Source organism: Nerophis ophidion, linkage group LG14 (assembly GCF_033978795.1).
Source record: "Nerophis ophidion isolate RoL-2023_Sa linkage group LG14, RoL_Noph_v1.0, whole genome shotgun sequence".
NCBI classification, from domain to species: domain Eukaryota; kingdom Metazoa; phylum Chordata; class Actinopteri; order Syngnathiformes; family Syngnathidae; genus Nerophis; species Nerophis ophidion.
This window is the reverse complement of record NC_084624.1, coordinates 26038601-26317941: the sequence shown is the minus strand read 5'-3', so window position 1 is coordinate 26317941 and position 279341 is coordinate 26038601. Positions and strand designations below refer to the sequence as shown.

Sequence of the window (279341 nt, the reverse complement as noted above, 5' to 3'; positions counted from 1 at the left end):
ACTATGTAAAGCGCTTTGAGTCACTAGAGAAAAGCGCTATATAAATATAATTCATTTCACTAAAGTCGGAGAAATTGTGGTAGTTTATAAATTAACTAGATGAGGCAATTCCTGAAGGAACTGCATGTAATTGCTCCAATGCTGACAGAATAAAGTATGAATGTAAGAGTAGTTTAAATTTTGGAATGTTTTAAATGTTCAAGCATTTGGATTTCCAGGAAAACCAGAATTTGGTTTGGAACTTGGGAAAGACTTAGTTTGAATGTCCAGGATGAGTGGAATATGTCGAAGGTGGAATGGCTTGAATAGGTTGAAAAATGTTGGAATTGTGGAAGTGTGAAAAATGGATAATTCATTTGGAATGGGGAAAATGTCCCTAAAAACGGCAAATTCTGGGAAATCCGGGGAATTTTTTGAAAGGGAGTACACAATTCTTGAATAGGCTGAATATTTTGAAGTTGGAACGGTTTGAGTGGGAGTTGTGGAACTTTGGAAATTGTCCTTTTCTTTGCAATGGGAATTTCATGGGAATTTGGGGATTTCGGGAAAAGATGGAATTTTTGGGAAAATGCAAAAAAAATGTGAATGGTCTGAATGAGTTGAAATGGTTGGTGTTGGAATTTTTCAAATCCGTCGAGAAATGTTGAAGTTGTACAATTTTTAATAAGAAAATCGTATTGAGGAATTTCTGGAATTTGGGGAAGAATGGGAATTTTTCCGGGTCGAAAAACAACTTTGTTTTTTGTCCTGATTAACAGGAATATTTTGACGATGGAATGGTTAGAAAAAAAGGTTTGAGACAACTGGAATTCTGGGAACCTTTAAAAAAAATGATAGTTTCAATGTCCAGGATGAGTGGTATGTCTTAAAGGTGGAATGGTTTGAATCGGTTGAAATGGTGGATGTTTGAAAAATGACCAATTCATTTTGAATGGGAAAAATGTTCCGGAAAACCTGGAATTCTGGAAATATGAGAATTTTCTGAATTTTTCAAGGGAAAGCCCGCGATTGGAATGGTTTTAATGGGGTGAAAAAAGTGGAAGGTAGTGCGCGCCAAAATTTGGAGAATAAGAAGTTGAATAAAAAAAGATGATTTTTTGTGTAGAAAACCATATTAATTGTGTTTTGAGGGAAAAGAAAGTTGCAGCTAATAGTTCGGAAAATATGGTATGCATTATTTTCACGAACCGGCTTTCCACGTGTGGCAGATAAAATCAGCAATAAAATGACCATGAAAAATCAACTCACCATAGCGCTGAAGAGATGGTCCCCGGCACGTTGATGGCGTACACTAGATACTAGTGTTTCTTAACCATGAGCGCCCTTCTAGAATGTAATGTATCAGCTGTGGTCCCTATAGGCCGCAGCGGTAGTTGTGGTTAGAGTGTCCGCCTTGAGATCGGTAGGTCGTGAGTTCAAACCCCGGCCGAGTCATACCAAAGGCCATAAAAATGGGACCCATTACTTCCCTGCTTGGCACTCAGCATCAAGGGTTAGAATTGGGGGTTAAATCACCAAAATAATTCCCAAGCGCAGCCACCGCTGGTGCTCACTGCTCCCCTCACCTTCCAGGGGGTGGAACAAGGGGATGGGTCGAATGCAGACGACGAATTTCACCACACCTAGTGTGTGTGTGACTATCAGTGGTACTTTAACTTACGATACACCTTTCCACCCCTTCAAGAAGTAGTCACCTGAAATGGTTTTCACTTCACAGGTGTGCTTGAAGCTCATTGAGAGAATGCCAAGAGTGTGCGAAAAAGTAATCAGAGCAAAGGTTGGCTATTTTGAAGAAACTAGAATATGAAACATGTTTTCAGTCATTTCACCTTTTTTTTTGTTTAGTACATAACTCCACCTGTGTTAATTTATAGTTTTGATGCATTCAGTGACAATTTACAATAGTCATGAAAATAAAGAAAACTAATTGAATGAAACGGTGTGTGCAAACTTTTGGCCTGTACTGTATGTTATGCACTAACTCAGGCTCCTCTACCCAAATGTACTTCCAGTCGCTTTGAGTAATACTAAACCCTTGTTTATTGCTGTTAATTGGTAAATTAATTTCGGCATAGTAGGAATTATAAATGTAATATTTTCATAACACATAAAACCTGTTAACTACTTTCCAAAGTGTTTTTAACATTAAGGAAGGCCTACAGACATGACATAAACACAGTCATCATGCAATATATTGCAATAATATTGCAATCCTTACTAGGCTGCAGTCAGCCCTATCGTCCCTCGTGTGTTACGTGACTAACAGTAAAGACAAACAAAATCTGGCTTAGGGCCACAAAAAGCCCTAAAGCCTGTCCCAATCCTATCATTCATGTTCAATGAGCCAGTCAATCGATGACAATAATGTCCCAACCCTCCAGTCAATTTGATACTCTAACATTTCCACAATGCAGAACAAAAATGATTTGCTGTATATTTAATTAAAAACTAAATAACAGAAGACAGTCAATTTCCAGTGCTAATCGTACTTAGCATTTTTTAAACGTACTTTATCGCTCCTCCGACATTATACCTCTCCTACAGCTTCAATTGTAACCCATCACGCATATTAGGTGATGACCTATATGGACCAGAGATTTCATGAACCTCAATCACAGTTTTGGACTTGTGGTTATTTTCCTGTTTTTCTGTTCCAGCGCACTTGTTTTCTTGTTTCCACATCCTGTGTACGGTCATTTCCTGCCACTTCACCCTTGGCCTGAGCACGTTTCCCTCTTTGTCCCTGATTGGCAATCAGAGTTGCCTGCTATGCCTTCCCTGTTTTTTTGGATTTGCTGCTACCTCAAGTGTAGACCTTTTTTGTGCACTTTTTAACCACATTTACACACTTTAACCCGCACTACGCCTTCCCTATCTGCATCCGGGGGTCATGCTTCATGCGTCGCTTGCCCGAACCTGACGAGAGGTTCCCAATATGAGGCGCACGGGCCAAATACAGCCTGCAAAAGAATTGCCAAACGCCACCCTAATAATGAAAGCATACAGAGTTCCAGAAAACCGCTCAATATTGTGAGTGACTGGATAGCTTAATGGGTAACTATGCTCTCTAATCAGGAGGACCATGTTTCAAATCCCAGTCTTGCCCGTGGACAAATGTAATTGAGGACCCCTGATATAGTAACCTGACTCTCGCCAGATCCTTGTAGTTCACTGAGCTCCACACAAGGATCTGGGACTTCCCAATCAGAGATGTATTTCAGAAGGCAGGGCCTTGTTAAAAAAAATAATTGTATGTGATTGGATAAACCAATCAGCAGCTGGGGCAGTATTGCAGTCTCTCTGCCGCACTGTTGTGACGAAACGAGAGCTGAGCCGGAAGGCAAAGCTCTGGGTCTACCGAGCTATCTACATTCCTACTCTCACCTATGGTCATTAAATGTGGGTCATGACCGAAAGAGTAAGATCGCGGATACAAACAGCCGAAATTAGTTTTCTCTGAAGGGTGGCTGGCATCTCCCTTAGGGTGAGAAGTTCAGTCACCAGAAAAATAATCTGAATAGAACCGCTGCTCCTTCGCTTGGGAAGGAGCCAGCTTAGGTGGTTCAGGCATCTCATGCGGATGCCTCACGAGCGTCTCCCTAGGGAGGTCCTCGTTGCACGTCCCACCGGGAAGAAACTCCGCGGAAGGCCAAGGACCAGATGGGGGTATTACATCACCTCCCTGGCCTGGGAACGCTTTGGGATTCCCCCAGGAGGAAGTTGCTAATGTTGCTCTGGAATGGGAAGTCTGGGGGTCTCTGCTAGAGCTCTTGTCCCCGCGACCCGATTCCGGATAAGCGGTTGAAGATGGATGGATGGATGGATGGATAAACCACTTGTCCGTTATCTTGAATGACGTGCTACATCAACCACTCACATCAAAATCCACTCGTGACGCTGATGAGAGCGACACTGGGAAATCCAAAACAAAACAGTCGACATATTGGATAATGGCAGAGTGAAAAATTTGAGAACTTTAACTAAAACAACGCAGCAATGTCAGACGATCGATGTCGTTTGTGCAAATATTTGTGCATGGTTTGCCATTTGTCGTTTAGCTATGACTGGGGACTACCGAATACGAGATGGGAACGTCCTTGAAGGATTTTGTTCTTATTTATTCCTCCCAGCTGCATGCCTGTTACCCCCAATAATCCAGCCTCACAGATCTGATCCTCTACCAGAGCAATCAGCGGGGAAACGATTGTAACGACTGGGTTCTGCACTCATCCCATTTCCCTCACCACCAGTGGAGCGATTTGGTAAATCTAGCTCTTGCCAAACCCAGTCGGAAGAGGAGCCAAAGCATCCTTGCCACCAATAAATGCCTTCAAAACCGTTCTCTGTTCATCTTTTAAATAATTAATATTCGATAGATTCGACAAAACAGTTGTAGCAGAATCAATGTCAGCACACGACTCCTCGCTGCATGCCGCCATTGTTGTTTGAATCAAACAGTCGCTTCGGCGCTACGTCAGATCTATGAAATCCCGCCCGGCGATCCTGATTGGTTCATTATTTTTTTGCTATCTTGAAGGAGTTTGCATTGCTCTCGATCCCAGATCCTTGTGTGGAGCTCAGCGAACTACAAGGATCTGGCGAAAGTCAGTTTACCGATTATAGACAAAGTACAAAACCCATGAAGTCTGCACATTGTGTAATTCGTAAATAAAATTAGAATACAATGATTGTCAAATAATTTTCAACTTATATTCAATTGAATAGACTGCAAAGACAAGATACTTAATGTTCAAACTCAGAATTACTTTTTTTTAAAATAATCATTAACTTAGAAGTTAATGGAAGCAACACATTGCAAAAAAAGTTGGCACAGGGGCATTTTTACCACTGTGTTACATGGCCTTTCCTCTTAACAACACTTAGTAAATGTTTGGGAACGGAGGAGGATAATTTTTGAAGCTTTTCAGGTGGATTTCTTTCCTATTCTTGCTTAAAATATGTATAACAATCCGGATGGTTCTTTTCGTCTTTGGTACAGAGGACACAACATCCTATGTTTCCAAAAACAGTTAGAAATGTGGACTTATCAGATCACAGAACATGTTTCCACTTTGCATCAGTCTATCTTAAATGAGCTTGGGCCCAGCGAAGCCGGCGGTGTTTCTGGATGTTGTTGATGAATGGCTTTTACTTTGCACAGTAGAGTTGTAACTTGCACTTACAGATGTAGCGACAAACTGTAATTACTGACAGTGTTTTTCTGAAGTGTTCCTGGGCCCATGTGGTGATATCCTTTACACACTGATGTCTCTTTATGATGCAGTACCACCTGAGAGATCGAAGGTCCGTAATATTATTTCTTACGTGCAGTGATTTCTTCAGATTTTCTGAAACATTTGATGATATTACGGCACGTAGAGTGTGAAATCCCTAAATTCCTTGCAATAGTTTGTTAAGAAATGTTGTTCTTAAACTGTTTGACAATTTGCTCACACATTTGTCCACCAAGTGGTGACTCTCGCCCCATCCGTGTTTGTGAATGACTGAGCATTCCATGGAAGTTGCTTTTATACCCAATCATGGCACCCACCTGTTACCAATTAGCTAGTTCACCTTTGGAATGTTCCAAATAAGTGTTTGATGAGCATTCCTCAACTTTCTGAGTCTTTTTGCCACTTGCCCCAGCTTTTTTGAAACATGTTGCAGGCATCAAATTCCATATGAGCTAATATTTATTTAAAAAAACTAGAAAGTTTTCCAGTTTAAATGTTGAGTGTTTTGTCTTGGCTGTCTAATCAATTGAATATAAGTTGAAAAGGATTTGCAAATCATTGTAATTTGTTTTTATTTACCATTTACACAACGTGCCAACTTCACTGGTTTTGGGTTTTGTAAACCCATCCATCCATTTACTACCGCTTATTCCCTTTTGGGGTCGCGGGGGGCGCTGGCGCCTATCTCCCATCCATGTTAAAGCTATAAGAACTAATGTTTCATGGCCACACACCGCTGAGGTCATGTACCACTGTTGCAAACTCAAACACAAACCTAAAGCAGGATCACACACTGCTGTAGAGTGGCATTCCCTTTAAATAGAAGGAGTCCTTCCAAGTCAGCCAATGCGGTTGTGTTGGTCACTCGAGCATAAACGGCACGCTCAAGCTGATCCCTCAAGATTTCAGTGGGGATGAGGTCAGGTCAGGACTATGGGCAATGACAGGACTTTCTGGGTAGAAACGTAGCAAATCAGTTTCTTTTTTCCGGAGCACATCCTCAGAGAAAGACAGGACAAGCCAGCCTTGGCACAAATATGCCCATGCCTGGAATATAGTACAAGGCTGAGTACATCCAGATGGCTGTTATTTTTATGTGGTGGGGATGGTCATCTATCCAGTGTTTTTTACAGAAACTTTAATAAGAATCCTCCGTTAAAATGGCCTCTGTTAAGATGTTGTGGGTATCGCGGCCATTACAAGAAAACTGAGCCTCCTGTCTTATACATTTTTTTTAACACTGGAGTTCTTGCTATTTTAACGAACTGCATCACTGACCTCTTTTCCTCGGTCCACTAATACACTGACCGTGGATATTTCTTGTATTCCTCACAAGGCGATTGAGTCAAAGGCCAACAGCGGAGGAGCTGGAACAGAGGAACATCCTCAAACGTGAGTACACTTGACCTACTGTATGAATTTGAATTATTTATATTATATATATATATATATATATATATATATATATATATATATATATATATATATATATATATATATATATATATATAAATATATATATATATATATATATATATATACAGTGGGGCAAAAAAGTATTTAGTCAGCCGCCGATTGTGCAAGTTCTCCCTCTTAAAATGATGACAGAGGTCTGTAATTTTCATCATAGGTACACTTCAACTGTGAGAGACCGAATGTGAAAAAAAAAATCCAGGAATTCACACTGTAGGAATTTTAAAGAAGGTATTTGTAAATTATGGTGGAAAATAAGTATTTGGTCAACCATTCAAAGCTGTCACTGATGAAAGGAGTTTTTGGCTCAAAATCTCACGGTACATGGCCTCATTCATTCTTTCCTTAACACGGATCAATCGTCCTGTCCCCTTCGCAGAAAAACAGCCCCAAATCATGATGTTTCCACCCCCATGCTTCACAGTAGGTGTGGTGTTCTTGGGATGCAACTCAGTATTCTTCTTCCTCCAAACACGACGAGTTGAGTTTATACCAAAATGGATACATGGATGATACAGCAGAGGATTGGGAGAATGTCATGTGGTCAGATGAAACCAAAATAGAACTTTTTGGTATAAACTCAACTCGTCGTGCTTTGGGGCTGTTTTTCTGCTAAAGGGGACAGGACGATTGATCCGTGTTAAGGAAAGAATTAATGGGGCCATGTATCGTGAGATTTTGAGCCAAAACCTCCTTCCATCAGTTAGAGCTTTGAATGGTTGACCAAATACTTATTTCCCACCACAATTTACAAATAAATTCTTTAAAATTCCTACAATGTGAATTCCTGGATTTATTTTCACATTCCGTCTCTCACAGTTGAAGTGTACCTACGATGAAAATTACAGACCTCTGTCATCATTTTAAGTGGGAGAACTTGCATAATCGGTGGCTGACTAAATACTTTTTTGCCCCACTGTATATATATGTGTGTGTGTGTGTGTGTGTGTGTGTGTGTGTGTGTGTGTGTGTGTGTGTGTGTGTGTGTGTGTGTGTGTGTGTGTGTGTGTGTGTGTGTGTGTGTGTGTGTGTGTGTGTGTGTGTGTGTGTGTGTGTGTGTGTGTGTGTGTGTGTGTGTGTGTGTGTGTGTGTGTGTGTGTGTGTGTGTGTGTGTGTGTGTGTGTGCGTGCGTGCGTGCGTGCGTGCGTGCGTGCGTGCGTGCGTGCGTGCGTGCGTGCGTGCGTGCGTGCGTGCGTGCGTGCGTGCGTGCGTGCGTGCGTGCGTGCGTGCGTGCGTGCGTGCGTGCGTGCGTGCGTGCGTGCGTGCGTGCGTGCGTGCGTATTTATATATATGTATGTATGTACCTACCTTGTTTAAATCCGTGACGACCTCATTAAAGTTTTGTAATCAATCAGAAATATGAAGCAGTGAACCTTCGATAAGTGTGGCGAGTGTTTTGCATTTCCCATGCTTTGTAATGGATTTAATTGGATGTAATTAAAAAATTTTTTGGTGCTTGGACATTTTTTGTCATAATATCCCCAAAGTTCATTGAGCAGGCTGTGCTCCGTGTGACCGTGTGTGTTGACGTTTTGTGTCGGTTGCTTTTTTGTTTTTGCATCATGACTAGGGAAGGTTGTTAAGATTGGGTCAATGCTGTGAATGCTGTGTTGTATTCAATTCAATGTGCAATTCTTGGTCTTTTACCTGAATTGCTCACGTACTCCACAAATGGCGGCAAATTTGCAGCAATCAGGTTAGACAGTCCTGCTTTAATACATGTGCGGCTTGAAGCCATTTGTATCGATACGGATGATAAAATGGAGCCTGTCTGTGTGCAAAGCATCCGTCGCTCGCCTCATTCTATCTCTGCCCACCGTTTCATGTGTGGCAGTGCTCCCCAGGGAGGTCGTGCCCGGCGAGATTGTTTCCTTAGCTGCAGTACACGCACTATCAGAGAGCAGCAGCCCCTTTGCCGGGGACTCTGTGACTTTCACATCAAAGTCTGATTTGCCAACACTTCCTGCAGCGCTGCGAGACCACACAGGAAAAAGTCTCAATATTTACGAGTGACACGTGCCGGCCTCCTCCGCGACTCACACAAGTTTAAATCAAACGTTACTTAACAGCGGACTCAAATCGATAAGAGATGCATTAGACAACATTTTAATTGCGAGGGCTTTTGCAAATAGGATCTCGGTTGTTTACTCCGGTCCATTAACATATGTATCCGTTTTAATAAGGAGGGATTTTCATTTGACTCTTAATTGGTTAATCATGCAATCATAAACATCCACCAAAGGGCCCTCAGAAAACTAGAAAAGAAGAAAGCGATGATTCTCCCCTGACACGCATGGCTAATGCTATTAAACAGCCAACGATGAAAGCTATTCTCGGAAAGCATATTCAGTTGAGTTTGGCGTCACCCGCTAATTAGCAACATAATGCCAAGTGTGTGTTTGTTTCCCTTTCAAGTCAAATCATAACAGCCCATGTTTTGCTTGTGATCATCTTTGTAACGCTCCTCTTTCTCCCTCTTTCTCTCTCTCTCTCTCTCTCTCTGCAGCTCGCAACGAGCAGGAGGAAATCGAGGAGAAGAGGGAGATAAAGCGTCGGCTAACTCGAAAAGTGAGTTCCGACACAGCGAGCGGTTTGAGGCGAGAGGTCACATGTGTCCTCAGAAGACATCCGTGTCGTTGTTGCCCTTGGCTACAGCATGTTGGCTGCCAAACCCCTGAACCCCATGTAGAGGTGTCGTGCTTGTTCCTGTCCCTTTTAATGAAATAACACTTCCCTCGCATGCTCCCTGTCATAATCTGTCTTTTTATGTTGTTTGTTCTACACGTCTCTAAACGCTTCTGTAACCTGTCCATTTCATGGTATTCACCAAGGGAGGACGTACTTGCATGCACATACTTTATGTAGGCAAGTACCGTAAGTGCTCCAATTGTAGTGAAGTGTTTACTGAAACAACAGAGAGAACAGGATGTGCGATATATTTATTTACCGTATTTTTCGGACTATAAGACGCACTTAAAATTCTTTCATTTTCTCAAAACTCGACAGAGCGCCTTATAACCCAGTGCGCCTAATGTACGTAAAAATGATGGTTGTCCTACCGACCTCGAAGCTATTTTATTTGATACATAGTGAAATAAATGTGACCAGTAGATGGCAGTCACACACACATAAGAGATACGTGTAGACTGCAATATGATGACAGTCACACATAAGAGATAAGTGTAGACTGCAATATGACTCAAGTAAACAACACCAAAATGTTATATGTTCCATTTAAAATATAGAACATTACACACGGCGCTCAAAAATGTATCAAAATGTTTTAGTGCTACTTTGGTAAGCTATGAAGCTGCACCGCTTGATGGATTGTACTGTCCTTCAACATACGAGTATTATTATGGTGTGTGTATAAGGTAAGACCTATTAGCTGGTGTTTTGTTTCGCAAAATTACGCAAAAGCAACTCGTCTTACCTTCTGGTACCTGCTGATCTGTATTCGGGATCTGCATAAGTCTCAAAAATGTGCGCGCATCCGCCTTTGTAGTCCGTGCTGACACCGTAGTCGATGAGCTTCTTATTTTTCTCTATCTTCTTGTTATGTGGCCTTCATTCTCTGCTTTTGCCATTTCTAATATAAAGTAGTGTAAAGTTCTTACTTATATCGGTCAGTTAACTCGCCATGAAAGCACTAAAACATACCGGTGTAGTGAGTTTACATTATTCACCCAAGGAACTTTAGTTATTAGAGAGTTACGGTCAGACGGTTTTTCATGGGACACATTTCCGGCGTTGTTATTGCTCTAGTGAGCCACGGATGAGAAGATGCTACTCTGTTATTGATTGAAATAAAGTCTGAATGTCATTAAAACAGTTAGCTCCATCTTTTGACACTTCTTCCACTCCCGTCCTTGCACGCTACACCGCTACAACAAAGATGACGGGGAGAAGACGCTGTGAAAGGTGAGCCACATAAATAAGACCGCCCACAAAATGTCGCATCCTGAAGCGACTGTCAGAAAGTGGCTTGAAGATGATCTGTAAAACATAATCTATGCAACATTTTGACCAAAGAACCACCATTACATGTTATGTAGACCACAAGCAAGGTTTTTACATTTAGAAAAAAAAAATGACCCTTTTTTAATGCGCTTTGTAATTTGCTGCACCTTTTGTATGAAAATAAACCTGAAAAGACCCGCTCTTGGCACTGCGCCTTACAATCCAGTGCGCCCTATGGTACGTAAAATATGGTAATATGTCGGCTTACTGTATATCTCCAATCACCAGTATATCTCCAATATACTGAACGTACTCCGATACAAGCAGTCCTGCAACGTGTTTACTTGTGCAAAACTGAACAGCCGGTTAACGTCTAAATATCCTCCAATAAGTGCACAAAGTTGATATTTTCTAGTATTTCAGTAATGTTTTTTACAAAAGGTAAACGTGGAAGGCTGTAGGCTAATAGGCGCTACATAACAGCTAAGCACACAAGCTAACATACCTATTAACTGTCCTTAATTTAACTTTATTGCCGTCTAAACCATGACATTTGTCTATCCAAACAAGTATTAAACAGTTGTATATTATGTATATAAATGCAGAAACATATTAGAAAATATTTAGTAAAAACTGTAAGCATCATTCAACTTGCTGCGTCATGAGCTTAATTAAGTTAATGAATTTCACAGAGCTAGATTTTGCCCAAAAACAATTACTGTATTTTTTGGATCGTAGGGCGCACCGGATTATAAGACGCACTGCCGATGAGTGGGTCTATTCAGGTCTATTTTTTCATACAAAAGATGCACCGGATTATAAGGCGCATTCAAGGGGTCATATAAGGATTTTTTTTTTCTATATTAAAAACATTTCCTTGTTGCCTCCATAACATGTTTTGGTGTTTTTTTTGGTCAAAATGTTGTATAGGTCATGTTTTACAGACCATCTTCAAGTCTCTTTCTAACCGTCTCTTCAGGATGCGCCGGTCTTATTTACATGGCTCCGCTTAGTGTCGTCTTCCTGTCATTTTTGTTGTACAGGTAGTTTTTAGCGTTCCATAGCGAGTCTACTGACAGATATAAGTTAGAAATGTACGCTACTTTGTATTAGAAATGGCAACAGCGGAGTGTGGATGCCCTACAACAAGAGGATAGAGGTAAAGAAGGAGCTGATTGACCAAGGCGTGGACTACAATGGGGGATCCCAAATACCCATGAGCCGGTACCAATAGGTAAGAAAAGTTGGTTTTGCATAATAGGTCGAAAAAAATGACTGATAACCTAATAGGTGCTATTTTTTTGTCCTTATACACACATAATAATACCTGTATGTTGAAGCACAGTACGTCTGACCACGGTAGCCGTAATAATCCGATGTTTGTAGTTCATCAAAGTTGTACTAAAATATTTTTGACGGATTTGAGTGTTTTGTGTAATGTTCTATATTCTCAGTGAAACATCAAAGTTTTTGTGTTGCTTGCTTCCGGGTACTTGCTTGCGTGATTTATTGAACAGGCGTCAGTCAGACTGCAGTCCACGCGTATCTCTTATGTATGAGTGTGACTGCCATTTTTGGTCACACTTATCATTGCACAATGTACCAAATAAAATTGCTCTGAGGTTCGTAAGCACAACCAGAATATAATATAGGTTATAAGGCCCACTGTCGATTTTTTTTTTTAAGATGAAAGGATTTTTAGTGGGCCTTGTAGTTTAAAAAAATATTGTACCATTCTGATAATATAATACATTTTATTTGGTACATCGCTTTTCTTAGCACTCAAAGATGCTTTACAGGATAAAAAAATAAAATTAAAATTAAAATATAAAACAGTTTAAAGTAATAATATAAAATACAGGAAATATAAAAGCAGTACATTGTAAAATACATACTAATACAGGACAATTACAAGACAGGACATTACAAGACACAGAACACTAATCACAGGTTAAAAGCAGATCTGAAGAGGTGTGTTTTGAGAAGGCTTTTGAAGGTGGGAAGGTTTGGGCAGTCACGGATGGGTTTGGGAAGAGTTTTCCAGAGGGTGGGAGCAGCGATGGATAAGACTCGATCACCCCATGTCCGGAGCTTGGTTCTGAGTGGTGGGGGAGAGGAGTTTGGGTGAAGGGGTACGGCGGTGAAGCAGGTTGGTAAGGTAGGAGGGTGCCTGGTCGTGGAGGGCTTTGTGGGTGAGGAGGAGGATTTTAAAGTGGATCCGGTGAGGAACGGGGAGCCAGTGGAGTTTCTGGAGGACTGGATTCTACACTGCAAAAAAATAAAAGTATGTATGAATCGGGGATGATATCAGATGAATAATGGTATTGGCCATTACGGACATTGAGGCTTCAATATCGTCAACGTATTAAAAGTAAAAATGTTGTATCAAAATGCCCCCTAGTTAATGACTTCTATATCAGGAGTTAGCATACAGCCACCGCAGCAGTTATTTGCAACTACAGGAGACTGGGTGGCTATTTGATTACAGCTGATAATTGGAGCATTTATGGTACTTGATGCACCCACAACATTAGGTACACATATACAGTGGGGCAAAAAAGTATTTAGTCAGCCACCGATTGTGCAAGTTCTCCCACTTAAAATGATGACAGAGGTCTGTAATTTTCATCATAGGTACACTTAAACTTTGAGAGACAGAATGGGAAAAAAAATCCAGGAATTCACATTGTAGGAATTTTAAATAATTTATTTGTAAATTATGGTGGAAAATAAGTATTTGGTCAACAATTCAAAGCTTTCACTGATGGAAGGAGGTTTTGGCTCAAAATCTCACGATACATGGACCCATTCATTCTTTCATTAACACGGATCAATCGTCCTGTCCCCTTAGCAGGAAAACAGCCCCAAAGCATGATGTTTCCACCCCCATGCTTCACAGTAGGTATGGTGTTCTTGGGATGCAACTCAGTATTCTTCTTCCTCCAAACACGACGAGTTGAGTTTATACCAAAATGGATACATGGATGATACAGCAGAGGATTGGGAGAATGTCATGTGGTCAGATGAAACAAAAATATAACTTTTTGGACGACTGTTCCGTGTTAAGGAATGAATGAATGGGGCCATGTATCGTGAGATTTTGAGCCAAAACCTCCTTCCATCAGTGAGAGCTTTGAATGGTTGACCAAATACTTATTTTCCACCATAATTTACAAATACATTCTTAAAAATTCCTACAATGTGAATTCTTGGATTTTCTTTCACATTCTGTCTCTCACAGTTGAAGTGTACCTATGATGAAAATTACAGACCTCTGTCATCATTTTAAGTGGGAGAACTTGCACAATCGGTGGCTGACAAAATACTTTTTTGCCCCACTATAATTCAATAAAAGGACTGTTTTTAAATATAGATCTCTTTGTTCTTAATGTAGCTGAGCCAGAGGCCCACTGTGGAGCAGCTGAGACAGGCCAAAATCCTCATCCGGTTTAGTGACTATGTGGAGGTCTCAGATGCCCAGGACTATGACCGGCGGGCTGATAAGCCCTGGACCCGGCTCACAGCAGCTGACAAGGTCAGTAGCAGTTTACATCCTCCTTTTTACGGGCTGAAGCGCACCCCGCGTCATACGCCATGCTAGAAAGTGTAAGGAGACGCGCTCACTTCCTGCCCCTTTGAGAATAAAAGCCCAAGAGCGCTCGTGCAGCGCCGTCTACTTTTTTGGTAGGTGAATGTGGGTAAGGGAGCGAGGACACTGCCTGATGTGCACGCGACATCACACCTGAGGAGCGGTAGTGAAAATTGCTGGGATTCAATGTTTTGATTATGCAATAAATCCCCTTACATAAGAGTAATCGGACGAGCCGTGCCTCGGGATGACGTGCCACATGCAGCGCTGCACTACCGACTCCCTGCCGTCAAATACTCTTTCTAACATTTTTGCCGAGCCAACACTAATTGATACATCGCCAGTGCAAACACATGCTATTGTTAGTCTACCCTTAGCTGTGCCCAGACTAGTGTATTGATAATATTGATCACACATTGAATGGAAACATTTTCCATCACCCTGACACTATTTATAGCCCAAACCCAAAAAGCTTCATAGGTTGCACTTTAAAATTACATCAGTGCCCCCTACTGAAAAGTCATTGTACTGCTGGAACCCTTTTCATCGCTGGTAGGAGAAATGATAAACTATATGATTTACACTGGGGATGTACAATATAATCTTTTGACCAAATATACAGTACAGGCCAAAAGTTTGGACACACCTCATTTCAATGGGTTTTCTTTATTTTCATGACCATTTACATTGTAGATTTGCACTGAAGGGATCGAAACTATGACACCTGTGAAGTGAAAACCATTTCAGGTGAATACCTCTTGAAACTCATCGAGAGGATGCCAAGAGTGTGCAAAACAATAATCAAAGCAAAAGGTGGTTATTTTGAAGAAACTACAAACCCCATTTCCATATGAGTTAGAAAATTGTGTTAAATGTAAATATAAACAGAATACAATGGTTTCCAAATCCTTTTCAACCCATATTCTGCTGAATATGATACAACGACAACATATTTCATGTTAAAACTGACAAACATTTTTTTTTTTTTCAAATAATCATTAACTTTAGAATTTGATGCCAGCAACACATGACAAATAAGTTTGGAAAAGTGGAAATAAATACTGATAAAGTTGAGAAATGTTCATCAAACACTTATTTGGAAAATCCCACATGTGTGCAGGCTAATTGGGAACAGGTGGGTGCCATGATTGGGTATAAAAGCAGCTTCCATGAAATGCTAAGTAATTCACAAACAAGGATGGGGCGAGGGTCCCCAATTTGTAAGCAAATTGTCGAACAGTTTTAGAACATTTCTCAACGAGCTATTCCAAGGATTTTAGGGATTTTACCATCTACGGTCCGTAAAGTCATCAAAATGTTCAGAGAATCTGGAGAAATCACTGCACGTAAGCGATTATATTACGGACCTTTGATCCCTCAGGTGGTACTGCATCAAAAACCGACATCAGTGTGTAAAGGATATCACCACATGGGCTCAGGAACACGTCATAAAACCACTGTCAGTAACTACAGTTGGTTGCTACATCTGTAAGTGCACGTTAAAACTCTACTATGCAAAGCAAAAGCCATTTATCAACAACACCCAGTAATGCCGCCGGCTTCGCTGGGCCCGAGCTCATCTAAGATGGACTGATGCAAAGTGGAAAAGTGTTCTGTGGTCTGACGAGTCCACATTTCAAATGATATTTGGAAACTGGACCTGGTGTCGTCCGGAACAAAGAGGAAAATAACCATCCGGATTGTTATAGGCGCAATGTTCAAAAGCCAGCATCTGTGATGGAATAGGGGTGTATTAGTGCCCAAGGCATGGATAACTTACACATCTGTGAAGGCACCATTAATGCTGAATGGTCCATACAGGTTTTGAAGCAACATATATTGTCATTCAAGCAACGTTATCATGAACGCCCCTGCTTATTTCAGCAAGACAATGCCAAGCCACGTGTTACAACAGCATGGCTTCGTAGTAAAAGAGTGCGGGTACTTTCCTGGCCCGCCTGCAGTCCAGACATGTCTCCCATCGAAAATGTGTGGCGCATTATGAAGCGTAAAATACGACAGCGGAGACCCCGTACTGTTGAACGACTGAAGCTCTACATAAAAGAAGAATGGGAAAGAATTCCACTTTCAAAGCTTCAACAATTAGTTTCCTCAGTTCTCAAATGTTTATTGAGTTTGTTAAAAGAAAAGGTGATGTAACACAGTGGTGAACATGCCCTTTCCCAACTACTTTGGCACCTGTTGCAGCCATGAAATTCTAAGTTAATTATTATTTGCAAAAAAAAAAGGTTTATGAGTTTGAACATCAAATATCTTATTTATGTAGTGCATTTAATTGAATATGGGTTGAAAAGGATTTGAAAATCATTGTATTCCGTTTATATTTACATCTAACACAATTTCCCAACTCATATTGAAACGGGGTTTGTAGAATACAAAACATGTTTTCAGTTTTTTCACCTTTTTTTGTTAAGTACATAACTCCACATGTGTTCATTCCTTGAGGCCTTCAGTGACAATTTTCAATGTAAATAGTCATGAAAATAAAGAAAACACATTGAATTACAAGGTGTCTCCAAACGTTTGGCCTGCAATGTATATTTTTAAATAAATAGACACACTGTTAAAAAAGCAAAAAAGTATTTTGCATGTTTTGTATTTTTATTCTTTATTGATAGTTTTAGTCTTAGTCCTTTTATCTGTTTAATGGCTAAGCTTTTATTGATTGTACTGTAGCACTTAATGATTTATTTAAAGGGGAACTGCACTTTTTGGGGAATTTTGCTTATCGTTCACAATCATGAAAGACTACAAGACAAAAGGTTTCTTTTTTGTTTGCATTCTAACATGTAAAAATCGACCTGTTCTTGGTGGCTCGCAATGCAATTAATGGGAGCAATCGATTCTACCTCTACATCACATTAAAAATGCATTCAAAAACCGTCTCCAAAACTTAATTTACATTCCGTAACCTGTATAATAACTAAGATGTGGCAACACTAGGTACGTACGCATGTACACATTTAATTGCATTAAATACCTAACCGAAATTAAAAATGCTTCATGTAAACACGCCATTCGGAATATTCTGACCCGATCACACACGTTTACTGGTACTCCAAGTGCTAACTGCTAGCCTCAAACACATACACAGAATGTCATTATATAAGGATGTGCCGCAACCCTTACACAGTCACAACATCCATCCATCTATCCATTTTTTACCGCTTATTCCCTTTTGGGGTCGCGGGGGGCGCTGCCGCCTATCTCAGCTACAATCCGGCGGAAGGTGGGGTACACCCTGGACAAGTCGCCACCTCATCGCAGGGCCAACACAGATAGACAGACAACATTCACACTCACATTCACACACTAGGGCCAATTTAGTGTTGTCAATCAACCTATCCCCAGGTACATGTCTTTGGAGGTGGGAGTAAGCCGGAGTACCCGGAGGGAACCCACGCATTCACGGGGAGAACATGCAAGCTCCACACAGAAAGATCCCGAGCCTGGCTGCAGGACCTTCGTATTGTGAGGCAGACGCACTAACCCCTCTGCCAAGGTGGAGCACATGAAAAGCACAAAACAGCTTCATTTCAAAAAGAGAGGTAAAACAAAAGTAGTGAACACAAGGAAAAAGTTATAAATACAGGGATAACATCGGACAAGCAGAAATGCACAAAGCCATGTTTGATAACAGTGGAATTCTACTGCTTCTTCAGCACGTTTAGTGAGCGAACTTGTCCAAAAGATGGCGCCGTAACACAAATAATAACACACCTTTCTGTTTAAGTTAGGTTCTGTGGATGTCAAAGTAAAGTTCTCCAAATTAAGGTGTGATGCACAAAAATGCACGTCGGATCATTTTTTTTCAGAGTCCATGTACGCAGGAACATTCTAATCGGAATGACGCTCCGATTAAATAAATGTTGTCCGTGTACACGTGGCTATTGTTATTGTAAGAGCGAAAACTGAGGAACTCTTTTCGTAGCCTACTAGCACATCGGCGTGCTACGGTATTAGCCGTAAAAGCTAACTATGGCAACCGATAAGTTAGCTTATATGTCAGCACAAAACGCGTTTTAAGTTTATATTGCACAACACAATGCAATAAAACACCAATCCATACTGACAGTATCTGTAAAGTATTTTCCCACATTTCATTTTTTGTTTGTACACAGCAAGCTAGACAGTTTTTGTACTGTAGTTGTACAGTGATGTGCTGCATGTATCATGATCAATAGTATAGTGGCTCACTCGATGGACAGCTGTCTGTTTGGTCCAGCTCACGGGAACGTTTTTTCCGGGTTATTTGGGGTCAGCGTTCCATTTATGTCGATATAGCTTGTCTCCAAGTTCGACATTTGCAGCTTCGTGTCACACCGACTTCTCTCTTTCGACTTTCGTCTGCGCCAACATTTCACCCTCTTCTCCGTGCTGGCTTGTATAAACAGTAGTTGATTCTCTGTACATTCAGCTTCAAAAAGATAAGGTTGAGAATCCTCACTTGTCAAAAAATAGTCATCTTTGTTGTTACCAAGTCTGTAATGATTACAACACACCCGAGTTTAACAGCCTTTCAAAAGATGCATTGCATATGAGTTGTACAATCGTCCCTCGTTTATTCCCTTTTTTTTTGGACATGGCCGCAATAAATTTATTTCCGTAAGTAGGAATTATTACTGCGATGAGGTGGCAACTTGTCCATGGTGTACGCCGCCCTCTGCCCGATTGTAGCTAAAATAGGCTCAAGCGCGACCACAAAGGGAATAAGAGGTAGGAAATGGATGGATGGAATTATAAATTGGCAGCACGGCGGTAGAGGGGTTAGTGCATCTGCCTCACAATACGAAGGTCCTGAGCAGTCCTGGGTTCAATCCCGGGCTCAGGATCTTTCTGTGGAGTTTGCATGTTCTCCCCCTGACTGTGTGGGTTCCCTCAGGGTACTCCGGGTTCCTCCCACCTCCAAAGACATGCACCTGGGGATAGGTTGATTGGCAACACTTAATTGGCCCTAGTGTGTGAATGTGAGTGTGAATGTTGTCTGTCTATCTGTGTTGGCCCTGCGATGAGGTGGCAACTCGTCCAGAGTGTACTCTGCCTTCCACCCGAATGCAGCTGAGATAGGCTTCAGCGACCCCAAAAGGGACAAGCGGTAGAAAATGGATAGTTGGATGTAATTATAAATCAAATAGTTTTATAGTTAGAGCATAAACATTTTGTTTATGACCTTTAAATATATTATGAGAGATTCCGATTCAGAAGTACTTTATTAATCCCTGAGGGGAAGTTGAGATTTTCAACACAATCCCATTCAAAATCAGACAAACATTACAGGGAGACAGAAAAAAGATCGCTGACAGGTCTGCCAACTTCCAGCGCCCCCCACAAAAAGAAAGGTGTGGGGGGGACTCCAAGAAAGGAGTCCAGACTGAGGTCAAGGGGAAAAAACTCATAGCCATAGCACACATAAACATGTTAAATAGAATAGACAAACCTTGCAACAGAAGGAGAGGGAGTGGGGGCTATGGAGGCCGGCTGCTGCTGTATAACCGCTAGTCAGCCATCCATCGCCCCTAAGGGAAATCAAGCTGGTAAAGGCGTGAAATTCCACCCTTTAGTCGCCTTTACACTCTTAATCCAATATAGAATTGCTGCTTGAGGCTGAGCCAATCAGTGGCCACGAAACTGAACAGTGCGCTCTGATGGGTTTGGTCTCCTCTAGAGACCAATACTACTGAGGTATTGATATTTGGCGTTTATTTAGCCAATTGTATGCTTAAAATGGTAGAATGTTTTAAATATTTTAAAAATTGTGTGTTAAAGCAACTTTGTTGCGCATCTAACAGCCCTCTGATGTTGTCTTTTGCAGGCAGCTATACGAAAAGAGCTCAACGATTTCAAGAGCAATGAGATGGAGGTGCATGAGTCCAGTCGTCATTTAACCAGGTAATGTACTCGATTTAATGCAGGATAACTTCAACTCAAGACAGTGATACATCTTGCTAATATTTATCTTCAAATAAAGTGGCCTCTGTCAACTCACATATACAGTCGTGGTCAAAAATTAATACATTTGTAAATAAAAATGTCATGTCTGTCTTGAGTTTCCAATAATTTCTACAAGTTTTACTTTTGTGGGAAAGAGTGATTAGAGCACATACTTGTTTGTCACAAAAAGCATTCATGAAGTTTGGTTATTTTATGAATTTATTATGGGTCCACTGAAAATGTGACCAAATGTGCTGGATCAAAAGTATACATACAGCAATGTTAGTATGTATCGGGGTGCAAGCTTCACTGCAATAAGGCGCTTTTGGTAGCCAAAACAGACATTTTGTGCGTGTGTGCGTGCGTGCGTCAAAAAAAAATGAAATACAAAAAAATAAAAATAAAATAATAGCACCCCATCCCACCTTCCGTCCTACATTTCAGTCACAGTGGGTAGCAATGTAATGCCTTCCTATGCACCGCGAGCAGATAGAGAATCACAATAACTGACTATAAGGAAAAAAAAGTTAACAACCAAAATAAAAATCACAAACACACAGAGAAGTTTCACTGAATAAAAACAACAACAAAAAACAGAGTTGAGGTAAGTGGAAAGGTTCATTGTCAACAGTGTGCATCACATTTATCCTATAGTGTGTGTTTAATTTAGCAATGTAAATAATCATACAGCCCCAGGTCAAGTCAAATTGTTTTGGTGTACACCTCAGATTGTATTTAATTTTCTCTAAATCTAAGAAAAGCATGAGGTCCTAAGGCCATAGGGAGGCCTTGGGGGCTAACTGTTATTTCCACTCCAATAAAATCCTTCTACGAACTATTAAAGATGCAAAGGCGATACTATCTCTAAAAGTCTGCTTAATTTTTTGATAGTTTAATGGAATTCCAAAAATATCTATTTCTGCACAAGTTATCAGTTTAAAGGCCTACTGAAATGAGATTTTCTTATTTAAACGGGGATAGCAGGTCCATTCTGTGTGTCATACTTGATCATTTCGCAATATTGCCATATAGTAGAGATCATCCACGATAAAGTTCGCAACTTTTGGTCGCTAATAAAAAAGCCTTGCCTTTACCGGAAGTAGCAGACGATGTGCGCGTGACGTCACTAGTTGTAGGGCTCCTCACATCCTCACATTGTCTACAATCATAGCCTCCAGCAGCAAGAGCTATTCAGACCGAGAAAGCAACACTTTCCCCATTAATTTGAGCGAGGATGAAAGATTTGTCGATAAGGAAAGTTAGAGTGAAGCCCAAAAAACAAAAAGGCAATTGCAGTGGGAGCGATTCAGATATTAGACACATTTAATAGGATAATTCTGGAAAATCCCTTATCTGCCTATTGTGTTGCTAGTGTGTTAGTGAGATTAAATAGTACATGAATGTCGGAGGGGTGTGGCCACGGGTGTGTTGACCGCCAGTGTCTCTGAGGGAAGTCACGCAGCTGCAGCAGGACGGAAGCTCCGCTGATGTCTCCGGTAAGAGCCGACTTATTACCACAATTTTCTCACCGAAAACTGCCGGTTTACATGTGGTCGGCAACCATGTTCGCTTGACCGCTCTGTTCCATAGTAAAGCTTGACCTTCAGGAATTTTAAACAAGGAAATACCGGCTGCGTTTCTGTGGCTAAAGACTAAAAGTTTCCCACCTCCATCTTTCTACTTTGACTTCTCCATTATTAATTGAACAAATTGCAAAAGATTCAGCAACACAGATGTCCAGAATACTGTGTAATTATGCGATTAAAGCAGACTACTTTTAGCTTGGATCGGGCTGGAAAATAATGTCCGCTACAACCCGAGACGTCAAACGCACGCGTCATCATACCGCAATGTTTTCAACAGGACACTTCACTGGAATTTTAAAATTGCAATTTAGTAAACTAAAAAGGCTGTATTGGCATGTGTTGCAATGTTAATATTTCATCATTGATATATAAACTGTGTGGTCGGTAGTAGTGGGGTTCAGCAGGCCTTTAACATTTTGTGCATTTGCAAGATGTTTAAAAATATTAATCCAGTAGGTTTTCAGACAGGGACATGACCAGAACATGTGTGTCGTGTTTGCAGGAGTCATTTGAAACTGAAACTGAAGTGTTTTTGAACAGCTTTCCTTGTTGTCTTTTTTCAGGTTCCACAGACCATAGTCGACCAAGCAGGGGTACAACCTTAAGTGCTGGACAGTCAAACGGTGCCCACTTTCTTCAGTAAGGCCATGTTTTCAGAAATGCCCCCACCCCAAATAAAACCCCCCCCCCACTGCAGTAGCACATAACTATGACTCCAGTTGATCTGCCGCACCTCATCCTCGCCCCTTCTGTGGAACTAGCTTGACTTCCAAAGTTCTCCAGGCTGAAGCTCTCAGGCAGGTGCTCTTTTTTTTTTTTTTTTTTTTTTTTTTAAAGTCTTGAGTGACGGAACATTTCCTCAGTGTCAAAGTCCTTCTCAACGGCGTCGTCACTCCCAAATGAACGCCGTGTGGTGATCTCATCCGCCACAGGATCCATTAAATGTGCAATAGTTTACTCCACTTCTTTCTCTTTTTTTTTTTTACTTTCCCGAGGCTAGAGCGCCCTCTGGAGTTGCATCCGTGTACCTGACTTCTGTTCTTCCCTATGTGCAATTCTCACTGTTGTCATCCAATCGCTTACTGTGAATCAAGAGGGCGCCCACCCCCCGCTCTCGAAATGTACATATTGTTTATACGGAACAACTCGGAAGAATCACTTTCAGCCAAATGTCCTTCACTTGTGTCAGAATGATGTACATGTAATGTAAAAACTGCAGCTGACATGTTTTGTATGTTTTTTTTTTTGATAGGCTGTTTGAATGGAGATGTGAATTAATACTAAGACATGCCTATCGTGTTATTTTCTCTCTCCAATGATGACAGTAGTATGGATCCTCTTAACCTGCCGTTTATGACACACATTACCTTCTAAACTCATATTCTTTTTATAAGCAATATAGCCCTGGTTTACAAAGAAAGGGACATACCTACAGAATGCTTCAACTCTTTTCTTTCTTTCTTTGCTGATGTCTCCACTGAGCCAATTCACTAGTTTTGAATATTCATCACAAGTAAAACAACTTGCACTGTTAAGAAGCCCACTGTCTTTTTCTCCTTCGAGAGTATTCAAATACTAATTTTTACGGATTTACTTGGATTAAGATTAAAAATGGTCCGTTTCCTCATCAGTGATGGCGAGATGACCTTGATTAAAAGTTGCAAAACGAGTCTGATGCCTCACTGATGTTTAAAAGTGGGCTATTTTTATATTGTTTTATTTGTTTTAATTGATGTAGTTCAACGCGGTATGAATTAAAATCTCAACGGAATACACAACACAAGACGCGCACGAGGTTTTCCCGTTTTTGCTGGATTTAAATAAGGAAAATGACCTCAGTAACTTTTCGGAACATTCACAGATTTCAAAGCGTTTTTGGGTTTTTTTGGGTAACTTTTGGAATACGGAATGCCATGTAAAGGATACATAATGCCAATTAAAACCCCATTTCTCAATGCTTGTCCTTGGTATAATTTTTCATTACGCAAATATTTCTATCCATCCATCCTTTTTCTACCGCGTATTCCCTTTTGGGGTCGCGGGGGGCGCTGGTGCCTATCTCAGCTACAATCGGGAGGAAGGCGGTGTACACCCTGGACAAGTCGCCATTTCATCGCAGGGCCAACACATGTAGACAGACAACATTCACACTCACATTCACACAATAGGGCCAATTTGTTGTTGCCAATCAACCTATCCCCAGGTGCATATCTTTGGAGGTGGGAGGAAGCCGGAGGGAACCCACGCATTCATGGGGAGGACATGCAAACTCCACACAGAAAGATCCCGAGACCGGGATTGAACCCCAGACTACTCAGGACCTTCGTATTGTGATGCAGACACACTAACCCCTCTGCCACGGTGAAGCCTGCAAATGTTTCTGATACTGCAAAAATAACTATTTCACTTTTTCCACATTTCATGTTCCAGCCTTATTCCAAAATGAAATAAAAATATTTTTGTCCCCCATAATGACAATGTGAATAGTTTTTCATTTTTACTTTGGCTGATTCATTTAAAAAAATAAATAATCAAATCTACATCTGTATCCACATCAGATTTTGATTAGATATTGGTTGTTCAGTTGTAATACATTTGCAAAAAAAAAAAAAAAGTCACATTATTATGGGGTATTGTCTGCAGAATTTTGAGGACAAACATGAATTTATTTAATTTTGTAATAACGCTGTGACATAAAATGTGGAAAGAGTGAAGTGCTGTGAATACTTTGCAGATGCACTGTATAGGTAAGTATAGCTGTACTGAACTTAAGAGTGTTTTGAGATAAGACGAGCTATGTCCGGGCTAATTTTCGTGCTTTAAGTTGCACACACAATGTTGAGTTCCAAGCATCCCTGTCATTGGCATATAGTGAATGTCACAGTGAACCCGGTAAGATCAGCCCAAACCACCCGCTCTTACTTGCTAGCATTTGCTTATAGATACGGACATAACTTTGTTTTCCAATTATGGAAAGGAGCACGTGAGCGTGAAAGAGATGTTGATTTAAGTTGCAAGTGTTTTGAGTTAAGAGCTCCGTCGCAGAACCAATTAAGCTCATAAGGTCCGGTATTGAGTTTTCACTGCAAAAATGGCAGAATGTGATAAATCTGCAGTTAAAGGGGAATTTTGCCTGTTGTTCACAATCATTATGAAAGACAAGAAAACATGATTTTTTTTTCTTTTTTAGGATTTTAAAAACATTGAAAACACTTGGAAGATGTGGGTAATGGAGTCACTGTTGTAGCCATCAAAAAACCCTTGTGTTGTCAATTGTTAATATTCTTTACATAATTACTTGATAATACTTTTGTATTGTTTACACAATATGCAAAGACATATATAGTGACTGTAATGCTTTAATTTGTAACTGAAGTTGTTTTTATTCCTTGTAAGCTACAATAGGTCAACAGTAGTTGGATGATGTCACTTCCGCTCAATTACTTCCTGTCGGTTGACTTCCGGTATTCGTCGGAAAGCAAGTCTTGCATGTTGTTGTCCTTGATAATAGTCTTTGTTGCCATCATACACAAATCGGCGTGGAAGCAATGCTGTAAGTTTTCTTTAATAAGTTAAGAACATGTCCGACGTGTAATAGTGGCTATATGTTGAATAGAATTGTCGAATTAGAAGATAAAACGTGTTGAAGTCATTCAGGCAGACGGAGTTTCCCTCTGCTGGACATTTTGGGACATTACAGTTACATTTTGTATGTCACAGTAGACAAATACAGTGGCAAAAAGTATTTAGTCAGCCACTGATTGTGCAAGTTCTCCCACTTAAAATGATGGCAGAGGTTTGTACTTTTCATCATAGGTACACTTCAACTGTGAGAGACAGAATGGGAAAAAAAATATTCCAGGAATTCACATTGTAGTGCTGGGTTCAATCCCAGGCTCGGGGTCTTTCTGTGTGGAGTTTGCATGTTCTCCCCGTGAATGCGTGGGTTCCCTCTGGGTACTCCGGCTTCCTCCCACTTCCAAAGACATGCACCTTGGTATAGGTTGATTGGCAACACTAATTTGGCCCTAGTATGTGAATGTGAGTGTGAATGTTGTCTGTCTTTCTGTGTTGGCCCTGCAATGAGGTGGCGACTTGTCCAGGGTGTACACCGCTTTCCGCCCGATTGTAGCTGACATAGACGCCAGCGCCCCCCGCGACCCCAAAAAGGGAATAAGCGGTAGGAAATGGATGGATGGTATTTGTAAATTATGGTGGAAAATAAGTATTTGGTCAACCATTCAAAGCTCTCACTGATGGAAGGAGGTTTTGGCTCAAAATCTCACGATACATGGCCCCATTCATTCTTTCCTTAACACGGATCAATCGTCTTGTCCCCTTAGCAGAAAAACAGCCCCAAAGCATGATGTTTCCCCATGCTTCACAGTAGGTTTGGTGTTCTTAGGATACAACTCAGTATTCTTCTTCCTCCAAACACGACGAGTTGAGTTTATACCAAAATGGATACATGGATGATACAGCAGAGGATTGGGAGAATGTCATGTGGTCAGATTAAACCAAAATAGAACTTTTTGGTATAAACTCAACTCGTCGTGTTTGGAGGAAGAAGAATACTGAGTTGCATCCCAAGAACACCATACCTACTGTGAAGCATCGGGGTGGAAACATCATGCTTTGGGGCTGTTTTTCTGCTATGGGGACAGGACGATTGATCCGTGTTAAGGAAAGAATGAATGGGGCCATGTATCGTGAGATTTTGAGCCAAAACCTCCTTCCATCAGTGAGAGCTTTGAATGGTTGACCAAATACTTATTTTCCAACATAATTTACAAATAAATTCTTTCAAATTCCTACAATTTGAATTCCTGGATTTTTTTTCCACATTCTGTCTCTCACAGTTGAAGCATACCTATGATGAAAATTACAGACCTCTGTCATCATTTTAAGTGGGAGAACTTGCACAATCGGTGGCTGACTAAATACTTTTTTGCCACACTGTATGTACAGCGGCAAATATGTATGTTTGTATCTCTTTATTTTTTTTTTCAGTTTTTCACCGTCACGTCTATGAATAAATGTTAAAAGTAAATGGTCAAGCTTACGTTCTGTTCATTGACACCAGTTTGGCTTGGTGTGGAGTCGGCGTTCCTACACACCAAGTACAGTTTATGCATACAGTAAAAGACACATTCATAACAATATTTGATATGTTCAATATACACACTGCAAGTATAGATACAATGTAGTAACAGACACGATCATAACAATATGTAATATTTTCAATCTTTCCTGTATTTTGATCGAATTCTCTATCCCTGAAATATTGTGTATGTGGGGGCGGAGCTCTGGGTCTTGCTTAGACCGCGGGAGCATTTTCGTGTTATTAGTGACGTCAATGATTATCAATATGATGTATCCATTACTGGGCTTCACGGTGGCAGAGGGGTTAGTGCGTCTGCCTCACAATACGAAGTTCCTGCAGTCTTGGGTTCAAATCCAGGCTCGGGATCTTTCTGTGTGGAGTTTGCATGTTCTCCCCGTGACTGCGTGGGTTCCCTCCGGGTACTCCGGCTTCCTCCCACTTCCAAAGACATGCACCTGGGGATAAGTTGATTGGCAACACTAAATTGACCCTAGTGTGTGAATGTGAGTGTGAGTGTTGTCTGTCTATCTGTGTTGGCCCTGCGATGAGGTGGCGACTTGTCCAGGGTGTACCCCGCCTTCCGCCCGATTGTAGCTGAGATAGGCGCCAGCGCCCCCCGCGACCCCGAAAGGGAATAAGCGGTAGAAAATGGATGGATGTATCCCTTACTAACTTTTTATGTGATTAATAACAGTAGTCCAAATTGATGCCAAGTATCTACAGAATAAAACACATGATGTTAGTCCATAAATTGAGGAAAACAGAAGAGTGGGGGACATATTTCATTGCAACACAGAAATATGCTGAAACATTATGTATCCCCTACTAACTTTTTATAATTTATAAAATGAGTCCAAATTCACAAATGTTGTACAATGCCAAGTTTGCACATAAAATCCACATGATGTTAGTACATACTGGGGACATACGTGGGACATATTTTCTGGCATAAAATGTTTTTTTAACATGGAATTGGGTCTACTCTGTAGTGTTTGTTCCCACTATATTTGTGTTATTTTAAAATAAATCAGATGATTAAATAATAAACCAAATTACAGGATGGTGTTGATGTCATTTGCAGAAAATAGCAGGCTGACCAACCGCTCTGCAGCATGACACCGTAAACAATAAGGAAGCTTGAATACAAGTGCAACACAACATGTATGGATGATCGAAAACATTTATTCAGGTAGAAATGTCGGATGTTACACCAACAACATTTTTGACAATCACAGCATGATCGTAATAATCCACATTTTGTATCATTGACATCGCAAATAACACGGAAGTGCTGCCGCAGTCTGAACAAGGAAGAGAGCTACGCCCCCGTGCACGCTCGCGCGGCAGGGGACTCAAATAATTTCAGGGATACAGAATTTCGCACGACAGCTGAACTAATTATACAGCGCACATCTGACTTATGTCATCAAACTAGGGCTGGGCGATTTGGCCTTTTATTAATATCTCGATATTTTCAAGCCATACCACGATACACGATATATATCTCAATATTTTTCCTTGGCCTTGAATTAAAACCTGATACATATAATCACAGCAGTATGATGATTCTATGTGTCTACATTAAAACATTTTTGTTCATACTGCATTAATATATGCTCATTTTAAACTTTCATGCAGAGAAGAAAATCACAACTACCGGTAAGTCAATTGACCAAACTTATATTTATTAAACAGTTATTAACAATGGCACAAACATTCATGTCATTTCAAAAGAGAAAGTGCAAGATTGTCAGAGATATTTTAAAACAAGCTATGAGTGCACTTTTGTGCATGATGTCACTAAGATGACATATCAAAACAACACTAAATTAAAGTGCACTTTTTGTACAGAAAGCCACTACAATTGTTTGAAACAAATAAAGTGCACTTTTGTGCATGAGGTCACACAAGATATTTCAATAAGTGTCAAATAAAAATGAGCTGTAAAATAGGAAATCAAATAGTGTTCTTCCTTCGCTATGTGGTAGGTTACTGCGGACATTATCTCCTTTTCTTGACTAGTTTTTTCATACGGTGTTGATGTGGAAATGTTTGCCTCGGCATTTTGATGATGTGGGCGTGTGGCATCGAATGGAGATGTTGACATGCGGAGTAAGTACTCTTCATTCTCTAACAGGTGACTTTTCAAATGCCCGTCCATCCATCCATTTTCTACCGCTTTTTCTCTTTCGGGGTCGCAGGGGGCGCTGGCGCCTATCTCAGCTACAATCGGGCGGAAGGCGGGTGACACCCTGGACAAGTCGCCACCTCACCGCAGGGCACTTTTCAAATGACGCTACATATTAGAAATAATGCTACACTTTTGGCCCACACTTGACAATTTACAGGTTGTCTGTTCGACATATTCCCACTTGAACCAAAACCACCGCCAGACGATGGACCCCCTGCTCTTTTTCTTGGGAATTAATTTTTCCTTCATTTGTTACCAGATTCGCACCTTCTTTCTCTCGTATTACCACTCACACGGCTCCGCTAGCATCACAGCTAACGTTACCCATGCTGCTACCTCTCTGCTCCGCGAGGGCGTATACGTATGTGACTTATGACGTGACAGTATGTGACGTGTGTAAGAAGGTGCGCTTTTTGTCTATGAGAAGGTGGGACAGGAAAGAGCGAGAAGAGCCTGTAATGTAATGCCAGCAGCTAAAAGCAACTGTGTGAGAACGTATACTGGAATATCACGGTATAGTCATTTTCTATATTGGGCAAAGACAAACCCGCGATATATCGAGTAAATCGATATAACGCCCAGCCCCAATTGACATCGCTAATATCACGGAAGTGCTGCCGCTGTTTGAACAAGGAACAGAGCTCCGCCCCCGTGCAGGCTCGCGCGGCAGTGGACACAAAATATCTCGGGGATACAGAATTTCGCACGACAGCAGAACTAATTATACAGTGCACATCTGACTTCTGTCATCAAATATGTTCCTACTTGCGGATAAAGTGTTATCTAATTCTGCGAAACTTGGTAACAGACAACAAAGACGACTATTTTTGGACTAATGAGGATTCACAACCTCATTTGTTGAAGCTACACATGCGGAAGGTGAACTACTGCTTGTAGAGGCGAGCACAAAGATAGACGAGACATGAGAGGTCAATGACAGAGCTGTCCTTAGAGCAGCTGCATCTAAGCCATACATCACCAAGTCCAATGCAAAGCGTGGGATGCAGTGGTGTCAAGCACGTCACCACTGCACTCTAGAGCAGTGGAGACGCGTTCTCTGGAGTGATGAATCACGCATTTCCATCTGGCAATCTGATGGACAAGTCTGGGTTTGGAGGTTTCCAGGAGAAAGGTACATTTCGGACTGCATTGTGCTGAGTGTGAAATTTGGTGGAGGAGGAATTATGGTATGAAGTTGTTTTTCAGGATCAGCGCTGGATCTGCCTCCCGGGAGTCTTGGCCATGAAGACCAGCTGCTGGCTCTCTGCCACGCCAGAGTCCGTTTGGAGAGACTGAATGAGATGCGGATGAAGAGTCAGGGCTGCGGAGCTGGCGCTGAGCACCGGGACGGACAAGCTTCACAATGTCTTGGCTGAATGAGCGGATATTGGACACATCGGTCTCCTTAGACGCATCCTCACTCATCCATGTGGACTGGACACTGGCCGAGAGTTAGTGGGCGGCTGAGGGTCGAGTCGGCTCCCTTGGTTGCTTTGTTGGTTCTGCTCCTGTCTGTGGCCATGCTTTCCCCACCCCAGCAGACGATGGCATGGAACACCGCAGAGGCTACCACAGTGTATATGGTAATTTTTTGTTTTTTGTTGTTTTGCTTTTGTAGCTTTCTGTAGTAATGGCTGGTTGCAACAGCTCTGCTCTTTTAATGTTTTAATGTCCTTTGTGTTCTTTGACGTTTCCCTCTGACACACATGCATATTTGTACTATGGCTATGAGTTTTAATTTTTTTTTTTCCCTTGGCCTCAGTCTGGACCTCCTCTCCAGGGGCCCAGGCTTGAACTGCTTTTTTTTGTAATGTTTGTCTGCTTTTCAATGGGATTGTGCTGAGAATCTTAAATTTCCCTCAGGGATTATTAAAGTATTTCTCATTCTGAAACATATTTTTATATACCATACAAAATGGAACTGTGATTTCCCAAAGTGTCCAGCAGAGGGCAACTCCCGCCTGTCATAATGACTTGAACACATTGAATCAAATTAGACAATTATATCAAACATGTCATGGGACCAACACTTCTTTAACACTGTTTTTTTACAAGTCTGAAATATACTTAATTTGTTGAAAACTTGCGTCTTTGCTTCTACCCTGCTTCGTGTACATTCTTGCCAACCCTCCCGGATTTTCCGGGAGACTCACGAAATTGCGAGCCTCTCCCGAAAACCTCCCGAAAATCTCCTGAAATTCAGGCAGAGCTGGAGGCCACGCCCCCTCCAGCTCCTTGCACCTGACTCAGCAATGTTGTGACCCTCATAAACAGGACAATACTGCCATCTACTGTACATAGAATAGAATAGAATGTACTTTATTGATCCCTGGGGGAAATTCAGCACCACAGTTCGCTCACAATAAACAATGATAATAATAAATAATATAAATATATTCTACATTTACTCTACATTTAAGTGCAGTCAAGGAACATGCATTAGGGAGTATGTTCTGAAGCCCACAGTAAAGAGACGTAACTTCATTACGTCACCTGATTATTGACTCCTACCCAATATATTACACCGTCGAAGAGGAAAATGAAGAAATACTTTTGCAAGTTCCAAAACAAATGGAAACAAGAATTTCAGTTTATCCAGGAGAGTTCGAAGGGGAAGGGGTATGTTGCCTGTAAATTTTGTTGAACAGACTTCTCCATTTAACACGGTGGATGAACGGACATACTCAGTCATGAACGGTCAGCAAAGCACAAAGCGTCCGCAGCGCATCATCGTTCACAACCAAGTATTATGGGCCACCTCGCAAAATGGAGACCCGATGGTGTAACTTATGCTGGGACAAAGATGGCTATGCTGATAGCTGGAAGCAACATCCCGTTCTCAAAACACAGGGTTTCCGTGGGAGATTAAAAGTAGTAAAATTGATTTTGCTAAAATGAAGGACTTAGTTGGCATTAAAAAGCATTACATTTGGTGTACAGAGACATTCAATAAAATCAATACCATTTTAGGTTTGGGCTGATAGTCAATAAGTCAATTAATGGAACGAGAAATGAAAAGAAACTCGATAACTTTGCCGTTAATTACTTGTCGGTCAGCCACCATATTTGTTTCGCTATGCGCAGGCGGGACAGACTTGCAATTGTCTTCCACAGGTTTTCCTGTGTAGTAGTACTGCTTGTAGTAAACAATGGTCTCTAAAGGGTCCCTGTACCTTCCGTTCATTCTATTTCCAATTCTTAAATGCAAATCAAAAAACAAATTTCAGGCCATTTTTTTCTATTTTAGTTTCTGAAACAAAAGTTGGACAACTATTTTAATGAGACTTTTTTTAAAGGACAATTAGACACCCGCTGAACAAAGGCGTTACGGTTATGCTAAAACATGCTAAACGCAAAGGAAAAGCTAAACTACTGGTTCCGGTTCAATTTGTAATCACGCAGATAACCACTCATTTTTGCATTTTGGATGAACATTTTTTTCGATTTTTTTGTTCATCTGGAAAAAAAATCCATAAAAATAAAAAAGCAGCACAAAATCCAATTTTAGGGCAATATTTTAATGAAAATCAACCTTTTTTTGTTTGTTTTAAAATCTGCCACATATGATAAAAATCGAAAAACGGCCCAAATTGTTTTATTTTATTTGCGTTTCAGAATTTAAAATAGAATGGACAGAAGTACACAGGCCTTAAAGCTAGCTCCCTTTATTGTGGGAACTGGAACTAATCATTTTAAAAAACAACGATCATTTTTAATATACATATTGCTTTGAAACAGTCGGAGAAGACATTCCGGAAGGTTGGTCAAAATGCAAGGAGCAAGGGTGAAGTGTCTTGCTCAAGGACACGACAAGGTTGGTAGAAGGTGAGGATTGAACCAGGAACCCTCAGGTTGCTGGCACGGCCGCTCTCCCAACCTCGTCACACCGTCCCCAAAACTTAATTATCACGTTAAAAATCTGGGGGTAATAATGGACTCAGACTTGAACTTTAGCAGTCAATAACATCAACAGCTCACCTGAAAAACATTGCAAAAATCTGAGGAATAATGTCTAAATCCAACTGAGAAAGACAAATCCAAGCATTTGTCTCCGGCAAGTTAGACTACTGTAAGGGCCTTCTACTGGGATCTTTAAATGAGCTGTAAAGCAGCTGCAGTACATCCAAAATGCTGCTACTTGAGTCCTGACTAGAACCAGGAAATATGACCATATTAGTCCAATGCGCAGGTCACTGCACTGGCTTCCTGTTGCTCAGAGAACAGTCTTTAAAAATAGCTCTTCTTGTTGCCAAAGCACATCTCTGACGTGTTTGAGACAGGTGAAGGTTGGGGAGTGGTCTCCTGAGGGTGCTCACAGTCAGGAAGAAACATGGTGAGGCTGCGTTTCAGTTTTAGGCTTATACAATCTGGAATAGACTTCCTGATGATGTGAGACAGGCCTCAATGTTGACATTGTTCAAATCTAGGCTGAAAATACTTTTATTTAATTGTGCATAAGACAACTGATTTTTATTTGAATTATATTAGTTTTTATGATGGTTTGGTTTCATTTTTAATCCGAATAATGATTATTTCATTTTCAATTTTATCTTTTAAATTACTGTAAATTAATGTGTGCGAATTGTGCTCCATAAATAAAGTTGCCTTGCATCACGTTCCAAAATACTTTTCCTCGGAAATGGAAGTCCATTTGTTTCTTCAAATAACTTTATTTACAAAACAAACATGGCATTACACATTTTCAAAATGTCAATGCAAAGGAAAAATGGGCAAAGCAACAAAACATAAAATAAGAACTACAATTCATATATAAAAACCAAGAGACAAGATGAAAACTAAATTATCAAAAGCCTTTTTATAAAAAAAGATTAAGAGTGTATAGTTTGGGCATTTTTGTTTTTTCATAATTTTTAGGGATTTTAGATAAAAAATAGGACAGTTTTTAAAAGCAATTCTATTCCACATACATTTCTGTATGTAGAACATTTCAATGCATAACGTGGTGCTACATGACATTTCTTCAGTTTTGTTTTTGACCAAAATACAAAATGTTGACATGATGGAAAAACTGATTTTAACCAAGCATAAACATCATTCAGAAATGACTCAACTTAGGTACATTTAAAAAAGCAAATGTTTTGACTCGGTGCACATTGAGAGAAAAAAATGTTTTGGGGGGGCCAAATTGTGTATAAATGATATATACACATTTAGCCTTAAAAATCTGCTGTAGAGTATGTGTGTTTGGCTCCCTTTTTTCAGGAACACTAATACCAAAAGTTGCAATGTCCGATGGAATTCTACAAACATTTTGACAGAACACCTCAAAAAAACGGAATGGAATTTTACAGTTTTTTTAACTGAATGGGACACCAAAATGTACATGAAAATAAAGAAATTTGGATTTAAAATATTAACTATGAACCATAAAACACTAAATATTAACAACAAATGAACATCGCTCTTCTTTTACTTTTTAGATCGCGCTGGCTGCAGTGCCCTCTGCTGGTTGTTCAGGGGAGTGTAGGTCACATTTATTCGTGGCCGTGCGCAACCCGAGGGTCCCTGGTTCAATCCCCACCTAGTACCAACCTCGTCACGTTCGTTGTGTCCTGAGCAAGACACTTCACACTTGCTCCTGATGGATGCTGGTTAGCGCCTTGCATGGCAGCTCTCTCCATCAGTGTGTGAATGTGTGTGTGAATGCGTGTGTGAATGGGTAAATGTGGAAGTAGTGTCAAAGCACTTTGAGTACTTTGAAGGTAGAAAAGCGCTATACAAGTATAATCCATTTATCATTTATTTGTGCAACTGGTTTGTGGTAGGAATGTCTCATCGACACAAAAGCAAGAAAAGCTATCCACATATGCAAATTCGATACAAATACAAAATCAATCATATTTATATTCAAATCTCAAAAATAGATTTACAAATACACGTTTATCGATACAAATTCTTGATATATTTGTATGTCACATTTTTATATTTATACATTTTATTTGTATATATTTTCAAATCTCAAAAATATATTTGCAAATACTTGTTCATTTATACAAATTACTTATTTATTTGTATATCACATTTGTATTTGTATATTAAATAATATATGCATATGTATTAATATAATTTTGATATATATAAGTTGATGTGAGACAATTCTACTTCCATACCTAGTGATGTATAATTGCAACAATTATATAACAAGCTCTAAATGAAATTTGATGCAATTATTCCACAATAACTACATATTTACATGCTCTAGACATTGTAATAACAACCCAAAAACTTATAAAAGACATTTTACTTACTTGAATCTGATTAATCCTGTCCATTATAACAAATAGATGTTATTCGAAGGAAACCTTGAGAGGTTGTGTGAGTTAATGGCCAGAAGGCGTGACTTGTAAACGAATGTACCATCCAATAGCATTGTGAGACTGAACACCAGGATAGGACCCAATGACGATGTAAATGTGGTAAAAAATAAATAAATAAATAAAATAAAATATAACAGAGGAGTTCAAGTACCTCGGAGTCTTGTTCACAAGAGAGGGAAGAGTGGATCATGAGATTGACAAACGGATGGGTGCGGCATCTTCAGTAATGCGGACGCTGTATCGATCCGTTTTGGTGAAGAAGGAGCTGAGCCGGAAGGCAAAGCTCTCAGTTTACCGGTCGATCTACTTTCCCATCCTCACCCATGGTCATGAGCTTTGGGTTATGACCGAAAGGATAAGATCACGGGTACAAGCGGCCGAAATTATTTTCCTCCGCCGGGTGGCGGGGCTCTCCCTTAGAGATAGGGTGAGAAGCTCAGCCATCCGGGAGGAACTCAAAGTAAAGCCGCTGCTCCTTCACATTGAGAGGAGCCAGATGAGGTGGTTTGAGCTTCTGGTAAGGATGGCACGAGGCGTTTAGGGCACGTCCGACCAGTAGGAGGCAACAAGGAAGACCCAAGACACGTTGGGAAGACTGTGTCTCCCGCTTGGCCTGGGAACGCTTCAGGATTCCCCGGGAAGAGCTGGACGAGGTGGCTGGGGAGAGGAAAATCTGGGCTTCCCTGCTTAGGCTGCTGCCCCCGCGACCCGACCTCGGATAAGCGGAAAAAGATGGATGGATAACAGATTGTTTTTCAGGATGGTTAAAGGTAACATTTTAGTTTTACATTAAGGGGTGTTACATGAGCATTTTGTCCGTTAATGAAATATTATGCAAGATTAGTCGTGTGAGCAATGTGGCAGACTTTTTAACCATAAATACGAATTGTTTTGGCAATGCTTTGTGCAATTGTTTTATACCAGAAAGTGGTGGATTAAACTGAAATTTGTTGCAGAGTTGCTCATAATTTAGTAAGTTACCTTGTGCATCCATCATATATACAATAGACCATCTACTTTTCTGCATCCAACCATCATATAACAACGTTTTGTTTGTGTGTAAGCTGTTACCGGCAGTGACAATGATCTCAATAGTGACAACAGCGACCCCCAACGGCTCCTTCCCGAAACTGATTTGTCTCTTCTTCGCTCCCAACTCGGTCCAGGCAAGCCCGCTGCTGCCCTCTGCAGCTCACTTTGAGTAATTACAGTTCCCAACACAATATTCCCATTGCTGTAATATAACATTCAAACAAAACACAAGTAAATATGCGCTATTTTTTTTTCGAAATATGCACATAGAAACAATTGTACTCTGTAATTTTCAAACAGTATTTAAGAAATTTAAAAATAGCCAAAAGTATTGTTTAATTTCGTCTTTGATTGAGATTGTCTTTATACATGAATGTATTTTAGGATGTGGGAAGTTTAAATTACATTTTTTTCTTTGTCCTTATTAGTAAACGCAAATGTATTTATATCTATCCATCTATCTATCTATCTATCTATCTATCTATCTATCTATCTATCTATCTATCTATCTATCTATCTATCTATCTATCTATCTATCTATCTATCTATCTATCTATCTATCTATCTATCTATTTATCTATCTATCTATCTATCCATCTATCTATCTATCTATCTATCTATCTATCCATCCATCCATCCATTCATCCATCCATCTATCCATCCATCTATCCATCTGTCTGTCTGCCTGTCTGTCTATCTGCGTCCATCCATCTATCATCCATCCATCCATCCATCTACAAACCCCGTTTCCATAGGAGTTGGGAAATTGTGTTAGGTGTAAATATTAACGGAATACAATGATTTGCAAATCCTTTTCAACCCATATTCAGTTGAATGCACTACAAAGACAAGATATTTATGATGTTCAAACTCATAAACTTTATTTTTTTTTGCAAATAATAATTAACTTAGAATTTCATGGCTGCAACATGTGCCAAAGTAGTTGGGAAAGGGCATGTTCACCACTGTGTTACATCACCTTTTCTTTTAACAACACTCCATAAACGTTTGGGAACTGAGGAAACTAATTGTTGAATCTTTAAAAGTGGAATTCTTTCCCATTCTTGTTTTATGTAGAGCTTCAGTCGTTCAACAGTCTGGGATCTCCGCTGTCTTATTTTACGCTTCATAATGCGCCACACATTTTCCATGGCGGACAGGTCTGGACTGCAGGCGGGCCAGGAAAGTACCCGCACTCTTTTTTTTTTACGAAGCCACGCTGTTGTAACACGTGCTGAATGTGGCTTGGCATTGTCTTGCTGAAATAAGCAGGGGCGTCCATGAAAAAGACGGCGCTTGGATGGCAGCATATGTTGTTCCAAAACCTGTATGTACCTTTCAGCATTAATGGTGCCTTCATAGATGTGTAAATTACTCATACCTTGGGCACTAATTCACCCCCAAACCATCACAGATGCTGGCTTTTGAACTTTGCGTCGATAACAGTCTGGAGGGTTCGCTTCCCCTTTAGTCCGGATGACACAATGTCGAATATTTCCAAAAACCATTTGAAATGTGGACTCGTCAGACCACAGAACACTTTCACTTTGCATCAGTCCATCTTAGATGATCTCGGGCTCTGAGAAGCCGGCGGCGTTTCTGGATGTTGTTGATTTCCCTTTGCACAGTAGAGCTTTAATTTGCACTTACAGATGTAGCGACAAACTGTATTTAGTGACAGTGGTTTTCTGAAGTGTTCCTGAGCCCATACGGTGATATCCTTTCAGAGATTGATGTCGGTTTTTGATACAGTGCAGACTGAGGGATCGATGTTGGTTTCCGGCCATGCCGCTTAAGTGGAGTGATTTCTCCAGATTTTCTGAACCTTTTGATGATATTATGGACCGTAGATGTTGAAATCCTAAAATGTCTTGCAATTGCACTTTGAGAAACGTTGTTTTTAAACTGTTTGACTATTAGCTCACGCAGTTGTGGACAAAGGGGTGTACCTCGCCCCATCCTTTCTTGTGAAAGACTGAGCATTTTTTGGGAAGCTGTTTTTAATACCCAGTCATGGCTTCCCACCTGTTCCCAATTAGCCTGCACACCTGCGGGATGTTTTAAATAAGAGTTTGATGAGCATTCCTCAACTTTATCAGTATTTATTGCCACCTTTCCTAACTTTTTTGTCACGTGTTGCTGGCATCAAATTCTAAAGTTAATGATTATTTGTAAACAGTTTGAACATCAAATATGTTGTCTTTGTTGCATATTCAACTGAATATGAGTTGGAAATGATTTGCACATCACTGTATTCCGTTTATATTTACATCTAACACAATTTTCCAACTCATATGGAAACGGGGTTTGTAATAATGAAAAATACTTAAAAAAAACTGACAAAAAGGGCTACCTAAATCCCTTAAAATTTTTTTAACAAAGATATCAATTTAAGAGCTTTTGTACTCTTAATCATTCTCCAAGATTTTATTGATAATTGTGAACTATTAAGCCAATTAAAAAATGTATGCCTTACTTTCATAAATTGACATTAATGTATAAACATTTTTGCCTGGAGCATAATAATGTTTATAAACATTTCCAAGCTACAGTTGTTTATTAAAATACCAAACGTGAACTTTTCTACATCTGCGGCATAAACTTCCAATGCCAGCGACAAACACTCAGCCTCGCTGGCTGTTAAAGGTCTGTTGCAGGGGTCATTAACCTTTTTGAAACCAAGAGCTACTTCTTGGGTACTGAATAATGTGAAGGGCTACCAGTTTGATACACACTTCAATAAATTGCCAGAAATAGCCAATTTGCTCAATTAACCTTTAATATATGACAATATATGACAGACATAAATACCCATTTTTTAATATATATATATATATATATGTATATATATATATATATATATATATATATATATATATATATATATATATATATATATATATATATATATATATATACATATATATATATATATATGTATAGATAGATGGATAGATAGTACTTTATTTATTCCGTCAGGAGAGTTCCTTCAGGAAAATTACAATTTTCAGCACAATCCAATTCAAGATCAGACAAACATTTATATATATATATATATATATATATATATATATAAAATGGGTATTTCTGTTTATATATATATATATATATATATATATATTATATATATATATATATATATATATATATATATATATATATATATATATATATATATATATATATATATATATATATTAAAAAAATGGGTATTTCTGTCTGTCATTCCGTTGTACATTTTTTTTCCTTTTACGGAAGGTTTTTTGTAGAGAATAAATGATGAAAAAAACACTTAATTTAACAGTTTAAAAGAGGAGAAAACAAGAAAAAAATGAAAATAGAATTTTAAAACATAGTTTATCTTCAATTTTGACTCTTTAAAATTCAAAATTCAACCGAAAAAAAGAAGAGAAAAACTAGCTAATTAGAATCTTTTTGAAAAAAATAAAAAAATAATTTATGGAAGATCATTAGTAATTTTTCCTGATTAAGATTAATTTTTGAATTTTGATGACATGTTTTAAATAGGTTAAAATCCAATCTGCACTTTGTTAGAATATATAACAAATTGGACCAAGCTATATTTCTAACAAAGACAAATCATTATTTCTTCTAGATTTTTCCAGAACAAAAATGTTAAAAGAAATTCAAAAGACTTTGAAATAAGATTTAAATTTGATTCTACAGATTTTCTTGATTTGACAGAATATATATATTTTTAATTTTAATCATAATAAGTTTGAAGAAATATTTCACAAATATTCTTTGTCGAAAAAACAGAAGCTAAATTGAAGAATTGAATTAAAATTAATGTATTATTCTTTACAATAAAAAAATAATTTACTTGAATATTGATTTAAATTGTCAGGAAAGAAGAGGAAGGAATTTAAAAAGTCAAAAGGTATATGTGTTTAAAAATCCTAAAATCATTTTTAAGGTTGTATTTTTTCTCTTAAATTGTCTTTCTGAAAGTTATAAGAAGCAAAGTTAAAAAAATAAGTCAATTTATTTAAAGAAGTGAAGACCAAGTCTTTAAAATATTTTCTTGGATTTTCAAATTCTATTTGAGTTTTGTCTCTCTTAGAATTAAAAATGTCGAGCAAAGCGAGACCAGCTTACTAGTAAATAAATACAATTAAAAAATAGAGGCAGCTCACTGGTAAGTGCTGCCATTTGAGCTCATTTTACAACAGGCCAGAGGGAGACTCTACATCTGGTCCTTACGAGCGTTCTTACAAGTACCCGCGGGCACCACGTTGGTGACCCCTGGTCTGTTGACTATCCAACTTTAAACTAACTTCACTTCTGTCTGTTCTCATGGGAGATGTAGTTTCCGGCCTCCCCCACAACTGCGTCACACGGAACACTTGCACTACATTTCCCACAATGCACCACGTTGTTGTGAGAAAACGCCATCTTGAGTCCCCCTCATGAATTATACATCAAGCCCAGGTCTGCGTAGGAGGTCGGCCGACGTTCATTGCATATTCGAGCAGTGTATTTCTGTCCAAGCGGGACGCAGAGTCACGTCTCCGCCCTGATATGTCCCTGCGCGCACTGCCTCTTCCTTTCGCAGCGACTTTCATCGGTTAAAACAAATGTTCCCTCGGATCGACGGAGGAAGGAAAGGAGTGGATGACTACCAGCGGAACAAGTGAGCGACGCCGCCCGGTTTGGTGGGAATTGACTTTGGTTTTTAAATGTAGACGCGGTCGGCGCTACCGAGTGCGCACTGTTATTTATCCCGAGAGGGGCACTTATCCTTGGCGGACATGGAAAGTGTTCAGACTACAGCTGACGAAAGCGATAAGGTAATAAAGAAGCCCAGCAGCCGCCGGACTCCGGCGGACGGCGGCGGCGGCGGCGGCGGGCATCTCGCTCCCTCCCCCGTGGACGCGAAGAATGGGTACGGTCTTTCCCACGCCACCCCCACGAGCAGAATGGCGGCGTTTAACGGCCGAGGATTAACCGGCAACTCCGGCTCCCTGCTGCTAAGACGCAGGCGCTTGAAGAGGAACCTCAGCGCCGCCACGGCAGTGTCCGGCAGCACCGCCTCCTCCTCGGCTGTCGCCGCCGCCGTCTGCGGTACCGCCAAGATGAGCTCGGCCATGTCCTCTGCGTCTCTGCACACACGGAGCCTGGACCGCAAGACTCTCCTCAAGCACCGGCAGAACATGCAGCTACAAACGTCCGATCGCGAGTGGGTTCGAGCCGATCTCCACCGGGGCGCCATCCACGTCTACGACAGACTGACGTCCTCGTATCCCAGGCCGGTGCTGTGTACCGCGGACACCACAGCCGGCGAGGTCGCCCTTCGCCTGAGCAAACTCTGCGGCAAGTCGTGCTCTGTTATGCGCATCTTTAGCAAAGACAACCCCAAGCTGGACCAAAATGGCAACTGCAGCGTCAAGTATGAGTACAATTACAATCTGTGCAAGGTCAATGAAGACCTCACCATCAAATACGACCACTTGTCCGGCCTGGAAGCCACAGATTTAGGAGGTCGCACTAGTGACAAGATGAGACTGTTGCTCATGACTAATGCAGAAGAGCGGCAACAGGATGGAAAACTTTTCAGCCCTGAATCAGAGTCCCAAGACAACATAACTTGCTCACTGTCAGATTTAAATTTGAACTCCAACATGGATACCCTTAATGATGATGACTCAGAGCACAGAAATGGGGTGGACAGCTACGGGCTGAATTCTGGCTCAGACGTGGAGAGCAGCGCGTTTGACGACCTCAGTTCTGGGGCCCGACTAAGCGAGCACAGGGACTCTCTCAGCGATGACATGATCTTGGGGACGGATGCGTCTATCCTCAGCCCGTCGTTCGACAGCGCCACAGAAGGCCACGATATGTACGGCAGTTCTTCGGACGAGCTGGAGCTGGACTGCCCTGTGTCCAGCCTGGATCCCATCAACCAGCTCCGCAGCAATGGTGTCAGTTACAAGCAGTGCGGCACCGGTCGTAAAGATGTGACTAACGGCCTGCCGACCAGCAGCAGCGCTGGTTCCTTGTCCAGGGATAGCTCCACAGGGAACACACCTGACATCCAGGACTCAGACAGCGGTACTGGCAAATTGCCGCTGACCTCTGACCAGTATAGAAGTTCCTGCGACGAGTCCATCCCCACTTTGTATGTTCAGCTGCACGGCGAATCAGTCAGGAGGCTTAGCCTAGAAGAGAGGCCCCTGCAGATCCAGAATGACTTTCTCTTTAAGCTTGGATTTAAGGACCCTTGGAGAGTTCAAGAGGAAGGGCTTAACACAGAAATGGGCTCCCTGTTACGTTTCTATGCAGGTATGATTTTTCATGTACTGTGATGTTTTCTTCCACACTGAGAGGATACATTAGATTTGACTGTAGAGCTTAGGTGTAGCATGTTGTTAGCAAGTGTCCAGCCGAGTCCAAACAGGACGTTTTGATTGGTGTGCAGTAGTAAGACTCAGAACAAGGTTTACCTTTATTGTTTGTGTTGTTTTCTTCCGGCCCGAGCGCCTTACTGCGCTCCCATGGTCACGCATGACATCACCACAAAGCCACTGCCACAACTTATGGCGCTCCGACATGGGGGCCCTGTCCAGTTTCAGCCCCATTATTATCCCCCATAAAAAGGCTGAATGCCTTTGTGGTTGGATGGAGAGTAGGCTGGGGGCAGTATGGCTGAACCCCTCTCAGTCGAACCTTTGTGGTCATTGAGATGCTGTGCAGAACCTGTCCCACTAGCCTGCAAGCACCAACACTGTCACAGTAACTAACTTCTTGCCAAGCTCGAGAAGATTTGCTCCTCCGAATGTGTCCACTTGCTTAGGCTCTGTTTCGAGCTTTTTGTCCCCAAACCTGAGGTCAAATCGCATGACACATTAGATTGTCACATGCAAGCCTGTTACAGTCTACTGTCACACAAATGTCACATGACCTGTCGAGCATTTTTTTTAAAAGTGCCTTGCAAATGCTTGTAGCAAGTTCTGTCAAAATTCCTTCATCATGCCTCAGCATCGTCAACTCTTTTGGAGCACACATCCTCCTCGTGTCTCATGACCGCAACATATCAGAATAGTGCCAGGAAGGAATTCCTTTAAGTTACACTCAAAGATAAACTACCCATACTGTAAGAACGAAAGAACCACACAACAGTACTGATAACACTGTGACACACTGCTTCTATAAAGCACAAATTCAACTTGGCACATATGAGATTTGTTGCTTTTCCATTGTCAGAAGTTGTACTTTTTTCGGAGCTGTAGTGCAAACCCGTATGCCTTTTTTACAGATTATGGCAATGCACATCCTTTCTTTCTTAACCCTCTGTTGACATTAGATTTTGATTATGTTCAAAGCCCAATAGGACATAAAACCCCCCTTTTAAGTCTTTGAAAGGCATAAAAACATTTCGTAATAAAAGTTTTAATTAGTTTTTTGCTCAAATATCATAAAAACATCAGAAATGTAAAATAGAGTTGCAACAATTATTTAATTAAATAGATAAAAAAATATGTTTCTTTGAATAATTGGAACTTATACTTAGACAGTTTCCGCCTGACCATTGTAATACATAGATAGATAGTACTTTATTGATTCATTTGTTTAATTACTCGACACATGTTAAACTTGCAACTTCAATGTCGATGGTATGCGTCTATTAGAAGAAAAAAAAGAAAGTTATGGCTCCCTAAAAAATCATGGTTTATTTCAACACTAATTTCCATGGAAAATGCATGGAAGTTATAAAGGGTTTTATCCGATTACTCGATGAATCAAACAAACTCAATTATGGCAATCAAGTAATATATCTATTAGTTTTGGTTAATCGCGCAATGGAACAAAGAACACATTTGTTGGTTTTAGTGAAATAGTTGATATAAACAATTTTTCTGCTTGCCATTACCTGTCATTCTTTTTTTCATAAATTCCCATCATCAACATTGAAATTGCGTTTTGAATATGTGTGCATTGATAAAAGAAAAATGGAAAGAAACTCTACTGTTCGCTGCCACGCAGATCAGGCCAAAACAGCAAAAAAATTACTGAAATGAAAAAAAAGTCAGCTGTTTTCCCCCTGCGGGTTAATACATTGCTGCGTAGCACATGTGAGGGGTGCGCCCCACGCCAAATTAAGTTGTATACTCCTCTATGTAGTGCCAGATTACAAACAGAAATCAAAATGCTTTCATATAATCGAACAAAAGATCAAAATAAAAATTTCATATCACAATTACTGCAACCAAAATGATCATGGTTATCATTATTATTATCGTGGAATGTGCTTAAAAACCCATATACACACACTAAAATATTTTAACTAAGTTATATTTTTTAAAACAACTAAAATATATAGACACATTATTTACTTTTTTCCAGAAGAAATATTAAATATTGTTCTGGCTTTAAAAGAGTTTTATTATTTTTAGTCGAGTGTTTAAATATGTTTATTTTCTTAAATTTTAATTTGTTAATGTTTTGGTATGTTTTTTTTAATAAATTCAAATTGGGTGCTTACTTTGCTTCACTTCCGGACATCTTCCGTCCTCTCTTCAGTGGTGACCTTACAAGACTCAAAGTTACAAATATAATCAATAATTATAATAAATGTTTCAGTCAGATGTTTTTACCTGGATATGATGCAATGCTTCTATCACTGTATATTCTTATTGTTTGCGGAAAATCGGTTGATGATATTATACTCGTAGGTGCTTCACTTTCTTTTGTTTTGCACTGGACTTTTTGTAGTCAATGCGACAACGTTACCAGGTGCGGGAGTGGGGTTATCGATCTTATGCCTTGTGACATGTCAGAATTGAAAAGCTATCGATATACAGTATTATCGATGTGTTCATGTTAGCATTTAAGGTAGCTAGTAAGTTAACTGTAGTCGGTCCATTAGTTTGTCAAAATGTGGTTCTAATCAGGCTTTTTCCGATAAATTTGATATTATACATTAATACTAACGGCCCTGCGATGAGGTGGCGACTTGTCCAGGGTGTACCCCGCCTTCTGCCCGATTGTAGCTGAGATAGGCACCAGCGACCAGCAAGGGAATAAGCGGTAGAAAATGGATGGATGGATTAATACTAACTGCCAGAAGTTTCACCGCGGTTATTATTATTACCGTTTATTGTTAAAAACCAAAATAGGAAAGGTCTACACCTTGTCCTTCAATTCAACAAACCAAAATCTAATTTCTTAATTGTATTTATCTAATACAGAGGTTCTCAAACTTTTTTCACCCAGTACCACCACAGAAAAACACTTGGCTCTCCGAGTACCAACATAATGACCAACATTAAAACATTGCCCTTAGTGTTTTTTGTGTGGAGGAGCGATTGATTAAATCATACTTCTTTATGATGTCTGTAAATCAACTCAAGGGGTCTGAGCATGCTGTGGGATTGGACCAGGGGTCGGCAACCAAAAATGTTGAAAGAGCCATATTGGACCAAAAATACACAAGAAAAATCTGTCTGGAACCGTGAAAAATTTAACGCCTTATAGTGTTTCCCACAGGTCAGGCATCTATTTGTGGTGGTGTGGTCGGGCGGCGCGGGGGATTTGGGGGGGGTCATTGGCGGCGGCGATGACCTAGAAGAACGTGGAGTTGGAATATAATTACAACACTTTATGTACATATTTATATACATATTTATATAATATTTACATATTTATATAATATGTAACTACAAGCTCCATTCACAGACAGAGTCCCATTGCTTTTATGAGCGGTTGAGCGAGTCAAAAGCCGGAAAAAAAAAAATACAATTTAAAAATGTTCTTTATTATTTTTTTATTGTGGCGGCCGTAATTCTTTCGTGGCGGGCCGCGATGAATAAATTAATGTGTGGGAAACCCTGCCTTATATAAGTGTTGTAATGAAGGCAGCACATGATGTAAGATAGATAGGTAGATAGATAGATAGTACTTTATTGATTCCTTCAGGAGAGTTCCTTCAGGAAAGTGAATATATTAGCTTTATCAGCCTAATATCAAAATGACTGTGTTGCAGGCGGACACAAATCTTTGTTGACAGAAATGTTGAAATGTAATTATTCTACACATTTTTACAACATTGGAAAACATTAGTAACACTTCTCAGAGGGTGATATAACTCCTGGAAATGACTGTCTTAGAACGGCAAAAGCTATAGATGTGTGTGTCCAAGTTAAAGGAAACGGCAGTCCGTCTTCTTCTAATGGATTTATTACAATCTTTGCAAGCTGGGTAACGTTTGCTATGGTCTGGAACAACATGGCACACTAACAACTATCGGAAATGCAGCCAATATTACATACAGAGTCATGAGACATGCACATATAAATTAAAAACACAGGGGACATAAGTAAAGGAAATTATATTTGCTCAAATGTATCTACAAATGAGGCATAATGATGCAATATGTACATCAAGCTAGTCTAAATAGCATGTTAGAATCGATTAGCGTGCAGTTATGAACTGACCACATATGCTTGATTAGCACTCCAACAAGTCAATAACATCAACAAAACTCACATTTGTGCATTCATGCACAACATAAAAGGTTTGGTGAACGAAATGAGACCAAGGAATGGCATAAAACACATCTTTTTGTCGCAGCGTCGGAGAAAGTTGTACATGTAAACAAACCACAGTGAGTTCAAGGACCGCAAAAATAGGACAAAACGGCTCCTGACAAATACTCTCATCAGTGAATTATGTTTAATATAAACAATAGGATTTAGAACAATTAGGAAGGTTTGTGTCATATTTGTCCTCTACACAAACCATATTAAAACCAAAAATATATTTTTCCACTATCTTTTTCCATTTTCATAGATTTTTGAAAAAAAAAATCAAGCAAAGAAATGAAGCCATGTACTAATATGATCCACTTCAGGAAACTCTATAAGCTTAAAGTGTTTACAAAGTACAAAGAAGAAGAACCATGATAAATATTCTGAATGTATCTTATCCATCCATTCATTTTCAAGATAATCTTATTCATCTCACCACATGAAATATAACTTCCTTCTCCAATTATTATTTTTTTATTTTTTGTTGTTGTCGTTACTTATGGAGTATATTGGGAGTAAAATAGTCAAAAGGATGTGAACAAAAGTTTAGCAACTGCTATGTAAAGGAAAAGGGGTAGGAAACTGGAAATTGTGATATATCATGTTGTATGCATGCATGTTCCAAATAAACTTAAACTCAACCTCAACCTCAAAGCTCCAGGGAGCCACCAAGGCAGCACTAAAGACCCGCATGCGGCTCTCGGGCCGCAAGTTGCCGACCCCCGGTTGAGACTTTTTTGGATTACATTGAAGTTTTTCTTTTATTTTCTTAACATGAAAATCGGTGGATATCAAATAACTGTAGAGAGAGCAATAGCAATACGTTCATCAGTCAGGCGCCCGTGCCTGTAAATCCAGGAGAAACACTGCAATGTCACGCAGCTACAATGTCACGGTATTTACGGCACATCGCTCTCATGCAGCTGTATTTCACCATGCAGTCTGTTTGAAGTGCACACAGTGATCTACTGGTGTTTTATGGCAAGTTCATGCACGGAGCTTCTTCCCATGTCGTTGGAGGATTGTGGCGGAGCCTGTGCAGTCATCCGAGCCATAGCGGCCCACAAATGAAAAGAATAAAAACCCATGACGCACCTCTGAAAGCGACGCCTCCAGGTCCCATGTGAAATGGCTTAACTGTGGTCACCTGAGTGCTCCCTTCTCCCCACTTAACACGGCTCCACTCTGAACACAAGAACTTAATGCTTATTCAGCAGCGCACACGGGGACATTGAATTGCACTTTCATACCCATTTTTCCAGCGTGCACTTTCTTTTGCATGGCCCCTGTTGAAAGCATGTGCGGAATGTACGCTGGCTCCTCTAGAATGTCAAGCATGTGCTGCAGAGGAAGTACAGCAGCGAGATGGAGGGAGTGTCTTTACACATGTTGGGTCTGCTTTGAATGGCTGTCCAAGCCAAATAGTGGAGACAGTCAGCTTCAGCTGACTTTCTGGCTGACTCTCAGGCGCAGCTGCCACAACTGTAGCCCTCGGCCAAACTGAGGGCCTCCTTGTCTGCAGAGACCTTTGATACAGGAAGTCCAGTATCTATTTTATTATTGCTATGTGGCTCAATAAGAGCACTGTGCGTCTGTTCTTTTTTTTTGTGCTTCACTTTTTAGTTCAGGGTGTCCTTGGATTGATCTCCATTCAGGGCAGGTGGACTTAGATTTTTCAAAGAAAAGGCGAAGGAATGTTCTGAATCAGATGATGTTGTTTTGCTGTGACCAGCTGAAAGAATTCACTTTTGCTCCGCGTAGACACATGCAAACAGAAAAACACGCACATGTACTGAGGGCCGCCTCGATCAAAGGGCCGCTGTCCTCTTTGGCAGGCTGACGAGTGCTCCTCTTAGGGCTTGCCCACACAGACGCCTGTTGTAGTACTCAACAAGCATTATTAGGCGTTTCAGGGCAGGGGACAAGAGCGCACACAATGAATACTTATTAATACACACATTATTCGTTGCTTGATTCCTCCTAATATTCTAGACAACCTAAGCAGGATCCAACTACAGGTAGTAATCAGATTCTTTAGCATGTACAGTACAGGCCAAAAGTTTGGACACACCTCATTCAATGTGTTTTCTTTATTTTCATGACTATTTACATTGTAGCTTGTTACTAAAGGCATCAAAACTATGAATGAAATAACTAAAAACAACTAGTTGAAATAACTGAAAATATGTTTTATATTCTAGTTTCTTCAAAATAGCCACACTTTGCTGTGATTACTGCTTTGCACACTCTTGGCATTCTCTCCATGAGCTTCAAGAGGTAGTCACCTGAAATGTATTTCACATCACAGGTGTGCTTGAAGCTCATCGAGAGAATGCCAATAGTTTTTTTTTGTTAAGTACATGTGTTCATTCATAGTTTTCATGCCTTCATTGACCATCTACAATGTAAATTAGTCATGAAAATAAAGAAAACGCATTGAATGAGGAGAAGGTGTGTCCAAACTTTTGGCCTGTACTGTATGGCCAGCCCCGCTGCGACCCCAAAAGGGAATAAGCGGTGAATGGATGTATGATGTTTGTTTGTTATACAGCATGAGGGATGATCATTGGCCTGCAACACCTCCCTGTTGGACTGTGCATTAGCCTGATGGATACCACACGACAAGTGCCTTTACCATTTTAACCCCTACGGTACCGCTGTGCCTGGTATCAACCGAATTGATTCATTTTTGATTCATATGGTTCTAAATACATTGATTACAACTTAATATTGACACTTAAATATTGAAAATGTCTCATCTGTTACGTAATACAAATGTACTTTGTTTTCCTTTTCACTATTAAAAACTTTGGATAGTTTAAACCAGGGGTCCCAAACATGCGGCCCGCGGGCCAATTGCGGCCCGTGAGACGTTGTTTTGCGGCCCGTGTTTTGATATGACAATTTAATGTATATGCAGCCCACAAGTTTAATATGAATAGAACTTGACAGCGTAAAACTACCCAACATTTCACAGGAGTTCCCATATAATCAAGGCCGATTTTTACACAATCAACACTGTACTTGGAGTGCTGCAATGGTACTTTTCTTACCATCCTCTGTATTCTATATAAAAAGTAAGCCAGCCAAATTGATTGTTTTCTTTGGCTGAGCAGTCCACATTTATGATGTTGCAAGACATATTTGATCAACAGCTACACAAGTCAAACTGAGGGTGGCCGTAAAAAAAACTTTAACACTGTTACAAATATTTGCCAGACGTGACAAGACTGACAAACACATTTCAGGAGAACATACACACTGTAATACAACATAAACTCAAAATAACTAATACCCACAATTAATTGCAGCCCTGACTCTTCCGGGATACAATACACCCCCCCAATCCCCCACCACCCCCCACCCCACCCTCCCTACTTGCTTCGGTTGAGGTGTTGTATATTGTAGCCCGGGAGAGATGGGGCTGCAAGGTGTTCTGGTTATTTGTTCTCTTGTGTTTAAGTTCTGTTAGGGTGAAATTCTCCCAAAATGTGTTGCTCATTCTTGTTTGATGTCGGTTCACAGTGTGGCGCATATTTGTAACAGTGTTAAAGTTGTTTATACGGCCACCCTTAGTGTGAACTGTATGGCTGTTGAACAAGTATACATTGCAGCCACGAACGTTGTTCTGCACAAAACTCACACAACATTATACGGAGCCGGCACGTTGGTTGTGAGATGTAGTGGAGTAGTACTCCTCTGTAAGGATAAGTGCGGACCCTTGGGGGTACTTGAAGGAATGCCAAGGGACAAGTGAGATTTATTAAAAACATTTAAAAAAATAGCATCTATTCATAAATCCGTTAAAAATATGTTTAATGAATGATACCTCAATGAAATATGAATGTAATTTCATAAACTGTTAAAAAATAATACAACAATCCCACATTCAGTTTTGACAGCTAGACTTTTTATGGACATGTTCCATAAATATTGATGTTAAAGATTTCTTTTTTTGTGAAGAAATGTTTGGAATTAAGTTGATAAATCCAGATGGATCTCTATTACAATCCCCAAAGAGGGCACTTTAAGTTGATGATTACTTTTATGTGTAGAAATATTTATTTAGAGTTGAATCACTTCTTCACTAGTTTATTTTTCAACAAGTTTTTTAGTTATTTTTATATATATTTTTCCAAATAGTTCAAGAAAGACCACTACAAATGAGCAATATTTTGCAATGTTATACAATTTAATAAATCAGAAACTGATGACATAGTGCTGTATTTTACTTCTTTATCTATTTTTTTCAACCAAAAATGCTTTGCTCTGGTAGGGGGTACTTGAATTAAAAAAATGTTCACAGGGGGTACATCACTGAAAAAAGGTTGACAACCACTGTTGTAGAGGACGTTAAAGGCAGTGCAGTCACGGCAGCCCTTAATAATGTCGGCCGGGTGAAAATTGGGAAAAATTCAGGAGAATGGTTGCACCGGTAGATTGTCGGGAGGTGCACTGAAATTCAGGAGTCTCCCGGAAAAATTGTGAGGGTTGGCAAGTATGTTGCTAGGGCGGGAAAGCCATTCATAGAAGGTAAATTCATTCAAAGGTGCATGTTAGATTTTTTAAGAAATATTTTCTTGCAGCCCAGTCTCACCCAGTTTCTGCATCCAGTGGCCCCCAGGTCAATTAAGGTTGAGACCCCTGGTTTAAACTTTTAAAAGTCTCAAAAGTATTTTAACATTTAATACTACAAATTGCATTATGGTATTGCTTCTTCAAGTGCAAAATAATAATGGTAAATAAGTAAGCTATTCCCCTGAGACTCTTATTTTGTTAGCAAAGTTGGACAGGATTTAACGCACAGTGATTTTTTTTTGAGAGAGAGCAGGAAGTATGCGCTTTTCTTTTGCAGCGCACTTGATGACCAGGGAGATGGAAATGGAAACAAAAGTACCCCAAGGATATGGTTTCCACTGTCTCTTCAGTGTTGATCTTACAAGACTCAAAGTTATAGATATAATCAATAATAATGTTTTGTTGTTTGCAGTTAACATTAGCATAGTCAAAGCAAAACTGCTACCAGGTGCAGTAGTGGGGTTATTGATCGTACGCCTTGTGAATTGACATGGCAGAATTGAAAAGCTATCGATACATTATCGATCAAATTGATAATTTTACACAGCCCTACTCAATCACACCAATATTTTGTGTTCATGTGGTAATACATATTATTTGGAGGAACCAAGCTGATGATGATAAATAATGCAACTTAAAATGCCAAGCTAATGTCTTACGCTCCAGCTCATCTGCGACTATAACGAGGACAAGCTGTATAGAAGATGGATGGATAGAAATAGCCTAATACAGTGTTTCTTAACCATAAGGCACGGGCCCATTGTTGGGCCGCCAAGAATGTTTCTTAGCCGTGGTCCGTATGGGCCGCAGCAGTACTCAGCTGTAATACAATTTAAGTTAAGGTGCGCGACCAGCTAACACACATTTGATAGGCAATTTAGATGCACATGTTTTTTTGTTTTAAATAAAGCAATGGAGAGCACTCTTATGATATTAGAGCTATTTTTCTAACTTATTATAGCTAATATTACGTAAATAATAGACCATATACAGTATATCCATTCATACAATGTATCACTTAAATTTGTTTTCATGCTAAAGAATAACTTATTTTGAAGGTGTGGCGGCATTAATCATGCTCTGGCGTTACGCCATGATCATTTACATGTAGGGTAAACCCTGAACTTAATGGCAATGACTACTTCTTGGCCAAGACAACTCACTGTAGTCGACCCCCTACTGCCATCGAACGTGTTGTATAATACAGCACAATGCTTGCAAATGAGTGTAAGTGTAAGAAAACAAGATAAGACAACAAAGTTAAGTATTAAATGTTAAATGAAAAAAAAATTAATCTACTTAAAACATAAGTTCCGAAAATTGGTTGAGTGCCAGTATAGATTCAAACTGCACTGCAAACACGATTTATAAACTGACCTGTGTATCCATAGATTTAACAGGATTTTCCTACATTCCACGTTCTGGTTTAATCTCCCATGCAGTGTAAAGAATAGCTTACAGTTTGGTGTCACACAGTAATGAGATTTAACAGAGGAGGTCTATTATTCGTCAGGTAATAAAGCTGTACACTGCTCGGATGGCTCGCTTCGCAAACATAGCAGTAACAGTAACATAGCTGTGTGTGTGCGTGCGCGTGCGTGTGTGTGTGTAGACTTGCAAGAAAAGGAAATGACATACTGAACCCTAACACACATTGGCACCAGCTTTCCCAATAGGCCAGGGACCTTGAGTTCTTTACCAAGCCAAAGCGGTGCGCTAAATAATTTAGATTCATTAGCCTACTCAGCTTTGCAAACACATCGCATCCGAGCACGCCAGCACTTCAGCGTAGCCGTTTAGTTTTGCTCTCTACTCACACTTATTAAAGTTCTCTAGCTCTTTAATTGCACTTTCTTGTAACGGTTTGGCCTCCTTTTTTATGGGCAAAATTAATGACCACTGGCGAAAACCCGGCCTGGAAACCATCAAGGTATTAATGCCTGTTCAGCGCCATGCAGGTTTTATAGCCGTGCTTCTGTGAAGTTGGACTAGATGAGTTTTCAAGTAAATCCCATGTTGTTTGCAGAACTTGGCACGAATAAAATTGTTTATGCGAAACTAATAGAAGCTGAGCTATCTGATAAAACGTAGCCCTGTACAAATTTCACCTGCTTGTTGCAGCTGTAGAATTTGTCATTTTTATTGCTCCATGATTTGTTCTTCTGTAAACATATTTCAAATGTATTATTATTGGCTTGTTGCTGTTGTGATGCACATTTGCACACAATAAGTATTCGCTTTATTGCCTTGTGCAGCCTGTTCTCGCATTTGGCCACATGTGCTGGTGATGGATATACACAATAAGTCGCATTAAGACCAATATCAATATGGCCAAACAGCATCATGGCAAAATAAAATGTCGCTGTGGTAATTGGGTAGGTAAGGCGCTGCTTTTCATTTGCTGCAGTCTCACTAATATTACAGTTGTGATCAAAATTATTCAACCCCCACACAATTTTGGTGTTTTAGCAAGTTGGACATTTATTCCGTATTTTGTTTATAGTCATATCAAATACAGATGTGTCAAATAGACAAATGCAACTTAAATTATAACACTGTATTTTACAAAATACCAAAAAAGGACATTTTTCTTAATATCTCTTTGACAAAATTATTCAACCCCCTAGTTACATGCATCTTTAGTACTTAGTAGAACACCCTTTGGCAGTAATTACATCCTTCAAACGTGATACATAACCGGACACAAGCTTCTTGAAACGATCTACAGGTATTTTAGCCCATTCCTCTTGGGCAAAGGCCTCCAGTTCATTCATATTATTGGGCTTGCGTGCTGCAACTGCCTTCTTCAAGTCCCACCACAGGTGTTCTATAGGATTTAGGTCTGGCGACTGTGAAGGCCACTCCAGAGTCTTCCAGCCCTTCTTCTGCAACCACTGTGATGTTGATTTGGAGGTATGCTTGGGATCGTTGTCCTGTTGGAAGGTCCAACGTCTCCCAAGCCTCAGCTTCGTCACTGACTTCATGACATTTGCAGCTAATATATCCTGGTAGGAAATAGAATTCATAATGCCTTGAACGCGCTGGAGATTCCCGGTACCTGAGGCAGAGAAAAAGCCCCAGAGCATGATTAACCCCTCACCATGCTTAACAGAAGTCAAGGTGTTCTTCTCTTTGTAAGCTTCATTTTTCTCCTCCAGACATAACGTTGATTCATAGGCCCAAAGAGTTCCAGTTTTGTCTCACCACTCCATAGAACAGTTTCCCAAAACCTTTGGGGTTTGTCCAGAATATTTTTGGCATACTGGAAGCTATTTTTCTTGTGCCTGGTAGTCAGAAGTGGGGTGCGCCTGGGAGTTCTGGCATGGAGGCCTTCATCTCGTAGTGCGCGCCTTATTGTCTGGGACGAAACCCACTTTCCCCCCTCTGCAATGTCCTGTTGTAGTTCCTCAGCTGTTACCCGGGGGTTTTTCACCACTGTACGCTTCAAATACCGGACAGCAGTTGCACACAGCATCCTCTTTCTACCACGCCCAGGTAGTGTTTCCACTGTGCCTTTAGCTTTAAACTTGCGAATTATGCTCCCAACTGTGTCTCTTGGAATGTGTAATGTCTTTGCTATTTTCTTATATCCATATCCTTTCTTATGAAGAGAAATTACCTCCTCTCTTGACTTCTTTGACCACTCCCTGGACTTCACCATGTTGCAAATACACCATTGACCATCTACAAGAAGCTGAGCGTCAGTCTTTTTCAATCAGTTTAATTGTTGCTCGTTATGGTTGTAATCACATCTACAGGTGTTTTCAACACCTGATTGAAAATACCTTATTCAAATTCTGTTGTTAAGAGTTATGATCTTCAAGGGGTTGAATAATTTTGTCAATGAGATCTTAAGAGAAATGACACTATTTGGTATGTTACAAAATATAATGTTGTAATTTAAGTTGCATTTGTCTACTTATTGCATCTTTATTTGATATGACTATAAACAAAATACGGAATAAATGTCCAACTTGCTAAAACACCAAAATTGTGTGGGGGTTGAATAATTTTGATCACAACTGTAATTAGGTTCGGAGGAAAGCGAGTTCACTACTAATGTCTGCATCCTGTAAACACAAGACATGTTAAAAAGACGACGACGGTTCAATTACTCTAAAAGCTCGACGGCCTTCCCCCACTCTTACCTTACGCCTTCTCAGAGGAGGCGGTGCTGCTGACGTGATGACTTAAAGGACTCTGCAGGGTTTTAAAGGCTTAATGAAGCTCCCGGCTTTCTTCCCGGCCCGGCTCATTGGTGGTTGTTAAAGCAGAGAGAACCACTCAGTCTGTCATCTTTGAGCCGTCTTGTGTGTCTTTATTCGTGTCGCTTGCAATAGCAGATTACATTCCATCGTGCATCTCCCTGACCAGACTGATGGCGAAGACAGTTTTCTGTTTTTCTACTTTTTATGAAGGGCTCCCTGACATTCATTTAGTCGTCTTACAAAACATATTTGCAGAGTGTGTGTGTGTAGCCCTAAATTTTGACCAATAAGCTTCTAAACCTCATTGGTTGTGTTGATTTTGCCTTACTTGACAGTAGGTTTGTGAAATATAGACACATTTGGCCGACAATACTTTTTAATACTATCTATTATATCGTGATACTGCATGTTAATTACACATTTGAGCTGTGTGCCGCCAATTTTTGCCTCCATGGCATCAAAAAAACTATATAGCTAACTAAAGGTGCTACACTACACACCATAGAATGGTGTGCTAACCGCTAATTAGAGCAAATGTGTGCAGATCAATACAAATATTGATAGTATCGATAATAAGTATAATATCAGTTTGTGGTCAATATTACAGTGGCTGGATATTTTTTATTCTCACAAAATATTTTGTCGTTTTCATTATCGTTTACAAACTGAGGAAATAAGTCCCTGGACACAGTAGAACTTTTAAGGGCAAAAACCAAAGGCATTTAGATCTCAGCTAATAGTAGGAAATAGGAATGTAATGGTATTATGAATACCGCGGTATTTCGGCTTCAAAGTCTTCTCAAAAAGACCGTCACGTGTGACTGTATCAAACGAAAACTTGGTTGGTGTAGTTTTTTTCTGGCCTTTTTGCTTTGGCCCGGTCTGCAAATCAACTCCATCTCCCAGAATCCTCTGCAAAGCGCGGGATCAGCAACGTGGGAGCGTTGAATGAAAGAAATAGTTTTTTTGGACTTTAAACCTTTCCATAAGTGGTTGAGTTAAGTTGCTGACAGACAGACAAACAAGACCAGGTGAGAACATAACCTCTTTGGCGGATTTGAAAAAGTCTGCGTTCTGCAAAGCAAAGCGCGCCACTTTCGTTTCGCCCGTTTTTATAAGGCTACACAGAGCCAGCCGGTCGCCGTGCCCTGAACTTCGGTAAATCGCCCCCAAAAATGTTCAACGTGTGAACTAACAGTAAACCAAAAAGCTACCTGATACATCCTGGGCTGGATCCCATTCCAGCTCCACTCCGGCAGAAAGTACAGCTGGACAAGTCGCCACCTCTTACACCGTCACATTGAAAATATATTTGAAGAAAGCAAAGCCAAACATCAGATAGTGAGGTATTTACATAATTAAAAATTATGTTATCCGTTTAATTTTCTGAGAAACAACATTTTCCGGACTGCTTCGAAAAAAATACCACTGCTTCTCATCAGGTAACATATTGTTACACTGGATGTTTACATTGTTAATTTAAGGACGTTAATTATAAGTTATTCTTTTAAATATTTGCTTGACTGTTCCTGCACAATTATTATTTCTTAGAAATACTCAAACATTTTCACACTATGTTTGTGTTCAATTACAATAATCCATCCATCCATCCATTTTCTACCGCTTGTCCCGTTCGGGGTCACGGGGGGTCGCTGGAGCCTATTTATCCTAAACCTTCCTGCCACATAATTTTACACACTATGGCAATTTTACCAAGCCTTTTTTGTAGACATACACCATGATAATATCGTACCACGAGATTTGATACCATTACATCACTAGTAGGAAATAATTAAAATATTTATTTTAAGTTTTATACTGCAATCTTGTCGCATTATAATTGTGATTTAAAATGGATCATTGAATAATATTGAACATTTTGAAGTATCAGTATCAGCATTGGGGACCAATGCTGCCCGTGTAACTACTTGGTATAAAAGTAATACATAAATGTGTAATATTGCCCATAACTAACTGAAAAATGTCAAATAACAGAGGAATAAGTGCTTAGTACATTTTGACAGAAGTCTAGATATAACCGTCCTCCAGGGATGATACTTACTCTAGAAATGTACTTTATTCGTCGCCATGGAGACAAAGATTAATGATTTAGAAGTAGCTACAACACTGCCGACTCGTTGGACGTTCTTGAGGGCATTTCAGTGTTATAATTTCACCTTTATATTTAGTTTATAGGCCAAAATGTGTCCATTCTCCCTTTTCTGTCAACACACTGTGTCTGCTTGTAAGTACTTTCTGATTTCTGCACTGCTGAACATGGCTGTTCTGCTCGTAAAACCAGCAATGTCACGACGTGACGACGCGCCTGTACTTTTCAAAAAGAGTACCGTATTTGATTCATTAGTGCCGCGATACTATACCAGTACCGGTATACCGTAAAACCCTAGTAGGTACCTTACCCTTTCGCTCGTGGCCGGAGGAACAGTGTGAGCATGATGCTGTGTCATTACACCAGAAAAGCAGTTATTCGGTGTGAGATTTTACAAACATAATGTTGCTATAGCTTGGTTAATATCCAGGTCACATGTAAATGGAATGTTTTTTAGAGGGCTTCATAGGTGGAATAGATAATTGTTAGCCGCCTCATGCCAGCAGATTTTTTTCTATTTAGAATGCACAGAAAAGACAACGACTTGAACTCTTTTTTCACATAGGAATTGTGGACGTAGGGCAAAATAAAATAAAGTTTGTTTTTTCTTTAGCGTGACGTAACTTTTGAAGCGTATTCTTGTTGTATTCGGTTTTTATGGGTCGACGTACTTTACCAAACAAGGCAGCACCATCCTCCCGTCCATGTCCTCACCTGACATCTGCATCTAATGGTCTCTAAACGGCCCATCGCTGAGTCGTTATATAATTGCCTAATCAGATTTCACACGTTCCACAGATCAAATTCAATACGCCCGTGTGCCCCCTGTGCGCTTTTTATTTCTATTGTATTTATTTTTTTAAAGTGTGCGTGCCTGAGATCAGAGCGAGCACATGGACAATCAAAGAATGGAATCATGCATCTCCCGTCACGTGTCGGCATCACGTGCGGCGACGGCGCTCTTAAATAAAAGCGTGTCTCTCTCCGCCAATGGCTACTGAGGCTGTGAGGACGGTAGTGTCGGTGCAAGCCAGGGGGACTATTTTCTGTCTAATATAGATTGCCTCCTTGGCTGACATCCTCCCACCCGCCACAATTTCTGCTCTCGCTCCCGTTCTCAATTTCTCCCATGATCGATCCCCCTCCCTCGGCGCTCACTATAGCTCTCCTCAGATCTCCTCCTCCTGCACACTCGCTGACAGTTTGCATTTATCTTCCCATATCTCTCTTATCACTCCCAGCTTTTTGTCCGAACAATAAATGGTCACCACTGTGCACTAAGAAAATAAATAAAAGGCAAATCCATTAACAGTGATTGTTTTAGGTCTATGTTCCCCCAAATGAGAAAATTTGTAGGTTGTACAAGGTGGCACGGAAAAGTGACCCTTAACTAAGGATGTGCGGATCGATGGGAGGATTTTCATGTGATCAGACTATTCCAGGTGCTAGCAGCTATCTATGTGTCTCTGTTCACAGTGTCGAGCCGCTCCCCAAAACAAGTAATAATCACCTCCATTACGGCAAATAAATTGGAAAACTGCACTTTTATTTTTTGCCCATCATCCACAATCCCTTTGTGACACAAGGACACACATCGTTCTCTTTTCTGTGTATTTTAAATAGCGAAAAATTGCGAGCATCCATGTAATGGGGAGTCATCTACGTTGCGTCCGGAAAGTATTCACATAGCGCTTGACTTTTTCAACATTTTGTTATGTAACAGCCTTAGTCCAAAATGGTATAAATTCATTTTTGTCCTCAAAATTCTACACACAATACCCCATAATAACAATGTGAATCTTTTTGTTGTTGTTTATTTTGCAAATGTATTTAAATAAAAAAAATCACATGTGTATAAGTATTCACATCGTTTGGCAATTACAGCCTCAAGTCTTTTTCAATACGATGCCACAAGCTCAACACCCTATCTTTGGGCAGTTTTGCTCATTCCTCTTTGCAGCACCTCTCCCTCATGTTTGGAAGAAACCAGGCACTGCTCATCACCAGGCCAATACCATCCCTACAGTGACGCATGGTGGTGGCAGCATCATGGTGTGGAGATGTTTTTAGCGGCAGATTCTGGGAGATTAGTCAGGATAAAGGGAAAGATAAATGCAGCGATGTACGGTGACATCCTGGATGAAAATTGACGCTTCCCATCCAACCTGATGGAGCTTGAGAGGTGTTGCAAATAATTTTGAGGACAAAAATTAATTTATTCCATTTTGTAATAAGGCTGTAACATAACGAAATGTGAAAAAAGTGAAGCGCTGTTAATACTTTTCAGGTGCTCTGTATCACCTATTTTCGTGGGGTCACTAAGAAGTATCACACACCGTCCCCTAACCGAGCACCGGCCCTTGCTCCCGGCTCCTCGCCAGAGAGGGGTGGATTAGAGGCGGGTCAGCGGGGGGCTCTCTCTTCCACACTGCTTTGATCAGCAGCAGCACAGCCTAATACCACACAACATCTGCCCCGCTGGGCATTAAAGGGGGCCCAAAAATTCCAACTAGGCTGCGTGGAGCCTGCTTACACAAGTGCGTCAGTTCCTTGATGGGAGTTTTTATGAAACACCTCTGCTCCAGCAATGATCTTTTGTACCGTATTTTCTGGACCCTAGGGCGCACTGGATTTAAAGGTGCATTAAAGGGGTCATATTATGATTTTATTCTAAATATAAAACACTTTCTTGTGGTCTACATAACATGTAATGGTGGTTATTTGGTCAAAATGTTTGATTAATTGATTGATTGAAACATCTTATTTACGTGACTCACATTTGACAGCGTTTTCTCCCCGTCATCTTTGTTGTAGCGGTTACTTCAATCAATAACGGAGCAGCATCTTCACATCCGTGGCTCGCTAGCGTGAAAAAAGGTCCGACCGGAACTCTCTATTAACCAAAGTTCCGTGGGTGAATTATCACTACACTGGTAGAGTGCTCCTAGATGGATAGATAGATAGTACTTTATTGATTCCTTCAGGAGAGTTCCTTCAGGAAAAGCGAGATATAAGTTAGAACTTTACACTACTTTATATTTCAAATGGCAACAGCACAGGATGAATGTCCCATAACAAGAAGATAGTGAAAAAGAAGAAGCTTATCGACTATGGTGTCGGAACGGACTACGATGGCGGACTTGCGCAAATTTTCAGGACTTATGCAAATCTCAATTATACATCAGCAGGTACCAAAAGGTAAGAACATTTGTTTTTGCATAATTTTGCAAAACTAAACGCCAGATAATATGTCTGCTAATGGGTGCCATTTTGCAGTCCTTATACACACACTATAGTAATATTTCTATCTCTTGACTAGGATTGCCATAATGGGCCGACAATCCATCAAGCGGTGCGGCTTCAAAGTCTTACTAATACATTTTGACAGATTTTTGAGTGCTGTGTGTAATGTTCTTTAATTTAACATTTAAATGATATATAATATAACATTTAAAGTTTTGGTGTTGTTTACTGGCGTCATATTGCAGTCTACACGTATCTCTCATGTGTGACTGCCATCTGGTCACACTTATCATTACACTGTGTACCAAATAAAATTGCTTAGAGGTTGGTAAGCACAACTAGAATTATTCCGTACATTAGGCACACTGTCAATTTTTGAGAAAATTAAAGGATTTTAATCGCACCTTGCAGTCCGAAAAATACGGTAAATCACTGCTGAGGTGCTATGTATTGCTATTTAAGTCTCAAATTCTGGTTTCTTTACACAAACGTTTATTGTCAGAGACTTGTTGGCTAGAAGGAGCAGAAGCCCCGAAATCAATGTTTCACAAACAAGCTTTTCTGAAGTGAATCTCGGGTGCGAGCAAACTGTCACAGAATCTTTGTTTGTGTTGTGTAAACACACATCTAGATAACCGTAGCCATGTCTCTATGGACTCTGCTCTGACACCAAAGAAGAGCAGGTTTGCTTATCAAAAATCTTCTGGTTCAAAGGTCACCGTCTTCTTACAATGCCGAAATACCGGAATGACACTTCCTCATTGGCCAGTGTGACTTCAATCATTGCAGAAGGGAATTAGTTGCCGACAAAAGTACACACCAAGTTGTTGGCCTTACAAGTAAGGCGTAATAAAATGTGTCTTACTTTTTTTTGTCTACTCATGTTGCCTTATTAAGATGGCATATACAGATTAAGCAACACCACACGCAGCTGAAGTATTTATGTCATAAACATCAATCAATCAATCAATGTTTATTTAAATAGCCCTAAATCACAAATGTCTCAAAGGACTGTACAAATCATTACGACTACGACATCCTCGGAAGAACCCACAAAAGGGCAAGAAAAACTCACACCCAGTGGGCAGGGAGAATTCACATCCAGTGGGACGCCAGTGACAATGCTGACTATGAGAAACCTTGGAGAGGGCCTCAGAAGTGGGCAACCCCCCCCCCCCCCCCCTCTAGGGGACCGAAAGCAATGGATGTCGAGCGGGTCTAACATGATACTGTGAAAGTTCAATCCATAGTGGCTCCAACACAGCCGCGAGAGTTCAGTTCAAAGCGGATCCAAGACAGCAACAAGAGTCCCGTCCACAGGAAACCATCCCAAGCGGAGGCGGATCAGCAGCGTAGAGATGTCCCCAACCAATACACAGGCGAGCGGTCCATCCTGGGTCCCGACGAGCGGTCCATCCTGGGTCTCGACTCCGGACAGCCAGTACTTCATCCATGGTCATCAGACCGGACCCACTCCCCAAGGGAGGGGGGGACATAGGAGAAAAAAGAAGAGAAGCGGCAGATCAACTGGTCTAAAGAGGAGGTCTATTTAAAGGCTAGAGTATACAGATGAGTTTTAAGCTGAGACTTAAATGCTTCTACTGAGGTAGCATCTCGAACTGTTACCGGGAGGGCATTCCAGAGTACTGGAGCCCGAACGGAAAACGCTCTATAGCCCGCAGACTTTTTTTGGGCTTTAGGAATCACTAATAAGCCGGAGTCTTTTGAATACAGATTTCTTGCCGGGACATATGGTACAATACAATCGGCAAGATAGGATGGAGCTAGACCGTGTAGTATTTTATACGTAAGTAGTAAAACCTTAAAGTCACATCTTGAGTGCACAGGGAGCCAGTGCAGGTGAGCCAGTGTAGGTGTAATATGATCAAACTTTCTTGTTCTTGTCAAAAGTCTAGCAGCCGCATTTTGTACCAACTGTAATCTTTTAATGCTAGACATGGGGAGACCCGAAAATAGTACGTTACAGTAATCGAGACGAGACGTAACAAACACATGGATAATGATCTCGCCGTCTTTAGTGGACAAAATGGAGCGAATTTTAGCGATATTACGGAGATGAAAAAAGGCCGTTTTAGTAACGCTTTTAATGTGTGACTCAAAGGAGAGAGTTGGGTCGAAGATAATACCCAGATTTTTTACCGAGTCAGCTTGTTTTATTATTTGGTTGTCAAATGTTAAAGTTGTATTATTAAATAAAGGTCGGTGTCTAGCGGGACCGATAATCAGCATTTCCATTTTTTTGGTGTTAAGTTGCAAAAAATTAGCGGATATCCATTATTTAATTTCGTTAAGACACGCTTCCAACTGATTACAGTCCGGCGTGTTGGTCAGCTTTAGTGGCATGTAGAGTTGGGTGTCATCAGCATAACAGTGAAAGCTAATACCGTATTTGCGTATGACGTCACCCAGCGGCAGCATGTAGATGCTGAAGAGTGCAGGGCCAAGGACCGAACCCTGGGGAACTCCACACGTTACCTTAACATTCAGTCCTATGATGAATTTCATCTTTTCTGACCTATACATATAACTATGCTGGATACTTGTGTTAAACAATGCCTTAGCATCAAATCATAAGGGTCTTGCATTTTTACATTTTGGATTTGGCAATATGGCTATGTTGCAACGTCACAGTAAGGTGGACATACATTTTTAGACATTGAGTCAAGCTCTCAGTCAGTCCCCCTCTGCTTCAGGCTTTGAGCAAACACAAAAAAACGTAGGATAAAATATTATTTCCATCTAATTGTGGCATTCACATAACACTGATGTGCGTCATGCTTTTACCAAAATGCTGGTAAAAGCAGCTGTTTTTATGTTTTTAATGTTGTGACTGGCTAAATCTATGTACTGTTTATGAAGTATATCTTTGAACGTGTCCAGAAAAAAATTATAACGGTGTCAACTTCAAGATACAAATCTACCGTATTTTTTCGACTGTAAGGCGCATTTAAAATCCTTTAATTTTCTCAAAACTCGACAGTGAGCCTTATAACCTAGTGCGACCTCGAAGCAATTTTATTTGGTACATGGTGTAAAGATAAGTGTGACCGGTAGATGGTAGTCACACATAAGCACAGGTGGGTAGAGTAGCCAGAAATTGTACTCAAGTAAGAGTACTGTTACTTTAGAGATTTAGTACTCAAGTAAAAGTAAGGAGTAGTCACCCAAATATTTACTTGAGTAAAAGTAAAAAGTATGTTGTGAAAAAACTACTCAAGTACTGAGTAACTGATGAGTAACCTGTTCGTTTAATGATTACGGCAACAAATAATGCACAAAAACATAAGAATAGCAATGAGCAAATTCAGAGCCAGGAATATATCTTAAGCAACTAAAACGATAATATATATTCAATAATAATACATTGCAATAAAAAAAAAATAAGGCAGATTAAGCCACAATAACAGCACCATAGGCTCTGTAGGCATTCATTGATTGATTGATTGAAACTTGTATGAGTAGATTGCACAGAACAGTACATATTCCGTACAATCGACCACTAAATGGTACCACCCGAATAAGTTTTTCAACGTTAATCTATTACTTTATAAATGACCAAGTCGAGGTGATCTACCTTATATAGACATATACATAGACACATATATATATATATATATATACATACACACATACATTTATATATACAGTATATAATTTATATTTCTTTATTTTGCCGTTTTTGTTCACATGTTAAAGGTGTTTTAATGAATATACATGCATATTTAACATATAGATTCATATCTTTCATGAAGACAAGAATATAAGTTGGTGTATTACCTGATTCTGATGACTTGATTGATTGGAATCAGACATATAGTGCTGATAACGTCGACGTTTTCAAATGGAGGAGAAAAAAAGTCCTCCTTTCTGTCTAATTCCACATGAAAGTCGTTGGTTTTTGGCATCTTATTTGTCCAGCTTCCATATTCGTTTTTATACACTTTACAATAAATACATTGGCGGCAAACTTCATAGTTTGCTAGCTTGTTTGCGCTGGCTTTCGGAGACTCTTATTTTGTTAACGCAGGCGCGATGAAGCGACACTTTTATTGTGAAAACAGGAACTGTGCTATCAGGCTTTAGGCTTTTGACGGGAAGTATGGTTTAAATAAAAAGTGTCTTTTTTCCTTTACACTTTTGATTGATTGATTGAAACTTTTAATGGTAGATCGCACAGTACAGTACATATTCTGTACAATTGACCACTAAATGGTAACACCCCAATTAGTTTTTCAAATTGTTTAAGTCGGGGTCCACGTTTGACGGTCATGTGACCGCCTGGCTCTGATTGATTGGTCCAACGCCACCAGTGACTGCATCTGATTGGTGAAACGCAGGCATGCGTAATCCTACTTTGAAGGTCTGTGACAAACCAAAACAAACATTAACAGATCGATTAAAAAAAGTAGCGAGTAGCGAGCTGAATGTAGATAAATGGAGCGGAGTAAAAGTAGCGTTTATACTCAAGTAAAAGTATGTTGCATAAAAACTACTCTAAGAAGTACAGTTTATCCCAAACGTTACTCAAGTTGATGTAACGGAGTAAATGTAGCGCGTTACTACCCACCTCTGCACATAAGAGATACGTGTAGACTGCAATATGACACCAGTTAACAACAGCAAAACTTTAAATGTTCCATTTAAAATAAAGGTGCTCAAAAATCTGTCAAAATGTTTTGTATGACTTAGAAGCCGCACTGCTTGTTACGCAATATAATGTAAAACCAACTTTTCATACCTTCTGCTACCTGCTGGTGTGTATTTGAGATCTGCATAAGTCCTGAAAATTTGCCCATGTCCGCCAATATATTTTGTGCCAACACCGTAGTCGATAAGCTTCTTCTCTTTCACTATCTTCTTGTTATGGGGCATTCATCTTCTGCTGTTGCCATTTCTAATATAAAGTAATGTAAAGTTCTAACTTATACCTCGCTATGGAAGCACTAAAAACTACCAATGTAGTGAGTTTACATAATTCACCCAAGGAACTTTAGTTACTAGAGAGTTCCGGTCGGACGGTTTTTCACGGGACACATTTCGGGTGTTGTTGCACTAGTGAGCCACCGATGAGAAGATGCTGCTCTGTTATTGATTGAAGTAAAGTCTGAATGTCATTAAAACAGTTAGCTCCATCTTTTGATACTTCTTCCACCTCTGTCCTTGCACGCTACACCGATACAACAAAGAAGTCGGGGAGAAGATGCTGTCGAAGGTGAATGTAAGACTGCCCACAAAACGGCGCTTCCTGAAGCAACTGTCAGAAAGCGACTTGAACATGATCTGTAAAACATAATATATGGAACATTTTGACCAAAGAACCACCATAACATGTTATGTAGACCACAAGGAAATGTTTTATATTTAGAAAAAAATCATAAAATCCGGTGTGCCTTTTGTATGAAAAAAGACCTGAATAGACCCGCTCATCGGCAGTGCGCTTTATAATCTGGTGCACCCTATGGTCCGGAAAATATGATACTGTTTATGAAGTTTATTTTTGAATGTGTCCACAAAAAAAAATAACTGACTACTTTAAGATGCGTATGTATTTAAACTGTGACCTTTTTTTAAAGATCACATTTTCCGGATATCCAAAATGACCTGCTTTAATTCCTTCCTCAATACAGACGTACTGCCTTGAAAAGCAAGGCCCGCTTTATTAATGTCTTCGATGTGTTTCGTTTTCACTTGCTGTGTTTTGGCAGTGGACGGAGCAATTTGTCTCTTCTGTTGCTCGGCGGTCACCGGTCGCGCCGACTGACACGGGCATATTTGTTTCTGTCCTGAAAAACACGAGCAATGTTGTTACCGACCATAGAGGGCTTCAGATTTTTTGCTAGAGTATCCCACAATGTATTGCCGGCAGCCATACTGAAAGACGAGTTGATGTTCACGACAGGGTTACAGGTAATATTTCCAAACTATTCAGTGGAAAATAACATTGTAACGACTGCGAGGGACAAATACTGTGAGTCATTAGATAAGAAGTCCCTTTGTCGTTATAAAGAGCAAACAGACGGAATTGGATATGAGGATCCGTACCAAATAACTTAATTTTTCATCTTAGCCCATTTCACACCTTGAAGGACTTGAAATAATAGGAGTCTATAAAGCTATGACCACTTTGTCGGTGGATGGGTTGTCTGTATAAAACCAGAGGACATCGTACTGTCAAGGCTATGTCATGCACTTGCAGAAATTATCTGACCCAAGTTTGACACCATGGATAATCACAGATAACCAATCTAAAGTAATCTCAAGACACTGTGACTGTAAGGCAGGAATGGGAGAATGCCGTTCTCATGTCACTTCACTTTTGTTTTATGTGGAGGCTACAGTCCGGATAAGAGAAGTGAGTACAGTATCAGTACCGTATTCCTTATCAATACTAGGGCTGGGTATTGCCAAGGACCTCACGATACGATACGCATCACGATACTTGTGTCACGATACGATACGATATTGCGATATTAAAAGTTTTGCGATACATGCGATATATTGCAATATTCTACATAGTTAACTGAAAAATGTAAAATGCATTATGCATCTTAAAATTACTTGGAGATCTTTGAGCAGGTGGGCATGGACCGGTGCAACTGCTGATAGTGTTGGAGTTTTCTCCTCTTCTATAGCAACAGTTGCAGTCTTCATTGGGTTCATAACTGTCACGATTTCTTCAGCAGCTGTGACGTCTGTTTCAGTGAGGGTACACACGTCCTTCTCACACTTTCTTACTTCACCTGACAGCAGGGCAGCAGCGATGGCCGGCTGTTGCTCAAGAAAGCGCTGGAGCATGTCGTGTGCACTGTTCCACCTGGTCACAGTGTCAGTCATCAGTTTGTGTTTGTCCAGGTTGAGAAGTTTTTGCTTTTCCTTTAAGACATGGCTCGCTGTGGTGCTGCGTCTAAAAAAGCTGATGATGCGCCTCACTTTTCCCAACAAGCGGGCGACTGCTGGTAACTTAAGTGCGCGCTGGGAAGCCAAATTGAGGATGTGAGCGAAGCATCCAAAATGCAGCATGCCCAATAAACCTTCTGCGAGGGTCATGTTCGTCGCATTGTCCGTGACCACAGCTGGGTCCTTATCTATTAAGCCCCATTCCTCCACTGCGCTTCTCAGTAGAGCAGCGATGTTGCTGCTAGTATGGCTATCGTACATCGCCCTCGTCTGCAACACGTGTGTCACCAGGTAGCGGCACAGCGACACCTGGCGGAGCGGAAGTCGCACTGCATTTACAGTCCATCTAAAAAACATGATTTTTTATTTTTATTTTTAGCGATATTCAAACTTTGAGTATCGATATTGAATCGGAAGAGAACGTATCGCGATGTATTGCTATATCGATATTTTAGCCCACCCCTAATCAATACACCTCCTATCAAAGTTCTTTGACCAAGCACATCAAGTTATTACAAAGTGGGGCTTTCATTTTTTTAGATTATTTGCTAATTAGAAAATATTCTTAATTACCTGAAATGAAAGGATCTGAACAAACACAAAGTCGTCATAGCACGTCACAACTCTATTGTTTGCAGCAATCCATTTTCACCTTTGCCGTTCACTCTTCTATTCAGCCACTTCCATTTGTCCAGAAACACCCTTAAGAATTCAATTAAAGGTAGTAATATTTCTCCCACTTCGATTGTGGCAATTGCCAATCGCACATGAGTATCACTGGATGAATGATCAGCAGCAATGAGCGTGTTTACAGACAAAGCCTGCTAATATGGCCAACGACAAGGCATTGTGGGAAATGTAGAAAAATTCCAAACCCTCTGTATCACCAAATTAATGTGTCCGACAAATTTTATTGATTTAAAAACATCAAAAAATGGTTGAAACTTTATTAGTTACAGTGATTTTAAACACGAGTTGCTGTTCACAATGTGTTGTTTTTTATGGGAAAAATGAGGGGCGTCCCTGGGAGAGTGGAGAGTGACCTGACTGCATCCTTTCCAAATTTGAATACATCCTGTACGCAGGACCTAGCAACATCACTGTTATCGAGACCACAAGGAAGTGTTTTAAATATTGATTAAATTCATAATAGGTCCCCTTTAAACATCATCATATGTTTGCTGTGATGTTTACCTCGACATGTTGTCAGTTCTGATAAAAGTACTGGAAAGTACAGCCACCTGATATTTTTGTCCGGCGGGAGAGGAAAGATTCAAGCGGAGGTGTCATTTGAGGAGCGAGGATTCCTTAAAGGTGCTGTGTCATACTATTTACCAGCAACTTAAAGTGCCAGAAGTCCCACAATTGTGTGCTGAACATGTTTCGGCTAAAGTCTAGCCTTACTGCTGGAATTTAGAGAGTTCAAAATAATTTTACTAAGTACTACTTGCCGTTTTGTATGTCTGTACCTTTAATGCTAATAAGCTATGTTTGCTTCCAAGGAAGTGCTATTCTGCACTTTATACATTGTTTTCATTTTCACTACTAACTCTGTAACTGTTTTTTGTTCAACTCAAAAGCCTACTGAAATGAAATTTTCTTATTTAAACAGGGTTAGCAGGTCCATTCTATGTGTCATACTTGATAATTTCGCGATATTGCCATATTTTTGCTGAAAGGATTTAGTAGAGAACATCCACGATAAAGTTCGCAAATTTCGGTGTTAAGAGAAAAGCCCTGCCTCTTCCGGAAGTCACAGACGATGACGTCACAAGTGTGGGGGCTCCTCACATATTCACATTGATTTTAATGGAAGCCTCCAACAAAAAGTGCTATTCCGACCAAGAAAACGACAATTTCCCCATTAATTTGAGCAAGGATGAAAGATTCGTGTTTGAGGATATTGATAGCGACAGACTAGAAAAAAACAAACAAAAAAAAACGCGATTGCATTGGGACAGATTCTGATGTTTTTAAACACATTTACTAGGATAATTCCGGGAAATCCCTTATCTTTCTATTGTGTTGCTAGTGTTTTAGTGAGTTTAATTTTACCTGATAGTCGGAGGTGTGTCTCCACGGGTGTCTTGACGCCAATGTCTCAGGGGAGTCGACGGCAGCTATGGACGGCACAAGCTCAGCTTTTCTCCGGTAAGAAGCGACTTTTTAACCACAATTTTCTCACCGAAACCTGCTGGTTGACATTCCGTCGTGATTCATGTTCGCTTGACCGCGCTCTGATCCATAGTAAAGTTTCACCTCCAGGAATTTTAAACAAGGAATCACAGTGTGTTTGTGTGGCTAACAGCTAAAGCTTCCTAACTCCATCTTTCTACTTTGACTTCTCCGATATTAATTGAACAAATTGCAAAAGATTCAGCAACACAGATGTCCAAAATACTGTGTAATTATGCCGTTAAAGCAGACACATTTTAGCTGTGTGTGTGCCAGCGCTCATACTTCCTAAAAATCTGTGACGTCTTGCGTACACGTCATCATTACACAACGTTTTCAAGACGAAACTACTGGGGAATTTAAAATTACAATTTAGTAAACTAAAAAGGCCGTATTGGCATGTGTTGCAATGTTAATATTTCATCATTGATATATAAACTATCAGACTGCGTGGTGGGTAGTAGTGGGTTTCAGTAGGCCTTTAATAGATGGCATATTTAACCAAAAACAAAGTAACAGGAGGACACAAACGTTAGCAACAGTAGCAAAGCTATGTGAGCTACAGTGCTAATATAATTACTGATGACAGTCACAGTTGGATCAGCAACATCCAACTATTTGCTGAGGAAAAACAAAGGGATCACACATACATTACATACTGCTCACTGATGGATGGCTGGCAGGGTGCCATTCTTTATTTTTTTTTAAAGATGTACAGCAAAGCTCGTTTTTGTTTTACTTTTTACAAAACTGTTCTGTTTGAAATTGTGGGCGTAAACACAGGGCAAACTCATCGAAGTGGGAGCGAGTCATAGGCGGTATCGCCAAGTTTACAGCGAGCTGCAAGTTAATGTTTTTTTTTATATAGTGCTCATGTACAGTACAGGCCAAAAGTTTGGACACACCTCATTTAATGCATTTTCCTTATTTCCTTCACTATTTACATTGTAGATTGTCACTGAAGGCATCAAAACTATGAATGAACACACGTGGAGTTATGTACTTAACAAAAAAAGGTGAAATCAATTAAAACATGTTTTATACTCTAGTTTCTTCAAAAGAGCCACCCTTGGCTCTGAACTGCTTTGCACACTCTTGGCATTCTCTCTATGAGCTTCAAGCACACCTGTGAAGTGAAAACCATTGTAATGTGGACCTTTAGGGAAATAACAATAATATGTGGAGCTACTGTACTAAAGAAGGAAGATAGTCATGCACTGGCTAGAAGTGACGACGTGCTGGCATGCACGTGGACTTTGCCTATCAACAAGTTCAGAACCACACTGACTATGTCTTTGCTTCTAAGTCCTTTTTCTATTTCTGCCATGTTTTGAAAAAAGGTTTAAGGGTAGAAACAAAGTGGAGCAGATTTAGCAGTGACGGAAGAAGTTTGTCATAATAGAAAAATGTAATTTTTTTGACTGAAACTATGTTGAGATATTTATAAATATACAGTACAGGCCAAACGTTTGGACACAACTTCTCCTTCAATGTGTTTTCTTTATTTTCATGACTATTTACATTGTAGATTGTCACTGAAGGCATCAAAACTATGAATGTACACATGTGGCGTTATGTACCTAACAAAAAAAGGTGAAATCAATGAAAACATGTTTTTTATTCTAGTTTCTTCAAAAGAGCCACCCTTGGCTCTGATTACCGCTTTGCACACTCTTGGCATTCTCTCTATGAGCTTCAAGCACACCTGTGAAGTGAAAACCATTTCAGGTGACTACCTTTTGAAGCTCAAAGGTTGGCTATTTTGAAGGAACTAGAATATAAAACATGTTTTAAGTTATTTCACCTTATTTTGTTGAATACATAATTCCACATGTGTTCATTCATAGTTTGATGCCTTCAGTGGCAATCTACAATGTAAACAGTCATGAAAATAAAGAAAACACATTGAACTAGAAGGTGTGTCCAAACTTTTGTCATGTATTGTATGTGTTTTTGTCTATTGTCTTCTCTCAAAAGTGAAGGATAATATTTTTCTCACTTTCTGTGTTCATAAACAGCTTCTAGGAACAAATATTACTATTAACGTCATTAAAGGGTCTATCTTGCAAAGTAGCGTACTCTTAAAGTGATCAGTTCATAACAGAGCCCTAAAGAGATGTTGGTGCCCTCTCAGGAAGTTATTTTAAATGGCACTTTGCTTTGTGCAAACTGTTGAAGAAAATAGTGCATTCATTCGCTGTCATTGCAGTCAGCCTCTTGCTCAAGGACACTTCATCATTGTGCACTGCATTCTGAGATTGTATTACTCCTGCACAATTCAGTTTTTATGACCAAACAAATCCAGTTGTTTTAACTTTCCATCAGCTACTGATCAGCTGTGGTCCACTTTCTCTCAAAATTCTCTTGTTAGGAAGGAACCCCTAACAGATCTGGTGCTTTTTTCTCCCCGTCGCCCCCACCCCTTCTCTGTGGCACGGCGTTCACATGGCCCCGGCATGTGACATGAAGCCGAGCCAAAACACCCCGGATGCCCACTTCGGCTCTCCACTGTTCCAGGCCCTTGTTAAATTTTAAACGGAACAAAAGGGAAGGAGGAGGGCAGCGGGGAGGGGCGGACGTAGGGGCAAGACCAAGCATGCGGGGCCACGGGAATGTGCGGCAACGTCGCGGCGTTCATTCACTTGTTGCGTTTTCTGTGCATCATCGGGAGAGCGTAGCCCTTTAAATGTCCCCTCCTTCACTCGCCTTGTGTGAAAGGCTTTTCTCTTCTCTCTGCGCTGGACCGGTTTTAGCTTTAACCACAGATCTGGGGTCTGATTACTCAGCGCCCTGTGGGATTAAAGAACAACTGATTCTGCAGCTGTAGTTCCCAAATTGCCTTTGCTCTGATGCATGCCAACACTTTGTGACAGCAGAGTATACACCTTCCGCTCTGGAGCTAGTAAGAAATATTGTATCATTTTGTTATTGCCCCATTGCATTAAAGCAACGGTATCAACTGCATTTGATCTAAATATACTCTGAGCAACTTGGATGACCGCTTCATCCCTAGCAGATTTAGCTTAGCGTCTGATATTGAATGGCATTAGACATTAAGTGCAAACGGTAACAATATGCTTAACTGTCTTTGGAGCAAACAACTGAAAGTGAAGATCAGCCGGATCAAGGCCTCCCCTGCATTATTAAGAACAAGGCAACCAAAATCAGCAGGGCATCCAAAAGTTGTGTGTGTTATCATAATACACAGTCCCAGAGAAAAGATTGCATTCAAGTCAGTATTAAACAGATTAGTCTTTGAAGAAGTACTGCCCGGGTGGGCCATGTTGCTGATATCAATTAAAAACATATTTTACAGTGCTTGATTTGTCTGTGAGGGTGAAACAGATTGCAACAGGAGCCTATGGTGGTGTGTTTTGTTCCCGGCATATTATGATCTATAAAAGTTCTCAGAAAATAATCAATCGGAAATGTGCAAAAATCTGGGGGAAAAAAAGGAAAATATCTCCTTAATTAACATTCAATTGAGTGCCCTTTGAAAATTGATAATTTAAATATCATGACAATCTAATTGATCATTTTAGCGTATTCCAGAATCATGCTCCACCAGCCATTCACGGTATCGCCTGAAAACATCAACTCTTCTCTACTAACACTGACTGCAGGGAGATAGCGTAACTGGAAATATCATCTTTTCAACGCCATTACTTGCTGCGATCAGCCATCGCACTTAGTTTTTTATTTTTAAAAGTCATGTTAAATTTTAAAATGGTGCTGTTCTGGGAGGGCAAAGCACAGATTAGAATTAATTTCAATGGGTGGGACTGCTTTAAGATAGATATTAGTATTCCGATTTACTAGCTTGGTTGTAGAACGCAATGAGCTTGTAGGTTGAGGTACCACTTTATTTGAAATAAAGGGAATATTTGTTTTCATTTCACTATTCAGTTTATTTGTAGAGGTGGGGGAAATAAGCAATTTTTAGATGCATCGCAATTCAGACATTGGCGACAAAAAATCGATTAGTAAACGTCAAAAATCGATTTATTTATTTTGAATAACGTAATGCAGACCATTCTAAAATTTTGCCGACTGTAACGAGCCATCTCACCGAAAGATTTGACCAGCTTCTTTATTTTAGGGCACTAATGTTCCAGTTTTGCACACATTTTCATTAATTTTATAAATGTAGGAATAACTTAACTGTTTCCAGTTACACAATTTAAAGTTGCAAGTGATAAACGCTTATTTAGTGAAACAAAAGGGAAATGTAAACCTGCATCAATGTATATAACTTAAAGATGCCTCAATAATCGACTTTTAATCGAATCGTAGCTCCTGATTCGTAATCGTGAGGTGCGCAAAGATTCCCACCTCTATTTATTTGTCAGGTATTTTGTATATTTAGTCCAAAGCCTTTGTTCAACTTGACACATTCTCCCTGTTACTTGGCTTCAAGGAATTGATCTTAATTGCTATTAATTTAATTCCCTTTCCTGTATTTCCATTTCAACAGTGAGGTGAAATTAAATTCCAAACCTGAATGAAAGTTTTACAAAAGCCTGTCATAAATATAATCTCTGTTCTGTTTCCACTATCTTCCTCATTAATATTTTTGTAATTTTAATGTATACAATTACAATTCAAAAGGAGTGTTTAATAAATGTACAGTATAAGTCTGTGTAATGCACCTCAGGAGGGAGCAGATGCTTTTGGCTGCGGCAGTGCAGCGACTCAATAACTTGACTCCTTTTATGTACGCTGCATCTGCTGATGTCTCTATAATTAGAACATCGCCTGACAATCTCACTATCTTCTGCTGTCTCACATTTAGGTTATTAGTGAAAGTTGAGGCATAAATACTGTGGTTTGAATGAGCAATTATAAAATCACATCTCAAAAAAATATCATCCACCAGATTATCATTTGTGACTTTTAACATGGTCACAGATAATGAGACACCTTTTGGTCCTCCAAAAAAAAACTAGTATACATTCAGACTCAATGGAATAAATTATTGATTAGTTTTGTAGTTATTCATAGTTTAAATACCGCAAGTGATTCAATTAAGGCCACTATTTAATTAGCTGCACAGTCTCCTTTAGGTGTATGATCTATAAAAGTTCATGTGTGCTGGTGCTTCTAATTAGCGCATAAACAATAACAATGGCATAAACCGGTGTGGCTGTGGGCAGTCTCCTGATATAGTATCAGCTGCATTTGAAGTATAGTACATGATGAGCGGCACACATCAGCGTTATGGACCTCTGCACACACTTTAAAAGTGTGTTTGTTTACTATGCCTGTATTAATGCTGACTGAGCAGTTGGACCCTTACTGCTATGACATTGATTGGTTCTGTTGCTGTTCATTTGTGAAATATACTGTACTTAACACATCTGGTCAAACAGGGCTAAAATACATGTCCCCTTTTGCATGTACTCCAAAATCATCATTGAAATATTTGCTGCTAATGGACTTTAATTTCAGCATTTACTGTATTAGTGTTGTCCCGATACTAATGTTTTGTTACTGGTATCAGTACCAAAATGTATTTTGATACTTTTCTAAATAAAAGGGGACCACAAAAAACAGCATTATTGGCTTTATTAAAAAAAAAATCTTAGGGTACATTAAACATGTGTTTCTTATTGCAATCTAAAAACATTTTTTTTCCATAAATAAAATAGTGAACATACTAGACAACTTGTCTTTTAGTAGTAAGTAAACAAACAAAGGCCCTCAATTTATTTGCCTGCTGATGTATGCAGTAACATATTGTGTCATTTATCATTCTATTATTTTGTTAAAATTATATAAAGGACAAGCTGTAAAAATTGATTATTGATCTACTTTTTCATTTAATGTTAATATATGTTTTTTTTTCTGTTTCAACATGTTCTATCTACACTTCTGTTAAAGGCCTACTGAAACCCACTACTACCGACCACGCAGTCTGATAGTTTATATATCAATGATGAAATATTAACATTGCAACACATGCCAATACGGCCTTTTTAGTTTACTGAATTGCAATTTTAAATTTCCCGCGAGTTTCTTGTTAAAAACGTCGCGGAATGATGATGCGTGCGCGTGACTGTCAGGAAATATTACCGCTGCACCACTAGCGGATAAAAGTCGTCTGCTTTAATCGCATAATTACACAGTATTCTGGAAATCTGTGTTGCTGAATCTTTTGCAATTTGTTCATTTAATAATGGAGACTATAAAGAACAATGCTGTTGGTGGAAAGCGGTGGCTTGCAGCTGTCTTTAGCACCGAGACACAGCCGGTGTTTCTTTGTTTGTTGTGAACCAGAGCGGTCAAGCGAACATGTTTTCTCTACGTCAACCAGCATGTTTTTGGATTGGAAAATTGTGATATATATCTTACCGGAGACATCATTGGATTATTCGTCGTCCTGCAGCAGCTGTTGAAAAAGTCTGTGAGCTTGGCTCCTCGGCTTGTCTCTGAGACACTGAGACTTCGAGGTATGTCTTTACAATTTTTACAATCTCACTAAAACACTATTAAAACAATAAACAAATAAAGAATCTTCCAGAATTATCCTGGTAAATTTATTTAATTACATCTGAAACGCTCACACTGCCGCCGCCCGCAGCAGTCGCTTTTTTTTTTTTTTCTCTCTAGTCCTTCACTATCAATATCCTAATTCACAAATCTTTCATCCTCGCTCAAATTAATGGGGAAATTGTCGCTTTCTCTTTCCGAATTGCTCTTACTGCTGGTGGCTCCCATTAAAAACAATGTGAATACAGTATGTGTGGAGCCCAGCAACTCGTGACGTCACGCGCACATACTTCCGGTAAAGGCAGGGCTTTTTTTATTAGCGACCAAAAGTTGCAAACTTTATCGTCGATGTTCTCTACTAAATCCTTTCAGCAAAAATATGGCAATATCGCGAAATGATCAAGTATGACACATAGAATGGACCTGTTAATCCCGTTTAAATAAGAAAATCTCATTTCAGTAGGCCTTTAAAATATAATAATCACTTATTCTTCTGTTTGATACTTTACATTAGTTTTGGATGACAAATGTAGGTATAGATCCGATACCAAGTAGTTACAGGATCATACATTTGTCATAATTTAAGTTCTCGTGTGTCCAGGGACGTATTTCCTGAGTTTAAGAATAGAATATGAATTTAAAAGAAAACAGATTTTATGATGATAAAAAATATAGATGTAATCATAGTAGTGTCTACTAGATACACTCTTGTACTTGGTACATTATAGTGGATGTCAGGTGTAGATCCACCCATGGCATTTGATTACATTGTGACGCCGGTGAGCTATTGTATCCTCCTACGGTGTGTAGTGAAGCATGTTTAGCTATTCCTCGTCCTGCAGGGATGATACTTGTAAAAAACTCACTTTATTTGTCGCTAAGGGGGCGAGAATTATTCATTTAGAAGTAGCTAAAGCACTGCGGGTTGCGGATGAACATTAGCTGCTAGCTAGCTAGCCATGTCTTAAAGCACCTCTTCTTGAGGGCGTTTCAGTGTAATAGCTTCGCCAAAATGCATCCATCCTCCCTTTTCTGTCTACACACTGTGTCTGCTTGTAAGTATTCCAGGATTGTGCGCTGCCAAACATGCTCCTCTGCTTATAAAACCAGCAATGTCATGATGTGACTACGCGCCGCCATGCCTGTAAAAAGAAATATGACGAACTGGTACTTTTCAAACAGATTATAGTATCGTTTTTGATTCATTAGAAGCGCGATACTATATTAGTGCCGGTATACTGTACAACCCTATACTGTATGTATATTTTCTTGTGTACACAATCTTAGTTTCATCAGTGGGCTCTGTCAGGCTTGTGGAGTGTGGAGTGAAAAGGAAAGCGAGCGGCGAGTTTTGAATGTGAAATATCCACCCACATTTCCAGCTGTCATTATTCATGCAGTGGTACAAATGAACAGGGAAAACCCTTGGCCACAAAACAGTCGGGAGTCTCTGCAAGATAATTGGTGATTGAAATGCACATAAACACAGTCACACGCCAACCGCACCATGTGTGTGTTTGCTTCACTCTTCCACAATCGGCTCTAACCTTTTTCACACATCATCAAACGCTTACTGGCTTCCCAATTAGCGTTCTCATCTTGCCTCTTTAGCCCGGGTGTCAGAGGGAGGTGTTGTCAGTCCGCTTCACAGAAAATATCGCTGTGCTCCCTTCATCCCAGGCGCTCTCGTTTCACCCTCCCTACTCCTGCTCTTCCCAGGGATCTTTGAATGCTGTGGGTTGCTAAGCCTAAACCTCTGAGTCGATGGTTCTCGATCTTAAGACGACAGAACCTTCTCCTTTTTGGTTCTTCCTCAAGCTCTCCTAAAGTAGTAGCTGAAGTAGTACACTGTCATGAGGGAATCTAACATGCCTTTCAGTTCCATGATACTTTGCTACTTTAGAGAACGCGGAGGCTGAGGTGACACAGTGATGAGTGATGAGCAACTGGTGCCGAGGATGATGAGATAATGTGTGCATTTGAGAAAGTGCTCATGTCATTTTATTACATGGGGATTGACCTCACTATTGCACCACAGAACAAGATTAACATATTACATTGTTACTGGGGGTGTTCCAATCAGGGTTTTAATGCTGATTCTGATACCGATCATCTGTGACTGAGATCAGCCAATACATCACATGTATTAACCGTACATTTTCAAATGTATGAGTGATATTGACAGTCTAAAAATATCAACAATTAACTTTTTTATTTTACCCAGTTTATTTTGAATGGTACATTATTGAATGAGTAATACAATTCAATCAATGAAGCTTCTCCAATTCATTATCCAATCCAATTCACTTTATTTAATAGCACATTTAAAAAAACAATAGAAGTTTCACAAAGTGCTGCACAAAAGTTGAGACATACATACTTGGGAGAGTCAGTAATATAACACATTTAACTATAAAATAATAAATAAATAAAATACATCAGAGAAAATAGACTAAAATCCTACAACTCTCATGTTGGTTCAAAAACCGATGATTAAAAATGTTTTAAGAAATGATTTAAAACTTATTTAAGAAGTTGCTGTCCGAAAAAAAAGAGAGATATTGTTCCAAAGTGCATGATCACCTCTGGATTTTAAAAGTTTTTTTGGGACGACAAGAAGAAACTGATCAGCTGACCTCAGAGACCTTGTGGGAGTGTACATTTTTAAAATGTATGACATATATGGTGATGCAATTACTTTAAGAGATTTAAAAACAAACAATATTTTAAAAATATGTTATAAAATGAATTGGGAGCCAGTGAAGGGATACTAAAATTTGGGTATTGTGTTCATGTTTTTAAGGGCCAGTTAAAAGGCAAGAAAGAGCATTTTGGACTGACTGCAATCGAGCAATTGATGCCTGCTTCATTCCAATGTGGAGGGAGTTGCAGTACTCCAAACATGATGAAATAAAAGCATGCATTACCCGCTCAAAGTCATTAAAAGATCAAACTTATTTCATTTTTGCTAAAAGTCTTGGATGGTAAAAATTAGATCGTACAACGGAATTAATCTGGTGTTCAAATTAAAAGTCCTTGTCGAACTTAAAACCAAGATTTGTGACTGTGGTTTTTAAAATAAGGCATCAGAAGGTGCAGCTCACTGGGGGGAGCACTCTGTTATACTTTATGGTCAAATAAAATAATTTCCGTCTTGTTCTCATTTAAGTTTAGAAAGTTTACCGCCAACCATACCTTTTTGTCCTCAAGACAATTTAAAAGTGATTTAAAACTTATGTCACTTTTCTTTTTTTAAAGGGACATCCATCCATCCATCCATTTTCTACCGCTTATTCCCTTTCGGGGTCGCGGGGGGCGCTGGCGCCTATCTCAAAGGGACATAGATTTGCTTATCATCTGCATAAAGATGATACTGTAAATGTGTTAAATGGGCAGGATGTACACTGAAAACACACATTAGCTTCATCTGCATAAAAAAAACTTATTTTAAACTAATTCCTTATTCGCTTTTATTACATATAACTGAGGAAAAACAAAGTCAATTGTACACAATTACTAAAAAAAGCAAAAACTTGTCATCTTGCCCATGTTGCTGATCTTTGCAGCAGCTGTGTCCCATGGCTAAAAAAATGTACTCACATGAAAGATTCTTTTAAAATGGAAGCACGCTCAGAGGGACACAATTACATTTTTGGATTCCTTGCTACACACATGCAGGAGTTGCAATAATTCGGTGCTTGTCTTGCCAGAACACCCGCTAGAATTTGGGAGCAATCTGCAACAAGCCTGTCAACTAGAGGCTTAGATACTAATTGTCACCTCCATGGCGGTAAAGTAAACTATGTTTCTTCCAAGTATATCTCTGGAAAAGAAATGGCTAAGCATGCTACACGCACGCATGCACACACACACACCTAGCAGTACGACACAAAACGCTAACCATTAAAGTGGAAGTGATCAATCCAAATGTTACTATTTTGTTGTCATTACAAAAGCTTTTCTTCTTTTTGCTGTTTTTTGTTATTGTTTACAAACTCTTGAGAGTAAGTGTCTGGATACAGGAAGGCTTTGAGGGCAAAACCACAATGATTTAAATGGGAGCCAGAAGTAGTTAACTTATTGTGCACGAGCCACTTAATTTTGTTAAAATAATTGTATGTAGCACTCAATGCCACAAATTTAATACATCATCAGATTTAGAACAATACTAGCCAATTCTAAAAGTAATAAGATAAGCTTTAGTGTTGTCGTGTTTACTCAGGTTACTTAATATAAGCTTTAAAACATTTTCAGCTCTATAATCTATTGTCAAAGTTATGGCATCTGGACTCTGATACGAGGCCCAAAAAATCGGACCAGGAATGGAGGCCAAAATGTTGATCGGGACATCCATATGCAAAACTTGTCTTACCTATTGGTACCAGTTCTTGTGTATTTGGTATCTGCATTAGTCCCGAAAAGATATTCAATAAACAATCTTGCCTTTTTTCATACTTCCTTGAATGCCCCATTTGTGACGTTTTTCCCAGCTGTGACGTCTGCGGAGATCTCATATATGGTAATGATTTACCAGAAGATCTTTGCGCGAGTCTGCCCTTGTAGTCCGACATAGTAGTCAATACGCTGCTTAGTTTTTGCTCTCCTCTTTGGGGCAGACTGGTTCATACATGCGCATGTATCCTCCACTATTGCCATATTTGATATAGAGTAGCATAAAGTTATAACATTTATATTTTTAGAAGCATTTAAAAGTAGAACAATATTGATGAGGAGACGACACTGTCGAAGTTGAGGCATGTAATAAACAGCGCCTCCTGAAGAGACAGTGAGAACACGGCTTGAAGACAGTCTGTAAAACATAATCTATGCAACATTTTGACCAAAGAACCATCGCTACAAATACTATATTATTGTTGCATATATTGTACTGAGCAGCCAGGACCGAAGAACGTAATTCAAAATGACATAATAAACGTTAGATCTCTTAGCTCAGACCTGGGCAAATTAAGGCCTGTTAAGCTTTTCAATCTGGCCCGCTAGATATTCCCAAATTTTTTTTTAGATCTTTAGGATGAAAACTGTAGCTGCCATTGTGAGGTGCAGTGGTGTTTTCTAATGACCGTAAGTCTTGAACTGTATAAAGTATTTCAGTGGTTGGCTTTTGCATGATATACTAGTTACTATGGTAAGCTAATTAGTTACTATGGTCATCTAATTCACAGAACCTCAGAAGAGGCACCAAGCAGTGTGGGTGGGCAGCGTTTCCACAGAGTGTTTCCAGAGTGGCCAGCGTGAAATGCAAGTGTCAGGGACAGACCCGGAAGGAGAATTTCACAACAAAGTTCAAAAACTTAGTGATGTATCAGATTGTAGGTGGGTTTATTTTTTACCCTTCGCGTTCATATTTAGCTGTGTTTATATTTTTGTTGCATTTTGCTTGATTGTAAAATATGTCGATTGAGAGAAAGTGTGACATTCATATGTGTTCAATATTCAGTGTTTTATCGTTCATAGTTAATATTGTACATCCCACATTTGTTATTTTCATTTACATTCTGTGTGTCCCATTCAGTAAAAAAAATGTAAAATTCCACTAGTTTTTTTTAGGCGATCTGTCATTATTGTTTTTAGCATTAAATCAGACATTATTGTGAGGACTTGTACTGTTGTTCCTAAAAATAGATAGACTGGGCCCCGGACACATTTTTTTTCTCTAAATTTGGCACCCTGGGTCAAAATAATTGCCCAGCCCTGTCTTAGCTTGTGATTTGTTTTGTTTATGGTGGATTTTTAGATCTAAAGTCCAGACTGCAGTTAAGGGTTCGCTCTCGCTCATTGATTTTTCATTAAAAAGTGTTAAAGCCTCGGCTTTAACAGTGCTTTCTTTTGCTGTGTGTTGGTGCACAGTTTGGTCCATTAGTTGCCCATTAATTGTCAGTCAAGGAATGTACATGAAAGAAAGTCAATGATTTAGCAGTCAATGTCAGTGAATCAACTGTGTAATTGTGATTACTGTTAATGCTGTAGTTAACATTGGGGCGTTTATTGAACTGAACCGCAGAGAGGATGAGGACGTGAACAAAAAAAATGCATCAGGAGGTTGCCTACAGCCACAACCAATTTTTAAGACCCCCAACGGTTATTTGCTTTTCAGTTAATTGAATAGAAACAATATTACGGTTCTTACTTAGACTTTGACAAACTTTATTGATCCACAAAGTAAAATGTTCCACACAGTAGCTCAGTTACAAAGGATGGAAAGGATAAGGATGGAAAGGATAATGCACACAAGGGCACAAAGAGGGCAAGAATAAAAGGTATAAAGTAGACAAAAAATGTACCATAGTAAAAATATAAATATAACATATATGTAATATTTACATATCATATATACAGTATATTATATATACAATACATATAACAAATCCCAATTACTATGTACAATATTACAGTATATGTAACAGCTGCGGCAAAAAAAGGGCGGCACAATAAAAGAGTACATCCAGCAGAAAATATACATTATAAACAAATAGAGGGAGCTAACATAGAAGGGGTCTGGTAATAGATACATTTACAAAATCATTTACATTTAAAAGTTACATTTCTTATATTGTTCACCTGACGTGCGATCGGAGCTTGCTTTGACAGCCACTCCAGGCACAGAACCCGTCAATCACAGCGTGAGCTTCTGGGATCCGCTCTAGCTGTGCGCTGTATGTGTCCTCATGTGTTAAAGCGAGGGACCAGGAAGACCAAGGGCGAGCGCTGGATCATTCATGAGCGTGTGCCACCCTGTGCCTGTACAGCGCTGACCCGTAGCTATCAACGGTGCACACCCTTAAGCGCTGTAGTAGGCTGTGGCCGGAGCCTGTGGATAGGTGTGCCATTCCGGATGCTTGAGAGGGACACTCAGGACACACTTAACAATTGTGTCGTACATCACCTGTCGTTTTTTTCCCCCTCCTCTTTCTATTGTAGAAGGGTCAGACAGAGTTGTTCGACACAGATTGTGCATCAAAGCATGGCGGATTTATACTGACATATTCCAAAACAGGGCTTCGCCTTTTGTTAGAATAAGAAGAAGAATGAGGTCAGGTTGTGAGTATCCTGCTTTAGAAATAGTGATTCTCTCTAAGGGCTGACACATGAAACTACTCATGCTTTAAATGTGAGGGGGAGGCGAGTGCATGGACGGTGGATAGCATCTCCACATGCTCATATTTAAAATCTTAAGGCATAAGCAGTGAGTTTTGGACACACTGGAATCTTTTTTTCCCCTGGGTGTGTTTGTGAGGGTAAAAGAGTTGCATAACAGGCCACCCTGGCTTTTCCTGCATGCTTTACAATCACACATCACGTGTGTGTGTGCGTGTGCGTGTGCGTCTGCGTGTGTGTGTGCGTGTGTGCGTGTGCGTGTGTGTGTTTGTGTGTGTGCATGCGCACGCACAAGTGCCTCTAATTCATCTTTCACAAGTACTCCAGCGAAGTCTCCGTGCACACTGACAAGTTTTAACGTGTGAGCTGATTTTACATGACACAGCATTACATAAACACTCGCATGGTTCGACAGGGAATACAACCGCCCCTTTTGCCAGCACGATATTCAACACTTCAACAATGGCACTGAGACGGCAGGATTTTCCCCCAGTCACTGGATTCGAGTAGGAAATTGGACTTAAAGGTGTCAAATTATGTTTCAGCAGCACTATTTTTCAACAACATAAACAACTTGTGTAGAAGACACTTGACAATAATAACAAACTTGCCATATTTCACCACAATAATGCAGTGTATTTTCGTATTTAGGCACACAGAGCATTGTGTCATTATTTCATTAGAAAAGCCTCCTAAAGTATATTAAAAGATGTCCATTTTATATTATTTTAGGGTTGTACAGTATGCTTTAACATGTTCTATTCAACTTCTGTTAAAATGTAATAATCACTTATTCTCATGTTGTTTGGATGCGTTATGTTAATGTTGGAATTTACCACAAATTTGGGTATAGATCCAATACCAAGTAGTTACAGGATCATACATTTGTCATTTTCAAAGTTCTCTTGTGTCCAGGGACATATTTCCTGAGTTTATCAACATAATATGAATTAAAAATAAATGAAAAAAGATTTTGTGATGCTAAAAAATATTGATGTAATCATAATAGTACCAACTAAATACGCTCCTGTACTTGGTATCATTACAGTGGATGTTGATTGTAGATCCACCCATGGCATTTGTTTACATTGTGACGGCGGTGAACTATTGTATCCTCCTACGGTGTGTAGTGAAGTATGTTAAGCTATTCCTCGTCCTGCATGGATGATACTTGTAAGAAACCTACTTTGTCGCCATGGAGACGACGATTAGTGATTTAGAAGTAGCTAAAACACTGCAGGCTGTGGATGGACATTAGCTGCTAGCTAGTTAGCCATGTCTTAAAGTACTTCTTCTTGAGGGTGTTTCAGTGTTATAACTTCCCCTTTATCATCACTTTTCAAGCCAGAATGTGTCCATACTCCCTTTTCTTTTGCTTGTAAGTACTCCGTGATCGTGTGCTGCCGAACATGCTCCTCTGTTCGTAGAACCAGTAATGTCATGATGTGACGAAGACGTGCTGTAATGCCCGTTAAAAAAAAGGGGGGCAGGGACCGCTACTTTTTTGAGACGGTATAGTACCGAATATAATACATTAGTATCGCAGAACAATACTCGTACCGGTATCCCGTACAACCCTATACTGTATACGCACGCATTTCCCTTGAATCATGCCTCACAATACGAAGGTCCTGCAGTCCTGGGTTCAAATCCAGGCTCGGGATCTTTCTGTGTGGAGTTTGCGTGTTCTCCCCGTGAATGCGTGGGTTCCCTCCGGGTACTCCGGCTTCCTCCCACTTCCAAAGACATGCACCTGGGGATAGGTTGATTGGCAACACTAAATTGGCCCAAGTGTGTGAATGTGAGTGTGAATGTTGTCTGTCTATCTGTGTTTGCCCTGCGATGAGGTGGTGACTTGTCCAGGGTGTACCCCGCCTTCCGCCCGATTGTAGCTGAGATAGGCGCCAGCGCCCCCCGCGACCCCAAAAGGGAATAAGCGGTAGAAATGGATGGCATTCATTTAGCTCTGCACAATTCCACAGCCTCACAGTCAAACAGGGATTCACACTCGTGCATCACATGCTTGGATATTCAATGTGTGTAAGAGGCAACCTACACACACTTTTGTCGAGCATCAGCTTTTCGCTCATTCTTGAACAAAGGAGAGTGGGGGATGAAAACAATCTCCCACAGCTCTTATACGAGTTATTCTCTCTGAGTGGCTGATCAGTGGGCTTGTGTTTTCCAGTGTAAGGTTTCGTAACATGCACACATTACATAACAGCGGCAGGAGTAGAGTCTGGGGGGAGGGGGAAAGGGAGAAAGCTTGTGTGTGTTTGGCGTGCACGCATCCGTGTACGTCAGAATCCGGCCCCCAGCACCGACTGTGGGAATCACTGAGGAGAAGGAAAAAAAGAAATCTCAGTGTTGCCAACACCTGCGATTCGCTACGTCCTCAACACATCCCTCATCTGGGTCTATTTTTAGCGGCTATTGATCAAGTTACATGATAAAGCATGTTCACGGCGTAGCATTGGTGTGTGAAGGACGGGGCCGCTGATATAAATGCTGCCATCGCTTTCACCATATAGCGCAAAAGTAATACCTGCAAAGATTTATAGCTGCACAATATCAATTTATGAACCTTATGTAGGTCCTTTTTCCAATGCAGTTCCCTTATCGCGGAAAGTGAGCTATTACTGCAGTTTCTTGGGCTTTCTACCAGAAATTTGTGTCATGGTAATACGAATGTATCGCCCAGCCATACATACGGTAATGCTAAAGGTTTTAAATGTTGTACGTGCAAAAAAACGTTTTAAATTTGATTTTCCTCTTAGGTTATATTTCTCCTAGCAGGTTATAGTTTGCTTTATACATTATTTTAGCTGTTTGCAAATCCACCAAATCGTTGTATTTCAACATTTGTGATTCAATAAATAAAGGATTTGTAATGTTCTCTATATCCAACATTACGTATTATTCTAATTGATCTTTTTTGTGAATGAAGCGCACATTTGTATTTGTTTCCCCATATTTCTACACAATAACTCAGATATGGTAACACTAGCGAGCAGTAAAGAATATGGAGGGATTTTTGGTCCAGAACATGTTTTGCTTTATTCAATATTGACATGTTTCTTAATAATAATGATAACCGTGATAACACTTACCATTATTCTCATTGTTGGTGCTCATATACATGCTGTAGAGAGTAGGGTTGTATGATATACCAGTATTAGTATAGTACCGCGATACTAATGAATCATATTCGGTACGATAACGCCTCTGAAAAGGAATACATGATCATTACATTTTAACAGAAGTGTAGACAGAACATGTTAAAAGCAAAAATAACCAGATTTTAACTGTAAATGAACAATTAGATAATTAATTTTCTACCACTTTTCTTTAATAATGTTGACAAAATAATAGGATGATAAATGACAATATGTTACTGCATATGTCAGCAGACTACTTAGGAACCTTTGTTTGTTTACTTACTACAAAAAAACAGGTTGTCTTGAATGTTCACTATTTTATTTAAGGACAAACTTCCAATAAGAAACTTATGTTTGATTTACCCTAAGATTTTTTGGTAAAATAAAGGCAATAATGCCATTTTTTTGTGGTCCCCTTTATTTAGAAAAGTAGCAAAAACATTTTGGTACCGGTACCAAAATATTGGTACCACGACAACACGAGTAGAGACACATACAACTGTGACATTATTAAAGAGTCAAAATTGCATGATATCAGCCCTTTTAAGGCTAGAAATTCTGCCTAACTGAGCTGTTCAAGCTGAAAGATTCTCCATGACAGTTAACGTGAGCGCAAACTCAAACGTCACAGGTTTTATCCCCACGTGCACTCACTTCCTGTCGTGTTACGCTGTGTCATTTTATTGTAGAGATCATTGATTTCTGCCGTGTAGCCATTTGCCTACGCCCTCGCGCGCACAGTCAGGATCGCGGATTAATGCGCTCGTAATGCAGAGCAATTTTTAATCCTGTTTGCTCTATTAATGGCGTAGATAATGAAAGCAAGCTGTAACAAGAGTTTTCAGCGAGCTAATCAACTGCTTGTGGTGCTTGTTTGAACAAAGAAGGAATTTACATTAGATTATGATTTCACCGTGCGGCTGTATGATGTGTGTCTGAGTGTGTGTGCCTGATTCACTTTTGCGTTGAGTTTGTCTGCTCTTGTGACCTATCCACAGTATGGCCAAAGTCAGACACAGTGAAGCCATGGGATGCTGGTTCACCTTGTTGGGATTTCAAAATAACCCCATTCCCTTATGGAATAAGAGATGAATAGTCAGTTTCAGGGTCAAACTGTCATCACACTAAACATTTATCACCGGATTTGTTTTAAGTTAATTTTTAACAGTTCTTAAAGAAAGTTAAGCCCCGCAATGTTACCTTGTTTTAATGACTGAACACTACCATATTTCCCGGATCTTAAGCCGCTGCTTTTTTCCTATGATTTGAACTCTACGGCTTGTAAAACGGTGTGGCTAATTTATGGATTTTTCTTTACCAACGGCCATGATGTTATGTATTCAACAGTTTTCATACATCACCAACAGACACAATGAAAAGGTGTGTTATTGTTTGTGCTTTAGCGCCATCTTTCGAAGGGGTTTGCTCACTGAAGGTGCTAAAAAGTACTCCCTGTTTCGTGCTCTGAAATCGGACATTTAACCCTTCATAGAGTTTCTGCTCGAAAGGATTCTTCATTCATCACCCCAAGCAATGTGTTTAAGTTTAACAATACAACTAAACAATTTATACTTACTAAACAAACCCATGTGTGATTTTTGTAGGAGTGTTTTCATGCATATTTGTACGTGCTATCGTAATGTAATCAAGCTAGCGTCATAAGCGTTAGCAAATATGCAAATGGACATAATGTTTTGTATTCAATAAATAGTTTTCATATAACACTGACACAGACACTGAAAAGGTGTGATAATGTTTGTGATATGGCGCCATCATTTTGGAGAAGTTCACTCACTGCAGTCGTGGCCTTGGGTTGAAAATGTACTTTTTGTTTTGTGCCTTGAACCGGAAGTAATTGCGTTATTTCTTGAATGGATTCTTTATACATCACTTTAAGCAACGTTTGTTAGTTTTACAATACAACTAAAACAATTCATACTTACTAAACTGTCCTGTATCTGATGTCTGTAGAAGTGGTTTCATGCCTATTTGTACGTGCTATCGTAATGTAATCAAACAAGCGTCCTAAGAATCAACAAATAGTTTTCACATAACACCGACAGAGACACTGAAACGGTGTGATATTGTTTGTTTCCCAAAATTTGGGAAACAAATATTGCGGTTTGACCTTATTACAATGATTGGCCTACATAGCTATCAACCACAAATTCCTTTTCTGTCTCTTTCTAAACACTGCTCTTGCAATGTGGTGTTGTCCTGTTTACAGTGCATGCAGTAGCGTAACTTTCATTGTTTAGTGTTTACTACGGAATGGCAATCTTTTTGTGGCGGCAGTGGTGTGCCTGGGGCGCAGTCAATTTGACGTTATTGTAAACTTTGCATAATTGGCTATGATGCATGTATTTTTTTTAAATGGCAAAGAAATATCTGTCTATATATTCAAAGACATATCTGTGTTATTAGTATCAACATATAGTTTTACATTATATAATTTTGCTGTATTTTGCAAGTGTTGCTGCTTATTTTACCTTTTTTTACTGCATTTTAACAGAGGCTGCACTTTGTACATGCCTGGTTTATTTACATATGTTATTCTGGCTTTTCTAAATGATAGGTAAATAATCCTCTGAACTCAACATAACAAAACTTCCAACTTGGAGTTGTTTTTTTGATAGTTTACACAATGACTACTGTAAAACTAAGCACACAACAGAAAATACATAAAAATACATATAAAGTGCACATACATGTAGGAATTGTGTTAAATGGACTATACAGTTTGGTAAAAACTGAATAAAAACAATGCAACCGTACTGGATAGGGATTGGCTCTTATGCTGATAGCTTAATGCTAACATAAAATGAATGAACCCATTGGTAACAAAAAAGAGCATTACAATCCTTTTAAACTTGTATAAATGTTGGACAATTGAGATTTTAATGAAAAAAAAATTGTGTTTCCGTGTTGCCAAGCTACGGAAGCTTTTTTTTAATTTTTTATTTCAAAATCTAATTTTAATACACATAACGTCGTAAATGTTTTTTGGAATATGATTCATATTAATCCCCTGGAAGGTGAAGAGCTTTCTGTGTCGCAAAATATAATTTTTTCTTAAAAATGTTTTACGAATGTTCTAATGATGGCAATTCATTTGGACTTGAGCAGCCACTTTTGAGACATTATTCTCCTGAAAATTTGTCAAATTCCAATTTGTAAGCACAAAAGTTCTAGTTATACTATGAAAACTAAGTGGCACTTTAGTCAAGCCATGGTATAACCATTGAAACAATTTGCATGCAAAATTCAATGATACCTTTATTAGTCATTTTAAATACTACAAGGTGAGCCATCTTCAACAAACTCAGTGTCCGCTCCAGACAATACGCCTGATTTCACATTGCAGAAAGTTTCACAAGCTGCGCAGCTATAAATATGCACATAACCTATTTTTGATGCAAGTGGCGTGAAGCTACACAGAGCAGATGGAGCTGGGCAGTTGTAAGCAACAGCGTGCAGCACCCTGTCACTAACCTCCTTTAGACTCCCCAACATGCGCTCGCCATGTAATCGGATATGAGGGATAGCTCAAAGATCATAGATTCCAAATGTTTCTCTTTCAATTGTCAGGATTTCTGCCCCCTAAATGCCACTTTGAGTCTTTCAATCATTTATTCCAAAAGACACAAAAATTAATTCCTTTCAATTTAGTAGGGGCAGGGTTGTGTTGAGGATTGGCCACAAAATTGATTTTATTTCATTTATATTTATACATTTATATACACCAGCTTGATTTTCCTTCATTTTTTTTAAAAGCTTGTATTCGGTAATGTCAGTATTTTATTTTGAGGAAAAGTAGTGGTATTTACTTTGTTCCATCATAATCAGCCATTTTACTCCTGTAGTTTTTGAATTCACAAACACCGAAACCCCGTGGCTGACACCGTATTTAATCTCATCCCCCCCTGCTGACAAGCGGCTAGCAGCTAATTATGTGTCTCCTTGTGGAGCTGCTCCCCTTAGCTTATTATCATCAACATAATTACGGCAAATAAACTGCATTTCTTAGTATCTTATGTATTATAACTGGAGGACAAGTTCAAACATGTTATACAGGCATGCTAATGGCCAAGTTAACCGATAAACTAGCTTTAATCAACACCAAGAAAAATGTGCTTGGTAAACTTGAAGTTTACATTAAGCCGCGTTACAGCAGAAAGTAAGCTGCCATCAACATTAAATCACAAGTAGATTAATAAGTCTAGAAAGAGGATAATATAACAGCAACTGTAGGTGTCGAGACGACGGTAGTATCGGTATATGATCGATTCTAACGTGGGGTTGATATTGAGATTTTCTCAAAATCTTTTTTGTTAATATTTACAAACTCCGGGAATAATTCCCTGGATACAGGACGACTTTGAGGGCAAAACCCAAATGATTTACAAATGAGTAGCAGATAGTCATTTTTGCTTTTATTTATTGAGTACTGTTGACTTTGTTTCGATCAAACAATCGTATGTAATAAAGGATATTAAAGAACTAGTTTAAATATTGAGTTGGTCACTGGCAATAGTACTCACCATACATGCAGTACAGGCCAAACGTTTAGACACACCTTCTCATTCAATGCGTTTTCTTTACTTTCATGACTATTTACATTGTAGATTGTCACTGAAGGCATCAAAACTATGAATGTGGAGTTATGTGCTTAACAAAAAATGGTGAAATAACTGAAAACATGTTTTATATTCTAGTTTCTTCCAAATAGCCAACCTTTGCTCTGAAACTCTCGATGAGCTTCAACGGTTTTCACTTCACAGGTGTGCTTGAAGCTCATCAAGAGAATTCCAAGAGTGTGCAAAACAGTAATCAGAACAAAGGGTGGCTAGTTTGAAGAAACTAGAATACAAAACATGTTTTCAGTTATTTAATCTTTTTTATTTAAGTATATAACGCCACATGTGTACATTCATAGTTTTGATGCCTTCAGTGACAATCTACAATGTAAATAGTCATAAAAATAAAGAAAACACATTGAATGAGAAGGTGTGTCCAAACTTTTTGCCTAAACTGTATATTTATAAATATCTCAACTTATTTTTAATCAAAACAATGACATTTTTCTAATATGACAAACTTCTTCCGTCACTGCTAAAACTGCTCCACTTTGTTTCTACCCTCATACTTTTTTTGAAAACATGGCAGAAATAGAAAAAGGACTTAGAAGCAAAAACATAGTCAGTGTGGTTGTGAACTTGTTGATAGGCAAAGTCCACGGGCATGTCAGCACGTCGTCACTTCTAGCCAGTGCATGACTATATTCCTTCTTCAGTACAGTAACTCCTCATATTATCGCTATTTCCCTTAAGGTCCACATTGCGGTCTTCCTCGCCTCCCCTTTTATGCACTCTGAGAGGACATCTGGATCTCATCAAAGAGGACGCTCAATAAAGATCATTAGTTTTGTGGTCCTAATCGATTCTAAATGTCACATTAGCCAACACCTCTATTGTAAGCCGATGTGAGGCGAGAACGAGGAGCAAAGCATGGAAAGCAACATGTCACCTGCGATGGCCTTTGCCACCTTCCAGCCAGGATCGCCATCCTCCGCCTGAGCCGACAGTTGGCCGAATACGCTCTGTCGCTTCACATTACTGTCGTCCTTGTCTGTGGATGTGATATGAAGGCGTGAAATGATTGAGGCGAAGCAGCCTTGCTGATGAGGTGTGAGAAGCAAACCTTTCCCTTTCCCCAAGGTAGATGTTTTGGTTTTTGTAACAGAAGGTCAGTACAGCTATTTGTGTCACAGGGTAACAGCTGGTCTTGCTCGGTCTTATCTATGTCATTTCACCACTTTTTTTTTTTTTTTTTTTTACTTTTTTGAATAGTACATACGGTAGCATCATGATAGTAGCTTCATTTTCAGCAATAATGAAAGTGAAAGTAGAAACTCACCTCTACTGAGTGTATTTGGAGATGATTGTTAAAGGTACCCTATTATACAAGATTGACTTGGTAATGACGTTCCATCAGATCTGTCCTCAGAGTCTGTCTGTGAGCACCAAATGTGAGAAAAATGGTCATCGACCTTTCTTGTTTTTGTCTACTTTTGAGAGACGAGGAACCTCAAATGGTTGTTTTTAACAGTTCTGGGTTTGAATAATATTGTGAAGAAAAAACACCATTCTAATGGGCATGATACTGCATGTCTCGTTTATACTGCAACCACTTGACGGAGAACCACTTAGTCAATGATGAATAAATTAATAAAAGAGGCTTTATTTGATGTAATTTTATTATTGCAACAAAAACAGGACATAGAGTATGTGCAAAATAAGACCACTTGTTTGTGTTAAGATGTTGATACTTATAAATCCGGGGTTTGTGAATGCACCTTGCTTCCTGTGAAGGATTATTGGTGCATAATGAGAAAGTGTTGTTGTTGTAGCCCCAGCTGTGTACAATGCTATCAGCATGTTAGGGTCGGCAATAAAGTTTAGAAACACCATTAAGCACTTGATTCCTGACCCTGCATTAATTTAGCACTGATGGCTACTTCCTTTTTCATTTTGGTTACAACCGTTTATGTCAGAGCTAGGCAAATAAAAGCCCGGCGGCCGCATGCGGCCCATTAAGCTATTCAATCTGGCCCGGCTGACATTTAAGATGGAAACTGTAGCTGCCATTATGATATGCAGAGATGTTTTCAAATGACCGTAAGTCTTGAATTATACATATTTCAATGGTTGGAATCTGCGCTTTTGCAGATATACTAGTTACTATGGTAATGTAATTGGTTGCTATGGTAATTTAATTAGTTGCTATAGTAATTTAATTAGTTACTATGGTGATCTAATTAGTTACTATGGTAATCTAAGTCACAGCAGCTCAGACGAGGCACCAAGCAGTGTGGGTGGAGAGCGTTTCCACACAGCGTTTCCAGAGCGGCCAGCCTTAAATGCGGGTGTCAGCGAAAGATGCGAAAGGAGATTTTTACAACAAAGTTCTGAAGCTTAGTGATGTATCAGATTGTAAGTCGGGTTATTTTTACCCTTAGCGTTCATATTTCGCTGTTTTTGTTGCATTTCGCTTGATTGAAAAATATGTCCATCGAGAGGGATCGTGACATTCATATTTTGTCAATATTCAGGGTGCTATTGTTCCTAGTTAATATTGTAAATCCCACATTCATTATTTCCATGTACATTCTTGGTGTGTCATACAGTAAAAAAAATGTAATTCTGTTCTTTTTTTAAGGCGGTCTGTCATAAAGTTTTTAGCATTCAATCATTACTGTGAGGTTTTGTATTAGTGTTCCTAAAAATAGATATACTGGCCACCAGGAACATTGTATTTCTCAAAATGTGGCCCCCCTGAGTCAAAATAATTGCCCAGGCCTGGTTTATCTTGTCACCAGTACCGTTATGTAACCGAGTTTCGGCACCCATTCCTACTTTTAAACCACCCAAAGTCCAGGATCAAGATTTCGAAAAAACACACCTTCAATACACTATTGTGGTTCTTATGAGACTTTTTTTTTATTTTTGAGAAACCGATACTCATTGGAATGAGTATCATCTATACTAATTCCAATAATAGATAACGGAGACTGAGAGATTATTTAGGTCCTTGAGTCTCGACCTCTGATACAACACATCTGTCACCCCTTACAGAAGCATCGAATACGTGTGTCCGCGCATGCCTGCACCGTGACTTATATGGGTCACTGATGCCCTATGGTACAGCATGCCCCGTTGAATAGCCGAGGTGTGCCGATGTCAGGTTGCATTTAGCAGGGGCCAGGATGATTAACTGAGGATGTGTCCTTGTTATTGCTAGCAAAAAAAAAAAGCAGGATCTGATCTGTTACATGCTCTCATTGCAAACAATGAAGGATAACAAGGCCAGTGGGAGGACATGTTTCAGACTGGTAGAAAAAACATTAGCGATTGATTGACATTGTATACATTTAACTGTGTCTGTGTGAAACCCTTAGCTGATTAGTCACAATTTAGGCAAGGTGAATGCGCTATTGAACTTTGGACTTCGTAGCAGACGTGCTTCATCCAAGGGCAGAACCTTCTTCCTCTATTCTATCTGCCTCTTTCACCCCAGATGCTTCGGACCACTGACAGGGATGAATGTCCCCACGAAGTCTTTAGTGAGCGTGTGTAAAGCAAAACATTCTCTTCCTCAACCTGTGGAAAAGGAAGGAAGGAAGGAAGCCATCTCCAGCAACACACACACTCCTGTCATAGTAGGTCTAGAAATAGCTTTGTTCCGTACACACCCACCTAGCGAGGCCTTTCTCCTATGTTGCAATGACTACTTTTGCATCCTTCCCGGATAATAGATGATGCCCACTGCCACTAGCATCATCGCTCCTTAAAATATTCCTGGTGTAGGTGTCGCATGTAGACTACCGTTTGACGTCTGAGCTAAAAGCGATAGCAACTTCCTCTCAGGGTTATCCAGGAGATGCTGTAGTTCCTGACGCCCCAGCCCTGTAAACAGGATGCTCACGTGGGAGTCCCTCCCATCTCCCTGCTTCCTTCGACTGTGCATATTCCCATGGCTCAACCCTCAAGCCTCCTACATCTATGTGAGATGATCCATCAGGTCCATCAACATTTAAAGAGGGGAAGGGGACAACGTTTAGTGTCAGTGCGTGTTTGTGAAAGAGGACTGCGAGAAGCTGGGCGCCGACGTTGTTGCACACTATGCTCCCGTAGGAGAGGGCGCGCTCCAACAAAAGGGCCTAAAAATAGTACAAATATACCCATGTGACATATTGAGGCTAAAAGCTTTTGAATAATTGCTCTAATGTCTCACATGCACCCCCTCGCCCCCACTTGGTCATTACTTGTGACTTCCAGCGATGTACGGAGGAGCTAACCAGTCTGCTCAATGGACCTATTGAGATGTTGCATTGATCTCTGTGGATATTGGTGTACAGAAAGGTTTTCTTGATCAGACTGGGGTCTGCACCAGCCACAACTGGAGGCCTTTGTTCACACTGCAGGTCAATTCCGAGTTTTTTGCCCATATGTGACCTCTATCTGATTGTTTCCATGTCGATGTGAACAGTGCAATTCCAGATTTTCTTCAAATCCGACCTTGTCTTCTTTTGTATGTGGATATAAATTAGATATGTATTTGATTCGACTGAAGTCGAATCAAATAGCGATAAGCGTTTTAATTCTGTGCCAAAATAGACTGTTGCAAAATAAATAGTTGACAAATGAGCAGAAAACAAGCGTAAATAATGTGTTTTAGGATCTCACATCAATGTTCCCCCACTCCTGTCTCCGACTGCTGCTCGCCCACACTCCCTCTTCGGAGCAGATGTTGAAGCACATGTCCCACAAACTACGGGAGCCAAAATGTTTGGCCTCGTCCTTCTTAATCTTCTACGCGCAGAAAATTTTGACTTTGATTGCACAAAATCCTTGAAATTGCCATACACCTGTATATGCGCCAGGACTGAGACCTACTACAATTTGGCAAACTCTGCAGCACGTGTGATGTTATGTCTGCATGCAGGTCTTTATTGCGTTCACATCAGACGTCGCTCTATCGCCTTGAAAAATCTGAAATTGACGTCCAACTTTGAGTGTAAACGTAGCCTAAGATATACCTTCTGTAACTAAGAAGAACTATTATGACATCTGTGTTACTTATAATACGTGCATTCTAGATTGGCATTGTCTTAGTCAGTATGATGGAATGCATTTCAACACAACCACCAAAACCGGTCCTTGTATTGGAATCTGTGGTTTCGCAATATTTGAAGTAAAAAGAAGTTAGATGCTGTATAGCACAACATAGTAGTGTCTTGTGTTGGAATAACTGTTGATTGTATGAAATTGATCATTGGATAAAGCTTAAAATAATTGAGGCAAAATTGAGGGCACAACTCGGCTGCAACCACCAGAGGGGTAAAATAACTAGTTACAACTAAAAAATAAACCAAAATGATTTAAGAAAAATACATTTTATTACCAATTAACAATAGCACAGATTGGTTTAAATGTCTGTGTACTGTACATTTTGTTAGTTTTTTTTTTTTTTTTAGAAATCATGATTTCTAGCAAATTATATGATGACATCACGTTGACCACACCTCTAGCCACCTCCCCACCGCCACGGGTATCTCAGCAATTTAGGGGTTACCCTAATATCGTTTTAACCCACAGCACTAATCCAGATTCCACACTGTGGTACAACTACTCCGGGCAACATTGTTCCGCTCAACAAGATATTGAAACAGAAGTTTAGTACATGCACTTTAAAAATAATTTAGTTTAGAAATTTTGAAAATATAGTTTAGTCTAGCTAGCATGGGGAAGTGAACTTTCAGGATTTGCTATAGTTGTGTCGATTAGGTTGTATTACAATCTCAACTATCATTGAAATGTAGAAAGAAGTTAACTACTGTTCATTGTAAACTGTTAAAACAAGATGTTGTGTACTCAGTCATTAATGTGGTAGAATATTCCACTACTTTTTGTGCCTTTTTGTCTCATAACATTTGATAGACCTCTTGAATTTAAAAGGTCCAACTCATACTCATGTACTTAAAGCCATTTTGAAGTAAAAAATATTTAGCTCCTTTCTCTGTTACGTCTAAAGCAGTGGTGGCCATTACGTCGATCGCGAGCTACCGGTCGATCGCGGAGGGTGTGTCAGTCGATCGCCAGCCAGGCATTAAAAAAATAGACCTAAAAACTAGCGATCATCAATCTTCACCAAGAAGTAACTTTTGTCACTTGATTGACATTCACGGCACCCAAGGTTCTTGTGAGATAATGTTGGCTGCTGCCAGCTCATTATTAAGAAAAAATGACCGACAGGAAGGTGAGAAAAACTTTGTATTTGCGTTGTACCTTTTGTCAAAACTGTAAAGATCGACTGCCCAGTTCTGTATTCACCATGAAAGCGCTGCTTCATCCTGTCTGCGCTAACAAAATAGGAATGTCAGCTTGAAAGCTGCGGAGTTTTCCGCCAATGTATTTCTTCTAAAGTTTATAAAAACGAGTAGGGAAACAGGACAAATATGATGCCCAAAACCAACCCCTTTCATGTGGTATTGAACAGATAGGAGGACTTTCTTTCTCCATTTGAAAATGTGGACGTTATCAGCACCACTGTCTGATTCCAATCAATGCAAGTCATCAGAATCAGGTTATACACCAACTTATATTTTTGTGTTCATGAAATAAAGAAATAGATATGTGTTAAACATGCTTGTATTATCATTAAACACCTCTAACTTGTTGACAAAAACGTCTCTTTCATAAATAAATATAAATTATATATATAAATAAGGTAGATCCCCTCAATTTGGTCAATTGAAAAGTAGCTCGCATGCAAAAAAGGTGTGGGCACCCCTGCTCTAAAGTGGGCACACCTACTGTTTTTTTAAAAATCTCACAACTGTAAATGCACTATTGTGTCTAAAGCAAGCTGGGGAGTGACCACTTGATGGTCCTTTTAAAAATACATATAAAAGCTTAAGTTAATTTGCCCCCTGCACACTCCACTTGTTTTAAAGTGCAACTACATAGCAAACTAACAGTGGCTAGCAGGAAATAGTTTAAAAATGACACTACTCGTCTCAACGCTTGACAATTGATAACGCTTTTTTTGAACGGTCAATCTCAACCAACAGAAAGAGATGCAATGTGTGTCTTTTTTCTGCGACAGGATGGACAATAACCCTGCTCACCAATGTATACTCAACATCTAATGTGAGCCATTCAGTATTTAGTATAAGTAAATATCCCTCTATTGATTCTGTTGCAAACACAAAGATTAACGGACAAAAGGTTTCAGTGGCGCTGATGATCAGAAGTTTGGATCCATCAGTTACATAAACAACTTATCTTAGCAGTTGTAATAAGCAAAATGTTTCAGTCCGGCCTTACAGTCGACACCTGAAATATTGAAACGCTCAAGTCCACACATGCTTGTTCTACACTCTTCCTCCCCCGCTGTTTGTGTTCACACCGAGGTGAAGTATGTGTGAACGAGAGGTCAGGGGATGTGCAACATTTTCTTAAGACAACTGTTGCTTGGTCAGAACTCAGGAAGAGACTTTTTCATTACCAGGCAAAAAGACAAAAGCTAAAATGGATAAAGTAAATAGGAAGAGAATCGACATGGAGGAGGGACGGTCAGAGGTGGGCCGCACATTACAGGCCTGGGGCCAGCTTTTTACGGAGGTGGAGGTAGACAGAGAGCAGGTGGCGGTTTCGACACACCGATAAGGCAGCCACAGCTGACAGAACGCCTGATAAGCAACCTGTCCGTCAGGTTTGGCAGCCTGCTTGGCGAGGCGTGCGCCTGTGCAAGAGAGAACACGAAAAGCGAGTGACGGCATCTCACCAGCTGTAAGAGCATATTCAGCAGAAGTGCACCTGGCATTGAATTGGAGATTATACTTACTGTAGGCAAATCCTGACTATTCAATTCCAACGCCCAAAGTAGGACATGCGAGGCTTACAGTAGCACTGAATGAATTTAGCACAGATGCTAACCCTGCTTTGCAGCGCTATTGTAAAAAAAGTCCTGATCGAACCACTAATGATACACCTATGAAAACCCCGAAAGGGATAAGTGTTAGAAAATGGATGGATGGATAGACTTTTACACTGCAGGCCAAAAGTGGCCCAAATCGATTTTTTCTAAATCCAATTTTTTTCGGCTGACTGTTTACACTGCAAATAAATAAAAGTGAAAGAAGTATATTTATATAGCGTTTTGCTATAGTGCCTCAAAGTAAAAAAACAATATTTAAGTTACATTTAAACCAGTGTGGGTGGCACTGGGAGCAGGTGGGTAAAGTGTCTTGCCCCAAGGACACAACAGCAGTGAACCTGGAACCCTCAAATTGCTGGCACGGCCGCTCTATCAACAGAACTATACAGCCTCAATAAAATGAAAAAAATAAATAAATAAATAAAATGTGATTTTTATCAGTCTACAGTATAAACACGCATACGCCCCATGTGGCCTCAATGTGGCCTCGACGCCACTTGCTTGCGCAAGATTGATCAAGTGAAAACAAAGGAAATTGACTGGATTCCGTAAATGAACAAGGAATTTGCTAGTACAAACCCTGTTTCCATATGAGTTGGGAAATTGTGTTCGATGTAAATATAAACTGAATACAATGATTTGCAAATAATTTTCAACCCATACTCAGTTGAATGCACTACAAAGACAAGATATTTGATGTTCAAACTCATACATTTTTTTTTTTTTTTGCAAATAATAATTAACTTAGAATTTTATGGCTGCAACACGTGCCAAAGTAGTTGGGAAAGGGCATGTTCACCGCTGTGTTACATCACCTTTTCTTTTAACAACACTCAATGAACGTTTGGGAACTAAGGAAACTAATTGTTGAAGCTTTAAAAGTGGAATTCTTTACCATTCTTTGTTTTATGTAGAGCTTCAGTCGTTCGGCAGTCCGGGGTCGCCGCTGTCGTATTTTACGCTTCATAATGCGCCACACATTTTTGATGGGAGACAGGTCTGAACTGCAGGTGGGCCAGGAATGTACCCCCACTCTTTTTTTACGAAGCCACGCTGTTGTAACACGTGCCGAATGTGGCTTGGCATTGTCTTGCTGAAATAAGCAGGGGAGTCCATGAAAAAGACGGGTTGCATATGTTGTTCCAAAACCTGTATGTACCTTTCAGCATTAATGGTGCCTTCACAGACGTGTAAGTTACCCATGCCTTGGGCAATAATGCACCCTCATACCATCACGGATGCCGACTTTTGAACTTTGCGTCGATAACAGTCTGGATGGTTCGCTTGCCATTCGGTCCGGATGACACGATGTCGAATATTTCCAAAAACAATTAGAAATGTGGACTCGTCAGACCACAGAACACTTTTCCACTTTGCATCAGTCCATCTTAGATGATTTCGGGCCCAGAGAAGCCGGCGGCGTTTCTGGATGTTGTTAATAAATGGCTTTCGCTTTGCATAGAAGAGCTTTAACTTGCACCTACAGATATAGCAACCAACTGTATTTAGTGACAGCGTACCTGAGCCCATGTGGTGATATCCTTTAGAGATTGATGTCGGTTTTTGATACAGTGCCGTCTGAGGGGATCGAAGGTCACGGTCATTCAATGTTAGTTTCCAGCCATGCCTTTTACGTGGAGTGATTTCTCCAGATTGTCTGAACCTTTTGATAATATTATGGACCGTAGACGTTGAAATCCCTAAATCTCTTGCAATTGCACTTTGAGAAACGTTGTTCTTAAACTGTTTGACTATTTGCTCACGCAGTTGTGGACAAAGGTGTGGGGGTGTACCTCGCCCCATCCTTTCTTGTGAAAGACTGAGCATTTTTTGGGAAGCTGTTTTTATACCCAATCATGGCACCCACCTGTTCCCAATTAGCCTGCACACCTGTGGGATGTTCCAAATAAGTGTTTGATGGGAATTCCTTAACTTTATCAGTATTTATTGCCACCATTCCCAACTTCTTTGTCACGTGTTGCTGGCCTCAATTTCTAAAGTTAATGATTATTTGCAAAAAAAATAAATGTTTATCAGTTTGAACATCAAATATGTTGTCTTTGTAGCATATTCAACTGAATATGGGTTGAAAAGGATTTGCAAATCATTGTATTCCGTTTATGTTTACATCTAACACAATTTCCCAACTCAAATGGAAACAGGGTTTTTACTACAAAATAAAATAAAAGTCGTCACCATAGATATGGTCGTCACACCTTAAAATTTGTGTTTGTTTTACTAAGAGATTAAAACTTAGACACACTTTAATGATCCAAAAGGTAAATCATTCCACACAATAGTTCAGTTACCAAGGATAAGGATGGAAAGGATAATGCACACAAGCGCACAAAAAGAGGGTGAAAACAAAAGGTATAAAGTAGACTAAGATGTACCATAGTAGCAATATAAAATAAAACATATATGTAATATTTACATATTATATATACAGTACATAATATATACTTATATATTATATTATGATATGATATTATATTATTACAATATATAACAAATCCCAATTACCATGTACAGTATTACAGTACATGTAACAGCTGCAGCAAAAAAAAGGGCAGCATAAAATAAAGTAGATCCAGCATAAAATATAGAATCGTTGCAGCTGAAATAGACTCCAGCACCCCCGCGGCCCCAAAAGGTACAAAATGTAGAAAATGGATGGATGGTCGCTAACATAGAACCGGTCAGGTAATAGACAAATATCATCCGTAAAAATAAATTAAAGTAATAAAATGTATGAATGGATATATATAGTATGTGTATATATAGTGTAATATATTTGGGAGGGTTCTAATCTTTTTATGGCTGTTAAGTAGAGAAGGCAATCAGGGTGGATTGTTAGCTTTTTTTTTTCAACTAACATGTAAACAAATACACCACAGTGTCAATTCCAGTACTTCAACAATTGCTATTTCTTTGGAAACAAAATATATATTTTTTATATTACATATAGTTTATTATTTGCACACTACTCACTAGGTATGCGGCGAAAATTTGGTCATGTAAAAATTACTTTTCTCACCGAAACCGGATTTTGCTGGCGAGCTGCATCTTTCCCAGTGCACACGAATGACGTAGCTCGCCCACAGTTGACGAAAAACTTACATATGGGTCACATTCAGGTCACATTGCCGTTTAGTCACATTTGAAAAGATCAGATTTGGACTACCTCATCCTGAATCTGATGCAAAACCATTATATTTGAAGCAATTTGGAACGTTTGGATTGGTAAAAAAAAAAAAAAAATCCGGTCTGTGTCACTTGAGGCCAAGAAAATCAGATTTGGTGTGCAGTGTAAACAGGGCCTATTTCTATTTTCAGCATACAACAATAAAACTTTAGACCACAATCAATTCAGTCCAGGTTGCTTTGATTTATTTGAATTATTAAACCATTTCTGCAACAACAGAGGTCTACTCAGCAAGATCTTGGAGACCACAAGGGACATCAGTCGGACAGATCTGATTGAAAGCATGCTTGAAAACCGGCACTTTTTAGTCGCCTTGACACTGGCTGCCTAAAACCAACACCTACAGACCGGCTATAAACCCTGGCAGACGTAGTCCCACCAGAGATACGTCGAAATGCAGCAAGCAAGAAAGAGTAGCAACAACAGTCCCGTGTTCAAAGACATCCTCTCTTCGGTCATGTGCCAGCCAAAAGCTGCATTAAATCGTGGAAAAGTTTCCTGAAGCACGTCCCACCTCTCAGAACACAGAGAACAAGCAGTGGAGTCACTCGGTGGGAAGAACAACCTGACAACCCCTCACCAGAAACAATAATAGAGCTAAAGACAAGCGAGGCACTGCCTCCAGGAGCAGATACCAAATGCGCAGTGTGGAAATGTCTTAACAGACTAAGATCTCGTGTTGGACGAGCTAACGCCACTCTTGCTAAATGGGAGTACCTGAATGACAAGGATGCTATGTGTGACTGGGGCATTGCACCACAGACCATTGAGCACCTCCTGATCTGTCCCCTGTTGCCACCGCCCTGCACAGCATCGGACTTAGCAGAGTTTATTGAGAAGGGACAGCAATCTCGCTAAGCCTTGTAAATGATTGTTTTGTGGACACAACAAGAAAAGCAGTTTTCGCTAAAAGAAATAAAATGCATTGAATTAATCGGCAAACTGATGGCATGAAAAAAATAGTTTTATGTAACATTGTAATGTACATTCTCTTAACTTTAGCACCATATGAGGAGGGCCTAACAAAAGTATAACTTAGGGGAGCAAGATTTTTTTTTTTACACATATATAGTTTCTTGCTTCTTAAGACCGATTGAAATGATAACTTATTCGTGTTTATTATTCAATAAGTTTAGATTTAACTCTAGTTTGTGCACCCCTGGAGGTATAAACTACTCAACCAAAGGTAGATTTGACTAACTACCTGTAGATTCGTTCTGACAAAAGCCAGTATTTTCTTTTTATTATTATTATATATTTTTTTTTAAATTTGGGATAGCCCCTTGAGATGCAGGATTAGATTTTTATGGTGTTCCATACACAAATACACATACAACAAAACAGTGGTCCCCAACCTTTTTGTAGCTGCGGACCGGTCAACGCTTGATAATTTGTCCCGCGGCCCGGCCCGGCGTGGGGGGAGGGGGGGGGGAATTTTATTTTATTTTATTTGTCATGAAAAAGGGAGGTTTCTGTCATGAAAAGGGGAGGTTTTTTATGTTGATTTAATAAAAAAATAAATAATTTTTATTTTATTTAATTAAAAATTTGGGCCGCGGCCCGGTAGTTTGGGAACACTGCAATAAAACACAACAAAAATACACTGCTTTCACACTACACTGTAATTCATTAATGAAAATAGAGAAAAGATTTGGGCCTAAAACAGAACCTTGTGGATCAACTCTATTTGATTGGATTGATGACCATTGACAGAAACATGTTCATATCTGTTGTGAAGATAAGAGTTAAACCAAAGGAAAGCATTTTGACTCTGTCCAATATGATGATGGTAAAGTGCTGTCGTCCATCATCAGCATTTCCATGGTGAAATCACAGATCGCTTTAGCCCTGGAGTTGTCTCTGGCAAACTTTTTGCAATTCTCAAACGCCACAGCGATAAGAAAGTCTCTCTATGCGGCTGGCTTTGGGGCAACTTCTTCAACAGCGCAAGTCTTTGTTGGTTTTCAAAACATTGTCAAAGCGACACAAGCGTTTTAGTTATCTGATGAGGTTTGATGTCTTAAAGTGTGATGATGTTTTCCTCCTTGTGGAATGTTTGCAGAACCTTTGGTGCAAACTGCATGTAAAATGTCTTCCTCTGAAAAAGAAGAAATCCTACACGATCAACGCCATGTTTGTTTATAGTGAGCTCTGGGGAAGTTTACGACAGATTTACAGCATGGAAAGTGAGAGAAAGGGAGCACTTGATTTGCTCACCCTAACCCATTACGGGAAATCTGGTCTCATTGGAGCTTGTGCTTTTTTTAATCGGTAGTCAAAGCTTTTTTTTTTTAAATCTTAGTTATCTGTGTGACGTCATAATTCCTTACATCCTAATATTGGTCATGCACCCTTTTGTACGAAAATATTTTAATGAAAAACGTAAAAAAAACTTGATTATTAGGCATCGCGAGAGTTACTGAAGCCTCACGCAATATTTTTATTTCTCACAACTCGTGACAGTGACACAGGATTACAATTCCAAAAACGTTGCAATGATTTGCTCTGATGAATCAAAACTTACAGATATTATTGAAATAATTATCGTTGTTATATTTTTTTATACTCATTTGTGTCAGTGCATGTATCGTTATAGAGTTTTTAAAAAATGTTTCTTTTACTTCACTGATTGGCTGGCATACATCACAATGTTAGTTTTACTTTTGGTTTCTATTTAGTTATTGTTTTATGTATTACACTCATTATAATGTCACATGGGCAAATTCACAATCTCCACTGTTGTACACAAGGAGTCCATTTATTACGCCCACTCAAATGACCAAATATGTTTTCATCCTTGCCAAATAAAGGGTTGGAAAAAAAGAAAGTCATATTACAGTCCCCAATTAATTTTTTCCTTTGGCATTTCAGTGTGCTTTTTGTCAGCATTCACATGCCCTTTCCGTGGGATTTGCAATTTGTACTTAATATTTTATGTGACTTTTTGTTCTGTTGACTCAGGTCAGCCAACATAGTGATGCATCATTTACATGTTCTGTGGAAAATATTGAATTATGTTGTTTTGATCAAACACGATTTAATCAATTGTCTTTTTCTTATTTGTCTGTATCATTTATTGCATGCCACTTGCATGGTTTGTGCTACATAAACACAACTCTTCTTCAGACAACTCAGAGGATGAATATTTACCCAAAAGACCTGAATCATCCCCTCCTCTTCTTTCTTTTCTCCTCCAGGGAAGCCCCAAAACATTGAGAGCTTGGAGCGGGTCCAGCTGTCAGGGACGTACAATGTCCGCAAAGGGAAGCTTCAGCTGCCAGTCAACCGCTGGACCAAACGGCAGGTTATCCTCTGCGGCACCTGCCTCATTGTCTCCTCTGTCAAGGAGAGCCAGACGGGGAAGATGCACATCCTGCCGCTCATTGGAGGGAAAGTACGTCACAAGGCTTCTACACCAATGCTAAAGCCGTAATGTTCACCTACCGCTACAATGCAACACCTTATCAGATATATTTTGACCTTCAGCTCATTTACAGTACATATTTTATCCCTGCAGCTATCAAAGTAGCTTTACTTAACTACCTTTCAGGGAAGAAAATTTGACCTTTTATCCATGTATCGCTTTATAAAGCTGGAGGATTAGCTCTCAGGGCTCTTCTACCCTAAGAAAGCCTCTCAGCGCTCACTTTTCACAACCATTCCTCAACATGCATGTGCCTGCAAATCTTGCATATACAGAATGTAGCGTACTTAAAATCTTTTCCTTTTCTTAAAACTAGACAGTGCGTCTTATAACCCGGTGCACTTAATGTACGGAATAATTTTGGTTGTGCTGACCGGCCTCGAAGCTATTTTATTTGATACATTGCGAAATGATAAGTGTGACCAGTAGATGGCAGTCACACACAAGATATACGTGTAGACTGCAATATGACTCAAGTACACAACACTAAAATGTTATATGTTCCATTGAAAATATAAAACATTGCACACAGCGCTCAAAAATCTATCAACATTTTTTGGTACGACTTTAGTAAGCTATGAAGCCACACCGCTTGATGGATTGTACTGTGGTTCAACATACGAGTATTATTATGGTATGTGTATAAGGCAAGACATTATCTGCCGGTGTCTTTAGCCATGCAAAAGCAACTTTTCTTACCTTCTGGTTCATGCTGATTTGTATTTGGGATCTCGATAAGTTCTGAAAATGTGCGCACTTCCACCTTTTAGTCGTAGTAGATAAGCTTCTTCTTTTTCTCTATCTTCATGTTATGGGACATTCATCGTCCGCTGTTGCCATTTCTAATATAAGTAGTGTAAAGTTGTTACTTATATCTGTCAGTAAACTCTCCATAAAAGCGCTAAAACATACCGGTGTAGTGACTTTACATAGTTCACCAAAGGAACTTTAGTTACTCGAGCGTTCTGGTTGTACGTTTTTTCACTGGACACATTGTTATTGTTACTGCACTAGTGAGCCACGGAAGATGCTGCTCCGTTATTCCATCCATCCATCCATTTTCTACAGCCTTTTCCCTTTAGGATCGCTGGGGGCGCTGGTGCCTATCTCAGCTACAATCGGGTGGAAGGCGGGGTACACCCAGGACAAGTCGCCATCTTATCGAAGGGCCTGCTCCGTTATTGATTGAAGTAGTCTGAATGTCATTAAAGCAGTTAGCTCCATCTTTTGACACTTCTTCCACTCCCGTCCTTGCACGCTACACCGCTACAACAAAGATGACGGGGAGAAGACGCTGTCAAAGGTGAGCCACGTAAATAAGCCCGCTCACAAAACGGCGCAACCTGAATCGACTGTCAGAAAGCGGCTTGAAGATGATTTGTTAAACATTATCCATGCAACATTTTGACCAAAGAACCACCATTACATGTTATGTAGACCACAAGGAAGAGTTTTCCATTTAGAAAAAATATATATATTGTGACCCCTTTAATGCGCCCTATAATGCCTTTTGGTATAAAAATAGACCTGACTAGACCCGCTCATCGGCAGAGCACCTTATAATTCGTCGTGCCCTCTGGCCTGGAAAATACAGTACTATAAGTCTGTAAGATGGAGAAGAAGCAATCGTGTGAGTGAAAAGTGCTTCAACAAAGTTTGTTTTTACAAGTTGATCCTACATTTGGGTATAAATTGTATCATGTAGTGAAGGGTCAAACTATACTGAAGCATGGGTGCCTCATGAAACATGATGAGTGATACTGTGTCCCTCGAAGTGTGTGTGTCACTTTAAGAAAAAGCCATGTGACCGATACAGCTGCGCTGTCATTTGACTGAGAAGCGCCAAACTGACTTCGTCATTTATTTTGGTTCACAAGTGACAGCTCGTACGGAAAGATGTCGAATCATCGATCTGAATGGAACTAAGAAAATGAAACAAATATATAAAACAATATATAAAATACTTATAAATGGAACTAAGAAAAGGTACAAATCCAAAGAATGGGATAATGCTGATTTTGCAGAACCAAATACGATAATTGGTTTTCTTTCCTACACTTCAACCTACACCCTTTCGGCTCAATCATTGCTCAAATGAGTGTTTTTTTTTTTTTTTTTTTTTTTTTCTTTTCTTGTTGTTGTTCTTTGTTTTATGTGAAGATTGCCGAAATAAAATACATTGATTTCCTTGTTTACTATTTCCCTATTTTACCAGACTTTATAGCATTTTGTATTCCTTTTTCCGTGCAGCAATTCGTAATAAACAAAACAAAAAACAGTAATATGTGATAATTTTATTTGCAGGTCAAATGTGACTTTTTTAATTATTGTTTTTAATTATTTGTTTGTTTTAATCAACACAGTATCAGTACGGTGTCAATACAGCCACTGAGTGTGCCATACACTCACTGAGAGTCATTCACTCCTCAATAGTATCAGGCGTTAAGGCCTTAACATCTACTTATTGTTGATCATGTTTACTAATTATATAATATTATTTTAAATATGCGTTTTTGTGTTTTACATGCACCTGGGGTTAGGCTGATTGGCAACACTGAATAGGCCCTAGTGTGTGAACGTGAGTGTGAATGGTTGTCTATCTGTGTTGGCCTTGCGATGAGGTGGCGAGGTGTCCAGGGAATGTACCCTGCTATCCGCCCGAGTGCGACTGGGATAGGCTCCAGCCCTGAGAGGGACAAGCGATAGAAAATGGATGGCTGGAAGTGGGTCAAACTTGAGCCTTGATGCTAGAATTTGGTTTAAAGTGATTATCGTAAGCCCAACTGTGAACAGTGTGCGCCTGCAGCTTTAATGCTAATGAGCTGTTTGCCCACGCATGTCTGCTAGCATAGCATTAATGTCACATTTAAACAACAACCTCATGCTACGTTAGCCTATGCACAGAGGAGAAAGCGCTCAAGTAGTGAAGCCTGCTTTATTATTTTCTCTTTTTTTTTTCCTTAACAGTCATGGTCAAAAAGGTTGTTTCAATAATTTTGCCGCTTCAATTTACATTTTTACAGACACATAAAATGTGAGGCAGCAAATTTGTTGAAAGACAAATTTAGATAACTCTCCAAACTTGTGGCCACGTCTGTAACTCGGGGTGGGTTAATATTTATAGAGAGGGCAAGTATTGGCACATCCCTCTAACTGTGTGTGTCTGATGTCTGCAGGTGGAGGAAGTGAAGAAGCACAATCACTGCTTGGCCTTCAGCTCTGCCGGGCCTCAGAGTCAGACCTACTACGTCAGCTTCGACAGCTTCACGGAGCACCTCCGCTGGCACAGACACGCTGCCAAGGTACCGCCAGCAAAAAAGGGCGTCAGAGTGAGATGGAGCGAGGGAATGCATGCATATGCTCCCACGGCTTTATTTACGGGTCAACTGCATTATATATCACAAGCACACGTGACTGCAAAGGGGGCACAAAGTAACAGCCATGATCACAGAGCATGTGCAAGCACAGCAAAGTGAACATATTTCACTGTAGTTGACACTTTGGTGTGGAACTCAAGGGTCACCCCTCCTTGCTCTCTCTCGCTCGCTCGCTCTCTCTCCTCTCCTTTTTCTCACTTGAACTGAAGTAGGTCATAGCCAGAAAACCTCTTTTCTAAATATTAACAGGAGCGTGCATGTCACCAGCACCCAGGGGACCACTCAGAATAGCAGCCTGCATAGAGGCAACACGTGCCCTAGCCTAGACCGCACAAACGTGGCCCAAGTGTTTTGCCTTTTCACCTTTAGTCAGGAGGTAGATGCTTGTCAGACAGCTGGTTCGTGCATTGCAAGAGTAGCTCTAAAGCGGTTGGACCCAGTGTGGATGGAAACTTTGGAATTGGGTTTTCAGGCAAAAGGCCAGTTTGCCTTAAGGCACTGCCTTTAGTTAGGGACCAAGCCCTCAACTGATAGAGGACACAGCCCCCTCATTCTGGCATCAATTGTTTCCTTTGGGATGAGTGTAGTAAATAATTCCAACACTGTCAAATTCTTATATGATGTAATCTGCCTGACGTTGTTAAGGCTTAGAAAATAGACCGGAAGTATCTCACTAAAGTGAATATAGTTCTCACATTTCAACAACTATTCAGTGTACAGCTTGAAAGCAATATATATTTACTCTACTATGACAATAAGTTGACTCAGAGATAGACATAAAACATTGACAGTACGATAAAGCAGTATGGTAACGTTAGGCTAAAGTATTACGTTATGGTATTATAATTACAGCCTTGAAATGTGTTATTTTGAAATAACTTTTCAGCTAAACAGTCATTTTAAACAACATAATAGAACATGATGACATTGGAGATTATGTATGTAAAATAGATAACAAAAATAAATACGTATATTCTTTCTACATAAGTAAATGATAATGCCTTTCTTAAAGTGGTCCTTTCATGCAAACCCAACTTTTGTTACCTATTTGTAACTGCTTATGTGTATTTGGGATCTGCATAAGTCCCGAATATTTGAAATCAAACAGTAAAGGCATTGCGGAGATATTTATAAAACAATCTTGTTTTGCGGATTATCCTGCTCAGTGGCCTTGTGGTTAGAGTGTCCGCCCTGACATCGGTAGTTTGTGAGTTCAAACCCCGGCCGAGTCATACCAAAGACTATAAAAATGGGACCCATTACCTCCCTGCTTGGCACTCAGCATCAAGGGTTGGAATTGGGGGTTTAATCACCAAAATGATTCCCGAGCGTGGCCACCGCTGCTGCTCACTGCTCCCCTCACCTCCCAAAGGGTGGAACAAGGGGAGGCGTCAAATGCAGAGAGTAATTTCACCACACCTAGTGTGTGAGTGGGACTATTATTGGTACTTTAACTTTAAATGTACTTGTAGAAATGTACCTAAACATTCTCACTCAATTCAGTCAATTTTATTTGATGTAAAACCGGCTGTGCCACAACATCATGTCCCCGATTAAACCCAATGAAGGACAATACTTTAATTAGCTCAAATCACTACATAAACTGTCAGCCTCATCTAAAGTAAAACATGCCTCACTTTTAACCTTTATGATGTGTGGCAATGTCCCTGCAACAGTGAAGAAGTCGCTTCGAGTGTGCAAACATTTGTCCTGCATTAGTTCAACAACAGACTTTCATAAAAACAAGTATCTTCCATTTTCTTGTATCTATGACACTAGGAGACAATGAAACGGTAAGCAATAACAGTTGGTTAAAACTGTGTTACTGGTATGTTAGCAATTATAGCTAAATTTTTTGTGTAGCTTTTTAGCCTTCTAATGACAATAGCACCACAGTGGCCAAAACTACTTTTAGTTGGATCAGTGCCTACCGTGTTTCGCAATGGACCAGTTAGTAATATAATCCGTTATTTCGATCGCAAGCCTCGATTATGTAGCCTATAACATACCAAGCTGTATTAGCCGGCTCGGGCCTCTATTGTTTCCAAGGTTTCAAAGCAACAGTGGAATGTTTTAACATGATTTAGAAGAGAAAAGCATTTAATTGTCAATATAAACGTGCTTACGTCCGGGATCTAACGTTGGAGAGAAACATATTAGGAATACGTTTAACCTTAGCCAGTGTATAGTACTAGGTTCGATACAGTTGATACACCCGCATGCGACCTGAATGATTTTAATTTTACTGTACAGATAAAATAACATTTCAGTGGTTTTGAAAACCGTCAATTTTTAATACCACCATATACTTTAAAACCTGTAACCGGCCCATGCCTGCAAACGGTCATTATTGCCTAAATATCTGGCAAGACGAGGGAGTGCCTAGAAAATGTTGTCTTACCACGACGTGGGACGGCGTGGCGCAGTGGGAGAGTTGCCGTGCGCAACCCGAGGGTCCCTGGTTCAAATCCCACCTAGTACCAACCTCGTCACGTCCGTTGTGTCCTGAGCAAGACACTTCACCCTTGCTCCTGATGGGTTCTGGTTGGCGCCTTGCATGGCAGCTCCCTCCATCAGTGTGTGAATGTGTGTGTGAATGGGTAAATGTGGAAGTAGTGTCAAAGCGCTTTGAGTACCTTGAAGGTAGAAAAGCGCTATACAAGTACAACCCATTTATCATTTATTTACCCACAGTCAAGGATGGTGGTGGATGAGTGCTGCCAACAATAGGGAGTGATTGTTCATTGCAAGGAAAAAATATTTCAGAAAATAGTCATCATAAAACAATCATAATTCAAATCAAAGAGTGTAGATAACATACTTTCAGTCGTCATATGCACAATTTAATAAGTGTTTTCAGCCTGGATTTGAACATTACCGTGTTAAGACATTTAGCCTCTCATCCAAGTAGTTTTCATCACTTCATGCTCACAGACTTAGCTTGGACAGATCTAGTCTGAGCACTTGGTGCACAGGTCCTAATTATTTATCCTCTAACATGAAGAGGAGCGTATGCACAGGAAGGAATGCTTATGTTTTTTTGTGCGGTAAAAAAGAATGTGTCCTTCAATAAATGTTAATCATAGAATCGAAACGCTGGTACACTAAATCACATCGTTCATACACTAAATGGAATCGTATCGAATCGTCCATATACTAAATCCAATCGTTCCCTTTTTAAAGAATAATTAATTTTTTAATCACAACTTAACTCATGCATTGTGACGCGAATCGAAGCGTCCATTACTCCAGCAGAAAGACTGCTAAGTAACAATGGTGCTCATACTAATTAGTGACACGTTTTACACCAGGGGTGTCAAACTGGTTTTCACTGAGGGCCACATGGCAGTTATGGCTGCCATCAGAGGGGCGCGTGTAACAGTTAATAATGTGTGATTTTGCCTCTGGATTTCATTATTAATCATATAAATTGTTATAAGTAGACTGTTGATTTTACTTTAAAAACTTTACATTTATAACATGTTACTGTAAAATAGTCTTTTTTTTTTGTAATTTTTTTTTTTTTACAACATTTTACGGTAAATGGAAAAACAGTACCACTGTTTTTTGGGGCGGGGGTTACGGAAAAAGCTGCCAGCTTAGTTGCCAGAATTTCTGTGTTAAATTGACATTGTTTTTTACAACATTATATTGTTAATGGAAAACAGTAAAAGTTATTTTTTTATTCTGGCAATTTAGCTGCCAGTTTTTCTACGTAAAAACAAATGTACCGTCTATCCATTTACTGTACAGTAGTACACCATTAAAAACAACAACCGTAGATTTTACAGTCAATAACTGGCAGCTCAGTCAACAGAATTGTTAACGCGACCCCAAAAAGGACAAACGGTAGAAAATGGATGGATGGATGCTCCAAAGAACAACGTAAAATGTATTGTCATTTTTATTAATTTAATGGGTAGCTTGCTGTAAAGTTAAGTATTTTCATTTAGGCAAAAACATGATGGAAAGTATGGTAATATACTGTAATATTTCTTGCAATAATGGATACCATTCAAGTTTAAAAGGTATGCAATTTCAAGCAGTACATACATTTTTCTGTAAAAATTTAAAAAATCAATGAGTGAGAAAATATTAAGTAATCTATTGACACATCATTTCCAGGTGTTTACAGGACAGATAAAATGATGTGGCGAGCCAGCTCTGGCCCCCGGATCTGAGTTTGACACCTGTGTTTTTTTTTTTACAAAATATGGACTTGGTCACTGTGAATTTTACTCATGTGTGATAATAATCAGAGTAAATTTAGACTACTATACATGATGTGCACTGACTACTCCAAACTGCATCAAACTTTCATTTCTATAGTATTATCCTTCAAGGGTTGGCCAGGGAACCATTGATCCAATCACACTTTTAGCTAGAAACATGGTGATGCAATGTGCTCTTAGGTCAGGTAACTAACCTGCTGGAGTAACCCTGGCTACGCCGATAGGTCTAAGAAGATTGGCCACTTAGTGTCATTTGACCCTTTAGCCATAAGCTACACACACATAATCTTGTTTACCTGCCTGTGTCTTATTAACTGTGTGTCTCTGTGTTTATTGCGTCTAGATGGTGTCTCAAAGGATCAACTCAGTCGATCTGTCCTTCTGTAGCCTGGAGCAGCTTCCCCCCAACCTCTTCTACAGCCACGACCTCACCCATCTCAACCTCAAACACAACTTCCTGCCCGCCGACCACTGGCTACAGCAGCTGCAAAGGTACGACACCATTGCTAATGTCTAGCAGGACATAAAGTCACACTTGTTTGCATGCGTAGATATGATGAGATGGGCTATTGAATAGGTAGATTGTGACAAGAAGCAATATGGCACCTGGCAGGCCATGACAGACCAGTTTGAATCACTTAAGTGGCCCCTGCAGTTTGCACGCCAGAAATAAGCGGGGCCGCACAGAGCCCGAAGAGGCTAGCCAGGGCTGTGATGTACCAGACGCGGCCAAATGAGCCCAGAAGGCCAGAATCATCTGCAGGGAGGCTTTTAATGTCCCTGGCCCTTTTCGCTCCCTCTCCGTGGGCACCATCTGCTGCTTGCTTATTGCGGGGTCTAGATTAAAGCGCTACAGCCAAGACGTGTGTATATACACGATGTGGGCAATTGTGTGTTGCATGCAATAGCTTTGTGTGTGTGGGATTTTACAGACAGACAGAGCAATCTCCCTTGTATCCAACAAAAAATGTTTCTGTGGGCTACAGATAATGCAACAACAGGAATGAGTGGTTGTGCTCGTGTGATCTTACATGCCACCAGCCTGTGAGTCTGCTTGAGATAAAGTTGTGAATGAGTTGGAATGACAAATGCTTTTTCTTGGCCATTTATTTACATCTGCAACATGATGATGAATGGATGAAAGGGGTCTCAAAGGACTCATAGCGCCCAGATGACCAAAATTTCACGAAAAAGTTATCTTTTTTTGTTTTTGAAAACGAATCTACCCATTTCCCTTAACCCATCCAACAATCTATTTTCTACCGCTTGTCCCTTTCGGGGTGTCGGTGGGTGCTGGAGCCTATCCTTGGACAAGTCGCCACCTTATCGCAAGGCCAACACAGATAGACAGACAAAATTCACACACTCATGCCAATTTAGTGTTGCCAATCAACTTATTCCCAGGTGTATGAATTGATTAACGTGGACCCCGACTTAAACAAGTTGAAAAACTTATTCGGGTGTTACCATTTAGTGGTCAATTGTACGGAATATGTACTGTAGTGTGCAATCTACTAATAAAAGTATCAATCAATCAATCAATCAAAGCATGTCTTTGGATGTGGGGAGAAGCCGGAGTGCCCGGGGAGTACCTCCAAACTCTACACAGTTATGTCACCGTGCTGCCCATTTCCCATAATATAAATTAGTTTTTGAGTATTTTTTGTAGATAACTAAATGTACTTGGAACGCCCCCTTTCAATTGCCAGACTCGATATGTCACCCCCTCTTGGTGTGGCTTGATGTTTTTATGGCCCTAGTCCATGATTGCTTCAAAACTGATATTGTTATGACCAAAAAATATAAAGGAAAACATCAGTAGAAGAGAATACTATCGGCTTATCGTCTTTTTCTGAGCACCAGATCTGCACTTTTTTCTCTTTTTTTCTGCAGGTTCTGACTCAGTTTTTCTTCTTTCAGGGGTGCTCCTGATTTTTGGGATCACAGTTGGCTTGTTTTAAAAAAACAAAAACGTTTTCCACACAAACTCTGACCCTTCTTCTTTGAAGTCAATATCATTAAAATGATCACTGAAAATTATTTTCCTCTCCCTTGTTCCGTCCCATTTTGCAACTATTATATTTTATATTATATTTTCCTCATGTTCCCATCATTTAGAAATGTTTGCAGGCTGACCCCTTCTTTATTTGTATTGGTACGACCTGCAACGATGCCACCGGCAGACATATTTGATAGTTACTTTAAATTCTTAAATTATGCGCTAAAATAACATGATTCAAGATGAAGATGCGACCAAAACACATACTGTGCAAAATGAAATTTCCTCCAGTTGTCTGTGGGTGATGTCAGCAGGCTGATGCCGGCCCGCCAACATTTTGGAGAATAAAGTGGGCGTTCCAAACTTGTTAGAAGACGAGCCTAAAATCCTACTGTGTCTATACTACCTGTGGACACCATTTTGGGTCCAGACCTATGAAATAGAGACATGGCCAACAATATTGACACCCCTGCATTTCTGTCAGATAATGCACCACTTCTCCCAGAAAATTGTTGAAATGATAAATGCTTTGGTATTCACATGTTTTTTTAATTGTTTGCATTGGAACAACACAACCCCCCCTCCACACACACACACACACACACACACACACTGAAAAATAGTTTTATTCTAAGCATGTGATGCTCCTTTAATTTATCATTGACCTGTAGCAAGTTACGGGTGCTGGCAATATCGAAATCCCTCTTGCAGCCAGTTAAAAAAGAAAACAGTTGACTCAACCTTTGTGTTGTGTGTGCCACACTGAGCATGGAGAAAAGAAAGAAGAGCAAAGATCCCTCAGAAGATTTGAGAACCAAGATTCTGGAAAAGGATGGACAATCTAAAGGCTACAAGTCCATCTCCAGAGATCTAAATGTTCCTGTGTCAACTGTGCGCAGTGTCATCAGTAAGTTTAAAGCCCATGGCACTGTAGCTAACCTCCCTGGATGTGAAAGGAAGAGAAACGTTCATGAAAGACTGCAATAAAGGATTGTTAGCATTGTGGATCAAGAACCTTGAGCCACTTCTAAACAAATTCAAGCAGACCTGCAGACACACAGTACAACAGTGTCAGCTCGCATTATCCGTCGCCATCTCAATGAAAAGGTCCGCAATGTTGGAGACCGAGGAGGACCCTGCTGCTGACACAGAGATATAAAAAAAGCAAGACTAGAGTTTGCAAAAACTTAACTGAGGCAGCCGAAATCCTTCTGGGAGAACGTCCTGTGGACAGATGAGACTAAAATGGAGCTTATTGGTAAAGCACATAATTACACTGTTTACAGAAAACAAAATAAGGCCGCCAGTCAAACATGAAGATTCAATGATGTTTTGGGTTTGCTTTGTTGCTTCTGGTATCGGATGCCTTGACTGTGTACATGACACAATGAAATCTGAGGAGTACCAAAGAATTTTGGGGCATAATGTAGGGTCCAGTGTCAGAAAGCTGGGTCTCCGTCAGAGGTCATGGGTTTTCCAGCTGGACAACGACCCAAAGCATACTTCAAAAAGCACACAAAATGACTTAAGACAAAGCTCAGGAGAGTTCTGAAGGTGGCCATAAATGAGTCCAGATCTAAATCCTATAGAACATCTGTGGAGAGATCTAAAAACAGCAGTTGGGAGAAGGCACCGTTCAAATCTGAGAGACATGAAGGAGTTTGCAAAAGTAGAGTGGTCCAAATTTCCAGTAGCAAGGTGTAAGAAACTCATTGATAGTTACAGGAAGCAATTGATTTCAGTTATTTTTTCCAAAGGGTGCACACCCAAATATTGATTTGAGGGTGCCAATTATTTTATCCAGTCCATTTTTGGAGTTCTGTGTAAAATATCAGATTTTGCTTATGTGTGTAATTCCAATACAAACAAAATAAATAAACATGTGAATACCAAAACATTTGTGATTTCAGCAATTTTCTGGGAGAAGTGGTGCATTTTCTGACATAAATGCAGGGGTGCCAATATGTTTGGCCATGACTGAAAGTGCCTATGTTTTCAGCATTAGATGAGCCCTTTAAAACCTAAGTGAGATCCCCTAGTGGCCAAACATTGAAACATGGCCTTATTAAAACCAGAGTCGGCTCATCTTCATTTGACTCAGTGTTATACACAAGGAGGTCAGTAATGAGAAAGAGATATTAACAGAGGGTGGAGAGTGTAAGTTAAAACAGAACCTACTACTTTCTGGCCCTGTATGAATGTGTTTGGATAACGTTGTGAAGGTCTCTGTTTGCACGGAGTACAAATACAGGCAGTGTGTCTGTGACATCTAACATGGAGTCACAGTGCTTTTGTTATTCCTCCCAAGAGGAGAGTGAGGCGTTGAACCCCGCCTCATGCCATCTTTGCTCTGTGGCCAAATACCTACTGGTGGATCAGATATGCATAATCAGTTGTCTGGGAGACTAGCAGTTTCCTCTGGCATTAAACAGCTTTCCCAGCATGCATCTCTCTGCCTCTCTCACACTCTCTCCGAGACCGAGGTCATCCCTCACCGGCTGAAGCGCCGTGCAAATGTGTTTGGCCTGTTTATTTGCATATGTGGGTATACTTAAGCAAGTTGTGAAGCAGCTTCTGACACACGACTGGACATGATGAAGGGTGTTTATTTATAATAGGCTAAGAATTCAACGAGATCACGCCACTATTGTTAAACAGAACATCGTAAGTATTTGTACAGGGCTTACGACGGTATAGCTGGACAGCACTTTGAGAGCATAAATCCCCACCAAACTAGCCTAGTGCAGTAATTCCCTTCTGAGGAGATTTTTAACTTTCTATGTTCTTTGTCAGGCTTCTCCTCCAGTTGAACCTCTGCTACTCCTTTGGGAATTACGTGGTGTTCAGTCGCGGGGCAGCCCCGCTACGGGCGACTTCCTCTTTTGTTGTTTGGTCTGACTGGGGCCTTTGAGACAGTTTTTTTTCTTTATTTGGCTTCTGAAGACAGTTCTTCTGAATCTGAGACTCTGAGTCCGGTCCTCTAAGGAAAGATGATAACTTGCCAAAGTCACTGTTGAGCACAGTACCTATACTACCAATTTCCACTGCAAAGTACTGTGTAACATTTCTAGTACTTGGTCAGCATGCCCAGATGAAACATTATGTGCTATGTAAATACCTGCTGGTTTCTTATTGATCGGATTTGTCATTGCCAAATTGAATAATTTGGGTACACAGGGTCGCGGGTGGCGCTGGCGCCTATATCAGCTACAAGCGGGCGGAAGGCGGGGTACACCCTGGACAAGTCGCCACCTAATCGCAGGGCCAACACAGACAACATCCACACACACATTCACACACTAGGGCCAGTTTAGTGTTGCCAATCAACCTATCCCCAGGTGCATGTCTTTGGAAGTGGGAAAAAAGGGAATAAGCGGTAGAAAATGGATGGATGGATGGCTACACAGGGTATAAAAATAGCTTAACCTGTTGCTGTGCGTTAGCTTTGAATGTTTTGTACAACGCAATATCCACTTTGCTGCAGCGCTTCGTTTATTTGCTGCATCCAGTCTACTCCCAAAGAAAAATATTAGTCTCCAGTATGGTTGTACAGTATACCGGTACTAATAAAGTGTAACGGTACTCATGAATTGAAAACGGTACTATACTGGATTTGAAAAATACCGTTACTTTTTTTTACCCGCATGCTGCCATGCAGGGGTGACGTTCAGAGTGGAGGTGCATGTTTAGTGTGTCAGCGCGCACAAGGAGAAACAGTGAGGAGAAGAAAAATGGCAAATCAAGACAATTCTACTAGTTAAAAAAGAGAATGCGTGAAGCGAAATATAAAGGTATTTTGAGCTTCAAAACTATCAATAAAGATAATGCTTTAAACACGGAAGTGCCAATCTGCAAGCGCATTATTTAAAACATGCCTCACCAAAGGTGGCATGATTTAGGTATTACCACTTTTGCTTTAAACTTAGTTCAACCATTAAATAACAAGCAGTCAGATCGACAGATAATTTAGTTAAGTAGCTCCTCTGTTGTGCAAATACAGTTACGTAGACACGCACACAGTTGCTTGGTTTAATGACAAATATTAGCGGCGTTAAAACCCCCACGTAGCGTAAACTAATGCTTGTAAAATGACTGAATTTTGTAATAAATTGCTACAATTTGTGTTTTATCCTTAGTGTGTGTTTTACCTGCTACATGTCCTACCTGTGTAGTTTTAGCCATAATAGTGTTTTTAGTAATTAGAAATTATTGTATTTGTATATATATATCTGTGTTGGCCATGCAATGAGGTAATGACTTGTCCAGGGTGCACCTAAATCCCGCCCTAATGAAGCTGGGATAGGCTCCAGCCCTCTGTTACCCGGACAGGGACATGTGGTCAAAATGGAAACCATATCTCATAAAGCATAATGTCAATACATCTTTATATTATATTCTAACCTAATCCTAGATTATGCCAGACTATATGTAATATTAAAAATTGTAAATTGTGCTTTGAGCGCAACAAGAAAAGCCCAATGGATTTAATGCCTTTTAAGTTTTATTTTAATAAATTGTTCTTCAGGTGCAAAAAGAAACATTTCATATCATGAGTTTTTGTAAAAATTAAGCCAAAAATTAATTGTTTTTGTGGTCCCCTTTATTTTGAAATGTATCAAAACACCTATTTGTACTGGTACCAAAATATTAGTATTGGGACAACCCTAGTCTCCAGTATTGATGTAACGATAAATGGTATTAATGAAAACAACAAACATTACTGTCTTTTCCCAATAAAAAAACGGCATACCCCAATTCAAGCCTATATAAATACATTGCTGTCTGGGCAACTAAGCTATTTAGTTGTGCACAATGAACCTTCAAACTGTGCTTTCTTAGGACAGAGTGATTGTTTTATACTCAGAGGAATATAAGATGGAGGTGTTTTTATGGTGCCTTCACTAACCACTGAACAAAGTAGGGCACCACAACACCCACCAGAAATAATAAATAATAGTTTGTTTCATTTAGATAAATCTTTAAAAAAAAGATAAAAATAGTTAGACAAAAACATCAGTGAAGCATCAGAAACACACAACATGAAAAATAGTCAATTTTAACAGTGTGCATTTATTTTAGTTACTATAAACCAAATAACTTAGTCAAAATATTTCAGTGTGTCTAAGTACTTTTTAAGCACATTCAAAACTACTAATTTTGGTCACCTATGTGGATACCACGACTACATGAAAAAAATACTTTCTTACCTTTATTTGTGTTTCCTCATAAATTGAAGCAGTGGGGGAGGAGCTCCTCACTGTCTGGCCAATTACTTTGTCTTAATCAAAATAAGTATGTCCACCTCGCTGTGACGTCGCGACGTAGCAAACATAGCTCAAGCCAAAATGCATGAACATTATGATTTTTTTACCCTTTTTAAGTCCAAAATGTATCCTAGGTTACACCAGATATCCTTCCAGAACCATTCCTGGCAGGGAATTTAACCCTCACTTTCTGCTACGTTAGGCAGAAGCGTACACCATTACACCACAAGAGATTAACAGAAGAAAAGAGTGTGAAATGTTATAGGTCGCTCATAAATTCCATTGACATTTCCTACAATATTTTTGATTGCCATAGCACAATAGGGAATATGCACATTTGTTCCTACAAATAGAAGACTGCGGTTTTAAAAAAGACAGTTGGCAACCCTAATTTTGGTGTAGAAAACCATGTGTGATAATGCTCCAAAGCATTGAAACCTGTGCTTTTCTACACCAAAATTCAAGTATTTATTCTTCCTTTTCTACAGATTTTGGCGGGCTCTACCTTCCACATGTTTCATCCGATTCAAACCATTACAACTTCAAACTAAAGCCTATTCTGGTATTGCGGGCTTTCTTTTAAAAAATTCCAAGAATTCCAGGTTTTCCGGGACATTTTTCCCATTCAAAATGAATTGGCCATTTTTCAAACGCCCACCATTTCCACATTTTTCAACTGATTCAAACCATTCCACCTTCAACATATTCCACTCATCCCAGAAATTCAAACCATCAGTATTTTTTTTTTTTTCCTTTGTTCTGGCGACTACTCCTTCCACATTTTTCAACCCATTTCAACCGTTCTACTCTCAAGTTTTTCGTCTTAATCAGGACACAAAACTTAGTTGTTTTTTTAAATGGAAAAATCCAGGTTTTCCCGAAATTCCTGGAATTCCATAATACAATTTCTCAATTAAAAATTTCAACATTTCCCGACCAATTTGAAAAATTCCAACACCAATCATTTCAGCTCATTCAGAACATTCAAGTCTCTTAACATTTTCCCAAAAATTCCCGCTTTTCCCGAAATTCCCAAATGTCCATGAAATTCCAATTGAAATGAATGGGACATTTTTTCAATTCCCACACTTTTCTTCCGATTCAACTCGTTATTACTCCAAAAATATTAAGACTGTTCAAAATTGTGTGCTTTCCTTCAATATTTTTTTTTTAATTCCCGGATTTCCAAGAATTCACAGTTTTCAGGGACATTTGCCCCTTTAAAATAAAATGTCCATTTTTTAAACTTCCACTATTCGCACGTTTTTCAACCTATTCAAACCGTTGCACCTTCAACACATTCAACTCATCCAACTAACACTTTCCCACTCTTCAATATTCAAACAATTCTTCCATTCATACTACATTCTGTCAGCGTTTCGGTTCAACTTCGTTGAAGCATTCACACGCAATTCCTTCAGGAATTGCCTCATCTAGTTGTTATTGTTCATGTGTCTCTTGTTCTGTTGAATGCAGCAAATTCTCCCTATATTATTTTTAAATGTTCCCTTCACCAGGAGCTATTCTGCAGTCCCTCATAGAGCTCTGTCAAACTCATCCCTCTAATCCTGCTAACCGACAAACAGACTTTTAAGATCATAAACTCATCAGTGGCAGAGATGAAATCGTCAGCACAGCTTCAGACAGGCTCACACTAGGAGATGGCACGATAGGACAGACGAGTGGAGCAGGGGAGTGATATGAGCATTACTCAGCAGATTGCAGAGGGGGATTTTATGGGTGAATGACATGCACAAACACACAGGTTGCTTGCAGAAATCACTTGGCCACCTTAATCGATCACTCTGAACCTTTTTGGTTCACCTTGATGGTATGCATGTACAAACCCCGTTTCCATATGAGTTGGGAAATTGTGTTAGATGTATATATAAACAGAATACAATGATTTGGAAATCCTTTTCAACCCATATTCAATTGAATGCACTACAAAGTCAAGATATTAGATGTTCAAACTCATAAACTTTTTTTTTTTTTCCGCAAATACAACCCCCGTTTCCAAATGAGTTGGGAAATTATGTTAGATGTAAATACAAACGGAATACAATGATTCGCAAATCATTTTCAACCCATATTCAGTTGAATATGCTACAAAGACAACATATTTGATGTTCAAACTGATACACATTTTTTTTTTTTTTGCAAATAATCATTAACCTTAGAATTTGATGCCAACAACATGTGCCAAAGAATTTGGTAACGGTGGCAATAAATACTGATAAGGTTTGGGTATGCTCATCAAACACTTATATGGAATACCCCACAGGTGTTCAGGCTAATTGGGAACAGCTGGGTGCCGTGATTGGGTTTAAAAGCAGCTTCCTTGAAATGCTAAGAAATTCACAAACAAGGATGGGGTGAGGGTCAACACTTTGTAAGCAAATTGTCGAACAGTTTTAGAACAACATTTCTCAACGAGCTATTGCAAGGAATTTAGGGATTTTACCATATACGGTCTGTAAAATCATCAAAAACTTCAGAGAATCTGGAAAAATCACTGCACGTAAGCTATGATATTACGGACTTTTGATCCCTCAGGCGGTACTGCATCAAAAAACAAAATCAGTGTGTAAAGGATATCACCACATGGGCTCAGGATCACTTCATAAAACCACTGTCAGTAACTACAGTTGGTTGCTACATCTGTAAATGCAAGTTAAACTCTACTATGCAAAGCCAAACCCATTTATCAACAATATCCTGAAACGCCGCCGGCTTCTGAAGTGGAAAGGTGTTCTGTGGAGGACGTGGTGTCCTCCAGAACAAAGAGGAAAATAACCATTCGGATTGTTATAGGCGCAAAGTTCAAAAGCCAGCATCTGTGATGGTATGAGGGTGCATTAGTGCCCAAGGCATGGGTAATTTACACATCTGTGAAGGCACCATTAATGCTGAATAGTCCATACAGGTTTTGGAGCAACACATGTTGTCATCCAAGCAACGTTATCATGGACGCCCCTGCTTATTTCAGCAAGACAAGTGTTACAACAGCGTGGCCGCCTTCAGTCCAGACCTGTCTCCCATGGAAAATGTGTGACGCATTATGAAGCGTAAAATACGACAGCGGAGACCACGGACTGTTGAACGACTGAAGCTCTACATAAAACAAGAATGGGAAAGAATTCCACTTTCAAAGCTTCAATGATTAGTTTCCTCAGTTCCCAAACGTTTATTGAGTGTTGTTAAAAGAAAAGGTGATATAAGACAGTGGTGAAAATGCCCTTTCCAAACTTCTTTGGCACATGTTATTTATTTGCAAAGAAAAATAAAGTTTATGAGTTTGAACATCAAATATCTTGTCTTTGTAATGCATTCAATTGAATATGGGTTGAAAAGGATTTGCAAATCATTGTATTCCGTTTATATTTACATCTAACACAATTTCTCAACTCATATGGAAGCAGGGTTTGTAATAATTAACTTATAATTTCATGGCTGCAACACGTGCCAAAGTAGTCGGGAAAGGGCATGTTCACCACTGTGTTACATCACCTTGTCTTTTAACAACACTCAATAAACGTTTGGGAACTGAGGAAACTAATTGTTGAAGCTTTGAAAGTGGAATTCTTTCCATTCTTGTTTTATGTAGAGCTTCAGTCGTTCAACAGTCCAGGGTCTCCTTGTTGTATTTTACGCTTCCTAATGCGCCACACATTTTCTATGTGAGACAGGTCTGGCCTGCAGGCGGGCCAGGAAAGTACCCACACTCTTTTTTTACGAAGCCACGCTGTTGTAACACTTGTCTTGCTGAAATAAGCAGGGGCGTCCATGATAACGTTGCTTGGATGACAACATATGTTGCTCCAAAACCTGTATGGACCTTTCATCATTAATGTGTGTAATTGTATAATTTACCCATGTCTTGGGCACTAATACACCCCCACACCATCACAGATGCTGGCTTTTGAACTTTTCGCCTATAACAATCCAAATGGTTAGTTTCCTCTTTGTTCTGGAGGACACCCCGCCCTCTGTTTCCAAATATAATTTGAAATGTGGACTCGTCAGACCACAAAACACCTTTCCACTTTGCATCAGTCCATCTTAGGTGAGCTCGGGCCCAGCCGAGCCAGGGGCCTTTCAGGATATTGTTGATAAATGGCTTTGGCTTTGCACAGTAGAGTTTTAACTTGCACTTACAGATGTAGCGACCAACTGTTGTTACTGACAGTGGTTTTATGAAGTGTTCCTGAGCCCATTTGGTGTTATTCTTTACACACTGATGTCGGTTTTTGATGCAGTACTGCCTGGGGGATCAAAAGTCCGTAAAATTATTGCATACGTGCAGTGATTTCTCCAGATTCTCTGAACTTACCATCTACGGGCTGTAGATGGTAAAATCCCTAAATTCCTTGCAATAGCTTGTTGAGAAATGTTGTTCTAAAACTATTTGACAATTTGCTTACAAAGTGGTGACCCTCACCACATCCTTGTTTGTGAATTACTTAGCATTTCATGTAAGCTGCTTTTATACCCAAGCATGGCACCCAACTGTTCCCAATTACCCTGCACACCTGTGGGATGTTCCATATAAGTGTTTGATGAGTATTCCTCAACTTTATCAGTATTTTTTGCCACCTTTCCCAACTTCTTTGTCACGTGTTGCTGGCATCAAATTCTTAAGTTAATGATTATTTGCAAAAAAATGTTTATCAGTTTGAACATCAAATATGTTGTCTTTGTAGCATATTCAACTGAATATGGGTTGAAAATGATTTGCAAGTCATTGTATTCCATTTATATTTACATCTAACACAATTTTCCAACTCATATGGAAACGGGGTTTGTATGTGTGTAAATAGTTGAAGGAAAAATCCGGTGTGGTCAGATTAAACAGCTACTATCACATTGCTCTTATGCCGGTATGCGTGTAGTAGTACACAAATAAAACCCACGTGAAAGTCACCTCTCTAAATGCCAGCCGTCTCTAGTGTTTGAATGCACAACACAGAACTCAGGGTTTGCCGTTGTTTGCAAAACTCAACGTAAAACCCTGCAAATGTTAAAAAGTCTCCATTAAGAATGTGTTTTCTCTTTTAATGTGTATAGGTTCTCCCGTCTGCGGAGCCTGAACCTGTCCAACAACCACCTCGGGCAGTTCCCACTGGCCATCTGTGACATCCCCACGCTGACAGAGGTCAACCTCAGCTGTAATTACTTGCCCTGTGTGCCAGGCTCTGTGGGAGCCATGACCAAGTAGGTAACAGCAAGGCAGAACGCGTCAGAGTTCTGCGTTAGGTCTCCACAGAATTCACAATTGACATTATAGTGACGTAAAATGGTGTCGTCCCAAGTGCCTGTTTATGACCACCAAAAAAAACTGTTTCAATGACGTCATGGATGTGACACCATTGCTTCTTCACACAAGACACCTGTAAAAAAATAATAATTAAATAACAGACTTCACCACAGACCTTAAAATGAAGCCTGGAACTCTGCCAAATATCAGTCAGTTAAATACAGAAATTGGAGCTCTGATCATTTAGTTTTTCATCAGCGACTAGGCTAACATAGCATGATATTGCTGTTAAAATGTGAGTGTAATCTTAGCATTAAAACTCACATAGCTATGCTAGTGTTGCTAACGTATGGGTCCTCCTGTTCCGCTCCTTAATGTTAACTTGCTTTTTGTAATATATGGTAGGGCAGTCCCTTTTCACTTCTGATACAATACCGATATTTGGAACTTTGAGTATTGGCCGATACCATTATTAACCCAATACGATATTAGCGCAAATTATAGTACAAACCCTGAAACCAGTGAAGTTGGCATGTTGTGTAATTTGTAAATAAAAACAGAATACCATTATTTACATATCCTTTTCAACTTACATTCAATTAAAAAGACAAGATAAGACAATATATTTAATGTTCGAACTGAGAAACAAAATTTGTTTTTGTTTGTGAATGACTGAGCATTTCATGGAAGCTGCTTTTGTACCCAATCATGGCACCCACCTGTCCCCAATTAGTTTTTTCACCTGTGGGATACTCCAAATAAGTGTTTGATGAGCATTCCTTAATTTTCTCCGTGTTTTTTGTCACTTGTGGCAGCTTTTTTAAAACATGTTGCAGGCATCAAATTCCAAATGAGCTAATATTTGCAAAAAATAACAACATTTTCCAGTGCGAGGGTTAAGTATCTTGTCTTTGCAGTCTATTCAGTTGAATATAGGTTGAAAAGGATTTGCAAAACATTGTATTCTTTTTTTTATTATTTACGATTTACACAACTTGCCAACTTCACTGGGTTTGGGTTTTGTACATACTTGTAATATTTTGTAGTGTGGACTTGATCAAGTCAAATTGCTCCAACAAAGTTAGGTATGGGAAAAAAACAACACACAATATACTTTAATTGGCAAAAGAAACATTAAATATTGTTGCACAATTATGTGACCTGTAGAAAAATAATATAATTCGTAACCTTTCATAATGGGTTACGTTCCTTTTAGTGTGTGAAAACCTGGGTTAATTTTTTGTTGCCGTTTTCATCACTGACATTAGGCCATAGCTCTCCCCACAGCCGTCAAACCTTTTATCCTTTACCAAAAGTTTACATAGCCTAATGTAGCGGCGGTCACCTAATAACTAGCACCTGGCATTGTCGCCGCCACGGTGTACTTTACTAGTTTCAACTTGCGCTAACCCCCATTGTGACGCTCGCTATTCAAACGTTGCCTCTGTCGTGACCCGTCCCTGACTTCAGTCCCGCGCAAGTCATTCTTATTCCACCGATCTGTTGCCTCATTTAATGTGTACGAGCCAATGTTTACACTTCTTTTTGTGTTGTTTTAGCAAACTCCACTCTTTGCTTTTGCGACCTTCAGATGACACAACGCAGAGTTGTGTCAATGTGTTGGCCTGGACGACATTATATTAGGTTCTGTCTTGTTACAAGGTGACCTAATTCTGCTAACTGATTACAGATTGTACAGTATGTCGTAATTTTAGGAAATTTTGAAAAGGACCCTCTCTTGAAGGGAAGATTAGGGACGAATCACATATAGATTGGCATTAAATTAGATTTTGTGTTATACAATTTGCTTCACAAACCATAAACAGTGGGATTAAAGTTCATGTGAACATGCGAGTTTACAGTAAATATACAAAATTGTTCTAAAAGATTCAAAAACAAAAGGTGCTCATCTTATAATATTGTTGTTGTGCATTGACGGGGCATGTTTTCTACGACAGAAGGAGCAGACACAACTCTGGAGCACACTATTGTTATCTATACAGCTCTGCAAAGCATTTCATTTTGAAGGAGTTGTTTAGCCATGTGAGTAAGACAGTTTTGATTTAACATGCGCCTCAAACTCATTTCGCTGCTGAACATAAAACCCACATGTGGGCTGCAAAAAGAGAGTGAAATGAGAAGTTAATGCTCTGGTATGCTAGCACATTCCAGAAGTGGCCAGTAGGGGCACTTTTGCTATTGCTGCCACCTGCTGACCATTTTGTGTAACATGCACCAATTTGTTTAATTTTTCCTTTATTTAATGTTACTGTCCTCCCAGTTTGCAGACATTCCTGCTGGACGGCAACAGCCTGACCGAGCTTCCTGACGAGCTGGGCTCACTTCAGAGGCTGACTTACCTGGGCCTCTCCTTCAACCAATTCAGCCACGTGCCACAGGTGCTGGAGCGGCTGGCTTCCATGGAGAAGCTGTGCATGGCCGGCAACGACCTGGAAACGCTCGTCTTGCAGAACTTCCGACTGCTCCGTGTCAAACACATCGATCTCAGGTAAGCCACGTGACATAGTAAGCTCTTGCTGGTTGACACGTGTGTTCCTGTGATCGAGGCAACCGGAGCAGGGCGGAAAAGTCAGCCAGGCTGCACATAATCAGGAAATGATTTGCTTTTTGCGACTCCGTCAGGTGTCTCCCTATAATTCCGGCTGGAGTGACTTGCACCATTTGCTGGTTAATGCGTCACTCCTTGTGACTTTGCTCAATCAGTAAAACCAAATATTGACATGCTCAGACGTCACTTGACAGTAATCTTCTGCAGGTCACCGAGTTTGCTATTTCATTTTATTGTCATATTTCTAGGACTTCATTCTCACCGTATTTTTCATTGTGGTCCAAAAGCTTCTTTGTACATTGATTGGGTTTTTGGCCTCATATTTCATGTTCTCCAGTCACATTTCAGCCACCTGTTTTTATTTTCTTCTCGAGGAACAATTATAAAAGATTAGACCAGGGGTGCCCACAATTTTTCTGCAGGTGAGCTACTTTTCAATTGACCAAGTCGAAGGGATCAACCTCATTCATATTAAAGTTAAAGTTAAAGTCTTAACAATAGTCACACGCACTAGGTGTTGTGAAATTATCCTCAGTATTTGACCCATCCTCATGTTTACCCCCTGGGAGATGAGGGGAGCAATAGTGTGTGCCGCGATCGGGAATATTTTTTGGGTGATTTGTTCCAACACTTGATGCTGAGTGCCAAGCAGGGAGGCAATGGGTCCCATTTTTATAGTCTTTAGTATGACTCAACTGGGGTTTGAACTCGCGACTTTCCAGTCTCAGGGCGGACACTCTAACCACAAGGCCACAGAGCAGGTTTTATTGTAAAGACAGGAACTGTGCAGTCGGTCTTTAGAGTTTTGACGGCAGGTGCGGTGCGAGAGTCTTATATAAAGTGTTTCTCGCCTTCTTGTCAGTCATTGTTTCTTAATAATGATCATGCAGCAGCCAGCGTCATCTCACATGACCCCCGGGTGCCGTGCATGTCAATCAAGTGACGTCTTGGTGAAGATTGTTGATCCCTAGTTTTTAGGTCTTATTTTTTTAATGCCTGGCGTGCGATCAACTGATCATCGACTCCACCGTTGACTGGTAGCTCGCGATCAACGTAATGGGCGCCCCTAGGTTAAACCTTGACTATTAATTAGAGCAGCGGTCTTACAATCAATTTCCCTGGGGGCCGCTGGAGGTTGAGTATGGGTGAGACTGGGCCGAAAGAAGTGTTGATCTCAGAATCATTTAACCACGCGACTAAATTTGTTAACTATCTCTACCGACCCTAAGATATAATAGGCTAGATATAGCTATTACATAATTATGTTTCAAAAACATTTTGATTTTAAGTCATCATAAAAGAAAAATTGAATGTCAAAATGTTCCATGTGTTTGTGTTTTGCGTACAGCCGAACTAGAGATATAAATGTATACAGTACTTTGTTGAGAACAGGGGAAATTTAATGCCAAGAAAGGTCCTCATGCGTCGTGGAAAACCTGAAGCTGAAAAATGATTAACCAATTTTCCAGTCATGGAACACATACAGTATCTCAAATAAGGAAAAAAAAACTACAATTTCCTGGAAATGGTAAAAGTTATCATGTAAAATTATTTTATTTCATTTATTTATGTGCATTTAGTCTTTTTTTTTACCTTCTCTTCTGGGCACCATTAGAGAACAGCGCTTCTCTGCTTATAGCTGGTGCAGAACTCCCTTGTGACCCTACCAGCAAATCATATGTGTCTTCTGTAACCGACTACTTCCAATTGACTTTGTTGAAGACTGAACGCCTACAATATTGGTCTGAGGTTTTTCTCTCCCATGGCCACAGGCTTCTCACTGTCCTCTATTGAGTGACAGGCAGAGGGGAAAGGGAGAGTTATAGTGGGCGTGTCGTTGTATAAGGAATGTCGTAATGTATGACGGGAAATTTGTCCTGGAGAATAATTTTATGGAAAGTGTGGGAACCATGGTCATGGTCTAGAGCAGACCTAGACAAATTAAGGCCCGTTAAGATTTTCAATCTGGCCTGCTGGACATTCCTAAATAATTTTTTTAGATCTTTTAGAAACTATAGCTGCCATTATGATGTGCAGTGATGTTTTCTAAGCAAGTCTTGAACTATACAAAGTATTTCATTGGTTGGAATCTGCGCGGCACCAAGCAGTGTGGGTAGGTAGCGTTTCCACAGAGTGTTTCCAGAGCGGCCAGCCTGAAATGCGGGTGTCAGGGACAGACGCGGAAGGACATTTTTTCTACCAAGTTTAAAAGCTTAGTGATATATCCGATTATAGGTGGGATTTTTTACCCCTCACATTCATATTTTGCTGTTTGTTGCTTTTTTTTTTGCGTTTCGGTTGATTATAAAATATGTCGATTGAGAGGGGGTGTGATGATCATATGTTGTCAATATTCAGTGTTTTATTATTCATAGTTAATATTGTAAACCCCACATTCTTTATTTTCATGTACATTCTGGGTGTCTCATTCAGCAACAAAAAAAAAATTCATTCAATTTTTTTAATGCGGTCTGTTATAACGTTTTTAGCATTCAGTCAGACATTATTGTGAGGTTTTGTAGTAGTGTTCCTAAAACTCATATGTACCGGCCCCCCAGACAATTTTTTTATCTAAATTTGACACCCCGAGTCAAAATAATTTCCCAGGTCTGGTCTAGGGGATGCACGACTGCTGCCAGCATTACGGAGCAACGGTTCACATACCAAAGCAGAGCATGAGGCCCTTCTTACTCTTTGTCCACCAGGCTGAATAAGATTTCCAACATGGTTCCGGACGAACCCGACCTGCTGAGGCACGTGACCCAGCTGGACGTGCGGGACAACCGGCTGACCCACTTGGACGCCTCTGTGTTCCCCAGACTGGAGGTGCTTCACTGCGAGCGGAACCAAATCACTAGCCTCAAACTAAAGGGCTGCCTGCTGAAAGGCATCTACGCCTCCAACAACGGTAGGACTTTTTTCTTCTTCTTTTCTTCTTGCCCTCCATTGCTGGCTGATGTGGATATGTAAGATGTCATGTAGCGGTGCCGTGCTGTCTCCCCTAGCCTCCCCCTTACCTCTCTGTTTTTGTAGACAATCACGCATACGTACGTCCTTGCTGTAGGTTAATGAGTTTGGATCTTCCCTACAGAGCTGCAAAGCCTGGATGTCAGCCCCGTGCCCTCCAATCTGAGTTACATGGACATCTCACGGTGAGGAAACACATAAACATGAATCACTACTCTTGAAATACGAACTTAAAGGAGTTGTCGTTGCTTTAACATATTTTATGACCTTCACTGTTTAACGTAGAAGCAGGTTACAGAGCAAAAGACAGTAATCTTGGGGTGAAATTTATGTTTCAATACACTTAACCAGTTATTTAAAATGTATTTGAGCCTTGAAATGCTTCCTCTTGGCACTGCTGGGATTTAAATACACACACAAGATATATTAGCCTGTGCACTATCCAAACCGCACACCATTTATCATCATCATCACCCTATTTTGTCTCCCGCCACCCCTCCCTCTGAAGAAACCGTATGGAGTCTTTGCCAGACTGGCTGTGTGAAGCAAAGAAACTGGAAGTTCTGGACGCCAGCCACAACCTCATCAGCGAGCTCCCGGCGCGGTGAGTGTTCCTCAGCGGCCTCTAAATGGAGTTTGATGCTCTGCCTTTTTTTTGGTGCCTGCCCTAGCACCACCCTCTGTAGAGTGTCATAAATCACACAATACACCTGCTTCCCCTCAATAGGTCCCTCCAGAAGGTCACTTTGCATGCAGCACATCTCTGTCTTCCAATGCTGTACCATACATACAGTACAAATATTAATATATGCATGCTGGTTCTGACCCGGCCATCTGCGTGCTTCTTCACTCCGCAGGTTATTATGCAGCAGCAGCCTGAGGAAGCTGAGTGTCGGACATAACCAGTTGCAGAAACTGCCTGAAAGGGTTGAGCGCCCTCTGCTGGAGGTTCTCGACGTTCACCACAATCAACTGGTGGAGCTTCCCTGCAACCTGTTCCTCAAATCTGTCAGGTGGCTGCAATATGGACTAGTGCTTCTTTTCATACGTTTTTAAATCATATTTAAAAAATTGTATAATTTTCTGAAAGGACAGGCGTCATTTAAAAACAAACTATTAGAAGAATAAAGTACGAAATACTGTCTTGCACTATAATATATATTTTTTTAAATAAACAGCATATAGAAAGGTAAATATTCATAAACAAAATCCCACCTAGAACCAACCTTGTCACGTCCGTTGTGTCCTGAGCAAGACACTTCACCCTTGCTCCTGATGGGTGCTGGTTGGCGCCTTGCATGGCAGCTCCCTCCATCAGTGTGTGAATGTGTGTGTGAATGGGTAAATGTGGAAGTAGTGTCAAAGCGCTTTGAGTACCTTGAAGGTAGAAAAGCGCTATACAAGTACAACACATTTATTTATTTATTTATAACTATTGTTGCACATATTTATGTTGTCGGTTGTAATGAGGGATGTGTACCAAATGTGGTACTTTTAAATGTCCACTGCTTAGCAATTTATGTAAAATCAAAGGTACTATATTTCGATTCCTTTAATGCACATGACGTCACGTCCAGTTGTAGACTCTGCACCGGCTCATGCACTTGGCAGGCAAACAGTCATATTCATAGCAGACTGCCTCTCGGTCAGGGGTGTCCAACTCATTTTAGCTCAGGGGCCCCATGGAGGAAAGTATATTCTCAAGTTGGCCGGACTGGTAAAAATCACAGCATGATCATTTAAAAAATAAAGACAACCTCAGATTGTTTTCTTTGTTCAAAAATAGAGGAAAAAACACATTCTGAAAATGTAAAAATCATAATTTTGTTTTCACTGGTTACATAATCAACATCTTTGACAATCAAGGTATGAACGTAACAATCCACATTTTGTATACTATCTCTTCTAAGCAGCGCTAGTACGTAGTTTCTAAACAGGAAACGTTTGTTGTTGTGACATATCCACCTGTTAATTTAATGGTACTTTGAATAGAGTTATTGGCTTCTTTTAACAGATTGTTGTGTTTAGGTTTTAAATAATGTAACTGTCAAAAACAAGGTGTTATTCATGTAAAAATTATCAGAAAATATATACTCTTTTTCTTAGATTATTATAATTTTTAAGTTGACTAGTTGCATTTTTTCAAGTATTTGTTTTACATGATCTTACAATGGTTGGTTAAAATAAAATAATAAAATACATTTATTATTTTTACAATGTTATATCATGATTTTATAACAATTCTACTTCCTATGTTCTTTTACTTAATACTTCGAAATAATTTCTGTCGAGGTTTTATCTGATTTTTATTTATTCGTATGTTGAAACGTTATGTTGTTCTTTTCCCTCCCCAGCTTACGAAGCGTGAATGCTTCAGCCAACAAGCTGGAGCACCTGCCTCCCTCCACGCTGTCGGAGGAGAGCCACAGCATCCTGCAGGAGCTCTACCTGACCAATAACCGGCTGACGGACAAGTGTGTGCCCATGCTGACGGGCCATTCGCACCTTCGGGTTTTGCACATGGCTTACAACCACCTTCAGACCTTCCCAGCCAGGTGAACACGCTCACTATGATAAAAAATGTAGTGCTTTGGCCACAGTGAACAAATCTGTGCTACTTTTTCTATACTCGATTAGATCAGTGCAATATTTCGACTAAAGTATTCTCACCCCTCCAGCAAAATGGCCAAGCTGGAGGAGCTGGAGGAAGTGGACTTGAGTGGGAACACGCTGAAAACTGTGCCCACCACCATCATGAACTGCAGACGCATGCACACACTCATCGCCCACTCCAACGCCATCGAGGTTTTCCCTGAGGTCATGCAGTTATTGGAGATGAAAGTAAGACCATGCACAGAAGAGCACGCACAGATGGAAAAGTGGCTCGTGCTGGTGAACCTAATTAAGTGGCCCACAGATGTCTTTGCCACCTTGTAAGTATTGACTTGTGTCTTCCAGAGTGTGGATCTGAGCTGCAACGAGCTGAGTGAGATCACGCTGCCCGATAATCTGCCTCCCAAACTTCAAGAACTGGACCTGAGCGGAAACCCGCGTCTCATCCTGGACCACAAGACCCTTGAGCAACTTAAGTGCGTTGATAGTTTTCTTATTCTGTGACCTTGTTTCGAGCTGAAAACAGTGACTTTAATTTACTTCTTGTTTTGTTTTTTGCAGTAATATCCGCTGCTTTCATATTGATCCGCCCCCGACCTTTTCATCGAACGAAGCACCTAGTGGGCCCGCTGTGTGGCGTCATGGTTACACCGAGGCGTCTGGTGTCAAAAACAAGTCAGTTCAATCAGTCAATATCATGGGCGGGAGGCGGGTGGGCTCACACACTATTGAGTGTGTGTATTGAAAACACGCTACAATCTGCACAGACTCAATTTTTTTTATTTTTTTTTTTTATATTTATTTATTCATTGGATAGGGAAACCATAATACAGTTACTAAGAAAACAGTACAAAAAATGAAAAAAAAAATGAAAAAATACACAAATAAAAAATATATATATATATTAAATAAGAATAACCTCCGCGTCTTACATTTCAGTCACAGTGGTTAGCAATGTACTGCCTTTGTCTTCACCACAAGCAGATAGAAATTCAAACAAACTGACTACAACAAAGTAATTACAAAAAAATCATACAGAGTAGTGTCACTGCATAAAAAGAAAAAACAATTGAGGTAAGTGGAAAGGTTTATTACACCGAAAGGGACAATCGGTAGAAAATGGATGGATGGATGGACGGATGGATGGACGGATGGAAAGGTTCATTGTCAACAGTGTGTGTCACATCTGTTCCTGCAGTGTGTTTAATTTAGCTATGTAACTAATCATACAGCCCCAGGTCAAGTCAAATTGTTCAGGTGTACCCATCAAATTATATTAATCGTTCTCTAAATCTAAAAAAAACATGAGGTCCTTAGGCCATAGGGAGGCCTTGGGGGCAAACTGTGATTTCCACTCCAATAAAATCCTACTACCAGCGAGTAAGGATGCAAAGACGACACTATACCTAAATGTCTGCTTAATTATTTCATAGTTTTGTGGAATTCCTAAAATAGCCAATTCTGCACAAGGCACCAATTGGCTATTTTTGGAATTCCACCAAACTATCCAAAAATTAAGCAGACTCAATTGTTTGATAGATAGTTTGCATGATGAAGAAGAGAAGCAATCAATTGCCTGCATTACTTTCCCATTTGTGCTATTGTTGCTCAATAGCTTGCTTTGAGTGCTGCTGTTACCATGGTAATAATTGTTGCAGATAATCAATAAAACCTTTATTGTTCACCCTTTAATAACATCGACCCACTTTTCCCCCTTTCAGACTGTGTGTCGCGGCGCTTTCGGTGAACAGGTTCTGCGGGAGTCGCGAGGCTCTGTACGGCGTGTTTGATGGCGACAGGAACGTGGAAGTGCCCTACCTGCTGCAGTGCACCATGAACGACGTCCTGGCGGAGGAACTGCACAAGACCAAGAGCGAGGAGGACTACATGACCAACACCTTCCTTGTCATGCAAAGGTAGAACGTTTGTTAGAAGCTTTTATTGGTTTGGGACGGACTGAATGCTCTTCCTGTTGGTCAGTTGCGGCTTTTAGATTTGAAGGCAACCTCTGATACGGCAGACCACATCATTCTTCTAACTGGCCCAGAGACATGTTAAGGCTACAGCCCTAAAATGGTTCCAGGCTTATTTGACCGTTTCTCTGAAAGACTAGACCAGGGGTGCCCATTACAACAATCGCAAGCTACCGGTCGATGGTGGACGGTGTGTCAGTCCATCGCCAGCCAGGCATTAAAAAAATAGACATAAAAATGTGCGATCATCAATCTTCACCAAGACGTCACTTTTGTCACTTGATTGACATTCACGGCACCCGAGGATCTTGTGAGATGACGCTGGCTGCTACCAGATCATCATTAAGAAAAAATTACCAACGGGAAGGCGAGAAACACTTTGTATTTCAACAGACTCTAGCACCGTACCTTCCGTCAAAACTCCAAATACCGACTGCACAGTTCCTGTCTTCACAATAAAAGTGCTGCTTCATCCTGCTTGCGCTAACAAAATAAGAGTCTCAGAAAGCTAACACAAACAAGCTAGCAAGCTACGGAGTTTGCCCCCAATGTATTTCTTGTAAAGTGTATAAAAAGGAGTATGGAAGCTGGATGAAAAAGATGGCAAAAACCAACCACTTTCATGTGGTATTGGACAGAAAGGAGGACTTTTTTTCTCCTCCATTTAAAAATGTGGACGTTATCAGCACTGCTGTCTGATTCCAATCAATGCAAGTCTTCAGAATCAGGTAATACACCAACTTATATTATTGTCTCCATGAAAAAAAGGAATATATATGTGTTAAACATGCTTGTATCGCGAGTAAACACATTTAATTTGTTAACACAAATGTCTCTTTCATAAATAAATAAATAAATATAAATCATTTATAAATGAGGTAGATCACCTCGACTTGGTCAAATGAAAAGTAGCTAGCCTGCAGAAAAAAGTGTGGGCACCCCTGGCCTCCACCAATACTCCTCCTCAGTGTCTGTCCTCCACTGTGGTGTACCCCAGGGGTCAATCTTGGCACCAGTTCTCTTTTCTTTATACACACTTTCTCGGTGCTGTGTTTTTTAAAAAGCACAATGTTTCTTATCCCTGTTTTGCAGTTCATATTCGACTCTGTGTCTGTAACAGCAAGTGATGGCCAGGCTATGACTACTCTGTACGGATGATGGCCAAGTTTCTATATTTGAACAAAAAAAAAACCTGAATGATATTTGGTCAAACGGACATGACAGTGCTATTGGTCCTCTTATCGCCACCTGCCTGCAATGGAGCCTTGGGGGTATTTATGACAGCTTGCTTAAGCTCGACAAACATAAAATCTAGCCATTTTCAGCTACGACTCCGTGCAAAAATCTCAGTATCTTCCGCAGGCTGACTTCGATAGAGCCGTCCACACATTTGTAACGTCACACCTGGATTACTGTAATTCTTTGTATGTAGGGCTGGACCAGGGCTCCCTCCAGCGACTGCAGTGTGTGCAGAATGCTGCAGCCCTGTCTTTGAACAAAAACTAAGCCACACGAGCACATTACCCCCATTCTGGCCTCGCTTCACTGGCTCCCAGTTATTTTTAGAGTCCAATTTTTATTAATTTTAAGTGTTTCTACCAAGTAAGCTGGGATCTTCAGACCAGCTCCTTCTGCCTCAAAACCAGAGGAGATGGAGCCTTTGGAACCGGTCGCTTTCTTTTCCCCATTACGTCTCCCCAGTCCCCTGGCAACTTGAAATCCAGGCTAAAAACGTTTTTTTTTCCTCCCTGTTGTTCAAATTTAATTAGGAAGGATAGCTTGATTTTTGTTTTTTTATTAAATATGTTTGTATCTACTAAATATATTTTATTAATCTAGTTTTTTTTTTTAGTATCCTTTTCACACTTATTTTACTCAGCGGCCTAGTGGTTAGAGTGTCCGCCCTGAGATCGGTAGGTTGTGAGTTCAAACCCCGGCCGAGTCATACCAAAGACTATAAAAATGGGACCCATTACCTCCCTGCTTGGCACTGAGCATCAAGGGTTGGAATTGGGGGTGAAATCACCAAAAATGCTTCCCGGGTGCGGCCACCACTGCTGCCCACTGCTCCCCTCACCTCTCTGGGGGTGAACAAGGGGATGGATCAAATGCAGAGGACAAATTTCACCACACCTAGTGTGTGCATGACAATCATTGGTACTTTAATTAATTTAATTTGAATATGCAGTTCTTATTCTAGTATTTTGTTCATCCCGCTGTGTCAAAATTACATTTGGCACTGCTTTGCACTATTCTTAATTAGTTTTATGTCTGTACAGTATTTAAATGTGCTGAATAAATGATTAAACTGAATTTAACTGATTAAACTGCAATGTTGTGCAACAAAACTTGCAATACATTTTTCACTATGGCACAGTAAGTCTCCCATCAGAAGATATAATTCATCTGGGTTCTTCCCCACTCTTTCCTAATTAAATTGAAAAACATTTTTCTATAATATTTTACTTAAAAGGGAACTGTTCTTTTTTTGGAATTTGACTGTCGTTCACAATCTTTATGAAAGACAAGAATACAAAAGGTTTTTTTTTTGTTTTTTTTTGCATTTTCACATGTAAAAATCAGCAAGCAAAAAAAGCTAGAAGACTGAACTGCACTCTGCTTTTAGTTAAACTAAATGGAAGGACAGTGCAGCACATGCAGGGAGAAAACTGGTCCAAAAGATGGGGCCATAGCACTAACAATAAAACCCTTTCTCAGTGTTTTATGGCTGTCAGCAAGGAAAAATCCATAAATTAGCCGCACCGTTTTATAAACCACATGGTTCAAAGGGTAGGAAAAAAGTATCGGTTTATAATCTGTAGATAGATAAGAGTTTGTTGATCAACCAAGCTCCGGAAATGATCCGTCACTGATTGACGCTGCATCCCATTTGCAACTGCAGGAAGCTGGGGACCGCAGGCCAGAAGCTCGGGGGCTCAGCCGCTCTGTGTCACATCCGCCACGACCCCACCGACCCCGGTGGTTGCTTCGTCCTGACGGCCGCCAACGTGGGCAAGTGTCAGGCCATCTTGTGTCGGAACGGCAAGCCCCTTTCCCTGTCGCTGCTTCACAACATCGGCCTGGAGGATGAATACCGCAGGATTAGGCAGCACCGAGCTATCGTCACAGAGGTGGGCATCACCTTGGAAGAATGCGTGGCAAGTCCGAGCGCTTTCTTGACTCTCCTCTTTCCCTATGCAGGACAACAAGGTCAACGGCGTGACGGATTCGACGCGCATCATGGGCTACTCTTTCCTCTATCCATCCGTCATCCCGTCTCCGTACGTGCAGACCGTCACGCTCACACCTCAAGATGAGTTCTTCATCCTGGGCAGCCGCGGCCTGTGGGATGCGGTGTCCCCCACCGAGGCGGTGGAAGCGGTGCGCAACATGCCCGAAGCCCTGGCCGCCGCCAAGAAGCTGTGCACCCTGGCGCAAGGCTACGGCTGCACCGACAGCCTCAGCGCCGTGGTGGTGCAGCTCAGCGTGAGCGAAGACTGCTGCTCCTGCTGCTGCTCCGAACCCCCTCAGCCACCGCCCAGCCCCAACCTGGGCCCCTACCCGCCGTCGTCGTCCTCTGGGATCAAGGAAAGGCCGTCGGACGGCTCCCTTCCTGTGCCGCCGTCGTCCTGCAGTGAAATCAGCAGCGAGATCAGCACCAGCGAAATGAGCAGCGAGGTGGGCTCCACGGCCTCGTCTGACGAGCCCCCGCAGAGTTCCCTGGTGCTGCTGCACGAGCAGGCCCACCACCCTCACCTCCATCTGCACCATCAGGCCCACCCTCTGGCCCTGCAGCAGCAGCAGGCCCACACCGCCGCGCAACCCTGCCAGTACATGTTCACCAGCCCCGACCTGCCTTCAGCGCGCAGCTGCTGCACGCTGCACCCAGCCTGCCTGGCCAGCTCCTTCCAACGCCAGCTGTCCAGCGCCACTTTCTCCAGCGCCCTATCAGACAACGGACTGGACAGCGAGGACGAGGAGCCCATCGCTGGTGTCTTCTCCAATGGTAGCCGTGTGGAAGTGGAGGCGGACGTCCACTGCCTCAAGCGAAAGTGCTCCTTAACGCCACAAACCAGTCAGGAGCGCGGCCCGCTTTCTCTGCCCCCGCCCCCTCCGCCACCATGCACCCCTGAGCCCTTGGAAGAAGGGGTGGACATGATCATCGGCGGCGCCGAGCACGGGCCGGAGAGAGACGAGCCATGGGGAGGCGACGCGGCCAAGTCGGCGCCGGGAAAGAGGAGAATTAACGGCTCCGTGGCCTGTCAGGAGAAGAGTCACAACCTCATCGAAGTGGCCGCTGACGCGCCATCCAAGAAGTCCGGCGGGTATTTCACAGCTCCGGCCCAGCCTGACCCTGACGACCAGTTCATCATCCCCCCCGAGCTGGAGGAGGAGGTGAAGGAAATCATGAAGCAGCATCAGCAAAAGCAGCAGAAGCCGCCTGGGACGGACCAGCCCGCGGACTACTTTGACACCCCGCTCTAGAACGCCAGCGACAGTCTCATCGCTCGCCCTGCTGCAGCATGCATACAACCACCCGCCTCCTCCCCCTGTGCACCCCATTGCCATGACTACGAAGAAAAACCTCTAGACTTTCTTATTTGTTTTTTTTGTTTTTCCAAACGGCCTTCTTGTTCCTGTGCATGTTTTTCCTGCAGCTCCCCACTGGAAAAACACGCAGAAGAGCCCTTTAATGAAACTGGACCCACAGACCACTGAACTTTGTAGGTTTTTTTACTTAGACACCCCAAATGTGTAACCAACACTAGTCTCTTTGCAGTAGCATCACATGTGTTAATACCATCCTACGCTTTCTTTGTTTTCTAAGAACTCACCATATCTTCTAATGTGAAAGCAGTTGCTGACAGAACCTTTTTAAAAGCGACACATAATCTTTTTACGATGTGGAATGGTGCACCAATAATACCACATGTAACTGTTGTATATAGGGCACTTAAATATACTGTATTTCTTCAGTACATTGTGGCTCTCGGCCTGTAAAATGGCATAGATTTTTTTTTTTTTTTTTGTAGAAACTAAATACTAACTCCTAGGAGTTGCATACTCTATATGGTGACTCAGTCACTTTTACTAATCTTCTCTGAGAGAAATGGTGATTTTTTTTTTCCAATTATTGTAAATAAGAGAAATGTTGTATACTTGATGCTTTCAAAGGAACTGTGTACCAACATGCCGGTGAAGGTTTTAGTTGGAATGAATTTGCTGTTTTGATGGTTCCCTCTATCCTGTTAACATCCCTTTAGACTGACAACACATACAACACGCTTTTTTCAAAAAATTATTTTGATGTCCTGTAGTCATCACTGTATCTAATAAACACTAATAAACTGATTTTTGCGCCCACATACACAGGGGGAGAAAAAAGATATCATCCCAGAGCCTTCCAACAGTTACCACCGGCATGACTGTGTCGAGTTCAGTAATACAAACAAAATATATCCACGTGGAAAAGACACAACACAGATATTCCTGTCTTTGGTATAATAAATTTTAAATTTGTGAATATAATTTCAGATATCTGACTGTTTTTTTTCATACCAATTGTCATGATCTTATGTACCTTTTTTGGTTGCTTGAGAGCAAGGAATTGCTTTAGTGTCATTTAAATTGAAACACTTTACATACCATAACTGTTAACTCCAGAGTGCTGTTTCAAGTCGATTTTATAAGTCAGGGCAATAAGATGACATGACATGATGCCATGTGTGAATATAGTTAGAGTAACACATTAGATAGAGTGGTAAAGAGTATTACTTCCCAAACATGTCCTCAACACAATGCACACTGCTTTAATTATGGGGAGCCACAGAGAACACAATTAAATAAATATTTCAATATTTACTGGAATGTGCCATTGATTCATTATAATTGAAGTAAGTCAATTTTTTATTAAATCTCATTAATTGTATGTATTGTTTTTAATCATTATTTCATGCTTTAATTATTCATGATTTATGTATTTGTAGTGGTCTGTGCAGCCCTTTGAGACACTAGTGATTTAGGGCTACATAAGTAAACATTGATTGATTGATTGATGTATTTCATAATTTACTGATTTTATCTCATTGACTCAATGACACTTTTAATATTTTTTTAAGGCTTTCTTTATATAATTGTCCTATTTGGCACACAATTAAATAAAAAAAATACTGAAATGGTGCTATGGATTAATTATAATTGAATTAATTAATTATGTTATTAAATTTTACAAATTTTATGTATAACATGAAATCATTATTTCATGATTGCATTCATTATTTCATACTGTATTTATTCACGATTTATGTATTTCATAATTCACTGATTTGACCTCATTGAGTCAATTGACACTTTTGATAATTATTTAAGGCGTTCTGTATATATCTGTCCCATTTGGCGCACAATTGAATAAATACAAAATATTTAAATTATTACTGAAATGGCCCATTGATTAATTAAACTGAATTAAGGAAATGTGTTATTAAATCACAATAATTTAATGTATTACTTTTAATCATTTCATGAGTGCATTCAATATTTCATGCTTTATATATTCCCCGGATTAGCAGACCGGGGTGGTTGTTCCTCTCTTTAAGAAGGGGGACCGGAGGGTGTGTTCCAACTATCGTGGGATCACACTCCTCAGCCTTCACGGTAAGGTTTATTCAGGTGTACTGGAGAGGAGGCTACGTCGGATAGTCGAACCTCGGATTCAGGAGGAACTGTGTGGTTTTCGTCCTGGTCGTGGAACTGTGGACCAGCTCTATACTCTCGGCAGGGTTCTTGAGGGTGCATGGGAGTTTGCCCAACCAGTCTTCATGTGCTTTGTGGACTTGGAGAAGGCATTCGACCGTGTCCCTCGGGAAGTCCTGTGGGGAATGCTCAGAGAGTATGGGATACCGGACTGTCTTATTGTGGCGGTCCGCTCCCTGTACGATCAGTGCCAGAGCTTGGTCCGCATTGCCGGCAGTAAGTCGAACACATTTCCAGTGAGGGTTGGACTCCGCCAAGGCTGTCCTTTGTCACCGATTCTGTTCATAACTTTTATGGACAGAATTTCTAGGCGCAGTCAAGGCGTTGAGGGGTTCCGGTTTGGTGGCCGCGGGATTAGGGTTCTGCTTTTTGCAGATGATGTGGTCCTGATGGCTTCATCTGGCCGGGATCTTCAGCTCTCACTGGATGGGTTCACAGCCGAATGTGAAGCGACCGGAATGAGAATCAGCACCTCCAAGTCCGAGTACATGGTTCTTGCCCGGACAAGGGTGGAATGCCATCTTCGGGTTGGGGAGGAGACCCTGCCCCAAGTGGAGGAGTTTAAGTACCTAGGAGTCTTGTTCACGAGTGAGGGAAGAGTGGATCGTGAGATTGACAGGCGGATCGGTGCGGCGTCTTCAGTAATGCGGACGTTGTACCGATCAAGGCAAAGCTCTCAATTTACCGGTCGATCTACGTTCCCATCTTCACCTATAGTCTTGAGCTTTGGGTCATGACCAAAAGGACAAGATCACGGGTACAAGCGGTCGAAATTAGTTTCCTCCGCCATGTGGCGGGGCTCTCCCTTAGAGATAGGGTGAGCATCTCTGCCATCCGAGAGGAGCTCAAATTAAAGCTGCTGCTCCTCCACATCGAGAGGAGCCAGATGAGGTGGTTCGGGCATCTGGTCAGGATGCCACCCGAACGCCTCCCTAGGGAGGTGTTTAGGGCACGTCCAACCAGTAGGAGGCCACGTGGAAGACCCAGGACACGTTGGGAAGACTGTCTCCCGGCTGGCCTGGGAACGCCTCGGGATCCCCCGGGAAGAGCTAGACGGAGTGGCTGGGGAGAGGGAAGTCTGGGCTTCCCTGCTTAGGCTGCTGCCCCCGCGACCCGACCTCGACTAAGCGGAAGAAGATGGATGGATGGATGAACTTATGTATTTTATAATTCACTGATTTTACCTCATTGAGTCAATGACACTTTGATTATCGGTCCTGCTAGACACCGAACTCTATTTAATAATACAACTCTAACATTTGACAACCAAACAATTAAACAAGGCGACACGGTAAAGAATCTGGGTATTATCTTCGACCCAACTCTCTCCTTTGAGGCACACATTAAAAGCGTTACTAAAACGGCCTTCTTTCATCTCCGTAACATCGCTAAAATTCGCTCCATTCTGTCCACTAAAGACGCTGAGATCATTATCCATGCGTTTGTTACGTCTCGCCTCGACTACTGTAACGTATTATTTTCGGGTCTCCCCATGTCTAGCATTAAAAGATTACAGTTGGTACAAAATGCGGCTGCTAGACTTTTGACAAGAACAAGAAAGTTTGATCACATTACGCCTGTACTGGCTCACCTGCACTGGCTTCCTGTGCACTTAAGATGTGACTTTAAGGTTTTACTACTTACGTATAAAATACTACACGGTCTAGCTCCATCCTATCTTGCCGATTGTATTGTACCATATGTCCCGGCAAGAAATCTGCGTTCAAAGGACTCCGGCTTATTAGTGATTCCCAAAGCCCAAAAAAAGTCTGCGTGCTATAGAGCATTTTCCGTTCGGGCTCCAGTACTCTGGAATACCCTCCCGGTAACAGTTCGCGATGCCACCTCAGTAGAAGCATTTAAGTCTCACCTTGAAACTCATTTGTATACTCTAGCCTTTAAATAGACTCCCTTTTTAGACCAGTTGATCTGCCGTTTCTTTTCTTTTTCTTCTATGTCCCACTCTCCCGTGTGGAGGGGGTCCGGTCCGATCCGGTGGCCATGTACTGCTCGCCTGTGTATCGGCTGGGGACATCTCTGCGCTGCTGGTCCGCCTACGCTTGGGATGGTTTCCTGCTGGCTCCGCTGTGAACGGGACTCTCGCTGCTGTGTCTTGGATCCTCTTTGGACTGGACTCTCGCGACTGTGTTGGATCCATTGTGGATTGAACTTTCACAGTATCATGTTAGACCCGCTCGACATCCATTGCTTTCCTCCTCTCTAAGGTTCTCATAGTCATTATTGTCACCGACGTCCCACTGGGTCATCATTGTCACCAATGTCCCACTGGGTGTGAGTTTTCCTTGCCCTTATGTGGGCCTACCGAGGATGTCGTGGTGGTTTGTGCAGCCCTTTGAGACACTAGTGATTTAGGGCTATATAAGTAAACATTGATTGATTGATTGATTGATTTAAGGCTTTCCATATATAATCGTCACATTTGGCACACAATAAATAAATAAAAAATATTTACATAATTACTGAAATGGTACCATTGATTAATTATAATTGAATTAAGTAAATGTGTTATTAAATCTCAATAATTTAATGTATTACATTTAATGATTATTTCATGCTTTAATTATTCACGATTTGTGTATTTCATAACTGACTGATTTCCCCTCATTGAATGAATGACACTTTTAATAATGATTTAAGGCTGTTTTTTTTATGATTGTCTCATTTGGCCTTTGATACTTATTTAATTCCTGTATGTTAATTACATGGCCATCTCTGAACCCGGGAAAAGACCCTTCATTCTGTCTCTTAGGCCAGTGGTTCTCAAATGGGGGTACGCGTACCTCTGGGGGTACTTGAAGGTGAAGTGAAGTGAAGTGAATTATATTTATATAGCGCTTTTCTTAAGTGACTCAAAGCGCTTTACATTGTGAAACCCAATATCTAAATTACATTTAAACCAGTGTGGGCGGCACTGGGAGCAGGTGGGTAAAGTGTCTTGCCCAAGGACACAACGGCAGTAACTAGGATGGCACAAGCGGGAATTGAACCTCCAACCCTCAGGTTGCTGGCACGGCCACTCTACCAACCGGGCTATGCCGCCCCACAAGGTATGCCAAGGGGTACGTGAGATTTTTAAAAAATATTCTAAAAATAGCAACAATTCAAAAATCCTTTATAAATATATTTATTGAATAATACTTCAACAAAATATGAATGTAAGTTCATAAACTGTGTAAAGAAATGCAACAAAGCAATATTCAGTGTTGACAGCTAGATTTTTTGTGGATATGTTCCATAAATATTGATGTTAAAGATGTATTTTTTTGTGGAAAAATGTTTAGAATTAAGTTCATGAATCCAGATGGATCTCAATTACAATCCCCAAAGAGGGCACTTTAAAGGCCTACTGACACCCACTACTACTGACCACGCAGTCTGATAGTTTATATATCAATCATGAAATCTTAACATTGCAACACATGCCAATTAGGCCGGGTTAGTTCAATAAATTGCAATTTTAAATTTTGCGCCGAAATATCCTGCTGAAACGTCTCGGTATGATGACGCGTGCGTGTGACATCACGGATTGTAGAGGACATTTTGTTCCAGCATCGTTCCCAGCTATTAAGTCGTCTGTTTTCATCGCGAAATTTCACAGTATTCTGGACATATATATTGCTGAATCTTTGCAATTTGTTAAATGAACAATGCAGACATCAACGAAGAAAGCTGTAGGTGGGAATCGGTGTATTGCGGCCGGCTTTAGCAACACAAACATTGCCGGTGTTTCATTGTTTACATTCCCGAAAAATGACAGTCAAGCTTTACTATGGAACAGAGATGTCAAGCGAACACTGTTGGATTGGACCACACACACAAAGTATAGTGTATTATGCAGCGATCATTTTGAAAGATCGTGTTTCGAAGAGGGTCCCTTGCGAAGGGCAGAGATGGGCATCGCCACCACCCGTCGACTGGTGCTGAAGAAAGGTGCGGGGCCGACCCTCAGGTTGTACAGGTACGACCATATGATCTCACTTAAACACTAGTAACACAATAAGCAGAAAAGGGATTTTCCAGAATTATCCTAGTAAATGTGTCTAAGAACATATGAATCGCTCCCACTGCCCTCTAGTCTTTTTTTTTTTTCCAATCCTTCACTCTCACTTTCCTCATCCACGGATCTTTCATCCTCGCTCAAATTAATGGGGAAATCGTCGCTTTCTCGGTTCGAATCGCTCTCGCTGCTGGTGGCCATGATTGTAAACAATGCTCAGATGTGAGGAGCCCCACAACCCATGACGTCACGAGCATATCGTCTGCTACTTCCGGTACAGGCAAGGCTTTTTTATTAGCGACCAAAAGTTGCAAACTTTCTCGTCAATGTTCTCTACTAAATCCTTTCAGCAAAAATATGGCAATATTGCGAAATGATCAAGTATGACACATAGAATGGACCTGCTATCCCTGTTTAAATAAGAAAATCTCATTTCAGTAGGCCTTTAAGTTGATGATTACTTCTGTGTGTAGAAATCTTTATTTATAATTGAATCACTTGTTTATTTTTCAACAAGTTTTTAGTTATTTTTATATCTTTTTTTCCAAATAGTTCAAGAAAGACCAATACAAATGAGCAATATGTTTGCACTGTTATTCATTTTAATAAATCAGAAACTGATGACATAGTGCTGTATTTTACTTCTTTGTCTCTTTTTTTCAACAAAAAATGTTTTGCTCTGATTAGGGGGTACTTGAATTAAAACAAATGTTCACAGGGGGTACATCACTGAAAAAAGGTTGAGAACCACTGTCTTACGCCAACATGAATCCCGTCACACTCATTTGTATTTACATTGAACGACCAGCAGGGGTCAGCATGCTGCCACCGTGTGATAGAACAGTAACTGTCACAATAATACTGTGACCGTCAAGTCGAGTCTATCGCGGCCATGTTCGCCGTGACGACACCTAGACGAGCAGTGCCCTGGCCTTGTACTTTTTCTTCACACACACGGCGGTGACTGCGGTCACCAGCAGCATGGCGGCCAGCACGGACAGAGAGGAAGCCAGGGCGAGGGTGCGGTTGTCCGAGAGCGAGCCTTTGTGCTGGCAGCTGTCCCCGTAGGACCACCAGTCGGCCCCCACGGCACACCTGGGATGAGCGAACACGCAGGAAGGAAAGGTTGGAAATCATCCACATGACATAAAACAACCTCCAAAACAATTTTCCCACCAAGTACCACCTCAGAAAACACTTGGCTCTCCACTTTAAAACACAGCAGCGTAAGAGGCCTAAGTAATCATTAAACACAAGGCAGAAGTTTTAACAATTATGTTTAATATGTTGGCCCCTGTAGATGTAACAGAGTTAAGAATGCACTTTATTAATATTTCGGAATGTTTTTATTTTGTCATTGAAGTGTTTGTGTGAATTTTATCTTGAAAGAGTTCTTTATTTTTGTTGATTGACTTCTTTTATTTTACTTTGCATATAAATGTTTGCGAACATTATTACGCTCCAAGCAAACATTTTTCCACATAAATGTCGATTTACGAAAGTAAAACCTACATTTTCTAGTTGGCTTAATAATTTCAAACGATGCATTCAATCTTGGGAAACTGTTAAAAATGCAATCGCCCATGAATTGATTTTGTTATTGCAGACATTTAAAGTGATTTAGATTAGCCTTAGTTGTCTGTTTTAATTTTTTAGTATTAGTATTTATTTATGTTTTGCGAAAGACATTATGTGCTCAACCTAATGGATGTTTGAAATTGTTCAGATTTGTTGAAAGTGCCTTGGTCTTTATGTACATTGAGAATACATGTTTGTATTTACATTGTTCAATAAAATGCATATATACAGTATCTCTCTCTCTCTCTCTCTCTCTCTCTCTCTCTCTCTCTCTCTCTCTCTCTCTCTCTCTCTCTCTCTCTCTCTCTCTCTCTCTCTCTCTCTCTCTATATATATATACATACATATTAGGGGTGTCGGAAAAAATCGTTTCGAATACGAATCGAATCGAATACGATGTGTGATTCAGAATCGATTTTCTTTTTTTTTTTTTTAAATCAATCCAACAAAACAATACACAGCAATACCATAACAATGCAATCCAATTCCAAAACCAAACCTGACCCAGCAACACTTAGAACTGCAATAAACAGAGCAATTGAGAGGAGACACAAACACGACACAGAACAAACCAAAAGTAGTGAAACAAAAATGAATATTATCAACAACAGTATCAATATTAGTTATAATTTCAGCATAGCAGTGATTAAAAATTCTTCATTGACATTATAATTGGACATTTATAAAAAAAAAGAAAAAAAAGAACAATAGTGTCACAGTGGCTTACACTTGCATCGCATCTCATAAGCTTGACAACACACTGTGTCCAATGTTTTCACAAAGATAAAATAAGTCATATTTTTGGTTCGTTTAATAGTTAAAACATATTTACATTATTGCAATCAGTTGATAAAACATTATCCTTACAATTATAAAAGCGTCTTTTTTTTAAAAATCTACTACTCTGCTAGCATGTCAGCAGACTGGGGTAGATCCTGCTGAAATCCTATGTATTGAATGAATCGGAAAAATATCGTTTTTGAATCGAGAATCAAATCGAATGGAAAAAAATCGATTTATTATCGAATTGTGACCCCAAGAATCGATATTGAATCGAATCATGGGACACCCAAAGATTCACAGCCCTAGTATATATATATATAAAATATATGTAGCGTATTTTTCAGATTATAAATCGCAGTTTTTTTCATAGTTTGGGGGTGCGACATATACTCTGGAGCGACTTATGTGTGAAATTATTAACACATTACCGTAAAATATTAAATAATATTATTTATCTAATTTGCGGAAGAGACGAGGAAAATGTCAGCAATTGTCACACACACGTCAACCAATAAGAATTGGGCGGGGGAGGGTCATTGCAGAAGTGCATTGTGGGTCATGGGATGCTAACTGCTATATGCTATAGCCGTAGCTATTAAAATGGATCATTTCAACGTTGGCGGTAACTTATAAAAACAGAGAAGGGTTGAACAAAATTGGCACCGAAAAGAAAATCATGTACTGCAGATTACAAGATGGACGTAGTGAAATATGCAGTAGAAAAAGACAAGAGGAAGCGACGCATACCTTTGGAGTTGGCAGAAATGTTTAGAAGCGACATCGAGGAAGAAGATTTCATCAGATTTATCGATTAGGAGTGACAGATTGTTTGTTAAACTTATAGCATGTTCTATATGTTATAGTTATTTGAATGACTCTTACCATAATATGTTACGTTAACATACCAGGCACCTTCTCAGTTGGTTATTTATGCGTTATTTTAAATTGCCTTTCAAATGTCTATTCTTGGTGTTAGATTTTATCAAATAAATTTCCCCCCAAAATGCGACTTATAGTTCAGTGTGACGTATATATGTTTTTTTCCTTCTTCATTATGCATTTTTTTTGGCCTGTGCGACGTATACTCCGGAGCGATTTATAATCCGAAAAATACGGTATATATATATACATACATATATATATATACATACATATATATATATATATATGTATGTATATATATATATATATATATATTCATACATTGTTTATGTAGGCTATCTGAATGTATATATAACCTAATCATATTGTTTCTTCAACTTAGAAATAGTTGACCGTTTTTTCCCCCCTTTTTGGGATTATTATTCCCAGTTTTGATCTTGGACGTCTGGTCACCTATAGCAGTGGTTCTCAAACGGGGGTACGCGTGCCCCTGGGGGTAGTTGAAGGTATGCCAAGCGGTACGTGAGAGTTTTAAAAAAATATTCTAAAAATAGCAATAATTAAAAAAAAAAAAAATTATAAATATATTTATTGAATACTACTTCAACAAAATATGAATGTCCATCCATCCATCCATCCATCCATCATCTTCCGCTTATCCGAGGTCGGGTCGCGGGGGCAACAGCCTAAGCAGGGAAACCCAGACTTCCCTCTCCCCAGCCACTTCGTCTAGCTCTTCCCGGGGGATCCCGAGGCGTTCCCAGGCCAGCCGGGAGACATAGTCTTCCCAACGTGTCCTGGGTCTTCCCCGTGGCCTCCTACCGGTTGGACGTGCCCTAAACACCTCCCTAGGGAGGCGTTCGGGTGGCATCCTGACCAGATGCCCGAACCACCTCATCTGGCTCCTCTCGATGTGAAGGAGCAGCGGCTTTACTTTGAGTCCCTCCCGGATTGCAGCGCTTCTCACCCTATCTCTAAGGGAGAGCCCCGCCACCCGGCGGAGGAAACTCATTTCGGCCGCTTGTACCCGTGATCTTATCCTTTCGGTCATGACCCAAAGCTCATGACCATAGGTGAGGATGGGAACGTAGATCGACCGGTAAATTGAGAGCTTTGCCTTCCGGCTCAGCTCCTTCTTCACCACAACGGATCGGTACAACGTCCGCATTACTGAAGACGCCGCACCGATCCGCCTGTCGATCTCACGATCCACTCTTCCCTCACTCGTGAACAAGACTCCTAGGTACTTGAACTCCTCCACTTGGTGCAGGGTCTCCTCCCCAACCCAGAGATGGCATTCCACCCTTTTCCGGGCGAGAACCATGGACTCGGACTTGGAGGTGCTGATTCTCATTCCGGTCGCTTCACACTTGGCTGCGAACCGATCCAGCGAGAGCTGAAGATCCCGGTCAGATGAAGCCATCAGGACCACATCATCTGCAAAAAGCAGAGACCTAATCCTGCGGTCACCAAACCGGAACCCCTCAACGCCTTGACTGCGCCTAGAAATTCTGTCCATAAAAGTTATGAACAGAATCGGTGACAAAGGACAGCCTTGGCGGAGTCCAACCCTCACTGGAAATGTGTTCGACTTACTGCCGGCAATGCGGACCAAGCTCTGACACTGATCATACAGGGAACTGACCGCCACAATAAGACAGTCCGATACCCCATACTCTCTGAGCACTCCCCACAGGACTTCCCGAGGGACACGGTCGAATGCCTTCTCCAAGTCCACAAAGCACATGTAAACTGGTTGGGCAAACTCCCATGCACCCTCAAGAACCCTGCCGAGAGTATAGAGCTGGTCCACAGTTCCACGACCAGGACAAAAACCACACTGTTCCTCCTGAATCCGAGGTTCGACTATCCGACGTAGCCTCCTCTCCAGTACACCTGAATAAACCTTACCGGGAAGGCTGAGGAGTGTGATCCCACGATAGATGGAACACACCCTCCGGCCCCCCTTCTTAAAGAGAGGAACCACCACCCCGGTCTGCCAATCCAGAGGTACCGCCCCCGATGTCCACGCGATGCTGCAAAGTCTTGTCAACCAAGACAGCCCCACAGCATCTAGAGCCTTAAGGAACTCCGGGCGGATCTCGTCCACCCCTGGGGCCTTGCCACCGAGGAGCTTTTTAACTACCTCAGCGACCTCAGCCCCAGAAATAGTAGAGTCCACCACGGATTCCCCAGGCACTGCTTCCTCATAGGAAGACGTGTTGGTGGGATTGAGGAGGTCTTCGAAGTATTCCTTCCACCTATCCACAACATCCGCAGTTGAGGTCAGCAGAACACCATTCGCATCATACACGGTGTTGATAGTGTACTGCTTCCCCTTCCTGAGGCGCCGGACGGTGGTCCAGAATCGCTTCGAAGCCGTCCGGAAGTCGTTTTCCATGGCTTCCCCGAACTCCTCCTATGTCCGAGTTTTTGCCTCCGCGACCGCTGAAGCTGCACACCGCTTGGCCTGTCGGCACCTGTCCACTGCCTCCGGAGTCCTATGAGCCAAAAGGACCCGATAGGACTCCTTCTTCAGCTTGACGGCATCCCTCACCGCTGGTGTCCACCAAGGGGTTTTAGGATTGCCGCCCCGACAGGCACCAACTACCTTGCGGCCACAGCTCCGATCTGCCGCCTCGACAATAGAGGTGCGGAACATGGTCCACTCGGACTCAATGTCCAGCACCTCCCTCGTGACATGTTCAAAGTTCTTCCGGAGGTGGGAATGGAAACTTTGTCTGACAGGAGACTCTGCCAGACGTTCCCAGGAGACCCTCACAATGCGTTTGGGCCTCCTAGGTCTGTCCGGCATCCTCCCCCACCATCGCAGCCAACTCACCACCAGGTGGTGATCGGTAGAAAGCTCCGCCCCTGTCTTCCCCCGAGTGTCCAAAACATGAGGCCACAAATCCGATGACACAACTACAAAGTCGATCATGGAACTGCGGCCTAGGGTGTCCTGGTGCCCAGTGCACATATGGACACCCTTATGTTTGAACATGGTGTTTGTTATGGACAAACTGTGACGAGCACAAAAGTCCAATAACAAAACACCACTCGGGTTCAGATCCGGGCGGCCATTCTTCCCAATCACGCCTCTCCAGGTTTCACCGTCGTTGCCAACATGAGCGTTGAAGTCTCCCAGTAGGACAAGGGAATCACCCGGGGGAGCACTTTCCAGTGCTCCCAAAAAGGGTGGGTACTCTGAACTGCTGTTTGGTGCATAAGCACAAACAACAGTCAGGACCCGTCCCCCCACCCGAAGGCGGAGGGAGGCTACCCTTTCGTCCACCGGGTTGAACTCCAACGTACAGGCTTTGAGCCGGGGAGAAACAAGAATTGCCACCCCAGCCCGTCGCCTCTCACTGCCGGCAACGCGAGAGTGGAAGAGGGTCCAATCCCTCTCGAGAGAAGTGGTTCCAGAGCCCTTGCTGTGCGTCGAAGTGAGCCGACTATATCCAGCCGGAATTTCTCGACTTCGCGCACTAGCTCAGGCTCTTTCCCCCCCAGTGACGTGACGTTCCACGTCCCAAGAGCTAGCTTCTGTAGCCGAGGATCGGACCGCCAAGTGCCCTGCCTTCGGCTGCCGCCCAGCTCACAATGCACCCGACTTCTATGGCCCCTGCTATGGGTGGTGAGCCCATTGGAGGGGTGACCCACGTTGCCTCTTCGGGCTGTGCCCGGCCGGGCCCCATGGGGACAGGCCCGGCCACCAGGCGCTCGCCATCGTGTCCCACCTCCGGGCCTGGCTCCAGAGGGGGGCCCCGGTGACCTGCGTCCGGGCGAGGGAAATCTGGGTCCATAATTTTTCTTCTTCATAAAGGTCTTCGAGCTGCTCTTTGTCTGATCCCTCACCTAGAACCTGTTTGCCTTGGGAGACCCTACCAGGGGGCTTTATGCCCCCGGACAACATAGCTCCTAGGATCATTGGGACACGCAAACTCCTCTACCACGATAAGGTTGCAGCTCAGAGAGGAGAAAAAAAAATATGAATGTAAGTTCATAAAATGAAAATAAATGCAACAATGCAATATTCAGTGTTGACAGCCAGACTTTTTGTGGACATGTTCCATAAATATTGATGTTAAAAGATGTATTTTTTGGTGAAGAAATGTTTAGAATTAAGTTCATGAATCCAGATGGATCTCTATTACAATCCCCAAAGAGGGCACTTTAGGTTGATGATTACTTCTATGTGTAGAATTATAATTTTTTTTATTATTGACTCACTTGTTTATTTTTCAACAAGTTTTTAGTTATTTTATATCTTTTTTCCAAATAGTTCAAGAAAGACCACTACAAATGAGCAATATTTTGCACATTCATACAATTTAATAAATCAGAAACTGATGACATAGTGCTGTATTTTACTTCTTTATCTCTTTTTTTCAACCAAAAATGCTTTGCTCTGATTAGGGGGTACTTGAATTAAAAAAAATGTTCACAGGGGGTACATCAATGAAAAAAGGTTGAGAACCACTGACTTATAGCATATAAGAATATTATATTACTGTTTCGCAAACTATGAACACGCCAAAAAATGTGTCCTTTACCATAGTTACACGTATGACAAAAAAGTGCGTGAATATCAGTGGTATTCAGTGAGGTAAAATGAATAAAATGCGCCGATGGTTCATTGCTCCTGCCAAATGAATTGCAGTGAGTGGAGCGGATCACCACTCCAAGATGGCGGCCCCGCGTCTCGTCTGCGGCAATAGGCAGTAGCGCTCGATGTTGCGTACCCTTATAAGATGTCTATGGTTATAACGTTAACAGTGAGTTTAGCGCCTCACTGATTTAACTAAACAGCAAATAAAAGTTACATTACTCGGCCAATAAACGTTAACTTACATTGAAAACTTACCCTTCTTTGTGCATCTTCAAATGTCGAACGAATTTGGAAGTTGTTGCGTCTCTGTCTGTAATCTTCGAACGAACCGCATGCTCTGCATACGGCAATTCGTTTTTTGTTGACCAAGTCGTAGTTTTAATACCCGAACAAAACAATTTTTGGCATAACTTTTCCTCACCGGCGTGTTGTTTGAGAGCTCTTCTTCGTTGGTTTTCATGCAATTTGATAGGCTGAGTGCTGTGTCACGAAAATAACATGGATGTAATTTGATTGGCTGTTGTTCTGACAGGTAGCGCGCACACTGTCATCACACACACGCTGACACACACAGACAGATACGGAGCGCTCCTGAATAACTTTTTAATCGTTGGGTTTTGGGGAAAGTAGCAAGTCATGTCAAGTCAAAAGGCTCAAGTCCAAGTCAAGTCACAAGTCATTGATGTTAAAGTCTAAGTCGAGTTGCAAGTCTTTTTAAATTTTGTCAAGTCGAGTCTAAAGTCATCAAATTCATGATTCGAGTCTGACTCGAGTCCAAGTCATGTGACTCGAGTCCACACCTCTGATACATACTGTATCAGTTTTTAAAAAATTGACTATTGCATTCGTGTGTGCGGGGATGGACGCTAGTCACTAGTCAAAACCTGATCTCCATGGGTGAGCCTCCCCCGCGGGGGAGCCACCTCTCCTACCCCCCATTCGAATACGACCTCAGATCAGACGAGACGACCCGCTGAACTTAAGCATATCACTAAGCGGAGGAAAAGAAACTAACAAGCAGAATAATAGGCTATATGAACATATATTTTGATCCTGAACAAAATAGCCATTATTGAAGGACTGGAATTGATGCTGTAGCGTATTTTTTTGTACATTTGAGTTGAAAAATAAAGCTCCACTGAACCTCCACTACTTAAATGCCATACAATGATTGGAACCCTCCCAAATATATTACACTATACACATCCATTCATAAATTATATCACCTTAATTTATTTTCAAGAGGGTTCACTCCATTTCTTTCATTCCGCTATAGATAGCTCAAAACGTTGTGGGCAGATTTTCCTCAAACTTTCAGGAAATTATTTTTTGGGGGTTGACCTAGATCACCCTCGGGATTTATGACTTTTATGCTCTTGGAAAACAGGGGCTGGCAAATGTCTACACTCTCAAAGTGCTTTTCTATTGTGTCTACTATATTGGATAAAAAAGGTTAAAAGTCTCTCTGTAGCTGTTATTTCATGTTAATGGGGCTCTCATAATGAAAATAAAACATATTTAGAAGGTTGTTGTTTTTTTTACTTCGCGGAAATGTACCAATGAATGAATGAAAATAAGCAATAAATCGCGATAAATGATGGTTTAAGGTATTATATTAATTATAACATATATATTTACAGTACAGGCCAAAAGTCTGGCCACACCTTCTCATTCAATGCATTTTCTTTATTTTCATGACTATTTACATTGTAGACCCTTTGCCCTTTTGCACACACTTGACATTCTCTCAATGAGCTTCAAGAGGTAGTCACCTGAAATGGTTTTCCAACAGTCTTGAAGGAGTTCCCAGAGGTGCTTAGCACTTGTTGGCCCCTTTGCCTAATCAGAGCAAAGGGTGGCTATTTTGAAGAAACTAGAATATGAAACATGTTTTCAGTTATTTCACCTTTTTTTTTGTTAAGTACACAACTCCACATATGTTCATTCATAGTTTTGATGCCTTCAGTGACAATCTACAAAGTAAATAGTCATGAAAATAAAGAAAATGCGTTGAATGAGAAGTTGTGTCTAAACCATTGGCCTGTACTGTACATTAAATGAAAATTAAAAAAAATTAAAAGAAAGCATCTCTTGCCATTGTTTCCACTCATCATGACAGATTTTGGAGGATATATCCAGGCCCAAAAAATTGGTGGTCCGAAAGGAGTTTTGAAAGGCTGACGTCAAGGCAACATATGAATAATATTACCTCGAGCAACACAGCACATTGCCTTTCATTGAGATGGAACTATCTTCTGTCACATTATCTAACATCTTTGAAACACTGTATGATTATGTTTTATTAATAGGTTTAGGTTAGGATTATACACATTTTTTGCCATTAAAACATTTTAAAAATCTTTTTATCATTTAATTTGCAACAAGGATTTGAACCCAAGACCTTCTGCTTTTGCAACGAAAGTACAAATGACGAGAACCATCAGAGGTCCAAGACGGAAACCATCCCGCGTATTCTTACCAGTGACAGAGCACGTGGCCAGGAGTACATTTGGGGTCAAATTCAAGGTCAGAAATGATTTATAATTGGTGTGTATGACCTGAGTTGGTTACAGTGCCACCTAGTGACAGCAGGAAATCACAAAAAAAGTTGACTTATTTGCGTAAACCCGTTCAACGCTTTCCGCGGCTTTAACTTGATTGGTGTTTGCGTTACAAAGAACACCACTTATATGGCTGACAATGTTTGTTTGTTGCTTTGAGCACAATTACTAAGTATTAATGTGTATTTGGCAGGGTTGTACGGTATACCGGTACTAGTATAGTACCGCGATACTTATGAATCATATTTGGTACTATACGCCTCTAAAAAATACCACCCCTTTTTTTAACAGGCATGACGGCGAGTCGTCATCATAACCGGACATTGCTGGTTTCCGAGCAGAGGCGCATGTTCGGCAGCGCACAATCATTGAGCACTTACACGCAGACACAGTGTGTAGACAGAAAAGGGAGAATGGACGCATTTTGGCTTAAAAACTAAAACTAAAGGTGAAGATATAACACTGAAACGTCCTAACAAAGAGTTGCTTTAAGACAGTGTTAGCTAGCTCGCGGCTAGCTTCCATCCGCAGTTGTCAGTTTTTTAGCTACTTCTAAATCACTAATCCTTGCCTCCATGGTGACAAAGTAAGTTTCTTACAAGTATCATCCCTGCAGGACAAGGAATAGCTAAACATGCTTCACTACACACCGTAGGAGGATACAATAGCTCACCGGCGGCACAATTCAAACAAACGCCTAGGGTGGATCTACACCTGACATCCACTGTGATAATACCGAGTACAGGAGCGTATTTAGGCGATACCATAATGATTACATCAATATATTTTTAGCATCACAAAATCTTTTTTCGTTTATAAACTCAGGAAAAATGTCCCTGAATACATTAGGACTTTAATTATGACCACTGTGTGATCCTGTAACCACTTGGTATCGGATCGATACCCAAATTTGTGGTATCATCCAAAACTAATGTAAAGTTTCCAAACAACAAAAGAATAAATGTATATTACATTTTAACAGAAGTGTAGATAGAATATGTTGAAATGGAAAGTAAGCAGATATTAACAGTCAGTGAACAAGTAGATTAACCATTCATTTTTTTTACCACTAATGCCTCATACGCTTGATAAAATAATAGAATGATAAATGGCACAATATGTTACTGCCTACGTCAGCAGACTAATTAGGAATATTTGTTTTCTTTCTTACTACTAAAAGACAAGTTGTCTAGTATGTTCACTATTCTATTTAAAGACAAAAATGTAATCAGAAAAATATTATTGGCTTCATTTTAACAAACAAACGTATGTAATTTTTGGTGGTCCCTTTTATTTAAAAAAGTATCAAAATACTTTGTGGTACCGGGACGACCCAAGTATTGGTTCTCGTCATAATAAACGTGACCCTTTGTCATAATTGTCACTCCAGAGTTAATTCCCTCACCTGCAAACGGGTTTTCCTTGGTCCGGCACGCACACGCCGTCATTCAGACACTCCACATTTGCACACACGTCAGAGGGCCCGCTGGTGGTGTTTGGAGACGGAGTGGAAGCGGGTAGAGGTTGGCTGACGGTCAAATGAGACACATCTAAAGAGGGCGAGGAAGGTTTTTAATTGGATTCAAGTGATGAAACGAATGGATAAACAAAGCTGTGATTGATGAATTATAGATGTGGACAAGGCACACATCTATAAGTGAGCGGCTCGGTGAATACCAGTATGGACTGGCTCTGTGTTTGACTGTGGATTTACAATAATGCTCTCTCACATTTCCTGTTAGTCCGCAATGTTCCTTGGAAAATGTCCAAGGGCCTGATTTACTAAGATCTAAATACCTCGCGCTAAACAGTGTGAGCAGTCTATAAAATAGCGTTTCGGCATGTGATTTACTAAGACTTCATGTGCAATTCAAAAGTAGCGCAGACCGCATTATTTAAAGGCCTACTGAAACCCACTACTACCGGCCACGCAGTCTGATAGTTTATATATCAATGATGAAATATTAACATTGCAACACATGCCAATACGGCCTTTTTAATTTACTAAATTGCAATTTTAAATTTCCTGCGGAGTTTCTTGTTGAAAACGTCGCGGAATGATAACGCGTGCGCGTGACGTCACAGACTGTCAGGAAATATTAGTGCAGCACCATTTGCGGCTAAAAGTCGTCTCTTTTCGTCGCGCAATTAAACAGTATTCTGGATATCTGCGTTGCTGAATCTTTTGCAATTTGTTCAATTAATAATGGAGAAGTCAAAGTAGAAAGATGGAGTTGGGAAGCTTTAGCCTTTAGCCACACAAACACACGGTGATTCCTTGTTTCAAATTCCCGGAGGTGAAGCCTTACTATGGATCAGTGCGGTCAGGCGAACATGGTTCCCGACCACTTGTCAACCGGCAGGTTTTGGTGAGAAAATTGTGTAAAAAGTCGCCTCTTACTGGAGATCTGTGGAGTTTGCGCCGTCCTTGTATCTGCTGTGACTTCCCTCAAACACTGGCCTCAAGACACCCGTGGACACACCCCTCCAACTATCAGGTACTATTTAATCTCACTAAAACGCTAGCAACACAATAGAAAGATAAGGGATTGCCCAGAATTATCCCAGTAAATGTGTCTAAAAACATCTGAATCTGTCCTAATGCAATCGCCTTCCTAAAAAAAAAAAAAAGATTTATTTATTTATTTGTTCTAGTCCTTCGCTATCAATATAATCATCCACAAATCTTTCATCCTCGCTCAAATTAATGGGGAAATTGTCATTTTCTCCGAATAGCTTTTGCTGCTGGAGGCTCCCATTAAAAACAATGTGAGGATGTGAGGAGCCCTCACCCTTGTGACGTCATCGTCTGCAACTTCCGGTACAGGCAAGGCTTTTTTATCAGCACCAAAAGTTGCAAACTTTATCGTGGATGTTCTCTACTAAATCCTTTCAGCAAAAATATGGCAATATTGCAAAATGATCAAGTATGACACAGAGAACGGACCTGCTATCCCCGTTTAAATAAGAAAATCTCATTTCATTAGGCCTTTAAATGAGGTTTTTGCGTGTAATACAAGGGGCATCACCACCACTCATTTACTGCACATTTATGTTATATTGTGTCGTTTTTGCTGTCTTCTTAAACATGCAGGAGACAGCTACCACTTTTTATGGGCATTTTAGAAGCAGTCATGCATTGCTACATTGGCATCACTTTATTTATTTTTTTCATTTATTCCGCCAAAGGTGCATGAGCTGCACTACTACGCTCAAGGCGCTAAAAATGCATACTTCAAGAAGTTATCGTATAGGATACATCTGGGTTGTCCAAACTGCAGACGCCATACATTTGATGAGGAAATTGGTCCGCTGGGTGCTTCCAGATTAATTTCAAATATTTTAAAATCTAATTGCTGCAAAGTTGCCACCATCTTGTTGACAATGTGAGTGACATGCTTTAAGCTAAATTCAGCAAAGCATTCACTTATATGAACCAATCCTAAAAACTATTCCCTACTTGTGCAAAAAAATAAAAGTGCAATGAAAACAAAAAGTCAACACACATGATCACAAATGTCCAAACACCCGAAAACATTTTAAATTACACCCATTTAAACCCATTACAATGCATGATGGGACAAATACAAAACACTTTCTCCAGACTTATCTATGTTTGGCACAGTCTTAGCTGCTTCATCTTTCTGATTGATTACAAAACTTTAAAAGGGAACTGCACTTATTTGGGGAATTTTGACTATCGTTCACGATCATGAAAAAGACATGACAACAGATGTATTATTTTTAATGCATTCTAACTCGTAAATAAACAGAAATTAAAGTCTGCTCACAGTGGAGCCAATGGGAGGGTCTCTATTCCACCCATAAAACCCCATAAAAAACATCCAAAAAGTGCCAGCAATACTCATTGTACATTTCGTGACTTGAATATTAACCAAGTATTAGTGATATTGTTATTATGAGCGCTAACGCAGACAAACTATTTAGCAGTGTCGTGATCACTAGTGTTCCGATGTTGACATGAGCGACTGATGAGCTGCTTGCTTGTTTCCTTACTTTATTGCAGATCATAAATCATGCCTCTCACCTGGATAGCAGTAAGATGAGGACATATTCCAACAAGTTAGCACACTTTGACAGCCAATTTACACCCTGAAATGGCAAAAACGACACGAAAAGACGCTTTGTTCCACCCCACCTTTTCCTTTGCAAGGATTATGAGTCATTCTTCCTCTAAATGAGAATATATGAACATCCTTGCAGGCTGCATCTTAATGACACTGTACAATAAGTGATGTTTTATTTATGGTTTGTTGCCTTTCAAGAAGTCTGCAGTGAGTAATAAACAGTGATGAAGAAAAAATACAATGCGTATGCTTAAAATGATCAAAATATGTAAACATTAAATGTTATTATAAATGTGCCTGTTACTACATTACAGATATAGTTACATCAAGTATATAAAGCATTAATGCAGGTATTTGGATGTTTTTTTAAGGGCTTTAGACCAGCTCAGTGGCCTTGTGGTTAGAGTGTCCTCCCTGAGATCGGTAGGTCGTGAGTTCAAACCCCGGCCAAGTCTCGCCAAAGACTATAAAAATGGGATCCATTACCTCCCTGCTTGGCACTCAGCATCAAGGGTTGGATTTGGGGGTTAAATCACCAAAAAAAAACCGAGCGAGGCCACCCTTGCTGCTCACTGCTCCCCTCACCTCCCAGTGGGAGGGGAACAAGGGGGATGGGTCAAATGCAGAGGTTACTTTCACCACCACTAGGTGTGGTGATCAGTGGTACTTTAACTTAACTTCATAGACAGAATAGAGCAGATTTTAGAATGCATTAAAATAAATACATCTGTTGTCTATATAAACAGTACAGGCCAAAAGTTTGGACACCTTTTCATTTTAATGCGTTTTCGATATTTTCATGACTATTTAAATTGTAGATTGTCACTGGAGGCATAAAAACTTGACACCTGGGAAGTGAAAACTCTTTCAAGTGACTACCTTTTTAAGCAAATCGAGAGAATGCCATGAATGTGCAAAGCAGTAATCAGAGCAAAGGGTGGCTATTTTGAAGAAACTAGAATATAAAACATGTTTTTAGTGATTTCACCTTTTTTTGTTAAGTACATAACTCCACGTATTCATTCATAGTTTTGATGCCTTCGGTGACAATCTACATTGTAAATAGTCATGAAAATAAAGAAAATGCGTTGAATCAGAAGTTGTGTCCAAACCATTGGCCTGTACTGTACATTAAATATGAATATAAATTAACATTAATTGAATGAGAATGTGTGTCCACGCATTATTTATATATATATATATATATATATATATATATATATATATATATAATTATTTTTAGCCCAATGCGGCCCCCATGTCAAAAAGTTTGCACACACCTGCATTAGACTATATACACACACGCACACACATATATATATATATATATATATATACCACATTTATATATATATATACCACATTTATATATATACTGTATGTATACTATATATATATATACACACCACATTTATATATATATATATATATATATATATATATATATATACACATACCACATTTGTATATATGTATACTATATATAATGTGTGTGTGAATGGGTAAATGTGGAAGTAGTGTCAAAGCGCTTTGAGTACCTTGAAGGTAGAAAAGCGCTTTACAAGTACAACCCATTTATCATTTATATATACATATACATATGTATATATATATATATATATACATACATATATATGTATATATATATACATATATATGTATATATAAATTATTGTTTGAATATAACATAAATATATTAATATTATATTTAATATTAATATTTTAAATATACCTATTTTTAGCCCAATGCATCCCCCCAAATCAAAAAGTTTGGACACCCATGGGATGTATGTTAGTAATACATATAGTGTGTAGAAAAAAACAAAAGTCTTTAAAAAGTATTAAATGACACCAAAATGCATTAATTTAATTTTTTTTAATTGGCCACTAAAGTCTTACAGCAGCTATGAAATTATAAAAAAGTTGTTGCTGAAGAGACAATGTGTCTAATATATTTGATTTCACAAAGGATGGAGGATACTAAATATTGCGTGTCCTTTTCAAATGTGCTAAAATGAACGCACTTTCACTTCCGGGTATTGTGAGTTTTGTTCATCAGCATTTATTTTGCATATTGATAAAGACAGACGCAAATAGATTGCAAGCCTTATTCTGCTCACTTTACCGACGCAATCCACTTTACACACGTTTAGTAGATCAGTTTTGCGTGTGCTTTCGAGTTTGCACGTATTTTAGTACATGCAAACCTTTAGTAAATCAGGCCCCAACTACCTTTCCTTCTCTATAGAGAGGAAGCTGATAGAACTGCTATTTATTCTTTCTTTAGTCACTTTGGTCAGGTGTCCCAATACTTGTGTCCATGCAGTGTGTGCTTTTACCCTCCATACTGAGGAGAAAGATGGCGTCCCCTCCCTTGATAAAATCCCTGCTCTTGGCTCTCAAGTGGGTGAGGTACACTGAAGTACCAGAGCCGGGTCCACGGAAATACTTGGACCCATCTGAGTCTGTCACCTCCGAGCCCACCTTGCGAGGGTCGTCCCAGAAGAGCTTGGATCCTGATTGACAGGGTTAATTAGTGAGGTCACCAAAGCAGAGAGTTGTGGAATATGAAAGATATGAGAACCTGAGGTCTTCGTAGGATCCGTGGTGACACTGCGCTGGTTGGACATGCGCTTCTGGATGTGTGGGTGCTGGTCCATGAGCATCATGGTGATTTGTTTCCAGGGGCAAGGCCATGTCTGCCCGCTGTCCTCCGCCCGGGCCACTAAATTAGTGTAGGCTGACAGCTGGCCCGGGTAACCGGTCTTCCCGCTGGGATAGAGCTTCATCTGGAAGGTGTAGCCCTCCTTGGAAGTGAACGGCGGGCTACGGATGGCCTCGTTCATGGGGGTGTTGTCCATAACCTGGCTGAAGTTCTTCACGCGCCATACGAACTCTGGACATTTTGTCTCCGAAATGTTGATGTCATCCAGAGAGAGGCCACCTGCAGATGGTCCTGTGCCTTTTTTGGCGCCCTGGAAGACCACGCGGAATTTCTTTGTCACGTCCAGGCTGACGTGGTGCAGCTGCCACAGGTCCTGAGGGGGTCCTGTGCCGTCACGTGAAAAACAGTTTATCGATAAGCATGTGGACAACAAATAACTAGGGTTGTACGGTATACCGGTACTAATATAATATCGAGGTACTAATGAATCAAAAACGGTACTATACTCTGTATGAATAGTACCGGTTCGCCGTATTTTTTTTTTTTACAGACATGACGACGGGTCGTCGTGACATTGCTGATTTTATGAGCAGAGGAGCATGTTCGGCAGCGCACATTCACAGAGTACTTAGAAGCAGACACAGTGTCTAGACAGAAAAGGGAGAACGGACACATTTTGGCTTAAAAACTAACGCTAAAGGTGAAGTTATAACACAGAAACGCCCTCAGGAAGAGGTGCTTTAAGACATGGCTAGCTAGTTAGCGACTAACGTCCATCCGCCATCGGCAGTGTTTTAGCTACTTCTAAGTCACTAATCCTTGCCTCCATGACGACAAATAAAGTAAGTTTCTTACAAGTGTCATCCCTGCAGGACGAGGAATAGCTAAACATGCTTCACTACACACCGTAGGAGGATACAATAGCTCACCGGCGTCACAATGTAAACAAAAGCCATGGGTGGATCCCCACCTGACATCCACTGTAATGATACCAATTACAAGAGTATACATTGTTGATACTAGAATGATTACATTAAAAAAAATGTTGTCACAAATGTATTTTCTTTTTCATTTTTTAAATTCATATCATATTCATAAACTCAGGAAATTCGTCCCTGGACACAGGAGAACTTAAACTATGACCAATGTATGATCCTGTAACTACTTGGTATCTGGATCGATACCTAAATTTGTGGTATCATCCAAAACTAATGTAAAGTATCCAAACAGAAGAATAAGTGATTATTACATTTTAACAGAAGTGTAGATAGAACATGTTAAAAGAGAAAGTAAGCAGATATTAACAGTAAATGAACAAGTAGATTAATAATCAATTGTTACAGCTTGTCCTTTATCATTTTGACATGATAAGAAAATGATAAATGACACAATATGTTACTGCATACATCAGCAAACTAATTAGGAGTCTTTGTTTGTTTACTTCCTACTAAAAGCTAACAAACAGATGTTAAATGTACCCTAAGAATTTTTGTCAAAAGTAAGCAAATTGTGCCATTTTTTGTGGTCCCCTTTATATAAAAAGTATCGAAATACATTTTGGTACCGGTACCAAAATATTGGTATCGAGACAACCCTTCAAGGAACACTTGAGTGATACCGACCATCAATAGTAGTGATGAGGCGCAATTTCCCAGCAGGGTTTGTGCTGTCATACTCGCGCACAAAGACGCTCAGTGTGTCGTTGGGGCCGCCGCTGTTGTAGAAGAAGAATTGCAGACATTGGTAGCCTCTTTTGGGGTACAGCATTCTACTCTCAAGGTTGGCCGTGTGGTCAGCATTCAACGGGTTTGTGGTGAAGTGCATGAAATAGCCAGAACCTAAAAACATACACATCTGTTCAAGCCAACAAATGGTGCATATTAATTAATCGTAGACAGACTGTGGCACTATTACAGCATTTGTTTAAAAAATAGTGTTTAATACAAAATTAAAAATGAGGATTCCCTCCAAATTCTTCAGAACAACCTAAAATTGGGTGTTCCAACAGGACAATGACCCCAAACACAAGTCAAAAGTGGTAAAGGAATGGCTAAATCAGGCTATAGTAAAGGTTTTAGAATGGCCTTCCCAAAGTCCTGACTTAAACATGTGGACAATGCTGAAGAAACAAGTCCATGTAAAAAAAACACACATTTAGCTAAACTGCACTAATTTTGTCAAGAGGAGTGGTTAAAAAATTCAACCTGAAGCTTTCCAGCATCTTGTGAATGGCTACCAAGCTTGCAGTGAAACTTGCCATGTATACTTTTTAACCAGCAGAATTGGTCACATTTTCAGGATGATAAATTCATAAAAGAACCAAACTTCATAAATGTTTTTTGTGACCAACAAGTATGTGCTCCAATCACTCTATCACAAAAAAATAAGTTGTAGAAAGTATTGGAAACTCAAGACAGCCATGACGTTATGCTCTTTGCAAGTGTATGTGTGTATATATATATATATATATATATATATATATATATATATATATATATATATATATATATATATGTATATACATACACACACACACACACACACACACACATACGTACAGTACATGTCATGATCCGTGGTCCGGATCAGGTTTTGTATTTTCGGTTAGTTTTGGACTCCTTCAGTTCCTGTTTGTGCACCTCCTGAGTTTGTTACCATGGTTACATATTATTTTTACCTACCTCTTGTGTTTGGGACACTCACCTGTTTACAATCAGAGACACTATTTAAGCCTGCTTTTTTTGATCTCTCGTCCTGGCTTCTTTGTTTTGCTTCACGCTGCTCTCATGCTGAACTAGCGTCCAGTGCGATTGGCACTTTCTTCCTAAGTCTTGTTTGTCTGTTTTGGTGCTTCGTTGATTTTTGAAGAATAAACCATGCTCCTACCTGCAAGTCCTGTCCGGAGTCGTCCATTTGCAAAATTTGGACACCGCTGCATTAGACTGTACATGTGTACCTAATCAAGTGTCATGTGAGTTTATGATCCCTCACCAGAGCATTTGCCCAAGTTAGAGTAGTCTGTGTTGGGCCCGCCTGCCGCTTTGGACACCCTGTACCAGTCGGCCGAGTCCCCCGGTCCTTGGATCATCCCGCAGATGTTCTCGCGTTCAAAGTCACATGAGTCCAGGAAAGTGGATCCCTGAGCTGGAAGACAAGTTGCCTTTGAACTGCTATAAAAAATGTTTAATATGCACCCAGGTAAATGTTTATGCTGCCATTGTCTAATAACAAACTGAATAACAAGGCAATAAAACAATGACTCACTGCAGTTGTAGAGGCGGCTCAGCTTCAGCAAGTCGTTGTCGCTGAACTCCATCCTCTGGCCGATGACGTCGCTGAAGGCGGCGATCTTGGTGACGATGGTGGGCTCGCTGCCGTTCCTGAAGGCCGTCTTGCTGTAGTGCATCATGGAGCCATAGTCATAAGGGACGCCTAGCGAGCTGGAGGTGGTGTCGTTGTAGGTCTTAAAGTTGTGGTCCTTGCCTTGCACCAAAAGGTATTTTATTGTTTATGTGATTGACTACCATACCAGATTAAAACAATTAATGACATATCAAAGTTCTCTCTGCAGATGATTGGGTGAGGGTGGGCGAGTGTATATATCAAACAACGATTATGCTTATCAGCTTCTTTATCACCCCAGCACTAAAAGAAGTACTTGCCCCCCCATAACTGTGTGTGACTTGTTTGCTAATTGTTGCAAATTCACTTCTTATGGAAATAAGTGTGATTGATGCTCTCCGAAAGGTATTGTTGAGTTTGCAGTATGTTTGTTATTCAATATTTATTTAATTAGATAGATAGACAGATAGTACTTTATTTATGTATTTTAGGAGTAATAATAATTATGATTATTACTTATTGATTTTACATACAGATACGATTCTCAAACAGGCTTGAACATAATGATATTTGTACTACACTTAAGAAAATATATAAGTAATAATAATAATAAATAGCACTTTTCACTGTACAGTTGTGTTATATAAATTGAATATACATTTAGAATATAAATGTAAATACATTTTAGTTATAATTTCAAAGATATATTTAGATATACTGGTATATATTTTAATATATAATTTGTTTTACTGTATATATATATATATATATATATATGCAGTATATATGTGTATATATATATGTATGTATAATAAGCGGTAGGAAATGGATGGATGGATATATATATACAGTATGTGTGTGTGTATGTATATGTATATATATATATATATATATATATGTATATATATGTGTGTAATCTTTTGGCACCACATGATTGAATTTGATTCATGGGGGTAACAATTCAATTCAGAATATCAATTGTCAACACAATATCAATACTTTTTTCATAACATCAGATGCCAGTTTTATGATTAACTACATACTTCCATTAGATAGACAGCACAGATCAATTTCTATATTACTTAAAAAACTATTTGTATATATATATATATATATATATATATATATATATATATATATATATATATATATACATACACATTCATACATACATATGTATGTATATACATATATACATACTGTACATATCCATAAGAATGTATATACATACATATATATTTATGCATATATATATATTTTATATATATATATATACACACACACAAACAGTTACATTTCAAAATTGTCTTTAATTAAATTTAAAACGTTTTTTTGACACCCCTAATATATAAATGATAAATGGGTTGTACTTGCATAGCGCTTTTCTACCTTCAAGGTACTCAAAGCGCTTTGACACTACTTCCACAACCAGCACCCATCAGGAGCAAGGGTGAAGTGTCTTGCTCAGGACACAGCGGACGTGACGAGGTTGGTTTTAGGTGGGATTTGAACCAGTGACCCTCGGGTTGCGCACGGCCACTCTCCCACTGCGCCACGCCGTCCCTATATATACCGTATTTCCTTGAATTGCCGCCGGGACGCTAATTAATTTAAAACCTCTTTTCACTCCTGCGCTTACCAAAGGCATGCGGTAAAAGTAAGCATGCGCTAATTATTTAAAAGCTCTTCTCACTCCGGCACTTGGCAAAGGGATGCAGTAAAAATTTGAGTGTGATGTAAGCTTGGACCATAAATCCTACTGAATAACTCTTAATCTTCTTCCTTTTATGCGATTTCAAATTACCGGTATTGAAATCAGCCTCCTCCATTTTGAAAATGATGACAGGGGAAGTGTCACGAGTTTCACCAGGCGGTAATACTAAGCATGCGCTAATTATTTTGCGAAGTTAGTTTGACCCGGCAGTAATTCAAGGCAGGCGCATACTATATACCCTGCAGCAATTCAAGGAAATACGGTATATCCAGCCATCCATTTACTACCGCTTATTCCCGTTGGGGTCGTGGGGAGCGCTGGTGCCTATCTCAGCTACAATACGGGCGAAGGCGGTGTACACCCTGGATAAGTCGCCACCTCATTGCAGGGCCAACACATAGACGGACAACTTTCACACCCACATTCACACACTAGGGCCAATTTAGTGTTGCATATTATATATATATATATATATATATATATATATATATATATGCATGCCAACCTCGAGGCAAAAAATAGGAATTTAAAAAACGAGGTATTTAAAGCAAAACTGAAGTACATAAACAAACTAGAAACCCAATTCAGCAACATGAACACCAAGCAGGCCTTTCAGAAGGTGAAAACCCTGACAGGATGCCAACCAAAAACATCATGCACTGTCAGTGACCCGGAAACCCTCTGTAAAGACCTGAACACATTTTTTTACCCGTTTTGATAATTTGGACTTCTCAATAGAGTGTCAGGACCTGCTGAGAGCCCTCCCACAACCAGACTCCAAGTAACCGGCCCCCTTCACAGAGGAGGGAGTACGGCGTTAGCTGAGCCGCTGCAAGCACGGCAAAGCACCAGGGCGTGATGGCATTCCAGCCAGGGTGATCAGGGACTGTCCCATAGAGCTCTCCCTTATCCTGCACTCACTCTTCTCTCAATGCTACCGGACTGCAACAATACCTACACTGTGGAAAACTGCAACCATCATCCCAGTACCAAGAAATCCAGACCCACAGAACTCAACCATTACCGCCCAATAGCCCTCACATCCATAATTATGAAGTGCCTGGAGAAACTGCTGCTCTACATCATCCTTCCAGTTGTAACCCCACACCGGGACCCCCTCCAACTTGCCTACAGGGCCAGGAGGAGCACAGAGGATACTGTGGCCTGCTTGCTGTATCTCCTCTTCCAGCATCTGGACTCCCCAGGCAACTTTGCCAGGATCCTCTTTGGGGACGTCAGCTCCAGCTTCAACTCCCTACAGAAGCATCTACTGTTCCGGAAACTACACCATCTCAACATCCCCCCTCAGCTGGTCCACCTCCTCCCACAACTTCCTCACCGACCGACTGCAAGCAGTAAGGGTGGGCTCAAACACATCCCCGATGCTTACCATCAAACACCGTGTAGGGATGTGTGTTGAGCCCTTTCCTCTACACACTCTACACCAATGACTGTCGTAACATCTCACCCCACCATAACGTACTTAAAATATACTCAGATGACACAGCCATTCTTGCACTCCTCTCCAACAGTCAATCCATCCTGGACTATTATAACAGTCAAACATTTCACAGAATCATGCACAGCCAGTTATCTGGAAATCAATGTCCATAAAATATAAGAAATATGGTTCAACCCCCCCTCACCTCAGCACCCCATCATAAACACACAAACCATTAAATACCTGGCGTAACCTTGGACAATAAACTCACCTTTGATCAGCACACCACGGACATTCAAAAAAGAAGTCAACAAGACTGTCAGCCATCCGTAAACTTAAAGGACTATACGTTGCACCTCACCTCCTGTTATTACTTTACCAAAACATTGTTCAACCCATCCTTGTGTACTGTTCCAGATGTTAGTTCACTATGCTTTCTGTTACCAACTCACAGGCATTTCAAACATAGCAGCTGAAATCATCGGCATACCTACACCCAACATTTCAGATCTAAACCATAGGTCCATCATTCGACTGGCAAACACGAAAGTCCAGGATATACTCACCCACTACACCAATACATAATCCCACTACCTTCAGGGCACAGGTACAGAACCATCAAATCCCGGAGGGCCCGCCTTGGGAAAAGCCTTATCCCTGTAGCTATAGCCACCCGAAACAGCAGGCCTGGCCGACCTGTCTGACAAGCCTGTAAATGTATTGGTCATGTATGACGTCTTTTTGTTCGTGATGTGTACTCTGTATTGTTTAAATGAACGGCAGTGAAAATGAATTTCCCCAACGGGGACCAAATAATCTAAAATCTAATATACCGTATTTTTCGGACTATAAATCACAGTTTTTTTCATAGTTTGGCCGGGGGTGCGATTTATACTCAGGAGCGACTTATGTGTGAAATTATTAAAACATTATCGTAAAATATCAAATAATATTATTTAGCTCATTCACGTAAGAGACTAGACGTATAAGATTTCATGGGATTTAGCAATTAGGAGTGACAGATTGTTTGGTAAACGTATAGCATGTTCTATATGTTATAGTTATTTGAATGACTCTTACCATAATATGTTACGTTAACATACCAGGCACCTTCTCAGTTGGTTATTTATGCGTCATATAACGTACACTTATTCAGCCTGTTGTTCATTATTCTTTATTTATTTAAAAGTGCCTTTCAAATGTCTATTCTTGGTGTGGGGTTTTATCAGATAAATTTGCGACTTATAATAAAAATGCGACTTATACTCCAGTGCGACTTGTATATGTTTTTTTCCTTCTTTATTATGCATTTTCGGCAGGTGCGACTTATACTCCGAAAAATATGGTATATATATATATATATATATATATATATATATATATATAGAAATCGCATAAAGGGAAGAAGATTAAGAGCTATACAGTAGATGTAAGGTCCAAGCTATTGAATACCAGTATGCTAAAAAGAACAGTAAGCAACTATGTTTTATTAATATACCGTAGCTGTGTTTGTCAAATATGAGTCATCAAATGACTCCCGCCTCCTGGTGGTAGAGGGCGCCAAACAAGACGAGTTGAGTTTGCACCAAAAAGTTCTATTTTGGTTTCATCTGACCACATGACATTCTCCCAATCCTCTGCTGTATCATCCATGTATCCATTTTGGTATAAACTCAACTCCTCGTGTTTAGAGGAAGGATAATACTGAGTTGCATCCCAAGAACACCATCCTACTGTGAAGCATGTGGGTGGAAACATCGTGCTTTGGGGCTGTTTTTCTGCTAAGGGGACAGGAGGATTGATCCATGTTAAGGAAAGAATGAATGGGGCCATGTATCGTGAGATTTTGAGCCAAAACCTCCTTCCATCAGTGAGAGCTTTGAATGGTTGACCAAATACTTATTTTCCACCATAATTTACAAATAAATTCTTTAAAATTCCTACAATGGGAATTCCTGGATTTTGGTTTCACATTCTGTGTCTCACAGTTGAAGTGTACCTATGATGAAAATTACAGACCTCTGTCATCATTTTAAGTGGGAGAACTTGCACAATCGGTGGCTGACTAAATACTTTTTTGCCCCACTGTGTATATATATATATATATATATATATATATATATATATATATATATATATATATATATATTAGGGCTGTGAATCTTTGGGTGTCCTACGATTCGATTCAATATCGATTCTTGGGGTCACGATTCGATAATATATCGATTTTTTCGTTTCGATTCGATTCCCGATTCAAAAACAATATTTTTCCGATTCAAAACGATTCTGTATTCATTCAATACATAGGATTTCAGCAGGATCTACCCCAGTCTGCTGACATGTTAGCAGAGTAGTAGATTTAAAAAAAAAAAAAAAAGCTTTTATAATTGTAGAGGACAATGTTTTATCAACTGGTTGCAATGATTTAAATTAGTTTGAACTATTAAACGAACCAAAAATATGACTTATTTTATCTTTGTGAAAACATTGGACACAGTGTGTTGTCAAGCTTATGAGATGCGATGCAAGTGTAAGCCACTGTGACACTATTGTTCTTTTTTTTATTTTTCTTTTATAAATGTCCAATTATAATGTAAATGAGGGATTTTTAATCACTGCTATGCTGAAATTATAATTAATATTGATACTGTTGTTGATAATATTCATTTTTTTTTCATTACTTTTGGTTTGTTCTGTGTCGTGTTTGTGTCTCCTCTCAATTGCTCTGTTTGTTGCAGTTCTGAATGTTGCTGGGTCAGGTTTGGTTTTGGAATTGGATTACATTGTTATGGTATTGCTGTGTAGTGGTTTGTTGGATTGATTAATATATATATATATATATATATGTATATATATATATATATATATATATATATATATATATATATATATATATATGTATATATATGTATATTTAAAATAAAAAAAATTTGATTTTTAAAAAAATTAGAATCAATTTTGAATCGCACAACGTAAACGATTCGATTTGTATTCGAATCGATTTTTTTCCCACACCCCTAATATATATATACATACATATATATTGTTATCAATATAATTGTATTCAGAAATATTAATATTTAGCAATTTTTTTACAGTAAAAAATAGTTCTCTGTAGTAATTCAAACTTTAAAATAAATATGGTCCCAAAATAATATTTCCAACAGCCGCATTATATCATACTGACAACTGTTAATAATTGAGTTTTAATATTAATATTGGAATTAATTTGCAGTGTTATATTTTTTCGGTGTGCTGTAGTGAACATGTGGTTAAAGCAGCAGTCGGTCTTTCTGACAGTACAACTCAACATTATTGGTATTCTGTCACAGTGTATCACTGCAATGTACAGTAGTGATGATTATTATTATCATCGTCAAAGTGTCACATGCGGTCATGACTGCTGTTTTAATAAAAAGCCCATAAATAAGATGCACACTGTCGCTGCCTGTAAAATACCTTCTGAGATGTGGTCCCACATAATGGTGACATAATCGTCTCGGTCTGCCCTGGACTGCTCGTGCCAGAAACCCAAAGCATGAAGAAACTCATGTTCGATGGTGGCGATGCGGTCACAGTTGCTGCCAATTGACAGCCGCTGCTTGCCCACTCGCCGGTTGCCCACAGAAGAGAAGCACCTTTGAGATATTACGTGATATCAGAGCCACAGTACTTATCCCAATATTACCAAGTAATCACAATACCCGCTGCCTTTAAAGATGGAGATGTAGTTCTCTTCTCCTGTCCACGGTGTGAAATTTATGCAGGTCTTGAGACGGTACTGCTCAAAGGCCTTCAGGATTACACCTTTAGCGTTGATCTCTGCAGGGAAAAAGAAGTGCTAAAAATGAAAACGGTAACAATTTATCGTAAAAATAGACCAATACGTTAGGTATACCTGCTAAAATAATACAAGAGTCGTGAAGTCCATAGAAAAACAGTGTGTCATATCTCATATTTATTTTGAGCTGGATCAGTCATTGTCAAACTGTGGTACATGCACCATTAGCGGTACGTTCCATTGAGTGCAGACATGCCCAATACGTCGATGGCGGAGGGTGTGTCAGTCGATCGCTTGTCAGGCATTAAAAAAATAACCCTAATCATTAGCGATCATTGAGCTTCACTTTCGTCAATTGATTGACATTCTCACCACCCGAGGATCTTGTGAAATGGCGTTGGCTGCTGCAAACTCAGTATTAAGAAAAAATGACCGACAGGATGGGGAGAAATACTTTTTAGTTTGACAGACTCTCCCGCCATACCATCCGTCAAAAACCTAAAAAGCTGCACATTTCCTGTCTTGTGCGCTGTCCTGCCTGCGCTAACAAAATAAGAGTCTCAGAAAACTAATACACACAAGCTAGTGAGCTACGGAGTTTGCCGTCAATTTATTTATTGTAAAGTGTATCAAAACGAATATTGAAGCTGGGCGAATAAGATGCCAAAAACCAACAACTTTCATGTGGTATTGGACAGCAAGGAGGACTTTTTTTTTCTCTTCCACAATGTAAGTTCGAAAATGTGGAAGTTATCAGCACTACTGTGTAGGGATGTCCGACAATATTGGACTGCCGATATTATCGGCCGATAAATGATTTAAAATGTAATATCGGAAATTGGCCGTATCGGTGTCAAAAAGTAAAAATCAGGACTTTTTGAAACCCCGCTGTGTACACAGACGTAGGGAAAAGTTCAGAGTGCCAATAAACCTTAAAGGCACTGCCTGTGTGTGCAGGCCTAGTCACATAATATCTACGGCTTTTCACACACGTAAATGCAAGGCATACTTGGTCAACAGCCGTACAGGTCACACTGAGGGTGGCTGTATAAACAACTTTAACACTGTTACAAATATGGGCCATACTGTGAACCCACACCAAACAAGAATGACAAACACATTTCGGGAAAACATCTGCATCGTAACACAACTTAAACACAACACAACAAATACCCAGACCCCCTTGCAGCAATAACTTTTCCGGGATGCTACAATATATAAGCCCCCCAATGCCGCCTACCTCAACCTCCTCATGCTCTTTCAGGGAGAGCAAGTCCAAAATTCGAAGCTGCTGTTTTGAAGCATTTAAAAAAAAAACACTTTGTGACTTCAATAATAAATATGGCAGTGCCATGTTGGCATTTTTTTCCATATCTTGAGTTGGTTTATTTTGGAAAACCTTGTTACGTTGTTTAGTGCATCCAGCGGAGCAACGCAACAAAATTACACATAATAATGTCTTAATTCCACGACTGTATAAATCGGTATCGGTTGATATCGGTAACTGTAATTAAGAGTTGGACAATATCGGAATATCGGATATCCGCAAAAAATCCATTATCGGACATCTCTACTACTGTGAATTTTGTCTGATTCCAAATAATGCAAGTCATCAGAATCAGCTAATACAACAACTCGTATTCTTGTCTTCATGAAAGAAAGGAATCTGTGTTAAACATGCTTGTATTTTTGTTGTATAGAAATTGTAAACATAGTATTTTATATATATATATATTATATATGTATATATATATATATATATATTACATATGTATATATATATATATATATATATATATATATGTGTATATATATTAATGTGTGTGTGTATGTATGTATATATATGTATGTATGTCTTGATTGGATTATCCAGAGAATAGTGCTCGATACCGTGGTAGAACGCAATATGTAGGTGTGGGAAAAATCACAAGACTACTTCATCTCTACAGAACTGTTTCATGAGGGGTTCCCTCAATCATCAGGAGATTATGTAAGTATGTATGTATATATATATATATGTATATGTATATATATATATATATATATATATATATATATATATATATATGAAGATGAGGTAGATCACCTCGACTTGGTCATTAGAAAAGTAGCTCGCCTGCTGAAAAAGTGTGGTACGCCATAGAATCATTAATTCAAGTACAGTGTTGTATTTTCCTATAGTCGGACATGTTGGTTACTGTTCAAACTGTGTGTAATGTTGCTTGTGAGATAACCTTGTTTTTAATGAATAATTTGGCCTACTACGCTGCTGTATTTGAATGTTGGTCATTATTGTGATTCTCGGAGATACAGTACGTGTTTTTTCTGAGGTGGTACTTGGCGGTAAAAAGTTTGAAAAGCACCGAGCTAGAAGATAAAGTCAAAATATCAGGAACACCTGGCATGCACCACTACAATGATGCATTTACTATATAACAGTGGTCCCCACCCACCGGGCCCTGGCCCGGTACCGGGCCGTGGCCCGATTGGTACCGGGCCGCAGAAGAATTTTTTTATAAAAAATAAAAATAAATGTATATATTTTTTTTTTAATTAAATCAACATAAAAAACACAATATACACTTACAATTAGTGCACCAACCACAAAAACCTCCCTTTTTCATGACAAAAACGTCCCTTTTTCATGACAAAGAAGAAAAAAAAAAGGACACCCCCCTGCGGGACAAATTATGAAGCGTTGACCGGTCCGCGGATAAAAAAAAGGTTGAGGACCACTGCTATATAACACTAAACATATATAAAAATAGACATTTGGCAGCTTAACTTCACGCACGACTCACCGAGGTCGTCCTCCATGTAGTATGGAATGGTCAGAGGCCACCTGTACTCATCACCTATGATGGAGTTTCTTGACTGTTTCTGCACATTCCAAAAACACAACAAAGAAATTATAAAAATTTACAGTTCAGGCCAAAAGTTTGGACACACCTTCTCATTCAACGTGTTTTCTTTATTTTCATGACTATTTACATTGTAGATTGTCACTGAAGGCATCAAAACTATGAATGAACTCATGTGGAGTTATGTACTTAACAAAAATGGTAAAATAACTGAAAACATGTTTTATATTCTGGTTTCTTAAAAATAGCCACCCTTTGCTCTGATTACTGCTTTGCACATTCTTGGCATTCTCTTTATGAGCTTCAAGAGGTAGTCACCTGAAATGGTTTTCACTTCACAGGTGTGCTTGAAGCTCATCGAAAGAATGCCAAGAGTGTGCAAAGCAGTCATCAGAGCAAAGGAAGACTCTTTTGAAGAAACTAGAATAGATAACATGTTTTCATTTTTTTCACTTTTTTTATTAAGTACATAACTCCACATGTGTTCATTCATAGTTTTGATGCCTTCAGTGACAAACTACAATGTAAATAGTCATGTACATTAAAAAAAATGCATCGAAATGAGAAGGTGTGTCCTAACTTTTGGTCTGTGCTGTATATAAATAATACTTTGATTAAAAGAGTACGACTTACATCGTCAAGCACAATGTCTCCTTCCACCAGATTTAATCCTGCTTCTGTTAAATCCAAGCATAACAAATCACATTTGAAATTCAGCAAATTCAAGGATTATTATTATTATCACACTCTGTTCTTGTGTACCTTCATTGATTTCAAAAATGTCCCTATCTCTTCCATCGTCCACGTCAAAGTCTGTTATAGAATAAAAGTATTACTGTATATATGTTACGTACAGTATCATATTGCCGTCACCTACCTTGTAATATGTGTGTGGGCTGCACCAAAGAGAGAAAAAACATACAAATAAATAAATGCGATCAGATGAAATAAATGATAGACTAGTCTCACCGTGCAGAGTGTGGTGTCACACAGCAGGTAAAGAGCCAACAACAAACGCAAAGACGTTTTTCCTGCCATGTTCAACATCATCAAGTATCTGAGTTTGCCATGCAGCAGGTGAAATATCATTTAAGTTGAGGTGCGCGCTGGGATTTTAATGATACACACGCAACAAGTGAATGATTGACGAGGTGTCAAAGGGTTACGCTGATACAACAATCTCTTTCTCAGCTATCTTCTGAGACCTCTTGACACATCCTTTGGTGATCAGCACACATCAGCGGGCTTGTTTTCATCATGCCAATTTAATCTGGTTCCATATTTAATCAAATGGATTTAAAAGATGAATTGAAACATTATCAAATAGATTTTGTTGCCTAAAATGACCATGAAAAGTAACACAAATCCTTGCCAAATGCTTAGTTACTCAGTAGAGTCCTGTTAGCTGGTATAATAATAATAATAATAATAATAATAATGGATTAGATTTATATGGCACTTTTCTAAACACTAAAAAGTGCTTAACAGATAAGTGTGAACCCGTCATTCATTCACACCTTTTGTCATTTGGTTATTTGTTGACGCTCAGTAATGTGTCAATGTGCTAGTGACAAAAAGAAATGTAGCGCAAAAGTTGAAAAATTGGGATGAGGCGATTACGGTCTTGACTTGGTCGATAATATAGATATTATTGAGGAATAAGCGGTAGAAAATGGATGGATGGATGGATGATTTTAACGTATAATTATTAACAACATTGATTTTGATGCATTACCATTTCCGGAGGAAATTAGATTTTTTTTAATGACTTTTTATCCTTAGGTTTTAAAACAGTCTCTTTCTAAAAAAAAATAAAAAAATTAGTTAATTCAATACTTTTTTCCACTTTCTTTCTATTAAAACTTTATCATTTTAAAACCATTAACAGTTTTGTAGTGGGGTGGAGACAAAAAATGTATTACTATTATATATATATTTTTTAAATGAAGTACAAAGCTTAATAATTATATATATATATATATATATATATATATATATTGGGTGCGGGGAAACACATTTGATGTGTAGAGTATTGTACTATGCGTAAAAAAATCTCAACAAATGTTTTAAAAAGATGTGTGTGTGTGTATATATATATATATATATATATATATATATATATATATATATATACAGTATATATATATATATATATATATATATACAGTATATATATATATATATAATTTTTTTTCTTATATTCAACACATGAAAATATTTTCAACAACTTCAGACCTACTGCGGTGAGATGGCGACTTGTCCAGGGTGTACCCCGCCTTCCGCCCGATTGTAGCTGAGATAGGCACTAGCACCCCACACGATCCCAAAGGGAATAAGCAGTAGAAAATCGATGGATGGAACTTCAGACCTACCCAAAATATAATATTTTTAATTTTTTATAGTTTTGTGTACTTTTTGTCAAAAAAACAAAAAAAAAACACCTAAAATGTTCATTTGGGAAAAAATAAAAAATATACAACATTTATCCAAAAATTATGTGCAAAGTTGTTGGGATGAGGCCGTTACGGCGTTGACTCGTTTCATAACAGATAACAACATTGATGGTAATGCAAAATTTTAAACGTTGGTTAATGGTCTTCTCATAAAACACATTTAACAATTACAAAAAAAATCCTACTTTCACCATATCCACAACTTTAGACCTAAACATGTACATTTTTGTGTATGTTTTTTTTTTCTTCCACTATAACCAGTGATTTCTTAAAAGGAGAAAACTACACGTGCAATGTTGAATTAGAATGAGGCTACTGGATTTAACTCTTAACTGGAACAACAACAAAACTGATTTAAATTGTTATTTTAAGTTATATATTAAGTGTTTGTTTGGAGAAAAAAATATATATATACAGTATATATGTGTATTAATATATATACTGTATATACAGTACAGACCAAACGTTTGGACACACGTTATCATTTCACTGCATTTTCTTTATTTTCAAGACTATTTACCCTGTAGATTGTCACTGAAGGCAACAAATCTATGACACCTGTGAAGTGAAAACCCTTTTAGGTGACTACCTCTCGCTCATGGAGAGAATGCCAGGAGTGTGCAAAGCAGTAATCAGAGCAAAGAGTGTCTATTTTGAAGAACCTAGAATACAAAACATGCTTTCAGTTATTTCACCTTTTTTGTCTAGTACATAACTCCTCATTTATAGTTTTGATGCCTTCAGTGACACTCTACAATGTAAATAGTCATGAAAATAAAGAAAAGGCATTGAATGAGAAAGTGTGTCCAAACTTTTGGCCTGTACTGTATATCCTTAGGTCCTAAATCAAATTTTCTTATGAAAGTAAAATGTGAAACTATATATCAAATTTTTCTTTTTTAACTTTTTGAATGATTATTCACTGGAATTACAAACTATTCTTTTAGACTTCCAGCATTACTTTAACACATCACAGCACCCATCCAATAGATGAGTATTTGCCTGGATTACAGTATATCTTATAAATATGTGATTCCACTACCAGCCAAGAGTGAAGAGTGTTTACTGTATGCAAATTTCCTCTTCCATACCCCTTACCATTCATATATGTTACCAGTGTTCTACTTTTTCTACCATTTCCCTCTCAGGAAAACAGTGATTGTTTTATGAGAGATAGCATGCTATCTATCACCTTTCACAGTTACTTCTCCAAATGTTTCTCACTACAGTGGACATAACTTCCAGGAAATAGATCCCCATTAACTGGGCTGCTTTCCATCTGTATCATTTTTCCTAATCCCACGGAGAGAGACAGTAAATATGGGGTAAATTTGTGCAAAGGAATTAGAGGCAGTAGAAGAAGCGTGTGTGACAAACAACACTGCATACTGCAACTTCATCAGTTCAACTCCATTAACTGCACCCGGTAGAGGACCCAAAATATCAATAAATCATCAGCAACGCCTTAAACGACCTCCTCAAAGCCGGCATGAATATGAAGTTTGATTGTGGGTGTCGGCTTTGGACTACTTTCGCCAGGCAGGACGCTTGAAGAAGAAAGACTTTTAGACTACGACTACGCTGCTCTCAAAAGTGGACTAAATCAAATTTTTGGGAAATCTGATTTTTGCATCTGACTGTTTAGATTACAAGTGAAATGTGATTTTTGTCAGATTCCAGTATCAACGCGGACAGGCGCCAATGTGGCTTTGCATGCGCAGTTCGATAAAGTGAAAACATTTTTGGGATGCTGACCAAATTATGTAAATGGTGAAGAAAATCACTTCAGTTACTACTTTGCAAAATAAAAGTGACCACACCTTTAATAATGTTTTTTTTTTACATCCATCCATCCATCCATCCATCTTCTTCCGCTTATCCGAGGTCGGGTCACGGGGGAAGCACCCTAAGCAGGGAAGCCCAGACTTCCCTCTCCCCAGCCACTTCGTCTAGCTCTTCCCGGGGGATCCCGAGGCGTTCCCAGGCCATCCGAGAGAGATAGTCTTCCCAACGGGTCCTGGGTCTTCCCCGTCGGACTTGCCCGAAACACTTTCCTAGGGAGGCGTTCGGGTGGTATCTTGACCAGATGCCCGAACCACCTCATCTGGCTCCTCTCGATGTGGAGGAGCAGCGGCTTTACTTTGAGTTCCTCCCGGATGGCAGAGCTTCTCACCCTATCTCTAAGGGAGAGCCCCGCCACACGGCGGAGGAAACTCATTTTGGCCGCTTGTACCCGTGATCTTATCCTTTCGGTCATAACCCAAACCTCATGACCATAGGTGAGGATGGAAACGTAGATCGGCCGGTAAATTGAGAGCTTTGCCTTCCGGCTCAGCTCCTTCTTCACCACAACGGATCGGTACAACGTCCACATTGCTGAAGACGCCGCACCGATCCGCCTGTCGATTTCACGATCCACTCTTCTCTGACTCGTGAACAAGGCTCCTAGGTACTTGAACTCCTCCACTTGGGGCAGGGTCGCCTCCATAACCCGGAGATGGCATTCCACCCTTTTCCGGACTTGGACTTGGAGGTGCTGATTCTCATCCCGGTCGCTTCACACTCGGCTGCAAACCAATCCAGTGAGAACTGTAGATCCCGGCCAGATGAAGCCATCAGGACCACATCATCTGCAAAAAGCAGAGACCTAATCCCACGGCCACTAAACCGGAACCCCTCAACGCCTTGACTGCGCCTAGAAATTCTGTCCATAAAGGTTATGAACAGAATCGGTGACAAAGGACAGCCTTGGCGGAGTCCAACCCTCACTGGAAATGTGTTCGATTTACGGCAATGCGGACCAAGCTCTGACACTGATCGTACAGGGAGCAGACCGCCACAATAAGACAGTCCGATACCCCATACTCTCTGAGCACTCCCCACAGGACTTCCCGAGGGATACGGTTGAATGCCTTCTCCAAGTCCACAAAGCACATGTAGATTGGTTGGGCAAACTCCCATGTACCCTCAAGAACCCTGCCGAGAGTATAGATCTGGTCCACAGTTCACGACCAGGACGAAAACCACACTGTTCCTCCTGAATTCGAGGTTCGACTATCCTCCATAGCCTCTTTTCCAGTACACCTGAATAAACCTGCTGCAGAGTCTTGTCAACCAAGACAGCCCCACAGCATCCAGAGCCTTAAAGAACTCCGGGCAGATCTCATCCACCCCTGGGGCCTTGCCACCGAGTAGCTTTTTAACTACCTCAGCAACCTCAGCCCCAGAAATGGAGAGCCCACTACATATTCCCCAGGCACTGCTTCCTCATAGGAAGACGTGTTGGTGGTGATCGGTAGAAACCTCCGCCCCTCTCTTCACCCGAGTGTCCAAAATATGAGGCCGCAAATCCGATGACACAACTACAAAGTCGATCATGGAACTGCGGCCTAGGGTGTCCTGGTGCCCAGTGCACATATGGACACCCTTATGTTTGATTATGGTGTTTGTTATGGACAAACTGTGACGAGCACAAAAGTCCAATAACAAAACACCACTCGGGTTCAGATCCGGGCGGTCATTCTTCCCAATCACGCCTCTCCAGGTTTCACTGTCGTTGCCAACATGAGCGTTGAAGTCCCCCAGTAGGACAAGGGAATCACCCGGGGGAGCACTTTCCAGTACTCCCTCGAGTGAATGCAAAAAGGGTGGGTACTCTGAACTGCTGTTTGGTGCGTAAGCACAAACAACAGTCAGGACCCGTCCCCTCACCCGAAGGCGGAGGGAGGCTACCCTTTCGTCCACCGGGTTGAACTCCAACGTGCAGGCTTTGAGCCGGGGGGCAACAAGAATTGCCACCCCAGCTCATCGCCTCTCACTGCCAGCAACGCTAGAGTGGAAGAGAGTCCAGCCCCTCTTGAGAGAAGTGGTTCCAGAGCCCTTGCTGTGCGTCGAAGTGAGTCCGACTATATCCAGCCGGAACTTCTCCACCTCGCGCACTAGCTCAGGCTCCTTCACCCCCAGTGAGGTGACGTTCCACGTCCCAAGAGCTAACTTCTGTGGTCGAGGACCGGACCGCCAAGTGCCCTGCCTTCTGTTTCCGCCCAGCTCACATTGCACCCGACCTCTATGGCCCCTGCTATGGGTGGTGAGCCCTTTGGAGGGGGGACCACGTTGCCTCTTAGGGATGTGCCCGGCCGGGCCCCATGGGAACAGGCCCGGCCACCAGGCGCTCGCCACCGTGCCCCACCTCTGGGGCTGGTTCAAAAGCGCATTGGTGAGGTCTTCGTTCTAATTCATCCCAAAGGTGATCTATGGACCCTGCTTTGTGCACTGATGCACAGTCATGTTGGACGAGGAAGGGGCCCGCTCCATACTATTCCCACAAGGTTGGGAGCATGGAATTGTCCAAAATGATTTGGTATCCTGGAGCATTCAAAGTTTCTTTCACTGGAACTAAGGGGACAAGCCCAACTCCTGAAAAACAACCCCACACCATAATTACTCCTCCACCAAATTTCACACTCTGCACAATGCAGTCCGAAATGTACCGTTCTCCTGGCAAACTCGTGATTCATCACTTCAGAGAATGCCTCTCCACTGCTCTGGAATCCGGTGACGACGTGGTTTACACCAGTGGTCCCCAACCACCGGTACCGGGCCGTGGCTCGATTGATACCGGGCCGCAGAATAATTTTTTTATTATTATTTTTTTTTTATTAAATCAACATAAAACACAAGATACACTTACAATTAGTGCGCCAACCCAAAAAAAACTCTCTTTTTCATGACCTAAAAAATTAAAAAATAAAAACGCCGGGGCGCGGGACAAATGATCAAGCGTTGACTGGTCTGCAGCTACAAAAACGTTGGGGACCACTGCTTTACACCACTGCATCCCACGCTTTGCATTTTACTTGGTGATGTATGGCTTGGATGCAGCTGTTCGGCCATGGAAACCCATTCCATGAAGCTCTCTGCGTACTGTACGTGGGCTAATTGGAAAGTCACATGAAGTAGTAACTGACTGTGCAGAAAGTCGACGACCTCTTTGCACTTTGCGCTTCAGCAGCCACTGACCCCTCTCTTGTCAGTTTATGTGGCCTACCATTTTCTTATAATAAAGCAGACGGTTGACTTTGGAATATTCAGGAGCAAGGAATTTTCACCACTGGATTTGTTGCACAGGTGGCATCCTATGACAGTTCCACGCTGGAAATTACTGAGCTCCTGAGAGCGGTTCATTCTTTCACAAATGTTTGTAGAAACAGTCTCCATGTCTACAGTTCAGATCAAAATTATTCAACCCCCACACAATTTTGGTGTTTTAGCAAGTTGGACATTTATTCCGTATTTTGTTTATAGTCATATCAAATAAAGATGTGTCAAATAGACAAATGCAACTTAAATTTTAACACTGCATTTTACAAAATACCAAAAAATTACCTTTTTCTTAATATCTCATTGACAAAATGATTCAACCCCCTAGTTACATGCATCTTTAGTACTTAGTAGAACACCCTTTGGCAGTAATGACATCCTTCAAACGTGATACATAACCGGACACAAGCTTCTTGCAACGATCTACAGGTATTTTAGCCCATTCCTCTTGGGCAAAGGCCTCCAGTTCATTCATATTATTGGGCTTGCGTGCTGCAACTGCCTTCTTCAAGTCCCACCACAGGTTTTTTATAGGATTTAGGTCTGGCGACTGTGAAGGCCACTCCAGAGTCTTCTAGCCCTTCTTCTGCAACCACTCTGATGTTGATTTGGAGGTACGCTTGGGATCGTTGTCCTGTTGGAAGGTCCAACGTCTCCCAAGCCTCAGCTTCGTTACTGACTTCATGACATTTGCAGCTAATATATCCTGGTAGGAAATAGAATTCATAATGCCTTGAACGCGCTGGAGATTCCCGGTACCTGAGGCAGAGAAACAGCCCCAGAGCATGATTGACCCCCCACCATGCTTAACAGTAGACAAGGTGTTCTTCTCTTTGTAAGCTTAATTTTTTCTCCTCCAGACATAACGTTGATTCATAGGCCCAAAGAGTTCCAGTTTTGTCTCATCATTCCATAGAACAGTTTCCCAAAACCTTTGGGGTTTGTCCAGATGATTTTTGGCATACTGGAGTCTATTTTTCTTGTGCCTGGTAGTCAAAAGTGGGGTGCGCCTGGTAGTTCTGGCTTGGAGGCCTTCATCTCGTAGTGCGTGCTTTATTGTCTGGGACGAAACCTGCGTTCCCCCCTCTGCAATGTCCTGTTGCAGTTCCTCAGCTGTTACCCGGGGGTTTTTCACCACTGTACGCTTCAAATACCGGACAGCAATTGCACACAGCATCCTCTTTCTACCACGCCCAGGTAGTGTTTCCACTGTGCCTTTAGCTTTAAACTTGCGAATTATGCTCCCAACTGTGTCTTCTGGAATGTGTAATGTCTGTTATTTTCTTATATCCATATCCTTTCTTATGAAGAGAAATTACCTCTTCTGTTGACTTCTTTGACCACTCCCTGGACTTCACCATGTTGCAAATACACCATTGACATTTTACAAGAAGCTGAGCGTCAGTCTTTTTCAATCAGTTTAGTTGTTGATCGTTATGGTTCTAATCACATCTACAGGTGTTTTCAACACCTGATTGAAAAGACCTTATTCAAATTCTGTTCTTAAGAGATATGATCTTCAAGGGGTTGAATAATTTTGTCAATGAGATATTAAGAGAAATGACAGTGTTTGGTATGTTACAAAATATAATGTAATTCAAGTTGCATTTGTCTATTTAATGCATCTTTATTAGATATGACTATAAACAAAATACGGAATAAATGTCCAACTTGCTGAAACACCAAAATTGTGTGGGGGTTGAATAATTTTGATCACAACTGTAAGTTCTTTATTTTATACACAAGTGAATAAGACACCGGATTCTGGTCATTTGAATGGGTGGCCAAATACCTTTGGCAATATAGTATATTTGGGAATGTTCTAATCTTTTTATAACTGTTAAGTTGAGGAGACAGATATCAGTGTGGATCTACATTAGCTGACCCACGAAAACAACTTATGCGATGTAGGTAACATAAAGGTAAATACACCACAGCGCACATGTCATTTGCAATCCTTCAAAAATCACTCTTTCTTCACATATATATTATACACACCTAGTTCAAATCCAGCTTCCACTTATAGTCACTTCCTTTGTGTCTTTGGTGTAAATGTAGCTTAAATGTAGATAATGGGTTTTTCAATGAGAAGCCCTTTGATTCATGTATGTATATGAGCCACATCTTCCAAGCGTTTTTTATCATTTTAAAATCCTAAAAAAAAAAAGATGTGTGCTGGGTTTTATAATGAGTGTGAACGCTTGGCAAAATTCCCCAAAAGTGCAGTTACTCTTCAACCTTTTCACCAATTGACTGGAGTCTTGAAAATGTCTGTCCAATAACTGCACAGGGATGGGCGGAGCCAAAACGAATTAATTGAGCTAGAGACTGTTGACAAGGATATCATATATTCCGTCTTACATTTTAGCGAGTCAGACCTCGGTATAATAAGGACAATGTATTAGACCAGACCTGGGCAAATTAAGGCCCGGGGGCCCCATGCAGCCCGTTGAGCTTTTCAATTTGGCCCAGCGGACATTCTTCAAGTACCCCCAGGGGTACACATACCCCCATTTGAGAACCACTGGGCTAACATATCGAACAGGATTTGAACTGTAACTTGCGCTAACCTAGTTGTTCTCCAGGATTTTGCTGATGTCGCCTCAAAATACATACAGAAGTCAGCCTTTTTGTTTTTGCTGTGCACGTTGTTATTGTGCACACACGATGTAATCACATGCAAGCGTGCAATGAACGCTAATGTCCTTCCCTTCATGTTTACTTACATGAGCACGTCACTGCTTCAACACGTTATTACGCGCTCCTTCTCCGCCTTCCAGAGGTTACACACATGTGCTGCTCATTTCCATTTAGATTAAAGCTGATGCCACGTTATCAAATTATTCTTTAGTGTGAATGATCAATTATTATTGTGAGTTCTGAGAATGATTCAAGCTGAGAGATGTTGACATCTGTTTGTTGTTCTTGTTGTGCTACGCATATTGGCAGCGGCGGAATCCCACTGCATCATTGACACTTGACAGATGCGTCGGCCATCTTCTTCTTGACTACGCCCGTCTACCCTAAATGAAGGTTATGTGCTGCATGTGGCAATTTGTCTTCATTCTCACTGCACCATTAATGACTTGTATCTTAGGGGGGAAATATGCACAAAAAACAGATGTTATCTAAATAAAAGGCTACAGTTTTGATTTAAAGATTAAAAAAAATGCACAAATGTGGCCCAAATTGAAAAACATCAGGATTAAAAAAATCGTACACGTCATCTAAAAGAGAAACTGCATAAGTTATCTAAAAAAGTAAGTAAATAGATTAAAAAAAAAATATATATATATATATATAATTAAATCTACGAAGTCTTAAAAATGTCTTATATATACATACATTTTTTTAATCTTAAAAATGTGATTTTAAATAAAAACTTACATATGTGATCAAAACAATTTAATACATTTAAAAAATCTGCAGAAAATGTTCTAAAAACACCCACGTGACGTTGACATTATACATTTCTTATTTAACAAAACTATAAATGTGATCCAAATAAATAAGATTAATTAGAAATATATATGTGAATACCTTTGCGACTTGTCCAGGGTGTACCACGCCTTCTGCCCGATTGTAGCTGAGATAGGCTCCGGCGCCCCGGGGGACCCCGAAGGGAATAAGCGTTAGAAAATGGATGGATGGATGGATGGATGTGAATACCTACAAATCTACACCTATATAAATAATATATTTTTTTAAAAGTACAAATGCAACTTATAATTTGTATGAATAAAGAAAGAAAAAAAGAGATGTAACCTAAAAGTGACAAATCTTACAGATTTGTTTGGAAATAAACGACATAGTGATCCAAAGAATGAAATCAAGTAAAAAATAAAATCCACAGAAAATCCATCCATCTTCTTTTGCTTATCTGAGGTCGGGTCGCGGGGGCAGCAGCCTAAGCAGGGAAGCCCAGACTTCCCTCTCCCCAGCCACTTCGTCTAGCTCTTCCTGGGGGATCCCAAGGCGTTCCCAGGCCAGTTGAGAGACATACTCTTCCCAACCTGTCCTGGGTCTTCTCCGTGGCCTCCTACCGGTTGGACGTGCCCTAAACACCTCCCTAGGGAGGCGTTCGGGTGACATCCTGACCAGATGCCCGAACCACCTCATCTGGCTCCTCTCGATGTGGAGGAGCAGCGGCTTTACTTTGAGTTCCTCCTGGACGGCAGAGCTTCTCACCCTAAGGGAGAGCCCCGCCACCCGGCGGAGTAAACTCATTCCGGCCGCTTGTACCCGTGATCTTATCCTTTCGGTCATAACCCAAAGCTCATGACCATAGGTGAGGATGGGAACGTAGATCGACCGGTGAATTGAGAGCTTTGCCTTCCGGCTCAGCTCCTTCTTCACCACAACGGTTCGGCACAACGTCCGCATTGCTGAAGACGCCGCACCGATCCGCCTGGCGATCTCACGATCCACTCTTCCCTCACTTGTGAACAAGACTCCTAGGTACTTGAACTCCTCCATTTGGGGCAGGGTCGCGTCCCCAACCCGGAGATAGACTCGGGCGAGAACTATGGACTCGGAGAGCCCCACCGGATGGCGGGGTTCTCCCTTAGAGCTAAAAAAAAATAGGGATGGGATCTTAGACAAAGAAGCTCGATATGTGGCCAAACTTGCTATTATGTGAGATAAGAATGTAAAAACCAACAGATGAACCTAATTTAATGTAACCTAAAAAATAAGTTAAATACGATCTCATAATTTACATCTCCAGATGTGAGCTGAACATTCAAAATGGAAAAAAAGGCTTCCGTTTTCACACCTGGGTCACGATAGTCTCTCATAGTTGGACTTGCTCAGAAGTGTGTTGTAATGAACTCCTTCAACATAACCCAACACTTGCAAGAACATATTCGCTGCTCTCTCGCAGCCTCGCCGTTGAAACTAATCGATAGTCTGATGCCAGACGTCCCCCGCTGAGCGGTAATTGCTCATGCTCCGCAAACACGCCGCATGATAATATGCAAGAAAATGGGTGCGATTGTCCTATGTAGGCTGAGTGGCATTCTGGACCTCAAAGTCACGGTCGATGCAGTTTTTATCTGATCGTCATTAGCCGCGACTGTACAGCATTAGCCGCCGCAAACAAGCAACATCCCTCAAAGAGGCCTCGTTATTTCAGCGCCATCTGCCTGTGGCTCTTTGGTCCAGCGCCTGGCAGAATGAGTGAGTGTGTTGTGCACTAAATGAATCACTTCACCATAAAAACTATCACTCCGGGCTATTAGGAGATAGAGAAGCCGAAAGATGGAAATGGAATACAGCCCGTTTGCATTATATCATCTTATTGTGTGGCTGATGATTTGAAAAAGTTGATCTATAATGTTGGATAAATTGAAGTCCTGAGCACATTAGAATAATGTATACAGAGTGCAGAATATTGGAAAGGTTCTGACTTCTCCAGAATAAAAATAGTACAGTATTGCTCTCTTCAACTAGGAATTAGCATGCTAGCTAGTTGTGTCACAATTGAAGCATTTCCCCCCACCCCGGAATTAAAAATAGTATGGTCCAGTCGTCTCACATCCAAGCACCAAATTTTTCGGAATATAAGACGCAGTTAAAATCCTTTCATTTCCTCAAAAATCAACAGTTTGCCATACAACGCGGGGCGCCTAATGTACAGCATAATTCTGGTTGTACTTACCGACCTTGAAGCAATTTTATTTGGTACATGGTGTAATGATAAGTGTTACCAGTAGATGGCAGTCACACATAAGAGATACATGTAGACTGCAATATGACGCCATTAAACAACACCTCAAAACTATAAATGTTCCATTGAGAATATAGAATATTACACACGGCGCTCAAAAATCTGTCAAAATGGTTTTGGTACGACTTCATTGATCGATGAAGCCGCACCAATTAAGTCCTGAAAATTTGCACGTGTCCGCCTTTGTAGTAGTCTGTGCCAACCCCGTAGTCTTAAGCTTCTTCTTTTTTTCTACCTTCTTGTTATGGGACATTCATCCTCTGCTGTTACCATTTCTAATATAAAGTAGCGAAAATTCTTACTTAAATCCGTCAGTAGACCAGCTATCAAAGCGCTAAAAACTGTAGTGGGTTTACATAATTCACCCAAGGAACTTTAGTTTTTAGAGAGTTCTGGTCGGACGTCTTTTCACGGGACACATTTCTGGCTTAGTTGTTGCACTAGTGAGCTACGGATGAGAAGATGCCGCTCCGTTATTGCATACTTGTCAACCTTCCCGATTTTTCCGGGAGACTCCCGAATTTCAGTGCGCCTCCCGAAAATCTCCCGGAGCATCTATTTTCCCAAATTTCTCCCAATTTTTACCCAGACAACTATATTGAGGGCGTGCTGTGAAGGCACTGCCTTTAGCGTCATCTACAATCTGTCGTTGCGTCCACTTTTTCTCCATACAAACAACGTGCCGGCTGAGTCACATGTAGTTTGCAGCTTCTCCAGACACATGTTAGTGACTGCAAGGCATACTTGGACAACAGCCACACTGAGGGTGGCCGTGTAAACAACTTTAACACTGTTACAAATATGTGCCAGACTGTGAACCCACACCAAACAAGAGTGACAAACACATTTTGGGAGAACATCTGCACCGTAACACAACATAACAAATACCCAGAATCCCTTGCAGCCCTAACTCTTCCAGGACGCTACAATATACAACCCCGCTACCACCAAATCCTGCCCCCCTCCAAACCCGCCGGGCACCCCCCACACCTTAAACCCCCCATTCCCTGAATTTGGAGGTCTCAAGGTTGGCAAGTATGCGTTATTGATTGAAGTAAAGTCTGAATGTCATTAAAACAGTCATCTCCATCTTTTGACGCTTCTTTTACTTCCGTCCTTGCACGCTACACCGCTACAACAAAGATGACGGGGAGAAGACGCTGTCGAAAGCGAGCCACGTAATTAAGACCGCCCACAAAACAGCGCATCCTGAAGGGACTGTCAGAAAGCGACTTGAAGATGATCTGTAAAACATAATCCATGCAACATTTTTTTCAGAGTTAGTTTGTGACAAACCCCAAGATGCAGAGATGGAGGCAGGCATTGAATAGGAAAACATGATTTAATTAAAACTAAACACGAACAAACAAAAGGGGTACAACAAAAAGTGCGCACAAGGCGAATAACAAACAAAAGGAGCTTAGCATGGAAGCTAGCAAAAATAAAAGGCTTAGCATGGAGGCTAGCATAAACAGAACAGGGAACAGAAGTCATTACGTGTTGTACAAAGACAAAATAGGAAGCAGGGAAAAAAAACAGTAAGCTACAAACATCTAACGAATTATAGCTTACCGCTACGCTGCAACGATACGACAGGAGCGATAATACAATACAGAAGCGACATGCAATACGTGACAATAATCCAGCAATGACTGGAGGACTAAAGCAGGCACAAATATGAGCGGGCTGATTGATGCCAATCAGCTGCAGCTGAGGGGAAACAGTGCCCAGGGAGAAACACAGGAAACAGACCAAATAAGAGCGCTGACAGGAAACACTACACACACACACACACACACACACAGAGGAAACAGACAAATGCAAAGGGAAAAACTAAATGTAGCCTGTATGTTACTTAAGTAAAGCAATGTACAAGTATTAAGTAAACAAGGAATTATATAACTGGGCTAGATCAGAAGAAACTAAATTCAGCTCTAGGAATGGAGAGTAATGAAGACTGAACACAGGTTTTAAGTTTAAATGGTACCAAATATATTAAAGAATTGTAGGAAAAATAAACAACAACAAACAGACATGTAAATTCGAATGGCCATTCACATTTCCAACATAAATTACAGTATGTTCAATATTTACAATGTGATACAGTACTTGATTCAGTCCTTGTTTTTACCAAAAATGCTATAAGCGCAACACGACAGTTCATTAAACGACCTTGCAAAGTCCACGTTGTGGTGGCAGTGTCCAGAGGGGTTTTAGTGAAGGTAACTGGTAAATGTGAAAGTTCAGGAGGACAGAAATGAACTTGTTGCGTTTATGGAATACCAAAGGGAAAAAACAGAGCGGCTGCTGAGGAGCCTCCTACCCGCCCGGGACTCGGTTGGGTGGATTCAGTTCGGTTGGTTCGGTTCCAGGCATAAAGCTTCAGACTCTAGTTCAGGCTCTAGCTCGCCATCCAACATGGCCTGTACAACAAGGGCAGGACCAGTCAATTTTCCAGTGCGCGCACACAAAATACATTCAGATACTAAATACCAAATAATACTACTGTATTCAAATAGCAAGTATATTTCTTAATATTGTACAATAAATAATTCATGAATCCAAATAGAATAAATAATATAATAATTGTTATATCAAAATATTAATTCTCTAATATCAAGATGTACCCATTGCATCCACAAATAAGGTGCATAGCAGACAGTGGTTCACTGGACTGCATCATAAAATGCATTGGATGCATAGCATTGACAACCATCCAACAATTAACACAACCCAGAAACAAATCAGACAATTGTTGACAGTGCTAACGTTTCATTCAGTTTACTATATTCAGAGAAACAGGCATATAAGTAGATGCTAACAGCTCCATTCAAAATTAATGTAGCGGCTAAGCTACATAGATGCAACTCACCAATTCCGCAGATAAATCACACTTAAACACTCTCGCACGACGACCCACGGCTTCAGTAGTTGGCTCCTGCAGTTCGACATTATTACATTTCAGTTAAAAGCTTAGTTAATAATTAAAGCATCAAAACCGAGTCACATACCTGCAGCAACGTCCCTCTCGCTCTTCCTGGAAGTAGCCCACTACCGGATTTTATTCTTCCCGCAATAGGTCACGTGACCGCGTGACGTAATGACGCACGCACGGACAGCTAAGACAACGAAAATAAATAGGATATTTAATTGGGATGTGAAAGGTTATTTAAACAGAAAGGATATTTAAGTAAAATGATATTTAAATAGAAAGATATTTAATTAGAAATAATATTCAATGGGGTTTTGAGAGGATATTTGAATAAAATTATTTAAATAGGAAGATTTAATTAGAAAGAATATTCAATGGGGTTTTAAAAGGATATTTAAATTAGGATATTTAATGGGGTTTGTCACCCAGGTTACATCAAACATAGACAAACTGTCAGGGGCAAGCCTGACAGTAGCCCCCCCTCTCATAACGGATACCAGACATTTTAGCAACCCTCCCCCCCTAGAAAAAAAAAACAGTCCAGAGGGTGGAGGGAGGACAAGGCGGTTGGCCGCCAGGCCAAGTGTCCCCGCACCCAGCGGGGAAGAGTCAGGTGGCGACGGCGAATAGAACGACGCTGCAATTTGCGAAGTGGTCGCCCATGAAACGACCACCTCTGTGGCCGACAAAAGTATAGTGCCACCCTCTGCCGGCCCACCGGACAGGATGGTGATGGCACCCCCTGCTGCTGGTTTCCACCGGACAGAATGGTGGCGCCCCCTGCTGTTGGCCCACCGGATAGAATGGTGGCGCTCCCTGCTGCTTGCCCACCGGACAGAATGGTGGCCCCCCCCTTCTGCTGGCCCACCGGAGAGGATGGTGGCCCCCCCTGCTGCTGGCCCACCGGACAGGATGGTGGTGGCGCCCCTTGCTGCTGGCCCACCGGACAGGATGGTGGCGGCGCCCTTTGCTGCTGGCCCACTGGACAGGATGGTGGTGGCGCCCCCTGCTGTTGGCCCACCGGAGATGATGGCGCCGTAGGTTGCAGACCCACCGGAGGTGATGTGGCGTCTGCCAGCCCACCGTAGGTGATGGCGCTGTCTGTTGCAGACCTACCGGAGATGATGGTGGCCTCTGCTGGCCCACCGGAGATGATGGTGGCGTCTGCCGGCCCACCGGAAATGGTGGCGGCGTCTGTTGTAGACCCACTTTTGTGAGGAGTAGCTGTGTTTTAGCTGCACAGCTACTCCTGGGGACGGATCCCAGACGTCCCCAGATAGGCCCACAGTCAACGGGGGGGAAGGGCTTGAAAAGCGGTCAAAATTCTCTTTAAATTAGCCATTAGTTTTAACGCTAATTTAAGCCTCTCTGCCATAGACAACTCTGCGGGGTTCGAATTTGGCTGAATTATTCTGTTAGAGTTAGTTTGTGACGAACCCCAAGATGCAGAGAAGGAGGCAGGCATTTTGCAAGTAAACATGTTTTAATTAAAATACTAGAACAAGAACAACAGGGGTACGACAAAAAGCGCGCACGAGGCGGATAACAAAACTAAAAGAGCCAGCATGGGAGCTAGAAAACAAAAGGAGCTTAGCATGGAAGCTATCAAAAACAAAAGGGCCTAGTGTGGAAGCTAGCGGGTAGCGAACAGGAAAACAGAAGTTGTTAAATGTAGGATGAAAACAAAACGGAAGCAGGGAACAAAAGACAGTAAGCTACAAACAGATACCGAAATATAGCTTACCGCTACGTTGCAATGACACGACACAACACGACAGGAGCGACAATACGGAAGTGACATCGACAATAATCCAGCACTGACTGGATGGGAAGACAGGTCTAAATAGGAGCGGGCTGATTGACGCCAGGTGTGGCCAGGTGCCAATCAGCCGCAGCTGAAGGTAAACAGTGCTCAGGAAGAAACACAGGAAACAGACAAAATAAGAGCGCTGACAGGAAATATTACACACACAGAGGAAACAAAGACAAATGCAGAGGAAAAAACTAAAACATAACCAAACTGTCAGGGTCGAACCTGACAATTTTGACCAAAGAACCACCATTGCATGTTATGTAGACCACAAGGAAGTGTTTTACATTTTAAAAAAAATCACAATATGACCCCTTTAATTAATGCGCCCTATAATCCGGTGCGCCTTTTGTATGAAAATAGACCTGACTAGACCCGCTCATCGGCAGTGCACCATATGGTAAATGGTAAATGAGTTATACTTGCTTTGACACTATTTCCACATTCATACACACAATCACACACTATGTTGACAAGGTTCATTTAGCCTACTGATGTTTATTTATAAATGGTTGAGGCTTGTAAGGTAAAGTTTTGTACCCGACAAGTTTCGGCTACTTTGCTTTTGCAGCCTTCATCAGAGGTGTCACGTGATGTTAGCGTGACGTAGTCTGTGACGTGTTATATGGATTGTTCCATCCCACCTGAAGTGGTGGGATGGCGGTGTCCCCTGGTGTGCGCCGGGGGTAGGGCGTGGCTCCCCCCCAAGTTAAATGTTATGGTTTAAGTTAGGGTAAGGATTGCATATAAATATCCGAAAAAAGCAATTCATTCGACAAGCAAAATATCAACAACAGTGGTGCTTTGTGTTACCCATCTTGGTTTACCTTACAAATCAGGGGTCCAGTCTCGCCTTGTCAGCGCCACCGTGGCCATGTCTTTAAAACAGGGTTCACTTCCGCCGTCGTCACCTTAGTAGGTGCAACTTAGAGTGTCCAAGGCAGGGGTCTCAAACTCAATTCACCTGGGGGCCACTGGTTGCAGAGTCTGGGTGAGGCTGGGCCACAAGAACATTTTTCTTAAAAACAATTGTGCACCGCAACTTTCTCCGTGCATATAAGACACGTCTGGGTGCCCCTGTGCTCAACAAAGAAATATTGCATTTCCCACTTTTCCTGGAATTGTCTTTGCTCATCACTAACCATTCTCTTCACTGCAGGCTTTGAAAAAGACATGTTAAGGGTTGTGGAATATACCGGTATTTGTATTTAGCCGACGCACGGAGAATAATATTATTTCCGCAATGTGTGTCATTCCGCTTTTCCTCCCTACAGCAAAACGGCGGTCGGCGGGTAATAGTACCAGGATAGCAAGCGCAAAAAAACTGACGGCTCCCGGAGTGTTATCCGGCGTCATATAGAAATATATGTAGTGTTCATCGTGTGAGGCAATGCAAATCAAACCACAAAAAAAAACAAATAACTGTTTGAATTGGTCCAGGTTATCGGGGACTGTTATTACTGACGGACCGGTGTCGCAATGTGACTGCAGCCGGGCACGTAAGAAAACCCTCGTCTCCATGGCAACGTCTCTATCGCTTTCACTCATTTGCCGCTTTTCCACTGACGCAGGGGTAGGCAACCCAGAACGTTGAAAGAGCCCTTTTGTACCCAAATAACACAACGCTGTCAAGCGCCATTCATATAAGACTCACGGACCGCACTAACATTTAACTTTTATATTAAGGTGGGGGCCGCAAAATAACGTCTTACGGGCCGCAATCGGCCCCAAACCGCATGTCTGAGACCCCCGGTCTAAGGCCAACCCCTCTCCTTACGTCATCCTCCATAAACCAGGAAGTAGCATGTTGGCTAACAAACTTACAAACAAATTCCGTGCGTCAAGATTTTTCACTTTTGCTGATATAATTATTCGTGTTTGTATTAGTCACCACTTATTTCTTCTCGTTTCCCAGTCCAACCCAGAAATAATAATCTAAAACAACTATACAGTCTTGTGTTGGGTCATCTTCCAAGAACTAAGAAGTAGCATGCTAGCTAACAAACATACCAATTGACAAAATGACTTAAATCTGGCACACTATAATCTTTATTTATTTTCTGTTTTTACCATTTGTTGCACAAAGGAAGTGTTTTCCCCCCTCCCATAAATGAAAATGGTATGATACAGTCATATTAAATCATCCCCTAGGAACAAGGAAGTAGCATGCTAGCTAACAAATTAACAAAATAAAATAGTTTTTTTGATTTCAGCTTTGAACAATATTAATGAAAATATAAAAAAGGTAATTGATGAAATTGTAGATCCACTTACATGGAGTCTACGTCATTTATCATTTAGAACTGGTACATTCTCACACAAAATGAAAATCGCTAGAATTATTCCAGAATATGAATCTGCTGACATACACATTTTAACAACTACAGCCCGAGATCCTTACTCTCACAGTGCTCTAAATTATACTATATTGTCAAAAGTATTTGGCCACCCATCCAAATGATCAGAATCAGGTGTCCTAATCACTTGGCCTGGCCACAGGTGTATAAAACCAAGCACTTAGACATGGAGACTGTTTCTACAAACATTTGTGAAAGAATGGGCCGCTCTTCAGGAGCTCAGTGATTTCCAGCGTGGAACTGTCACAGGATGCCACCTGTGCAACAAATCGGGTGCAAAGAGGCCGCCGACTTTCTGCACAGTCAGTTGCTATAGAGCTCCAAACTTCATGTGACCTTCCAATTAGCCCACATACAGTACGCAAAGAGCTTCATGCAATGGGTTTCTACTTTCTATGGCCGATCAGCTGCATCTAAGCCATACATCACCAAGTTAAATGCAAAGCGTGGGATGCAGTGGTGTAAAGCACGTCGCCACTGGACTCTAGAGCAGTGGAGACGCATTCTGTAGAGTGATGAATCACACTTTTCCATCTGGCAATCTGATGGACGAGTCTTGGTTTGGAGGTTGCCAGGATAACGGTACATTTCGGACTGCATTATGCCAAGTGTGAAATTTGGTGGAGGAGGAATTATGGTGGAAGGTTGTTTTTCAGGAGTTGGGCTTGGCCCTTAGTTCCAGTGAAAGGAACTTTGAATGCTCCTGGATACCAAAACATTTTGGACAATTCCATGCTCCCAGCCTTGTGGGAACAGTTTGGAGCGGGCCCCTTCCTCTTCCAACATGACTGTGCATCAGTGCACAAAGCAAGGTTCGTAATGACATTGATGACAGAGTCTGAAGTGGATGAACTTGACTCGCCTGCACATAGTCCTGACCTGAACCCGATAGAACACCTTTGGGATGAATTAGAACGGAGACTGGGAACCAGGCTTTCTTAACCAACATCAGTGTGACCTCACCAATGCACTTTTGGAAGAATGGCCGAAAATTCATATAAACACACTCTGCAACCTTGTGGACAGCCTTCCCAGAAGATTTGAAGCTGTAATACCTGTCAAAGTTGGACCGACATCACATTGAACCCTATGGGTTAGAATTGGGATTGCACTTCAATTTCATATGTGAGTCAAGGCAGGTGGCCAAATACTTTTGGCAATATAGTGTACTTGTAAACGTTTATTTGAAAAAAACAGAATATGCTGATGGGAAGTCAGTTTGGTTTCTGCAAAGCAAGATCAAAATCAACGGAGCGAGTTAACAGCCTACATAAATAGCAACAAATTTGCAGTGGGTATATTTATTGATATGACGAAGGTTTGATATGAATACCCATGATACATTGTTTAGGAAAATGAAAAGATGCAGTATAGTGCAGAGGGGTGGCTTTATATTGGATAAAAAGTTGCACAAAAAACAACAGTTTGTACAAACCCCATTTCCATATGAGTTGGGAAATTGTGTTAGATGTAAATATAAACGGAATACAATGATTTGCAAATCATTTTCAACCCATATTCAGTTGAATATGCTACAAAAACAACATATTTGATGTTCAAACTGATAAACATTTTTTTTTTTACAAATAATCATTAAATTTAGAATTTGATGCCAGCAACATGTGACAAAGAAGTTGGGAAAGGTGGCAATAAATACTGATAAAGTTGAGGAAGGCTCATCAAACACTTATTTGGAACATCCCACGGGTGTGCAGGCTAATTGGAAACAGGTGGGTGCCATGATTGGGTATAAAAACAGCTTCCCAAAAAATGCTCAGTTTTTCACAAGAAAGGATGGGGCGAGGTACACCCTTTTGTCCACAACTGCGTTAGCAAAGAGTCAAACCGTTTAAGAACAACGTTTCTCAAAGTGCAATTGCAAGAAATTTGGGGATTTCAACACCTACAGTCCATAATATCATAAATGATAAATGGGTTGTACTTGTATAGCGCTTTTCTACCTTCAAGGTACTCAAAGCGCTTTGACACTACTTCCACATTTACCCATTCACACACACATTCACACACTGATGGAGGGAGCTGCCATGCAAGGCGCCAACCAGCACCCATCAGGAGCAAGGGTGAAGTGTCTTGCTCAGGACACAACGGACGTGACGAGGTTGGTACTAGGTGGGATTTGAACCAGGGACCCTCGGGTTGCGCACGGCCACTTTTCCACTGCGCCACGCCGTCCCATCATCAAAAGGTTCAGAGAATCTGGAGAAATCACTCCACGTAAGTGGCATAGCCTGAACCCAACATTGAATGACCGTGACCTTCGATCAATCAGACGGCCCTTTATCAAAAACCGACATTCATCTCTAAAGGATATCACCATATGAGCTCAGGAACACTTCAGATAACCACTGTCAATAAATACAGTTCATTACTACATCTGTAAGTGCAAGTTAAAGCTCTACTATGCAAAGCGAAAGCCATTTATCAACAACATCCAGAAACGCCGCCGGCTTCTCTGGGCCCCGAGATCATCTAAGAAGGACTGATATGAAGTGGAAAGGTGTTCTGTGGTCTGACGAGTCCACATTTCAAATTGTTTTTGGAAATATTCGACATTGTGTCATCCGGACCAAAGGGGAAGCAAACCATCCAGACTGTTATCGACGCAAAGTTCAAAAGCCAGCATCTGTGATGGTATGGGGGTGCATTAGTGCCCAAGGCATGGGTAACTTACACATCTGTGAAGGCAATATTAATGCTGAAAGGTACATACAGGTTTTGGAACAACATATGGTGCCATCTCAGCGCCGTCTTTTTCATGGACGCCCCTGCTTATTTCAGCAAGACAATGCCAAGCCACATTCAGCACGTGTTACAATGTAAAAGAAGAGTGCGGGTACTTTCCTGGCCCGCCTGCAGTCCAGACCTGTCTCCCATCGAAAATGTGCGGCGCATTATGAAGCGTAAAATATGACAGTGGAGACCCCGGACTTTTGAACGACTGAAGATGTACATAAAGCAAGAATGGGAAAGAATTCCACTTTCAAAGCTTCAACAATTAGTTTCCTCAGTTCCCAAACCTTTATTGAGTGTTTTTAAAAGAAAATGTGATGTAACACAGTGGTGAACATGACCTTTCCCAAATACTTTGGCACGTGTTGCAGCCAAGAAATTCTAAGTTAATTATTAGTTGACAAAAAAAAAAAAGTCTATGAGTTTGAACAACAAATATGTTGTCTTTGTATCATATTCAACTGAATATGGGTTGAAAATGATTTGCAAATCATTGTATTCCGTTTATGGCAGCACTGTGGCAGAGGGGTTAGTGAGTCTGCCTCACAATACGAAGTTCCTGAGTAGTCCTGGGTACAATCCTGGGCTCGGGATCTTTATGTGTGGAGTTTTCATGTTCTCCTTGTGACTGCGTGGGTTCCCTCCAGGTACTCCGGCTTCCTCCCATTTCCAAAGACATGCACCTGGGGATAGGTTGATTGGCAACACTAAATGGTCCCTAGTGTGTGAATGTGAGTGTGAATGTTGTCTGTCTATCTGCGTTGGCCCTGCAATGAGGTGGCGACTTGTCCAGGATGTACCCTGTCTTCCGCCTGATTGTAGCTGATATAGGCACCAGCGCCCCCCGTGACCCCAAAGGGAATAAGCAGTAGAAAATGGATGGATGGATGGATGTATTCCGTTTATATTTACATCTAACACAATTTCCCAACTCGTATGGAAACGGGGTTTGTGCAAGGTATTGACAGTGACAGTAGACTGATTTATAATCTAGATTCCAGAATAAACTTTCACCAACTCAGTGGTGATGTAGCAGCTCATCAGCTCAATACTCCAATTATCTGCATGGTTAGCCACCTCACACTGGCCATATTTTACGACTTAGACAGCGCAAAAAAACCAAAAAACATATGTGGTTTAGTTTTGTGAAGGATAGGCAAAATGAAATAAAAAAAAAGTGCAGTTCTTTAAGGTTATAATGTGTTTACTGCATTCAAACATTGGATTAAATTGTGGGTTCATTATTATAAGTATATGACGTAAGTATATATTATTTGTGGGGATAGGTTGATTGGCAACACTAAATTGGCCCTAGTGTGTGAATGTGAGTGTGAATGTTGTCTGTCTATCTGTGTTGGCCCTGCGATGAGGTGGCGACTTGTCCAGAGTGTAACCCGCCTTCCTGCCCAAATGCATGCAGCTGAGATAAGCTCCAGCACCCCCCCACAACCCCAAAAGGGACAAGCGGTAGAAAATGGATGGATGGATGGATGTTTCCTGTTAATACTGTCAAGTATCAGGTGATTATGAATTGTGTTGATGATTACAATTTAGATTATCTGATTGATGTGGCAGAACTTCATAGTTGTTTGCTTCTTCCTGCTCCTTCTCGGACACACACAAGGTTTATTTTTCATTTTATGTTAATCTTGCTGGGGTTTTTTTCTTTTTTTTGCAGAAGAAGATATTGTATTGGAGATGCTTTTTTGTTTTGTGTTGAGAGAAAAAAAAATAGCATGCTAAATTTCTGAAGTGCAGGTATACACAACACTTCTTTATGTATTTTGTACTATCATTACATGACTATATTTGTATGTATTTTAACCATGAAACAGCTTAAATAGCTTCAAAGTAAAAGGTAATTAAGTCCAGTGTGAGAATGAAGGCTGCCCGTGACGTCATCAGCTGGCAGGGAAGAGGAGCTCAGTTAGAACAGATGCAACCTCCAGATTGTTAGACACTATCAGCATCTTTAGCGCTGCTTCATATCTTCTTTAGGCACCAAAACCTGACCGAGTGGCACGTTTAAAAACAAAATAACATCTTGGAAAGTTTTCTTTTAACTTAAATGGATCGAATTACAGCGTCAAGGCTGGCGTGATTATATCCCTAATTAAGGTAAGTCTGGTTGTTTTCTACATATATTTGTCTTTGAATGAAGTTCCATTTGACTTATAGAGTCTAAATTCGACACATCGGTGCCATAATAATAGTGTTTTAAATTGAACAGCGTGACTTCGATATGACTCACTTGTTAAATTATTAATGATCGCTAATAATAACTAAGACATGTTTTGACGAAAGTGCGGATTGTTAAATTAATAATGCACAGACGGTAAACGAAATGTTACTTTTAGTTTGATATTCAATAGTTCACAAATATATCTTATTTAAATCTAAAATCCGACGGTGTCAACAAACTGTAGTTAAACATCTTTATATATATTTTTAAGAATATTAAAGAGGGTCAAATCATCCATCCTAACGTTGCAAAATGTATCCAAACGAATTGAAAATATAGCTATGTTGTTAATGTTATATCTATTAAACATGTCGTAAAAGTCACATTTGTAAATGTTTTTGGTGACTATTTTTTTAAAATAAGCGACTGTGTGTCTTGACGAGGCATTTTTAATGTTTGCTATCGAAGACGTGTTTCGACGAAACTGCTGTTTGGCGAACCTTTATTAATTGACTTTGCACTGACTGTAAAGAGAATTGTGCTTCTAGTTTGATACTTGTGAGTTTCTGCATGTATCTTGTTTGAATTACTGAAATGTAAAAACTTCACGGAGATCCACAAACTACGTCTCTATACATAACGGACTTCAACATTTTTATTAAATCCTAACCTGCTGTTGCTATGTGATGGTATGTTGTGTAAACCTCACTCCCCTGACAGCTTTTGGCTCACTGGCTCAGGATGCAGACAACTCTCTCTATCTGTGGGTGCACAGTTGCTCCACATTACACATCCATGTTTATTCATTCATAAAAAAGGGGGACAATTCATAATTAGATGGCAAAAATTAAAATACAGTATTTGCCGCTATTTAAAATCCTTTCATTTTCTCAAAACTCGACATTGCGCCAAATGTACAGAATAAGTCTGGTTGTGCTTACTGACCTTGAAGCTATTTTATTTGGTACATGGTGAAATGACAAGTGTGACCAGTAGATAGCAGTCACACATTAAAGATACGTGTAGACTGCAATATGACGACAATCACACATAAGCGATAGGTGTAGACTGCTACATGACTCAAGTAAACGACACCAAAATGTTTTATGTTCCATTGAAAATATAGAACATTACACACGGTACTCAAAAATCTATCAAAACGTTTTAGTACGAGTTTGGTAAGCTATGAAGCCGCACCGCTTGATGGATTGTATTAAAATACCAGTATTATTATAGTGTGTGTATAAGGTAAGAGATTATCTGGCGTTTTGTTTCGCAATATTATGCAAATGAAACTTCTTACGTTCTGGTACCTGCGGATCTGTATTTGGGATCTGCATAAGTCTTGAAAATTTGTGCGCTTCCGGCCTTTGTGTGATGACACCGTAGTCTTCTTTTTCTCTATCTTCTATCATGCATCCTCTGCTGTTGCCATTTCTAATATAAAGTATTGTAAAGTTATTTTATTTCTGTCTGTAAACTCGCCATGAAACAGACATACCAGTGTAGTGAGATGACATAATTCACCCAAGGAACTTTAGTTGTTAGAGGGTTCCGGTCAGACAGTTTTTCACCGGACACATTTCTGGCCTTGTTGTTGCACTAGTGAGCCACGGATGAGGAGATGCTGCTCCGTTGTTGATGGAAGTAAAGTGTGAATGTCATTAAAACAGTTAGCTCCATCTTATGACACTTCTTCCACTCACATCCTTGCATGCTACACCGCTACAACAAAGATGACGGGGAGAGGACGGTGTCGAAGGTGAACCACATAAATAAGACCGCCCACAAAACGGCGCAACCTGAAGCAACTGTCAGAAAGTGGCTTGAAGATGATCTGCAAAACATAATTAGTGCAACATTTTGACCAAAAAACCACCATTACATGTTATTAAGACCACAAGAAGTGTTTTCCATCCATCCATCCATCCATCCATTTTCTACCGATTGTCCCTTTCAGGGTTATCTCAGCTGCATTGGGGCTTGAGGCGGGGCACACACTGGTTTCCATTTAGAAAAATAAATCATAACATGACCCCTTCAATGCGCCCTATAATCTGGTGCGCCTTTTGTATGAAAATAAACCTGACTAGACCCGCTCATTGGCGGTGCGCCTTATAATCCGGTGCGCCCGAAAAATACGGTAATGCCCAATTGTACTGTTATTCTCCCGAAACATCCTGTTATTTCTATAAAAAATGCTAAAAAGTAATTTTATGTAGATTCTTGTAAGTTTCGACAGTAAATGCATCTTGTTTAAATTGTTCACATTTTAAAACTCCACAGAGCTCCACAACCTCTAGATGTTACTGAAAACTCCATACAAACATACAGTATACTGTATGAGTTTTATTTTTCCAGTAATGCTGAAGTCAATTGGTTTTATTATCAGAAATATGACTTGCAATCAGGTCCATCTCTCTGTTGCCAGTAATGTACCCCCTCTTGTTTATCGACCCTCACGACATCTATTGAACCTTATTCAGTATTCTGTCTGTGTCACTTTCCTCCTGACTTTGTCCGCTGAAGCAGAATGATGATAAAGGAAAGTACAAAAAGATAATAATTTGAATAAAACATATCTTAACTATTTTTCTTTCCTTCTTCAGATGGGGGCATCGGACAAGGACATTACCTTCCAGTCGAGCATCCCTGTACCTCTAGACATAACTGTGGCTGTGGTCTACTCAGTCTTCGGTGAGTCAAGTGTACTGGAATTTTAAAAAGCTATTTATTTGTCATATTCTCAGAAAATCTGGACAGAGGCGCCACTTGTCTTTATTTTTACTGTATGGAATAGTACTGTCAGGATTCTCACTGACTGTTTGGTTGTTATGGTTTTTTCTCTGCATTTGTTTTATTTCCTGTCAGCGTTCTTATTTTGGTTCCTTTCCCTGCATGTCTCCCTGAGCGCTTGTTTCCCTCACCTGTACCTGATTGGCAGTCTGGCACACCTGGTGGAAATTACCAATCAGGCTCCTATTTATACCTGCCTCTCCCTCCAATCTGTGCTGGAGTATTACTAGCTGTATGCTGTGGACTGTGAGCTGTTCGTGTATGCTGAACGCTTTCGACTGTTTGCTGTCTACAGTTCTTCCTGGTTCCTGTTTGCTGTGTCAAGTTTCCTGGTTTCTGATTCGTGTTTTCTTTGCATTTTTGGCACATTAAAATCATGTTTTCCTGCACTAAGACTGCCATCTCTGCATCGTGGGGTTCGTCACCACTTCTTCCTGACAGAATACAGAATAGCTATTTCTATGGCGGAAAGGCCAGACAGGATGCTGGCGCTGATGGCCGAATGGAGATGATGTTTTACCTCCTTTCAAGCTCCCTCCAACCCTTCCCTGTCGTTTGTGGGCCTCTTAGGGGTCGTCTTGGATCCGTCCCTTTAGGGGAGTCTACGAGTATCTGTGTAGCTGGGGAGGCACAGCTACTTCTAACTCCAGTGGATCTGCCGCAGTCGCCGGCATCCACCCCGGTGGGACTACAGACGCCGCCATCCACCCCGGGCGGCCTGTGGACGGCATCAACCCCGCCGAACCCTCCCACGCCGACAGACGAGCCACCTGCTCCTCTGACTCCGCCCATGCCGGCAGACAGCCGCCTGTTCCTCAGACTCCGCCGGCAGACGAGCCGTCTGCTCCTCTGTCCGCCGGTAGACGAGCCGCCTGCTCCTATGACTCCGCTAAATGCTGGCAAACGAGTCACCTGCTCCTCTGACTCCGCCCACAGCGACGACATCGTCTTCCTCGTCGCTGGCTCCGCCCACGGCGACGACATCTTCTTTATCACTGGCTCCGCTCATGGCGACGACATCGTCTTCCTCGTCACTGGCTCCGCCCACGGCGACGACATCTTCTTTATCACTGGCTCCGCTCATGGCGACGACATTGTCCCCCTCGTCGCTGGCTCCGCCCACGGCGACGACATCAGCTTCCTCGTCTCCAGCAGACCGTCCCATGGCTTTGCCAGCGTCTCCAGCATCGTTGGTTCCACGACATCCAGCTGGCCTGATGCACGGTGGGCCATCAGGCGCCGGTATGCGGCCCTCCTGTCGGCCACAGATTTGGCCATACCACCATTCCATGGGCGACCCCCTCGCCAATTGCGGCAGCGTTTAACTCGCCGTCGCCACCTGACACTTGGCCTGGCGGCCCACCGCCTTGTCCTCCTTCTGCCCTCCAGTGTCCAGTTTTTGTGTTTTTTCTACAACTTCTGCAGAGTATCCATTACCGGAAGGGAGGCTACTGTCAGGATTCTCACTTACAGTTTGGTTATGTCATGGTTTTTTCTCTGTGTTTGTTTTATTTCCTGTCAGTGCTCTTATTTTGGTTCCTTTTCTTGCATATCTCCCCAAGCGCTTGTTTCCCTTAACTGATTTGCAGTCTGTCAATTGCCACCACGTGTGCCAATCAGGCTCCTATTTATACCTGCCTCTCCCTCCAGTCAGTGCTGGAGTATTACTAGCTGTATGCTGTGGACTGTGAGCTGTTCCTGTATGCTGAACAGTTTCAACTGGCTCCTGTTTGCTGTCTCCATTCCTTCTGTTTCTTGGTTCCTGTTTGCTGTCTCAAGTTTGCCTGTTTCCTGGTTTCTGATTTGTGTTTTCCTTGCATTTTTGAGACATTAAAATCACGTTTTCCTTCACTGAGCCTGCCATCTCTACATCTTGGGGTTCTTCACCACTACTTCCTGACAAGTACAGAGCTGGGCAAATATTTTGACTCGGAGCCACATTGAGAGAGAAATATGTCTGGGGGGCCAATGTGTATGTGTTTATAAATGATATATACATATTTAGCTGTAAAAATCTGCTGTACAGTATGTGTTTGGGTCCTTTTATTCATGAACAGTAATACCAAAAGTCACAATGTCCAAAAGAGTTCTAAAAAAATGACAGACGACCTCAAAAAACGGAATGGAATTTTACAGTTTTTTTACTTAATGGGACACCCGAAATGTACATTAAAATAAAGAAAGTGGGATTTACAAAATTAACTATAAACAATAAAACACTGAATATTAACAACATATGAACATCGTTCCTCTTACTTCTCAGACCAACTCCTCAATAGTTGTGTATCTTTTACAATCAAGCAAAACAACAAAAATGTAACAAACAGCAAAATATGAATACAAAGTGTAATAAACATGATATGATATTATCTCTTTTATGCAGAACTTTGTTGTAAAAACTTGCTTCTGCATCTGTTCCTGAAACATGCGTTTCGGGCTGGCTGCTCTGCAAACAAACCCGCCCACTCTCCTTTGTTCCTTGTCTGAGCTGCTGTGCCGTAGATCAGTGGTCCCCAACCACCGGGCCGTGGCCCGATTGGTACCGGGCCGCAGAATTTTTTTTTATTAATTTTTATTTAAAAAAAATAAATAAATAAAAATAATATTTTTATTTATTTTTTATTAAATCAACATAAAACACACAATATACACTTACAATTAGTACACCAACCACAAAAACCTCCCTTTTTCATGACAAAAACGTCCCTTTTTCATAACAAAGAAAAAAAATAAAATACAAATAAAAAAAGTTAAGACTTCACAGCTCCAGTTTCACTGACTGACTGTGCCCAAAACAATGAAGTAATTACTTTTAGTCTTCACTGAAGAATAGTGTAAACACAATAAACATAATAAGAGCATAAAACAAATTTTTGCAGTCCGAGCATAATGTGGAGATTTTTTTCCAAGAAGATAAGCATTTCGGCATGCTGTGCTGTTTTGTCTACAATGTAATCGCGGCTAGGAATAATTTAGCAAGGTTCGAGGTACTCCATTAAGCGTTTAAACCCCGACATTACTCACCATCGACAGGGGCTGGTCATCAAGCACAATAAACTGAACTATCTTTTCTGTTATGGCCATTGCCTTTTTGCTGTCCCGTGGTAGTTTGTCACGTCTAGCAAAGCTTTCGGCCAGCGTGGGTTGCTGAAGCAAGCCAGAGGTTTGTTGCTTTGCCTTGCTGCTCTCGCGAAAATCCTCATGTTCTTTTTTGTGGTGTTTTTTCAAATGTGCGATGAGGTTGCTTGTATTGAACCTTCCCGGTTCTGTCCCTCCACATGACACTTGCGCCTGACAAATGTTGCCTTTAGCGGCAACGTCTTTGTCCGAGTTTACATTAAAATACTTCCACACAGCCGACATCACTACACTTTGCTGCAAGCACACGCGTTGTCGTTGGTGTGATCACGTGGGCTGTGCATGCTGGATCAAAGATGCTCTTCTTCCGCGGCCGGCACCAACGTTACTTACGGGGCATTGCTGCCACCTACTGTGTTGAAGTGTGATCAAACAAGAGTCACCTATTATAGAAGTGCTGCAGCGGAAAATGGACAGCTTATATCGGAGTGCTTATATCGGAGTTTTTAGATTCAGTCCGATAAAATCCGCTATTCACTTTTTTGGCTCATATCGGACTGATTTCCGATATCAATATCCGATCGGGACATCCATACTTCATAATGCGCCACACATGGGAAACTGGCTTGGACTGCAGGCGGGCCAGGAAAGTACCCACACTTTTTTTTTTTTACAAAGCCACGCTGTTGTAACACGTGCTGAATGTGGCTTGGCATTGTCTTGCTGAAATAAGCAGGGGCGTCCATGAAAAAGACGGCGCTTAGATGGCAGCCTATGTTGTTCCAAAACCTGTATGTACCTTTTAGCATTATTGGTGCCTTCACAGATGTGTAAGTTGTCCATGCCTTGGGCCCTAATGCACCCCCATACCGTCACAGATGCTGGCTTTTGAACTTTGCGTCGATAACAGTCTGGATGGTTCGCTTTCCCTTTGGTTCAGATGACACAATGTCGAATATTTCCAAAAACAATTTGAAATGTGGACTCGTCAGACCACAAAACACTTTTCCACTTTGCATCAGTCCATCCTAGATGATCTCGGGCCCAGAGAAGCTGTCTGCGTTTCTGGATGTTGTTGATAAATGGCTTTCGCTTTGCATAGTAGAGCTTTAGCTTGCACTTACCGATGTAGCGATGAACTATATTTAGTGACAGTGGTTTTCTGAAGTGTTCCTCAGCCCATGTGGTGATATCCTTTAGAGATTGATGTCGGTTTTTGATACAGTGCCGTCTGAGGGATCGAAGGTCACGGTCCTTCAATGTTGGTTTCAGGCCATGCCGCTTACGTGGAGTGATTTCTTCAGATTGTCTGAAACTTTTGATGATATAATGGACAGTAGTTGTTGAAATCCCAAAATTTCTTGCAATTGCACTTTGAGAAACGTTGTTCTTAAACTGTTTGACTATTTGCTCACGCAGTTGTGGACAAAGGGGTGTACCTCGCCCCATCCTTTCTTGTGAAAGACTGAGCAATTTTTTGGGAAGCTGTTTTATACCCAATCATGGCACCCACCTGTTCCTAATTAGTCTGCACACCTGTGGGATGTTCCAAATAAGTGTTTGATGAGCATTCCTCAACTTTATCAGTATTTATTGCCACTTCTCCCAACTTCGTTGTCACATGTTGCTGGCATCAAATTCTACAGTTAATGATTATTTGCAAAAAAAAAATGTTTATCAGTCTGAACATCAAATATGATGTTTTTGTAGCATATTCAACTGAATATGAGTTGAAAATGATTTGCAAGTCATTGTATTCCGTTTATATTTACATCTAACACATTTTCCCAATTCATTTGGAAACGGGGTTAATACTTTAGTTCAAGACATACGGTCATTTAAAAACAGGTTTTCCCGGGATTCCTACTTTTAAATACTGCTGTTTCTTCTGGAGCCAAAACACTGCCAGTATTTCTTTCAATGTTTACACCTTAATAGGTCGACTCATGTCTTATGTGCATTTTATTGTCAATTATGATTTTGACTTGTATAAATTAATAAGCAAAGTGCTGAAACTACCACTGTTGTGATTAATTTCCTGCCTTAAATTGCAAATAATACAAAGTGGGGGAACACATTCAGGTATCCTAAATGATATTACAAATATTATTTACAAGTACATTTAAAAGTACAACCATTTCTAAAAAAAAACAAAAAAAAAACATTTTTGAAATCATGGGCTAGGGGAGGGATTATTAATAATATAATTCATTAGAAAAGGCTGGACTTTTATAGGAGATATTTTCATTAATAATTACATTTTCACATCTTTAAAAATAATATCTGAGTAGTACTTTGTGATATTACTGTATTTATTTTGAAAGACAAATAAGACCTCTGGCTCTATGAAACGTCTGGAATTTTTCCCGCATGTTTCTGAGGAGACATACCGTATGTCCAACTACACTACATTAAGTGAGAAAAGCCGAAGGTTGACTGCCTATTGCATTCTATTGCAGAAAAGAAAAATGATACATCAAACCAACAAAACACAAAACCAGAGAATAATGATTTGCAAATCCTTTTCAACTTATTTTCAATTGAATAGACTGAAAAAACAAGATACTTAACGTTCGAACTGGAAAACTTTATTTTTTGCAAATATTAGGTCATTTGGAATTTTATGCCTGCAATATGTTTCAAAAAAGCTGGCACAAGTGGCAAAAAGACTGAGAAAGTTGAGGAATGCTCATCAAACACTTATATGGAAGATCTCACAGGGGAACAGGCTAATTGGGAACAGGTGGGTGCCATGATTGGGTATAAAAGCAGCTTCCATGAAATACTCAGTGATTCACAAACAAGGATGGGGCGAGGGTCACCACTTTGTGAATGAATGCGTAAGCAAATTGTCGAACGGTTTAAGAACAACATTTCTAAGCCAGCTATTGCAAGGAATTTAGGGATTTCACCATCTACGGTTCGTAATATTATTAAAAGGTTCAGAGAATCTGGAGAAATCACTGCACGTAAGCAGTAAAGCTGTGACCTTCGATCATTTTGATTGATTGAATTGATTGACTTATTAGTAGATTGCACAGTTCAGTACATATTCTGTACAATTGACCACTAAATAGTAACACCCGAAGAGGTTTTTCAATTTGTTTATGTCGGGGTCCACGTTAATCAATTCATGGTATACTGCATCAAAAACCAACATTAGTGTGTAAAGGATATCACCACATGGGTTGAGGAACACTTCAGAAAACCACTGTCAGTAATTACAGTTTGTTGCTACATCTGTACAACCGGAAACGCCGCCGGCTTCGCTGGGCAGAGCTCATCTAAGATGGACTGATGGAAAGTGGAAAAGTGTTCTGTGGTCTGACGAGTCCACATTTCAAATTGGTTTTGGAAACTGGACGTTGTGTCCTACGGACCAAAGAAGAAAAGGACCATCTGGATTGTTATCGGCGCAAAGTTGAAAAGCCAGCATCTGTGATGGTATGGGGGTGCATTAGTGCTGAAGGCATGGGTCATTTACACATCTGTGAAGGCATCATTAATGCTGAAAGATACATACAGGTTTTGGAGCAACATATGTTGCCATTCAAGCAACGTCTTTTTCATGGACGCCCCTGCTTATTTCAGCAAGACAATGCCAAGCCACGTGTTACAACAGCATGGCTTCATAGTAAACTACACCTAGTGTGTGTGTGACAATCATTGGTACTTTAACTTTAGTACCCGCACTCTTTTAATTTGGGCTGCCTGTAGTCCAGACCTGTTTCCCATTGAAAATGTGTGGCGTATTATGAAACGTAAAAGATGACAACGTAGACCCCGGACTGTTGAACAACTTAAGATGTACATCAAGCAAGAATGGGAAAAAATTCCACCTGAAAAGCTTCAAAAATTGGTCTCCTCAGTTCCCAAACATTTACTGAGTGTGGTTAAAAGGAAAGGCCATGTAACACAGTGGTAAAAAGGCCCCTGTGCCATTTTTTTGCAATGTGTTGCTGACATTATATTATACTATTTGCAAAAATAATACTCTTCAGGCCAAGCCTCCGCTGTCTACCTGCACCTTAGGGAGAAACAACACTCCTTTGAGAGCAAAAATGTACAGAATCTGGACAGGGAAGATGGATGGTACGAAAGAGTAGTGAGGGAAACCATTTATGTCTAGGTTGAAAAACCATCCCTGAACAGAGAAGGTGGTCTGCCACATCACTTACTCCCACATACAACACTGTCCTTTCAACCATTCCTAAAATACTCTGCAATTTAGCCTCCAACAAATAAAAGGAGTTAGAAACATTCTGGTCACAGAAAATGACCAGTCAGCCATTTGTTTACAATAGATTGGAATGCTTACGCAGGGAATTCCGACTATTTTGTAGTGGTAGTAGTCGATCTACACACACAATACCTCAATGCTAATGAGGGGAAATTGCACTTCAACGACTGTCGTTGGCCTTGACAGTTAGGATTGCTCGATTGCGCCCTGGAGGCGGCTGTGCAAATGTTGCAAACAGCCCCATTGAGCTGTAGGAACATCTCAAGGATGCTCAGTGGAAACAGGATGCACCTGAGCTCACGTTTGAGCTTCATGGCAAAGGCTGTGAGTACTTAGTTTTTTAATATTTAAGATATTTGCAAAAAAAAAAAAAAATGTTTTTTTCACATTGTCATAATGGGGTATTGTGTGTAGAATTTTCAGGACACAAATAAATGTATTTCATTTTGGAATTATGCTCTAACATATCAAAATGTGGTAAAAGTGAAGCGCTGTAAAATTTTTCCGGATGCACTTTGTTGTCTAGAATGCATGCAAGTGCAGTAAGGTACATTGTCGTTGTCTACATGTATTTGGAGACATAGTGGTATATGAGGCATTTCTTGTATGGGATCTTATTAGATTGTAGGTGTCGGTGGAAATACCTACTGTTTTGGTTCTTGTTTTTATGCAGGAATATGCTCACTATTTGGCAACAGCACCTTGCTGTATGTGTCCTACAAGAAAAAGCACGTCTTGAAGCCAGCTGAGTACTTCATCATCAACTTGGCTGTCAGCGACCTGGGCCTAACTCTGTCTCTCTCCCCGATGGCAATAACTTCCAGTGTTTACCACAGGTACTATGGTCTAACATATGCATAACACATATGGTCTAACACATGCTTATCTACAGTCAAATGACCCTTAAATTGTTTCAATCAGGACCACTTTTATATATGTACATATATATATATATACATGTATATATGCATATATATGTACATGTATAATAGTGGTCCTGATGTATATATGTACATTTATATATGTAAATATACTGTATATACATTAGGGCTGCGAATCTTTGGGTGACCCACAATTCGATTCAATATCGATTCTTGGGGTCGCGATTCGATTATAAATCGATTTTTTTCGATTCAACGCGATTCTCGATTCAAAAACAAATTTTTTCCAATTCAAAACGATTCTGTATTCATTCAATACATAGGATTTCAGCAGGATCTACCCCAGTCTGCTGACATGCTGGCAGAGTAGTAGATTTAAAATATATTTTTTTTTATAATTGTAAAGGACAATGTTTTATCAAGTGATTGCAATAATATAAATTTGTTTTAACCATTAAACGAACCAAAAATATGACTTATTTCTTTGTGAAAACATTGGACACAGTGTGTTGTCAAGCTTATGAGATGTGATGCAAGTCTAAGCCACTGTGACACTATTGTTCTTTTTTTTTAATTTTTATAAATGTCTAATGATAATGTCAATGAGGGATTTTTAATCACTGCTATGCTATAGTTATAACTAATATTGATACTGTTGTTGATAATATTCATTCTTGTTTCACTACTTTTGGTTTGTTCTGTGTCGTGTTTGTGTCTCCTCAATTGCTCTGTTTATTGCAGTTCTGAGTGTTGCTGGGTCAGGTTTGGTTTTGGAATTGGATTGCATTGTTATGGTATTGCTGTGTATTGTTTTGTTGGATTGATTAAAAAAATCAACAACAAAATAAAAATTGATTTTTTAAAAATGAGAATCGATTCTGAATCGCACAACGTGAGAATCGCGATTCGAATTCGAATCGATTTTTTCCCACACCCCTAATATATATATATATATATATATATATATATATATATATATATATATATATATATATATATGTACAAACCCTGTTTCCATAAGAGTTGGGAAATTGTGTTAGATGTAAATATAAACGGAATACAATGATTTGCAAATCATTTTCAACCCATATTCAGTTGAATATGCTACAAAGACAACATAGTTGATGTTCAAACTGATAAACTTTTGTTGTTGCAAATAATCATTAACTTTAGAATTTGATGCCAGCAACACGTTGGGAAAGGTGGCAATAAATACTGATAAAGTTGAGGAATGCTCACCAAACACTTATTTGGAACATCCCACAGGTGTGCAGGTTAATTGGGAACAGGTGGGTGCCCTGATTGGGTATAAAAACAGCTTCCCAAAAAATGCTGTCTTTCACAAGAAAAGATGGGGTGAGGTACACCCCTTTGTCCACAACTGTGTGAGCAAATAGTCAAACAGTTTAAGAAGAAAGTTTCTCAAATAGCAATTGCAAGAAATTTAAGGATTTCAACATCTACGGTCCATAATATCATCAAAAGTTTCAGAGAATCTGGAGAAATCACTCCACGTAAGCGGCATGGCCGGAAACCAACATCGAATGACCGTGACCTTCGATCCCTCAGACGGCACTGTATCAAAAACCGACATCAACCTCTAAAGGATATCACCACATGGGCTCAGGAACACTTCAGAAAACCACTGTCACTAAACGCAGTTTGTCGCTACATCTGTAAGTGCAAGTTAAAGCTCTACTATGCAAAGCGAAAGCAATTTATCAACAACATCCAGAAATGTCGCCTGCTTCTCTGGGCCCGAGATCATCTAAGTTGGACTGATAAAAAGTGGAAAAGTGCTGTGTGGTCTGACGAGTCCACATTTCAAATTGTTTTTGGAAATATTCGACATCATGTCATCCAGACCAAAGGGGAAGCGAACCATCCAGACGGTTATAACGCAAAATTCAAAAGCCAGCATCTGTGATGGTATGGGGGTGCATTAGTGCCCAAGGCATGGGTAACTTACACATCTGTGAAGGCACCATTATTGCCGGTTTTCGAACAACATATGCTGCCGCCGTCTTTTTCATGGACGCCCCTGCTTATTTCAGCAAGACAATGCCAAGTCACACTCAGCACGTGTTACAACAGTGTGGCTTCGTAAAAAAAGAGTGTGGGTACTTTCCTGGCCCGCCTGCAGTCCAGACTTGTCTCTCATCGAAAATGTGTGGCGCATTATGAAGCTTAAAATACGACAGCGGAGACCCCGGACTGTTGAACGACTGAAGCTCTACATAAAACAAGAATGGGAAAGAATTCCACTTTAAATGCTACAACAATTAGTTTCCTCAGTTCCCAAACGTTTATTGAGTGTTGTTAAAAGAAAGGTGATGTAACACAGTGGTGAACATGCCCTTTACCAACTACTTTGGCACGTGTTGCAGCCATAAAATTCTAAGTTAATCATTATTTGCAAAAAAAATAAAGTTTATGACTTTAAGTATCAAATATCTTGTCTTTGTAGTGCATTCAACTGAATATGGGTTGAAAAGGATTTGCAAATCATTGTATTTCGTTTATATTTACATCTATCACAATTTCCCAACTCATACGGAAACGGGGTTTGTACGTGTTTATATATATTATATATATATATATATATATGTGTGTGTGTATGTGTATATAAGTGTTTATCTATCTATCTATCTATCTATCTATCTATCTATCTATCTATCTATCTATCTATCTATCTATCTATCTATCTATCTATCTATCTATCTATCTATCTATCTATCTGTATATATAAATTATAAATATTTATGAAATTGCACTTTTAACATATGCATTAATAAGAATAATGTCAGTGTATTTAAAGGACTCCATGCGTTTTCGGTTATCCCGCCATCCATTTTCTACCACTTGTCCCTGTCAGGGACGCGTGGGTGTGCTGGTGCCTATCCCACCTGCATTCACGCGGAAGGCGGGGTACATCCAGGACAAGTGGCCACCTCATTGCAGGGCCAACACGGATAGACAGACAACATTCTCACTCACATTTACACACTAGGGCCAATTTAGTGTTGCCAATCAACCTATCCCCAGGTGCATGTCTTTGGAGGTGGGAGGAATCCGGAGTACCCGGAGGGAACCCACGCAGTCACGGGTAGAACTCAGAACAGTCACGGGTTCATACTCCACACAGAAAGCTGAATTATGTCAATTTTTAGTAGTTACACTCAATAAAAGATCAATCAAAGCTGTGGAATATAAATAAAATCTTTTTTCCGATTGATTTAATCAATTAATTCTTGCAGCCTTACTACAAACGTTGTCTGCATTGTTACAATTAGTTATAGCGGCAAGAGCTTGACACTGGAACAGATTATTCCTTATTTCTTATGGCAAAACAAATTGTATTTACTTTATTTGTATATTTTGCCTTTGTGTTGCTGTGTGTGAAAGTCTTGCTTTTATTCCAATTGTTTATTTTTCTGTCTTCTCCACACCGTGCCCCTCCCACGCAGGTGGCTGTATGGGAGGACGGCTTGCTCCATCTACGCCTTCTGCGGCATGCTGTTTGGCATCTGCAGCCTGACCACTCTCACCCTGCTCAGCGTGGTGTGCTTCATCAAAGTTTGTTATCCCTTCTACGGTAAGCCTTCAAAGTGGCCTCTGAAAGATTCACCGCTACGTCCCCTAAGTGGGCTGATTTGTTGATTCATCCCTAATCTGTCCACCGAGAGCTGCACATTAAACCTCTCTTTGATGACCTGCGAGACTGCATGCTGTATTCGATGACTTGTGATGTCGTGCAGTGGGGGGCCCTTTGTTTGAACCCGGGAAATGGGGTTTGTACAACTAGAGCAGGGGTAGGGAACCTATGGCTCTAGAGCCAGATGTGGCTCTTTCGATGACTGCATCTGGCTCTCGGATAAATCTGAGCTGACATTGCTTAACACGATAAGTAATGAAAAATTCCACTTGTTAAAAATAACGTTCAAAATATAAAACATTCCCGTGCATTTTTAATCCATCCACCCGTTTTCCAACGCACCTGTTCAAGAAGTTGCGTTAATGGTAAAAAGTTATTTATTTATTATTGGTTAGTGTGGGGCTTGCCCACCTGGGAGTTCCTCAGACCACCAAGCACCGACATGAGAGCCTGTTTCAGGGTTACAATATTGTTTTATTTTTCAATAAGTCTCTCAGTTGCTTCCCAGCAATTTTCTTTTTCTCTTCAGTTCTTGCTCTCACTCTGGCTCCAGCCCCAACCCCGTCTCTCCTCCTGGCTGCTGCTTATAACAGAGCGGCAGGTACGCACCTGTCGCTAATTTCGAGGCCGGTCCTGGCACCATCCTGCTTCGCTGCAGGCCCGCAGGCCACGCCCCCTTACAGTTAGCTTCAGGAATAACAATGTTATTACAAATAATACAATTCCTACTATACTCTAGAAATGTTCCTTAAAAATGCACGCGTTTAGTTGTGTTCAGTGAAAAAAAAAATATTATATGGCTCTTACGGAAACACATTTTAAAATATTTGGCTTCTTGGCTCTCTCAGCCAAAAAGGTTCCCGACACATGAACTAGAGGCACAGAAGGTTTTGCACAATTAATGTGTAATCAAGTCAACTGGCATTCAATGTGTCATCAGACTAGAGAAATACACAAATTTGTCTCTAAAGTGACTGTGTCGCTATATATTCCCCATTAAAGCAAGTCGATCATGGTTGTGCTTCAGGATGATAGCGGACTGAGGTGCCTCTTGATGGTGAATAAAGGGTTTCAAACTTGTTTTCATGGAGGGACATATTGCAGTTACGGCTGCCCTCAGAAGGCCATTTGTAACACGTAAATATAAAGATAAAATCCCTTTATGATGTAATAGCTCCTGCATTTGAATGTTGTACCATTTACTAACAGAAGGATGAAATCCATCCATCCATCCATCTATCCATTTTCTACCGCTTATTCCCTTTGGGGTCGCGGGGGGCGCTGGTGCCTATCTCAGCGACAATCGGGCGGAATCATTAGATTTTTATTCTTCCCCAAAAAAAAAAGGTTCAAATGATATAATAATTTAATATTTGATGCATGATCAGATAATATAACATTAAAATGTATGCATTTTCTCCTGTCAAAATTGAAAAAACAAATACATTTAGTAAGATGAAGTGCTTTATTGACGCACATTTACAGGTTTTGGCGTTCTTTCAATGGTGCTGGTTGACTTTCAGGTCATTTTAATTTTAATTACAGTGTTTCCTTTCATAACACTTTCACTCCGAATTTTGCAGCTTTGCTTTTTCGCAGTTTTTTTTTATTTTTTATTAAATGTTTAAAAACATCTCTCTCTTTTGCGTTTCATTATGGCCTATTATTAGTCAAATTAATAAAATGTTGATGTAATTTTGGCTAAAGAAAAAAAGGCTAAATGGACTTAAAATAACAAATGTAAGGTGCTGTACTGTATTAGACAGCAAATCATCTTTGCAGAAGTTGCATTATTTTTTATACATTAGTGTTTTTGTGTTTAAGAAGTGTGTGTGTGTGTGTGTGTGTGTGTGTGTGAGTGAGAGTCTATTACTATATGCCTTAAGTATGTCTTATATGTATGACAGCAAGGTATATGTATTATTTTCTATTATATTGACTATATTTACAAGAGTAAAGTTGACTATGTGGTGTTATTTCATCTGGAGGGTTGTAATGTATACAAAATACATAAGGATACTTTATGCTCTAACTATGAAAATATTTGATTAATAAATAAGAATTCCTACTTTGCAGAAATTCACTTGTCACGGTCTGGTCTGAAGCCATTTAACCGCGATAAACAAGGGACAACTGTAGTTGGAAGGCTGAAAAAAATAACGTTTTTCCACTACAGCACAATTTCCTTTCGAAGCTGTATTCATCAGTGTGGAAAAAGGATTTTCGAACATTGAAAAGGAGAAATGTATAACAATGAATAAGAAAGTTGTTTTTTCGTGTTAAACTTTATTTTTGTTTATTAAAACCAAATAACCAGCAAGAGCATCTGGTGTCAAAGCTGCGGCCCTTCTCCCACTGTTCCATCCACCCGTTGTACCTCATGGGCTTAAGGGAAACTGCCCTTTGTTTGGAATTTTGCCTATCATTCTTACTCCTTATGTAAGACAATAACATGTGTTAATATGTTTTTCTTTTTTATGCATTCAAACTCGTAAATAAATGTGAGTAAAAGTCTGCTTACAATGGAGTCTTTGGGAATCGCTCTATTCTGCCTGTAAAAAACATCCAAACACCTCCATCAAGGTTTCATATACACTAAGTATATATGTAATGTAGTAACAAACATATTTATAATAACATGTCATATTGACGTATTTTGATCATTTCAAGCATGTGGTGGCGTATTAATTATAAAAACGCACTGCAACGTTCGCTTTTTCCTTCAACAGCACTGATTACTACTCACTGTTCAACTTCATGAGAACCAACAAACATAAAACATCACTTACTGTACAATGTCTGCTCTCATTGGGATGCCGACTGTTAGGATGTTGATATATTCCCAATTTGATAAAAAATGACTCATAATCCTTGCAAAGAGTTAAAAAAAAAAAAAAAAAAAGGTTTGGCGCGTGGAAGCAAGCGTCTTAGTGCCTTTCTTCCATTTCTGGGTATACATTTCCAAATTATGTCATTATCTTTTTACTACCTAGGTGGGTGGCTATATTTGTGATCTAGAATTAACTTTCACGAGCACCGAGGCGAGAAAGCAGCTCAACAACTGATGATGTCAATAGAGCTACTCAAGTTAGTTAGCGCTCTGTGATCACATCGCTGCTATGAATAGTTCTTCAGCATTTATAACAACAATATCACTAATACTTGGTTAATGTTCAAGTCACAGAATGTAAAGGGAGTATTGTTGGCGCTCTTTGGATGGTTATGTAGAGCAGTGTTTTCCAACCTTTTCTGAGCCATGGCCCATTTTTTTCATTGAAAAAAAAGCGGAGGCACACCACCAGCAGAAAACATTAAAAAATTTAACTCAGCAGCCGATATTGACAGTAAAAAGTCCTTCTCGCAATTTTTGGATATAAATAACCATAACCAAACATGCATCACTATAGAACTTGTCTCAAAGTAGGTGTGGCGCAGTGGAAGAGTGGCCGTGCGCAACCCGAGGGGCCCTGGTTCAAATCCCACCTAGTACCAACCTCGTCACGTCCGTTGTCTCCTGAGCAAGACACTTCACCCTTGCTCCTGATGGGTGCTGGTTAGCGCCTTGCATGGCAGCTCCCTCCATCAGTGTGTGAATGTGTGTGTGAATGGGTAAATGTGGAAGTAGTGTCAAAGCGCTTTGAGTACCTTGAAGGTAGAAAAGCGCTATACAAGTACAACCCATTTATCATTTATTTACTGTCATGACCTGTCACATAACGCCATGACTTATTTTGAGTTTTTTGGTGTTTTCCTGTGTGTAGTGTTTCAGTTCTTGTCTGGTGTTCCTATTTTGGTGTTGATTGTCAAGGCATGTACTTACTTTGTGGACGCGGTCTGCTCCACCCGCTGTAAGTCTTTGCTGTCGTCCAGCATTGTGTTTTTGTTTACTTTGCAGCCAGTTCAGTTTTAGCTTTGTTTTGCATAGCCATCCTTAAGCTTCAATGCCTATTCTTAGCGGCACTTGCCTTATGTTTATTTTTGGTTTCAGCGTTAGATACCTTTTTACCTGCGAACTATCGACGCCGTTCCCGACATCTACAAAGCAATTAACTACCTGCTGCCACCTACTGATATGGTAGAGTATTAATTGGTTACTCTGCAAAGCTCTAGACTGCACAGACACTCAACAATGACACATTTGCGGATTATGATTACTGGTTCGCAAAATATTTTTTTCAACCTGATTAGGTGAAATTACATAATCTCCCACGGCACACCAAACACTATCTCACGGTACACTAGTGTGCAGCGGTATAGTGGTTGAAAAACACTGATCTAGAGGGTATAATGGGCAGAATAGCGGACCTCCCATTGACTCCACTTTAAGCAGACTTTTATTTACATTTATCAATGGATTAGAATGCAGTTAAAAAAATAAATCTGTCCTCTTGTGTTTGGTAAAATTCCCCAAAAATGTATTTCACCGTTAAGCAAAGGTGTGGAGTGAGGGTATGTGTGTGGCAGTCTATGGTCCATGGTGCCTGTTATATGTCAATAGGCCTGGAGTCGCTTTGCAAGCATTGCGAACAGAGTTTAACTCCCCAGGTGTTGTTGAAGAAGAAAGAAAGGATTTGCCATGGACATTTGAGTCAGTGGAATTGTAGAAAAAGATTGTTTCATAGGCGAGCAGACACAATCAAATGGTTCTGATCTTTGTATATTCTGGCTCTCAAGTTGATCAACCTTTGAATTTCAGAAAGCCTCTCCATGATGTTATCCGTTTTGTAAATGATCGCCTCAGTCTGTGCCCACAGCTCTCACTGTCTAGATTTTGGGCTCCTTGAACGACTGCCATCGTCTTCCAAATTTGTTGATAGACCAAAACAATTTGTCGTCCAATCAGCAGTTGCCCTGTGATCACAGTTCCAAACAGATAGATATCGTCCACGTCCTCGACTGGAAGCACGGACAGGCAAGTTCCACCAAATCTCTTATCTTGTCAATTAGGTTGAGAGTCCAGTTTATCAATTCCATCTTAGATGTTTGGATTTTGGAGAACAGCCCAGAAAAAGAGGCTCTTAACCTACTCAGTGGCCAAGTGGTTAGAGTGTCCGCCCTGAAATTGGTAGGTTGTGAGTTCAAACCCCGGCCGAGTCATACCAGAGACTATAAAAAAATGGGACCCATTACCTCCCTGCTTGGCACTCAGCATCAGGGGTTGGAATTGGGGATTTAATCACCAAAAATGATTCTTGGGCACGGCACCGCTGCTGCCCACTGCTCCCCTCACCTCCCAAGGGGTGAACAAATGCAGAGGACACATTTCACCACACTTAGTGTGTGTGTGTGTGTGTGTGTGTGTGTGTGTGTGTGTGACAATCATTGGTACTTTAACTTTAACTTTAGATAAGATAGGGCAAGGGCAGATGTAGAGAGGAAGGGAGTGAGACCGCCTTTGCTTAGATCCATTTTATGCGAAAGCGAAAACCTGGAAATAATGTGTCAATAAAGTACTATTTATCAGCCCATGCAACAAATGTCAGTACATACCGTATTACAATTTTTTAGTAAAAATAAATACTTGAATACCTGCTTTTCACCTTGACTTATGATTTCAAACCAAGGGAGTCATTCATTTGTGCATAAAAAATATTCAAACACATAGGCAATTGTGAGCAATTATACATTTATTTTCATTCGGCTCGGTTGGTAGATTGGCCAGCAACCCTAAGGGTTCCTGGTTCAATCCCCGCCGTCTGCCATTATAGTCATGTCCGTTGTGTCCTCGAGCAAGACAATTCACCCTTGCTCCTGAAAGGCCGTGGTTAGGGCCTTGCATGGCAGCTCCCGCCATCAGTGTATGAATGTGTGTGTGAATGGGTGAATGTGGAAATAGTGTCAAAGCGCTTTGAGTACCTTGAAGGTAGAAAAGGGCTATACAAGTATGACCCATTTACCATACATATTTACTGCCCTCAATAAAAAGGAATTTGCCACCACCATAATAAACAACTGAAATGTATGCCTCAATTAGAAAAACTATCACAGCAACACAAAACATTTCATCTTAATTAAAATGTATTTTAAGACTCTCGTGGGAGTTTTCACTGGTCAAACCAAAATCAAATGTAACTTTATGGATTATGGAGACTTTGATACTAATGCAGTATTACTGACATGAAAACTACCAGTGCACTGAAATGCTAGAATACAAACCCCGTTTCCATATGAGTTGGGAAATTGTGTTGGATGTAAATATAAACAAAGACATGCACCTGGGGATAAGTTGATTGGCAACACTAAATTGGCCCTAGTGTGTGAATGTGAGTGTGAATGTTGTCTGTCTATCTGTGTTGGCCCTGCGATGAGGTGGCGACTTGTCCAGGGTGTACCCCGCCTTCCGCGCCAGCACCCCCCGCGACCCCAAAAGGGAATAAGCGGTAAGAAATGGATGGATGGATGGATAAACAGAATACAATGATTTGCAAATCCTTTTCAACCCATATTCAGTTGAATGCACTACAAAGACAAGATATTTGATGTTCAAACTCATAAACTTTTTTTTTTTTTTTGTAAATAATAAACTTAGAATTTCATGGCTGCAACACGTGCCAAAGTAGTTGGGAAAGGGCATGTTCACCACTGTGTTACATCACCTTTTCTTTTAACAACACTCCATAAACGTTTGGGATGAGGAAACAAATTGTTGAAGCTTTGAAAGTGGAATTCTTTCCCATTCTTGTTTTACGTAGAGCTTCAGTCGTTCAACAGTCCGGGGTCACCGCTGTCGTATTTTACGCTTCATAATGCACCACACATTTTCGATGGAAGACAGGTCTGGACTGCAGGCGGGCCAGGAAAGTACCCGCACTCTTTTTTTTTTTTACGAAGCCATGCTGTTGTAACACGTGCTGAATGTGGCTTGGCATTGTCTTGCTGAAATAAGCACGGGCGTCCATGAAAAAGACGGCCCTTAGATGGCAGCATATGTTGTTCCAAAACCTGTATGGACCTTTCAGCATTAACGGTGCCTTCACAGATGTGTAAGTTACCCATGCCTTGGGCACTAATGCACCCCCATACCATCACAGATGCTGGCTTTTGAACTTTGCGTCGATAACAGTCTGGATGGTTCGCTACCCCTTTGGTCCGGATGACACGATGTCGAATATTTCCAAAAACAATTTAAAATGTGGACTCGTCAACCACAGAACACTTCCACTTTGCATCAGTCCATCTTAGATGATCTCAGATGTTGTTGATAAATGGCTTTTGCTTTGCATAGTAGAGCTTTAACTTGCACTTACAGATGTAGCGACAAACTGTATTTAGTGACAGTGGTTTTCTGAAGTGTTCCTGAGCCCATGTGGTGATATCCTTTAGAGATTGATGTCGGTTTTTGATACAGTGCCATCTGACGTCATTCAATGTTGGTTTCCGGCCATGCCGCTTACGTGGAGTGATTTCTCCAGATTCTCTGAACCTTTTGATGATATTATGGACTGTAGATGTTGAAATCCCTAAATTTCTTGCAATTGTACTTTGAGAAACGTTGTTCTTAAACTGTTTGACTATTTGCTCACGCAGTTGTCGACAAAGGGGTGTACCTCGCCCCATCATTTCTTGTGAAAGACTGAGCATTTTTTGGGAAGCTGTTTTTATACCCAATCATGGCACCCACCTGGTCCCAATTAGTCTGCACACCTGTGGGATGTTCCAAATAAGGGTTTGATGAGCGTCCCTAAACTTTATCAATATTTATTGCCATCTTTCCCAACATTTTGTCACAAATGGCTAGCATCAAATTCTAAAGTTAATGATTATTTGCAAAAAAAAAGTTTATCAGTTTGAACATCAAATATGATGTTTTTGTAGCGTATTCAACTGAATATGGGTTGAAAATGATTTGCAAATCCTTGTATTTGTTTATATTTACATCTAACACAATTTTCCAACTCATATGGAAATGGGGTTTGTACATACACTCATGGAATATGGATCATATACTATTCTATACCATGCAGGAAGCTTAAAATAAAATACGCAAATTGAAATATGAAACCGAAAAAATAATGTATTACATCAATGACCATTGATGCATAGCTTTGATAGTTTTTCTTTTATTTCAATGATATATTACACAATGCAGCAATTTCATATATATATATATATATATATATATATATATATATATATATATATATATATATATATATATATATATATAATATCTTTTTTTTAAACCCGCATCGTGTAATAACTTTTGCAATATTTAATAAGTAATTGCAAAATGTGTTCAATTCTATTACAAAATGTGACGAATCATTACATAATGAGGTGAAAATGAATTACATTATAACATAATGCGTTATTGCACACACACAAAAAAAGGCTAAACCTACTTTGTTGCCTGTTACATGGTAGCGCCATTATTAAACCTCAAAGTTTGACACCTTATGTCAAACTTGAAATTTCTCACACCGCTCAATGCCCTATGCAAAACACCCCTTTTATAAAAAGTTAACAAAATTGATTAAAAAAATCAAGGAAAAGTATTTGTAGGGTGATAAGTCATTGAGCATTTGTCAAATAATGATATAATTTTGAGGGTATCCGTTTCACATGTATTCTGCCATGTTTTCCAAAGCCTTTTAAGCATAACCGTCAGGGGGCGCCACAAATCATTGATCACTAATTATTCTATTGTCATCAATCATAGGAAACCGATTCAACAACTTCCATGGCCGCCTACTCATCTCCTGTGCTTGGGTCTTTGCGCTGTTGTTTGCCTGCTGCCCACTGGTCCACTGGGGAGAATACGGGCCAGAACCTTACGGTACGGCCTGCTGCCTCGACTGGCGCCTGTCCAATCGGCTCCCGACGGCACGCTCCTACATAGTGGTGCTGTTCTTCTTCTGCTACATCCTCCCGTGCTGCGTCATCCTGGCGTCCTACATGGGAATTCTGGCCACGGTGCACGCGTCGCACAAGACCATGGAGCGGCACGCCTCCAGGCAGGCGCACATGAGCAGCATCCAGATCATCATTGTCAAGGTAAACGTCTCACTGTGTGACCAGTCAATCAGGTCAGGTGATAAAATACGAGACACAACAGTTGGTGACCTCAATGAATTCTTATTAGCTCTGGATTGTGATGGAAGAGAGTTTGTAGTGCTGTTTATGCTAATATATTGTCAGTTGGGGTACCTTGTGGTTGCATACAACCATGCATTTCTAATCATTTTAAAAGCAACATGTGTCTATAGAGCCTTTTAGGACAGGATAGGATATACTTTATTCATCCCACACTGGGGAAATGAGCCCCAATGAAGAAAAAAATATCTTACTCACTATTTTCACCCACTTTTAAAAGAAAAGGTCCTCAAACTGCCGCTTTTAAAGTTCTGGGTTTTCATGGCATCATTAAGAAAAAACCTTCATTGATATGATACAGGCTAATCTGGGGCACTAAACAGTATTTTACTTTCACAATGTTTTATAACACTTTTCATTATTTAATTAATGCATATTTTGTACTAAAACAATTTTATGGGATAGTACCGTATTTTTTAGACTATAGAGCGCACTTACAATCCTTTAATTTTATCAAAAATCGACAGCCCAATAACCCGGTACGTCTAATATACGGCATAATTCTGGTTGTGCTTACCAACCTCGAAGCAATGTTTATGGGTACATCGTGTAATGATAAGTGTGGCCAGTAGATGGCAGTCACACATAATATATACGTGTAAACTGTAAGATGACACCAGTAAACAACACCAAAACTTTAAATGTTCCATTGAGAATATAGAACATTACACACGGTGCTCAAAAATCTGTCAGTGTTTTTAGTATGACTTTAGTAAGCTATTAAACCGCACCGCTTGATTGATTGTTGGTGTATTGAACATACGAGCATTACTATGGTGTGTATAAGGACCACAAAATGGCACCCATTAGCAGACATATTACTTGGCGTTTTGTTTCGCAATATTATGCAAATCCATTTTTTCTTACCTTCTGGTACCTGCTGATGTGTATTTGGAATCTACGTAAGTCCTGAAAATGTGCTCGCGTCCGCCATTGTAATCAGTGGCGACACCGTAGTCATAAGCTTCTTCTTTTTCTCGACCTTCTTATGTGGCATTCACCGCTACACCACTACAACAAAGATGACTGGGAGAAGACGCTGTGGAAGGTGAGCCACGTAAGACTGTCAGAAAGCGACTTGAAGGTGATCTGTAAAACATAATCTATGCAACATTTTGACCAAAGAACCGCCATTACATGTTATGTAGACGACAAGGAAGTGTTTTCCATTTGGAAAAAAAAATCATATGACCCCTTTAATGCGCCTTTTGTATGAAAAAAGACTTGAATAAACCCGCTCTTCGGCAGTGCGCCTTTTTCATCCGATGTGCCCTATGGTCCAGAGAATACGGTAATTGTTAAAAAAAATTTTTGTGCGCAAAATATACATTTTTAACATTGTTAACCCTTGTGCACACCTAGGCCCCAAAATGGTCATTACGTGTTCCTTATGGGATATGATTTTTCAGTTTGAAGTTAGCAGAGTGGAATTTCACCAGGGAGTTTTTTTTATAGGTTTATTTGATTTATTTACAAAAAAAAAAAAAAAAAAAAAAGATTTTGGTTGCAAGTTGTTAGAAGAGGAGATGAACAACAAGGATACACAATATCTCTTAAGAACTCTTTCAGCCCCTGTATAACTGCTAGTTTAACAGGTTGTACCCATGCAATTTCACTATACTTTTTTTTTTTTAAATGAAAACCAAAGAAATAGCATTCTTGCCGATTGAAAAACAAAAAAATATTGTTTTGGTCTAATTGCGCCCCAACCCCACCAGATAGCGCCAGAAAACCATGAGACTAAGTTTTTGAGCGTTCTTGAGCGTAAATTAGTTAAACTGCCAATAAATAATCTTTATATATATATTAATGATGCGTGGATAGGCAATTATATCATCCGCAACCGCATCACCAAAGTCGTCATCCACCCGCCGTTCACCCGAACCAACATTTTATCAGAACCTTACCCGCCCGCCAACCGCCCGCTGAAATACACCAGAGGTCGGCCGCCTGTACCACTCACAGAGCTATTTAAATCTGTTTCACAGAATAATGAAGACATTTGGAGCCGCTAATGTTCTCGCGACTATCCAATAGTGTTCATCATGATGACAAGAATATGGGCGTGCTGTGAAGCCATTGCCTTTGACACCTTCAACAACATGTACGAACCAAATGTTAGTCCAGCAACATGTTGTGTGCAGCTTCCGAAATCACACGTACAAGATTGAAAGGCATACTGGGTGACACAGAGTACACTGATGGTTGTGATATAAACAACTTTAACACTTACTAATATGCGCCACGCTGTGAAGCCACACCAAACAAGATTGACAAACACATTTTGGAAGAACATCCTCACAGTAACACAACATAAACGCAACACAACAAATACCCAGAATCCTTTGTATCCGTGACACACCTGAATTTATTTTACACCCCAGCGCCCCCAACCCCGCCCACCTTACCGTTGCATGGGGGATGGAGGTGGTGGGGTTTGCTGCTAGCGGGGTGTATAAAATAGTCAGGAAGTTTCACGGACACAAATGATTCTGGGTATTTGTTGTGTTGCGTTTATGTTGTGTTACTGTGAGGATGTTCTCCCGAAATGTGTTTGTCAATCTTGTATTGTGTGGCTTCACAGCGTGGCACATATTACTAAGAGTGTTAAAATTGTTTATATCACAACCATTAGTGTACTTTGTGTCACCCAGTATGCCTTGCAGTCGTGTGCGTGTTGCTGCGGAAAGCACACACAACATGATGCTGGACTGACAAGCAGATCGTACATGTTGTAGAAGGCGACTAAGCCAATGGCTTCATAGCACGCCCTAATACTTATTAACTGGGTGACTGCCGGCAGTCATTCCAGAGAATATTAGCGTCTCCTATTGTCTTCTTTGCTTTAGGACACGGGTCTTAAATGGCTCTTTGAATGGCAAAGGATACCGATCCCAGAACCATGTTTATCAAATATTTCCGGATGGTTCAACCGCCACCCGCCCGAATTTAATTAAAATCAATTTTTTCGTCATGTCACCCGCCCGACTCCGCGGATGAGACCACAAACCGTGCATCTCTAATATATATATATATATATATATATATATATATATATATATATGACATGGCAGATATATTTAAATGACTTAGGTTAAGTCCTTTCATTCACATGGAGGAAATATCACTCTTTTCCTAGTGCATTATGATCGTTTGACCCATCACTTATGCTAGCTCTAACTGGAGTTTCCTGAATCTTCCCTTATCCTTCCTGTTTGCCAGTTTAACAACACCCACTCCTCTCTTTTTCTTCCTTCTTTGTCCTGAAAGCTAAGTGTCGCTGTCTGCATCGGTTTCTTCTTGGCCTGGAGTCCATACGCTCTGGTGTCCATGTGGGCGGCATTCGGAAACATCGAGAACATCTCTCCTCTGGCGTTCGCCATGCCGGCCATGTTTGCCAAGTCCTCCACCATTTACAACCCCATCATATATCTCACGCTGAGACCCAACTTCCGCCAGGAAATATGCAGGGATGCGGGTGCTCTGAGGAGCCGCCTGTGCTCCTGGTGCTGCTGTCAGCCTAAAGTCAGGGTGAGACTTCGATCGGTCCCAAAACGGAGCGACCGATTCCCTCCGCCTAGCTCTTCTACCCACCCTGCTACGATAGCCTTGAAAGGTCAGAAGGATGCGTTTGAATCCCCCACGCCGAGTCCTCAAGTGTTCAGTGTTACTAACGCCCCAGCTTGTGGAGAAGCGTCCCAGGAAAGGGCCCTTCTCCAAAGAGATAAACAAAAACATAAAAGCGGGAGCCACATGAGGTCTTTACTGTGCAAAATGTGCGCAAAAAGGACTGCAGATAATCTTCATAATGATTTGGAGATGGTTCCCAGCAAAGCCAAAGTGGCTTGGCCTTGATTTTCCCTCCAATATTACTAAAATATCTGGTTCTTCTGTGAAATATTGACAATTTTGTTCCGGCATGTACAATAAGCTCCATTACAGTCTTAACTGAAAGGGGACTGCACTTTTTTATTTTTTTAGGATTTTGCCTATCGTTCATAACCCTTATGAGAGACTGGTCTCTTTGGTTAGTCTTAGAAGACGATTCGCTGGATCTGACCAATCTAAGTCTAAGACTATATCTGATCAATCTAAGTCTATGAGCACGAACTGATGAAGCGGACTCCGATGAGTGGCGAAACGTCTTCTTAGATCACAGGTGTCAAAGTCAAGGCCCGCGGGCCAGATCTGGCCCTTCACGTCATTTTATATGGCCCGCAAAAGCCCGGAAATAATATGTGTCAAGAAAGTACCTTATTTTCTTTCTTTACATTCTTATTTTCTTACTAGAAGGTATTAGGTTTTTTTCTAGTTTGACAAGAAAAAAATAGTGTCCAATATTGCAACACATTATATTATCTAATTTTTTTGGTCAAAATCCAAATAAATACTTAAATATCTGCTTAACTTGTGACTTCGAAGCAAGCTATTCATCAAATTGTTCACTATAAAAATGATCAACAGCTTTTACGGTAAAATTTAGGGAGTTTTTTTTTTTACAGCATATTACTGCTTTAAGTTTTTTATTCTGTCGACTGAAAGGTTAGTTTGGTGGGGTTTTTTAATGTAAAATCCACGGTTGATGATTTTATGGTACTTTTTTGAATGATTGAGTGATACTTTTATTAGTAGATTGAACTGTTGCACAATTCAGTACATATTCTGTACAATTGACCACTAAATGATAACACCCCAATAAGTTTTTCAACTTGTTTAAATCGGGGTCCACGTTAATCAATTCATGGTACAAATATATACTATCAGCATAATACAGTCATCACACAGCTTAATCATCATAGTATCATCATTAATCATTATGGGACGGCGTGGCACAGTGGGAGAGTTGCCGTGCGCAACCCGAGGGTCCCTGGTTCAAATCCCACCTAGTACCAACCTCGTCACGTCCGTTGTGTCCTGAGCAAGACACTTCACCCTTGCTCCTGATGGGTGCTGGTTGGCGCCTTGCATGGCAGCTCCCTCCATCAGTGTGTGAATGTGTGTGTGAATGGGTAAATGTGGAAGTAGTGTCAAAGCGCTTTGAGTACCTTGACGGTAGAAAAGCGCTATACAAGTACAACCCATTTATCATTTATAGTATATACATTGAATTATTTACATTATTTACAATCCAGGGGGTGGGATGAGGAGCTTTGGTTGATATCAGTACTTCAGTCATCAACAATTGCATCAACAGAGAAATGGACATTGAAACAGTGTAGGTCTTACTTAGTAGGATATGTACAGTGACCAGAGAACATAGTGAGTTCAAATAGCATAAGAACAAGTATACACATTAGATTATTTATAATCCGGGGAGATGGGATGTGAATGGGGGAGGGTATTACTAAAGGGTTGAAGTTGCCTGGAGGTGTTATTTTAGAGTGGTTTTGAAGGAATATAGAGATGCACTTACTTTTACACCTGTTGGGAGTGCATTCCACATTGATGCGACATAGAAAGAGAATGAGTTGTTACCACATATTATTATGGTAAAAACTGGTAGGTGAGTTGCCAAAATAAAATTAAACAGGGGTACTGTATTTCTATTTACATTAATATGTTGTAAAAAAAAAACAAAAAAAAACACACCATATATTTTACAGTAAAAGTCTAACAAATAAGCTGCCATTTTTTTCTGTAAAAAACAATGGTAAAATCCACCAATTTTTTTTTAAAACTCTTTACAAAAAAAAATTAAATATTTAAATTAATAGGCAAATTCATTATTTATTTACTGTTACAAGCGGCCCTCTAATGGCAGCCATGACTGCGGTGTGGCCCTCAATGAAAACAAGTCTGACACACCTGTCTTAGACAGACCAAACAACCTGGTTGGAATCCATTGAATGCCCTGAGATTACAATGACCCACCTAATGAGAACATTCATAAACATAAAGAGACAAGAACACGTGTCTTTTTTTCTTATTTTTAGGATTTTAAAGAGGATAAAAAACTGTGTAAAAGATGCGGCTAATAGGAGTCAGCACCGTTGGAGCCTTCAAACCCCTCTAAGACAACTTCAAAACCCTACATCGTTTTTTATACATACTGCAAGTATGTATATAATGTTATACACATAATATAGAGCAGGGGTCACCAACCTTTTTGAAACCAAGAGCTACTTCTTGGGTACTGATTAATGCGAAGGGCTACCAGTTTGATTCACAAATAAATTGCCAGAAATAGCCAATTTGCTCAATTTACCTTTAATAAATAAATCTATATATATATATATATATATATATATATATATATATATATATATATATATATATATATGTATAAAATGGGTATTTCTGTCTGTCATTCCGTCGTACATGTTTTTCTTTTTACAAAAGGTTTATTGTAGATAATAAATGATGAAAAAAACACTTAATTGAACAGTTTAAATGAGGAGAAAACACGAAAAGAATGAAAATTACATTTTGAAACATAGTTTATCTTCAATTTCAACTCTTTAAAATTCAAAATTCTACCGAAAAATATGAAGAGAAAAACTAACTAATTCGAATCTTTTTGAAAAAATTAAAAAAATAATTTATGGAACATCATTAGTAATTTTTCCTGATTAAGATTAGTTGTAGAATTTTGATGAAATGTTTTAAATAGGTTAAAATCCAATCTGCACTTTGTTAGAATATATAACAAATTAGACCAAGCTATATTTCTAACAAAGACAAATCATTATTTCTTCTAGATTTTCCAAAACAAAAATGTTAAAAGAAATTCAAAAGACTTTGAAATAAGATTTAAATTTGATTCTAAAAATTTTCTAGATTTGCCAGAATAATTTTTTTGAATTTTAATTATAAGTTTGAAGAAATATTTCACAAATATTTTTCGTTGAAAAAACAGAAGCTAAAATGAAGAATTAAATTAAAATGTATTTATTATTCTTTACAATAAAAAAATAATTTAGTTGAACATTGATTTAAATTGTCAGGAAAGAAGAGGAAGGAATTTAAAAGGTAAAGAGGTATATGTGTTTAAAAATCCTAAAATTATTTTTAAGGTTGTATTTTTTTCTCTAAAATTGTCTTTCTGAAAGTTATAAGAAGCAAAGTAAAAAAAATAAATGAATTTATTTAAAAAAGTGAAGACCAAGTCTTTAAAATATTTTCTTGGATTTTCAAATTCTTTTTGAGTTTTGTCTCTCTTGGAATTAAAAATGTCGAGTAAAGCGAGACCATCTTGCTAGTAAATAAATAAAATGTAAAAAATAGAGGCAGCTCACTGGTAAGTGCTGCTATTTGAGCTATTTTTAGAAGAGGCCAGCGGGCGACTCATCTGGTCCTTACGGGCTACCTGGTGCCCGCGGGTGACCCCTGATATAGAGTATAACATGGTCAATATTTACCATTTTTTGGTAATTTTATGCACAGGCAGAACTAAATCTTCTGCGTATTTATTTCCGTTTCCATAGCAACGCCCTTCTGACTTCCGGAATCAAATGCGAGTGTGTTTTCTAATCCTGGCGGACTTGGTAGTAGACAACGAAGATGACTATTTTTGGAAAAATGAGGATTCACAACCTTATCTTTTTGAAACTAAACATACGCAGGATGAACTGCTGCTTACAGAACGGAGCACAAAGAAGAGGGTGAAACGTTGGAGCAGACGGAAGACGAGAGAGTGAAGCATGGTCAGGCTGAAAATCTGGAACTTTTAGGCCAAGCTATGCAGAATTAATGGAGTGCTTACCCAAATCAACTGGAAACATCCCCGACCATCTTGACCAAACAGACAACTGTCCAAGTGAGTCACAATACTATTGATCATGATACTTGCAGCACATCACTGTACATACACTGTCTGGCTAGTTGTGTACAAACAAAACATGAAACAATACTTTACAGATAGTGTAATATGATTGTTAGTTTTTCAGTCAATACAGAGTGGTGTCTTATCACATCGTGTTTATTATTAACTCAAATGCGTTTCGTGCTTATGTAGAAGCTAGCTTATCTCTCGCCGTAGTTAGCTATTACGGCTGATATTGTAGCACGCTGATGTGTTAGTATGCTAGAAAAAAAGGAGTTCCTCTGTGTTTTCTCCTACAATAACAATGTTACTACAGCTTGGTCATTATACAGGTTACGGAACGTAAATGATGTATTGTTGATGGTTTTCCAATGCATTTTTAAAGTGATTTAGAAGTAGAATTGATTGCTACCATTAGCTGCATGGCTAGCTACCAAGAACAAGCCAAATTTTACACGTTAGAAAGGCTTCTTGTGTCTCATAATGATTGTCAGCGACAATTCCCCAAAAAGTGCAGTTCTTCTTTAAATACGCAAATCTTAAAAATATACAATCTTGAAGCACGGTTTCTGTGTGACGTGTGATTGACCTTTGGCCCACAGTCAGAGAGGATAGGCTCAAACTTCAAGCACATGCATCATTTTATGTAAATAGTGAAGAACATTATTTTCCTTTGGAACAGAACATAATGGTAATAAAAATGATTGCCCATGCATGACAACACTTGAATGTGCATCATTGTATATAAAAGGTTCCAGCCCTCCAACAACAATCATCCAACTGCGGCCACAAATGGGTGTTCTTGTGCTGGTGAGGGTTTCCATATTCGCTAACTGGAACATCTGTCCAGAGCAGGGGTCACCAACCTTTTTGAAACCAAGAGCTGCTTCTTGGGTACTAATTCATGCGAAGGGCTACCAGTTTGATACACACTCAAATAAATTGCCAGAAATAGCCAATTTGCTCAATTTACCTTTAATTAATACATCTATATATATTAAAAAATGGGTATTTCTGTATTTCTGTCTGTCATTTCGTCGTACATTTTTTTTCCTTTTAGGGAAGGTTTTTTGTAGAAAATAAATGATGAAAAAACACTTAATTGAACGGTTTAAAAGAGGTGAAAACAGGAAAAAAATTAATATTAAATTTTGAAACAGTTTATCTTCAAATTCGACTCTTTAAAATTCAAAATTCAACCGAAAAAAAGAAGACAAAAACTAGCTAATTCGAATCTTTTTGAAAAAAAAAATAAACATTTTTATGGAACATCGACCCCAAAGGGAATAAGCGGTAGAAAATGGATGGATGGATTGATCATTAGTATTTTTTCCTGATTAAGATTAATTTTAGAATTTTGATGACATATTTTAAATAGGTTAAAATCCAATCTGCACTTTGTTAGAATATATAACAAATTGGACCATGCTATATTTCTAACAAAGACAAATCATTATTTCTTCTAGATTTTCCAGAACAAAAATTTTAAAAGAAATTCAAAAGACTTTGAATTAAGATTTAAATTTGATTCTACAGATTTTCTAGATTTGCCAGAATAATTTTTTAGAATTTCAATCATAATAAGTTTGAAAAAATATTTCACAAATATTCTTCGTCGAAAAAAAAAAGCTAAAATGAAGAATTAAATTAAAATGTATTTATTATTCTTTACAATAATTTTTTTTTTTACTTGAACATTGATTAAAATTGTCAGGAAAGAAGAGGAAGGAATTTAAAAGGTAAAAAGGTATATGTGTTTAAAAATCATAAAATAATTTTTAAGGTTGTATTTTTTCTCTAAAATTGTCTTTCTGAAAGTTATAAGAAGCAAGTAAAAAAAATTATGAATTTATTTAAACAAGTGAAAACCAAGTCTTTAAAATATTTTCTTGGATTTTCAAATTCTATTTGAGTTTTGTCTCTCTTAGAATTAAAAATGTCGAGCAAAGCGAGACCAGCTTGCTAGTAAATGAATACAATTTTAAAAATAGAGGCAGCTCACTGGTAAGTGCTGCTATTTGAGCTATTTTTAGAACAGGCCAGTGGGCGACTCATCTGGTCCTTACGGGCCACCTGGTGCCTGCGGGCACCGCGTTGGTGACCCCTGGTCCAGAGTTTCAAAATAAGATATTCAGTCTGTACAGGTTCCACAGAACTAATGTAGCACCAACTAACTCAGCCATCTAAAACCAAAAACACAGACTGCTGTTTTTATGGTACAAAAAAAAAAAAAAAAGGTGCCTCAGTTGGCAGAATTTTACCGTAAAATTTAGATTTGTTTTTTTTACTGTACATAAAAAACTGCAATTTAACAGTAACATTTTGGCACCTGAGCTGCCAGTTTGTTTTTTTTACCGCAAATCAACAACTGTAGATTTTTCAGTGTATGCCAAAACGAAACACATTTATTACAGTAAAAAAAAGTAGTTTTTTTTTTCATTTAGAGAAAAATGCTGGAAAAACAACAGTAAATTTCAGAATTTTACCATGAAATCTATTGATACTTTTACATTGCACAATTTGATGGATAACTTGCTTTGAAATCTTTATTAGTCCATCCATTCATTCATCCATTCATTTTCTACTGTTTGTCCCTATTTATTTCTATTTTTAAAATGGTTAGAATGTTTGGGAATATATTATTGCATAAGTAGACAATATTTAACATAATTAACATAATTTGCGATTACATAGAGTACATCCATCCCGAAGACGGATTTAGATGGAAAATGCGAGACTACTGGTCTGGGTAAGGAGTCAGTTAAATTAGAACAAGTTTTTTCTGCTTTGAGTGTTTCAGAGTTGGACATGTGTCTTACTGAGGTGGCTAACTATGATGCGTGCAGTTTATCAAAGCAACAAACAAACAATCGGAAAATCCCCGTTACTGAGGTGGCTAACCATGATGCGTGCAGTTTATCAAAGCAACAATCAAACAATCGGAAAATTCCTGTCGTATCAATTTCTAGATATGGTCGTAATTATACTGAATGCACTGGGCATAATAAACACAACATTTTCAATATTGCTACTACGGATAATTTGATCAAAAATTCCCTGAAACAGCCCACTACCTATAATATAGGTTTTTTAAACATAAGATCATTGTCTCCCAAAACGTTATTAGTTAATGATATTATCAGAGACAACAATCTTAACGTCATCGGTCTCAGCGAAACCTGGCTTAAACCAAACGACTTTTTTGCGCTAAATGAGGCATGTCCTCCTAACTTTACACATGCGCATATTGCCCGTCCGCTTAAAAGGGGTGGGGGGGTCGCACTAATATACAACGAAAACTTTAACCTTAGTCCTAACATAAATAATAAATATAAATCGTTTGAGGTGCTTACTATGAGGTCTGTCACACCGCTGCCTCTACACCTGGCTGTTATCTACCGCCCCCCAGGGCCCTATTCGGACTTTATCAATGAATTCTCAGAGTTCGTTGCTGATCTAGTGACACATGCCGATAATATAATCATAATGGGGGACTTTAATATCCATATGAATACCCCATCGGACCCCCCGTGCGTAGCGCTCCAGACTTTAATTGATAGCTGTGGTCTCACACAAATAATAAATGAACCCACGCATCGCAACGGTAATATGATAGACCTAGTGCTTGTCAGGGGTATCACCATTTCCAAAGTTACGATACTCCCGTATACTAAAGTATTGTCCGATCATTACCTTATAAAATTCGAGGTTCAGACGCATGTTCGTCAAACTAATAATAATAATAACTGCTATAGCAGCCGCAACATTAATGCTGCCACAACGACAACTCTTGCTGACCTACTGCCCTCGGTAATGGCACCATTCCCAAAGTATGTGGGCTCTATTGATAACCTCACTAACAACTTTAACGACGCCCTGCGCGAAACCATTGATAACATAGCACCGCTAAAGTTAAAAAAGGCTCCAAAAAAGCGCACCCCGTGGTTTACAGAAGAAACTAGAGCTCAGAAATTATTATGTAGAAAGCTGGAACGCAAATGGCGCACGACTAAACTTGAGGTGCACCATCAAGCATGGAGTGATGGTTTAATAACTTATAAACGCATGCTTACCTTAGCTAAAGCTAAATATTACTCAAATCTCATCCACCGTAATAAAAACGATCCTAAATTTTTGTTTAGTACGGTAGCATCGCTAACCCAACAAGGGACCCCTTCCAGTAGCTCAACCCACTCAGCTGATGACTTTATGCAATTCTTTAGTAAGAAAATTGAAGTCATTAGAAAGGAGATTAAAGACAATGCGTCCCAGCTACAACTGGGTTCTATTAACACTGATACGATGGTATACACGGTGGATACTGCCCTCCAAAATAGTTTCTCTCGTTTTGAGGAAATAACATTAGAGGAATTGTTACAACGTGTAAATGGAATAAAACAGACAACATGTTTACTTGACCCTCTTCCTGGGAAACTGATCAAGGAGCTCTTTGTATTATTAGGTCCATCAGTGCTAAATATTATAAACTTATCACTCTCCTCGGGCACTGTTCCCCTAGCATTCAAAAAAGCGGTTATTCATCCTCTTCTTAAAAGACCTAACCTCGATCCTGACCTCATGGTAAACTACCGACCGGTGTCTCACCTTCCCTTTATTTCAAAAATCCTCGAAAAAATTGTTGCGGAGCAGTTAAATGAACACTTAGCGTCTAACAATCTATGTGAAACCTTTCAATCCGGTTTCAGGGCAAATCACTCCACGGAGACAGCCCTCGCAAAAATGACTAATGATCTATTGCTAACGATGGATTCTGATGCGTCATCTATGTTGCTGCTCCTCGATCTTAGCGCTGCTTTCGATACCGTCGATCATAATATTTTATTAGAACGTATCAAAACACGAATTGGTATGTCAGACTTTGGCCTGTCTTGGTTTAACTCTTATCTTACTGATAGGATGCAGTGTGTCTCCCATAACAATGTGACCTCGGACTACGTTAAGGTAACGTGTGGAGTTCCCCAGGGTTCGGTCCTTGGCCCTGCACTCTTCAGCATCTACATGCTGCCGCTAGGTGACATCATACGCAAATACGGTATTAGCTTTCACTGTTATGCTGATGACACCCAACTCTACATGCCCCTAAAGCTGACCAACACGCCGGATTGTAGTCAGTTGGAGGCGTGTCTTAATGAAATTAAACAATGGTTGTCCGCTAACTTTTTGCAACTCAACGCCAAAAAAACGGAAATGCTGATTATCGGTCCTGCTAGACACCGAACTCTATTTAATAATACAACTCTAACGTTTGACAACCAAACAATTAAACAAGGCGACACGGTAAAGAATCTGGGTATTATCTTCGACCCAACTCTCTCCTGTGAGGCACACATTAAAAGCGTTACTAAAACGGCCTTCTTTCATCTCCGTAATATCGCTAAAATTCGCTCCATTCTGTCCACTAAAGACGCTGAGATCATTATCCATGCGTTTGTTACGTCTCGCCTCGACTACTGTAACGTATTATTTTCGGGTCTCCCCATGTCTAGCATTAAAAGATTACAGTTGGTACAAAATGCGGCTGCTAGACTTTTGACAAGAACAAGAAAGTTTGATCACATTACGCCTGTACTGGCTCACCTGCACTGGCTTCCTGTGCACTTAAGATGTGACTTTAAGGTTTTACTACTTACGTATAAAATACTACACGGTCTAGCTCCATCCTATCTTGCCGATTGTATTGTACCATATGTCCCGGCAAGAAATCTGCGTTCAAAGGACTCCGGCTTGTTAGTGATTCCCAAAGCCCAAAAAAAGTCTGCGGGCTATAGAGCGTTTTCCGTTCGGGCTCCAGTACTCTGGAATGCCCTCCCGGTAACAGTTCGAGATGCCACCTCAGTAGAAGCATTTAAGTCGTCCCTTAAAACTCATTTGTATACTCTAGCCTTTAAATAGACTCCCTTTTTAGACCAGTTGATCTGCCGTTTCTTTTCTTTTTCTTCTATGTCCCACTCTCCCTTGTGGAGGGGGTCCGGTCCGATCCGGTGGCCATGTACTGCTTGCCTGTGTATCGGCTGGGGACATCTCTGCGATGCTGATCCGCCTCCGCTTGGGATGGTTTCCTGCTGGCTCCGCTGTGAACGGGACTCTCGCTGCTGTGTTGGATCCGCTTTGGACTGGACTCTCGCGACTGTGTTGGATCCATTGTGGATTGAACTTTCACAGTATCATGTTAGACCCGCTCGACATCCATTGCTTTCCTCCTCTCTAAGGTTCTCATAGTCATCATTGTCACCGACGTCCCACTGGGTCATTATTGTCACCGATGTCCCACTGGGTGTGAGTTTTCCTTGCCCTTATGTGGGCCTACCGAGGATGTCGTGGTGGTTTGTGCAGCCCTTTGAGACACTGGTGATTTAGGGCTATATAAGTAAACATTGATTGATTGATTGATGTATTTTATTTGTCCCAAAATAGAATAAAAGAATAAATTTAATAAGAAAAGTTACAGTACTTTATTATCTACATTTGTGGTATCATCCAAAACTAATGTAAAGACAACAGAAGAATAAGTGATTATTACATTTTAACAAAAGTGTAGATAGAACATGTAGAAATAGAAAATAAGCAGGTATTAATAGTAAATGAACAAGTAGATTAATAATACATTTTTACAGCTTGTCTCTCATAATGTTGACAAAATAATAGAATGATAAATGACACAATATGTTACTGCATACAACAGCAAACTAATTAGGAGCCTTTGTTTGTTTACTGACTACTAAAAGACAAGTTGTTTGGTATGTTCACTATTTTATTTAAGGACAAAATTGTTCTTTGATTACAATAAGAAACATATATTTAAAATTTTTTGTTAAAATAAAGCCATCCATCCATCCATCTTCTTCCGGTTATCCAAGGTCGGCTCGCGGGGGTAGCAGCCTAAGAAGGGAAGCCCAGACTTCCCTCTCCCCAACCACTTCGTCCAGCTCTTCCCGGGGGATCCCGAGGCCTTCCCAGGCCAGCCGGGAGACATAGTCTTCCCAACATGTTCCTGGTTTTCCCCATGGCCTCCTACCGGTCGGACGTGGCCTGGACATCTCCCTAGGGAGGTGTTCGGGTGGCATCCTGACCAGATGCCCGAGCCACCTCATCTGGCTCCTCTTGACGTGGAGGAGCAGTGTCTTTACTTTGCGCTCCCTCCGGATGGCATAGCTTCTCACCCTATCTCTGAGGGAGAGCCCCGCCACCCGGCGGAGGAAACTCATTTCGGCCACCCGGCGGAGGAAACTCATTTCGGCCACCCGGCGGAGGAAACTCATTTCGGCCACTTGTCCTTTTGGTCATAACTCAAAGCTCATGACCATAGGTGAGGATGGGAACGTAGATCGACCGGGAAATTTATTTTTGTGTGGTCCCCTTTATTTGGAAAAGTATTAAACATTTTGGTACTGGCACCAAAATATTGTTATCGGGACAACCCTGTATAGGATCAGTATACTGGTCCGCGTATATGACACATACATAATACTGTAATTTGTTGTTGTGAGTTTACGGCCGTGGAATTATCCATTTGGTGTAATTAAGGCTTTTAATTAAACATTAAAGATAGTGGGTTTAACAGGTATTCTCATGCGTGTTCCTTTATGATAAACGTACACAGCATTCAACACTGAGTAAACCAGTGTTAGTATAATTTGCAACCGATTTGTGCGAAAAATTACACACCGTTTATCAAATGAATGTTTTCATACATAACAGATGCAACAAAGTGATTTACAGACTTATTCAACAGACAGACACACATACTGTATAGACTTTATTGATGTGTTTATCAGAATTTAACATTATTGAAACATTTTTTTTTTTTTTTATCACCCACCACTTGAATAAACTTGCCTGCTTTAGCTGCGAGAGATTCAACTTAAAAGGAGAGAGATACTGTAATTGTGCAAACATACATACAGTGAGTGTTTTTTAAAGTTTCCTGAAGGAATCAATAAAGTACTATCTATCTATCTACAGTGAATGTAGAAGGCAACATCTCTTGAAATAGTGCTGTGCGATATGGACAAAAAATATAGATCTTAATACAGGTTGTTTTATATTACGATAATATATATCATTATATAGTATTTTTTTCTTAAAATTCTCTACTGTATATATACACACACATTAAATTAATTATGAATCATCTTCTCTTTCCTTCTTTATTTATAACAAAATATTTGTATTGTTTTTTTTGATGGTCTTGTTCTTTTAACCTTTATATATATATATAAAAATATATGTTGTGAAGTGCCACCCCTTCTTGTACAGTGTAAAATATACTAGGTCATGTCATAGGAGAAGGCTCCTGTAATTTCTTAGTGTATGCGAGACTGCTTGTCATAGACGGTGCATTTAGACCAGTTTTTCTTGTTGGGCCGGAAACGTGCCCTGGAAGGCCGCCAAAAATTATGTTTTTCAACTGCAGTTTTAATGGGCTGCAGAGGTACTCAGTTGTAATACACTTTTCCACCACTTATGGCAGTAATAACAATCGCCAACAAACGGAAAAGTCATAGAAGTTTCTTAAGCGCAAGAATTATGACTAAATTAGTGAAACTGTGTTTTCTTTTTCACTTTAATTTTATTGACAGTGTAGTTAAGAAACCTTCATTATTAATTACTTATTCTACCACTACATAATTGTATTTAATAAATTGGTTATCAATTATTTATGAGCTCCTTATTATGCAGTAAATTTGTTTATTTATTTTTCTACACAGCCTGATTACAGCCTAAGATTTATGTGTTAAATAACACATGGTTTTATATCATTTGACAAGGTTGTAAACTTAAGTAGGATATATATAATTATTGAATACGATTTAAATCAAGAGTACAATTACTGATTCAGTAGTAATATTAGAGTGGGGGCCCGGTCCCCTCTGTAGAGGAAAAATTGAGCACCGAGGTCAGAAAGCTTAAGAACACTGTTTTAAACAACAACTCTGTTATTCTTTTCATCCTTTTGTGGTTTTGAGATACTTTGTAGCATGTTAACACGGTCTCTGTACTGTTCTTCATGCCGCGTCTTCGGGAAGGAAGAATCAAGTCACTTTTGGCGATATATTCTGAAATTACCGAATTTTCTGGACCATAGGATGCACCGGATTATAAGGCACACTGCCGAAGAGCGGGTCTATTCAGGTTTATTTTCATACAAAAGGCGCACCGGATTTTAAGCCGTGTTATAGTGGTCATATTATGATTTTTTTTTTCTAAATGTGAAACATTTCCTTGTGGTCTACATAACATGTCATGGTGGTTCTCTGGTCAAAATGTTGCATAGATTATGTTTTACAGATCATCTTCAAGTTGCTTTTTGAAATTCGCTTCAGGATGCGCCGTTTTGTGGGCTGTCGTATTTACGTGGCTCACCTTCAAGTGGAGGAGTTCAAGTACCTAGGAGTCTTGTTCACGAGTGGGGGAAGAGTGGATCGTGAGATCGACAGGCGGATCGGTGCGGCGTCTTCAGTAATGCGGACGTTGTACCGATCCATTGTGGTGAAGAAGGAGCTGAGCCGGAAGGCAAAGCTCTCAATTTACCGGTCGATCTATGTTCCCATCCTCACCTATGGTCATGAGCTTTGGGTCATGACCGAAAGGATAAGATCACGGGTACAAGCGGCCAAAATGAGTTTCCTCCGCCGTGTGGCGGGGCTCTCCCTTAGAGATAGGGTGAGAAGCTCTGCCATCCGGGAGGAACTCAAAGTAAAGCCGCTGCTCCTCCACATGGAGAGGAGCCAGATGAGGTGGTTCGGGCATCTGGTCAGGATGCCACCCGAACGCCTCCCGAGGGAGGTGTTTAGGGCACGTCCAACCGGTAGGAGGCCACGGGGAAGACCCAGGACACGTTGGGAAGACTATGTCTCCCGGCTGGCCTGGGAACGCCTCGGGATACCCCGGGAAGAGCTAGACGAAGTGGCTGGGGAGAGGGAAGTCTGGGCTTCCCTGCTTAGGCTGCTGCCCCCGCGACCCGACCTCGGATAAGCGGAAGAAGATGGATGGATGGATGGACCTTCGACAAGGTCTTCTTCCCGTCATCTTTGTTGTAGCGGAGTAGCGTGCAAGAACGGGGGTGAAAGAAGTGTCAAAATATGGAGCTAACTGTTGTAATGACACTCAGACTAGGTTTGTGCGATATGGCCTTTTCAATATCTCGATATTTTCAGGCCATATCGCGATACACGATATATATGTCGATATTTTGCCTTAACACTTGATACATATAATCACAGCAGTATGATGATTCTATGTGTCTACATTAAAACATTCCTGTTCATACTGCATTAATATAGGCTCATTTTAAACTTTCATGCAGAGAAGGAAATCACAACTAAGTCAACTGACCAAAACTGTATTTATTAAACAGTTATTAAGCAATGGCACAATGTTCATGCCATTTCCAAAACAGAAAGTGCAAGATTGTCAGAGACATTTTAAGTACCAAATAAAATGAGCTGCATAATAGGAAATCAAATAGTGTTCGTCCTTTGCTGTGGGGTAGGTTACTACGGACGTTGTTAAATTCTGTTGTTGACCATTTTTTTCATACGGTGTTGATCTGGAAATGTTTGCCTCAGCATTTTGATTATGTGGGCGGAGATGTTGAAATGCGGAGTAAGCACTCTTCATTCTCTAGCAAGTGACTTATATGATGCTACATATTAGCTGTAATTCTGCTTTTTGTAGCAACGCTTTTGGCCCCCACTTGACAAATTACGGTTGTCTATTCGACATATTCCCACTTGAAGCCAAACCACCGCCAGACGATGGACGCTCTGCTGTTTTTCTTGGGAATTAATTCTTCCTTCTTTCGCACCTTCTTTCTCTCGTATCACCACTCGCACGGCTCTGCTAGCATCATAGCTAAAGTTACCCATGCTTCTACCTCTGGTCCGCGAGGGCGTATACGTATGTGATGTATGACGTGATAGTATGTGACGTATGTAAGAAGGTGCGCTCGCTGTCTGTGAGATGGAGAGACAGGAAAGAGCGAGAAGAGCCTGTAATGTAATGCCCAAAGTTAAAAGCAACTGCGTGAGAACGTATACTCGAATATCACGATATAGTCATTCTCTATGGCACAGAGACAAACCCGCGATATATCGTGTGTATCGATATATCGCCCAGCCCTAATTCAGACTTTACTTCAATCGATAACGGAGCAGCATCTCCTCATCTGTGGCTCACTAGTGCAATAACAAGGCCGGAAATATGTCCCGTGAAAAAGCGTCTGACAGGAACTCTCTAATAACAAACGTTTGTGAATTATATTTCTTTCTGTTCTTTCTGTGAATTATGTAAACTCAATACACTGGTAGTTTTTAGCGCTTCCATAGCGAGATATAAGTAAGAACTTTACACTACTTTATATTAGACAGCAGAGGGTGAATGTCTCATAACAAGAAGACGAAGCTTATCGACTACGTTCTCGGCATGGACTACAATGGCGGACACGCGCACATTTTTAGGACGTATGCAGATCTCAAACACAGATCAGCAGGTACCAGAAGGTAAGAAAAGTTGGTTTTGTACAATAATGTGAAACAAATGCCAGATAATGTCTGCTATTAAGTGCCATTTTGCGGTCCTTATATACACACCCTACTGATACAAGTATGTTTAATGCGCCGACAATCCATCAAGCGGTATGGCTTCATAGCTTACCGAAGTCATACTAAAAAAATGTTGACATTTTTGAGCGCCGTGTGTAATGTTCTATATTCTCAATGGAACATTTAAAGTTTTGGTGTTGTTTACTGGCGTGTTTCTTATGTGGGACTTGCCCCACTTATTACACCATGTTCCAAATAAAATAGCTTTGAGGTTGGTAAGCACAACCTGAATTATGCCGTACATTAGGCGCACTGGGTTATAGGAAGCACTGTCAATTTTTGAGAGAATGAAAGGATTTTAAAATGAACGGATTTTAAGTGCGCCTTATAATCCAAACAAAAGCCAAACGAAGGATTTCTATTTTCCTATTTTGGGCACAATTTCCTCTTCTGGGTTTGTGGGTTTAGCTTCCATTGTGCTTTCTGTCTCTGCAAGTACCGCACTGCTATGTTGTTGACATCCATTCTCTTGCCGTACATTATTTCAAGTGACGTAAAAGTGCTACCACCAAAATGCTGCAGTAACATCAGCCGCAGCGTAGATGTAAAAAAATGTTTTTTCTGATATTTAAACAATAGTGATATTGTACGACAAGAAATTTTTATGTCGTCCTACTATATATATATATGTGTATATATATATATATATATATATATATATATATATATATATATATATATATATATATATATATATATATATTATAGTAATACCGCACAGCACTAGATTGGATTACAAGTTGAACTAAACCAAAGTCAGCAAAGGGAGGGTGTACAGTAGTTCGGACTTTGCTTGGCCAGAATCAAAGTTTTGAATGTTGCTCGTAACAAAAAACTATTGAAATTGGGATTGGTTGTTGCTGAACTGTTAATAAATTCAAATTGTTCAACTTTCTGGAAATTCTGACCATGATTGCAGTTTTCACAAGTAAGGCAATGATGAAGATAAATATGTACACAACTGTACTGATTTGGCACCTACTTAAAATTCAGATGTTAGTTTTGTTCTTAGTACATTCAATTAGCTTTCTGCATGGCTGCAAATAGTTGGTTGAAAATATAGAAATCGCAAAAGCAGTCGTTAAAAGGATACATTGGCAAATTGTCAGTGTTCTGTTTTGTCTGTTGAATGTATTAAGATTATATCTAAAACCAGTGTTTAAGTTCATTTTGGAATTCAACAGTGAGCTCCTTTATATCGTGGGAGGCAGCATTGCTTACTTAACAGCATTTCCCAAGTTAGCAGTGCACAAGGAGTTCCTTTCAGGTCTAGTTTAAGCTAGTTCAGTGACGATTGCAAACGTTTTCATCTGATCAATTCCCTCATCATCGGTATGTATCGTTGAGTAGCGTGGTTATATTTGATTGCGGTGTATTATTTGTTCGCTGTGATGTAATTTGGGACTTTTTATGGCCAAAAGTCAGTCATGCTAATTTTCGTAATATTTTACTGTGAAGTGAATGTTAGATTCGGGGTGTGGGAAAAAATCTATTCGAATACAAATCGCGATTCTCACGTTGTGCGATTCAGAATCTATTCTCTTTTTTTTTTTTAATCGATTTTTTTTAATATATATATTTTTTTAATCAATCTAACAAACCAATACCATAACAATGCAATCCAATTCCAAAACCAAACCTGACCAAGCAACACTCAGAACTGCAATAAACAGAGCAATTGAGAGGAGACACAAACACGACACAGAACAAACCAAAAGTAGTGAAACAAAAATGAATATTATCAACAACAGTATCAATATTAGTTATAATTTCAGCATAGCAGTGATTTCAAATACCTCATTGACATTATCATTAGACATTTATAAAAATAAAAAAAAAGAACAATAGTGTCACAGTGGCTTACAATTGCATCGCATCTCATAAGTTTGACAAACTGTGTCCAGTGTTTTCGCAAAGATAAAATAAGTCGTATTTTTGGTTCGTGTAATAGTTAAAACAAGTTTACATTATTGCAATCAGTTGATAAAACATTGTCCTTTACAATTATAAAAGCTTTTTTAAAAAAAATCTACTACTCTGCCAGCATTTTAGCAGACTAGGGTAGATCTTGCTGAAATCATATGTATTGAATGAATACAGAATCGTTTTGAATCGGAAAAATATCGTTTTGGGATCGAGAATCGCGTTTAATAAAAAAAAAATCGATATATAATCGAATCGCGACCCCAAGAATCGATATTAAATCGAATCGTGGGACCCCCAAAGATTCGCAGCCCTAGTTTGCATTTGATTGATTGATTGATTGATACTTTTATTAGTAGATTGCACAGTTCGGTACACATTCCGTACAATTGACCACTAAATGGTAACACCAGAATAAGTTTTTCAACTTGTTTAAGTCGGGGTCCACGTTAATCAATTCATGGCATAGTAAGCTAGTTTGTTGTAGAGTGCTTAAAATACATATTTGTGTTTCTTCTCTCCATTACACAACATAATGCATTTGTTATTGTAGTATGCTTGTGTGTGCATGTCTTTAATGTAAGCATCCTTTCTGCTTGTATGTTTTCAGTTTTACCCTTTTTAAGGTCAATAAACCTGCAGACAAGAAGACGTTTTTCAGAGTGTTTGATCAAGCAAAGGTGTTGGGGTAAAGCCAAGATATTCCTACATGTCGAGGGCGGCACACTAGGCATGTTTTTTGTTGAAAGAGATGTTTCATTGGATTTGGGAACTGGAGCTACAGAGGTCAAATATTGTACTGATGACGTAAACATCTATGATGCCTTCGAGGGCGCGACAAAGCTTCCCGACCGTGCAGCCATTTCTCCCCACCTTCATTTTCCATTTTTGCAGCATCTGATGCACAATTTCTGGTAGGCCGTCTCGGTAGAAGTCATGTTCTATGGCCTCGATTTCCACATCAGTCAAACCCAGGCGCCGTGCGCAACTCTTCCAATTTTGGCCGATGTTTTTATGCAGTACTTCCAGGTGCTCTTTTGTCACAGAATGGTGCTCTACAAGAAAAAAAAAATACAACTTTTCAGCTTGTAAATGCAACTGCTTAACACTGAATGGTGACCAAATCGAGCATTGTAAACAAGGGTTTTTAGAAATAGACACTGACGATACCAAGTTGATACCAACGTGCAAAAAATACATTGATACCTGCTTTTTTTCAGAATCGTCCGTAAAGAATACTGAAAAACACTTTCTCCTCAGCAAGCCACGTCAATTCTTAACGTGTGAGCTTGGAGTTTTAGCGCCTGCAGTATTCAATAAGGCATGAAGCAAAGGCTGTGAATATCTTTATGTTTGAATACATTTGCAAATTTTTAGAAGAAAAAAAAGCCTTTTAACATTGGCATTATGGGGTATTACAGTACAGGCCAAAAGTTTGGACACACTTTCTCTTTCGATGCGTTTTTTATTTTAATGACTATTTACATTGTAGATTGTCACTGAAGGCATCAAAACTATGAATGAACACATGTGGACTTATGTACTTAACAAAATAAGTGAAATAACTGATAACATGTTTTATATTCTAGTTTCTTCAAAATAGCCACCTTTTGCTGATTACTGCTTTGCTAAGGCGCACTTAAAATCCTTTCATTTTCTCAAAAATTAACAGTGCACCTTATAATCCGGTGTGCCTAATGTACGTATTAATTCTGGTTGTGCTTACCAACCTTGAAGCAACTTTATTTGGTAAAGGTGTAATGATAACTATGAGCGGTAGATGGCAGTCAACATAAGACATATGTGTGGACTGCAGGTTGAAGCCTCATAAATAAATGACGAGCAAATACAGATAAGCAAGTAACACCAAAATGTTGATGTTTCAATGAGAATATAGAAAATATTACACACAACACTCAAAAATCTGTCAAAATGTTTTAGTACGACTTTGGTAAACCATGAAGCCGCACTGCTTGGTGGACTGTCTGCGCATTATGGCAACCGTAGTCAGACGTGCTGTGCTTCAACATACAGGTATTATTACAGTGTGTATAAGGACCCCAAATGGCATGTATTCGGAGACAAATTATTTGGTTTTTTTCCCGCAATGTTACACAAGACTAACTTTTCTTACCTAATGGTACCTGCGGATGTATATTTGGGATCTGTCTAAGTCTTGAATATGTGCGCGTCTCCGCCATTGTAGCCTGTGCCATAGTCAATAAACTCCTTATTTTTCTCTATCCTCTTGCTGTGAGGCATTTATAATGCGCTGATGCCTTTTGTAATGCAAAAGTAGCGTACAATTCTAACTAATATGTCGGTACACTTTAGGGAAACGCTAAAAACTACAGGTACAACAGAGATGACGGGGAAAAGACCGCTTGGAGGCGGTATGTAAAATCTAATCTATGCAACATTTTGAACAAAAAGCCACATGTTAAGTGTATAAAAATTTTAACTGAATAGACCCACTGATCAACAGTGCGCCTTATAATCCAGTGCACACTATGGTCCGAAAAATACGTTAGTCCTCAAAACCTAAGTAAAATCAAAATCTTAAAAAAAGGTGTACTCACACTGGACACTCCAGAATCCCTGTTGCCTGCACTCACATTGCTATACAGCATACCTGTTTCAGTCCATTTTTATATGTGCCATCACTTCATTACACAAAGGCATTGCTTAATATTTACAACAGGCGGGACGGGCGACCGTATTTAGCCCAAGTCCGGCACATTCGAAATGACCCAGTGTGAGTGCTCCTTAGACTCCAGTGTATTCGTCTCAAAGGGACTTGAATGACACTGATCAGAAATAGAAAGCAAGTATTACCATATTTCTGAAGTTGTTGTTTGAAGTGGGGATCAGTCCACAGGTTAGCAGAAAGAGACGCAACACTGTGAACGTGGTCGTGGTTGATAATATTGAGGTTGTTATTGTTGCCAATCTGGATCCCCTTGGAATGGGAAATGTAAACATATCCTACAAGACAAGGCAGCAATTTGTTGTATCATCACTTCTTTAATTTTATAAAGATGATCTCGTATACTGGAGTAGTTTATGTACCTGAATCCTGTGCTCCGCCGCCCTTGTTAAAGCTGTGGGTGTTTCCATGAAAAGTGAGGTCTGTGGGTCTTGTTTCAACAGTTGAGGACGGAGGCCAGGACTTTTGCTGTAAATAGTCAGAATGTGGATGTTGCTGATTTAAATGTTGCACAGAATTTGGTCTTGGCATGGATGTGGTCAGGGACTCATGGAGGGAGTTGGTTAGATGACTCCGAGCATGATCATTGCTGCTTGCTTGCACAGGTGCCCCTTGTACCCAGGAATGGACAGAGGACAGGTTTAGTTGCTGGCTGTTGACAGAGTCAGGCTGGTTCCCACAGTTGTAGCTGCCATGTTTGTGGTACTCCAACTCCTGTCGCAGTTTGTCCTCCAATGAGGAGCTTCTGTACATTTTTGCATCCTCCTCAACGGAGGGCTCCACAGACTCCACATTCACCTCATCTGGAATACCATGAATATCTTCAATACTGGCCTCAACCGGTTCAGATGATGTGCTCTTCAAAAATGCTGGAGAATCTGTTGGTTGAAAATAATACTTATTAAAAACACACACACACATAGTCAAGTCTTGAGGAGGTCACGATTCAAAATTTGATATTGTTGCCTTTTAACCAAATATACACCATATTGTCAAAAGTATTTGGCCACCCATCTAAATGATCAGAATCAGGTGTCCTAGATAGATAGATAGATAAATAGATACTACTTTGATTACTTCAGGAAAATTAAAATTCCAGCAGCAGTGTACAGAGTTGAGATTAATTTAAAAAGTAAATAATGGGGGTAGAAATGGAAACACAATAGACAAATATTACAATAAGAATAAAAATAAAAAGCAACAATGGGAATAAAAATATTACAGTAAAATAAGAATATAACAAGAGAAACTAGGCAATAGTGACCATGTTATGAAAAAGTATTGCACTGTTATTGTTTTGCATCCCCTGTCATCCTAGTACCCCCCACCGACCCCTCCCCTGAGAAGAGTTGTACAGTCTAATAGCGTGTGGGACAAAGGAGTTTTTTAGTCTGTTAGTCCTGCACTTGGGTTGAAGCAGTCTAGCACTAAACAGGCTCCTCTGGCTACTGATAACGCTATGCAGAGGGTGACTGGCATCATCCAGGATGTTCACTTGTTTTTCCACAGTCCTCTTCTCTGCCACTGTCACCAGTGAGTCCAGTTTCATTCCGATCGTAGAGCCTAATCACTTGGCCTGGCCACAGGTGTATAAAATCATGCACATAGGCACGGAGACTGTTTCTACAAACATTTGTGAAAGAATGGGCCGTTCTCAGAAGTTCAGTGATTTCCAGCGTTGGACTGTCATAGGATGCCACCTGTGCAACAAATCCAGTCGTGAAATTTCCTTACTCCTAAATATTCCAAAGTCAACTGTCTTCTTTATTATAAGAAAATGGAAGAGTTTGGGAACAACAGCAACTCAGCCACAAAGTTGTAGGCCACGTAAACTTGCAAGGTCTGGGTCAGCGGATGCTGAAGCACATTGTGCAAATGTCTTTGCACTGTCAGTTGCTACACAGCTCCAAACTTCATGTGACCTTCCAATTAGCCCACATACAGTACGCAGAGAGCTTCATGGAATGTGTTTCCATGGCCAAGCAGCTGCATTATTAAGTCAAATGCAAAGTGTGGGATGCAGTGGTGTAAAGCACATCACCACTGGACTCTAGAGCAGTGGATACCTGTTCTCTGGAGTGATGAATCACGCTTTTTCATCTGGCAATCTGATGGACGAGTCTAAGTTTGGAGGTTGCCAGGAGAATGGTACATTTCAGACTGCATTGTGCCAGGTGTGAAATTTGGTGGAGGAGGAATTATGGTGTGGGGTTGTTTTTCAGGAGTTGGGCTTGGCCCCATAGTTCCAGTAAAATGAATTTTGAATGCTCCAGGATACCAAAACATTTTGGACAATTCTATGCTCCCAACCAGGTGGGAACAGTTTAGATCGGGCCCCTTCCTCTTCCAACATGACTGTGCACCAGTGCACAAAGCAAGGTCCATAAAGACATGGATGACAGAGTCTGGTGTGGATGAACTTGACTGGCCTGCACCGAGTTCTGACCTGAACCCGATAGAACACGTTTAGAATTAATTAGGCCTTCTCGACCAACATCAGTGTGTGACCTCACCAAAGCGCTTTTGGAAGAATGGTCGAAAATTCCTAGAAACACAATCTGCAACCTTGTAATCAGCTTTCCCAGAAGACTTGAAGCTGTAACAGCTGCAAAAGGTGGACCGACATCATATTGAACCCTATGGGTTAGGAATGGGATGGCACTTCAAGTTCATATAAAAAGCACTATAGAAGTATAACCCATTTACCATTTATATGTGAGTCAAGGCAGGTGGCCAAATACTTTTGGCAATATAGTGTAGTTCACTACTTTGCTGCAACCAGCATAGAGTGCTGCTGATAAATTGCCAAAAGGGTTTAGAAACAGGATGAGGAAAAGCACTAAATGTTGACTATTTTAGTTATTTGTTCAATTTAAATGTAAACATCCTTCGCTCTGAGCATTTGAATGTGAACTGAATTTCAAGGTAACCACTGACCGGAGAATAAACGTTCGTCAGTCATTGATAGACACTTCATCTTCTCCACAAGTTCGTCTGGGCCTTTGTACGAGATCTGCATTGAAACAACATTTAGACTTTGTAATTGAAGGAATTAGTTTGTTCAGATGTGCACAAAATGCAATGTTATTCACCCGTAGATTAGTTAAATCTTTCTCCACGTGCAGTTCAAGCTTTGCCTTGTAGAAAGCATTTAAGAGGTAGTAGCCCTCTGCAAGGAAAGAATGGCTTGAGTCCTTAATAGATCAAATCTAAATACATGAGTACCTCAACTTCTGAGTATTTTGAGCTACGAGCTATCGCTCTGCTTTTTGTTACAGTTTAAGTTACGAGCTTTCCCGCCAGTATCTGGCGTAAAAAAATGCCACATAAACCCTGTGAGATCTGCCGAAAAACATCCAGTCTTATTTGCTAGCGTTAAATTGTAGCTAATACACCTGAAACGCCAATAGAACAGACCAAAAGGGACTTTGAAGTCCTCCTCAGTCTGCTTGAAGAGGTAAATGCTGTACATCCATCCATCCATTTTCTATCGCTTTACCCTGTACATTTTTATACTTTATTTCTAGTGCTTTGAAGCAATTAAAAAAAAATAGTGATGAATTAATTAGGATCTGAACCTTATTAATCTTAGTCCTATCAAATCATTTATTGTTTAGTCGTAGTTACTAAAATAAAACATAGAAAAATGTTAAACTTAACATAACATAAAACAAAACACTTTTCTGTGCAATCAGTATTAAATGTTGAACTTGTTGTAGATAATTACAAATTGTTTTTAAAAAAGACCATTAATCATTATGTCAGCATATACAGTGGGTTCTAAAAGTATTCAGACACCTTTAAATTTTTTACTCTGTTTCATTGCATCCATTTGCCAAAATCAAATAAATTTAATTTCTCATTAATATACACTGAGCACCCCCGTCTTGGCAGAAAACCCCTAGAAATGTAGACAATTTTGCAAATGTATTTAAAAAACCTAAAAAAAAAAAAACCTCTAAAATCACATGTACAAAACCAGTGAAGTAAATAAAATAAAAAAATGCAATGATTTGTAAATCCTTTTAAACTTGTATTCAATTGAATAGACTGCAAAGACAAGATACTTGTGACAGGTTTGTGTCGTGGGGTCTTCAGGACCGAAGGATCACAGCAGGAGTTCAAGTTGACAATTCTTTTTAATCTTTTTACACACAATATTTCTTCTTTTGTTTGTTCCCAAAATGATTTTCTTTTCATTTTTAACCACGCCCCGCCTCTCACAGGCCTCCACCGTCAGTTTCAGGCCGGGCACCTGACCGCATGCTGTCGCTGTGGTCTCAAATACATCGAGGAATACTTGAGGGTCCTCTCCCTCCGACATCCTCTGCATAGCGGTCCCCTTCCCCTTCTCCTTTCCTCTGGACTGGCTCACCAGTGCTTGCAGTACTTGCGTCAGTTGCATGCTTGCCTCCATCTGCTGCTGGGTGGCTGCTGACACCTCCGCCAGCACTCTTCCCAGTGCCTCCAGGGGGTTTGTGGCCGTCATCCTTCCTCGGTCCTTGCTTGGTTGGGCGCCAACTGTGACAGGTATGTTTCGTGGGGTCTTCAGGACCGAAGGATCACAGCAGGAGTTCAAGTTGACAATTCTTTTTAATCTTTTTACACACAATATTTCTTCTTTTGTTTGTTCCCAAAAGGATTTTCTTTTCATTTTCAATTTTCACAACAGTTCATCTTCTTCGTTCACTCCCCAAGTCTTTTCAGTCTTAGTTCGTTCACTCACAAGGTTTTTAACTCGCTCAGTCCTCCCACAACCCTTCTGGCGTCCTCAGCACCTCCTGGGGTCCTTCTGGCTTTTCAGCCCCGCCCTGCAGTCACCAACGCTGCTAAATAGAGACAGGTGATTAGATAACTCGTTCCAGCTGAGGTATCCACTCACCTGTCATCTTGCTTCCAGCCGGCTCCTGTGCATGCCATTGCCGGCAGGCGGCGCGTGACCACGCCCCGCCTCTCACAATACTTAACTGTTGAACTTGTAAACTGTTATTTTTTTGCAGAATATTAGATGCCTGCAACAAGTTACAAAGAAGGTGCCACAAGTGGCAAAAAAGAGTGAGAAAGTTGAGGAATGCTCATCAAACACTTATTGGGAACAAGTGGTTGTCATGATTGGGTATAAAAGCAGCTTCCATGAAATGCTCAGTCATTCACAAACAATGATGGGGCGAGGGTCACCACTTTGTGAACAGTTTAAAATCAACATTTGTCAAAGAGCTATTGCAAGGAATTTAGGGTTTTCACAATTTGTAATCACTGCAAATTGAATGCCCGGACCTTTGATCCCCCAGGCACTAGTGCATCAAAAAGTGACATCCGTGTGTAAAGGATATCACCAGAGGGGCTCAAAAACACTTTGGAAAACCACTGTCAGTAACTACAGTTTGTCGCTACATCTGTAATTGCAAGTTAAAACTCTACTATGCAATGCCATTTAACAACACCCAGAAACGCTGCCGGCTTCGCTGGGCCCACGCGCATCCAAGATGGGCTGATGCCAAGTGGAAAAGTGTTCTGTGGTCTAAAGAGTCCACATTTCAAATTGTTTTTGGAAACTGTGGACGTCGTGTCCTCCGGAACAAAGAGGAAAAGAACCATCCACATTATTAAAGGCGCAAAGTTCAAAAGCCGTTATCTGTGATGGTATGGGGGTGTATTAGTGCCCAAGGCATGGGTAACTTACACATCTGTGAAGGCACCATTAATGCATACATGCAACGTTATCATCGACACCTCTGCTTATTTCAGCAAGACAATGCCAAGCCACGTGTTACAACAGCGTGGCTTCATAGTAAAAGATTGCGGGTACTAGACTGGCCTGCCTGTAGTCCAGACTTGTCTCCCATTGAAAATGTGTGGCGCAATATGAAGCCTAAAATACCAGAACTGAGATCCTGGACCGTTGAACAACTTAATCTGTACACCAAACAAGAATGGGAAATAATTATATGTTTCTTAGTTTGAACATTAAATATATTATATTTGCAGTTTATTCAATTGAATAGAAGTTGAAAATAATTTGCATATACTTGTATTGTGTTTTTATTTACAAACTGCACAACGTGCCAACTTCACTGGTTTTGGGTTTGGTACTATAGTTGTTAGTAGTACAGTCTGTTGTATTTTTTTAATTTAAAGCATAATGCTTATTTAAAAGGTAAATTTATCTTTTTAAAAAGGCATGTTGCATTTTAAAATTGTGCTGTTTTGGGGTTGCATGTACAGGTTAAAGTGATTTCAGTTGACGACACTGATTTGAAATATACATGTTTTGTGTTACAAGGTTGTTTATGAAAACAATCGCGCTCGTAAGTTGAGGTATTACTGTAATATTAGCTACTTTTGACAAAACAACAGGATAGGAATATTGTAGTTGTGTGGTGTCTTACCGAGAAATGTAGGTCTTTGTTTTGGGTTGTGATTCCAGCACCTCTCCATGAGTTGAATGATCTCTGCAGGTGTGTCAGCAGGAATAAGACCCACCGCAGGGCGGTCGCCCTTGCGGACACATTGGCTGATGTGATCTTCATTCCTGGCATCTAGACAAACAAGTGATTTCGATTGGTTTTAAAACTATTCACACGGGAATCCTCGGTCATGAAACTGAATTAGTGATTTTCTGTCCCCGAGAGCATGCGAGGCAGAAAATAATTGAACTAATATTGGTCAACTGACTTGCATATGGCTCTTTGCCTGTGACGATGACCCAAACCACAATAGCAAAGCTGTAGACGTCGGACTTCTCTGTGGAGATGGTGTGGATGCTGTCCAGGTGCTCGGGAGCCATGTAGCTGAGCGTGCCCGCCGCCCTCGTGCTGCTTGGCAGGCCCAATCGACTCTTCTTGCAAGACTCCTCTTTGGTGAGTTTACTCCATGTCTTGCATGTGGCAAGGCCAAGGTCCGCGATCTGGAAGACACAGGAAAGCACCCTGTTATTCTCACAGTGCGTACTGAATGAAAACACCCCAATGTGTCAATTCTGAAATACCTTTATGTGAAAATCTTCATCGATTAAAATGTTTTCGGGCTTTATGTCTTTATGTAGGACATTTCTTTTCGTGAGGTAAACCAACCCTTCCAAAATCTCTACAATAATTCTCCCCTTGATTGATACAGGCACATGGACCTAGATAGGGGGGAAAGAATAGATTACTACTTCACATACTGGATACATTGTGGAATTCAACTTTGAACATTTTTTTTGTTCAAGTAATAGCTACAGTATCGCTTCCTCTCCACTTTGTCATGCACTCAAACCATTGTTGAAAAAAAATCTAACCAAAAAAAATGTACACACACATATATACAGTTGTGGTTAAACGTTTACATACACTTGTAAAGAACATAATTTCATGGCTGTCTTGAGTTTCCAATAATTTCTAGAAGTCTTATTTTTTGTGATCAAGGGATTGGAGCACATACTTCCATCCATTTTATACCGCTTATTCCCCTTTGGGGTCGCGGGGGGCGCTGGCGCCTATCTCAGCTACAATCGGGTGGAAGGCGTGGTCCACCCTGTACAAGTCGCCACCTCATCGCAGGGCCAACACAGATAGACAACATTCACACACTAGGGCCAATTTAGTGTTGCCAATCAACCAGGTGCATGTCTTTGGAAGTGGGAGGAAGCCGGAGTACCCGGAGGGAACCCACGCATTCACGGGGAGAACATGCAAACTCCACACAGAAAGATCCCGAACCTGGAATTGACCCCAGGACTGCAGGACATTCGTATTGTGAAGCAGAAGCACTAACCCCTCTCCCACCGTGAAGCCGAGCACAAACTTGTTTGTCACAAAAACATTCATGAAGTTTGGTTCTTTTATGAATTTATTATGGGTCTACTGAATATGTGATCAAATCTGCTGGGTCAAAAGTATACATACAGAAATGTAAAAATTTGATTACATGTCCATTGGCAAGTTTCACTGGAATAAGGGGCTTTTGGTACCCATCCACAAGCTTCTGGCAAGCTTTTGGTTGAATTTTGACCACTACTCTGACATCACATGGACAAAGATAAGAACTTCTGGAGGAAAGTTCTGTGGTCAGATGAAACAAAAATTGAGCTGTTTGGCCACAATACCCAGCAATATGTTTGGAGGAGAAAAGGTGAGGCCTTGAATCCCAGGAACACCAGGCCTACCGTCAAGCAATGGTGGTGGTAGTATTATGCTCTGGGCCTGTTTTGCTGCCAATAGAACTGGTGCTTTACAGAGAAAAAATGGGGGAATGAAAAAGGAGGATTACCTCCAAATTCTTCAGGACAACCTAAAATCATGGTTGGGTGTTGGGCGCAGTTGGCTGTTCCAACGGGCAATGATCCAAAGACACATTACAAGTGGTAAAGGAATGGCTAAATCAGGCTATACAGTTGTGATCACAATTATTCAACCCCCACACAATTTTGGTGTTTTAGCAAGTTGGACATTTATTCCGTATTTTGTTTATAGTCCTATCTAATAAAGATGCATTAAATAGACAAATGCAACTAGAATTACAACATTATATTTTGTAACATACCAAACACTGTCATTTCTCTTAATATCTCATTGACAAAATTATTCAACCCCTTGAAGATCATAACTCTTCAATCAATCAATCAATCAATGTTTACTTATATAGCCCTAAATCACTAGTGTCTCAAAGGGCTGCACAAACCACCACGACATCCTCGGTAGGAAAACTCACACCCAGTGGGACATTGGTGACAATAATGACCCAGTGGGACGTCGGTGACAATGATGACTATGAGAACCTTAGAGAGGAGGAAAGCAATGGATGTCGAGCGGATCTAACATGATACTGTGAAAGTTCAATCCACAATGGATACAACACAGTCGCGAGAGTCCAGTCCAAAGAGGATCCAAGACACAGCAGCGAGAGTCCCGTTCACAGCGGAGCCAGCAGGAAACCATCCCAAGCGTAGGCGGACCAGCAGCGCAGAGATGTCCCCAGCCGATACACAGGCGAGCAGTACATGGCCACCGGATCGGACCGGACCCCCTCCACACGGGAGAGTGGGACATAGAAGAAAAGAAAAGAAACGGCAGATCAACTGGTCTAAAAAGGGAGTCTATTTAAAGGCTAGAGTATACAAATGAGTTTTAAGGTGAGACTTAAATGCTTCTACTGAGGTGGCATCGCGAACTGTTACCGGGAGGGCATTCCAGAGTACTGGAGCCCGAACGGAAAATGCTCTATAGCCCGCAGACTTTTTTTGGGCTTTGGGAATCACTAATAAGCCGGAGTCCTTTGAACGCAGATTTCTTGCCGGGACATATGGTACAATACAATCGGCAAGATAAGATGGAGCTAGACCGTGTAGTATTTTATACGTAAGTAGTAAAACCTTAAAGTCACATCTTAAGTGCACAGGAAGCCAGTGCAGGTGAGCCAGTACAGGCGTAATGTGATCAAACTTTCTTGTTCTTGTCAAAAGTCTAGCAGCCGCATTTTGTACCAACTGTAATCTTTTAATGCTAGACATGGGGAGACCCGAAAATAATACGTTACAGTAGTCGAGGCGAGACGTAACAAACGCATGGATAATGATCTCAGCGTCTTTAGTGGACAGAATGGAGCGAATTTTAGCGATATTACGGAGATGAAAGAAGGCCGTTTTAGTAACGCTTTTAATGTGTGCCTCAAAGGAGAGAGTTGGGTCGAAGATAACACCCAGATTTTTTACCGTGTCGCCTTGTTTAATTGTTTGGTTGTCAAATGTTAGAGTTGTATTATTAAATAGAGTTCGGTGTCTAGCAGGACCGATAATCAGCATTTCCGTTTTTTTGGCGTTGAGTTGCAAAAAGTTAGCGGACATCCATTGTTTAATTTCATTAAGACACGCCTCCAGCTGACTACAATCCGGCGTGTTGGTCAGCTTTAGGGGCATGTAGAGTTGGGTGTCATCAGCATAACAGTGAAAGCTAATACCGTATTTGCGTATGATGTCACCTAGCGGCAGCATGTAGATGCTGAGGAGTGCAGGGCCAAGGACCGAACCCTGGGGAACTCCACACGTTACCTTAACGTAGTCCGAGGTCACATTGTTATGGGAGACACACTGCATCCTATCAGTAAGATAAGAGTTAAACCAAGACAGGGCTAAGTCTGACATACCAATTCGTGTTTTGATACGTTCTAATAAAATATTATGATCGACGGTATCGAAAGCAGCGCTAAGATCGAGGAGCAGCAACATAGATGACGCATCAGAATCCATCGTTAGCAATAGATCATTAGTCATTTTTGCGAGGGCTGTCTCCGTGGAGTGATTTGCCCTGAAACCGGATTGAAAGGTTTCACATAGATTGTTAGACGCTAAGTGTTCATTTAACTGCTCCGCAACAATTTTTTCAAGGATTTTTGAAATAAAGGGAAGGTGAGACACCGGTCGGTAATTTACCATGAGGTCAGGATCGAGGTTAGGTCTTTTAAGAAGAGGATGAATAACCGCTTTTTTGAATGCTAGGGGAACAGAGCCCGAGGAGAGTGATAAGTTTATAATATTTAGCACTGATGGACCTAATAATACAAAGAGCTCCTTGATCAGTTTCCCAGGAAGAGGGTCAAGTAAACATGTTGTCTGTTTTATTCCATTTACACGTTGTAACAATTCCTCTAATGTTATTTCCTCAAAACGAGAGAAAGTATTTTGGAGGGCAGTATCCGCCGTATATACAATCGTGTCAGTGTTAATAGAACCCCGTTGTAGCTGGGACGCATTGTCTTTAATCTCCTTTCTAATGACTTCAATTTTCTTACTAAAGAATTGCATAAAGTCATCAGCTGAGTGGGTTGAGCTACTGGAAGGAGTCCCTTGTTGGGTTAGCGATGCTACCGTACTAAACAAAAATTTAGGATCGTTTTTATTACGGTGGATGAGATTTGAGTAATATTTAGCTTTAGCTAAGGTAAGCATGCGTTTATAAGTTATTAAACCATCACTCCATGCTTGATGGTGCACCTCAAGTTTAGTCGTGCGCCATTTGCGTTCCAGCTTTCTACATAATAATTTCTGAGCTCTAGTTTCTTCTGTAAACCACGGGGTGCGCTTTTTTGGAGCCTTTTTTAACTTTAGCGGTGCTATGTTATCAATGGTTTCGCGCAGGGCGTCGTTAAAGTTGTTAGTGAGGTTATCAATAGAGCCCACATACTTTGGGAATGGTGCCATTACCGAGGGCAGTAGGTCAGCAAGAGTTGTCGTTGTGGCTGTATTAATGTTGCGGCTGCTATAGCAGTTATTATTATTATTAGTTTGACGAACATGCGTCTGAACCTCGAATTTTATAAGGTAATGATCAGACAATACTTTAGTACACGGGAGTATCGTAACTTTGGAAACGGTGATGCCCCTGACAAGCACTAGGTCTATCGTATTACCGTTGCGATGCGTGGGTTCATTTATTATTTGTGTGAGACCACAGCTATCAATTACAGTCTGGAGCGCTACGCACGGTGGGTCCGATGGGGTATTCATATGGATATTAAAGTCCCCCATTATGATTATATTATCGGCGTGTGTCACTAGATCAGCAACGAACTCTGAGAATTCATTAATAAAGTCCGAATAGGGCCCTGGGGGGCGGTAGATAACAGCCAGGTGTAGAGGCAGCGGTGTGACAGACCTCATAGTAAGCACCTCAAACGATTTATATTTATTATTTATGTTAGGACTAAGGTTAAAGTTTTCGTTGTATATTAGTGCAACTCCCCCACCCCTTTTGAGCGGACGGGCAATATGCGCATGTGTAAAGTTAGGAGGACATGCCTCATTTAGCGCAAAAAAGTCGTTTGGTTTAAGCCAGGTTTCGCTGAGACCGATGACGTTAAGATTGTTGTCTCTGATAATATCATTAACTAACAACGTTTTAGGAGACAATGATCTTATGTTTAAAAAACCTATATTATAGGTAGTGGGCTGTTTTAGGGAGTTTTTGATCAAATTATCTGTAGTAGCAATATTAATAATGTTGTGTTTATTATGCCCAGTGCATTTAGTATAGTTACGACCATATCTAGGAATTGATACGACAGGAATTTTCCGATTGTTTGATTGTTGCTTTGATAAACTGCACGCATCATAGTTAGCCACCTCAGTAAAACACATGTCCAACTCTGAAACACTCAAAGCAGAAAAAACTTGTTCTAATTTAACTGACTCCTTACCCAGACCAGTAGTCTCGCATTTTCCATCTAAATCCGTCTTCGGGATGGAGGAAAGTGGTGTTCTGTGGGGATTATCCTTCTGCTTTGTTTTTAGCCCCGCTCGGCATCCGCGTTTCCGATCACACCGCTGGCGTCTGCTCCGTAGACGGCCCCCGCTGCTACTAGACTTAAGAACAGAATTTGAATAAGGTCTTTTCAATCAGGTGTTGAAAACACCTGTAGATGTGATTAGAACCATAACGATCAACAATTCAACTGATTGAAAAAGACTGACGCTCAGCTTCTTGTAGATGGTCAATGGTGTATTTGCAACATGGTGAAGTCCAGGGAGTGGTCAAAGAAGTCAACAGAAGAGGTGATTTCTCTTCATAAGAAAGGATATGGATATAAAAAATAGCAAAGACATTATATATTCCAAGAGACACAGTTGGGAGCATAATTTGCAAGTTTAAAGCTAAAGGCACAGTGGAAACACTACCTGGGCGTGGTAGAAAGAGGATGCTGTGTGCAACTGCTGTCCGGTATTTGAAGCATACAGTGGTGAAAAACCCCAGGGTAACAGCTGAGGAACTACAACAGGACATTGCAAAGGGGGGAACGCGGGTTTCGTCCCAGACATTAAGGCGCGCACTACGAGAAGAAGGCCTCCATGCCAGAACTCCCAGGCGCACCCCACTTCTGACTACCAGACACAAGAAAAATAGATTCCAGTATGCCAAAAATCATCTGGACAAACCCCAAAGGTTTTGGGAAACTGTTCTATGGAGTGATGAGACAAAACTGGCACTTTTTGGTCCTATGAATCAATGTTATGTCTGGAAGAGAAAAAATGAAGCTTACAAAGAGAAGAACACCTTGTCTACTGTTAAGCATGGTGGGGGGTCAATCATGCTCTGGGGCTGTTTCTCTGCCTCAGGTACCGGGAATCTCCAGCGCGTTCAAGGCATTATGAATTCTATTTCCTACCAGGATATATTAGCTGCAAATATCATGAAGTCAGTGACGAAGCTGAGGCTTGGGAGACGTTGGACCTTCCAACAGGACAACGATCCCAAGCATACCTCCAAATCAACATCAGAGTGGTTGCAGAAGAAGGGCTGGAAGACTCTGGAGTGGCCTTCACAGTCGCCAGAACTAAATCCTATAAAAAACCTGTGGTGGGACTTGAAGAAGGCAGTTGCAGCACGCAAGCCCAAGAATATGAATGAACTGGAGGCCTTTGCCCAAGAGGAATGGGCTAAAATATCCGTAGATCGTTGCAAGAAGCTTGTGTCCGGTTATGTATCACGTTTGAAGGATGTAATTACTGCCAAAGGGTGTTCTACTAAGTCGGCTTCACGGTGGCAGAGGGGTTAGTGCGTCTGGCTCACAATACGAAGGTCCTGCAGTCCTGGGTTCATATCCAGGCTCGGGATCTTTCTGTGTGGAGCTTGCATGTCCTCCCCGTGAATGCGTGGGTTCCTTCCGGGTACTCCGGCTTCCTCCCACTTCCAAAGACATGCACCTGGGGATAGGTTGATTGGCAACACTAAATTGGCCCTAGTGTGTGAATGTGAGTGTGAATGTTGTCTGTCTATCTGTGTTGGCCCTGCGATGAGGTGGCGACTTGTCCAGGGTGTACCCCGCCTTCTGCCCGATTGTAGCTGAGATAGGGGCCAGCGCCCCCCGCAACCCCTAAGGGGAATAAGCGGTAGAAAATGGATGAATGGATGGGTTCTACTAAGTACTAAAGATGCATTTAACTAGGAGGTTGAATAATTTTGTCAATGAGATATTAAGAAAAATGTCCTTTTTTGGTATTTTGTAAAATACAGTGTTACAATTTAAGTTGCATTTGTCTATTTGACACATCTTTATTTGATATGACTATAAACAAAATACGGAATAAATGTCTAATTTGCTCAAACACCAATATTGTTTGGGGTGTTGAATAATTTTGATCACAACTGTAATTAAGGTTTTATAATGGCCTTCCCAAAGTCCTGACTTAATTGAGTGGACAATGCGGAAAAAAAAGGCCATGTCAGAAAACCAACACATTTAGCTGAACTGCAGCAATTTTGTCCAAAAGAGCAGTCAAAAATTCAACCAGAAGCTTGCCAGAAACTTGTAAATGGCCCCCAAAAGCACCTTATTTCAGTGAAACTTGCCAAGTGACATCCAACCAAATATTAACATTGCTGTATGTATACTTTTGACCCAGAAGATTTGGTCACATTTTTAGTAGACCCACAAAAAAATAATATGAGAACCAAACTTCATTTGTTTTTTGTGACCAACAAGTATGTGGTCCAATCATTTTGTTACAAAAAATAAGAGTTGTAGAAATGATTGGAAAATCAAGACAGCCATGACATTATGTTCTTTACAAGTGTATGTAAACTTTTGACCTTGACTGTACCGCGCGCGCACACACACACACACACACACACACACACACACACACACACACACACACACACACACACACACACACACACACACACACACACACACACACACACACACACACACACACACACCTGTACAGTTAGTAAATGTTTGATCCCGAAACAGATGAATTCACTTTACATTATTGCCTGTGGTAAAACCCTATGATGTACTGACCTTCTTCAGCATGGCCAACAGGTTCCCCCTGGGCATCAGCTCCATGACGAGTGAGCAGCCTCGGTCCTCCATGATGACACCCAGCAACTTTACCACCCGCTCATGCTTCAGGCTAGCCATAATGTTCCCTTCCTCCAGCAGGGACCTCTTGCTCTCCCTGTATTTAAAAAAAAAAAAAAAAAGTTAGGGTTCCATTTAAATGGACATTGTTGACTAATGTTTTTTCCTGCAGTCTTTAAAAACAGCTGTGTTTCTATTATATGCAGTATGTCTTTAAATGCAGCTGATGGGAGCGATCAATTCTACCTCCATATCACTTGAAAAATGCTTTCAAGGGGCTGGACGATTACGGCAAAAATGATAATCACGATTATTTTTCATTGATATTCCAATCATAATTAATTACACAATTGTTAATTAATTTAAAAACATGAGTATTTATTGAACCACCAAAATCAACTTTAAATATAGTTTTAAAAACCTGGACATAAATTAGTAACCAATTAACCACATCAAGTTTAAATAACAATAGCAATTTAAAAAATCTATACAATTCAGTTTTTCCAGTTTGTTTTTAAGTCCGTTTTTCACCTTTCACATGTACACTATATCAATGGTTCTCAACCTTTTTTTAGTGATGTACCCCCTGTGAACATTTGTTTTAATTCAAGTACCCCCTAATCAGAGCAAAGCATTTTTGGTTGGAAAAAAAAAGAAAAAAAAAGTAAAATACAGCACTATGTCATCAGTTTCTGATTTATTAAATTGTATAAGAGTGCAAAATATTGCTCATATGTGGTGGTCTTTCTTGAACTATTTGGAAGAAAAAAAAGTGAAAATAACTAAAAACGTGTTGAAAAATAAACAAGTGATTCAATTATAAATAAAGATTTCTACACATAGACATAATCATCAACTTAAAGTGCCCTCTTTGGGGATTGTAATAGAGATCCATTTGGATTCATGAACTTAATTCTAAACATTTCTTTACAAAAAAAGAAATCTTTAACATCAATATTTATGGAACATGTCCACAAAAATATCTTGCCTTTCAATACTGAATATTTCATTGTTGCATTTCTTTTCACAGTTTATGAACTTACATTCATATGTTGTTGAAGTATTATTCAATAAATATATTTATAAAGGATTTTTGAATTGTAGCTGTTTTTAGAATATTAATAAAAAAATCTCACGTACCCCTTGGCATACCTTCAAGTACCCCCAGGGTTACGCGTACCCCCATTTGAGAACCACTGTACTATATTGCCGAAGGTATTTGGCCACCCATCCAAATGATCAGAATCAGTTGTCCTAATCACTTGGCCTGACCACATGTGTATAAAATCAAGCACTTAGGCATGGAGACTGTGAAAGAATGGGCTGCTCTCAAGACCTCAGCGATTTCCAGCGTGAAACTGTCAGAGGATGCCACCTGTGCAACAAATCCAATCGTGAAATTTCATCAGTCTGTCCATCCATCTATTTTGTACTGCTTCTGCCCTTTGGGGTCGCTGGAGCCTATCTCAGCTGCATTCGGCCGGAAGGCAGGGTACACCCTGGACAAGTCGCCACCTCATCGCAAGGCCAGTTGTGAAATTTCTTCGCTCCTAAATAATATGGGGGGATTTGGTAGTAACGGAGGTGTATATTGTAGTGTCCTGGAAGAGTTAGTGCTGCAAGGGATCCTGGGTATTTGTTGTGTTTATGTTGTGTTAAGGTGCGGATGTTCTCCCGAAATGTATTTGTAATTATTGTTTGGTATGGGTTCACTGTGTGACACATATTTGTAACAGTTTACCATGAATTGATTAACGTGGACCCCGACTTAAACAAGTTGAAAAACGTATTCGAGTGTTATCATTTAGTGGTCAATTGTATGGAATATGTACTGAACTGTGCAATCTACTAATAAAAGTATCAATCAATCAATCAATCAATCAATCAGTGTTAAAGTTGTTTATACGGCCACCCTCAGTGTGACCTGTCTGGCTGTTGATCAAGTATGCTTGCATTTCACTTGTGTGTGTAAAAGCCGCATATATTATGTAAATGGAGCGGCACGCTGTTTGTATGGAAGAAAAGCGGATGTGACGAGAAGTTGTAGAGGACGCTAAAGGCAGTGCTTTTAAGGCACGCCCCCAATACTGTTGTCGGGGTGGAAATCGGGAGAAATTCAGGAGAATGGTTGCCCCGGAAGATTTTCGGGAGGGGCACTGAAATTCGGGAATCTCCCAGGAAAAATCGGGTGGGTTGGCAAGTATGCTTCCAGTTCATATGTGAGACAAGGCAGGTGGCCAAATATTTTTTTACAATATAGTGTATTTTACCACCATAGAGTATGTGCTTTTTGTGTCAAATAAAATATTTGTTAATTAAATGCAGAAATCCTCCCATTTATTGGTGCAACACATCTCTGGACAATTTTGATCAGTATTTTAGGTCAAAGCATAATAATTGTGTAAATATATCACTAAGTGCTTTGAAGGCCTACTGAAACCCACTATCGACCACGCTGTCTGATAGTTTATATATCAATGATGAAATATTAACATTGCAACATTGCAACACATGCCAATACGGCCTTTTTAGTTTACTAAATTGCAATTTTAAATTTCCCGTGAGTTTCTTGCTAAAAACGTCGCGGAATGATGACGCGTACGCGCGACGTCACGTGTTGGAGGGGACATATTAGCGAGGCACCAAACACAGCTAAATGTCGTCTCTGTTCATGGTGTAATTACACTGTATTTTGGACATCTGTGTTGCTGAATCTTTTGCAATTTGTTCATTTAATAATAAAGACTATAAAGAACAATGCTGTTGGTGGAAAGCGGTGGATTGCAGCTGTCTTTAGCACGGAGACACAGCCGGTGTTTATTTGTTTGTTGTGAAGCAGAGCGGTCAAACGAACATGTTTTCTTTACGTCAACCAGCATGTCTTTGGATGGGAAAATTGTGATATTAAGTCTTACCGGAGAAAACAGTGGATTATGGGACTTCCTCCTGCAGTAGCTGTCAAAAAAGGCAGCTGTGAGCTTGGCTCCTCGGCTTCTCTCTGAGACACTGCGTGTTCACCGCAGCCATCCGACCTCGAGGTATGTCTTTAGAATCTCACTAAAACACTATTAAAACAATAAACAGATAAGGGATCTTCCACAATTATCCTAGTAAATGTGTCTAATTACATCTGAAACGCTCACACTGGGAGCCGTCGCTTTTTTTTTCTTTCTAGTCCTTCACTATTAATATCCTAATTCACAAATCTTTCATCCTCGCACAAGGGGACTTGTTGCTTTCTCGTTCCGAATTGCTCTTACTGCTGGTGGCTCCCATCATAAACAATGTGAATATGTGTGGAGCCCTGCAACTCGTGACGTCACGCGCACATACTTCCGGTAAAGGCATGGCTTTTCTTTTAGCGACCAAAAGTTGCGAACTTTATCGTCGATGTTCTCTCCTAAATCCTTTCAGCAAAAATATGGCAATATCGCGAAATGATCAATTTTGACACATAGAATGGACCTGCTATTCTTGTTTAAATAAGACAATCTACGCTACAGTACACACATCAATAGGGACTGGAGGTCGGCTGTAACGGCTGTCTCGTTTGCATGTTGGCGTTTGGGCTGACTGGCGGGCTGGTCTCCATGATCCTGCTGGCGTGTGGTTGCCTATCAGTTTTTTTCTCGATCGCTTTGATTTGATGGGGTGGTGCTGACTGTCTGGGGCTATTGCAGCTGCTATTTCTGATGACGTTTGTTTGCAGTGTGGGCACCCGTGGCTGCTGGGTCCGGTGCAGGGGGGTGGCTGATATTGTGACTGGTGGTAGCGGGCACTCGTGGTGGTTGTCGGGGCTGACGGACTAGCCGGCTTCATACTTGTTTATTTTTCATGTTGGTTGGCTTGTCAGGTGAGGACCTGGGGTGCCCTTGCGCCCTGCCGCGCCGCCCTTGCGCGCCCGGTTTCGCAACCTTGTCTGGGGCGGGCTTGTCGGGGGTTGTCCCTGGGTTTGCGTGGGTACGCGGCCGGACCTGTGGGGCATGGGGGTTCGGCTAGTTCTCAGTGGGCAGTGGATGCCGGGACTTCATTGCTGTCCCTCCGGCCTGTGTATGGATTTGTTGTCTTATAGGTGTGTGTGTGTGTGTGTGTGTGTGTGTGTGTATATACGTATATGGGTGTGCATGTATGGTTACAGGTATGTGTGTGTTCATAGATGGGTATGTATACATATATGTGTGTGTGTATATGTATGTATGTATGTATGTATATATTTGTGTGTATGTATGTCTGCACGTGTATGTATGCGCATATATGTGTATTAATGTATATATAGATCTATATAATATGTATGTATATGGGTATATGCGCGTGTGTGTACGTATATCTGCAGATGTATATGTGTGTGTGTGTGTGTATATATATATATATATATATATATATATATATATATATATATATATGGGTACGTATATTTCTGGGGTTACGCTCTGGGCCTGCTGGTCAATCGGGGTTGGCGCCTCAGGCTACTGCATCCGGGCTGCATGTCTGGAGCTCCTGGGTCTAGTACCCTCATCCATTGTGGTAGCTTGGTGCTGCAGGGTATTCTGAGTTGCTGCGAGTCGGCCGGCTGCTGGGGTAGTGATGTTGTGTGTCAGCATGTCTGTGATCTTATTTTAATTATTATTTTTTTTTGTGTATATATGTATGCGGAGGTATGTGTGTATATGTATGTATGTATGTGTATGTGTGCATGTATGTGTGTATATGTGTATGTATGTGTATATATATATATATACATATATATATATATGTATGTATGTATGTGCGTGTGTATATGTATGTGTATATATATATATATATGTGTGTGTGTGTGTGTGTGTGTGTGTGTGTGTAGTAAAAAAAAGTTTTTATTTATTTGTTGTTTTTTTTATCTTTTTTTTTTGGTCTGTATTAATAATGTTTTTGTTTGTGTTTGTTGTTGTTTTTTTGTTTGTTTTTGTTTTTTCCCCCCCTCCCTCGGGGGGGGGGGGGGGGGGGGGGAGGATTCGACAGGGCGGTTGCTGGTTGTTCCATCTCCATCGTTGGGGTGCCTCCGGGTGGGGTGGGTGGTTCCCGTGGCCCTGCGCTGGTTGATCCTGTGGCGGCCGACTTGGGTTGGGTGGCCTGGTGTGGACCGCGCCGTGCTCCCCGGGGGTGGGGTTGTGGGGGCCCGGGTGCTTTTGGGGCGAGGGCGGTCTTCCCGTCCGGCTGCGGGGAGTCTCTGTGTTCCCCCGGGCGGGGCGTCCCGTCTTTCTGCCCGTGTGGGGGGTTGTCTCTCGCTGGCTTGGGGTCTCGCCGTCCGCTGCTTCTCTCGTGCCCTGTCCTCTACCGGGCGCGTCTGTCTGCGGCCTGCTGCCGGCTCTTCCGGGCGGCGCGGTGGGCAGGGCTCTGGGGTTCCCATCGCTGGCCGGCCTGGCTGCGTGGGGCCAGTGGTCCCTGGTTCCCCCGGCGCCACACCTGCTGTTTGGGTTGAGCTCTCTGGGCGGCTGGGGCCGTACTCTAGCTCCCACGCACACAGAGTCAAATATATTGTACATACAAACACACAATACTCACACACACACACACCGTTATTCATACATACAAACGTACATAGGTACCTACGCTCCCACATATATACACAAATACAGTACATACCTACATATTCCAAGTTCGTCCATCTACACGCACATTCACGGTACTAACATACACATACTGTACATAGTACATATACATTTACTGTACAAACATTCATATACACATTCTGTTCATATACAAGTACATATACATACATACACTCATGCACATAATCATGTTTCATCAAACATATATCAACGTTGTTGCCCTAGGGTAAACTGGGTAACACATGGCATACTGACAAAGCTTAACCTATTGTTACTATAACAATCTACAAGATTAATATAGGTTGCTTCTCTCTCTTCTCCTCCATCTTTCGGCATTCCTTTTTCTTTATTTATTTTAATTTTATTTATCTTTCTAGTTATTATGTATACGTATTGTTGCATTTGAACAACTGTATTGTTGATATTAGAGGTAAACTATTGGTATTGTTCATAAACAATAGCGCTTTTTCTATTGGTATTTGTATTGCTCCAGTTGTAGTGTAAAAATGCTCAATGTCATTTCTATATTATTATTTATTTCACTAACTGCTTATTTGCTATCACTTTTACGATCATATTTGTACATATTGTATGTGCTGGTGTTGTTCTATTGTTGTTGTTGTTTTTGTTATGTTTGCTGTTGTTGTTTTTGTCTCTCTGTCTAAGCCCCCTCATAGCCCCACAATTTTCCCCTCTGTCTTCCTTTTTTTCTCTTTCTATCCCCTCCTGCACCAAATGATGATATGAATACATTTATTAAGTCAAATTCAAATAAGGCAACAAGAGAAGTATTCTACACTTCTCTTTTGTATAGTAAATCTGAACAGCCGATATGGGCATCTACATCAACTATATGATTTGCCTGAGAAGCTGGACAGGACAAAAAATAAAATAAAAAAAATAAGACAATCAAATTTCAGTAGAAGTTTCAGTACATTATGCTAGTGTGAGGTACTTGTTTGAAACCTTTATTTTGTTAGCGTAGTCAAACCGGATGTTATGATGCGCCGCTATTATTGTTAAGGGGTAGGTTGTAAACCACCCCTCCCTTCCCCCCGCTATTCCCTTCTTCATGGTTCCTTTACAAATTATTGACATTTCTGCTGATCACAAATACACAAAAACGTGTACAAATGGGTAAGAAACGTTGGTTTTTAATAAGTCACCTTTAAAACTAGTAGGGGAAAAAAACTAACATGACCCCTTTAAGACGGTTTAGTTTCACTTTTGACATGTTGCGTTCTTCCCTAATCATATACACAATAAACGCCTTTAGAAAATGGCTATTAGACGAACAAAACCACTTACTCGTTTCGAAGAGGACCAGTGTACATGGTTTTCATCACGACACGGCCCAAGGTGGCATGGTAGCACAGATACACTTCTCCGAACCCTCCGTCGTCCAGGTGCTCTTTCTGGATGACATCGCTCGCCCTCAGCTGGAGCGAAGACGGCGGCGCGGCGGCCATTCTCAGCTGAGAAGTTCCTCCGTAAAAAATAAAGAGACACCTTAAAGTAGACAAGAGAGTTGGTTGTGTTGGGCGGGGAGGGGGGAGTAGCAGACTGCCTTTGACGCGAAACTATAACATTTCAATGTTAGCTATCTTATGTCACGTTTACGAGCCAATAAAGGTGTAAAGTAACGTTGAAAACTTACCGTGAAAGGTTTTCCAAACTCGTTGACTGAACCACAAGTTCCTTCCTGAAAGTGTTGAAGTGACGTTGGTGGGTAGTTCAAGGGGGAGGAGACAGACTGTAGCTTTCCACTCTGTCACACATATATATTTTGCATTCTATTTTAGTTACTTTATTAAGTTTACAATCTCCTGGCGATGATTTGTACTGATTCTGTACTTGTTTTGATTATTATTATTTCTTTGCTTGTATGTAAATGTGTCATATTATAAATAAAGTTTTATAAAAAAAACTATATAAAAAAAAACTCAAGACCTACTTCCGATAATTGAAGACACAAGCACCTCATTGGCTGGTTCTGGGACGAGCGTTTGCCGGAAGTGAATCTTAAGTTTTGAAGCAACGAAATTTTCTGCATTTTTTTTATTCTGTACATTTATAAAAACAGCCTCAAAGAAATGAGTGTTAATATTATGTTGCTAGCTAAATTTTTCATACATAAAAGTTGATTTCTTAAAGTGAAACAGCAAATTCTCACAATGGTTTATTGAGTTCAAATTAGTTATAAAATCTTGGATGATGGTAAAAAGTAAAACAACTTTTAAATGATTATCCTTATTAGATGAATGTTTTAGATAAGCCAATTCTATATTCAGTTTTTTAGTTTTAACCTGGGCTTCACGGTGGGAGAGGGGTTAGTGTGTCTGCCTCACAATACAAAGGTCCTGAGTAGTCCTGAGTTCAATCCCAGGCTCGGGATTTTTCTGTGTGGAGTTTGCATGCTCTCCCCGTGACTGCGTGGGTTCCCTCCGGGTACTCCGGCTTCTTCCCACTTCCAAGGACATGCACCTGGGGATAGGTTGATTGGCAACAATAAATTGGCCCTAGTGGGTGAATGTTGTCTGTCTGTCTGTATTGGCCCTGCGATGAGGTGGCGACTTGTCCAGGGTGTACCCCGGCCCTCTGCCAGATTGTAACGGAGATAGGCACCAGTGACTCCAAAGGGAATAAGTGGTAAAAAATGGATGGATGGATGGATAGCTTTAACCTATTTTTATTTTGTTAATCTATTTGTGTTGTGTCTTACTTTTAAATTTTGTATTTGTTTACATGAAAATGTTGATTGCGCAACCTTGTTAGTGTTTGAAGTTTTGTACTGAATTGGAAGTGCCCTAATTTGTTTGTATATTTTCAACATGTGCAATTATTAAGTAAAAAAAACATTCTGCAAAAAAAAAAAAAAGACAGACTTTAGCAAGTTTTACAAGTAGATAACAGAGCAGTTGCAAAAATCATAACATGTTTTCTGACAAATGTTAGCAAGCTTAAGTCATGTTTACAAACCATGTTGCGCTCATAAAACAATTCAAAGTAGCATTAAAAACTTGCTGGGAAAGCTGTTAATAACGTGTGTTCTGTACGGTTAGTTCCTTCCTGCATTTGATAAGGTGACAGAAATGTAGAAAAAAAGGGAGGTCACAAAGTAAACCAGCCCTAAAAGTCGATAACACAGAAGGACAACTAGTTGATGACGCGTCTGTATAGTACAGTGGTTCTCAAATGGGGGTACGCGTACCCCTGGGGGTACTTGAAGGTATGCCAAGGGGTACGTGAGATTTTTTTAAATATTCTAAAAATAGCTACGATTCAAAAATCATTTATAAATACATTTATTGAATAATACTTCAACAAAATATGAATGAAAGTTCATAAACTGTGAAAAAAAATACAACAATGCAACATTCAGTGTTGACCGCTAGATTTTTTGTGGACATGTTCCATAAATATTGATGTTAAAGATATATTTTTTTGTGAAGAAATGTTTAGAATGAAGTTGATGAATCCAGATGGATTTCTATTACAATCCCCAAAGAGGGCACTTTAAGTTGATGATTACTTCTATGTGTAGAAATCTTTATTTATAATTGAATCACTTGTGGGCTTCACGGTGGAAGAGGGGTTAGTGCGTCTGCCTCACAATACGAAGGTCCTGCAGTCCTGGGTTCATATCCAGGCTCGGGATCTTTCTGTGTGGAGTTTGCATGTCCTCCCCGTGAATGCGTGGGTTCCCTCCGGGTACTCCGGCTTCCTCCCACTTCCAAAGACATGCACCTGGGGATAGGTTGATTGGCAACACTAAATTGGCCCTAGTGTGTGAATGTGAGTGTGAATGTTGTCTGTCTATCTGTGTTGGCCCTGCGATTAGGTGGCGACTTGTCCAGGGTGCACCCCGCCTTCCGCCCGATTGTAGCTGAGATAGGCGCCAGCGCCCCCCGCAACTCCAAAAGGGAATAAGTGGTAGAAAATGGATGAATGGATGAATCACTTGTTTATTTTTCAACACATTTTTAGTTTTTTTATATCTTTTGTTTCCAGATAGTCCAAGAAAGACCACTACAAATGAACAATATTTTGCATCCATTTTTTTCCATCCATTTTTCTACCGCTTATTCCCTTTTGGGGTCGCGGGGGCGCTGGCGCCTATCTCAGTTACAATCGGGCAGAAGGCGGGTTACACCCTGGACAAGTCGCCACCTCATCGCAGGGCCTGCTGTGAACCTGTTTTTATGTTTTTTTTGTATGTTTTTTTTATCATGTTCTGTTTGTGTTGTGTTGTTTGCTCGGTCCTTGTATTATCTTTTAACCTGTCCATTGTACAGCACTTTGGCTACATCTGTGGTAAATTTTAAATGTGCTTTATAAATAAAGTTGATTTGATTTGATTTGATTTAGTGGTGGAAGATATTTTAGGATTGCACTTAGAACACATAGGTTACAAAGCATTATATACATATTTAAAAATGACCGAGTTAAATAAAAGAATATAGGGTGTGGTTTCACCTCGATCCACACTTCATTTTAGAAGGTAGCGGTAATACACACCCAAAGGTTGCTTGCCAACCGCCATTAAACAAAAAAAGAAGAAGAAGATGCCAGAGGAATCCATATTTTATGCCATGCCTTCTTTGTCTCATTTTGTCCACCAAGCTTTGTATACTGTGTGTGAATGCACAAAGGTGAAATTTGTTGATGTTATTGACTTGTGTGGAGTGCTAATCAAGCATATTTGGTCAGTGCATGCATGACTGCAATCTAATTGATGCTGACATGTTATTTAGGGCAGCTGTATGTACATATTGCATCATTATGCCTCCTTTGTAGGTAGATTTGAGCTCATTTAATTTCCCATGTCCTCTTTGTATTTAATTTATCTGATGTCTCATGACACATTATCTGTATGTAATATTGGCTGCATTTCTGATAGTTGTTTGTGTGCTTTGTTGTTCCAGACCTCAGCAAACGTAACCCAGCTTGCAAAGATTGTAATAAATCGCAAAATGATTCTCTGCATTTGACCCATCACCCTTGATCACCCCCTGGGAGGTGAGGTGGGAAGGAATCATTTGGGGGGATTTCACCCCCAATTCCAACCCTTGATGGTGAGTGTCAAACAGGGAGGTTATGGGTCCCATTTTTATAGTCTTTGGTATGACTCGGCTAGGGTTTGAACTCATAACCTACTGATCTCAGGGCAGACACTTTAACCAATAGGCCACTGAGTAGGAGAAGACAGCCTGCCGTTTCCTTTAACTTGGACACACAACACATATATCTTTGGCCATTCTAAGCCAGTGATTTAGAGGAGTTATTTTACTCCCTGATAAGTTTAACTAATGTTTACCAATGTTGCAAAAAATGTGTAGAATAAATATTACATTTCAACATTTCTATCAACAAAGTTTTGTGTCAGCCTGCGACACATAGTCATTTTGATAATAGGCTGTTATAGCTAATATAGACACTTACCGGTATATCATGTGTTGACTTCATTATATCAAATATAGAAACGCTTTTTATTTTTTGCAGCTCCAGACAGATTTTCTTTTGTATTTTTGGTCCAATATGGCCCTTTTAACATTTTGGGTAGCCGATCCCTGGTATAGTGCATACCTCAGTACGGTGTTTAGTATTTGTTTTTATTATTATTTGGTCATCTACTTCATGCATTTTGCTATTTTACATCACAAACACACCAGCAAAGGGCTTTTATTTGCATGCGGTCCCATTTAAAGTCTTTAATATAACTTTATTATTATTATTATTAAACATTAACACTTATTATTGGCTTCATTTGTTTGAAAGTAGCTTTTTAAAACACGCCTCGGCTCGCTTAGGATTTAGACATTTTAAAGATTTGATGAACATTTTTAGATTATGTTATTGTAAACCAGTTCCCACTTAAATGATAAATGATAAATGGGTTGTACTTGTATAGCGCTTTTCTACCTTCAAGGTACTCAAAGCGCTTTGACACTACTTCCACATTTACCCATTCACACACACATTCACACACTGATGGAGGGAGCTGCCATGCAAGGCGCCAACCAGCACCCATCAGGAGCAAGGGTGAAGTGTCTTGCTCAGGACACAACGGACGTGACGAGGTTGGTACTAGGTGGGATTTGAACCAGGGGCCCTCGGGTTGCGCACAGCCACTCTTTCACTGCGCCACGCCGTCCCACTTGCATGTCTATCGCTGTTAATTAGTTCCAGGGCTGACTTTAGGAAAAAATTATTAATTATATGTCAACATTTTTATAAATAGAGCATAATATTGTTTTCACGGCCTTCTAAATACATTTTTTTTTTTTTATTACAGTATGAGAGTTCTCTCGAACTGAAACAACACCCACATTGTCACCTTTACACTCCATCCATTTCCTACCGCTTGTCCCATTTGGGGTCGTGGGGGGTGCTGGAGTCCATCAAATAGTTACTCTGCTTGTGGCTGAGCCAATCAGTGACCACGATACTGAAGAGCAAGCTCTGATAGTACTTTTTAGTTCTATTAGCCATTTTTATGCTCGAGAATGCTTAATTTAAGCCAAACGTACGATGAAATCTGCGATAGGGACCTAGAAGCGCGATATGACGAGGGACGATTGATAACGTGATAACCCATAGCACAATAGGTGGAAAGCCCATAATATTTACATGTTTATGTCTCAGTTTCATCAATAATGTGTTTTATTAGGCATTTTGGGGGTTTCTAAAAGCTCCATAACATATTCTAAAACTCCTCTAAATTATTTGCTGTTGTATTATAATGAATATTTTTTTTTTCATTGAATAGTGATGACAAATTTACATAAAGTAGCCAGAATGTAAGTTTTAATGATGTTGTTGTTCAATGAAATATGATTTAAAAAAATAATGTTAAATTTATGTTCATGTAGAGCAGGGGTCTCAAACTCAATTTACCTGGGGGCCACTGGATGCAAAAACTGGGTGAGGCTGGGCCGCGAGGAAAGATTTCTTAAAAAAAAACTAACATGCACTTTTTAATGAATTCACCTTCTTTAAATGGCTTTATTGCCCTAGCAACATACTTGCCAACTCTCGCGATCTTTTCGGGTAACACCCGAATATCAGTGACCCTCCCGTTAATCTCCCGGGGCACTGAAAATTGAGAGTCTACCGGAAAAATTGTGGAAATACAAGTATGACGATGTAAAGCGCCATTCATATAAAGCTCGCGGGCCGCACCAACATTAAATTTCATATTAAGGTGCGGGCCGCAAAATAACGTCTCGCGGGCCGTGTGTTTGAGACCCCTGCTGTAGAGGATTATCATCAGGGGATAATACTAATCATAGGAATGCATCACTGTTATGATTATTATTAGTCCATCTACTGGCGGTTAAGCCTCCACTGTCTTTCAAAACTAACCACGATTCGATCTGTTTCCAACTTTTTTCAAGGTTCCATTGAACGCACCACAAGTATGTGCTATATGACAGTGGTCCCCAACCACCGGGCCACGGACCGGTACCGGGCCGTGGCCCGATTGGTACCGGGCCGCAGAAGAATTTTTTATTAAGTTTTATTTTTTTTTAAATAAATAAAACAAATAAAAAAAATTAAAAAATATATATATTTTTTATCAAATCAACATAAAAAACACAATATACACCTACAATTAGTGCACTGACCACAAAAACCTCCCCTTTTCATGACAAAAACGTCCCTTTTTCATAACAAAGAAAAAAAAAAGGAAAAAGAAGGACTCCTTCCCCAACTCCCACCCCACCCCGGGCCGCGGGACAAATTATTAAGCGTTGACCGGTCCGCGGATACAAAAAGGTTGGGGACCACTGCTATATGAGATGCAAATGTTCTCGGTGTGTGTGTGAATGCATAACATGTGAGCTTTGATGACGTCATGCTCTGTTTGCCCCTACCATAAGGGAAGAACCATTTTGCCTCTTTTGCAAGGGTGTGTTTGTTGTATTACGCATTCTTAATTTAATTCAAACAACCTTTTCTTCAACTTTGAAATTAAAAATAGATTTTATCCTAACGTTTACGACATCGTCTTTTGTAACTGACACATTTAAATGAAATAAAACAATCTTCAACTATTTATGTGGGTCAGCCAACACAATAGTTGTATGTTTGTGTTCCTATTGATTTGATTTGTCATGGGACAATGTCGCCCCCTAGCGGTTATAGTGTGATTACCAATTATAATGTGTCAATTACGCCATGGAATGGAAGTCCAAAGTGGGGTCCAGGGACCCTTTGTGGTGGTTGTTGACCTTCAGCTTATTCTAAAATATTAATTGAACAAAATAAGACAACGACACCAAAAAATAGTATAATTAAAAAAGAGCAGTAATTGTACCATGAATTGATGAACGTGGACCCCGACTTAAACAAGTTGAAAAACTTATTGGGGTGTTACCATTT

At 40.3% G+C, this 279341-nt stretch overlaps 5 protein-coding genes across 13 annotated transcripts in view; 3 read left to right on the top strand and 2 right to left on the bottom strand.

Moving 5' to 3' along the window:
• LOC133568372 (phosphatase and actin regulator 1-like) overlaps nucleotides 1-23749 on the top strand; it is a 113998-nt gene extending 90249 nt beyond the window's left edge. For 3 of the 5 annotated variants that reach the window (XM_061920267.1, XM_061920268.1, XM_061920265.1), the window contains 5 exons: nucleotides 6571-6626; nucleotides 9214-9398; nucleotides 14062-14202; nucleotides 20090-20166; nucleotides 22358-23749. In XM_061920267.1, coding sequence (XP_061776251.1) covers nucleotides 6571-6626; nucleotides 9214-9398; nucleotides 14062-14202; nucleotides 20090-20166; nucleotides 22358-22373 — 475 coding nt within the window. In that variant the 3' untranslated portion in view covers nucleotides 22374-23749. The remainder of the gene's footprint in view (nucleotides 1-6570; nucleotides 6627-9213; nucleotides 9399-14061; nucleotides 14203-20089; nucleotides 20167-22357) is intronic. The other 2 variants (XM_061920269.1, XM_061920266.1) reach the window with 1 other exon arrangement.
• Nucleotides 23750-40896: 17147 nt separating this feature from the next.
• Nucleotides 40897-141911, top strand: phlpp1 (PH domain and leucine rich repeat protein phosphatase 1). The gene is made up of 17 exons (XM_061920264.1): nucleotides 40897-42762; nucleotides 105905-106101; nucleotides 109308-109433; nucleotides 114084-114232; nucleotides 126071-126217; nucleotides 128542-128769; nucleotides 131535-131737; nucleotides 131921-131981; nucleotides 132305-132400; nucleotides 132654-132809; nucleotides 134151-134351; nucleotides 134475-134637; nucleotides 134755-134885; nucleotides 134971-135084; nucleotides 136131-136325; nucleotides 139285-139513; nucleotides 139584-141911. Exons 1-17 carry the CDS (start codon nucleotides 41232-41234, stop codon nucleotides 140865-140867), a joined length of 5211 nt encoding a protein of 1736 aa, XP_061776248.1. The 5' UTR covers nucleotides 40897-41231; the 3' UTR covers nucleotides 140868-141911.
• Nucleotides 141912-147779: 5868 nt separating this feature from the next.
• On the bottom strand, nucleotides 147780-178499 carry mep1bb (meprin A subunit beta b). Its single transcript, XM_061921123.1, has 14 exons — nucleotides 178431-178499; nucleotides 178339-178357; nucleotides 178224-178274; nucleotides 178095-178138; nucleotides 177402-177480; nucleotides 174524-174641; nucleotides 174279-174457; nucleotides 167587-167805; nucleotides 167314-167466; nucleotides 165945-166160; nucleotides 164242-164706; nucleotides 163997-164173; nucleotides 158975-159119; nucleotides 147780-148248 (listed from the first exon to the last, which is right to left on the bottom strand). The coding sequence occupies exons 1-14, from the start codon at nucleotides 178497-178499 to the stop codon at nucleotides 148065-148067; spliced, it is 2118 nt and encodes a 705-aa protein (XP_061777107.1). The 3' UTR covers nucleotides 147780-148064.
• Nucleotides 178500-202471: 23972 nt separating this feature from the next.
• LOC133568370 (opsin-5-like) lies at nucleotides 202472-231155 on the top strand. The gene is made up of 6 exons (XM_061920263.1): nucleotides 202472-202710; nucleotides 205384-205471; nucleotides 213562-213724; nucleotides 217237-217364; nucleotides 226084-226418; nucleotides 229788-231155. Exons 2-6 carry the CDS (start codon nucleotides 205384-205386, stop codon nucleotides 230370-230372), a joined length of 1299 nt encoding a protein of 432 aa, XP_061776247.1. The 5' UTR covers nucleotides 202472-202710; the 3' UTR covers nucleotides 230373-231155.
• Nucleotides 231156-244626: 13471 nt separating this feature from the next.
• On the bottom strand, nucleotides 244627-272716 carry ripk1l (receptor (TNFRSF)-interacting serine-threonine kinase 1, like). Of its 5 annotated transcripts, XM_061920262.1 has the most exons (11): nucleotides 272614-272716; nucleotides 272265-272465; nucleotides 265312-265468; nucleotides 257522-257659; nucleotides 257209-257440; nucleotides 256923-257072; nucleotides 253626-253702; nucleotides 253471-253546; nucleotides 250896-251411; nucleotides 250662-250811; nucleotides 244627-248881 (listed from the first exon to the last, which is right to left on the bottom strand). In XM_061920262.1, exons 2-11 carry the CDS (start codon nucleotides 272423-272425, stop codon nucleotides 248583-248585), a joined length of 1956 nt encoding a protein of 651 aa, XP_061776246.1. In that variant the 5' UTR covers nucleotides 272426-272465; nucleotides 272614-272716; the 3' UTR covers nucleotides 244627-248582. The 5 variants fall into 5 exon arrangements, with proteins under 5 accessions (XP_061776246.1, XP_061776245.1, XP_061776242.1 ...); XM_061920261.1 differs by lacking the exons at nucleotides 244627-248881; nucleotides 250662-250811; nucleotides 250896-251411; ... (4 more) ...; nucleotides 257522-257659; nucleotides 272614-272716 and adding exons at nucleotides 258346-262870; nucleotides 262979-265099; nucleotides 268287-268436 and having other exon boundaries at nucleotides 272265-272403; XM_061920258.1 differs by lacking the exons at nucleotides 244627-248881; nucleotides 250662-250811; nucleotides 250896-251411; ... (3 more) ...; nucleotides 257209-257440; nucleotides 257522-257659 and adding an exon at nucleotides 258346-262870.
• Nucleotides 272717-279341: the final 6625 nt, after the last annotated feature.

Coding starts and splice junctions, on each gene's coding strand:
- phlpp1 (XM_061920264.1), top strand. CDS start 41,232: ATGGAAAGTGTTCAGACTACAGCTGACGAAAGCGATAAGGTAATAAAG. Junction 131,738..131,920: donor CATCTACGCCTCCAACAACG/GTAGGACTTTTT, acceptor TCTTCCCTACAG/AGCTGCAAAGCCTGGATGTC. Junction 134,886..134,970: donor AAGACCCTTGAGCAACTTAA/GTGCGTTGATAG, acceptor TGTTTTTTGCAG/TAATATCCGCTGCTTTCATA.
- mep1bb (XM_061921123.1), bottom strand. CDS start 178,499: ATGGCAGGAAAAACGTCTTTGCGTTTGTTGTTGGCTCTTTACCTGCTG. Junction 164,174..164,241: donor GGATCCTACGAAGACCTCAG/GTTCTCATATCT, acceptor CCTGTCAATCAG/GATCCAAGCTCTTCTGGGAC. Junction 148,249..158,974: donor CAAGGAAAACCCGTTTGCAG/GTGAGGGAATTA, acceptor CGCTCATCCCAG/GTGTGCCGTGGGGGCCGACT.
- LOC133568370 (XM_061920263.1), top strand. CDS start 205,384: ATGGGGGCATCGGACAAGGACATTACCTTCCAGTCGAGCATCCCTGTA. Junction 217,365..226,083: donor AGTTTGTTATCCCTTCTACG/GTAAGCCTTCAA, acceptor CATCAATCATAG/GAAACCGATTCAACAACTTC. Junction 226,419..229,787: donor TCCAGATCATCATTGTCAAG/GTAAACGTCTCA, acceptor TTGTCCTGAAAG/CTAAGTGTCGCTGTCTGCAT.
- ripk1l (XM_061920258.1), bottom strand. CDS start 272,425: ATGGCCGCCGCGCCGCCGTCTTCGCTCCAGCTGAGGGCGAGCGATGTC. Junction 265,469..272,264: donor ACTGGTCCTCTTCGAAACGA/GTAAGTGGTTTT, acceptor TTTTAAATACAG/GGAGAGCAAGAGGTCCCTGC. Junction 262,871..265,311: donor TGTTGGCCATGCTGAAGAAG/GTCAGTACATCA, acceptor TCTGTTCTTAAG/TCTAGTAGCAGCGGGGGCCG.